We start from the raw sequence: 272,086 nt of genomic DNA, 5'->3' as shown, positions 1-272,086 counted from the left end.
ACGAACATTTCAGTACGTTTTGAACAAGCTAAAGGATGATGAAACACTGTCAGTTATGGATGTGTGGAAAATTTTTCAATTATAGATTGTATTGATCAGGTTCGATTATCGTTATCTGAATTGAGATCAGAAACTATGAATGCATGCTGGAAAGCTATTTGGCCCGCATGTGTTAAAGAGAATGCTTCTGTTCCCCTCAATCATACTGCAGAATTCCCCAATATAATAAGTTTGGCATGTGAAGGCGGAGAAGGATTCGGTGATCTTACGTCTGCAGATATTATTATTATTATTATTCCTGACACCTCCAAGGAGTCCGAAGACTCATATCGAAGAATTGTTAATTGATAAACCTCTTAGCGAAGACGAAATAGTGAGGATTGTTTCTAAGACTTCTGAAAGAGAAGAGTTAATAATAATGATCAAGATAATTCTACTTTTACTGCTGATATAATTAAAAAAGGTCTTAAACTGGCCAGTAATTTAGGCAATTATTTTGCCCGACATGATCCAAATGAAGAACGTGCTGGGAAGTTTTCACGTGAGCTTAAGTTGTTAATGTCTTCATAGAGAGAATTATATCGCGACTTATATAAAGCATCAACACAGTGATTAATAACTGAGTTCATGCCTAAAACCACCGAAACAACCAGTGGTACTTTTGTTGAAGACATGAACAAAAGTACGTCATTGACTTCCGCGTTGAGGCGGAAGTCGATGACGATAATACCATTACTATTACAGTCTCACGAAAACGAAAGCTTTCGCGTTTATTGTCAGAAACTGATAGCGAATAACATAATTTTTTAATAGAATCCTTAGCAAACAACTGAAATGAATATGTTTTTTTTAAAGTTATTAAAATTCGTTATATGTATGTGTGTTCTCCATGAAATGTAAATAAAAATCTTATGATCCTAACGAATTTAATGTTTTTTTTTTTTTCATTATTTTGCTTATATTTCAGATTTAGAACCAATCTTCACTTTTTCTGTGGAGTCAGTAGTTCTTTTTACGCGAATTCTATTTACGCGTAATTTTTATGAACGTATCTATCGCGTAAAAAGAGGTTTAGGTGTAAAGTGAAATGTACAGGAAAGTGAACAAAAATATCGAGGTTTTCCTCCTCTCTCTTTATGAGTTTTAAACACTTCTCTTGTTCTCTGCAGGAGATGGTTTGCCCTAGGTAACGGCACAGTTTGTTTTTGCAAAGATTCTGAGAGGTTAGAAAGCTCAGATAACGCATCCATCATTATTCCTAAATTGTTTATGAAGTATTTCTTCAAGTTTACTGGCTAGCCCTTGAAATGCTGCTCTTTCTTTGCTATCTCGATGTCCGTCATGAGCTGCATGTGTAATGAAACTGTGCAATGATGCATAGTTATTCTATGCTAAGTGAATACCCTGATGTGAAGAACTTGCGCCTTGGGTCTGTACCTCTGTACATGTTATACACCCTAAACCACCGTCCTTACAAAATAACTAATTCCATTTACCTGTGAATGCGATACACTGGTCGAGTGCGCAGCAAGTTGGTATCGTTCTACGTATTAATACTATCGCATTGCAAATGATGGGAATTTCTCTTCAGAAACTACATACAAACTGTCATCATTACAAACTCGTTTTGTATTATCACTCTCATCCGAGCTATTTTTCCGTTTAAAGAAGGTACTAATGTACTTATCCATAGTCTAAATACCGTATTTACTCGAGTATAACTCGTGATTCATTGGTTAGTGCCGTATAACTCGCACCCTTGAATTTACTTTACGAAAAAAGAAATTAAAAAGTTTCGCGTATACCTCGCACAGGAAAAAAAGTTTAAGCACGTTCACATCAAGGCGATAGTAACTCACTCTCCGTGGTAAACCACACGCTCTCACCAATAGCCAATAGTGACTGCACACGCAAGAAAAACAAGTAGTTTTATTGTATCACTGAACATGATACAAAGACAGTTGCAGTCTGTGTAATATATTTCTCAACAAATAGTGCGATTAGAGACAACTGGGATAAAAACAGCACTAACCAATGAATCACAGATCCCTTTGCACAGAAACTGCTGTATGGGCTCAAGCAAAACCATATGTTACACTGGGAAATACAGTATCTGACTAAAAATTAGATGTTTGCCAGTAGTCTTCCCTTCAGCTGTTTGAGAGCTGGAGGGAAGATAAAATTGAACCGTTAAAATTCAATCTATCGTGTTAAAATTCGTAAACGTGTTGAAACTAAGAAATATATATATATATATATATATATATATATATAGTGAATGCTGTGATGGCAGTTTCACATATTATGTTATGGAATTCGGTTGAAAAGAATTAGCATTTCAACTCAATTGTCGGCTTGCTTTTATCTTTAAATCGCGCGATCTTTTGTTAATACCGCACCAATCATATGCACGTCTTCATAGCTGCTCTATATCTACTGGCCTGCCATTGTTGTCTGTTTTGCTCCCAGTTTTGACTTCTCAGTCATTCGTGAAGGATTGTTCATTACGTATATCAAGTCTTGTAAATTACTGCCAGTACCGTCGACAGGGTGTAGCATAAAGGCAGCCTGCCTCACTAGGCGCCATATTACGCCAAGAAGATATTTTACAGCATCTGATGTAGATGCAATAGATTTATTTGAAGAATTAAAAATTCTCTCAAAAATAATACAAAAGAAAAGTGGTCCTCCACAAATTTTATCATATATACGTGGGCTGTTCAATAAGTAATAAGACTAATTTTACTGTGGCGAAATCACTCATCACAATATTAATTTCTGTGGAATAAAGAAATGTTGCTGTCTGTATTAACAAAAAGGTTGATAGATGGCGTATACGGGCTGATGTGCCAGAGTGTCACGTGACTAAACGCAAGTGCTCATCTGCGCGCCTACTAGGCGCGACCAGTCTTCGAAATGGAAGCGTCCTTGGAACAGCGTTATGCGATTAAATTTTGTGTGCGTTTGCAAAAATCGGCATCGGACACTTTTAACATGATACGTGAAGCTTTCCACGATGAAGCAATGTCGAAGCAAGTGTTTTTCGCTGGCATAAAACTTTTAAGGAAGGAAGGCAAAATGTGGAAGATCTTGAACGTGAGGGACGACCTTCAACGTCCATCACAGAGACAATGATCAACACAGCAGCGATTATCATCAAGCACGTCAAAAGGAAGCGTCCATTGCTGAAGAATGGCTTCTTATTGCACCACAATAATGCAAGGCCACATATTGCTGGTTGTGTAGTGGACCTTTTGCAGAAGAACAACACAGATATCCTACGACACCCTCCATACAGTCCTGATCTCACACTGTGCGATTTCTGGCTGTTTCCTCAGCTTAAGAAACCACTAAGAGGCCGCCATTTCGAAAGCAACAAAGCATGTGTAAAAGCTGCGGAGGCGGTTTTGAAAGAACTCTCAAAAAACGGACTCTCACATGTGTCACATGTTGGACGCAACGTTGTAACAAATGCATCGCATCTCACAGTAGTTACTTCGAAAAAGACCATGTAAATGATGACGATTAAAGGTAATCTGTTTTCTGTATAAATATAGTCTTATTACTTATTGAACAGCCTACATATATATATATATATATAGAGAGAGAGAGAAAGATATAGATATATAACCAAAATCTTGTAGAAATTTATCCCAACATAACCACTGCGCTAAGGATATTGTTAACATTTCTTGTTGGCACAGCAAGTGCAGAAAGAAATTTTTCCAAGCTTAAACTGATTAAAAATTATTTGCGAACAGCAACGATCCAAGAAAGATTGGTCTAGCAACTATATCGTAGAGGACATAGCTTATAATTTAAATTTAGAAGAGCTTAAAAACAGTTTTATTGTGCGATATCCCCGTAGAACAAACATTTAATTAATATTATTATTAATTGTTTTAATATTCAATGAGGTTTTTTCTCACTATTTTACTTACTATTAATATCATATTAATTCATCACCATCCACAATCACAATACAATGCAAGTACAATTTAATATAAGTTTTAAAAATCGTGATTTCCAAAAAAATAGGCAATACTACCTACATATATCATTTCATTATTATTTTTATTTAAAAAGAGCTTCAGTCAATCAACACGTTTGACTTCAGTCAATCAACAAGAATCTAATGGTGCTCCAAAAAAATAAAAGCTTTGCTTATTATACCATCAGTGGGCTGAGGATATATATATATATAACAGCTTTCCTCAGGAATTCTTAAAGAACAAGAATAGTTATAAACATTGAAGTATCAAAACAAACTGGAAATTACAGGTAAAAATTGCCACACATAATTAATACATAAAAAACGTATATATAAAAAACATATATTTATATATATATATTATCTGTGGACTGGTCCCTACTCTTCTTTCCCTCTGTATTTCTTTTCATCTTGCTCCTTCCCCCCCCCCCCCCAATGCTATTAGAGTATTCGAGGGCTAGGGGTGATTCTTTCCTATTTTCCTATTTTTCATCACATGCACCTTCCCACCCCCAGTTAAAAATGGTAAAGACAAATCAGAACTCTATACCACATCGGTCGTCGCGAAGGTTACCAAGGACCGCTCTGGATGTTAGGCTTCCTGGACAGCCAGTGACAAGTGGGCTACAGGAGCAAGATCCACAGAACTCGAAAGTAATTACTAAGAAAAAGTAGAGCATGGCTGAAAATCGACAAGTCATGCAGTGCTTCTACAATTCAACACCATCAGTTAAATGGTTTCAGAAACGAATGTTCCAACTATGGCTTGAACGACACCCAAATTCGGAAATTTCATTCGAAAGGCTGATGCAGCAACGCAGCTTCATTATTAAATGCAAGATATTTAGTGAACTTGAGTTGGAAGCACTGAAACCTCAAGCTGTAAAAGGAGACTGTAGTGACCCTGAAGTGACCAAGAATATGAATGGAGCAGAACCAGATTTCACCGTGCAGAATGTTGAAAAATGTGAAAATATACAAATAGTTGAAAGGAAGCTATCATATAAGGAACAAGAACTCGCAAGAAAAATTATCGAGCAAATGAACAGCAACCAGGATCGAGTTAGGCTTCCAGTAATGAGACAAATACCTCAAGAAAAACTGAAGGAACTCCAACAAGAGGCCAATAAGCTGCAAGGGCTATTCCTACTGGAACTATTGGGCAAACGAATCAACTTATGTACTCAATAGCCTACGTCGTAACATCTGAATTAGGATATAACATTAGTGAACCCAAAAGCAGTAAGGCTCAGGAACCAAAATGGAAGCATCGACTAGAGAATAAAATTCTTAAACTCAGAGCACACGTGAGCAATTTCCAAAACTTTAAGGAAAAGAAGCTGAAAAACAGGAAAATCCGAAATAACCTCATAAAGAGATATAATACTGGAACACGACCTATTGATGAAGTATTAGAGGAAGTGAAGCAAATAATAGTTTCATTTGCAGCTAAAATAAGAAGATACAGTGCACGCATTGAGCAGTACAAGGAAAATTCGATGTTTCGCGCAAATCAGCACCAGTTCTACAAGAAAATTGATTGCTGCAGGAATGATAATCTTAATGAAAATATAAATATAAATAAATACCAGAGACAGAGAAAATACACTTAAGTTTTGGAAAAACCTATGGGACAACCCTAAGAGGCACAATAACAAGGCAAAGTGGATTGAACAAATTATGAACGAATCTCAAGAACGAAAAATGGACCAACTGAAAATAACAACTGAAATGGTTCAAAAGCAAGCTAAAAAAGATAAAATAATTGGTCAACACCCGGGAAGGATGCATTACATGGCTACTGGTTGAAATATCTAACAGGCTTACACGAAACACTTACTAACCAATTTTATGATGTTCTAGAAGAAAAAGGCAGAAGAGTGGCTCACAGCAGGGAAAACGTTTTTGATCATAAAGGATAAAGAAAAAGGTCCAAACCCGGAAAACTTCCGACGAATAACCTGTGTGTCACAACTTTTAAGCTACTCACAGGCATACTAGCTGATAAAATATACACCTATCTTAAAGAAAATTCTCTTTCCCTAACTGAACAAAAAGGTAGCAGCAAAACCTCAAGAGGCACAAAAGACCAATTGCTGATTGATAAAATGCTTCTGAAAAATTGCAAACGTAGAAAAATCAACCTTCATGTGGCTTGGATAGATTATAAAAAAAGCGTTTGATTCGGTGCCTCATAGTTGGATTTTAAAATGCACCGAACTATTCGGTATTAGCGAAAACGTGCAAACATTTTTGCAATCCAGCATGAAAAACTGGAAAACAACGTTGGTTCTGAATAGAGAAGAAATTGGAGAGGTAAACATAAAAAGAGAGGTAAACATGGGGCTTGCAACTTGCAGGCACGGGCATGGCTAACCCGGGGTCCCAGAACTAAGTTTGATCTATTTTAAAGCTTTTGGTTATACTTTTCTCTCACTTTTCCACTTCCTGCTTCTACCCTCATACTAACATTCTTCCTAATGAGGATTCTTTACTTAAAACTTTCTGTCTGTCTATTTTCTTGCTTACTAACCTCAGGAGGAGGTCCTCCATTCTCCCTGAAGCTATTAGAGTACTCGAGGGCTAGGGGTCTTTCCTCCTCTTTCAACTGACCACTAATAGTTATAGTAGTGGGCAGTAGCGCTACTTGTATCAACCTCGTGTAGCATACATGTTACAATACTGCGATGTGGAAGGCAAGTGAAAACCACCACATTACATTCCCAAGTAAAAGCAGCAATGGAAGTTAAAAATGAAATCAAGATTGGCGATGGAGCCTTCACTGGAGTCATGCCCGGCAGGCGAAGGAACTGGGCTTCTCAGGTCGACAGCCAACGAAATCCTGGTACTTATTCAAAAATGAAGACAAGAAATAAGCTGAATATTGGAACATGGAATGCAAGAACACTGCTAGAACCTGGTAAAATAGAAAATGTAAAAAAAGAAATGGAAAAACTTGAAATAGACATTCTGGGTATTAGTGAGACGAGATGGGAGGGACAGGGTGATTTCTGGAGGGAGAATTTCGGCAGGACAAAAGAAGGGCGAGTCAGGTGTTGCAATAATGCTTCATAAAAAGTTGGAAAGTTAATCACTACAATAATTAACTATAGTGACAGAATCATGGGAATAAGCATTCAAAATGAACCAGTAAACCTCAATATTATAATGGTCTACATGCCAACATCACAACATAGCGATGAAGAAATAAAAGAAATTTATGAACAAATAGAAGAAATCTGGAGCAGCTTTAAAGACAGAGACAATACAATAATAATGGGAGATTGGAATGCTATAGTGGGAGAAGAGAGCAATGATAATGTTTCAGGAAGATTTGGTCTTGGACGTAGGAATGAAAGAGGAAAGCAATTAATATAATTTTGTACACAAAAACAGTTAGTTATAGCAAATACACTATTTCAAGTTCCAAAAAGAAGAAGATATACCTGGAAAGCGCCTGGGGATTCAAATAGATATCAAATAGATTATATATTGGTCAAGAAAAGATACAGAAACCAAATAAAAAATTGCAAAAGCTATCCAGCTGCCGACATTAGTAGTGACCATAATCTTGTCTTAATGAAAACAGAACTGAAACATAGGAAACAAATCCAAAGATACAAACCAATAAGATGGACCCTTGAAAAATTGAAGAGTAAAGAAGTAAAGAGAGGATACCAAGAGGCAACTGACCATAACATTCCAGAAAACATAAATAGTCAGAATAATATTGAAAACCAATAGAATATGATTGAAGAGTTAATTACAAATTCATCAAATCAATTATTGAAAAATGCAGGAAAAGAAAAAAGAAAACATTGGATAACAGATGAAATACTTGGCCTTATGGATGAAAGAAGAAAATATAAAAATGCTGTTAAAGAAGAAGATGTGGCCAAATACAAATATCTTAAAAATCAAATTACAAGAAAATGTAGACAAGCCAAAAAAAAATACCTGGAAGAACAGTGTAATAACATAGATGAATTATTTAAAAAAGAAAACATAGAGAAAGCCTATAAAGAAATTAACAAACTGGCTTTCAAATTTAATAAGAACAGCAAAAACAATGCTATCCAAGATGAAAATGGAAAATTACTAATAGAATCTGAGGATATATTAATGGAATGGAAGAATTATCTTGAAAATCTCTATATTGGAGACGAACTTGATGTTGATATCAGCATAGAAAATCAAAATGAAGATAATCTAGGACCCCCAATAATGTGAGAAGAAGCACTGTCCGAAATGAGTAAGGGAAAAAGTCCAGGTGTAGACAATATTCCTATAAAACTGCTACAAAATCTAGGTGATGAGACAAAAACCTTACTCTATCAATTAATAGCCCAAATCTATGATAGAGGAGAAATACCAAAGGAGTTTATGAAATCAACCATAATACCAATACCAAAAAATAATAATGCAAACAAATGCAGCCAATTTAGGACAATAGCTTTAATCCCACATGTTAGCAAAATTCTGATAAAAATTACTCAAAATAGAATTTATTCAAAAATAGATTGTCTATTGGATGAAGACCAATTTGGATTCAGAAAGTATAAAGGAACAAGAGAGGCAATACTCTCAAGAACAATAATAGAGCGAAGATTAGACCTTAGTCAAAATACTTACATTTGCTTCCTTGATTTAGAGAAAGCGTTTGATAAAGTAAACCAGCAAATACTCCTAAATTGTCTAACTAATATCGGCATAGATTTGAGAGATAGGAAAATAATTTTATCAAATTTACAAAAATCAAAATGGACGGATTAAAATCAATGGTAAGGAGAAAATAATAAATATCAGGAGTGGAGTAAGACAAGGATGTATACTTTCACCACTTTTATTTAATTTATATATTGAAAAGGCCATTCAGGAAACTAAAGATAAAATAAATAGTGGCATAAAGATAAATGGTGAGCAAGTCATGTGTATAAGATTTGCTGATGACATAGCCCTTGTAGCACAAAACAGAAAAACGTTAAAAACAATGCTAGAATTATTAAATAATAACCTTGAAAAATATAAAATGAAAATTAACACAGATAAGACTAAAATCATTGTTACAGTCAAAATCCCTATCAATACAGAGCATATAGCCATAAGCGGGGAACAAATAAAACAAGTGAAAAGCTTTAAATATTTAGGAAGCCTAATAACAGACGATGGCAGAACAAGAGAAGACAAGATCATGAATAAACAAAAGCCCAATTCTCTAAGATGAAAAGCATTTTAACAGGAAACCTCAACGTACAATTGAAAAAAAAATTAGTAAAGACTAGAGTTGCACTGTATGGATGTGAAACCTTTATTCTAGGCAGAAAAGATGTAAGAAGATTGGAGGCTTTTGAAATGTGGTGCTGGCGTCGCATGAACAAAATAAAATGGACAGAAAAAAAATCAAACCAACAAGTCCTGAGAGAGAAAAACGAAACATGAACTCTAATAAAATCGATCAAAATTAGAAGGAATAGGTGGTTTGGACATATACTTCGACATGATGGACTTGTGAAAAGAATAACTGAAGGCAAAATAGAGGGGAAAAGAAGAAGAGGCAGACCAAGGAAATGCTTTCTTGACCAAGTCAAAGACAGCACGGGTTTGAGGAGTTACCAGGAAGTTAAGAAGAAAGCCAATGACAGAGCGGAATGGAGGAAATTGCTGCTGAGCTACCAGTCCCAAGACTAATGCAACTGATGATGATGATGATGAAACATAAAAAGGGGTATCTTTCAAGGAGACTCATTATCTCCTTTATTATGTATCTTGTCATTGATCCCCTTAACTAAAATTTTAAATAAAACTGCTCATGGTTATCAAACTACGCAAAAATGTGCAAAGATATCTTACCTTTTACACATGGACTATCTGAAGTTGTATGCAAAATCAGAGAATGAATTCGGATCATTGCTTAATACTGTGCACACATTCAGTCAAGATATATCAATGGATTTTGGCTTTGACAAATGTGCAATTGCTGGAATAAAAAGAGGAAAGTTTCAAGATCTGATCGAAATCGAGCTGCTCAATGGTAAAATAATCAAGGCAATAAAATTCGAAGAGAGCTACAAATATTTGAGAATTTTAGAAGCATCACAAATTCTGCACAATAAGATCAAAGAAAGAACTAGGGCAGAATATATAAGACGATTAAGAAAACTCCTCAAGTCAATGCTTAATGCTGGAAATTTGATAAAAGCAATTAATACCTGGGCCATACTTGTTCTGAGATATTCAGCAGGCATTGTTGAATGGACCCAGCTAGAGGTGAAAGATTTAGACCGAAAAACTCGAATATTAATGACAATATACCATGCCTCAATCCTCGCAGTGACATTGATAGGCTATATCTATCACGCAAATAAAGAGGTAGAGGATTATTACAAGAAAAGCAAGTTATTGAAGAAGAAAAACGAAAATTGAATGATTTCCTGCAGCAAACAACGGAAAAATTTCTAATTGAGGTAAGGAAAGAGGGTTTATTTAAACCCACGGAGACAAAATTGGAATACAAAACCAACCGAGTAAAAGTGAGAACTGAAAGACAGAAAAATAAGGCATTGCATGGAAAATGCCTTCACAGCATAGAGCACAGCGCCGACAGCAACTTGACCTGGCAATGGTTGAGAAATGAAGCACTTAAGAAAGAAACAGAATCGGTAATTTTTGCAGCACAAGAACAGGCCATTAAAACCAACGTTATGAAGGCAAAAATACAAAAAATTCAAGAAAACAGTAAATGTAGATTGTGCAAAGAAAAGGAAGAAATGGTAGACCACATTATAAGTGGATGCAGCAAAATTGCACAAATTGAGTACCATAAAAGGCATGATAACGTTGCTAAGATAATCCACTGGAATTTATGTAAAAAGTATGATTAAAGTATCTAAAGACAATTCGAAGCATAAAGTTCTCCACAAAGTGGTTGAGAATGAAAAAGCTAAAATACTCTGGGATTTCAAAATCCAGATTGACAAAAGCTTGGAATATAATACACCCGATATAACAGTGGTTGAAAAAAGTGAAAACAAGGGTGTTGTTTATCGAAATATCAGTACCAGGAGATAGTCGGATTGACGACAAAGAAACTGAAAAAATTACAAAGTATCGTGATTTTCAAGTCTAAGTTGAACGAATCTGGCAAAAGAAAACGCAAGTTGTTCCCCTAATAATAGGTGCTTTAGGCGCCATCCCTAAAACATTGAAAAAACATTTAGAAGCACTCGAGTTAGATGGATTAAAAATTGGGCAGCTACAAAACGCCGCTTTGTTCGACACAGCATTCATTTTCAGAAAGTATTTCCACAACTCATAGGCCCTTGGGTAGGGCCCGAATTAGTGGAATATATCCAGCCTTTTCTTAAGACTGAGGAAGTAAATCAAGCTTTGATGAATATTATATATATATATCAAGTTAGTCGATCTCTGGCAGGGGCAAGCGGGCTTTTTCTCCAGAAAACGCTTGTTTTTCGTCCGATAAACTCAAGAAAATTGACCGTCGAACCCACACTATTTTCAGACATTAAAAATATTGTATTAGGGACCACGAGATGGCGGCACTTGTTGAATCGTCTTTCTTCACTGCGTGCCGCCTAATTAGTGATAGCCTTGGGCTAGCTATCTCTGATTGGATACTATACTAATATATACTAATATATATTATATATTTACTAATAAGACATACTAATATATATAATCACAAATATCCATGTTCACGACTGGATTCGAGCCCGCGACCTATTGGCTGCAGATCAGGAACGCTGACCACTTGATCAACCAGCCTGGCTTATTTGCTATTATTTGGAGTTGTTGATGCAAATTGTATAATCATTTAAGCTGTGATAAACAGCTTTTGTGTATGTGTATGCGTGCGAGCACGCCCAGTCTCTATTCAACATGCTGTGGGTCTGAATATTATCGTAAGCCGGGATGCTTTTGAATTTCTTTAAGTGGCAGATGAATTTCTTTAACCAGGGCCATCGCCAGATTAGCTGGCGCCCTGAGGCAAACAATTAAATATCGCCCCTGAAGAATTATAAGACAAAAATATAAGAAAATCTCCAATTGCTATTTTGTTTTTATCACAAGAAAACCATTAATGCAAAACGATTACATAATAATATTAATTAAATGTTTGCTCTATGGGGATATCTCACAATAAAACTGTTTATAAGCTCTTCTAAATTTAAATTATAAGCTATGTCTGCCTCTATCAATATAGTTGCTAGACCAAGCAATCTGTCATGGGTCATTGCTATTCGCAAATAATTGTTAATCAGTTTTAGCTTGGAAAAAATTTCTTTCAGCACTTGCTACGCTAACAGGAATTTGTTAGCATAGCGACGGCGCCTACCGCAATATGGCTGAACGAGCGCCCTTATTAAGCCGCGCCGTGAGGCAGGCTGCCTCTATGCTACACCCTGTCGACGGTACTGTCTATTGGTCAGAATCAGATAAAAATTTATTTCTTTACTTTTTAAATTAAGTATAATAGTGTCTGTAAAAAAAGGGGAGGAATTAGATTTAAGTAGTGTTTTTTTGTACAATATCAGGTGTTTTTTGGGTGTCATTAGGTTACATTTTCTAAATTTTGTTTTTGTTTTTGTTTTCAGTTACTGGACGTTAATTTAATGTTCATCAAAATACTTGATATTGTTATTATCAGATAAACAAACACTCGGATGAATTTGAAAACGTGCACATTAAAATTTATTTGGGAAAAAATGCAAACCTGTGCCATACACTATGACACAAGTTTGCATTTTGGTGTCCAAAAGTTAAGGAACAACATTTTTACTTGTATATGACAAAATATTCAAGACTACAGCCAAATGTGGACATCAATAGTGATGCCACTAGTAGCCACCAAGGAGACCAGTGTGCAGGCACTGCATATTGGTCTCCTTGGTGGCTACTGGGGGCATCACTTGATATGTGCACTAGTTTGGTTTGTTTGTAGTCTATGGTCCAACTGTTGTTTCCATTTTGGCGTTTTTCTTCTAGGTATCTTCGGAGTTGGCGGCTTTGTACTCTCTGGGCAAAAGTTAAATCAGGTCGAGCATGTGCGTGCGACTGTAGGTGTCTTTAGCTTATTTTATCGCCGTTATAAATTTGGATGTGTGTATCTGTGTGTCACAGGTCACTTTCATGAGACGTGGAAAGTTCGTTCCGTCCTTTCTTTTGTTTATGGGTTCGAAACGATGGCTTCTGACGATATTTCTGTGATCAAAGTTGCATTCTCCAGCTAGCTTGCCGACGTCTTCTTTTAATGGTTTATCGTTTTCTGTCGGAAAGTTCAGGATAACGACGTTGAGTCTCGTAGTTTCGGCCTCGGGCAACTCGTGTAACGTTGATGCGATTAGTTCGTGAAGTTCGTTAGCGGGCACTGGTGCACTTGCGATTGGGCGGTGGTCATCGAGTATCTCGGGTTTAGTTTCCAATTTTGGTTTGGCTTAGTTTCCACTTTTCCAATCTTGCCAGTTTGTCGAGATATCTGCGTACCTGTACTTGAATGGAGCCGATTTGCAAGCTGACCTTCCATGGTGCATCATTTACATTTTGCTGGTATAACCAAAACTCTGTCTATATGCTCAGTGGTAGAGCGAGAGCGACCTCTTAGCAAACGTCTGGAACACGTTCCATTGGTTTGAAACTGCCCAGAGCCTGGATACAATGCTATGAGACATTTCAAACTCTCTAGCAATATTAGTGATTCTGCAAATTTTATAAAAGCTTTCCAATAATTTTTTTCCATGTGAAATCGCCTAGATGGAAGTTGAAGTTGAGACATTACAAGACATCCAAGTTTGCAACTTTATTCTTTCATGAAAAGAGCTTCCTTCAAACACAATTCGCTAGGCGCAGCCTTTTATCCTCTTGAGTGCTATTACGTGACTCCTTTGGATGCGATTCGAAAATTTGAACGTTTACCTGCTTTATACTCGAAATCGTCATCAAAAATAAGCTAACACCTTTTATTCCTGCACAGGGAGTGGCGAGGCCGTTTTATCCCTCTCTAACTTTTGGAGACTAAGTTGGCAGTTCAATCTCCACTGGTAGTCAGAGATAGCTGGCCCAAGGCTATCACTAATTTAATCGGCACGCAGTGAAGAGACAGCTAAACAAGTGCCACCATCTCGTGGTCCCTAACCATAATACAATATTTTTAGTGTCTGAAAATAGTGTAGGTTCGATGGTCAATTTTCTTGAGTTTATGGGACGAAAAACCGGAGTTTTCGGGAGAAAAAACCCGCTTGTTCGTGCCAAAGATCGACTAACTCTGGAGCCGGTCGAAAAAAAGGCTTAGAAAATGTTCCTTTAGTCTGCAAAGATTTGAATCCAAATCTTCTTTCATGCGGTCAAGCATCGTGGACTGCAAACGCCACTTCCACTGAGCTACACAGGCTTGTCAAATCCTGTTATACAAATTGCCACAAGCTGATTGGTTTGAATTTGTGGTTGTAATCTTCAGAAATAGTGTTGGTCCTTTGGTTTTCGAAACCAGTGTATTATAATTACAATCATATTTCTTTAAAAGATAAAATCACCAGAGAAAGAAAAAATCGATAATACTCACTCGAGTCCTACATACACTCCAATATAGACATCCCCCCCTTCTCCATTCATGATACATAATAAGGGGAATCATGAATATCTGTAAAATAACCCAGTCATGACAATCTAAGTTAAAGTTAACCATCATATAGTGGTACATAGTGGATACGATTATTGTCTCTTCTGATTATAGTGTCAGAAGAGGTTCAAGTTAAATTCGAGTTTGAAAAGTTATTGAATCTGCAAGCTAAACAAAACTGAAAAGAATTCTCTTTAGGTTGAAAATAAAAGAAAGAATGAACATGGAATATTAACTACTGAATGAAGATGGCTTGTGAGTGGCAATGCTGTTCAAATAATGAGTGCCCATTTGCTAAGAGTCATTAACTAGTGGATGCAACTTTGAGGTCAATACTATCTCTTTACTGGATGAAGGAACACAGATGTATGAGGATGTAGACCGCTATTGCACAAAATAAACAAGAATTCGGTAGTTAGGGATAATGGGATATCAACACAGATGCTAAAAGAATGTTCAGCTGAAATGGCTGTATCTTTCCCTAGGATATATAATTTGAGCTACAGAATAGGGACGATTTCATAGGATGGAAAGAATGCATGAAAATCCATTGTGCAAAGAAGCACAAACACCAATGTGTCTCTCAACTTCTCAGTACCTCTGGAGTGGTGGTGAAGATTTTATAAAAGTTGGTGATAACTCGCATATAGAGATGGCTTGACAGAGATCTATACTTTGCAATGAATAGCATGGAGTTACTAAGGGAATGTCACGTTTGAGCAACTTGCTTATAAGTTAGATAATGATGACTGACCGACATATCAAAAAGTCATACACGGAGGGGCGTCAAAAAATTTAAGGTTTTCAGTGGTGCACTCCAGGGATTAGTCTTTGGTCCATTATTATTCCATCTTTACATTAACGACGGTAACTGACAAGACAGCGTTTTTTGTTGATTATGCAAAAATAGAGTAATCAGGAATATGACGACATGTAGCACTTGCAGAATGATTTGAATAGCTTGGAATTGTGGCCATGTGAAAATGGCTATCTGTGTTGGATGTTAGTAAATACAGTTGTGCACTTTGGTCTGATGGAATCAAATGGTGTATTATATTGGTGAGAAACTGATCACGCTAATGATTTTGGATGTTTAACTGAAAAGGAAGTTGAAGTTCAGCGGTCATAGAGTAAATATTGAAAACACAGCTCACAGGCTAATTGGAATGCTGAAAGAAAAATTGACAATTAAGGACATATCATTTTTTCCTCTTCACAAAAATTTCCCCTTATTTGGAATATTTTATTTTTAGCAAATCTGGCCTGAGTTAATGCAGATACAGTGGAGGTGCTTCAAATGAGTGTTACGTGTGATATGGAAATTATGGAATGTAGAATATGAGAAAATATTGGGTATTTGTGAATTGCAGACACTAGTAAACAGGAGAAAGAACAGTGATATGGATTTTTCATTTCACGGAAGTTGAGAATGAATACGGTCAAAAATGGGGACAAACACATTTGACCATGTACATGTCTGGAATAGTGCACCTTTAGTGAGCGCAGGTAGATTGAGTGACCAAGAAATGTAATGAGTCTCTCAACAAAGCCTTGACTCTGGAAGTCTCTGGTAAGAATAACAACAGTAACAATAATGTTGTCTCTGCGTTGTAATATGGATGTATAAGTCTAGGTGATAGATGAATTCATTGCTCAACGTGAGATTATCATTCTATTTATAGTTATGGGATGCTCAGAATGGATTAAAACCTGTTTGCTTCACTTGGGGAAAAGGATTAAATCTAGTTTATAAAATTGCTTTAACATAAAACTTATCAGGTTTTTAGAGCAGTGCTCTTCAAACTGCACATGGCGACCGTTAGTGGTTAATTACAAACATTTTGTTTTAAATGATACATAACAGAAAATATCGGAATGCATTTCATAGATTTCGTAGGTTAACACGTTTACGCCAGGCAGTCACATCCCTCGTTTTCCTTAAAATGAGGTGAGGACTCGTTTGATAGAATATTATATACCTTACGAGTTATTAATTAGTGATAGTCTTACCAACGATTATCACTAATTGTCAGTGACAACTGATGAAGAGACTTGCAAACGAGTTCTGCCATCTGTTGGTACCTAACCTTAACAGGATGTTATTATCTGAAATAGCGTGGGTTCTACAGTAGATTTTCTTGAGTTTATGGGACGAAAAATGCGAATTTCCAAGAGAGAAAAAAAATCCGCTTTCCAAGTCAGAGATCGACTAACTTGGGAACCGATCAGAGAAAGGCTCAGAAAAAAATTACAACAGTCAGTAACTAGACTTGAACTAAGTCTATCTTCTAGTGAGGTAGCACAGAGCATGCAAACACCACTTCCACTGAGCTACATCAGCCTCACTAAACCTGAGTATCACTAATCTAGGATCACAGTAATCTTAAGTTTTGGACGCACAAAAATAGTGCTACTGAAAATTTCCGCCGACTAAAGTTTGTCACTTTAATCGGTTTGTTGAAGCAAGTTTAGACTGAGTCCTACTTCACTTAAAGAGAATATACTGGACAAAACAGCTTCAGTGTGTGTAAATGAAGAGGAAACAGGAGAATTCCCGGTGGAGAGATCAGTTAGACAAGGATGTAAGTTATCACTATTATTATTTAACCTTTATAGAACAGATGCTTAGAGAGGCACTTGAGGATGTAAAAAATGGAATAAAAATAAATGGAAGAATCATCAATAACTTAAGGTAAGCAGATGAAGTAGCGGTGATGGCAAAACCGAAAATGGATTACAACAAATTGTTCAAAGAATTGAAAACTCCTGTAAAGAGCACGGGCTAAGGATTAACACAAAGAAGACCAAGATAATGATAACGGGAAGAAAAATAGGAGATAATGTAAAGATAAGATGTGGAGGAAAGATTTCACTATTTAGGTAGTTGGATCTCAGAGAAAGGAACTTCAGAAATAGAATTTCTGAAGAAACAGGAAATTCTATTTCTGAAGAAATAGAATTTCTTCAGAAATAGGAAGAAAGAAGAAGAAAGAATAGAAACAGGACATTAGAAATAGAATAGGCAAAGCTAAATCTGTATTTATGGAAATGAAGAGAATTTTAATAAACAAGAATATTAAAATAGGTGTGAGAATTAGAATAGTTAAGGCAACAGTTTGGAGTATCGCAAGTCATGGAAGTGAGTCATAGACAGTCAGAAAGAGAGATATGGAAAGTATTAATGCATTGGAAATGTGGTGTTATAGAAGGATGGAAAAGATTAGATATACAGAGAGAATATCAAATCGAGAAGTTTTAAAAAGAGTTGGGATGGAAAGAACACTGCTTAAAAACATGCAAAGAAAGACTAGATTTGCAGGACATCCTCTGAGAGATTCCTCAGGACATCTGACAAGAATTATATTACAAGGAAAAGTTGAACGGAAGAGAAGACGTGAAAGGCCAACTAAAGAGTGGTTTAATGATATCACGGAATGGACTGGTTTAAGAATGACGGAGGCAACAGACCGAGAGAAATGGAGAAGAGCTGCAGCCCTCTTTTTAGAGGATGCTACCAGATGTCGACGACTACATCACTGGACAAGAAGCCCAGGAAACGATTGTGGAGGCGATTAGTTGTGAAGTGTATAGCCAGAGACCATATCTAATAATTTTCATAAGGCTAAGCAGTTAATCAGAGAAAATTAGTTAGTAATCAATAGCAATGAAGTTGAATTTGATTAGATTGAATGAATGGGTTAAATTGGAGTAGGATTGAAGTTGAAAACTGGATCGACATCAAACCAAAAAAGTTTTGGTCAAATAAATCATTACAGAATTTGTCTACAATGAAGGCACAAATGTTGAGTGCTCCATCAGTTTATTAGCAAGATGAACCCAACAAGAATGGAAGTTTATCGCTGATTATTTTAATTTTATCAAACGAAAGACTTCCTTTATTACATAATCATAAAATCATGATTATGAAGTAAAACTGAGTTTAACGTAAACCCAATAAATTAAAATTCGGTGTTTGGAACATAACCACCATTCCAGAGGATCATAACAGTTCAAAACTACTTTTACTACAAGTACGTGGTCTTTTTTCGAGACAATAAATGAGTTCTTCATTAGAACTTTGAAACTGGAGGTGTCACGAATAATAACTTGTATGTTGAAAGGGTTGACAAATTCTCAAAGCTAAGGGAAAACCACCAGGAAGTTGAAACAAGGAATTAACCAATGAATAACAATTGATGAAATCATTGTCACTTTGGCTTACTGTTTGATGTAATACAAGTTGTCTTATATATATACATACATATACGTGTATACTCCAGATGGTGACCTTAATGTAATATAAAGGTCGACATTGAGAAATTAAAGTACAGTGGAATCTCGCTAACCCGAACTGCGGTTTTATAGAGAAAAAAAGTTCTACTCATTACGTATTATTTTGTGTATTATTCTTATTTAATAATTATTATTTTAACTATTATTATTTATTTTATTATTATTTACGAGGGCGCTGTGTAGGCAGACGGATGCACGTATGCTGTATCGCTGCTCCTGGTTTTATAGGTTTAAAGTGTTATTTAACTCATGTTTCTAACTTGAAAGTGCTATTATTTAATTCTACTAGTCACGCTGAAGACATGGACGTTCAAATTACCAAAATCGGATAAGTAAGATTCAAATTTTCAGTGTTGGACGTTCACAGGGTGTACTGCAGTCACCAGCCAACAAAGAACAAAGGACGTCGCCATTTTAAAAGTCGCACTAGTCGCTAACGGGAAGAAAGGCTAAAGTTCACCGAGACAGCGAAGTTCAAGCAAAATGAGCTGTAACAAATGCAATAAGCCATTAAGCGATGAAGAGGACTGGCCGCATTGTTCCGGATGTAACAAAAAACAACACTTCCACTGTTCAGGGATTTCAGAAAGCACGTGGAAAGCAAAAGGAACCGTGAAACGGACCGAATGGCGATGTCAACAGTGCCGTGAGAAAACGAAGAACAAAGACCAGGCACCAAAGAAAAGTAACGACGTACATCAAGGTAAGCCGCTTCTGGATCCTAAAATTACAGATAAGTTTTATTCATTTAAACTCATGGTGAAAGACTCATTAAATGCACACATGGAACAAATTAACAAAAAATTCGAGGAGTATGAGCATTACATGCAGTTCAATAACGAGACCTCTGAAAAAATGTTAGGAACCGTGCGAGAAATAGAGACGAAATTAACGGTAGTGATAGAAACGCAAGAAACACTCCAACGCGAAAATCAAGAAAATTGCGGAAAGAAGTAAACACACTCAAGTGTCAAATGGAACACATGCTACAAAAAGAAAGAAAAAAAGAACTTCAAATTGAGGGAATAACGAAAGAAAATACAGAAGACTTAAGGAACCTAATGCAACTGATCGGCAGCAAAATTGGACTTCAAATCGCATCCACAGATATCACCTATATCAAATGAACCCCACAAAAAAATAAAGAGAGACCGCCACGAATCATCGCTCGTTTTACCAACAGAAATCTGAGAGACTCCATTTTTACAGCAAGCAAGAAAACAAGGCCGACAACAACGATCCTAACTGATAAGAAACTCCCAACACCAATTTATATAACGGAACACTACACTCCATACTTCAAAAATCTTTTATATCAAGCAAGGAAGAGAAAAACAGAGAAAAACTATAAGTTCCTGTGGACAAAGAATTCCCAGATATTTTTAAGAAAGAATGAAAACACTCGAGTATACATAATTACAAGTGAATCCGACTTACACAGCCTACCAATATAAAACACTAACTTTTCGCATCCTTAAGAATAAGATTAGAACTAATTTAAAAACTATATAATGGAGATCTCAAACATAGGCGAAATAGGTGGCATTTATCATATCCAATCAGACAACATAAACTTCAAGGTCTTTGACTCTTTGAAGAAATGGTCAGACATTTCCACCAACACCAACTTCACTATAACACACACAAACATAAGAAGTATAAAAAAAACACTGGCTTACATTGATAACACAGCTCAATTATACCATGATAAACATAGATGCGCTAATACTGACCGAAGTTGCAATAAACGACACAGAAATTTACGCATACAACATAAATAATTATCAAACCTACAACTTATGTAGACCAAACAAAAGAGGAGGTGGCATTTATCAAAGAAAAATACAATGTGAAAGAAAAACAAACTTTCGAACATGCGGAAACACTAATTTTGGAACTCACAAATAGCCACAATAGTATCAAATACACAATAAACACAATATACATACCCCAGATAATAATCCACTCAGTTTTCTTCACGAGTTAGAAATATGGCTAAGCGGCATCGAACCGCGTACAACACACAGGCTCATCCTAATAGGAGACCCTATCATTAACTCCCAAACAAGAGAAGAAATACTCAATAACTCACTAACACAATCATGCATTGATCATATCAATATACGGACTCCCATCCCTACATATACATCATCAGTAATTAACGTAAAAATTGCCGATCACTACTTTGTCTCAACTTCGTTCTATTGCGTTTCCTACCCCCCCCCTCCTACCACCACATAAGTCGACAAAACTCGATCATACTAAAGAGCATTATCGATAACCAAATAAAAAATACAGACTGGAATTCCCTACTTAAAATAAACGATCCTGTAACATTATACGAGAATTTTCAACTAAAGTTCACAGAAATATACAAAAAAGCAACAAAACCTACACAAACGAGGCGACAAACAGACAACAATCCATGGATAAATGACGACATACTAAATACTATTACTGTAAAAGAAAATCTATGGAAAAAACTTAAAGTCACCCAGTAACACACATTTACAAACCTTATACAAAAACACAAGAAACAAACTAACAACAAAAATTCGTAGGGCAAAAAGACGTTACTACTTCCAAAAATTCATGGAATATAACGACAACATTAAGCAAACATGGGCTACACTCAACGAACTAGTAACCCGAAAAAAGAAAACTTCAGCACACGATTTTATTGCAAAAAAGCTTTGGTCAGGACACAAACCAAGAGGATCTAGCAGACTCCTTCAACCATGCTTTCACAAACAACATCACACAACTCAAAAAAGACAAACTACCAACGATCAACAAAAAACTACCGACACAAAGTCAACAACAAACGATGTATTTCCCACCCATAACAAAACACGAACTGAAAGAAGCAATCCTACAACTAAAACGAAAGACCACTTCAGGAATAGACAAAATAAGACTCACAGACCTTATAACACACTTTGAACAAATAAATCCAATAATTTTGAAACTCGTGAACATAATATTCGACACAGGCATTATTCCACAACAACCTGAAAACTGCAGTAATTACGCCAATATACAAACACGGCAAAAGAAACGATACTCAGAACTACAGACCAATAGCTATACTACCAGTCATCTCAAACATTCTAGAAAAAAATAACACACACCAGACTACAGAACTATTTACAGAAGTACAACATCATCTCACAAAACCAATATGGCTTTCAGAAAACAAAAGGCACCATTACTTTATTAGAAGACATCGCCGACACAATAAACAATGATCTCGACAAAAACAAGTACGCCGTCCTTATACTGCTGGGCCTAACCAAAGCATTTGACACACTTGAACATGACATACTACTCACCAAACTATACTCGATAGGTATAAGAGGAACACTGCATACATGGTTCAAGAACTATCTCTCAAACAAGTAACAAAAATAGGTACATGTCACAGTCGGAGTATACAAGTAAAACACGGTGTACCTCAAGGTGCCATATTATCACCCACTCTATTCAACATATACATTAACGATGTTCATAACATATCCATAAGTAGTCAAATATTTCAATACGCAGATGACACAGCACTACTAGCAATCCACACAGCTCTCTGCAAAGCACAAGACATAAACGAAATCACAACATACTTCCACCAAAACGCAAATCTAATCAACGGCACCAAAACACAGATGTTGATAATACACAACCCAAGAATCATACGTCCTGCATCACTATCGACACATTGTCACACATACCGCTGTATTAACAACAAAAATGCCTGCCAATGTTCTGAAATCAAACCTGTAACACGCGCAAAATACCTCGGTCTCTATATAGATTCCCACCTTAAATGGACAAGACATATAGAATACCTACACACCAAACTCCGGAACATCGCACAAAACTCTTCCAAGTTAAAGACATTATTCCACCCAACATAAAAAAAAAACTCCTATATCACGGTATCTGCGAATCCCTACTCAGATACGGAATAACAGTCTATGCAAATACATCAAACAGCCACCTAACAAAATTAGAAACATTACACAGGAAAATCGTGTCAACTGTGATCTGGACACCTTACACGCAACAACCAATATCCGACAAGTGGCGATACACAGAATTCTGAGCATTAAAAACCTGAAACACTACATGACATTAACAAGGAATTACTCCAACATCACCTATCGAAACAACAGAGACACATATCGTATAACACGACCTACGACAACTCTCTACATCCCCACACCCTTCAACAACTCATATGATTCTTTTGTGAGATCACATCAGATACCCACGCAACTCCACAACCTACCAAGAAAGTTAAAACACGTAGATAACTACAGAACATTAAAAAACAAACTCTGGAAAATATACCAACAAAGTTAAGAAATCATTAACACTACTATACATATCACAAATCACTAGCATCCAATGCCTACATCCCATGCATAAACAGTAGCAACAACACAAATAGTGAAGGCTAAATCCCACTCTCTTCTTAAAAGCTAATCCAAGCTTCGAAGTAGGTGGGATTAACTTGCATCACCCATCTACAAGTAATCCTTATAAGCAAATGCAGAAATTTGTATGTGTAATCACTCTTTCTCAAACTTAAAAAATAAATAAATAAATAAAAAATTATACAAAAAATTCTGTTTAATCTTCATTGTTAATATTAGAAGAACATGTGTTGTAAATACATAATATAAAGGCAAAAAAAGTATTACTAAAAATTTTTTAATTGAAATCCAATGTAGGAATTGCAGCAATTAGTGCTGAACTCTGTAAAATTATAAGGTGCAATGTCACACAAGATGTTTATTGTATGTATAAATATTTTAGCAATAAAAAAAAAATTATAGTACTGTACAGTATTTTTTTTCATACTGTCGATTTTACGGTTATACTGTAGGCTTATTTTGATTTATTGTGTTCACGTTTGCTTGGAGAGCCGTCGAACCTGAAACAATTCGAGCGTAATGGAAAAAATGTGGCCTTCTAGAATTTACCAAGATAACTACACAAAAAGAGGAAATTCAAAACATGCGTAATTTGGTTACGCATCCAAGCAATTTTATAAGCTAGGTTTTAATCCTTTTTCCCAAGTAAGCAAACAGACAATTCTAGGTAACAGAAAAGTGGGAATACAGATGTACGGGATAGACAAATTGCTGCTAGTGGCTGAGATTTTTATTTAATAAGGTCAAAGCAGCTTGTGGCAACTTGTTTAGGTAAAATTTATAGCTCTGCATTACTTCAACCTTGGCATTTTTAGCTTTTTAGAGAATTCCAACTGGCTCTCACTGACGAGACCTCAATAAAGGTCGAAACCGGTCTGGATAGTGGCCCTTGCCTTTAATGCATATCATACATCTCTGCAAGGGCTTTGCATTGGGGAAAATACTAAGGAAAGTGATCGGAGCTTACTTCACCTTTACCACGAGTTGCTTCAGACTTGCACTACGTGCAGGCGCAAAATTGACTTACTTGTCTGGTTGCTTACTTGGGAAAAAGGATTAAAACCTAGCTTATAAAATTGCTTGGTATCTTTAATATATGTGTATATATAATATATATGCACTTCTACCGCTATCGTGGAGATCGGATCCAAAGTTACCAAACATTCTCCGTACAAGCCGGATTTGGCACCGTGGAATTATTTTCATGGTTATTTTCTAAATTAAACGCACTTTAATAGCATTCATTTTGAAAATCACAGATGGGTCAAAGCAGAGGCGAATGATGATTCCAATTACACCCTGAATGATTTCAATTTTCATTAGTTTGCAGGACAAATGACCCAAGTGTTTGGGAGAACACCCCCCCCCCGAGCAATAGCTCTATTAATAGGTATGGGAACCGATCGAAAAAAAAAAAAAAAACTTGAAACTATTCTAGTCGGCGAATAAAATCGAAATTAGAACGCACTTGGAGCTGCCTAGCGCTATGGATGCACAATATTTCCACAAGGGTATATATATATATATATATATATATATAAGCCTTTTGGATTCACCTGTGTACCTGGCCAACTTTTCAGATCTAATGCTTCATTTATAGGCGCTGTCGAGTTTATTGAAGAGCTTCTAGATATATATGACCGTGGATTTGTAGATCTACTTTGGCAATCTGTTGAACTTTGTTGGAGTAGAGCTTTTCTTTAGCTTTATTGTCAATTTTCTATAGAGCAGCATCAATTGCTGCACAAAAATAGATGTGGGCAGGTGTAGTTCAACTCCTGGACAGTTCTTGTACGCTTCATAGCTCCTACTGCCATCTGGCTTGAATTTTCATGCCTTTAAAATGTTCCACCTGTCAATATTCATTAATTTCACTGATTCCATTCTTCTTCTTGAATGTTCGTTTTACCAATCTTATTTTGGCAACAGTTAGCATCCGTTAGTGATAGCGGGTGTAATTTTTGAGGTAAACGTCTTGCTTCTTTGGCTAGTCTGTCTGCTTCAATATTTACATGGGCTGTAATAACTCCACTCTAATAGTATCCATTAGAGCGGAGTTATTTTTCAAATTTAACGTTGTTAGTTGTTCATGAATTTCCTGTGTTTTGTTTTTACATTTTTTAATGCTTCAAGTGCAGATTGAGTCACTGTAGATGGTTATTCCTTCTGTGATGTTTATTACTGGATTAGAGAGATAGAAGTTGGGAGCTGTTTGTATGGCTGTTAACTCACAAGTGAAGTTTGAGGCTATTTTGATTTGCAATTCCTTGCCTCCAGGTAAAATTAGAAAAATCCCTGAACCCTTGGTTGAATGCTTTATCAGATGATCCATCAGTGTAGGCAATGACATGGTTTAGATTATTTAAGTGATGTATAGTGTCAAGTCCTTTTATTTTCTTCATGTGAATCCTATTTTGAACAAGGTTCTAGGAGATTAAAGTTTACCATTGTGTTTTTTGGTAAAATAGTGGAAAGAAATGGCTCTGCTTATTTCAGGTGTTCTAAGCCAATCTGTTTTCTAATTTAATAATCGTATTGTAAAGTGGATGAGCTCTTCGAGTCTAGATTTTCTTGTCGAGAGTGAGATGCGATCCTGTTGTTGGCCCCTAATTCTGTTAGTGAATTTAACTGTGGAAAGTTTTCTTCTGTCTTCTAATATGTGAAGCCCACACTCTTGTTGAGCTTTTAAATTATTTGTGGATGAGACTGCACCTATAATAATTTTTGCTGATCTTGACTGTACTCTGTCATGTTTTACTTTAGAGCTAGCTGGAGCCTAGATTGATGAGGCATATTCCATAGAGTCACTGAGTGCAGTACATGTAGTTTTGAGTGTATTAAGTTTTGCATCCCACTTTGTACCACAAAGCCTTTTGATGATATTAAGCTTTAAGTTTTATTTGATATATTTGTAAATATGAGTTGTAAAGCTCAGTTCACTATCTAGGCTTAAGTAATTTGTAGACTGTCTTTTCTATTTTGGTATTATATATTTTGATTTGGGGGTTGTAGTTGTGTATTTTTTCTATCTATATAAACTGAGAAGATGCTCAGTTTTGTTTTTTTCTGGGTTTATCTGTAATTTAAGTTTTGCCCATCTTTCTAAGCCTTTTATTGAATTATATAGGATTTATATGGTATCCTTACACATACTTCGGACATATGTGTAAAGAATTAGATATGAACAGGAATCTGAAGAAGAGAGTATAGAGAAAGAATGAGGTAATTTGTCTGTACATAAGGAGTATAAAGAAGAAAGGGTTTGATTTTGTTGCCTTAATGAATACGTTGCAGCCTCAGATTATTTTTTAGTTTTTTACAATCAAACAATAAGATTAAAAATGATTTTTATGAGCCCTTGAATTTAAAACTTATGCTAACTAGTTTTCCTCATAAAAAACAATCAGCTTCTTCAGGATTTCTAATTGGAATAACACAAACATAAAAAATAGACAATGAGGAAAATTGTTCAGATGCTGAAAAAACAGCAGAGGAAATAAGTTCATCCTAAACGAGAATGTAAAGTCGCATAATGCACTAGCTGTTATTAGAAAAAGAATCATCATCAAATTCCTGCCATGTACCCTCAAGGGGTGTACAGGATATGACAGTACTATATGAAAAAATTACATCATTACTAACTTCCTATCTACAATTTTCCTCCAAATCAGTCTGTTACTTGTCAAGACTCCAACATTATCAGATCTTATATTTCTATCCTCTAAGGCACTTTGTACCGTATCAATCCACCTATATCTTGGTCTTCCTCTAGGTCGTTTTCCTGCCAACCTGGCAGAGAACACTTGTTTTGCTAATCTTTCCTCTCCCATTCTATTTAAGTGACCATACCACCTGAGATTAGCTCTGCCAACACATTCCTGGATGCTGACAATGTCAAGTTCTTTCCTAATATCCTCATTTTTAATATGACATTGCCATTGATGCCATCTGATCACACCTCTAATATTTCTCAGGACTCTCATATCTGCAGTCTCTAGTCTTTGGTCAAGTGTTTTACTTCTGACCCAGCTCTCAGATCCATAAGTTAAAACTGGTTTGAACACTGTCTTGCATACAGCTAATTTAGTGTTCCGACTAATTTCTTTCTTATTCCATATGAATTTATTCAATTGACTTCCCACCATACCAGCTTTGTTGATTCTGTTGTCTATTTCTATATTTAATTTACCATCTTCAGTAAAAATCATGCCTAAGTAGCTGAAATGTTTTACTTGTTCCACAGGTTCTCCATTCACAACACAGTTGACATTTTCAATGATTCTGCCTATTTTCATTGTGTTTGTCTTTTTATTGCTGACCTTCATACCATATCTATTACAACAGCTATTCAATTTAGTCAGAGAATCTTGCAGACTTGTAGCGGATTTATTTAGAAGTATAACATCATCTGCATAAAGGAAAGAGCTGACATTAACATCTCCAATTTTGATATCAGGTTTAATACCACATTCCTTCATAATGTGATCCATATAGATAATGAATAACAGAGGGGATAATGTACATCCTTGTCTCACACCAGATTTAACATTAAACTATCTCCCTGTACTTCCTTCAATTCTAACTGCTGACTTACAACTCAAATAAAGACTAAGTATTGCTTGATATAATGCCCCATTGACACCATATAACTGCAGCATATTGAATAGCTTCTCTCTTGGCACCTTGTCATATGCCTTTTCCAAATAGACAAAACTTAAATACAGATTTTTGTTATGTTCCCATGCTTTCTCGACTATTTGTCGTAAAGTGAAGATCTGATCCTGACAGCCTCTATTTGGCCTGAATCCACCTTGTTCTTCCACAATTCTTCTCAACCGTTTCTCAAGTATAGTTGCATAGATCTTGCCAGGGACACTCAGTAGGGAAATACCTCTGTAATTCTCACATTGTTTTATTTCCCTTTTTATATATGGGTACTATGAGAGCTCTACTCCAATCATCGGGAATTCGTCCCTCTGTCTAGGCTTTCTGAACTATGCAGTGCAGCCACTGTAAGACTCTTATACCACCATACTTCAGCATTTCTGGTCAAATATCATCTATTCCTGCTGCCTTTCCACATTTCAAGCCTTTTTCTACTTCAAGTATGGTGTATTCCTGACTGCATGCCTGGTCAGTCTTTTTTACCACTGTGCTGTCATCACTGCTTGTTTCATTTAGCAGTTTTTCAAAGTAATTACTCCATACTTCAAGGATATCTGTTTCATCTGTTTTCATGTCACCTTTATCATCTGTAATTCCTTTTATAGCACTCTTTCCTCCATTCCTAAGCTTCTTCAACAACCTCCAGAATATTTTGCCACCTTCTTGATATTTATTTTCTATATTCTTGCCAAAGTCCTCCCATGACTTTTGTTTAGCTAGTTTTACACACTGTTTAGCTTTCTTACATTTGTCTCTGTATTCTGTAAGAGACAAAGCTGACTTATTTGCCAGGAACTTTTGATATGCTTTCTTCTTTTCCTTCACTGCCTCTTTAACTTCCTGTGTCCACCAGGGAGTTCTGATTTTTTTTATCCTTGCAGACAACCTCACCACATGCCTCTCTGGCAGAATCAATCAATGTTTTCTTCAGAGTTTGCCACTGAATCTCCAAGGTTTGATTCCTGTACTCAAACTCTTTCATTTTTTCTTCAATAATCTTTCTGTATTTTAGTCTACAGTTCACATCTGAGAGCTGCTCAACTTTTATTCGCTTTAAAACTTTCTTATATGTTATTCTTTTCAATATGAAATTCAATTTTATCCTGCTCAAGACTAAAGTGATCACTTCCAATTTCAAATCCTCTGTACACTCTGGTGTCCTGCACCAGGGAGAAAATATCACTATCAACAATAACATAGTCAATGAGACTTTTCTTATTCCTAGCCTCTTCTCTCCATGTGAATTTGTGCACATTTTTATGTTGGAACATGGTGTTAGTAATAACCAGTCCATGTCCTGAGCAGAAATCTAACAGATATTTGCCATTATTATTAGCTTTGCTCTTTTCTCCAAATTTTCCCAAAATATTTTTATATGTCTCACAAACATTTCCTACTCTGCTATTTAGATCCCCAACAAGGACCAACTTTTCCTTTTTCATTGTGTCAGTTGCTTTTTCTAAAGACTCAAAAAATTCCTCCACTTCTACCTTAGTTGAACCTTCTGTGGGACCATAGGCACAAATAAGTCTCGTTGTCCAGTTCCCCATTCTCATATTTGCCCACATTACTCTACTTGAGACTGACTGCCATTCAAGAAGATTAGCCTCGTATTTTGTGTTGAATACTATGGCTACTCCTTCTTTTCCTTGATTGTCATTGCCTGAATATAACATTTTGTATTTATTGCTCAGAAAGATCTCACCAGTTTTGGTCTTTTTTGTTTCAGTCACCCCTATTATGTCAATCTGGTACTTATCTAATTCCTCAGCTAGCTCCATTTCTTTGCCATTCAGGCTTCTTACGTTGATAGTACCGATCTTTAACTCTGGTGATGTTGAGTTGGGGTTTGTTTTCAGATTTGTTCCAGTAGCTGACTTTTCGCTGTTCGCCCTGGTTCCCTGGCGAAAACAACGGGGGCCTTGTTTAACCAGGCGACGCCCCAGCCGGCATGAAATTTTGTCATGTTGTACCATCATTTTTTATTTTGGTTTAACCAATAAGAATACAATTTGGTCAGCTAAATCCCAAATTGCCAGCCCATCCTCGTTCGTTCAGTATCAAAGTAGATACCCAACAGGGTGCACCACGAGAAGGTAAGGATTGGACATTAGGTCAGAAGCCCTGGTCGGTTCTCCGCATTCCTTTAAAGGCTATGTGGAGGTCTCCTCTCAGTTATACAGCTTTGACTCTTAAGCACCCCCTGACCCTTAAGCACACTCCTTTGGAAAAAGAATGGAGATTACTATTAGATCCCCAGGGAGTCAAGTAATCGACAGTGGTCATACATCACTAACATTAGATGTACTCAGTACTCCAGACAAATTATTCCCCTGATTCACAGTTCTAGGAGAGAAAAATCTAGCTGTCATGCCTTTCTTAACTGCACACAAACTTAACACACAGTTGCTCTCTTGTCCCCTCCCCACCTTCCACGTTATTCCCTTTAACACCCTCTCAAAATTTTAGACCTCTATCATATCATTGCTCTTTCTACTGACTACTAGTAGCCGCAGTCCACATACTATCAATCTATCCTCATAATCTACATGCCATAATCCCAATATCACATAATTTTTTTACTGCTCTGAAATCTCATATCTCTGCTCTCCTAAAGATGCTCTTCCTTCTTACAACTTATGTTACTGTCATACAGGAAGATCTGCCAACATCTGCCTTGATGAACACATGAAGCCACCACAGCTATAGTCAGTCAGATCTAGCTGGCCATGGTTTGAATACCCTGCACAGGAACATCATTACTGCAAATACAGACCTTAAAGACTTTAGAATCAGCAGATCCTATCATTGATATCCATACATGGTACTAATGTACTATAGGTGGATCAACCAACTTCTCGTGTATAGGCTTAACATAAAAGATTTAAAAACTGATTTTTATGCTGCTTGCCTCCATAAGAATTCAGTCTCAAAATAATCTACTTGCTTCCATTTGTGTGTTATTACAATTTTAATATTGTGTTCCTCACTATATATCCTGTAACAGATGAAAAAAAAAAAAACACATTTAATTATTGCTCTGTGCCGTATTTATTCTATTGAGTATAAACCAGTACTACTGAAGTGTAAATACTCATTTACTAGTATTCTACTGGGCTACTCTACTTAATAAACTGCTTTCTGGTGTCTCTCTCTATCAACTACCCTCAAATCCACATCAACTTAACTTGCTGCCATTTTAAGTTCCATGCAAATATCCTGTCAAAAGCCTTTGTAAAATTCAGCAGTATCAACCATGTGCCCATTACTCTAAATAACTTAGATGCCACTATTATATAAAATGTAAGTTACTGAGGAATGATCAATCTCTCACAAAACCATATCATCATATAGTTCAAAACCACTCATAGTATCCCATTGTTAGAAGTTTTTTCCCACTTGGTTAGACTATAATAAATTTAGTTTAATCATTTATCCAAGTGTAAGCAAAAAATGTTCGAGCCTGAATTATCTGCAGGACTGAGCCAACTCATGGTAAAGGTGGACTAAGCTCTCATCACTCCTTGTCTTAGTATCTCCCATAATGCAAAGCACCTCTCTGCAAGGAGATGTGCTTTGCATCATGGGCATTATTTGCATCTCCATTGCTTCCACATTAAGGTGGAAGCAATGGAGAAGTCATATTTACCTATACAAGTTGCCAAAAGGTGTCTCACCTTATTATTAAATTACTCTGTATTTAGAGAAAGATGTTGGAAGTTTTTTCCCACTTGGTTAGACTATAATAAATTTAGTTTAATCCTTTACTGAAGTGCAAGCAAAATCTTTCTCTAAATCCAGAGTAATTTAATAAGGTGAGACACCTTTTGGCAACTCATAAAATATGACTTCGCCATTGCTTCCACCTTGGTATTACCACCTCTGGTTCTGGCTCCCACTGACAAGACCACATGTCTGCAAGGAAATGTGCTTTGCATTAGGGGAGATACTAAGACAAGGAGTGATGAGAGCTTCTTCCACCTTTACCACACGTTGCCTCAGTCCTAAACTCTGTTTGCTTACACTTGGATAAAGGATTAAACTAAATTTATTATAGTATCCCATTCCTGGAGTTTTACCTTAACCAACTTCTCCCATACATTGACCATTGTTGATAATTTCTACCCAAACCTTCCTTTATGGAATAGAACTATTCCCCCCTCTTGGTACCAGAGCAGAGCTGAGACTTAAACATGGTCAAATGCACTGTGAATTCCATAGCACATTCTCTTAATATTTGAATTAGTATGCTATCTAATCCCATAACTGTATTTCAAAGATCTGTAATATGCTATACGCCTGCAGTTCATTTATCTTTGTTTCCATGTAAGCCCTTGCCTCTCTCTCTTATTACTCCATTATCACCATCTGGATGACATACCCTTGCTAGTAATTCAACTATTTTGTATATATTGAACAAACTTGAATTATCTTCTTACTATTGGCATTTGTCAAAATTATTCTTCTTTTTACTTGCCGCATACTGAATAAACTCTTTGCGATTACCTTTGGCCTGCACTACTAATTTTCTCTCATACTCAGATTTTGCTTTCCTTACCATACTAGTCATCCTTCTGCCTAGTGCTTTATACTGATGTAACTTTTCTCTGATTCTGTCCACATTTTTTGTTTCTTTTGTAGCTTCTGCTTAATGATGCATTTTCAGAATTGCGTGAAAACTGCAAAATGAAACAACTATTTCTACTTTCATCACTACATTATCCAAAGGCTATTAAATTCACTTACTTTATTATGCCAATACCTTGCTTATTTATGAAACATAAATGATCGATAAAATGTCACGACGTATATCACACACAGTACGCTTGAATTGAAATTTATACTGTAAATTTGCAATAAATGGGATGGTGTCTATGAGCTAACTGTTCTTCTGATACATATTCATTTAATTAGAACTCTTATTTAAAACAAAAATAATTAGAAGTATTTTAATAGTTAAATAGCTTTGGAAAGCACTTGAGAATTTTAAAAACTAAACAAAGTGCTCCTTTTTTGGCAATCAGACCGATATATTTAATGCTTTTACTATTGAAATGATCCATTTGATTTATATCTTTGGTTCAGTTACAGACAAGACTAGAATATAGACACAAACAAATTAGGTTATTATGATGCTTCATAATTATGCAATGTTTCTCACCCATTCCCAAGAGATAATGACTTCAGAAATTTCAATAATCAACATTTAAAAGTAAAAAAAAGGTAATCAATCAGGGTGTGGAAACAAAACAAAACAAAAAAGTTTAAATTAAGAGATATACTGGTTTTTCATTGCATACAGTGCATTAATGAACAATCAATATATTTTTTATATTTATTTCAACTGTTTATTTAAAAAAAAAGTAATATACTGTTAATTGTCTAGCAACATCTTAGTGCAATCTCAAATTATGATAAATGAATATATAATCGATTTTAAAAAAAATCGACTAATAGTTCAGTCTTATACAAGCAAAACTTAAAATCACTTGCAATAAAAGAACTTCCTGAAATAATCTGTAATATACGTTACTATTTGAGGGAGGACAGAATCAAGGAGAAAATAGGTAACTAGTGGTATGTCACACGGTAAAGTGCTGGAACCACTACTGTTTAATTTGTACATAAATGATATAGAAAATAATCTGAAAGGAAATAGTTATTTGCTGATGATGCAAAATTAGGTAGAGTAACAGTTAATCAAGGCATGTGGAGAGCTTGCAGGATGATTTAAATAGGCTGTCAGTTTAATGTGGAGAAATATAAAGTTGTAAAACAGATTACAAGCTGTAACACACTGATGGAACTGTACTCCAGGAAATAGATGAAGCTAGAGATTTAGGGGTTGTGGCAGTAGACAGAGTTAAAGTTTAGAGGACATATTGCTAAGGTAGCCTATAAGATTATTTGGCTTTTGAAGAACACACTAACAATAGAGATAAGGAAGTTATTTCTCTTTATAAGGCCTTGATACATCCACATCTGGATTATTGTGCAAATGTCTGGTCTCCTGGGGATGAGGAAGTGGTGAGAAGATTCAGAGGCAAGTGATCAAGATGGTGAGTGATGTGTGGAATGTTCCCTATGAGGACAGATTGATGGCGCGTGGACTTTAGAAGTTGGTTGATAGGGGAAAAAGAGAGGATATGATAGAAATATTTAAGTTGCTTAAATGGTTTTATAGAATTGATGGAGGGGAAATGTTTCAGCACTTGGTTCGAGGGGCCAGAACAAGAGGTTATCCCTGTAAATTGGGTAAGGTTAGCAAGGGTGTGAGAAACTGGATTTTTTGCTTCGAGTTGTGAATAAATGAAATGGGTTGTCAGTCAGTTGAAAGTGCTGTCTGTTAATGGTTTCAAGGAGAGTATGATAGATAGTGTTGATAGGTTGCATCTCCTGATTAGTCATTGGACTCCATGGAGGTATATTTTTAAATATTTCATTGCAAGTTCAATAGAACTATTACTGAAAATCACTGTTATTACAAGCCTTTTTTTTAAAAATGATTTATATAATTATTAAAAAACTCAGTCACAACAAAAATATCAATATGTATAGATATATTTGTCGATATCACACTAATAATTAATAAATACTAATGGTATTGCCATTATGATTTCAGTTATCTTTCACACCTTTTCTTGATAATTTTAAAGCTTTGAATTTATCATGTATATAAGCACTTTAAAATACAGAAATAATCTTCCTAAAGCAAGAATATTACTCCATTTTAAATTAAATATGACTTACACTAAGCAATCTTGATGATAAGCTGCTTACAAATTATTTCTTAGGAGATATATGCACATAAAATTTTATTAATATTTTCTTTAGAGTATATAATGAAATCCTTCCAAAAATGAAGAGCCCCCACAAAAAACATTAAATCGGAGAGTCTTAAAGAATGTAAGCCTACTGTACTAGTTTATCATGCAGATTTCCAAGTCAGTAACTTTATAATGAAAAATTACATCTGTGATGATAGATATTCAGTTATATAAATATGGTGTGCTGGAATTAGTAGTTACCAAGTAAAATGAAGTATAGATCATGCAAAAACCATCAGTAGACTACAAGTTTAAGATTCCTTCATTAAAACATTAGCATATTTGTGCTTGATAAAAGTGTAAAAATATTTCAGCATTTTGGTTTGTTTTTATAAAATCACAGTTAAAATCATTCTACAGTCCATGCCAAACTTTTACTTCACTTGCTCTTCTAGTCAATAACTATACCTTTCCAAATTACCTCTAACAAAGAACTTCAACATTATTGCATCTATGACTATACTAATAATAATACAAATTAATTCTTTGGAATAATAATAATACAAAATTAATTCTTTGAAAATATTTGAGGTATCTGAGTTGCTCTAGACAACGTCCACGAAAATTAGGAATCCTAAAACTGAAATAATGAAAATACAGGCACAGTAACCAAGTCTCTTCCCTTAAGATCTGATAGTTCTATTACCACCATGCACTTTACTGCCACTCCTCCTAAAGTATGGATCAGTTCAACTGCAGCAGCCATTGTACCTAAGAATACAAGAAATAACATTTAAATATTAAATAAGTCTTTAAAACTTTTATAGTATTAACATCTTCTACTGAATACAATTTTAGGTCACTTAATTCTTGCAAGAATTATGATCTGGCTCATCATCATCAAGTACATTCTTTGAATGTGTACAGGATTAGGATAGTACTACATGATGTTAATTAGCAATAACTAACATCCTACCAACTATTAATTTCCTGTTAGGACTTTAATATTGTCAATCATTATTTCTAGCTCAAAACATGAATATTCATTAAAAGATCAAAGTACACATTTTAACAAAGTACTAATTAAAGCTTCAAGATTTATTTTATTATTTTTTTTTTTAAAAAATCCGACCTGCATGTGAAAGGTTAGTTAGACTGTATAGCTTGACCAGAAGCTGCTCTTGTTCTGTTTTGGATTCAGTATGTGATGAATATTAGTAGCATTCCTGATTGTGATGTCTATCTTTGTAATGTCAGCAAACAACTGAATACCTCCTGTTAGTCCTTTCCCATATCATTATTGCATATATTGAACAAAAATGTTTCAAGGACTGATCTCTGGGGTACACCACTGGTCACTTTTAGTCTAGAAGATTGACACCTTAATTTTCAGCAATATCCATCAGCCACCCACTTATCCAAGTCCATAATTTATATTGCCCTATATCCTCCAATTTATTCAACAGCTTTTCATTGGATATCTTGTCAAATGCCTCATCAAAGTCTAACAGTATCAAGTGTATCCATTCCCTTTATCTACCTCAGCTGTAACATTATTATAAAATATAAGCAATTGCAAAGTATAGCTGTCTGTCACATTTCTGTGAATTCTTACCAGCTTTACTAAAATTTTCACCACCATTCCAGAGATGCTGATAGATCAGTAGTCAGACATGTCAGTTTCTGCACCACCCTTATACAGCCAGGTCAAAAGCCTAACCTGTTCAGCTGAATATTTCTTTAGCATACATGATGATATTCCATATGTCCCTATTGTTGAATATGGCACATTATCCAGGTTATGTAACAGCTCTTAAACCTCCTTCTCACACAACTATCTTTTCATCAAATGTAGTGTACATGTTCATACATCAGTTTGATAGAATAGAGTGATGTGAGCACTCATTAATTATGAATAATTGCATCCACTTCTGACATAAACATACTGTCTAAATTCAGTAAAGTTATTCTTCCACATTTTTTTACTCAGAGAATAATTACAAAGTTCTTTTGAGTTGCATTTAGCTTATGCACCCAATTTCTTTTCATACTCCAACTTTGCTTTCCATATAATATTCATAATTTTTCTTAATGAAGCAGTAAAGTATGTAACAGACTGTGCTGTCCAAGCAGCAACAGCTTCAATTCCAAAAATTGTCATCTTGATTTTCACTCTATCCAAAACCTTAGTAGAACACTCACAATGCCAGGCAGCCTAAAAAAAAACAGAGCATGGGGCAGATTTTGTAGATACACAAACTTGATAGCTTTTAAGCATGTTTGGGCCAAAACATGTCATGTGAGATAACAGTCAGAATCAAAAACAAATCCTGGATACAACTTACCTCATCTATCAATCAAACAACAGTGTATCAATAAAAGGTAGATACAGAACACACCATTTGTTTACCTTAGACAATAAAGGATGTGTTGCTGCTGATCCCAAAGCTATTGCAGACACTTTGCGAGAAAATTTTGCAGGAATCTTGGCAACAGCTTCATATATCCTCCTGAATTTTTAACATTGAAAGAGTGATAACAGAAACAACAGATAAATTTTTCTAGCAATAGGCTTGAACCTTATAATCAGTCATTTGTTAAGGATGAAGTAAAAAGAGCTCTTTTACTCTCTCACCCCAGTGCAATAGGGCCTGATGACATCCATTATGAAATGATAAAACATCTTCCATCATTATCTATGGATCTCCTTCTCTAATATACAATAGAATACTTACAGAGGAAGAGTTTCTGGAAATAACCTATTGCTCTGGCCAGCTGCCTTTGTAAGATATTGGAGATAATGGTTAATGCCAGACCTGGTATTTAGAAAGCAACAATCTTCTCTCCAATATACAATCTGGATTTTGTAGACATCATTACCAACTTTGAACCATTTGGTCCATTTAGAAACTTGTATGAGACACACGTTCCTGAAAGAACATCTGGTTTCAGTGTTCTTTGACATAGATAAAGCTTATGACACAGCCTGGAGAAAAGTCCTCTATAACCAACTCTATCTAAGCAAACTTTCCAGGTCAGAGTGGGAAGTATGCTATCTCTGCAACATCATGAACATCAAGTGCAACACTTTTTTTTATTTTAACTCAATTACTGAACAGTTTCCTATACTGTAAGCAACGCTCTATGTTGATGACTTCCACAATTTACTGTTGCTCTCATAACATGAGGGTAATCAAAAGGAAATTTCAGCAAGCAATTGATTGAGTCTCTCTACAGACTCTTAGTAATGGATTCAGGTTTTCATTAGAAAAAAATTGTTTGTACACTTACGTTCAAAGCTGGATTATGGGTCTCTCAAGTCGATGGTTCTGCAAGGCAGAATAACCTGCAATCGTTGATTCCCATCCATCATCAGGATATACGGATAGCTACTGGTGCCCTTCGCACAACACCCACTCAAAGTCTACTATTATTAAGAGAGATCTCCAGGGAGTCAAGGACTCATCAAGGGAGACCACATGCCACATACACCAGCTATCAAACTTATTCTTGAATTCATTCACACTGCTTGCACACGAAACATTCAATGACAATCCATTCCAATCATGCACCACCCTAAGAGAGAAAAATCTAGCCCTCATCCCCCCCCTTCTTAGCAGCATTCATTCTCAGCTTCCAAGGCATCCTTGGAAGCTGAGATCCTCTTGTCCTTTCTCCAACCTCTAAAATGAAAAATTCTATCAAATGAAATCCTGTATGACCCTTTCAGAAGTTTGCAAGTCTCAATCATATCATCCCCTCTTTCTCCTGTTGGCTAGTGTTTGTAGTCTACAAATTCTCAATCTGTGTTCATAATCAGTATTTCACAATCCTGATATCATTTTTAACACTCCTTTGCACTCTACTATATCAGAATCTCAACAGAAACCAGGAAAGCAGACCTGAGCACAAGGCCAAGCAAGGTCTTATCAAGGCTTTGTAAATAGGCAAAATGATTCCCTATTTTTAATGTGAAAGTTTGTTTCAGTATTGCAATTATCTTTTGAGTTGTATTTGAAATCTTTTCTATATGACCCCTGAACTTCAACTTCCTATCTATTAACACTAAGATCTTCTAGCATAATCCCACCAGTATAATAAGACATTGGATAACTAATCACCAAATTGCACAACTTTGCATTTACTGACATCCATTTTTGCATGTCCCATTTTCAGTCTATTCAAATCATGTGATGATTTGAAGAGAACAGTTGTTTTGCTACTCTTTCCTCTCCCATTCTGTTTAGGTGACCATACCACCTGAGAATAGCTCTGCTAACACATTCCTGAATGCTAACAATGTCAAGTTCTTTCATAATATCCTCGTTTTTAATATGATATTGCCATTGATGCCACCTGTTCACATCCCTAATCTTTCTCAGAACTCTTATATCTGCAGTCTCTAGTCTTTGGTCAAATGTTTTACTTCTGACTCAGCTCTCAGATCCATAAGTTAAAATTAGCTTGAACACTGTCTCGTATACAGCTAATTTAGTGTTTTGACTAATTTCTCTCTTATTCCATATAAATTTATTCAGTTGAATTCCTACCATACCATACCAGCTTTATTGATTCTGTTGTTTATTTCCATATTTAATTTACTGCCTTCACTAAAAATCGTGCCTAAGTAGTTGAAATGTTTTACTTGTTCTATAGGTTCTCCACTCACAATGAAGTTGATATTTTCAATGCTTCTACCTATTTTCATTGTATTTGTCTTGTCATTGCTGACCTTCTTACCAAATCTATTACAAGAGTTATTCAATTTAGTCAGGGAATCTTGCAGACTTGTAGGGGATTTATTTAGAAGTATAACATCGTCAGCATAAAGCAAAGAGCTGACATTAACATCTTCAATTCTGATATCATTTTAATGCCACTTTCCTTCATAACGTGATCCATATACATAATGAATAACAGAGGGGATAATGTACATCCTTGTCTCACACCAGATTTAACATTAAACTATCTCCCTGTACTTCCTTCAATTCTAACTGCTGACTTACAACTCATAAAGACTAAGTATTGCTTGAAAGTTAATTTTTCACTTGCTTAGAGTATAATAAATTTAGTTTAAGCCTTTATCCAAGTGTGAGCAAACAAAGTTTGCGCCTGGAAGTATCTCCAGGACTGGGGTAAGGTGGTACAACACCAAGGCACTCCTTACAAAGGTGGAGCAAGCTACCAAAACTCTTATGTCAGTATCTCCCATAATGCATCTCCTTGCGGATATGTCTAATGTTATGCATTAAGGGAAGGGCCACAACCCAGACTAGTTTCGACCTTTATTGAGGTCTCTTCGGTGGTAGCCAGGCCCAAGTGGAGAGATACTAGGCAGAAGCATTAGCAGGTCATCTCTACCTATAGGAATTGCCAAATGGTGTGCCACCCTTTTTTAATAAATTACTCTGGATTTAGAGAAAGATGTTGAAAGTATATTTTTCACTTGGTTAGAGTATAATAAATTTAGTTTAATCCTTTATCCAAGTGTGAGCAAACAAAGTTTGCACCTGAAAGTATCTTCAGGACTGGGGTAAGGTGGTAAAACACCATATAAAGGATAAAGGATTAAACTAAATTTATTATACTCTAACCAAGTGAAAAACAAACTTTCAACATCTTTCTCTAAATCCAGAGTAATTTATTAAAAAAAGGGTGGCACCCCATTTGGCAACTCCTATAGGTAGAGATGACCTGCTAATGCTTCTGCCTAGTATCTCTCCACTTGGGCCTGGTTCCCACTGAAGAGACCTCAATAAAGGTCGAAACTAGTCTGGGTTGTGGCCCTTCCCTTAATGCATAACATTAGACATATCCGCAAGGAGATGCATTTTGCATTATGGGAGATACTGACATAGGAGAGTTGGTAGCTTGCTCCACCTTTGCAAGGAGTGCCCTGGTGTTCTACCTCCTTACCCCAGTCCTGAAGATACTTTCAGGTGCAAACTTTGTTTGCTCACACTTGGATAAAGGATTAAACTAAATTTATTATACTAAGTATTGCTTGATATAATTGGCCATTGAAACCATATAACTATAGCATTTTTAATAGCTTTTCTCTTGGCATCTTGTCATATGCCTTTTCCAGATCTACAAAACTTAAATACAGATCTTTTTTATATTCCCATGCTTTCTCAACTATTTGTCGTAAAGTGAAAATCTGATCCTAACAGCCTCTATTTTGTCTGAATCCAGCTTGTTCTTTACCGAGCTTGCTGTACACAATCCATCTCAATCATTTCTCTTGTATACTTGCATAAATCTTACCAGGGACACTCAGTAGGGAAATACCTTTGTAATTCTCACATTCAGTTTTATTTCCCTTTTTATATATGGGTACTATGAGATCTCTATTCTAATCATCTGGAATTCGTCTCTCTCTCTCTCTCTCTGTGCAGCCACTGTAAGACTTTTATACCTACATACTTGAGCATTTCTGATCGAATATCATCTACTCCCACTGCCTTTCCACATTTCAGGCTTTTGATGGCTTTTTCTACTTCAAGTATGGATATGTATTCCTGATTGCATGCCTGTTCAGTGGTTTTTACAACAGTACTGTCACTGATTGTTCTGTTTAGCAATTTTTCGAAGTCATTACTCCATACAAAGGATATCTTTTTCACCAGTTTTCATGTCACCTTTACCATCTATAATTCCTTTTACAGCACTTTTTACTCCATTTCGGAGCAGGCTCAAGAATATTTTGCCACCTACTTGATATATATTTTCTATGTTTTTACTAAAGTCTTCCCATGACTTGTGTTTAGCTTTCTTATGTTTGTCTCTGTATTCACTAAGCTGACTTATTTGCCAGAAATTTGATATTCTTTCTTCTTTTTCTTCATTACCTCTAACTTCCTGTGTCCACCATGGAGTTCTGATTTTTCTCCTCTTGCAGACAACCTCACCACATACCTCTCTGGTTGAATCAATCAATGTTTTCTTCAAAATTTGCCAATCTCCGAGGTTTGGTTCCCGTTCTCAAGCTCTTTCATTTTTTCTTGAATAATGTTTATGTATGGGGTGCTTAAGGGTCAAAGCTGTATAACTGAGAGGAGACCTCCACATAGCCTTTAAAGGAATGCGGAGAACCAACCAGGGCTTCTGACCTAATGTCCAATCCTCACCTTCTCGTGGTGCACCCTGTTGGGTATCTACCTGGATACTGAACGAACGAGGATGGGCTGGCAATTTGGGATTTAGCTGACCAAATTGTATTCTTATTGGTTAAACCAAAATAAAAAAAATGATAGTACGACATGACAAAATTTCATGCCTGCTGGGGTGTCGCCCGGTTAAACAAGGCCCCCGTTGTTTTCGCCTGGGAAAGGCGAACAGCGATATGTCAGGTACTGGAACAAATCTGAAAAGAAACCCCAACTCAACATCACCAGAGTTAAAGATTGGTACTATCAATGTAAGAGGCCTGAATGGCAAAGAAATGGAGCTAGCTGAGGAATTAGATAAGTACCAGATCGACATAATACGGGTGACTGAAACAAAAAAGACCAAAACTGATGAGATCTTTCTCAGCAATAAATACAAAATGTTATATTCAGGCAATGACAATCAAGGAAAAGAAGGAGTAGCCATAGTATTTAACACAAAATACGAGGCTAATCTTCTTGAATGGCAGTCAGTCTCAAGTAGAGTAATGTGGGCAAATATGAGAATGGGTAACTGGACAATGAGACTTATTTGTGCCTATGGTCCCACAGAAGGTTCTACTAAGGTAGAAGTGGAGGAATTTTTTGAGGCTTTAGAAAAAGCAACTGACACAATGAAAAAGGAAAAGTTGGTCCTTGTTGGGGATCTAAATTGCAAAGTAGGAAATGATTGTGAGACATACAAAAATATTTTGGGAAAATTTCGAGAAAAATGCAAAGCTAATAATAATGGCAAATATCTGTTGGATTTCTGCTCAGGACATGGACTGGTTATTACTAACACCATGTTCCAACATAAAAATGTGCAAAAATTCACATGGAGAGAAGAGGCTAGGAATAAGAAAAGTCTCATTGACTATGTTATTGTTGATAGTGATGTTTTCTCCCTGGTGCAGGACACCAGAGTGTACAGAGGATTTGAAATTGGAAGTGATCACTATTTAGTCTTAAGCAGGATAAAATTGAATTTCATATTCAAAAGAATAACATGTAAGAAAGTTTTAAAGCGAATAAAAGTTGAGCAGCTCTCAGATGTGAACTGTAGACTAAAAACACAAAGATTATTGAAGAAAAAAATGAAAGAGTTTGAGAATAGGAATCAAACCTTGGAGATTCAGTAGCAAACTCTGAAGAAAACATTGATTGATTCTGCCAGAGAGGCATGTGGTGAGGTTGTCTGCAAGGATAAAAAATTCAGAACTCCCTGGTGGACACAGGAAGTTAAAGAGGCAGTGAAGGAAAAGAAGAAAGCATATCAAAAGTTCCTGTCAAATAAGTCAGCTTGTGCTCTTAGAGAATATAGAGACAAATGCAAGAATGCTAAACACTGTAAAACTAGCTAAACAAAAGTCATGGGAGGACTTTGGCAAGAATATAGAAAATAAATATCAAGAAGGTGGCAAAATATTCTGGAGGTTGTTGAAGAAGCTTAGGAATGGAGGAAAGAGTGATGTAAAAGGAGCTAGAGATGATAAAGGTGACATGAAAACTGGAGAAAAAGAAATCCTTGAAGTATGGAGTAATTACTTTGAAAAACTGCTAAATGAAACAAGCAGTGATGACAGCACAGTGGTAAAAAAGACTGACCAGGCATGCAGTCAGGAATACACCATACTTGAAGTAGAAAAAGCCATCAAAGGCTTGAAATGTGGAAAGGCAGCTGGAGTAGATGATATTCGACCAGAAATGCTGAAGTATGGTGGTATAAGAGTCTTACAGTGGCTGCACTGCATAGTTCAGAAAGCCTAGACAGAGGGACGAATTCCCGATGATTGGAGTAGAGCTCTCATACTACCCATATATAAAAAAGGGAAATAAAACTGAATATGAGAATTACAGAGGTATTTCCCTACTGAGTGTTCCTGGCAAGATCTATGCAAGTATACTCGAGAAACGGTTGAGAAGAATTGTGGAAGAAAAGCTTGGTGAAGAACAAGCTGGATTCAGGCCAAACAGAGGCTGTCAGGATCAGATCTTCACTTTACGACAAAGTCGAGAAAGCATGGGAATATAACAAAGATCTGTATTTAAGTTTTGTCGATTTGGAAAAGGCATATGATAAGGTGCCAAGAGAGAAGCTATTCAATACGCTGCAGTCATATGGTGTCAATGGGGCATTATATCAAGCAATACTTAGCCTTTATTTGAGTTGTAAGTCAGCAGTTAGAATTCAAGGAAGTACAGGAAAATGGTTTAATGTTAAATCTGGTGTCAGACAAGGATGTACATTATCCCCTCTGTTATTCATTATCTATATGGATCACACTATGAAGGAAAGTGGTATTAAACATGATATCAAAATTGGAGATGTTAATGTCAGCTCTTTGCTTTATGCAGATGATGTTATACTTCTAAATAAATCTGCTACAAGTCTGCAAGATTATCTGACTAAATTGAATAGTTGTTGTAATTGGTATGGTATGAAGGTCAGCAATAAAAAGACAAAGACGATGAAAATAGGCAGAATCATTGAAAACGTCAACTGTGTTGTGAATGGAGAACCTGTGGAACAAGTAAAACATTTTAGCGACTTAGGCACGATTTTTACTGAAAATGGTAAATTAAATATAGAAATAGACAACAGAATCAGCAAAGCTGGTATGGTGGGAAGTCAATTGAATAAATTCATAAGAATTAAGAGAGAAATTAGTCGGAACACTAATTTAGCTGTATACAAGACAGTGTTCAAACCTGTTTTAACTTATGGATCTGAGAGCTGGGTCAAAAATAAAACACTTGACCAAAGACTAGAGACCGCAGATATGAGAGTCCTGAGAAAATTAGAGGCGTGAACAGATGGCATCAATGGCAATATCATATTAAAAACGAGGATATTAGGAAAGAACTCGATATTGTCAGCATCCAGGAATGCGTTAGCAGAGCTAATCTCAGGCGGTATGGTCACTTAAACAGAATGGGCGAGGAAAGATTAGCAAAACAAGTGTTCTCTGCCAGGTTGGCAGCAAAACGACCCAGAGGAAGACCAAGATATAGGTGGATTGATACGGTACAAAGTGCCTTAGACAATAGAAATATAACATCTGATAATGTTGGAATCTTGACAAGTAACAGACTGATTTGGAGGAAAATTGTAGATAGGAAGTTAGTAATGATATAATTTTTTCATGTAGTACTATCATATCCTGTACACCCCTTGTGGGTACAAGGCAAGAATTTGATGATGATGATGATGATGATATGTTTATGTATTTTACTCTACAGTTCACATCTGAGAGCTGCTCAACTTTTATTTGCTTTAAAGCCTTCTTACATGCTTTTCTTTTCAATATGAAATTCAATTTTATCCTGCTCAAGACTAAATGGCAATCACTTCCAATTTCAAATCCTCTGTAAACTCAGGTGTCCTGCATCAGTGAGAAAACATCAGTATCAACAATAACATAGTCAATGAGACTTTTCTTATTCCTTGCCTCTTCTCTCCATGTGAAGATTTTTATGTTGGAACATGGTGTTAGTAATAACTAGTCCATGTCCTGAGCAGAAATCCAACAGGTATTTGCCATTATTATTAGCTTTGCTCTTTTCTCCAAATTTTCCCAAAACATTTTTGCATGTCTGACAATTATTTCTTACTCTGCTATTTAGATCCCCAACAAGGACCAACTTTTCCTTTTTCATTGTGTCAGTTGCTTTCTCTAAAGTTTAAAAAAAATTCCTTCATTCCACATTAAGTAGTAGAACCTTCTGTGGGGTGCCATAGGCACAAATAAGTCTCACTGTCCAGTTCTCCATTCTAATATTTGCCCACATCACTACTTGATATTGCTTGCCATTCAAGATTAGCCTTGTATTTTGTGTTCAATACTATTAACTACACACTTTCCTGACTGTCATTACCTGAATATAACACTTTGTATTGAAGGCTCAGAAAAATCTTAGATTTTGCCTTTTTTGTTTCAGTCACCCCTATTATGTCGATCTGGTACTTATCCAATTCCTCAGCTAGCTCTATTTATTTTCCATTCTGGCTTTATGTTGATAGTACTGATCTTTAACTCTGATGATGTTGAGTTGGGGTGTGTTTCAGGATTTGTTCTAGTAGCTGACTTTTCGCTGTTCGCAATGGTTCTCTGGCAAAAACAACGGGGGGGGGGGGTCTTGTTTAACCGCCCCACCTGGCAGGAAATGCTGTCATGTTGTATCATCATTTTATATTTTGGTTTAAGCCCATAAGAATAAAATTTTTCAGCTAAATCTCAAATTGCTAGTCCATTGTGAAATTTTATTTTTCTTTTGTGTCTATTTCTATTGCCTTGTCCTCTTTCTATGTCAGCATTGTAAAATTTAATTTCTCCTATAATAATGCTACGTATTGTTCTCTTTAAATCTTAATTACACTTATATCTGTGCCCTTAGTAAAATCCTTCTCTAGTAAGACTTTATTCTCTTAACTTCTATATTTCTCTTGGCTGATCTTTACATAAGAAATGCTAGTGGTTTGGGGCACAAAGGGAATATTAATGGTCAATGCCAACTCCCTTGTCTATACACTGGTTCTAATTCCTTTTTCGGATTCAGGGAAAATTTATTTTTCACTGCGCCACCCCGAATCCTAGATTAACAAAGAATGTAGAATCAAGGAACCAGAAACAGTTTAGCTTACTATCTTATGTTACTATAGGTTACGTTTGCAGTCGTAGCCTCACCATAAATTAATCTCCCACTGTGGTCCTTGTTTTATGAGCAAGTGCAACAAAGAAGAAAATCAGGCAAGTCATTAGTTAAACAAAAAGAACAAAACATTTAATTGATGCATATTACACATTATGAATACGCTCCGATTAAATTGTACATATTTGGTCTGATGTATTAAAATAAAGGACTTTCATTATTAAAAGACCAGAAGATAAATGATAAAATATACTAAGAGCCAACAAGTTTCACTAACCACTGTCTAGCATTTTCAAGGCTGAACTGGTGTGAAAACAAATGCATTAAGTTACATTTAAAATGTACACTTTAGTAACTGTTAGGCCGTTATGTTTGATCATTCGTGTTTGATGGCATGCATGTGTTCGAATGCTTCAGTCAGAATTCGGTACATGACCACGTGTTGTGTAGTTTTTTGCATATTGTAGTTCTGTTGAACTGAGAGAGAAGATGAGATTTTTCCATGTCTTTAAGAATAATACCTTGATTTCTATTTAAATTATTGCCTGTGCGTAGTACCACAGCTGCTTCTTTTAAAGTTCTGTGTCTGTAGTCATTCTCGATGTAAGGCATAGAACTGTTTTTCCAATCTATAACGTGATTTGATGTTGAGAAATGATGAGCTAAACCAGATGTGATGATTCTATTATGATTGACATCCCCCACATGTTCCTTCTGTCTTATTTCAAAACTTCCAGAAGTCTGACCAATGTAAGAAAGGCCACACGTGCATGGAATTTCATATACTCCAGGACATTTGCAGAAAGGTACCTCATCTTTGGGTGATCTTAAGATTTGTCTGATCATGGTAGTTGGTTTAAAAACCACTCTGATGTTACGAGTTTTTAACATTCTCGCCAATTTTGTGGAAACTGAATTAATATATGGAATGACAGCTGTGGACACATATTGGGGCACCGTAACACATTGTTGGTGGTTGTCTTTAAATAGCCATTTGTTTAAAATGTTAGAAGGGTATCCATTAAGAGATAAAGTGTTAGCTATTAGTGACAGTTCTCTCTCTCTCTCTGTTTGCTGATGATGCAAAGATAGGCAGGAAATTTAGGCAATTTAGTAGTATGTGTAAAGTTATGGACTTTGGCATGATTAGATTTCCAGTGGTATATTATATTAGTGGGGTTATGCTACAAGAAACTCAGGAGGCAAGGGATCTTGGCATATTGGTGGATAAGAATTTGAAGTTCAAAGGTCACATAGCAAAAGTTGCAAATACAACTCTGAGAATAATTGCGATGTTGAAATGAACCTTAACATCTAAGGATAAGGAAGTCATTTTGCTTCTTTATAAGGCTTTGATAAGACCACACCCGAATTATAGAACAGATTTGGTCTCCCATATTCCAAGGAGATAAAGAAGCTATGGAAAGGGTGCAAAGAAGACTTACAAAGATTATGTCTGAATTATGGGATTTGATAACTCACCTAGAGTTATCAAAATTAAATTCAACCATTAATGTGCTACGTGACCTACTATTTAATATTTTAAATATGGAACTGTGGGAGATCCTAGACAGCATTTCCAATGCAACGGCTAGAAAAGAATTCATCAAAGTGAAAAACTGGCACCAGAGAAAGTTTGAAATTCTCCAACAATGCAGTGCTACACAACGACCGCAATTACAACAAGATCATGTCATTGTGAATTTATCATCGCTCACCTTAACTGAAGAAGCCATTAGTGCTTTAAGTCGGGGTCACAGAACATACATTTCACACATTATCATAACAAAAGCAGACAAAGGGAATGCAACCGTGGTAATGGATGCAACAAAATATGAAAACAAAATGCACATACTTCTACAAGACCAGTCAACATACAAAATTATAGATTGCAATCCCACCAACACAAAAGAATAAGGTGCATAAATGACTGAAAAAAGTCACTTTCTGGCTTAAAGAAACAGTAAACAAACTCAAGCCCTTCCATGTCAAAACACCCAGGATATATAGAGCACCAAAAATTCACAAACAAGGTACACCCTTATGCCCTATTGTGGATAGTATAAATAGTCCCACATACAAACTGGTTAGACATTTAGCTAAGCTATTAGCCACTCTCACAAACAATTCTCCCTTTGTCAAAAATTCTGCCCATCTAAAAAGTATTTTAGAACACCATACCTTAAAAAGTTCAGAGATAATGGTGAGTTTTGATATCACTTCACTATTCAAATGTACCACTAATTGATACCCTTGATCTGCTAAAGTCACTTTCTCCCTGATATATCTGAACTATTTAAATTGACAATACATGCAGGATATTTCACATTGAAAGGAAAAATATACAAACAATTAGATGGACAGCTATGGACTCCCCCCCCCCTCCCTTGGCTAACATCTACATAGAACACCTGGAAAAACTAGATATCAATACAGCCACTCCCAAACCAATGCTTTGACTACGCTATGTTGACGCTGTGCTTGCTATTTGGCCACATGGCCCAGGCACATTGGATACATTCTTAGCACGTTTAAATAGCCAACACCCAAAAATCCACTTTACAATGGAACTGGAAGCTAATAACTGTCTACCCTTCCTGGACAAACTAACCATACGTCTTCAAGATGGTTCCTTATCATTCTCAGTTTTTAGAAAACCCACACATACAGGGAAATATTTACACAAACAATTGCACCATCACCCTTCTCAACAGTATGGTATCTTTAAAATGCTAACCCACAGAGCAAGAGCAATCTGTTCTGACAATGCTCTTGCTGCTGAACTGGCTCATTTATGCCACACCTTCTTAGCCAATGGCCATAATCCCTATAAAATAGTATCCCATAAAATAATTCCCACCAAATACTAAATGCTCCCAAGAAACCCTCCCACTATCCACCACAGAGAATTACAACAAAACAGTCACCATCCCATACATTAAAGGCACATCTGAAATAATATCTAGAGTTCTCAATAAACATCAGCTACTCACTGTATTCAGACCGTGTCAAATTAGCAACTCTCATCCATTCACCCAAGGACAGCATCTCTCCTTTATCACATCCAGGAGTCTATGGAGTACCCTACTTGTGTGATCAAGCTTACCACAGTCAAACAGGAAGAACTGTGGACATCCACATCAGTGAACATAAAAGATACATCCAGCACTATCGCTATGGCAAGTCAGACCTAGCAGACCATGATTTGGATACTCCTGCATACAGGATCAACTGGAAGAAAATAAAAGTACTGCACAGAAGCTTTTACAAGTCAGAGAAATTGTTCTTAGAAGCAACTAAGAACAACTAAGAATTCGGAGTATGTTTCAGAAGCCTTGAAACATACTCCGAATCTTAACAAATATGGCTGTATAAATTTGCCTAAGATTTGGGAGACAGTTATCTTAAGACATAACTAGTACCTGCTTTCTTTCTTTTTCCTTTTTACATAGAGGGCGCCTAATTAGGACTTTAGTCTGTGTTGTTGTTGCTACAATTTTTCAAACTAGTCCCATTATTACACCATGTTGTAATCTCATGTACTGTGACAAACTGTGTTTTGTGCTCCGAAGATGCTGGTTATAACACCAACGAAATATCAGCAATGAGTCAATAAATAATTATCCTATAACATACTAATACTATCCTATAAGGGAACAAAACATGGGGGCATCCACAGAAGTTAAGTTTGTTCACAGTCAAGAAAGAGATAAGAGCTAGGTTTCTCTCCCACAAAGCAGTGAGAGAGTGGAATAGTTTCCTTTTAGGGGTAATGAGTGCATCTAGGGTGAATAAATTTAAGGGAAGGTATGACAGCTGGTTTGGGTGATTTATAGCCTCCCTTGATGGGTTCTTGACTCCTTGGAGGTCTTAGATAATAATAAAAAATAATAATAAAATTACTAAGTTAAGCACTACAAAATAGATGTTTTAACAGAAATTACCTCCAGTTGCCAAAAGGTCATCAATCACTACAATTTTGTCACCTTTACTAATAGCTGTAGTTTGCATTTCCAATGAATCCTATATAGTTAAAAAAATATATAATTAATATTTAGTTTCAGAAATGCATCTGTAATATTTATGGATACCAAAAGTATCAATTTTTAATAAAAAAACTGACTCACTAAATCAAATAACTGCTAAAAGTGTACAAGCTCATTTCTGTGAAAAAGTAAGCTCAGTAAAAACATTGATTACTTAATCATATTTTGAAAAGAATAATTATAGGTTGTAGTCCTCATCCCTTCTGCACATCCACATCCCATCTATGTAATTTTTCATAAAGTAAAAAATTACAGCTACTTAAGAATTTCCCCACATTTCCAGTTTGGGGAAAACCATCATTCTGATTTTAATAAGGATGAGTAATAGTACCATCTCTAAACTCTCCATGAATTAGCATTTATGCCTAAAACTGGATGTGTGCATGTAATGGGATATAGCTTTGTTGCTCCCTAATCCTCTTCTTCTTCTGGTCAGTCTGACCAAAATAGAAAAAGTGCCACTCACAGCCATCACCACATAAAGAGCTCAGTCTGTCCTTAGTGGTGTACAAAAATCTCCGAAAGTTTACAACAGGATATAAAAATGGATATACACTGAAACTTCTTGAAAATCCAGGCAATCTAGGCCCAAATCCTATGGAACAAAAATAGCAGCACAGGGAAAGTTTTTCATGTGCTGCTATTTTTGTTCTACCATACAACTGATGGTGTTAACTTTCCATGTTAATCCCATCAATGGGTTAAGGCTATTTTAGAGACCAAACATTCAAGCCACTTCTAGCCTCCAATTCATCTACCATTTCAAAACCTTCACGAACATTTGTTTACAGAAGAAATCAAACTCTCAATCCACTGGGTGGAAAAACCAAGATACTATCCATTCCAATATGGCTTATATGTACAAAAAACAAAATGAAGGATTTTGTTTTTGTCTGTGAAAATACTAGTGATGGTGGTGGTGGATGGCAGTAGATGATAAAAGTAGTTGGGGTTTGTTACAGTTGGTGGACTGAGTGGCCGAGATGGAGAGTTGTGGAGTATGTGCCCTCCCTTGATGAGTCTTTGGACTCCCTGGAGGTGTCATATAATAATAATATACAAGTAACCATACGGTGTCGCATCTTATTACTGAAATACTCTGGATTAGAGATAGATGTTAAGTTTTTCCACTTGGTTATATATAAAGATACTATATACCAGTGGTGTTCAACTTTTTTTTTTACTACGCAAGCTACTTTTCTATAAAAAGTTATTCGGCGATCTACTCTTATATAGATCATGTTCCCTCAACCTGATTACGCACAAATAAACAACTAAAAAAAATAAACAACTAAAAACTTTGTATTTAAAAATTTATTTATCACTTTTAATTAATTTAATACAACAAAAAAAAATAAAATAAAATAAAAAAAATAAAAAAATAAAAAAAAAAAATATATATATATATATATATATATATTGGAATAAAATATTTCTCTATTTTGGAAAACCAAAGTTAGAAGAAACAACAGATTGATTACAAACTCACAAGTTACAGGAAATGCCGGCTAATTAAAAAAAAAAAGTTAATGTGAAATTTGTCATTGTTTGGGACTCGCAATACTTTCAGAGTGAAGTTGATATGAAGAAATGGCCAATCGCAGACAATCATCCAAATGATCATTTGTAATTTGGTTTCTTAATTGATTTTTTATGATGGTCATATTTGAAAAAGCAGATTCTGACAAGTATGTCAATCTGAAACAAGACAGAATTTTTTTTACGCAATATCAGTTAATATTGGGAATTTTTCATGTGCATACTTCCAAATGATTTCATTGTTTATTGATTTCAAATGTAAGCTATTCTGAATGTTTATTATCTCAAGTTCTACATCAGCTTGGTTCATATCAAACAGCCCACTAATTTTATTTGAAATTTCTGTGATGTTCAAGTTTTCTTGAAATGGATTATTGATAAAAAATACAATCATTTCAGTTTTATTAAAATCTTTAAATCTTGAATTTATTTCTTCCTCAACTAATTCTATTTCACGAATAAATTATTTTAAATCATAGCGAAGAGCATTTCTTGATGTTGTTCAAAAAATTTTACTAAATATGGAGATATCTAAATTCGCGGTCATTTATATTTTTCTTTAATAAAAGAAAGTATTGTTGGAAAGTTTTTATTGAACTTAACATGTCAATTAAATTTTTATCTCTATCTTGTAACTCTAAATTTAAATTGCTTAATTTCGTACAGAAATCTACTAAAAATGATAAGTGTAACAACCATCTTTTAATCACTCAATTGTGGATAAATATCTCCTTTTTCATCAAGAAAATTTTTTATATCATTAATTAATACAAGAAATCTTTCTAAAAATTGACTTCTGCTGAGCCAGCGAACATTATTGTACAACAGAAGTTTCCTATCATCATCTGCCTGTAATTTAAATAACCGCCGTTGCAGGGCTTTTCCTCGAACAGAATTTACAATTTTAAATGTAATATCCCAAACAACTTGTGTTTAATCTTTTACTACACAGTAGTTGTTGGTGAATAATACAGTGGTACCTTAAAAAATTTGGATATTTGTCATCATTTTTACATAATGAAATGAAGCCTGATTTATTACCTATCATTGCAGGAGCACCATCAGTAGTAATAGACAAGTTTAAAAAGCGGAAGTTTGTGTTGTTTCACAAATTCATCAAAATCCAAAAAAAAAGGTCTTCTCCCCTAGTCCTTCCCAATAATGGTATAATTTTCAAAAGTTCTTTACTTGAATAATCTTGAAATACCATGTGAATAAATACCATTAACTGAGCAATATCAGTGAAGTCGTTTGATTCATCAAATTGTAATGAAAACGCAACACATTGGTGAATGTCTGACATTAACCTGGCCTGGAAACTTTTCTCTAGCAATTGGTACTCTTCCTTTCGGCAATTTGAAACCTTGTCTGCGGCCTAGAAGTAGTCTCTCTCTAGCGAGATCTCGAACCGAGAAGCTCCTGTCTGGAAGCGGTAAACTCCTCTCTCAAGCAACGTGGATCCGGGCAGTCTCTCTGACGGCGACTCTGGACGGGGCAGCCTCCTCTTTGACAGCAATTCTGGAACTGGGACCCCTTCTGCTTGCTTCAGTCCCTTTTTATTAGGCCTCCTCTGAGACCTCGCATGATGTTTGGCAACCCCCAAAGAATCGGTACGAGTCTTTCATCTTAAGTTTCAAGTTCGGCACGCTGTTGTTCTCCTCTGCTTTCTTTTGATTAAGTTGCTGGCCATCGGAAAGTTTGTTTGAACTCTTTCTGACTGACTTCGGAGATGTTTACACTTAGAGCCTGCAAGTCTTTTCTCATACATACAAGTTTCAATAACAATCTTTCTAATGCTGCCATGTAAAGCTTCGGCGACAAAAACATTGCCTTTGTTTTTAACACTAACATATTCTTATTAAAGCAGTATATACAGTTAGCTTCAAGACAGTTATTTACAAAAACGTTTAATACAAACTATATCAAGACAAGCAAAGTTTATTTTTTTTACAATATTCACATGGGACTTAACCTAAGTAAAAAATTGATGTAATGTGCTTTGGAATATTTAATATTTAAGCTACAATCGAGTTTTTACACTTTGCTTATAATCGTATTCACTCGGCTCGCTGTTTGACTTCCACTGATCCAAATTAATTCATTTACCCGGACTTAAGAAAATTACTGATTTGACAATTTTAACGAAAAATAAATAAACAATAGCAATACACTTAAAGCGAATTAAAAATAATTCAAAATAATGACGTTTTCAGTTTTAATTAAATTTGTAAGTAAGGAGGAATACAAAAGAGATCGACCAAAAATCGCTCTGCGATCGATGGGTTGAACACCCCTACCATATACTATGCCCTTTTCATAAATGCATAGCATTATACTTGTCTGTAACGGTATGTTCTTTGCATTATGGGTTACTAAGGCAAGTAATGTGAAGTCATTGGCCTCTATATATACGAGTTGCCTAGTTGTGAAGTTACTTCATGTGCAGACTTTCTTGACTTATGTTTAGATAAAGGATTAAACCAAGAATATAATTTCTTAGCATCTTTAATTTATGGTATCGACCATGTAACTGTACCTTGAGTTATTCAATACTTCACTTATTATAGTAATTCCTCAATTATCCTAACATCATCATCAAATTCCTGCCATGTAACCTTAAGAGGTGTACAGGATATGATAGTACTACATAAAAAAAATTACATCAGTACTAACTTCCTATCTGCAATTTTCCTCCAAATCAGTCTGTTACTTATCAAGACTCCAACATTATCAGATCTTATATTTCTATCGTCTAAGGCACTTTGTACTGTATCAATCTCCACCTATATCTTGGTCTTCCTCTGGGTCGTTTTCCTGCCAACCTGGCAGAGAACACTTGTTTTGCTAATCTTTCCTCTCCCATTCTATTTAAGTGACCATACCACCTGAGATTAGCTCTGCTAACACATTCCTGGATGCTGACAATGTCAAGTTCTTTCCTAATATCCTCATTTTTAATATGATATTGCCATTGATGCCATCTGATCACACCTCTAATCTTTCTCAGGACTCTCATATCTGCGGTCTCTAGTCTTCGATCAAGTGTTTTACTTCTGACCCACCTCTCAGATCCATAAGTTAAAATTGGATTAAATGCCGTCTTGTATCCAGCTAATTTAGTGTTCCGACTAATTTCTCTCTTATTCCATATGAATTTATTCAATTGATTTCCTACCATACCAGCTTTGCTGATTCTGTTGTCTATTTCTATATTTAATTTACCATCTTCAGTAAAAATCGTGCCTAAGTAGCTGAAATGTTTTACTTGCTCTACAGGTTCTCCATTCACAACACAGTTGACATTTTCAATGATTCTGCCTATTTTCATTGTCTTTGTCTTTTTATTGCTGACCTTCGTACCATATCTATTACAACAGCTACTCAATTTAGTCAGAGAATCGTGCTGACTTGTAGCGGATTTATTTAGAAGTATAACATCAACATCATTGCATAAAGCAAAGAGCTGACATTAACATCTCCAATTTTGATATCATGTTTAATACCACTTTCCTTCATAATGTGATCCATATAGATAATGAATAACAGAGAGGTAATGTACATCCTTGTCTCACACCAGATTTAACATTAAACCATCTTCCTGTACTTCCTTCAATTCTAACTGCTGACTTGCAACTCAAATAAACACTAAGTATTGCTTGATATAATGCCCCATTGACACCATATAACTGTAGCGTATTGAATAGCTTCTCTCTTGGCACCTTTTCATATACCTTTTCCAAATCGACAAAACTTAAATACAGATCTCTGTTATATTTCCATGCTTTCTCGAATATTTGTCGTAAAGTGAAGATCTGATCCTGACAGCCTCTATTTGGCCTGAATCCAGCTTGTTCTTCACAAAGCTTTTCTTCCACAATTCTTCTCAACTGTTTCTCAAGTATACAGTAGCATCTCGCTAATCCGAACCCTCCAGTAATCCGAACTGCGGTTTGAAAGAAAAAAAAAGTTTTATTTATTACGTATTATTATTTTGTGTGCTATTATTTTTATTTAATAATTATTATTTTAACTATTATTATTTATTTATTTTATTATTATTACAGTACAGTATATATTTTTTTTCATACTGTCGATTGTATGGTTACACTGCAGGCCTATTTTGATTTATTGTGTGTTCACGCCTGCTTTTTTATACTGTACAGCACGTACTGTCTTGTCGGCATGAATCACCGCTGTCGAGCGTCATGGAAAAAACTGTTGCCTTCTAGAATTTACGAAGATAACTACAGTGATACACAAAAAGCGGATATTCAAAACAGGCATAATTCGGTTAAAAATATAAATCCGAATGTTGAAATTTCACAAACAGATGTTATGGAATGGATTACAGGTAGAACCGAAAATGAATTTGAAATCAAATCAGATGCTTAAATTATAAATATGACGCTACAGAATGAATTAGCAGACGATGATGACGATAAAGAATTCGAAGAAAAAAAAGCAAAACACGAAGAGGCATTTGGCAGTTTTAATGTGTGTATAGAATGGGCTAATCAGAATGATAGGCCATTCCACAAATTTTTATTGCTAATGCAGCTCTTAGAAGAAGCATTCGAAAAAAGTTTAGCTTCCAAGAAGCAAAAGAAAATCAGTGATTTTTTTAAAAAGAAATAAAAAAAAACTTGTGTGTGTTGTGTACAAGAAAGTGGTATTTTTTATGCAAATTAAGTTATGTACCGAACTATGCAATTTTCTTAAATCAGAATCCTGAACAATATAGGTGAATACAAACTAAATATTTTACAAAAATAAACTTGTGTACTATATTATTTTTTAAAGTTTTATATTGCAGTACAGTAACATTTTTCCTATCAGTTAATTCATTTATTTACAGAATTAAATTGATGTACCATTAGAATCTGATTATTTTTGTCTTAAACGCTAGTTATTGTTGCCTCTTGTGGGAAAATTCGCTAATCTGAACGAGGGAGGTTTTTATTAGTTCGGATTAGCGAGATACCACTGTACTTGCATAGATCTTGCCAGGAATACTTGTAGGGAAATACCTCTGTAATTCTCACATTCAGTTTTTTTTCCCTTTTTATATATGGGTAGTATGAGAGCTCTACTCCAATCATCGGGAATTCGTCCCTCTGTCTAGGCTTTCTGAACTATGCAGTGCAGCCACTGTAAGACTCTTATACCACCATACTTCAGCATTTCTGGTCGAATATCATCTACTCCAGCTGCCTTTCCACATTTCAAGCCTTTGATGGCTTTTTCTACTTCAAGTATGGTGTATTCCTGACTGCATGCCTGGTCAGTCTTTTTTACCACTGTGCTGTCATCACTGCTTGTTTCATTTAGCAGTTTTTCAAAGTAATTACTCCATACTTCAAGGATTTCTTTTTCTCCAGTTTTCATGTCACCTTTATCATCTCTAGCTCCTTTTACATCACTCTTTCCTCCATTCCTAAGCTTCTTCAACAACCTCCAGAATATTTTGCCACCTTCTTGATATTTATTTTCTATATTCTTGCCAAAGTCCTGCCATGACTTTTGTTTAGCTAGTTTTACACAGTGTTTAGCATTCTTGCATTTGTTTCTATATTCTCTAAGAGCACAAGCTGACTTATTTGACAAGAACTTTTGATATGTTTCTTCTTTTCCTTCACTGCCTCTTTAACTTCCTGTGTCCACCAGGGAGTTCTGATTTTTTTTTATCCTTGCAGACAACCTCACCACATGCCTCTCTGGCAGAATTAATCAATGTTTTCTTCAGAGTTTGCCACTGAATCTCCAAGGTTTGATTCCTGTTCTCAAATGCTTTCATTTTTTCTTCAATAATCTTTGTGTATTTTAGTCTACAGTTCACATCAAAGAGCTGCTCAACTTTTATTCGCTTTAAAACTTTCTTACATGTTATTCTTTTCAACATGAAATTCAATTTTATCCTGCTCAAGACTAAATAGTGATCACTTCCAATTTCAAATCCTCTGTACACTCTGGTGTCCTGCACCAGGGAGAAAACATCACTATCAACAATAACATAGTCAATGAGACTTTTCTATTCCTTGCCTCTTCTCTCCATGTGAATTTGTGCACATTTTTATGTTGGAACATGGTGTTAGTAATAACCAGTCCATGTCCTGAGCAGAAATCCAAAAAGTATTTGCCATTATTATTAGCTTTGCTCTTTTCTCCAAATTTTCCCAAAATATTTTTTGTATGTCTCACAATCATTTCCTACTTTGCAATTTAGATCCCCAACAAGGACCAACTTTTCCTTTTTCATTGTGTCAGTTGCTTTTTCTAAAGCCTCAAAAAATTCCTCCACTTCTACCTTAGTAGAACCTTCTGTGGGACCATCCAGTTCCCCATTCTCATATTTGCCCACATTACTCTACTTGAGACCGACTGCCATTCAAGAAGATTAGCCTCGTATTTTGTGTTGAATACTATGACTACTCCTTCTTTTCCTTGATTGTCATTGCCTGAATATAACATTTTGTATTTATTGCTCAGAAAGATCTCACCAGTTTTAGTCTTTTTTTGTTTCAGTCACCTCTATTATGTCGATCTGGTACTTATCTAATTCCTCAGCTAGCTCCATTTCTTTGCCATTCAGGCTTCTTACGTTAATAGTACCGATCTTTAACTCTGGTGATGTCGAGTTGGGGTTTGTTTTCATATTTGTTTTCAGAAAAATAAATCTTTCAAATTGTATTTTTTGTGGTGAAGCATAGTAGTTTTTTTTTTTTTTTTCTAGAATCAGTGGAAGATTTAAAAAAATCAATCTAATATTAATAAATATGGTTGTATTAAACTTCCCAAGATTTGGGAAACTTTAATTCTTAGACCTCCTGCCGAGTGCCACTAATACTAACCAACAGTACTATAGAGGGCACTCCTCAGGAAGTTAGACCTTCAGTCTAATATTTTCTGCTTATTGCTTTAGCAAATTTGTGCGTTTTTGCAATTTTAATACTGTTTCCCCCTGACAATGTTTCGGTGATTTTCTGAAATGAAATATAAAAGTGATTAAACATCTTGTTTAATGATTTATATGTGCTGTATTTATTCCATTAAACCTTAAAATTAGTTCAAACCAGTATGTAAATCTAAATAGTTGAACATCACTATCATCTCATGCATATCTCACCTCATTTCATACTGTCTTGTTCTTCCAGGGCAAGAACTATTTTACTTTATACATTGCAAATCTTCATACCTCACTGGTATTCCTTTCCATTTTTTCTTCTTGTTCTTCCATCTCTCTCCCTGCTCTTCCCTTCCCATGATGCTCTAACTTCTTGTATTAGTTTACTCCTCGAATCATCTCTTCTTTCTCTCATTTTAATCTTCACACCTTCATCTCAGTTGTCTTATACTGGACTAGTATACACAAACATATACTATTCCATTACACTAATTTATAGTGGGTCCAGTATTTGGTTGCTTCCTAATTTGAACTTATTCTGGAAGTGGCCAGTCACTGCTGATTACTACTATATGCCACTGTATTAATCTTTTTTACAGCCTTTACTGCTTAACTTATATAATAATGATATTGAGAGAAGTTTAAATGTGGATACTCATCTGTTTATAGATGGAAGATTAAAGATTGTGTAGAGTGGAGTACATGTGGCATGTAGTAGGTGAATTCTTCATGTTTGGTCTCTAGAGTAAGGTTTCCAGATTATCTGTTCTTTAGCCAATCCATAGTACTAATGTACTTTAGGAAGAATTTACTTATATATAATTATATTAGTGATTCCACACCCATGTGCCATAAATTTTTAATATCGCATATTCACAAATTCTGTGTCAGTCAGTGGTATATCACTGGTCACATTAAACCTTCATGGTTTAATATTTCTATCTATCTTAGATTATTGTCAAAAATAAAGAAATTTAAGGATTAGGAAGTTTTCCTGTGAAAATTAGAAAACTAAAACCTGCTCTTTCTTGAGATAATCATTGAAGATTCTCATCATTATATTCCTGTATCCTCATGGGATGTACAGGCTCTTATGATAATACTATATGAAAAAGTTACATCATTACTAACTTCAGATTGACAATTTTCCTCCAAATTAATCTACATTTGTCAAGACACCAGTGTTATCAGATCTTAATATATATCTGTCTTCTAAGGCATTTTTTATTATAGCAATTCACCTAGATTTTGATCTTCTTCTGGGTCTTTTTCCTGCTAACCTGGCTGCAAATGTTTTCTCTCTCATTCTGTTTAAATTACCATACTATACCATCTGAGATTGGCTCTGTTAACACATTCCTGAATGCTAAGAGTGTTAAGTTATTACCTAACATCCTCATTTTTACTATGATACTGCCACTGATGTCATCTGTTCACTTCTCTAATCTTTCTCCAAACTCATATCTGTGATATGCAGGCTTTCATCAAGACTGTTTTATTTCTAATCCAACTCATATATATATATATTTTTTTTTTATTGTTTTGACTAATTTCTCTCTTATTTATACAGTTGACTTCCTAATTTACATGTGCTCCTCTTGTCTTATTCAATCCTTTAATTATCTGATTGGAATATCTTGTTTGGATAATTAGATTAAGGGTCAAAGCTGTATAACTGAGAGGAGACCTCCACATAGCCTTTAAAGGAATGCAGAGAACCGACCAGGGCTTCTGACCTAATGTCCAATCCTCACCTTCTTGTGGTGCACCCTGCTGTTGGGTATCTACTTGGATACTGAACGAACAAGGATGGACTGGCAATTTGGGATTTAGCCGACCAAATTGTATTCTTATTGGTTAAACCAAAATAAAAAAATGATGGTACGACATATCAAAATTTCATGCCGGCTGGGGCGTTGCCTGGTTAAACAAGGCCCCCGTTGTTTTTGCCAGGGAACCAGGGTGAACAGCGAAAAGTCAACTACTAGAACAAATTCAAAAACAAACCCCAACTCAACATCACCAGAGTTAAAAATCGGTACTATCAACATAAGAAGCCTGAATGGCAAAGAAATGGAGCTTGAACACATTAGATAAGTACCAGAGCAACATAATAGGGGTGACTCAAACAAAAAAGACAAACTGGGGAGATGCATAACTGCAGCACATTGAATAGCTTCTCTCTTGGCACCTTGTCATATGCCTTTTCCAAATCAACAAAACTTAAATACAGATCTTTGTTATATTCCCATTCTTTCTCGACTATTTGTTGTAAAGTGAAGATCTGATCCTGACAGCCTCTATTTGGCCTGAATCCAGCTTGTTCTTCACAATCTTTCTTTGCTCATTCTGTTTAAGTGACCATACCACCTGAGATTAGCTCTGCTAACACATTCCTGGATGCTGACAATGTCAAGTTCTTTCCTAATATCCTCATTTTTAATATGATATTGCCATTGATACCATCTGTTGATGCCTATAATCTTTCTCAGGGCTCTCATATCTGCGGTCTCTAGTCTTTGGTCAAGTGTTTTACTTCTGACCCAGCTCTCAGATCCATAAGTTAAAACTGGTTTGAACACTGTTTTGTATACAGCTAATTTAGTGTTCCGTGCGGTTAGCCTAGTGGCTTTGCGCTTCGCAACCATATGTCTGGGGAAGGAGTGTCCTAGGTTCAATTCCTGTCCACGACGCGAGGAGCTTAAGGATCTTCCTCAGCCATAGCCAAGTTAGCCGGTCTTGGGCGTGGGCTGCAGGGTTTTTTCCGCCAGTTTATCTGAGGTTTTTCATCCCGCAAGCAGGCAAACCGGCCCCGTGAACACACAGGTTACAGTCATAAATACTTACGGCAAGGAAGGCAACGGGAAACCACCTTGCTCATAATCATCTCTCCCTAGAATGGTAGCATATAGCTACCCTCCCGTGGCCGTATGGCAGATGGGAACCAGAAGTGTTCAGACTAATTTCTCTCCTATTCCATGTGAATTTATTCAGTTGACTTCCTACCATACCAGCATTGTTGATTCTGTTGTCTATTTCCATATTTAATTTACCATCTTCACTAAAAATCGTGCCTAAGTAGCTGAAATGTTTTACTTGTTCCACAGGTTCTCCATTCACAACACAGTCGACATTTTCAATGATTCTGCCTATTTTCATTGTCTTTATCTTTTTATTGCTGACCTTCATACCATATCTATTACAACAGATTCAATTTAGTCAGGAAATCTTGCAGACTTGTAGCAGATTTATTTAAAAGTATAACATCGTCTGCATAAAGCAAAGGACTGATGTTAATATCTCCAATATTGATATCATGTTTAATACCACTTTCCTTCATAATGTGATTCATATAAATAATGAAAAACAGAGGGGATAATGTACATCCTTGTCTTGCACCAGATATAACTTTTCAATATGAAATTTAATTTTATCCTGCTAAACTAAATAGTGATCACTTCCAATTTCAAATCCTCTGTACACTCTGGTGTCCTGCACCAGGGAGAAAACATCACTATCAACAATAACATAGTGAATGAGACTTTTCTTATTCCTTGCCTTTTCTCTCCATGTGAATTTGTGAAAATTTTTATGTTGTAACATGGTGTTAATAACAACCAGTCCATGTCCTGAGCAGATATCCAACAGGTATTTGCCATTATTATTAGCTTTGCTCTTTTCTCCAAATTTTCCCAAAATATTTTTGTATGTCTGACAATCATTTCCTACTCTGCTATTTAGATCCCCAACAAGGACAAACTTTTCCATTTTCATTGTGTCAGTTGCTTTCTCTAAAGCATTAAAAAATTCCTCCACTTCTACCTTAGTAGAACCTTCTAAGGGACCATAGGCACAAATTGTCTCATTGTCCAGTTCCCCATTCTCATATTTGCCCATATAACTCTACTTCGGACTGCCTGCCATTCAAAAAGATTAGCCTCATATTTAGTGTTGAATACTATGGCTATTCCTTCTTTTCCTTGATTGCCATTGCCTGAATATAACATTTTGTATTTATTGCTCAGAAAGATTTCACCAGTTTGTCTTTTTTGTTTCAGTCACCCCTATTATGTTGATCTGGTACTTATCCAATTCTTCAGCTAGCTCCATTTCTTTGCCATTCAGGCTTCTTATGTTGATAGTACCGATATATTAACTCTGGTGATGTTGAGTTGGGGTGCGTTTTGAGATTTGTTCCGGTAGCTAACTTTTTGCTGTTCACCCTGGTTCCCTAGCAAAAACAACGGGGGGCCTTGCTTAACCAAGTGACTCCCCAGCCGGCATGAAATGTTGTACCATCATTTTGTATATTGGTTTAAGCCAATAAGAATACAATTTGGTCGGCTAAATCTCAAATTGCCAGCCCATCCTCATTCGTTCAGTATCCAGGTGGATAACCAACAGGGTGCACCACGAGAAGATGAGGATTGGACATTAGGTCAGAAGCCCTGGTTGATTCTCTGCATTCCTTTTAAGGCTATGTGGAGGTCTCCTCTTAGTTTATAGCTTTGACCCTTAAACATCCCTACAAGAAGATGTAAGATTTTGAAATCTGAGATCCACAGGAGAATTTTTATATTGTAACTCTAATCCAGATGTAAATCTATATTACTAATACTACAGATTTATAGCAATGTGTGGATGAATTCACATAAAGTACATCTATTTCATTAGTTATAATTTATTCATGAAATTTACAAAAAAAATAAAAATAAATCAAACATCACAAGAAGTACTTACTTTTCCATATTCTAAAGTATACGATACTCTTTTAGTTTCACCAGGGAGTTTTCCTGGCTTTCGAATGGGTATAAAAGGCACTTTCAGCCTTAAAGCAAGGATGGGTGCTAGTATAAATCCTCGAGCTTCAAGACCAACAATTCCATTAATATTTGGCTCAGTTTTTAATACATGTTCTTGTAAAAGATTAATAAGAACTTCAAATAAATCAGGCTGAGCGAATAGTGGTAGCAAATCTCTGAAAAAAAATAATAAAATATTAATAGAAAAAAATACCTTTATTTGAAACAATTCAGTATCTTCCAAAGTGAGTTGTCCAGGGTCTTTAACCCTGGACAACTATAATTTTCCATAATTTCCTCTCCTTTGAGAGGAAATTATGGAAAACTTTAAAGAATGTCTCCAAAGAAGAAGTGATATCACTATTGGAAGATAAACTCCCAGGACAATTATGTCACATGTAAAACACTGCATAGTTTGAGATTACCTCACATACAAAGCTCTATCTTTACACAGAAGATGGGTCTGGCAATAGGGAACCTTCTTTCTCTAGCACTCATAAGGAAATATTTGCAGGCATGGCTGCCAAGTCTTTAATGTATCCACTCTCCAACAGGATGCAGGTTCAAATCCTACTATGGGTATAGATGTCATTCGGAATATATTCTCTTCATTCACTTCTAATGCTTCATCCCTCCTTATCCTGTAGGAATAAATCTGCTTTTACCAGGATAGAATGCTAAAAAAGTGATTATTAAATAGCTCAACTATGTCACCCCTTTACCAAGTTCTATATCCAATAAATTAATCCATCTACAATCATTTCACCTCCTACTAGTCACACGTGAAAAAAAATTGGGATTTTCCTTAGATTGCAGCATTAGTTTCTTCTCATAATTTTCTTTCAATTTTTTTCTCCTTACTAATCACCATCCTAGCCTGAGCCTTATATTCCTTATACAGCTATTTTCTCACTTTATATATCTTCCATGATCTCTTTTTTAATCTGCAATTCCTGTTTAATTTTTCAGTCTTCCATCTGACTCCAAATCACTATCGTCTTCATTAAAGATATACAATCTACCACTGCTATCAACAATTTTTTTTTTGTCTTAAGTATCTCTCTTTCAATTTGAAATCTTTTCATCCACAAACTGCTCCAAGCCAGTTTCTATTATAGTTGCCTGTCTTATAATTCCACATAAATACTTCTATATGCCTATTCATCTTCCAAATCAGGACTATATGGTCACTTTTACCAAATGAGAGAAAGTATGACATCTCAGTCACAACGACCATCTGATACTATTACCAAATCCAAAACTTTTGATCCTTATGTTCCCTCAACTATATGCTACATACAACAGATGCCCACTCAAGAAGTCCAAAAATTGCATTCCTTTAGTAATGTATGCTGCTTCCTCTGGTCAGTTTATATTGTTATAGTTGAAGTCCTGTATAATTAGGTTAACCATTTCTGGGACATAAAAATTTCTGATAATAAGAAAAAAAAAAAAAAAAAAAAAAAAATTCATGTCCATTTCCAATTTCTTCTCATTAAATTCCTGAATTTTTTCAGGAAATGAAAAAAATCAGAAAAATTTAACTCTCACCCCTTTCTCGACTGCATTCATTTTCACTTCCAAGAATGCACCTCGTCCTCTCCTCATCCTCCATAAAATGAAAAATACCATACCATAGGGTGAGACCTACAAATTTCTAATGATACCATTAAAAAAGTTTGTAGTTCTCAGCCTCTGTCATATCTCTCCTCATTATCTTGTCTGCAAGCATCTGCAGTACACAAATTCTCAATCTCTCTCTTCATAATCTATATTTCATAGTCCTAATATCATCTTTAACACTCTATATCAGCATCATCTCTAAATGGATCCTTCCAATTCTATGATAGGATTAGAAGTCTGTGAGAGCAGGTCATTTATATACAAGAGAAAGATAGTGGGTGAAAGAACAGAACCTCAGGGGGGGACTCCTGCATTGGTGGGGAAATCTGAGGAGAGTAAGTTGTCCAGCATGACAGATAGTGAGTGAACTGTGAGAAAGTTGGCAATCCAGAGCTAATGGATATAATTTTTTCCCCCTCCTGCAGCCAATAGTGCATTTATCATGCACTTTCAATTGAATTATTTTTTTTTTCCCCTAATGAGGCTTTGCCAAAAATTTTACAAATAAAGACATTTAAATTAAACTAAGTGATTCTGATAATATTTTAAGATGATGGATATGCTTGGTACAAGTCTATTATTTTTTATTATACATGTTTTTGTGTTGTTGTTGTTTTACATATTATTTTGATATCTTTAGCATTTTATATATGCGATTTTATGTTTCATAATAATAAATAATCACAGAAGTCACTTAATAAGTTATAATTAATTTTATAATTTTATGTTGTAATTTTATAGTTTTAACTTTCTATAAAAAAATTATGTACAAATTAAGCATTTGAAAATGTTATCTTTATCCTTTGTTATATCTGCATAATTCAATGCTATTTATGCTGCATTCCATAATTCCTTTTGTTTTTCCATCTAATTTTTTTTCTGCAATTCTTTTGTAATTCCATCTAATGGTGTTCTGTATAACCTCTTCAGGTCTCTATGAAATCATCTCTCTTAATCGGCATTCCACAATCCCAATACACTCTTTAACATTTACCTTTGTACTCTCCGCTATATATGCAAAACCTCAAAAACCAGAAGAACAGATCTGCATACAATAGTCCAGGTGAGGTTGTATAAAGGCCTTATAAAGAGGCAAAATGACTTCCGCATTCTTACATGTCCATGTTCATTTCAGAATTGCAATTATCCTCTGAGATGTATCTGAAATCTTGATATTTCTTCAAAGTGTTTAAGTGAGTGAGTGTGAAGTTATTGGTGATATTGTTCATGTTTGTGCCATTTGTTTATTATTATATTGGTTCTTTTATTGTTTATTTTGGTAATTTTATTATATTGTTTTTATTATTGTGTCTTTAAATAGTATATTATTTTTTTTCTTGTCATTTATTGTTTTCTCCTCCACCACCACCACCGGTAGTGTTTTCTTATGTCTTTGGTACAATGTTGCATGATTAATACAGCTTCTAGAGATGCCAATCACGTGCTATATCACCTGACATATGTCAAGTGGTTCTGTCTATTATCCAAAGCAGTGCCTGATTGCTATTACTTGCAACCTCTCAAGTGTCATGCCTCATTGTGGAGGCCACTTCATTCCACTTTCCCCAATTAATGCAGTTCATGTCTATTAATTGTATGTATTTTCAAACTAGCTTGCTTGGGAAAACTCTGATTTCCAAAAATGGTCACCTTACCACAATATAAAATCAGCTGCATCTCCAGTTTCAAAAAATCCAAATTCTCTCACATGATGACCAGACTCAAACCAAAGTGCACGTCTTGTCTTTCCAGCAATTTTAAAGTTATTAATACAATAAGCCTCCATGGAGTCAAAAAACTCATCCCACAGTGCCTTTTATACACACATAAAATGTATATATATACATACACTGCGATGTACAGTTAATTCTCTTTTTTTTTTTTTACACAATTTTTTTTTTATTTTTATTTTTTATTTTTTTTACACGATTTCAAAATAAAAAGGTTAAGAAAATAAAAGCAATTCTATTTTTACACAGCATATTTTGATTTAACACACTTCAAATGGTGCTCATTTTTAAAATTTCAGTTTGGATTCAGTTCTGTTAAATAGGGTATTTCCATTATAATTATCATTTCCTAGAATGGTACATATGTACCGTTCTAGGAAATGATAATTATAATGGAATTCTTAAACTTGAATTTTGGGGAACTCCCTCAATATTTTAAATATCAGGGATTACTCTAAGCTACAGAATGCAGACAATCGTGGCAACAACAACAACAAAAAAAATAAAAATAAAAAAATAAAATAAATAAAAAATAAATAAAAAAATTGTAGTTACGATTACCCGAAGTTAAGCCAACAGATGATCCTTTATATTCACTTGCTGTTAGTTCCTGGAAGCAGAAAGGTGCTATGCTGATTCCTCGAAGTTAAGTTGGTCTGTTACAGGAGACCTGCCTAAATAAAGCTGCTTGGGGAAGGAGTTAAGCTGTTTACTAAGCAATCATTTCTTGTTTACAATTCGAAATGGTTACATATCTTGTGTTTTGTTCGAGCAAACCTGCCTAAATAAAGCTGCTTGGAAGGAGTTAAGCTGTTTACTAAGCAATCATTTCTTGTTTACAATTCAAAATGGTTACATATCTTGTGTTTTGTTCGAGCAACAGAGTTCATGTCTAAGACCATGGGCAATGCAATGAAAGGTGTGGATTTTAACATGTTACCAGTGCACTGGAAGGCAAACAAAAAAAGGTTGAGTTACAAAATAAATTTTTAATGAATGGTTCACTGTTTTGTTTCAGAAGTTAAATGCTATTTGATGATGAAAAAAACTTGACTTTAAAGTTTTATTGATTATAGACAATGTGCCTGGCAATCCTGTTTTAGAACACCCAAATGTGGAATTTTGTTTTCTGCCACCTAATACAACCACTAGTTCAGGGTGTGATCGCTAGCTTCAAAATTTACTATATAAGAACATTCCAATACAATTTGGATAAGAATAATCTACTGACAGTTATTGATATATGTGGAAGAAATTTTCTATTTTGGATTGCATCAAACTTGCTAAGTTGGTGTTATCAGAATTGAAACCACAACTTTAAATGCATGGTGGAAAGCTACTTGGCCAGAATGTGTGAAAACGAAAAAAGTGATGAAGAGATTCCACTTACTGCAAGATTAATTAAAGAAGGGCTTCAAATGGCTAGTAAATTGCAAAGTCATTTTCTTACACATGATTCAAATACTGAACGAGCTGAACAGTTTAACAGTTCACTGATTCTTAACATCTTAACTCGAGTTCTTCTTGTTTCTTTTTTCACCAGTTCCAATTTTCCTTGATACATACTTCTTACATTACATGTTCCTATTTTATGTAAATAAGTAAAATGGAAGCGTCTTCTTCTGAGATTAACTCTATCTGAAACTGAACTTCCAGAATGCTTTGATCCAGCTTCATTCTTGTTAACTTCATTGGAAGTTCCTCTCTGCTTTTCCCCAGTAGCCATTTCAGTGCCTTCCGACATGGGTGACCCATCTTCCAGCACTATATTACAATAAGTTAAGCTTCTGTTCATGAGATTTTCTCATAAGATGTATATATTACAATATATCCTCTTGCTTTCTATAAATATAAAGGAAAGATAAAATAAACAACTTTCTTACCTATAAATAATGCCTGGTTTAGGGAAGTCAGGATACGATTTCACAGCGTTTTTTAAGGTGTGTATTTTTGATTCGGATGACATCTTATATACTCCCCTTTTAAAACCCACATTCAAGTATAACTGTTGCGATCAAATAGCAAACCACGTGGAAAACCGCTTTCTGTTATTTATAATAATAATACAGTATATACGTGTATGAAGAACAAAACATGTATTATTTAGTAGTGAATCGTGACGGTAAATCAATGTTTTACTTAGCCCATTTATCGCCCATTATGGAAAACAATAATAATAATATTGAAATTAAGTGGATATTGAATCCAACATTATTTCAAAGCCGAGCAGAGAAACGACAACAGTTTCGTGCCGAATATAGAACTATAAAAGTTTCGGCGGATCCCAGCAGAGGTATGTAGGGGGCAGTTCATTAGAGGCTGTTTGGTGTGAGATAGAGATTAACAAGGCGAAATATGTAATTGGTTGTTGCTATAATCCAAGGGGGATAAGGAAGAATGTAGATAGCATGTATTGGCAAATTAGCACGTTGATTGAAGGTCAAGTAATTATTATGGGGGATTTTAACTTTGGGGACATAGATTGGGGAAAGGAATGGTCACAAGGAACAAAGGAAATGGAGTTTATACAGTTGTTAAGAGATAATTACCTGAGACAGCATGTGATGGAAGGGACAAGAGATTCTAGAGTGTTAGAATCAGAAGGAGAACATATCAATAAGTAATTTAGTTACAATGTCTCCACTTGGGGAAAGCGATCATGTGGTCTTGACCTGGGAGATTGAAAGACGTGCTGAATATTCTATTAAGAATGGGTATATGTGGAATTACAAGGCTGGTGATTATGGCAAGCTGAGAAGTCAGCTTTCAGCTGTACGATGGCATGAGAAATTCAAGGGGAGAGATGGTGATGGTGCGTGGGAGATTCTCAAGGAGTATTTGAAGAAAGCTGTATCAGACTGTATTCCCAGAGTCAGAAGGAGAAATCAAGTAGGAGTAAAATGGATGAATAATACTATTAAACAGGAGTTGCAGATAAAGAAAAGGTTGTGGAGGACTTATAAAGAAAAAGGTGATGAGCGTTCCAATGAGCAATATAAGGTACAGGGAAAGAGAGTAACCTGTATGTTAAGGAAAGCCAAAGCTAATTATGAGAGGAAGCTAGCTGATGAATCCAAAAGAAACCCTAAAGAGTTCTTTCGCTGTGTGGCTAGTAAAAGGAAGAATATCCATGGAAAGATTACTTTAAAAAGTGTTGATGGTAGAGAAATTACTGAAGCTAATCAAATAGTTGAGTTGCTTAGTGATCATTTTGCAAAAGTGTACCGTCTTCGTAGTGATAGTGCAATGTCAGATGTGCCATTGATTGATGAGAGTTTAGAGATAGATGAAATTGAGGTGCTTAATATATTAAAGAACCTTAATGCTAACACTGCCATTGCGATAGATGGCATATCGGCCCATGTGTTACGAGAATGTGCAAGAGAATTAGCAACTCCTCTAACCAGAATGTTTAATTTAAGCCTCAGTTCTGGTAAAGTGCCAATAGAGTGGAAAGAGGGGAAAATAGTTCCATTGCACAAGGGAGGCTCTAAGACTGAGGTTGCAAATTATAGACCAATAAATATATCTGGAGTGGTGGTTAAGATTTTGGAGAAATTGGTTAAAATTAGAATTCAGGACTGGGTGGACAGCAATATGATACTTTATAAAGGGAAACATGGTTTTGTGAAGGGTAGGTCTTGCCTAAGTAATTTGCTTACTTTCTATAATAAAGTAACAGTAGAGTTGGATAAAGGAAATCCTTACTCAGTGATACTGCTTGACTTTGCAAAGGCATTTGACAGGATTCCACATGGAACTCTGTTACATAAATTAGAGCAAATGGGTTTGGATCCGAAGATAGAGATTTGGATGAAAGGATGGCTGGTGGACAGATATCAAAGAGTGGTTTACGGAGGAACTGAGTCCAGGAAAAGGCAAGTGACTAGTGGTGTACCTCAGGGCTCAGTTCTTGGTCCTGTATTGTTTAATTTGTACATCAACGATATTAGAAATACCTTGAATGGAAATATCCACTTGTTTGCTTATGATGCAAAATTGGGAAGAGCGATAATCAATTCAAATGATGTGGACATTTTACGGGATGACTTAAATAGGCTGACGGTATGGACTGAGGTAAATGGCTGTCAGTTCAACGTGGTTAAATGTAAGGTGATGCACTTCGGGAGGATGACATCACATGCTCTTTACTATATTAACGGAACTGAACTGCAGGAAATTGATGAGACAAGGGACTTGGGATTGTTGACAGAGAACTTAAGTTTAAAGGGCTTGCAACGATTGTCAAAGCATCACATCAAATTACATGGTTGTTGAGGAACACACTAACAAGCAGGGATAGGAGAGTTATTGTTCTACTCTATAAGGCATTAATAAGGCCGCATTTGGACTATTATGCACAGATCTGGTCGCCAGGATTTCTTAGTGATGCGGAAGAGATGGAGAGGATTCAGAGGCGGGTTACAAAGATTATTGCAGGTCTGTGGGATGGTCCCTATAAGGATAGATTGATGATCTGTGGGCTGCAAAAACTAGCTGATAGACGTAGGAGAGGAGATATGATAGAGGTATTTAAATTGTTAAAGGGATTTTACAGAATTGATACAGATGATATTCTTGAGACCAATGCAGGATGTGAGAGAACGAGGGGCCATCCCTGGAGATTGTGTAAGAGTGTGGTTAACAAGGGTGTTAGGACTAGATTTTTTACTTGGAGGGTTGTAAATGGGTGGAATGCTTTGCCAGAGGTGGTTGTGAATGCTTCAACTATGAATGAATTGAAGGAGAGGTATGACAATTATTGTGTAAATAATGGTTAGTGTGTCAATGTCGGGTCTCCTGCGATGAGTCTTTTGACTCCATGGAGACACCGTTAAAATAATAATAATAAAAATAACCTTTCATGACAGGGGCAACTTGTGTTAAAGGTGGAGTAAGCTCCGATCACTCTCCTTAGTATTTCCCGTAATGTAAAACACATCTCCTAGCAGACATGTATGATGTTATACATTATGGAGGCGGGGATGGCTACCCAGACCGGTCTCGACCTTTTTTGAATGTTCAAGTACAGGTCAAACTCCAAAAGCTCAGGGTTGTTCCCCTCAGTAACAGGCTCACCCTGCCATTGAGAAGAACTCTCAGAACCTGTTTGCTCTACACAGGTGGGGTGAGCCTGTCACCAGCGAGCAGAGCCACTCATTTGCGCATATCTCATCCGAGGGGTAACAGCAACAGCCATGCCTCAGTTGAAACTTCATGGGCTACAGCATTGTCATTCATCATCCAGGCTCCCAAACTGATTTTGACCTTTTTTGAGGTCTCTCAGTGGGAGCCAGACCCAGATGTAAATACTCAGGTTGAATATCTTAAAATAACTTAAACTTTAGCATACGAGTTGCCAAAAAAGGTGTCACATCAAAAAAGGCACCTAGATTTACTGAAATGAGAAAGCCAAAAGGCTTCACTTCGGCGATGCACAATTATTCAAATTAAGTGGATATCGAATCCAACATTATTTCAAAGCTGAACAGACAGACTACAAGAGTTTCGTGCCGAATATAGCAACTATAAAAGTTTCGGCGGATCCAAGCATAAGCAAACCTTTCATGACATGGGCAACTCGTAATAAAGGTAGAGTAAGCTCCGACACCTTTTTTGGCAACTCGTATAGTAAAGTATAAGTTCTGCATCACTTCAACCTGAGTATTTACATCTGGGTCTGGCTCCCACTGACGAGACCTCAACGAAGGTCGAAACCGGTGAGAGTAGTGACCCCCATAATCTATAACATATACATATCCGCTAGATGTGTTTTACATTATGGGAAATACTAAGGATAGTGATCGGCTTAATCCACCATTACTACGAGTCGCCCTGCCACAAAAGGTTTGCTTACGCTTGGATCTGCCGAAACTTTTATAGTTTCTATATTCGGCACGAAACTCTTGTAGTTTCTCTTTTCGGCTTTGAAAAATGTTGGATTCAATATCTGCTTAATTTGAATAATTGCGCATCGCCGAAGTGAAGCCTTTTGGCTCTCTCATTTCAGAAAATAATAATAAATAAATAAATAAAAATACAGTGCATTTTTTATAATCTACCAGACATGCATCACACAACTCAGAATTTAGAGGATTCCAAAAGTGAATAAATTCTTTATAATTAAAAAAGTATCATTTTACAAACATTTTTATATGTTGTGTAGCATTTCATGCTTTAATGACTCAGTAGCTGAGTCGTTAACTTGAATGTCATTTAGAGGGAAAAGATACAAAAGATACGTCGTAATACAAGAGGACCGTCTTCAAGGAAATTTCAACTAAAGATGAATAAGCCAAACCATTGGCGCACCCAGAGGACCCAGGCCCCAAAAAAAGAAAAAAGAAAAAACACTAGAAAATTTTCCAAAAATCATTTCCTAATTAAAATTTATTTTTTTATATATATGTTTTGGCATGTCTTCTATTTCTACACTACTTATGAATTAGCGGTCACATAAAGTGGGAATACCCTATAACTCTCGGGAATCACGGCCGCTGTGGACACAAGGCGAACGAGATAGTGCTCGGGAAGACCGAGAGCTATTTCGTTTGCCCGAGCAGGGCCACAGGAGATTATAGGTATCATGTATTGGCGATCACTGCTGATGCTCAGTCATAGATCGTATGCAATGTGTAGTGTCTATTCTCAAATCGTCTAATCAACTCGGCCCACGCAAGATTAAATCTTGAGTTTAATTTATCGTGAATGAAACACCTCATTTTTTTCGGGCAACTAACTTTACATTCCGCACGCACGCACGCACACTCACACGCACGCACGCACGCACGCACACACGCACGCACACACGCACACACACACGCACGCACGCACGCACGCGCACACACACACACACACACACACACACACACACACACACACACACACACACACACACACACACACACACACACACACACACACACACACACACACACACACACACACAGCCTGGCCGGACAGCTAATTAGATTAACAAGTAGCAAAACTTAACTAAGACGTATACCTGAACAAAGATCCAGTTTTTATTCAGGAATTAGGGAGAAAAGATGAAAGAAGAAAAGAAGCATTTCATGTTTTGCTTCACAGTTAAGGACACAAAGAACTGCTCCAATTGTGGACAGAGAACTTAAGTTTAAAGGGCATATTGCTAAGATTGCCAAAACATCACATCAAATTACATGGTTGTTGAGGAACACACTAACAAGCAGGGATAGGGAAGTTATTGTTCCACTCTGTAAGGCATTAATAAGGCCGCATTTGGACTATTGTGCACAGATCTGGTCGCCAGGATTTCTTGGTGATGCGGAAATGGTAGAGAGGATTCAGAGGCGGGTTACAAAGATTGTTGCAGGTCTGTGGGATGTTCCCTATGAGGATAGATTGATGATCTGTGGGCTCCAAAAACTAGCTGATAGACGTAGGAGATGAGATATGATAGAGGTATTTAAATTGTTAAAGGGATTTTACAGGATTTATACTGATGATATTCTTAAGACCAATGCAGGATGTGAGAGAACGAGGGGCCATCCCTGGAGATTGTGTAAGAGTGTGGTTAACAAAGGTGTTAGGACTAGATTTTTTACTTGGAGGGTTGTGAATGGGTGGAATGCTTTGCCAGAATTGGTTGTGAATGCTTCAACTGTGAATGAATTTTAGGAGAGGTATTACAGGTATTGTGTAAATAATGGTTAGTGTGTCAATGTCGGGTCTCCCGCGATGAGTCTTTTGACTCCATGGAGACACCGTTAAAATAATAATAATAATAATAATAATAATAATAATAATAATAATAATACCAGTAGGTAATAGTGCTCCATTGGTGGAACATTATTATCTAAAATTTGTAGATACCACTTTTAGCTTCAAAAACAAATTTCACTTTAGCTAAAACATTTTTACTTCCACTTGATATCCTACATGTTTTAATGACATAAAGTAATTTTCACTTGATAAATGGTTTCCTAATTAAAGATTTTAATTTATCGTGAATGAAAGAAAGAAAGAAGCTAGATATTTTTATAGAGTAGCATTTCAAAATGAATAACCCATTTCTAAAATTCGACCATAATGAAATTAAAAATGAAAAAGTAAATTAACCTAAAGATTAAGAATAATACTATGTGACAATAGTAAAGTTAGCAAGGGTCATAATACTAAAATCGAGAAATACTCCAGTCTCAATAATTTCAGATATTATAGGTGTTAAGAGGAAAGCCATAGGTACATTTCTATTATCACATGCTAGAGAATTTTCCAAGCCAGTTCCTTAGTAATCAAACTTTCCCTGTGCACTGATAGTCATGAGACAGCTTGTGGATGAAGATTAACTGTCCACTAGTCTTCAAAATGGCCTTGTCTACTCTGTTTGAGGGGAAAAAAAGCATTAGTAGATTTATTGTTTATATTTATAATTGGAGTAATTCAGCAGTGCAACAGAACACAATACAAGAGTATATACGAATAAATATTAGTTAAAATCAGTCAGAATACCTAGAATGGTGTGGAAGGCATTTTAAACACACATGGATTAGTCTGTGTAACTCAGTGGAAGTGTCGCTTGCGTTCTCTGCGCTTGGTCGCTCGAAGTCAGACTGAAGTTCAAATCTAGTCACCGACTGGAGGAACTAATTCTAAGAATTTCTTCGACCGATTCCCGAGTTAGTCGATCTCTGGCACGGGCAAGCGGATTTTTCCTCTCGGAAATTTGGGTTTTTTATCCCGTAAATTTTTATCCCGAGTCTGTTGTGGGTGCTATGACAGTGAATGAGTTCGACAAGGTATGATAGATACTGTGAGAAAGTCGAATAGTTGTGTGTACATGATGTTTAGGGCCTCCCTTGATGAGTCTGAGCACTCCGTAAAGTCTCCCTTAATAATAGTAACAGTAATAATTACATGGCTGTCAATGAAGAAAAAAAAAGTCACTGCAGAATGGACTTAATTGGCAACAATATTTAGGTATCCCTTGCAGCACACCAGATTTCTAGCAATATCCGGGTACCTGTACCGTAAGAACAGAATATTCCCTCATGATTACACCACTTCTACAAGCTTGAGTTGTGTTTACATGGCTAGCTGGGTTTTTGCTTCATGCATCAAACTCTGCTTACCGTCGCCATTGAACAATGTCTACCGTGACGCGATAGAACACAGGACACTTTTTCCATTCTTCCGAAATCAATGCTTTCTCTATAAGTATGGGAATGCCAATACCAAACCTCTTCATTGCTCTGCTCACAGTTCGGTGGAATATTGTTCGGGACAACCTTAATTAAATATTTTGGTCAACTGCTGTACAGGAAGATTTTTTGTCTGTACAAGCTTTCTCACACAACAGCGACCTCGTTCCTGACAGACTGTCTTAGGATCACAGTTACGCCTCTTAGACAAGTCATGTGGGTAATTTTTCAATGATTAAACCCTCGGTATATCTCCGTTTTGAAAAACCAATGAGCTCTGCTGTTTTCAAAATCGCCCAAGACACCCACAATGAATCTTGATCAAACTCAGAAATATCCTTTGTTTTTCCCATAATGATCAACGTGTGATGATGAGTGACCAAGTATTTTGAATATACCCTGTGAAAGTGACATCTCCATAAAGGTTTCTTATTCAGCGTCCAGTATGTATACCTCAGCAACGGTAACTGTTGGTCTGCAATAACCTTCCCATTTTCCAATATTTTGAACTACAATAGAATTCCAGAGGATAGCTACTAACGAACACATCATACATCAATGAATTGTTGCATCATTGATAAACAATTGAATATTTTCTCTCGTATTCTTTTCTATATTGTGAATGGATAGTAAATGACAAATTAAATAGTAGAGGTTGAACAACAGAATCATGGAACTCACGGCTATCCACAGGTCTACTGGACTCTACCACTTACTGATTTTTATCTCTGTCCACCATACTCTTATTCATTTCACCAATTTTATATCTATCTTGATATGCTAAAATTTATTAATTAGAGTTCTATATGGTGTCTTGCCAATTGCAAAGTCCAGCAGTCTTGCTCTAAACCCTTTATCTTTATCCAAATCGCTGTCCCTGCAGTATAAAACATGAGCAAGTTATTGAGGCACAATCTATCCCTCACAAAACATTTTACTACATATAGTTTTTCATTGCTCTCTATGCATTCCTGTATTTGATCTTGACCAATTTCTCCAGTACCTTGATTCCGACTCTTGATATGCTAATCGGTCGCTCATTTGCTAGATCAATCTTGGAACGATTTTCTCCGCTTTCCACCGACTTGGGACTAGCCCAGAGCTGAAACATAGATTAAACAGCATGGATAAATGGACTTCCAATTCCCTATCACCTTTTCCTAAAAGTCGAGTTGAAGTACTAACTAATCCCCTAACTGTAATCACATCACGGTTCTGAATTATGCTGGGCACCTCTGGTGCATTACCTCAGTTTCCATTAAGCCTTTGCTTAAGTTAATGCAAAGTGTTTATTTACTAATTCTACTATTTGGCCTGATTCAGTTACCTCCCTACCATTGGAATTCAATAAAATGATTTTGCCACAAACGTTCTTCCTTTTACTTGCAACATATCGAAAGAACTCGTATTATCTTTGGCCTGTTTTAATAATTTTCTTTCATACTCTGCCATGGACTTTCTTACCACACTGATTACCCTTCTGGCTTGTGCTTTCCAATGCATATGTGCTCGCTGGTTACCTTTCTCTCTGAATTCCTTCTACAAATTTATTTTTTGATAGTTCCAGCTTGATGATGGTATTCATCCGTTTACCTCCCATTTGATTTATTCTTTTGACTCTAGGTATGCCATCTGCTATTACTTCCCGCAAACACTCCTTCACCACTTCCTATGCACTATCAATATCCAGCCCTTGCAGTTTCACATGCCATGGCACTGAAAACAAGCAATCTTCTAAGTTTGTCATACTTATCAGCTTTGTAGTTCCATACATACTCCCTCTTAACTGAAAATTCTATACATTTAGCCACCTCCCAGGTCAAGACCATAAGATTTCTTTTACCAAGTGGTCGAAATGTTGTCATATTGGTTATGGACAAATTTTCTAATGCAGTTACTAAATCTAGCACTCTCAAATCCCTAGTATGTTCCATTGTATGTTGTCTCAGGTAATTATTCCTTGGAAACTACATAAATTCCATTTCCCTACTCCCATGTGTCCTTTCCTCCACTCAATGAGCTTATTTGTCTTTATATCCCCTGGTCTACAGATGCAACAAACTGTATATATTTTAGGCCATCTGGCATATGATCGTGGCCAGAAGAATTCAAAAGTTCATTTGCGGTTGTCCTCCCAACTCTTTGTTTGCAGATCATCGGCTATCATCAATAATACTCCTCCTTATCTTTTTTCTTTATCCTCCGTGAACACACTATACCCTTGACATTTTTGTACATGAGGGTGCAATTTCGCCTTAAACTCACTGCTGGCCTTACGCTTTATACTAATTCTCCCATTATGGTTTCTTACCAGTGGTACTGAGGTATTTTATAGACATTCTAACACTGAACTACCTCACTGTTACCTGTGTACTTGCTCAACATCACCCTTCCCCACCAAAATCACTATTTTTCCTGATTTTGCACATCCGCCTTCATTTCATACAACAACAACAACAACACTTTTCCAAACTTTCAGCAACAAATCCACTCAGATGCAAATCGTCCTTCTTGTATGAGACCTTCTGTCCGTCAAACTCACTCTACACATCCACAAATTCCACATCATTCCTTCTGCACAACCTTCATATACTTGGCTATTATCGCCCTCATCCTCTGGTCAACTCTGTCATCTGTGGCATCAGACTCGATATCTTAACTCTATTACTTTTTTCTTTTGCTATTTCCAGTGACTTTTCTCCTTTGGAATGATTTGCACCAGCCAAAACAATCAATTCTTTCAATTTATCCCTTTGCATTGTAATGACCTCGCTACCATCGTTGATTTTTGCACCAGTGAATGCATACTTTTGTCACCCTATCGATAATCACACCTCTCATGATAGAATAGCCATAAAAGACATTTTCCTTAATTTTCTTCTCATTTATCGTGCATCCCTTTCTCTTTTCACTCACTTATTTCCTTCTGTTTTCAGATGAACCATTCTCCAGACGTTTCTGCATTCGCTCCAGCTCACGCTTTGCTCTGTATATGACTCCGCGTAACCACGATATCTCCCTCATTAAGGCTAACTCTTCATTATTAATATTCACCGTGCTACCATTCCTTCGATCATCACTTTCAATAGTGTCAATCTCTCTTCCAATCCTGCCTTCCAACACTGTGAGATAGATTTTCAGGCGTTCTCTCACCGCTTCAATCTCTCTCTCTCTCTCTGCCCCCACTTCTGAACCTATCTTTCGTATTATGTTCGGCACCCTCTCCCAACACTACAATTTTTAAATCAAAGTCCATTTGACTTCCGTCATGCGTTATTTCACTGAACGAATTCCCTCTCGTTAAATTTGTTATCTTTCCACAAGATCACTGAATCTTTTATACACCCGGATGCTCGTAAAATGAAACTTCTTCTTTAGGGGATGGCAGAAATTACGTAAGGTAAACCTCACCTCCGTATTTGTGTATAATATTCTGTGTTCTTGTGGAAAGATATTATTATTATTATTATATAAAAACACCATGGAGTCAAAGACTCAACATGGGAAGTCTACTATTATACACAGTTTATCATACCACACGTGAAATATATTCACTGCCTCTGCTCCCACCACACTCTCGGGTAATGCATTCCAATCACTCACCACTTTTCATGCAAAAATCCTGCTCCTCACTCCCATGCTCACACTCTCCTTATACAGCTTCCAGGGATGACGTCTGGTTATCATCCTATCGTCACACATTCTGTACAAAACTTCCCTTACATTAATCTGGTAATAACTTGATAACTGCTTATATGTCTCGAAGATATCCCCTCTTCCCCTTCTATCTACTAATTTCTGCAAATTGCATTTTGTCAATCTGTCTTCATACTCAACATTTCGGAGACCAGAAGCAACCTTAGTCATTCGACTCTGAACCTTTTCCAATACACCTTCTTCTTTTTGAAAACCAGGTGCCCAAATCAGTGCAGAGTAATCCATATGTGGCCTGATCAAAGCCTTATATAATACAAGAAAATCATAACATCCTTACTTCTAAAATTCAGTGCCCTCTGTATCATTCCCATTATCCGCTGTGTTGTTCTCACAATTTTAGCAACATGCCCCGAAATTTTAGGTCCTTGTCTATAATCACTCATCTCTCAACTCCTCTAATATTTCCAAGATATTTCCACCGACTGTGTACTTTACATCCCATCTCTGCTTCCCAAATTTCAAAACCTTACACTTTGCATCATTGAATTAATATCCTCATTTACACTAATTTACCTATTTTGTCAGTGTATTCATGTTCTCTTGCAAAGCTACAGCTTCCGCTCTACTCTTGATAACTCTCCCCAACTTTACATCATCTGTAAACAGCTGCATATCATCATTCAGACCTCTCCAAATATCATTTACATGCAAATCAAATAGCAATGGACTTAATACAGATCCTTCAGGTACACCACTAGTAATTTTCCTCTTCTGGGTTATCGCTCCTCCAGACAACTCATTGATACCTATCAGATAGCCAATCTCCAATCCAGCAAACTAATTTACTGTTCAGCCCCATCTTCAGTCCAATTTAATTACCAGCTTGTCCTATGGGAATTTATCAAATGCCTTTGCAAAATCTAAATATACCACTGTACATGCACACCCATATCCAACGCATTTGTCACTTTATTATAAAAAGTAAGCAGATTACTAAAGCATGATCTTCCTTTAGTAAATCCATCCTGGCAGTCAGAGTATTTTTCTGAGGTCAACCCAATTCTAAATCTTGGTCCTAACTAACTTCTCTAATATCCTAACCACAACTCCAAACACACACAGACTGGTCTATAATTCAAAGCCCTACACATATCAACTCCCTTATGAACTGTAAAAATTTTGCCCTTTTTCCAATCCTTTGAAACTTGACTCAGTGAAAGACTAATTTTGAAAAGATGTAAATGCTGTTGTTAACTCTCTGGAACATTCGCTCAAAACACGTGAATAGCATCAAGTCCCACAACTTTATTTACATTAAGTCTATTCAGTTCCTAATATACCTCCTGTAAATCATGAGGTGGAACTAACAGTTTCTCCTCATGCTTTCTCACTGCTTTCAAGTTTTGCATGATGTCACATTCCTAAGAACCTTTATAAATTGCTCATTAAATATCTCATCTATATTCTCCTCAGCGGTTATCATTCCTCTGTTTTCACCAATCATTCGCATCCCACCATAATCATTCTGTCTTCTATTGGCCACATATCGAAAAACTCTTTAGGATTTTTTTGGACACTTTAGCTAACTACTGCTCATACTGCAACTTTGCTACCCTTATCAAGCGAATTACCTTCCTCGCCTGCTCTTTGTACTTCGTACTAATGCAACTGGTTGTTATAATTACTCATCTTGTGTTTTTTCATAATACCTTCTTACAGATTGCATACCTTATCTCTGGATTCATCCATTTTATGCCTGCTCTATTTACCCTCTTAACCTATTGAATAAATTCCGATATTGCTTCCACCAAATAGTTCTTAGGTAGCGCCAAACCAGCATTAATATCCTTTTCATCTAGTTCCTCTTTCCAATTTATTATCGCATGCTGTTTCCTGCGCATTTCATTATAACCAGTCTTATAATTCCACATATATCCCTTTCTAACAGACGTCCTCGAATGAGTAGTCACCTTGCAAGCGATCACTTCGTGGTCACTCTCACCAACAGGCGGAAGATGTGACACCTCATTTATAATAACATCATCTGATGAGATGATCAAATCCAATACTCTTGATCCTCCTGTACCGTCCGTTACATACTGCCTAATGTAATTGCCATTCAAAAATTTCAAAAATTCGTTTTCTCTATCCCCAGATGCATTCGCTTGATTACAGTCTATAATACCATAATTAAAGTCATCCATAATAGTTAGACCAATTTGCCTGAACAATTCCTTCTCATAAGTTCTAAAATCCGCAACAAAGAACATATAGGCGATGTAGTAAACAAAAGGGAAGATAAAAGCAGACTCGTAGAACATCCTCGAAGAACATCACACGTTAAATAGACAAATATCCTTCATGATCTGCATAGAAGAGTATTACTTCGATAGGTTGTTCATGAAGTCCTCAGATATGATTCGCTCAAAACGCACACTAAACCAAGAAACCAAGGAATGATCCTTCATATCCTTTGGAAGTGATTAATTATTATGTGCAACATTTCAAGACTTCTCATACGAATGATCTAAGAGCATTGCTCGATTAGAACTAGCATTATCTTCTTCTAGGATAAATGTCGCCTCTATCGCTCACATATACTGACCAACATAGTGGTCCGGAATCTCTTCTGCATAAGTTGCAATATTCAGGTAAGTACGTTCACTCAACGCGATGTTTTCCCAAACCATCGCATTATCTCAACATAACTGTCCTTTTCACGGACGATATTTCACCGACGATAAGATGGAAAATGATGTTAATAATATCGAACTTGCGGCAGTGGAAATAGACGAGAACGAAATGGATGTCAATAAAGAAATATCGCGCTTAAATGTTATCCTTAATTGGACAAAGTAGGAAATTGAAAAACTTCAGAAGTGGCAAGATGTAAGTAGGGATGAATAAAGAAAGAATTGGATCCGAAAGAATAATAAAGACCGACGGAACAAACAAGAAAAACAAGTTAAGGAGAAAATCATGTATGGAGATTCAATAATCACGGAATACTTAACGAAGTTATGACAAAATAGTTTCCCGGAGCAAAAATTCAGGATATTAGCCACGCCATCCGGATGCACAAAGGGATACAAATGTATTCTTTCTATGAGAGAGGATGTAAATGATTTGTTAGAATAGGTAAAAATGAAGAGAGCGAAGGTGAAGATTGTAAGTCTCCTACCACGCTATGATAGAGGTGAACTGAGGAGAAGGGCATTGAAAACCAATGACGCTATACTTAGATTATGCAAAAGGAATGATTTAGAAATTGTGGATCTGTTGTCTCTGTTTGACGGAAAAAGGATTTGCACAATGCAGATGGACTGCATCTGAATGGTTTTGGTGTTAGCTGTCTGGAGTGAGCATTGTTCATCTAGTATGCTGAAGCGCAAATTCAGGGAAACTTAAAATTAGGGTGGAAGCAATTTAGTTTGTGTGAAGGCAACTATGAAGACATTGAGTGTGAGAATGACCAAATGAGGAATCTAGTCTCTCGAGCAAAAATACTGAATAGGTTAGTCAATTCACTTGGCTAATGGTCAAGTGCCATAGAGTGCAAACTTCACTTCCACTAAGGTACACAGGCTCTATTATTATTTTCAGTGGGATGTTTTTTGCCATTTAACAATTAATAAACGATACTAAATATGAAATAATCAGCTAACGACTTTTATTTTCTTAGAGGGAGTAGACAAGGCCTTTTAAAATCCTATTTAGCCTTTGGAGACCACCAGTTGATGTCATTAATAATATTAATAACATCAAAAGTTGATGTTATTAATATTATTAATAACATCAACTTTTAATCTCTTCAACAGACCACTCTTTTATTATAAATTTTGCATTTTGCATCTTAGAAAATAAATGTGTTCCTGAAAATTATTTCTTAAAAAATGAGCTAATGGCTTTTATTCCCTTATAGGCGTATGTTTTTTAGCCTTAGCTAACATTTGGAGACATAGCGGGTAGTTCAATCTCTATCTGTAACCAATCGGAGTTTATCACTAATTTTGAGCAGCATCCAGTGAAGAAATTGGCAAACAAATGTTGCCATCTAGTGATCCTTAACTCTAACCTTAACACAAAGTTATTGTCTTAAATAGTGTGGGTCCTACGATCCATTTTCCTGAGTTTACGGGAATAAAACTAGAGTTTTCGGGAGAATAAAAAAAACCTGCTTGCCCGTGCCAGGTACCGACTCCCCGTGAACTGGACAAAGAAAGGCTTAGAAAACATATCCTTTAGTTGGCGACTAGAAATGAACCGAAACTTCATCTGGTGGCCTAGTGCTGAGGAAGCAAAGGCACTTCCACCGAGCTACACTCAAAAATTAAATATGTCAAATTTCCATTCTCTTTGACCTTAAATTGTATTTGACATATTGCCATTTAGAAAATTCTACAGTAGAACAGATAACAAAATAATATGATTCATTACTTTGCTATGTGGACACTCTCATCTTCTGAAATGATGGTTAAAATCATGGGAAACTATATTATTTCCGATAGAGCATGGAGTGAGACATCGTGGAAAATGGTCACATTGTTATTTAACAGCTTCATGAAATATGGTGTAAATAAAGCTTCAGAAAACTATTATAATGGATTGAGTACGAGGAGGAAGAATATATACCATGTTAAGTTTGGTCATGATATTGATCTCCTAGAGAAAAACACATCACATCTTAATGAAATTACCACAAAGTTAGCATATACTCTTAAAACAAATTAAACATTAAAAAATAACTTATATCTGCGTTTCTGAACAAGATTGAATCGCTGTGGCAGAAACTGTAAAAAAAACGTTACTCGAGAATACACCCACAGAAGTTGATCAGTTTAAAGACTTAGGTAACATGTTTAATAAACATTGAGCCAAATTAAGATGAGGTATGATAACCATTAACTCTGTTGGAATGCATTTTACTGTGACCTCCCTTGATGAGTCTTGATTCCAGGAGGTGTTCGTATGATAATAATAATAGTTAATATGATTACATAACACCTCCAGGGAGTCCAAAGACTCATCTAGGGAGGGCACCTATTCTACAAATCTCTGTCTCGACCACTCCACCAACTGCAACTACCTTCATCAGCTACACCAACGCCATCTACCGCCGACCACTACCACTAGTGTTTTCACAGACAATCACAAACATCCATGGCCATGGCGGGATTCGAACCCGCAGCCTTTTGGCTGGGGAGTGGATACGCTCTAATACCTTGGCCAACCAGTCTGGTATTATTATTATTATTATTATTATCAAAAAAAAAAATCAGCTAACGCCTTTTTATTCCCGTATACTGGAGTAGGCGAGGCCATTTAGCCCTATCTAACTTTTTGGAGACTGAGTGGGCAGTTCAATCTCCACTGGTACCCAATCAGAGACAGATGGCCCAAGGCTATCACTAATTAAGCGGTACGCAGTGAAGAGAGACGGCTCAAATGTGCCGCCATCTCGTGGTCCCTAACCCTAACACAAATATATTTTAATGTCTGAAATAATGTGGGTTCTACGGTCGATTTTCTTGAGTTTACAGGACGAAAAACCCGAGTTTCCGGGAGGAAAAACCTGCTTGCCCGTGCCAGAGATCGACTAACTCGGGAACAGGTCGAAAAAAGGCTTAGAAAAATTTCCCCTAGTCGCCGACTAGACTCGAAACCAAGACTTCCTTCGTGCGGCCAAATTCGGTGGTGTGCAAACGCCACATCCACTGAGCTACACAGGCTCTATTATTATTATTATTATTATTATTATTATTATTAAATAACAACAGAAATTACTGTTGTTAATTTAAAAATGTCACAAAGTGACTCTTCTTGTCAAGCTGAAGACAGTGATATATAAATCATCGAAATCGGCCAAGTTAAACCCAAATTTTGAGTGTGCTAAGGGTTGAGGAGAGTTCACTGTGGTCACTAACGAGCATAGAACAAAGGACGTCGCCATCTTTACAGTTGTCCAAGGGAAGAAAGGTGAGCCATGAAGTACAACAAGTGCCTGAAGGAATTATCGTCCGACGGAAGTCATATAACCGGCAGGAAATGCCTTGGTAATCTTCACTTTACATGTTCCGGACTTTCAGAAACAACATGGCAAAGCAAATCCAATGCCAAGCGAGAGGAATGGAAATGCCTATACTGCAGGGAGAAGAAAGAAACATCGCCACACACGACGCAACTGATTACGCTGGAGGCAGAATCGGACGATGAACTGAACAGACAAAAAAATACCGGTGAGTCTTATAATTCGAGTTCCGTAAATTTATTACTAGAAAAAGGTTCAGAAAATATAAAAGCCAGCTTGGTAGATCTTGTCCAAAAATTATTTGATAAACAGAATAAAGAAATAACAAAAAAAAAGTAGCGAATATGAAGAATTTGTTAAATTTAATAATTCAAAAGTCGAAGAAGTCCTACAAACGGTAAAAGACATTAAAACCAGCATTAACGCACTAACGGAGAGGCAGCACGAATTGATAAAATACACATCGGAACTCCGTCAAGAAATTATCCCCTGAAACTACAATACGAAGTTTTAAACCAACAACAACATAAAGAAAACCTTGTCATAAACGGTCTTCCAGAAACTGAATCCACAGAAAATCTCAGAGATGTAGTTTTAAAGTTAGGCCATGCAATTGACATCCCCCTACAGCATAATGATATTCAGACCATAAATCGGATTCCCAGGAAGAACAAAAAACAATGCTTTCCACGACCCGCACCAGTAATAATCCGTCTGACAAGCAATCTTATAAAAGCCAGCAGACTGAAAAAACCAGTTGTCAAGGATTTAAATGCATCGCACGACAATACGCCAATCTTTCTATCTGAGTATTTAACACCTTTCAATCAGAATCTTTTGAACCAAGCAAGAAAAGAAAAAACAGAAATAAAGTATCAATTTTTATGGATCAAAGACGGCAAAATATTCTTGAGAAAGTCACAGACTTCAAAGTCTATACAAATAAAAAGCTCAGAAGATATAGATAGTATGCTAGAATGAAAGAAAAGACTCCAACTTAGTTCAATAAGAAAATCTCCACACAACATAAATGAATGTTAACCATCAGATAGATATAATTACACTAGAATACATCAGTAATTGTACTTTCGAATCGCTTGATGCATTGAAATAACACACAGTACAAGCGAGAGGCTCTCAATCTTGCATATTAACATCTGAAGCATCCGAAAACATTGGTTATTGTTACAGGCTTATCTGAGGAATTATAGTGATATTATTGATATATTGATTCTAACAGAAGTATCCATAACTAATGACGAAACGATTGCTTTCCAAATTCCAGGCTTCCAACAATATAGACCATGCCGCCAAAACAAAAAGAGGGGGATGGATTATTAATATTTATCAAACAAAAATTAATAGCAAAAGAAACGGTCTATCAGTTTGAGCATTCTGAAACTCTTTGCCTCGAAATCACTTCTTCTTCTGCAGCTTCTCCCACTTAAGTGGGGGTCACTGTTGATAATGAGTCTCCTCCACACCTTCCTGTCTTGGGCTGTCACCACATCCAAGTTATTCATCCTCAAGTCCTCTTCTACCAGCTCCCTCCATCTCTTCTTTGGCCGCCCGAAATCATTAATATTACCAATAGACAGCATCCCATAATACTAAATGCTATTTACAGGCCACCAAACCTAAACATGATAAAATTCTTGCACGAACTCAACTACTAGCTTTCACACCAACAAATATGCTATACCGAATACCTAATGATAATTGGCGACATAAACATAAATATTGCAAATGAAAAACAGAACGACATTGTACAATAACTAGACACGCTATCCATGTATAATCTAATACCAACAATAACATCATGTACTAGAGAAGAAATATTCTGAAATACTATCACTGCCTCCTGTCTAGATCACATAAACGTCCGGGCACCACCAAACAGTTACACTGCATCAGTCAGAAAGTGCAAAGTAGCAGACCATTACTTCACCGCTGTAAACCTGCACACCAAGACAATGTCAATGCAATGTCCCACAGAAGAAAAGCGACAAAAAACAATAATCGACGAAGAAATAGTCAACCACGAAATAAGAAAAACAGACTGGGAACACCTGGCATCAGATTCAGCAGATATCTTACACAACAACATTAAACTCACACTGGAGGAAATATATAAGAAAGCTACAAAGAAAGTCAGAAGTCGTTCAAAAACAACACAAAATCCTTGGAGAACACAAACTTAATCCTAGAAATACACAGAAAGGACGCTTTATGGAAAGTTTAAAGCGAAATCCAAATAAAACAGATTTAAAAACTGAATATAATATAACAAGGAATCGACTTACAACACAAATCAGAAATGCAAAAAGAAGATACTACAGAGACAAAATAACCTCTGCACAAAACAACTTGAAACAAACCTGGCATCTGATCAATGAGATGCTAGATTTTGTTTCCAACACCACCGCCTCCGAAACCATAAAACACAGCTTCATGAAAGACGCAAAACCTATCCAACATCTAGCAAATGACTTTAACCAATACTTTGCAGACTGCATCCAAGAACTGCACAGTAATATTCCCCCAATCACAAAACGTGACCGTCCACTTGGACCACAATCAAAACAGACATTATGATTCCCAACCATAAAAGAAGCAGAACTTCTCTCTGCAATACATCAAATCAAACCAAACAAAGGCCCAGGAATTGATGGTATAAGACCTAAAGATATAAAGCAACATGCAACTAGTTTAAGTCCTATCCTACTAATTACTAAAATTAATAAATAAAATATTTAAAACAGGACAGATATCAAGTATGCTAAAGACCGCCATAATCACACCCATATACAAACATGGAAAAAGAAATTTAATCAGGAATTACAGACCCATAGCAACATCACCAATTATCAATCAAATTATGGAGCGGATCATACGGAAGAAACTCACAGCATACACAGAGAATTTTCATATTTTCCCCAAAACACAATATGGTTTTCAGAAAAATAAGGGAACAACATCTCTCTTGGAAGACTTTACAGACGTAATTAATACCGCCTTAGGCAAAAACAAAATTGCCATGGTAGTCTTTATAGATCTAACTATAGCATTCGATACACTCGCACATCAAACCTTGTTAGAAAAGTTGAGGCATGTTGGAATAGACGCGCCTCTTCACAGGTGGTTTACAAACTACCTTCAAAATAGAAAGCATATCACATGCATCGGGTCAAACCGAAGCAGAAAGCTACCAGTAACCTGTGGAGTACCACAGGGAGCTGTACTCTCCCCAACTCTATTCAACATTTACACGCACGATATTAATCAGCTACCACTCAAAGGTAAGATATTCCAATTCGCAGACGATACAGCAATAATATCCATCCACAATAACGCAAGCACAGCCCAAACAAATATGCAACATGATATAAATCTGATCATGGGCTGGCTCACGAAAAACTCCATACACCTAAACTCAGAAAAGACAAAATGGATGATATTCAGAAATCCACTGACGTGACCAGTTGATAACAAATATATAACCATCCAATATCCACTTTCTTACATAAAAAACACACAGAACAGCAAAACCAATACAATCACTCAGGTTGAAACAATACGATACCTTGGAATTTTCTTTGATGCAGATATGAACTGGAATAGCCACATAAACCATCTACACAACAAACTCCGAACAATAAGTGGGAAACTCTAGAGGTTAAAAGACATAGTTCCCATACGCCTAAAAACACTAATATACAAAGCACTATGCCAAAATATACTAAGATACTATAACAACATGCTTTCTGTGCACCCTACAAATTAAGATTAATGTCGCGCTACAGTACAATTAAAACTGATATTTTGGGAACAAAGAGAAAATCACGACCTTATATACATATCAATGTCAGAACACAAAATACTGACAGCAAAACATTGCTGTCAGTACTATGCAGCTTTGCTTAAACATTATTTTGATGCCAACTACAGGACAGTCAGAAATACATACCGTATAACAAGGCTTACATATAAGACCAGTTTTTACATATAAGCTCAGACAACTAATTATATCACATATAAATACAATAATCACTACGGAAAGGCCACGCGAAACTTCTACATCCCAGACATGATAAACAAATTACCTTTTGAATATAGAACCCTTACAAACTACAATAATCTGAAAAGAGCTCTAAGGACATACTATGAACAAGAAACACGCACCCAAAATACCATACAAACTTAATGAAACCCAATATATTCGTTCAGGCTTCCAGTTCAGCGACGCATCAATACATTCCAAGTTATTGTGTGTGTGTGTGTGTGTGTGTGTGTGTGTGTGTGTGTGTGTGTGTGTGTGTGCGTGCGTGCGTGTGCGTGCGTGCGTGCGTGCGTGTGTGTGCGTGTGCGCGCGCGAATTTCTCAATGTATGTAATGTATGTAATCAAATGTATGTAATGTATGTAATAACTGTAACAAAAGTATGCAATATAGAGTGATCATATCCATTGATATGGTATATATAGAGTGTAAAATTGAAAAGAAATATTTGTAATAATCATCATTATGAATATTATAATAATATACTAACCTTGTAAATAGTTATTGTTATTATTATTATTTAAAAAACTTTAAGTTCAAGAAAGTATTTGTTATGCATAATTGTGTTCATATAATGTATGTAATTTATCTGAGAAATATCTGAGAAATAATAAATATAAAGAGCCAATAGACTTCATTTCGGCGATATAGCATTATTTAAATTTAAATTAAGGGAATATTAAATCCCACATTATTTCAAAGCCGAATAAGAAACTCAAAGATAGGAATCAAAGAGTTTCATGCCGAATATAGCAGATCGTAAAAGTTTCGGTGGACTGTAGCGTAAGCTAAAGCACGTAGTTTAACACTAGGGCAACTCGTTGCAAAGGTGGGGAAAGTTCTGATCACTATTCTTAGTATTACCCATAATGTAAAACACATCTCCTAGGAGATGTTTGATTATATACATTATGGTGGAAGGTTTGGAATTTTTTGAGATCTCATCAGTGAGTTGGTAGACCAGGTATAACCGAAGTTATAACGAAGAAAACTTTATACATTGCTATACGAGTTGTCAAAAAGGTGCACCCATAAATTACTTAAATATAAAGAGCCAATAGGCTTCATTTCGGCGATCTAACATTGTTTAAATTAAGGGGATATCAACGATAATATTGCAACGTGTTGCCCTAGTATTGAACTACGTGCTTTAGCTTACGCTACAGTCCGCCGAAGCTTTTATAGTTTGTTATATTCGGCATGAAACGCTTTGATTCCTATCTTTAAGTTTCTTATTCGGCTTTGAAATAATGTGGGATTTAATATCCCCTTAATTTAAATAATAATAATAATTATTATTATTTGGTTTTGTTAATATCCGGTTTTGTTTACTACATGACGAGATCGATACCACAGAAATAATTATTTACATAGAGAGAGATTAGTATATTCAGGTGCAGTGACTTATTATTATTATTATTATTATTATTATTATTATTATTATTATTATTATTATTATTATTTTAACGGTGTCTCCATGGAGTCAAAAAGACTCATCGCGGGAGACCCGACAGTGACACACTAACCATTATTTACACAATACCTGTCATACCTCTCCTTAAATTCATTCACAGTTGAAGCATTCACAACCAGTTCTGGCAAAGCATTCCACCCATTCACAACCCTCCAAGTAAAAAATCTAGTCCTAACACCCTTGTTAACCACACTCTTGCACAATCTCCAGGGATGGCCCCTCGTTCTCTCACATCCTACATTGGTCTTAAGAATATCATCAGTATCAATCCTGTAAAATCCCTTTAACAATTTAAATACTTCTATCATATCTCCTCTCCTACGTCTATCAGCTAGTTTTTGGAGCCCACAGATCATCAATTTGTCCTCATAGGGAACATCCCACAGACCTGCAACAATCTTTGTAACCCGCCTCTGAATCCTCTCTACCACTTCCGCATCACCAAGAAATCCTGGCGACCAGATCTGTGCACAATAGTCCAAATGCGGCCTTATTAATGCCTTATAGAGTGGAACAATAACTTCCCTATCCCTGTTTGTTAGTGTGTTCCTCAACAACTATGTAATTTGATGTGATATTTTGGCAATCTTAGCAATATGCCCTTTAAACTTAAGTTCTCTGTCCACAATAACTCCCAAGTCTCTTGTCTCATCAACTTCCTGCAGTTCAGTTCCGTTAATATAGTAAACAGCATGCGATGTCATCCTCCCGAAGTGCATCACCTTACACTTAGCCACGTTGAACTGAAAGCCATTTACCTCAGTCCATAGCGTCAGCCTATTTAAGTCATCCTGTAAATTATCCACATCATTTGAATTGATTATCGCTCTTCCCAATTTTGCATCATCAGCAAACAAGTGGATATTTCCATTCATTTAAAAAAATGTGCAAACGTACTTTTATCAAGTGTAAATATCCGAATTTTTTTTAAATTTAGCTTATTTATTTACGAGTTATTTACTTTATTTCTCAGCATGCATAGACTTCACTCCTGATAACATAATTACAAAATATTCATTGATACATATGCAGCAGGAAATAATAGAAACAAATGGATCCACAACGAGATCATTATGCTTTTTTGCATTTAGACAATACTTCAATATTGAATTAAAGGAAGATGACAGCATAGTAACTAATACTATTTTAGAATCTGTAGATATAAATCGCAGTGAGCGATATTCAGCGACACTTATCAGGATGTATGCAAGAAAGGTAACGGGTAAGCCAGAATCTCTAGTGTTGGGTTACTTTACCGACCGTTCAGTCACTGGAATTATTTTTGTGAATGAGAAAGTGTTTTTTATAGAACCTGTTTATAACCTCTTCTCGGAAATGAAATGCTAAAATCGATATACATGCAAAAATATATAAGTCCAAAAATGTAATTTTTCCTGCAGGTAGAAAACAAGGAAACATTTATATTTCTGGATACTATCCCAGAAATGAAGTTATGCAATAAATACTGCAAAGGGTCAGTAATTCCACAGCGGAATTCCTTGCTTTACACTCCGAAGGCCTAAATATTTACAACTAAAATCTTCACAATAACACACTTCTATCTGTTCCAGACAGTAAACCGGATCTGGAGCCGTCTGCTAGGATCAATCAACAAAAAAATACTCGACCTTTGGACTGCCTTGTTTAGGCTTACGGTGATCATACATTCTATGAAGCAATGCACAAGGATGTAATACAAGCTGCCTCACAAATGGTCATGTATCTACATATTGTTGATAAGTAATTCCAGGAGTTTGATTTTGATGAAGAAGGTTATCCTGATAATATCAGAATCATACCACAAAAAGTAACAGTAGTAGAGGACATAAATTCAGAGGAATAACCCTTATATTATCGTATAAGTATCGTATCGTATCGTATCGTATAACAACCCTTAACACTTATCGTTTAAATGACTTAATACTATCTATTAACAAAGGATACAAATTTATTGTCTATCTCTAGTCTTTGTAGATCAAGTCCTTGGACCCATACTAGGTGCTTCTTTTATGGCAACTTCTACGGACGGCAGAGGAATCTGTGATAATAATGACCTTCGCATGAATATTTTGCTAATATTGTGATGCTTACAATAGGAATGCCATTACAGAAACTCCCTATAATGTAATAATTTCTACACTAATTCATGAAATTGGACATTCTTTTGGTAGTAGGCATAATCCTATTCATGATGCAATTTGTGCATGTGGTGGTGCCAGAGGAAATTACATTAAGTATCCTTTATTATTATTATTATTATTATTATTATTATTATTATTATTATTATTATTATTATTATTATTATTATTATTATTATTATTATTATTATTATTATTATTATTATTTCGGACTACTCCAGGAGTCCTTAGACTCATCGAGGCAGGCCCTAAACATCATGTCCACACAACTATGAGATTACATTCTCACAGTATCTATCATACCTTGTCTTGAACTCGTTCACCGTCATAGCACCCACAACAGATTCTGGCAGCTTATTCCACTCATTTACCACTCTAAAAGTAAAGAACCCAGCTCTAACACCCCTGCTAACCACACTCTTGCCCAGCTTCCATAGGTGTCCCCTAGTTCTCCCACCGCCAGTCCTGATCTCAAAAATATCCTCTGAATGAATCCTATAGAATCCCTTTAGCAATTTGAATGTCTCAATCATATCTCCCCTCCTCTCCGCCTATCAACTAGATTCTGCAACCCACAAATCTTCAACCTGTTCTCATATGGTTCATTCCATAGACCTGTTATCATCTTAGTCACTCGCCTCTGGATCCTCTCCACCTCCTCCCCATAAAGAAGGAACCGAGGTGACCAAATCTGGGCACAGTAGTCGAGATGAGGTCTTATCAAGGCTCGGTACAGAGGTTCAATAACTTGCTTGTCTCTGCTCGTCAAGGTATTTTTCAACAACCAAGTGAGTTGATGAGCTGATTTAGCTACTTTCGCAATGTGCCCCCTAAACTTCATCTCCCTATCCACCAACACTCCCAAGTCCCTGGCCTCATCAATCTCTTGGAGTACAGTTCCACCAATGTGGTATACTGCTGCTAATCTTTTCACCCCAAAATGCATAACCTTACATTTTGTCGCATTAAATTGACATCCATTCTCCTTAGCCCAGAACTCCAATCTATCTAAGTCATCCTGCAAGACTTTGACATCTTCTGCATTCACTATTGCCCTACTCAACTTTGCATCATCAGCGAACAAATGAATTGTTCCACTTAGATCCTTCCCTATATCGTTAATGAACAGATTAAACAGCAGTGGTCCAAGAACAGAACCCTGCAGCACACCACTAGTCACAGGCCATCTTTTGGACTCTACTCCTGAATAAACTACTCTTTGATATCTCTCCATCAACCAACCACCTATCCATTTCACCAATCCTATATTCATTCCCATATGTTGTAGTTTACGGATTAATATTCCATGTGGTATCCTGTCAAACGCCTTTGCCAGGTCCAGCAGTATCACTGTAAACCCATTTCCCATATCCAGTTCAGCCGTCACCTTGTTATAAAACTTGAGCAAGTTACTGAAGCATGATCTACCCTTCACAAAGCCATGCTATCTCCTGTACAGTATCTCGTTTTCATCAATCCATTCCTGTATTTTTCCCTTGACTACTTTCTCTAAGACCTTGACAACGACTCCTGATATGCTGATCGGTCGGTAATTTGCAACCGTAGTCTTGGATCCTCCTTAATGCAGTGAAACTATTTTCCCCTCTTTCCACACCTTTGGGACTAAACCAGACCTGAGACTCAGATTAAACAACATGGTCAAGGGCACTGATAATTCTTTAGCCGCTTCACGCAAGACCCGTGCTGGTATACCATCCAATCCCACAGATGTGTTCACATTAAGGTTCTGTAATAGACTAGTCACCTCCACTTCATTCATCACTATTCCCGTATAAACTAATGGTTCCTTCATTTTTTCAATGTCACCACCTGGACTATATGCTTTTGCAAAGTGCGCGCTCAGTAACTCCACTATATAGACTGATTCAGTGACCTCCTTACCATCGTCATTCCTTAAAATCATTTTACCGTGTACAATTTTTTTCTTGCTTGCAGCATATTGAAAGAACTGTTTTGGATTCTCTTTTGCTTGCAAAGCTAGTTTCCTTTCATAATCCGCTTTTGCTTTTTTTACCACACTCGTTACCTTTCTGGCCTGCACTTTATACCGTTCGTGTGCCTGCAGGTCACCCCTTTCTTTAAATTCCCTCCACATTGTTTCTTTTTTTGCAGCTCTAGCTTAATGGTGTTATTCATCCATTTAATCCCTACTTGTTTTACTATTCGGACCCTAGGTATACAATCAGCCATTACCTCCTGTAAATGCTCCTTGACCACTTCCCATGCTCTATCGACGTCCAGCCCTTACAGTTGTACATGCCATGGCACTGATCCAAGCAATCTCCTAAGCTTGTCATACTTGCCAGCACGGTACTTCTACATATACCCTGTCTTAATCGAAAATTCCACACCTTTAGCCACCTCCCAGGTCAAGACCTTATGATCACTCTCACGAATAGGTGGCAACATGGTCATATTCATTACAGTCAAATTCTCAGATGCTATTACCAGGTCAAGCACTCTCACACCCCTAGTATTTTCAATTGCATGCTGTCTCAGATAGTTATCCCTTAATAATTGAATAAAATCCTTTTCCTTCCTCACATGTGTCCTCTCCTCCTTCCAATCAATTTACCATAGTTGAAATCCCCCATAATAATTACCCTCCTTCCACTCATTTCATCAATTTCCCTATGCATACTATCTCCACCATCTATTCCATCACCTGGTCTATAGCAGCATCCAACTGTATATTTTATTCTGCCAGTCTCAATCTCACACCAAATAGCCTCAAATGAGCTCCTTCCACTATCCTGTGATACAACTTCAATTCTCCTTGGCTGCAGTTCATCAGCTATCATCAATAATACCCCTCACCCCATTTTATTCTCTCTGTCCCTCCTAAACACACTATAACCTACACATTCTATCCCACTAACTATATCTTCTTCCGTCAGCAATGTTTCACTAATACCAATAACCTGTGGCCAGGAAGAGCCAATCAAGGCCAAAAATTCTTCCTTCTTGTTCCTAATACTCCTGGCATTAGTATACATGAAATGCAGTGATCCCTTAGTCCCATCCCTATATTGATGCGTTATTCTAAATGACCCATTCCCATTTTTTGTCCTTAGTGCTGGCTCGGGTACATTATATACATTCTTACACTCATCTGTCTCACTGATGTCTGCATATCCATTCCCCCCCCCTCCTTGGTAGTTCTAGTTTCCCTGGTTTTGCACATCCATTTTCACTTCATTCAGCAACACTTTTTCCAGTCTCCGCACACCAAGTCCATTCAAATGCAGGCCATCCATCTTGTATAAGTCCTTTCGCCCTTCAAATTCATTCCACACGTCCACGAATTCCACACCACACCGTCTGCATAACCTACGCATAATGTCATTTGCGATTATGGCCCTCCTCCTAAACTCCTCTCTGTCATACCGCGGCAACAGACTAACCATTCTAACTCTGTCACTCTTTTCTTTCGCTACCTTTAACAATACTTTCAAGTCCTCTCTCATAAAACATTTATCTCCTTTCAATTCATTCGTACCCGCCACAATTATTAATTCTTCCACCCTCTGTTTTTGCACTCTAATACTCTCACTTACATCCTTAAATTTCGCACCCAGTAAGTACGATTTAGTTACACTGCCATCTATCACCCCTCTTAATAACGAGTCACCATACAACACTCTTTCCTCAATTTCAGAAACTCTCTCATTCTTGCACTGTTTTTTTTACCTTAGCCGAGTCACTCTGGAAAGAGTTTTGCAGGTGCTCTAATTGCCGCTGCGCATTTTGTATCACTGCGCGCAACCTAGCGATCTCACTTCCTACAAATAATTCTTCATTATTTTTATCATTTAAACCATTTTCTCTCTCAGTATTGTTGCTTTCACTCTTTCTTAGATCACCGCTCTCATTGTCATCTTGTACATCGCAATTCTCTATCAAGCCACTATTTTCACTCACATTCTGGCAATTCTGGCTTTCTTCAACCATAACTATCTCACTACCTGACGTATACTTCAACTCCTCACTTTGCTTACACTTTCTGCACATTCTCCCACCACTATCACTTTCAATCCAAATTCCAGCCTCATTCGGTAATGCATACATCCCACACACATCACATTTTTCAAGAGGTAGTCTTCCAAATAATAACCAGTTCTCACCTTGTAGTAGAAAAAACATCACTAAAATTCTCTGGGAACGAGCTGGGTGTGTAAAGCAGTTGAATGAATCTGTTTGTAATAATGGTGCAAAAAAATTAGATCAGTATTGTAGCTGCTTAGAAAATCAACACGTGATGTTAGTAGTGCTGAGTACGGTAGTGATAGTATCAAGAATTATAGCAACTGTCCTTTTCATTATGGATTCAAATCAGTATGTAAGTCTTCTGACCCATGCTGTACAAAGAATTGCACAACTGTATCAGCAGAAGAACACTTATTTCGTGGTAGCAAAGATATTCAGTGTTCTTTAGAATTTTGTGATGGCCAGAACTCCATATGCCCAGTACTTTTTCTTCCAGATGGTACTCCATGTGATGGTGTTTCCAAATACATTTCAGAATGGGTACTGTACAAGTAACGTATGCCTTGATAATGGCATGAATATCTTCTATTGTCCAAATCAGGGTGGTAAGGATTGCCAAATATGTTGTAGAACAACAATGGTGCTTTATGGCTGCAAGTGAAATGAATTTTCTAACCACTCTTGGGACATCTTTTATTCTTCCTCCTGGAACATTATCAGTCCTGTTTGGAATTCAACATGTGGCATGGCAGGAATATGCTTGCTGTTTGCTGCAGGAAGTAGAAGAAAACTTTTTTTTATCTTTGTCATCCTAACAATTTTTTTGCAATTATATTCCCACTTAAGATGCTGTTCGTATAAAATGTTAAATCTAATTTAGAAAATTAATATTTTCTAAATAAAAGTTAACATTAAATATCAGTAAATATTACTGATATTTACTGATGTCTACTGACGGTTGTAAAAAAAAATATTATTATTATTATGGCCAACTCCAAGGAGTCCTTAGACTCATCGAGGGAGGCCTTAAACATCATGTCAAGAACAACTATTCAACATCCACACAGTATCTATCATACTTTGCCTTGAACTCATTCACAGGCATGGCACCCACAACAGATTCTGGCAGCTTATTCCACTTATTCACCACTCTCCAAGTAAAAAAAAACTAGTTCTAATGCCCTTTCTAACCACATTCTTGCCCACTTTCCATGGATGGCCCCTAGTCCTCCCACCACCAATCATGTTCTTAAAAATATCCTCTGAATTAATCTTATAGAAACCCGTCAGTAATTTGAATGTCTCAATCATGTCACCCTTTTCCGCCTATCAACCAATTTCTGCAACCCAAAAATTCAACCTGTTCTCATAAGGTTCATTCCATAGACCTGCTATCATCTTGGTCACTCGCCTCTGGATCCTCTCCACCTCCTCCCCATCAAGAAAAAAACTTGGCGCACAGATCTGGGCACAGTAGTCAAGATGGGATCTTATCAAGGCTCGTTCTCATCATTATATTGATGATGATGATGATGGAAGACCAAGACAGGATATTATAACTAAAAGCTCCCAAAGCCACGACAGCACTTAACAAGGACAGATTACAAGTCATCTTAAAATAAGACAGGAAGAGGTTGCTTTCATTGTAAATGAGGTGCTATAAATGTCTCCTAAAGATCCTATATGCTTATAATGTCAGAAATGTTGAGGTAAGACAAAGAATCAGTTCTTTCGCTGCTCCAAGAAATAACAACATAATAAAGATCCGAAGGAGACAACTCATTTGGCTTCGTCTTATCGGCAGATCTAATGGCCTCTCAGTACAGGTTCTTGAAAGAAGTCGAAAAAGAGGTAGACCTGGAATAAAATAGATAGACAACAAATATAAAAACCAGGAGTAGTGTTTCATTTACAGAGCGGACGGCTAAGTGTCAATCGAAGAGTGATGGGAAATTTTTGTGAGTAATATTTACTGGTATCTACCTGACGGTTCTATTATGAACTAGGGGGAAAATAATACACTGTATAAGATTTTAATGTTTTACATCGTAATTGAAAGATGTCGCTTTGTGTGTTTGGTATGCCTAGTAATTTCGATTTAGCACGTGGAGTTGTTAAAAAATATTTCAGATTTAAAGTAATAAGAAATGGCATACTTAGCAGTTTAACTAATAAACAGTTTTAATATAATTTAATCTAATATGTTGTATTGTTTGCATGCGAAATATTATTTTCTTTCGTTAACGTAGATAAAGATCGAGATGCACTATCAACTTATACTCTTCTGTCAATTAGCAGTTTGAGGTTTTTTTGTCGTTAATGCAATTTTAGTTGTTACTGCAGAAAAGAATGTGTTCTGTTCAAGAGTATGATGAAAGTACGCTTCCCATTTGTGAATGTAGAAATTTAAGAACTTCCAAAATCCCGTAAGTATTTTAATATTAATGCCAGTATCAGTCAAGAGGTTACATATAAATGTCAACAAAACCACGTGATAACAAGTAACAAAGCATGCAATGAATTGTGTGTATATGTACGAATGCAGTATCGGTCGAGAGGTTATAGATGTCAACAAAACCACTCGGTAACACGTATTAAAGCATGAAATTGGTTGTGTGTGTACACACAACCACGCACTATATATATATATATATATATATATATATATATATAGCAGGTCTATGAAATGAACTTATGAGAATAAGTTGAAGATTTGTGGGTTGCAAAAATTGGTTGATAGCAGGTCTATGAAATGAACTTATGAGAATAAGTTGAAGATTTGTGGGTTGCAAAAATTGGTTGATAGCAGGTCTATGAAATGAACTTATGAGAATAAGTTGAAGATTTGTGGGTTGCAAAAATTGGTTGATAGGCGGAAAAAGGGTGATATGATTGCGCATTCAAATTACTGAAGAGTTTCTATAAGATTAATTCAGAGGATATTTTTGAGAACAGGACTAGTGGTGGGATGACTAGGGGCCATCCATGGAAACTGGGCAAGAGTGTGGTTAGCAAGGGTGTTAGAGCTAGGTTTTTTACTTGGAGAGTGGTGAATGAGTGGAATAAGCTGCCAGAGTCTGTTGTGGGTGCCATGGCTGTGAATGAGTTCAAGGCGAAGTATGATAGATACTGTGTGAATGTTGAATAGTTGTTCTTGACATGATGTTAGGGCCTCCCTCGATGAGTCTAAGGACTCCTTGGAGTTGCCCGTAATAATAATAATATATATGACTACTGTTTCCAATTCTTCATTCCCCTTGAAATTTCGAACAGTGTATATATATATATATATATATGTATATCGTACCAAGAACTTATTAAAAACTACCACTGAACTGTCTCGAAACGTTTGCCTGTTTCTACGCTTTCACCATCCTCTTATTCTGCACATATATGGAGTTCCAAAAATCCATAAAGAAAACATCCCACTACGTCCCATTGTGGAAGGTATTGATTCTCCATCATACAAACTTTCTAAACATCTTGCAAAATATCTCAAATGTTTTTCAGGCAAGTCCTTACCCTTTATCAATAACACAGCAGACTTTGTTTCATACATTAAGGATGTGACAGTTAATGAAGATGAAATCATGGCTAGCTTCAACATAATTTCCATATTCACTAATATCCCAACAGACGAAGTCATAACATTACTCAAAGACAAGTTATCCAAAAAAATGTTGGCCTTACTTACCCATTGCATCAAGTCCGGTTACTTTAGATTCCAAGATACTATATACAAACAAAATCATGGTCTGCGATGGGTAATCCTTTATCCCCTGTTCTTGCAAATATTTACTTGGAGGATTTTGAAGCCCAAACTATCTCTTCCTTTGCTTTAACACCTAAAGTTTGGAAACGTTATGTGAATGACATTTTTCTCATTTGGAGCCATGGACGCGATTCCCTAATGGATTTCCTGGAACATCTCAATAGTCGACATCCAAGTATAAAGTTCACGTCAGAGCTTGAAACTGATAGTTCCCTGCCTTTTCTAGATGTAAAACTGACCTGCGCTTCTGGTAAACTTAAAATTTCCATGTGTAGAAAGCCTACACGTACCAACAGATATCTTCATAGTCAGTCCCATCACTTCCCTCCCCAAAAACTTGGAATAATTTCTATCTTGGGACATAGAGCTCGCTCTCTTCTTGATGACCCAAATGAACTTCAAAAAGAAATCAATTATCTCAAAACTACTTTCGTACTCGAATTATTGAAAAATTCTTTCTTAATCCTCCTAGTCATCACACAGAAGAAATAAATACGTTTAAAGCAATATATCTATTCCTTACATAAGTTCAGTTTCACAAAAATTAACCAAGGTTCTAAAAAAATTACAATATCAGAACTTTGTTCACTCCACTTCCAAAAATCCACTCCTTAATAAGCCACCCAAAATCATGTCATCATCATCTTAAATATCCTGGTATGTACAAAATATGGTGTGATTGTGATATTCCTTATTTTGGCCAGATGGACAAATCTATTGAATTACGTATGGAGGAACACATGAGGGACATTGCTTACAAGAGACAGCGAGCCAGTGCCTTATCAAGCCATTTCCTTTTTTCGACTGGTCCTAATGATGAAATCTCAAGTCATACAGTCCGCTGGGACAGATCTACTAACATCTTTCGTTGTCATGATGAATTGGAGAGAAAAATCATAGAATCTAAGGAAATCATCCTCAACCCTGAACATCTAAATAATAACTTGAGCTACAACCTCCCAGGTAGTCATTCAGCTGTAATCATGTACTGGTATTCACGTGATGCTGCAAGCACACACTCTCCCAACAATGCAACAAACGAAAGAACAGCTTTAAATAAAACTATAACGTTTTCATGCTAATTATGTATAGAGACTCTCTATGTTGTTCATAGTTTTTTTTTTAACCTTCAGTGTTTAGTGTTTTTTCTTTTCTTTTATAATGTCACCTGGTGAAGGCTGTTATAAGCCGAAACTAGTCATGTTTTGCTATTAAAGTGACTGCTTCTAGTCATTAAATATAATTGGAGAAATTAATGACTAGATGGGAAATACAAAAACGGAAAAAAAAATTATTATTTGAATGCACAACTAGTTTTACTTCTTTAGAAGACTTAAATGGGTGCATAACATGAGAAGAGAAATACAAAAATATAATGCTATAAGAGAACAATAGCTATAAATTAAGTTGCAAACATATTGCTAACATTTGAAGGCATTCTGGATGCCAAAGTATTGTTGGGCATGATCTTGTGTATGCCAAAGTTGGATAGTTGAAGAGTGAAAATCAGATAGATTACATTAGTATTAAGATGGACCAGATTGAGAACAATTTCTGTTGATTCCACAATTCTCTCAAGCTCATCATAACATGTAAAAATGTTTTCTGATTTGTTCCAAGATCACTGGATAAGTGGTAGAATCTTCATCATTAGGTGAGCAGAATTAAGATTGTGATTAGATATTGTGGTAGGTATAGTTCTGTCATACATGGTGTCTCTCACATTCTCTTCCATATGCAACTCAGTGAATTTCTCTGTATGACCGAAATAGGGCACATCTAATTACACCAAAGATTTAGGCTGTCAGTGAACACACACATCTATAGACAGACACACCAGGAGGCATAGGGATAACCACATCCTCGAGACAGGTACGGTTTGGAAGGGCTTAGGACAGCTCCGTAAACAGGCCAATAAGCCTAATGCAAAAAAAAAAGGAAGAAGGAGATGTTTCAGTTTAGTGTACTGAGCACAGGAACGGAGTTTGGATCTTTCTAATCCTAATCTATGCTCACGCTTAGACCACTTTTTACCATGTAGGCATTTGGAACCGAAATTGTATGGAATAGGTTGGTTACTCCTTATTTCTGGAGGTATCCTATGACTGTAGCCTGTGACACGGGGCCGGTTTGCCTGCTTGTGGGATGAAAAACCAGAGGAGTTTGGATATAGAAGTAAAAAAAGTGCAGATTTTAAATTTCTTGAGAATTTTAGCTAACTTTGGTGAAACAGAGTTGATATATGGTAGAGATATAAAGACTTTAACATTGATACTACCTTCAGTACAGCAATGAGGTGGATTAAATAACAGGTTATTAGCAGTCTGTTCAGGATATATATTGTTACACACACATATATATAGCATCTGTACAGTTATAAAGTATATGTATATGCATTGTATCGTTAGGCATACATTTTGCTGTCGATAGGATATTGATGGGTGCATATCCCCACAGTTAGCAAAAAATGCATGCTTGTTTTTGTTCAAGCAAAAGGATATGGATAGGCATATAGCATAGCCCTACAATTAATAAAAAAAAGTCATTAAAAAGTATGAATTAGCTTCCATATTTTATAAATAGTCCTGCTACAGAAATTTTTTATATTTCTGGTTGATGTTTTAGTGAAAGAAACAGTAATAAGCTAGTTGTATATTATACTATGCTAGTAGTGACTTGTATGCATAAGAGATGGACATACACAGAGAGAGAGAGATCTCATTAAAAACACCTGTGGAAAAAATGTGAACCAAGCATTGATGAAGCAAGAAGTTGCCTGCAGTTTAGAAGCTGAGTTTCCGATTATTATAAACACGTACACACAAGACTTAATAATAATTTATTATTGAAAATACAGTAAAACCCCAAAGTTATGTGGTAGGTGGGACCAACAAAAAGCGCGTAAGTTGAATTCGCATAACTCGGGGTATAATTTGGCATGTAATTTATATATACAAACATACAATTGGGACCAAAGGTTTACAAAAACACCTATATTTTTTAAGAAATATAATCATAATTGTAGTTTTTCGTACATAAAAAAAAGAAAGTTATTTCGATGTCGATGGTTTCATAAAATCTAATAGATTCGTCCGATGGCATAATGTCTTTTTCTTGTCACACAAAATTTCTTCATAGCAAGCCAATGATTTTTTTATTCCTTGCCTTGTGGCTACAATTCATTCCTCGTTAGAATCTGTAAACTAATCTTTCCAAAATTTGTAAACCTTTCTTTTATGATTGTTCTTACTGTGGATTCCTGTAGATCGAACTTCTTTGCTAGCTCACAAATTTTCATTCCGCCTTCAAAATCCTTAATAATGTTGAGTTTTGTTTCCAAAGTCAATGTTTTTCTTTTCTTGCTAGCTGTAAAAGAATCAGACTTGCTTCTTTTGGATGACATTATTATTTTTTATGTGATAAAATTTTTATCAAGAACATAACATTAAATAATCACAAGGTTTGTAGACTATAAAAATCGTGTATGAATGGAGATTGCGCAAAACACGTCAGTGCTTGTTCACAGCATGTGCGACACTGGCGAATGCGGCCGGCGCCAGAAAGATACGACTAGTGGTGAGGTGTGAAGCAGGACGGGAATACGCACATATAAGAAACCGTGTAACTCGTGATTCGCGTGTCAGGGTATGACTGTATTTCTGTCTGAAACTGTCATCAGTGTGCAATCATATTCACAAGGTGGAAAATGAAGAATGCAATGTTATTCCTTTTTACGCATGTGAGCCAAATTCTAGAGTGCCACCATACAAGGAATAGTTTTAAAAAATAATAATAATAAAGAGAAATTACAAAAATAAAATTAAATAAAATGATATGAGAAAAAAAAGGGAAAGAATTACTGCTTGCCATTTATTAGAATGAGATTCTCTAAAATCTTTACTATAGATAGACAACAGGTAGGAGCATCTGTACAGTTAATTATGGATCTGATATGAACTTCTCTGTGGATTTTTGGGTAAGCTCTAGAAATGAAAGTTTCTTCCAAAATAGATATTCATTTTTTTTTATAGTGCCTTTGTCTCAGTTTAGAAGCTGCTATGTATATTTTATATAATTCACAGCTACCAACTCACAGATATGTGGTGAGCTATAATGTCATAAATAAAAGTTCCTGAATTCAAGAATACTGTGCATTAGTTGATTCACAGTAGTGTCATATTACTAAAACTATTGTATGAGTGAATGCAGCATTGTATAAATGGGCATTAGTCATAATTGAAAAGTGTCATTTGAGCGTATCATCATAAAGTGAACATCATAAGGCAGGGCGTTCAGGTTTTCAGAAATTCAATTCGATGAAATTTACTATTAGGGATCTACATTAAAACAAAAGACTGTAGCACAAAAGATTAATTATGGATCTGATATGAACTTCTCTGTGGATTTTTGGGTAAGCTCTAGAAATGAAAGTTTCTTCCAAAATAGATATTCATTTTTTTTTATAGTGCCTTTGTCTCAGTTTAGAAGCTGCTATGTATATTTTATATAATTCACAGCTACCAACTCACAGATATATGGTGAGCTATAATGTCATAAATAAAAGTTCCTGAATTCAAGAATACTGTGCATTAGTTGATTCACAGTAGTGTCATATTACTAAAACTATTGTATGAGTGAATGCAGCATTGTATAAATGGGCATTAGTCATAATTGAAAAGTGTCATTTGAGCGTATCATCATAAAGTGAACATCATAAGGCAGGGCGTTCAGGTTTTCAGAAATTCAATTCGATGAAATTTACTATTAGGGATCTACATTAAAACAAAAGATTGTAGCACTCACATTACTGAATAACAACAACAAAAATTACATATATTAAGCAAATTTTGGTTTATATTAAGTAGGTAGAAATTCAAGTGTAAAGCATCATCAAAGTGTTAATGCCCTGCATCTGCGTTTGAACTGTTCACTTCTGAGTGTGTACATGTGTGCACTCACTTAGCAGTTGGGTAGGTAATTGAAGGTCACAGGGGCAAGGCTGCTGTTGCATTATATTATTATTTTTATTTATGAATCTCTTTGTATTTTAATACAGTATTAAAATGTGTAATTTATTAACACATTTAGAAAAATGAAATACTTCCTACAAGAATTATTTGCAAAAATTATTTAATCCAAATATTGCTTAATGTAACTTCTTAATTATCTGTAATCTGTTTCTCCTCCTTCACAATTTCCAGTAATATTATGATATTTCTATCCCATAAAATATTTTTGGAACTTAATTTATAATTTTTTTTTTTCAAAATGAACACAACTATGAAATACTCATTACATTGCTGTATTTTAGCATCGGATGTCAGTGCAAAAGGTGTGGAGAGAATGCTTCAGTTTTGCTAAGGAAAAAAGATCCTTTGTGCAGGTAGGAAATGTATTTTATGCACATTTCTTTGTTTACAATTTGCATTGTAGTTTGGCCACACCATTTTCGTTTTTCAAAAATTAACATAAATTATTAGTATTGTTTGAAAGTTCTATGAAATGGGAAAAGATGAATCTTCATGTTACCATCTATTAGTGTGTGGTTCAGTATGGGTAATTATTATTATTATTATTAAACAAGACCTCATGGAGTCAAAGACTCATCTAGGAGGTCCTTTTATCTTACACACACATCTCATCATACCGTGTCTTAAACACATTCAAACTACTTGCAGACACCACGCTCTCAGGCAAGGCATTCCAATCACTCACAACTCTGCACGAAAAAAACCTGCCTCTCACTCCCTTACTCACACCCTCCTTATACAGTTTCCAGGGATGACCTCTGGTTCTCCCCTGATCTCCCACTATTCTCTGTAGAACTTCTCCACCATTGATCCTATAACAACCCCTTACCAACTTATTGTAGGTCTCTATCATATCTCCCCTCTTCCTTCTCTCCATGAGACTCTGCAAATTACATCTTTTCAATCTTTCCTCATACTCAACATTCCAGAGGTCAGAAACTACCTTAGTCAGTCGCCTTTGGACCCTTTCCAACATCTCTTCATCCTTCTGAAAACCCGGTGACCAAATCTGGGCACAATAGTCCAAGTGTGGCCTAATCAAAGCCTTATACATTGGAACAAGTATCTCCCTACTTCTACATGTCAGTGTCCTCCGCATCATTCCCAGAAGTCTTTGTGTTGTCTTCACAATTTTGGCGATGTGTCCCCTAAATTTTAGATCCTTATCCACTATCACCCCCAGATCTCTTATTTCCTCTACTTCCAACAATATATTCTCACCAAGCATAAATTCTGCATCCCATCTTTGTTTTCCAAATTTTAAAACTTTACATTTTGCAACATTGAACTCACATCCCCATTTGCTTGCCCAATCACTCAATTTATTCAAGTCTTCTTGCAAGGCCACAACATCTTCACTACTCTTTATGGTTCGTCCCAACTTTGCATCATCTGCAAACAACTGAATATCTCCATCCAAATCTTCACCAATATCATTAATATATAAGTTAAATAGTAATGGCCCTAAAACAGACCCCTGAGGCACTCCACTAGTGACTTTCCTTTTCCTGGATATTGCACCCCCATACACAACTTGTTGATACCTATCAGATAGCTAGTCTCCAATCCAATGCACTAATCTAATATCCAACCCCATCTGCTCTAGTTTGACTGTCAACTTATCATGAGGTACTCTATCAAAAGCCTTTGCAAAATCCAAGTATATTACTGTGTATCCTTCTCCGCTGTCCAAGGAAGCAGTCACTTTATTGTAATAAGTAAGTAGATTACTAAAACATGACCTCCCTTTAGCAAATCCATGCTGTCCATCAAAGATTATACCATTGTTGTCAACCCAACTCTGGATCCTAGTTCTCACAAGCTTCTCCAACAACTTAACCACAACACCTGACACACAGATAGGCCTATAGTTTGATGCTTGAGTTCGATCACCTCCTTTATGAAGTGGCACAATCTTGCCCTCCTTCCACTCTTTAGGAACTTGACCAAGTGCAAGACTCGTATTAAAAAAATATGTCAAGGCAGGTGTCAACTCTCTGGCACACTCCTTCAGAATACGTGGTGATATATTATCAAGTCCCACAGCCTTATTTACATCTAGTTTACTCAACTCCCCAAACACCTCTTGCTCACTTACAGTCAGTCTCTCCTCCCCATCATCAACTGCTCTTAATCTCTCCATGAAGTCACATTCACAAGATTGAAAGATCTTTATGAATTGCTCATTAAGTATCTCCACAACACATTCTGCAACAGCTGTCTTTATACCATTTCCTCCAATCAATGTCATCCTTCCATAATCATTCTTTCTTTTGCTGGCTACATATCGAAAGAACTCCCTAGGATTCTTTTTGGCTTCATTAGCTAACTGCTGTTCATACCTCTCTTTAGCTACTCTCACCAACCAAGTCACCCTCCTTGCCTTGTCTTTGTAGACCTCATGAAATTGGTTACTTCCACTTCTCTTATGCTGTCTCCACAATGCCTTTTTTTTCTGTATTGCATGCTTAATCTCTTTATTCATCCATCTCACACCTACCTTATTTAACCTTCTCACCCGTGGTATACATTTAGACATTGCATCTACTAAATAGTTTTTGAAAATCCCCCAAGCTGCATTGATCTCTTTTCCAGCTAACTCCTCATTCCATGCTACATCTGCAAGCTGTCTCCTGAGCTCTTCATAATCACCCCCCTTGTAGTTCCACATATACCCTTTTTTCACAGGGGTCCTTGCACTGCTGGCAACCACCCAGGTAATCACCTCATGGTCACTTTCACCAATTGGTGGATGATTTGACACCTCATTTATAATTACATCCTCCGATGAGATGACCAAATCCAAGACCCTTAATCCTCGTGTGCCCTCTGTTACATACTGTCTGAGGTAGTTATCCCTCAAAAACTCAAGAAACTCATTTTCTTTACTTCCAGTCGCTATCTCTTCAATCCAGTCTATATTGCCATAATTAAAATCACCCATAATGATCACCCTTTTCTTATTTGCTTGGCTTATTTGACTATACATTTCACTATCACCACCATCCACATTACCAGGTCTATAACAACATCCCACCAAGTATTTGATTCTATTCACCTCTATCTCACACCATACTGCCTCAAAACCACTGGCCCTATTTCCCTCTTGCATCTCTACCTTGTATGGACATAACTCTTTCTCTATCATCAATAGCACTCCCCCTCCCTTTTTATCCCTTCTATCCTCACGAAACACATCATACCTTTCCATCTCTATTCCTGTCAGGATGTCGTCCTCATCTAACCATGTCTCACTTATATTCTTTTGATTGGAATTCTTGGAATTTGATTGGTAATGATTGGAATTAGTTTGTTAACCAGACACCTGGATATGTCATTCTTGAATCTGACCATAAAAGTGTTATGGTATTCTTTTCATTTACAAATTGTAAATAAACTATAAATCTGAACCACAAATATAGGAGAAATGTAGAAATAAAAATTTCAGAAACGCTCTCTCAACCATTCAGAGATTTAATTAGTTGGGGGGGGGGGATCAGGAAAAATTTCTGTCAAGTTAATAAGTGGGACTGGGATTTAGATTTCTTTTAAGTGCTAAAATTATTAGTGAATTATTAAGAGAAAGTTGTGTTATGGAAGACTGTCTGTTCAGATAAGATTTTTAGGGGATTTTATACATTTGTGTGTTATATACATCATCACGAACCATGGGCTCACTGCCCGTTGGTATCCGATGTCTCCTTCACTATCTTCTTCCATCTTTCTTTGTCCAGTGCACGGTGGGTTTTCTTTCTTTCAAATTTTTGAAAAAATTTTGAAAAAATGTCAAATGAAACAAATTTTTTCAAAAAAAAAAAATCGTGTTTTTTCTTTATAGTCAGAGCATCGACACTCATCTGACCGACCCTCCTCCCTTATCCAGGCTTAGGACCTGCATGAGACCACTACCCTGTTATATACAAGTAGCCGTAATTAAAGAGGTGTTCAGAGCCCTGTAGCGAAAAAAGTATTGGATGAAATTCAACCAAACTTGGTGTAAGTGCACTCTGGAACATGGGGTTTTGATTTACAGCAGATAAAAAATAGTTCAAAATTCTGCCACTAGGGACATTGGGTGCTAGAATTGCATGATATTTGCATAATCTACTGTTTTTACTGATCAGTAGGTGGTATGAGAAAGGCTGAAGTACTATGGATCTTGCCTTACCAGAAACGTGCATTGCTAGTCAAGCTTTATCATCAGCAGCACAGTAATGCTAATGCTCCGCTTTGAGAATTCTAGCATTAGAAGGACAGAAAAAAAGGTTAAGTGACAATAATAAATCTTAGAAAAATGATTTTATGATTTGAAAATAGCAGATGTTTAGCAGTGAGGCCAGGACGAGAGCATAAATGGATTATTCCTCAACAAGTTGAAGAAGTTGCAACTACCATCATGGAATGAATAATACCCAAAGATCCAGCAGTGCTTGTGCAATAACCAGGCAACTTGACATGCCCTACTCAACTGTGTGGAAAATCTTGCATCAGATGCTGAGGTTTTTCACCTACAAGATCTCCCGTACTTCATTTTTGCTTTATAGGTATGCGGAAACTCTTGCCTTTGCACTGCCGTTCTTAGCTTGAATGGAGGTGGATGACGTATGGCTGTGGAAGATCTTGTGGAGTGATGAGACACATTTTTATCTGAACGGTAGCGTTAACTCACACAATTTATGCATTTGGGCTGCGAATAATCCTCGTGTCCATTTTGACCCCTTTAAACACACTGAACAGTAGTGTCATAGTGTGGTGTGGTTTTACTGCATCATTCATTATTGGTTTGTACGTTTTTAAAGAACTTTGCCTGAAAGGACCAATTACTTGTACCATCTCTGCTGTTAGATATCGAGAGATGCTGCAACTTTTTTTGTTTTTCTTCAATTGCAGCAGCAAAGATGCCTTGAATCTATCTTATTCATGCAGGATGGCGCATCACTTCACATTGGATTGCTGGTACAGTGAATGTTACAAAACACTTCACAGAACTGAGTGATTAGTTGTGCATTTGCCATAGCATGCTACCTCCTTCGCCTGATCTCAACTGCTGTGATTTTTTTCTTTTGGGGCCATCTGAAATTCATGGTGCATGAAGGACATATTCCTGATTTAGTAAACTTGAAAGACAGAATAATGCAGCATGTGAGGCAAATCAATGCATTTCTGTTGCATAGAAAATGTCATTCACAGAATGCAGTTCTTAAAACCTCTGAAAGGAGGACATATTGAACCACATCTGTAAGTTATACAAACATGAAAATTGATCTGTTGCATCCCTTCTAGCCATTATTGTTTAATTAATCCCAGACCACACACTTATAGCAACAAATGTCCCCTGGTGGCAGAATTTTGCTAGTTTTTATCTTCTGTAAATCAAAACCCCATTTTCCAGAGTATACTTACAAATTGTATTAGATGAAATTCAACCAAACTTGGTTGTAATTTTTCCCAGACCACACACTTATAGCAACAAATGTCCCCTGGTGGAAGAATTTTGTACTAGTTTTTATCTTCTGTAAATCAAAACCCCATGTTCCAGAGTATACTTACAAATTGTATTAGATGAAATTACAACCAAGTTTGGTTGAATTTCATCTAATACATTACTCTGAACACTTCCTCTTTAATTATGCCCACCCTGTATATATTATATACATTTATAAGTGAGGCACACTTTGCAGTTTATTTGAAATATGTGTTTATTGTAATTTAGTTATATGTTATTTAGGTTATCTAGATAATTTGTGAATCTCTAGATCAGATGGTAGGAAAGTGTGAAAAGGCATGAGTTGTGGTGTACAAATGATCATGTGTGAAAGCAGCAAGAGTGGAAATGTAGTAAGTGAGAATGCCCCAAGGAGAATGAGTGCTCATCTTTTAGGTAAAAAAGTTAATTGTTGGAGCAACATATATTTGATAAGAAAACAAACATGTAAGTGATTCTGTTATGAAAGAAATCATGAAATGTAAAGTGAATAACATTGTAAGTGATGTGGATGCTTAAGGGTCAAAGCTGTATAACTGAGAGGAGACCTCCACATAGCCTTTAAAGGAATGCGGAGAACCGACCAGGGCTTCTTACCTAATGTCCAATCTTCACCTTCTCGTGGTGCACCCTGTTGGGTATCTACTTTGATACTGAACGAACGAGGATGGGCTGGCAATTTGGGATTTAGCCGACCAAATTGTATTCTTATTGGTTAAACCAAAATAAAAAATGATGGTACAACATGACAAAATTTCATGCCGGCTGGGGCGTTGCCTGGTTAAACAAGGCCCCCGTTGTTTTCGCCAGGGAACCAGGGTGAACAGCGAAAAGTCAGCTACTGGAACAAATCTGAAAACAAACCCCAACTCAACATCACCAGAGTTAAAGATCGGTACTATCAATGTAAGAAGCCTGAATGGCAAAGAAATGGAGCTAGCTGAGGAATTAGATAAGTACCAGATCGACATAATAGGGGTGACTGAAACAAAAAAGACCAAAACTGGTGAGATCTTTCTGAGCAATAAATACAAAATGTTATATTCAGGCAATAACAATCAAGGAAAAGAAGGAGTAGCCATAGTATTCAACACAAAATACAAGGCTAATCTTCTTGAATGGCAGTCAGTCTCAAGTAGAGTAATGTGGGCAAATATGAGAATGGGGAACTGGACAATGAGACTTATTTGTGCCTTGGTCCCACAGAAGGTTCTACTAAGATAGAAGTGGAGGAATTTTTTGAGGCTTTAGAAAAAGCAACTGACACAATGAAAAAGGAAAAGTTGGTCCTTGTTGGGGATCTAAATAGCAGAGTAGGAAATGATTTTGAGACATAGAAAAATATTTTGGGAAAATTTGGAGAAAAGAGCAAAGCTAATAATAATGGCAAATATCTGTTGGATTTCTGCTCAGGACATGGACTGGTTATTACTAACACCATGTTCCAACATAAAAATGTGCACAAATTCACATGGAGAGAAGAGGCTAGGAATAAGAAAAGTCTCATTGACTATGTTATTGTTGATAGTGATGTTTTCTCCCTGGTGCAGGACACCAGAGTGTACAGAGGATTTGAAATTGGAATTAGTCTTGAGCAGGATAAAATTGAATTTCATATTGAAAAGAATAACATGTAAGAAAGTTTTAAAGCGAATAAATGTTGAGCAGCTCTCAGATGTAAACTGTAGACTAAAATACAGAAATATTATTGAAAAGAAAATGAAAGAGTTTGAGAACAGGAATCAAACCTTGGAGATTCAGTGGCAAACTCTGAAGGAAACATTGATTGATTCTGCCAGAGAGGCATGTGGTGAGGTTGTGTGCAAAGATAAAAAAATCAGAACTCCCTGGTGGACACAGGAAGTTAAAGAGGCAGTGGAGGAAAAGAAGAAAGCATATCAAAAGTTCCTGGCAAATAAGTCAGCTTTTACTTTTACAGAATACAGAGACAAATGTAAGAAAGCTAAACAGTGTGTAAAACTAGCTAAACAAAAGTCATGGGAGGACTTTGGCAAGAATATAGAAAATAAATATCAAGAAGGTGGCAAAATATTCTGGAGGTTGTTGAAGAAGCTTAGGAATGGAGGAAAGAGTGCTGTAAAAGGAATTAGAGATCATAAACGTGAAATGAAAACAGGAGAAAAAGATATCCTTGAAGTATGGAGTAATTACTTTGAAAAACTGCTAAATGAAACAAGCAGTGATGACAGCACAGTGATAAAAAACACTGACCAGGCATGCAGTCAGGAATACATATCCATACTTGAAGTAGAAAAAGCCATCAAAGGCTTGAAATGTGGAAAGGCAGCAGGAGTAGATGATATTCGACAAGAAATGCTGAAGTATGGTGGTATAAGAGTCTTACAGTGGCTGCACTGCATAGTTCAGAAAGCCTGGACAGAGGGACGAATTCCCGATGATTGGAGTAGAGCTCTCATAGTACCCATATATAAAAAGGGAAATAAAACTGAATGTGAGAATTACAGAGGTATTTCCCTACTGAGTGTTCCTGGCAAGATCTATGCAAGTATACTTGAGAAACGGTTGAGAAGAATTGTGGAAGAAAAGCTTGGTGAAGAACAAGCTGGATTCAGGCCAAATAGAGGCTGTCAGGATCAGATCTTCACTTTACGACAAATAGTCGAGAAAGCATGGGAATATAACAAAGATCTGTATTTAAGATTTGTCGATTTGGAAAAGGCATATGACAAGGTGCCAAGAGGGAAGCTATTCAATACACTGCAGTTATATGGTGTCAATGGGGCATTATATCAAGCAATACTTAGTCTTTATTTGAGTTGTGAGTCAGCAGTTAGAATTGAAGGAAGTACAGGAAGATGGTTTAATGTTAAATCTGGTGTGAGACAAGGATGTACATTATCCCCTCTGTTATTCATTATCTATATGGATCACATTATGAAGGAATGTGGTATTAAACCTGATATCAAAATTGGAGATGTTAATGTCAGCTCTTTGCTTTATGCGGATGACGTTATACTTCTAAATAAATCCGCTACAAGTCTGCAAGATTCTCTGACTAAATTGAATAGCTGTTGTAATAGATATGGTATGAAGGTCAGCAATAAAAAGACAAAGACAATGAAAATAGGCAGAATCATTGAAAATGTCAACTGTGTTGTGAATGGAGAACCTGTGGAACAAGTAAAACATTTCAGCTACTTAGGCACAATTTTTACTGAAGATGGTAAACTAAATATAGAAATAGACAACAGAATCAGCAAAGCTGGTATCGTGGGAAGTCAATTGAATAAATTCATATGGAATAAGAAAGAAATTAGTCGGAACACTAAATTAGCTGTATACAAGACAGTGTTCAAACCAGTTTTAACTTATGGATCTGAGAGCTGGGTCAGAAGTAAAACACTTGACCAAAGACTAGAGACCGCAGATATGAGAGTCCTGAGAAAGATTAGAGGCGTGAACAGATGGCATCAATGGCAATATCATATTAAAAATGAGGATATTAGGAAAGAACTTGACATTGTTAGCATCCAGGAATGCGTTAGCAGAGCTAATCTCAGATGGTATGGTCACTTAAATAGAATGGGAGAGGAAAGATTAGCAAAACAAGTGTTCTCTGCCAGGTTGGCAGGAAAACGACCCAGAGGAAGACCAAGATATAGGTGGATTGATACGGTACAAAGTGCCTTAGACGATAGAAATATAAGATCTGATAATGCTGGAGTCTTGACAAGTAACAGACTGATTTGGAGGAAAATTGTAGATAGGAAGTTAGTAATGATGTAATTTTTTCATGTAGTACTGTCATATCCTGTACACCCCTTGAGGGTACATGGCAGGAATTTGATGATGATAATGATAATGGTGATGTGGATGAGTGAAAGGGGAAGCAGAATGAGTCAAATGATAGCAGTAATTTCACATAATAAATTAGAAATGAGTGAGGATATTATTAGAAGTGTACTGTTTAGGCTGAGGAAGGAATTCAGGCAAATGCAGAGATGAGAATTTTGAAGAGCCAAAGTCTAAAAAGATTCCAGTGAAAGTGAAGTCAAAGATGAATGATGCTAGCAGAAGGTCAGAAAGTTGTATAACATTGCTTAAATAGGTGTCAAAAGTGTGTTTTAGAAGGGGTGATAAGAAGATTATTGAGGCTGTGAGGAAGACAAGGACTGTGCATAAAAAGTGCCTATGATTGGGATGAATGAATGAATGAATGAACAGTTTTAGAAAATAAAATGTTCAGAATCAAGTAACATAAAGCAGTTGTTAGAATGACATACAACCAAGCAAAGTAGGGAAGACTTGAAATTGGGGCATTTGCCCATGATAAGATTAAGTGCATTACTTAATAGAATTAGTGCACTCTAATCAACTGCTGAAAAGTCATCATCATAATTCAGCTAATCATCATCATCATCATCATCAAATTCCTGCCATGTACCCTCAAGGGGTGTACAGGATATGACAGTACTACATGAAAAAATTACATCATTACTAACTTCCTATCTACAATTTTCCTCCAAATCAGTCTGTTACTTGTCAAGACTCCAACATTATCAGATCTTATATTTCTATTGTCTAAGGCACTTTGTACCGTATCAATCCACCTATATCTTGGTCTTCCTCTGGGTCGTTTTCCTGCCAACCTGGCAGAGAACACTTGTTTTGCTAATCTTTCCTCTCCCATTCTATTTAAGTGACCATACCATCTGAGATTAGCTCTGCTAACGCATTCCTGGATGCTGACAATGTCAAGTTCTTTCCTAATATCCTCATTTTTAATATGATATTGCCATTGATGCCATCTGTTCACGCCTCTAATCTTTCTCAGGACTCTCATATCTGCGGTCTCTAGTCTTTGGTCAAGTGTTTTACTTCTGACCCAGCTCTCAGATCCATAAGTTAAAATTGGTTTGAACACAGTCTTGTATACAGCTAATTTAGTGTTCCGACTAATTTCTTTCTTATTCCATATGAATTTATTTAATTGACTTCCCACGATGCCAGCTTTGCTGATTCTGTTGTCCATTTCTATATTTAGTTTACCATCTTCAGTAAAAATTGTGCCTAAGTAGCTGAAATGTTTTACTTGTTCCACAGGTTCTCCATTCACAACACAGTTGACATTTTCAATGATTCTGCCTATTTTCATTGTCTTTGTCTTTTTATTGCTGACCTTCATACCATATCTATTACAACAGCTATTCAATTTAGTCAGAGAATCTTGCAGACTTGTAGCGGATTTATTTAGAAGTATAACATCATCCGCATAAAGCAAAGAGCTGACATTAACATCTCCAATTTTGATATCAGGTTTAATACCACATTCCTTCATAATGTGATCCATATACAGGGTGTTCGGGATAAATTTGACAGTTTCGTAAGGAAAAAGAAAATCTTCTTTGTATCTATTAAATTTAATGAATTGACAAAAAAACATTACAGGCAGAGTTAATTACAATACTATCAACAAGATTTACTCAAAATAACCACCATTAGCACCGATCACAGCTTCAATTCTGCTTCGGAACCTCAAACAAGCTGATGCTACAGTCTCCCTGGGAAGGGCCGCAAAAACTGTTTTAATTTTATCCATTAACTGGGCTTTTGTATTACTGGAAGTGCGATTGGTGTCTTTTTCAACTGCGCCCCATACAAAATAATCCATGGGGTTAAGGTCTGGGGAGTTTGGAGGCCAAACATTTGGACTGGTGAAGTCGTAGAAATTTTCAGACAACCATTTTTGACTTTTCCCAGAGGTGTGGCAAGGGGCCGAATCCTGCTGCCATACATACGGCCTACCATTGGCTACCCTTGTTATCCAGGGCTTGACTACAGTTAGCAACTCCACGAACAAAGCCCGAATTCCAATGCCAGGGTTCTTCAACACCTGTTCCTGCAGATTTGCGAGGAATTCTGCTGTACGAACGCAATCAGATCGTCTGCTAGGGATCTTTCTTCTTGCTACATCCTCGTAGTCACCATTGCAAGTCTCTAGTTCATGCCTGATTGTTTTTACTGTATTCAGGGAGCATTGGGCAGCAGTCGTAATATCCTTATTTTGATGGCGGGCACGAATCATCATGATACAAGTTATTCTCTTCCATGATTCAGGTGGGTTCCAGCTATCCATCCTTTCTGACATCTTGTATATGAATGAAGAAGGGTCCAAACTTTTAAATGAAGAGAAGTGTGTGTTAATACATGTAACTTACGGAAAAATATAATTAATTATAAATATGTCAAATTTATCCCGAACACCCTGTAGATAATGAATAACAGAGGGGATAATGTACATCCTTGTCTCACACCAGATTTAACATTAAACCATCTTCCTGTACTTCCTTCAATTCTAACTGCTGACTCACAACTCAAATAAAGACTAAGTATTGCTTGATATAATGCCCCATTGACACCATATAACTGCAGCATATTGAATAGCTTCTCTCTTGGCACCTTGTCATATGCCTTTTCCAAATCGACAAAACTTAAATACAGATCTTTGTTATATTCCTATGCTTTCTCGACTATTTGTCGTAAAGTGAAGATCTGATCCTGACAGCCTCTATTTGGCCTGAATCCAGCTTGTTCTTCACCAAGCTTTACTTCCACAATTCTTCTCAACCGTTTCTCAAGTATACTTGCATAGATCTTGCCAGGAACACTCAGTAGGGAAACACCTCTGTAATTCTCACATTCAGTTTTATTTCCCTTTTTATATATGGGTACTATGAGAGCTCTACTCCAATCATCGGGAATTCGTTCCTCTGTCCAGGCTTTCTGAACTATGCAGTGCAGCCACTGTAAGACTCTTATACCACCATACTTCAGCATTTCTGGTCGAATATCATCTACTCCTGCTGCCTTTCCACATTTCAAGCCTTTGATGGCTTTTTCTACTTCAAGTATGGATATGTATTCCTGACTGCATGCCTGGTCAGTGTTTTTTATCACTGTGCTGTCATCACTGCTTGTTTCATTTAGCAGTTTTTCAAAGTAATTACTCCATACTTCAAGGATATCTTTTTCTCCTGTTTTCATTTCACCTTTATCATCTCTAATTCCTTTTACAGCACTCTTTCCTCCATTCCTAAGCTTCTTCAACAACCTCCAGAATATTTTGCCACCTTCTTGATATTTATTTTCTATTTTCTTGCCAAAGTCCTCCCATGACTTTTGTTTAGCTAGTTTTACACACTGTTTAGCTTTCTTACATTTGTCTCTGTATTCTGTAAGAGTAAAAGCTGACTTATTTGCCAGGAACTTTTGATATGCTTTCTTCTTTTCCTTCACTGCCTCTTTAACTTCCTGTGTCCACCAGGGAGTTCTGATTTTTTTATCTTTGCACACAACCTCACCACATGCCTCTCTGGCAGAATCAATCAATGTTTCCTTCAGAGTTTGCCACTGAATCTCCAAGGTTTGATTCCTGTTCTCAAACTCTTTCATTTTCTTTTCAATAATATTTCTGTATTTTAGTCTACAGTTTACATCTGAGAGCTGCTCAACTTTTATTCGCTTTAAAACTTTCTTACATGTTATTCTTTTCAATATGAAATTCAATTTTATCCTGCTCAAGACTAAATAGTGATCACTTCCAATTTCAAATCCTCTGTACACTCTGGTGTCCTGCACCAGGGAGAAAACATCACTATCAACAATAACATAGTTAATGAGACTTTTCTTATTCCTAGCCTCTTCTCTCCATGTGAATTTGTGCACATTTTTATGTTGGAACATGGTGTTAGTAATAACCAGTCCATGTCCTGAGCAGAAATCCAACAGATAATTGCCATTATTATTAGCTTTGCTTTTTTCTCCAAATTTTCCCAAAATATTTTTGTATGTCTCACAATCATTTCCTACTCTACTATTTAGATCCCCAACAAGGACCAACTTTTCCTTTTTCATTGTGTCAGTTGCTTTTTCTAAAGCCTCAAAAAATTCCTCCACTTCTACCTTAGTAGAACCTTCTGTGGGACCATAGGCACAAATAAGTCTCATTGTCCAGTTCCCCATTCTCATATTTGCCCACATTACTCTACTTGAGACTGACTGCCATTCAAGAAGATTAGCCTCGTATTTTGTGTTGAATAATATGGCTACTCCTTCTTTTCCTTGATTGTTATTGCCTGAATATAACATTTTGTATTTATTGCTCAGAAAGATCTCACCAGTTTTGGTCTTTTTTGTTTCAGTCACCCCTATTATGTCGATCTGGTACTTATCTAATTCCTCAGCTAGCTCCATTTCTTTGCCATTCAGGCTTCTTACGTTGATAGTACCGATCTTTAACTCTGGTGATGTTGAGTTGGGGTTTGTTTTCAGATTTGTTCCAGTAGCTGACTTTTCGCTGTTCACCCTGGTTCCCTGGCGAAAACAACGGGGGGCCTTGTTTAACCGGGCGACGCCCCAGCTGGCATGAAATTTTGTCATGTTGTACCATCATTTTTTATTTTGGTTTAACCAATAAGAACACAATTTGGTCGGCTAAATCCCAAATTGCCAGCCCATCCTCGTTCGTTCAGTATCAAAGTAGATACCCAACAGGGTGCACCATGAGAAGGTGAGGATTGGACATTAGGTCAGAAGCCCTGGTCGGTTCTTCGCATTCCTTTAAAGGCTATGTGGAGGTCTCCTCTCAGTTATACAGCTTTGACCCTTAAGCACCCCATTCAGCTAATCAGCTAATGAAAATATGACTTCTGCATTACTTCAACTTTAGTATCACCTCTGGGTCTGGCTCCCACTGAAGGTGGAAACCAGTCTGGGTAGTGACCCTTCCCATAATTCATAGCATTATACATGTCCACATGGAAATGTGCTTTGCATTATGGGATACTAAGGCAAGTGTTGTGAAGTCTTAGCTTCTTTATACAAGTTGCCCCAGTCCTGAAAATACTTCAGGTGCAAACTTTGTTTGCTTACACTTGGATAAAGGATTAAGCGAAGCATATAATTTCTTGGTATCTTTAATTTGTAGTGTAACCAAGTGATAGCTTATAACAAGAACTTATGTTGTATGCAACAAAGATATAATGTTCCTCAACATTATAAACTGAAATAAATAGTTATGAAACACTAATTATATGAAGAGCCAAAGGCTTCAATTCGGCGACATGAACTTATTTAAGTTAAGGGATATTGCATCCCATATTGTTTCTTAGCCGAATAAGAAACTCAACGAGTTTCATGCCAAATATAGAAACTATATAAAGTTCGGCGATTCCAAGCGTAAGCAAATACCTGGATAGTACAGCACCTGACCCATTTGGTAGTGCAAGCTGAGGCAACTCATAGAAAGGGTGGAGCAAGCTCCGATCACTATTCTTGGTATTTACCCATAATGTGAACTTAGCTCCTAGGAGCTGTATTACTGTTCTACATTATGAGAGAAGGTCACTACCCAGATCGGTTTCAACCCTTATTGAGGTCTCATCAGTGAGTAGGTAGACCTAGTTAATACCAAGTTTGTAGCGAACAGAACTTGCATCCCTTCTATGAGAATTACCAAGAAGGTGTCCTAATAAATTACTAATTATATGAAGAGCTAAAGACTTCAATTCGGCAACATGAACTTATTTAAGTTAAGGGATATTGCATCCCCTATTGTTTCTTAGCTGAATAGCTTAGCTACCTAGTTAATACCAAGTTAATACAAACTTAGTATTAACTAGGTAGACCTAGTTAATACCAAGTTTGTAGCGAACAGAACTTACATCCCTTCTATGAGAATTACCAAGAAGGTGTCCTAATAAATTACTAATTATATGAAGAGCTAAAGACTTCAATTTGGCGACATGAACTTATTTAAGTTAAGGGATATTGCATCCCCTATTGTTTCTTAGCTGAATAAGAAACGCGAAGAGTTTCATGCCGAATATAGAAACTATATAAAGTTCGGCGATTCCAAGCGTAAGCAAATACCTGGATAGTGCAGCACCTGACCCATTTGGTAGTGCAAGCTGAGGCAACTCATAGAAAGGGTGGAGCAAGCTCCGATCACTATTCTTGGTATTTACCCATAATGTGAACTTAGCTCCTAGGAGCTGTATTACTGTTCTACATTATGAGAGAAGGTCACTACCCAGACCGGTTTCAACCCTTATTGAGGTCTCATCAGTGAGTAGGTAGACTTAGTTAATACCAAGTTTGGAGCGAACAGAACTTGCATCCCTTCTATGAGAATACATCCCTTCTAAGTTCACATTATGGGTAAATACCAAGAATAGTGATCAGAGCTTGCTCCACCCTTTCTATGAGTTGCTTCAGCTTTATATAGAAAGCTGAATATAGAAACTTTATATAGTTTCTATATTCAGCATGGAACTCTTTGAGTTTCTTATTCGGCTAAGAAACAATATGGGATGCAATATCCCTTAACTTAAATAAGTTATGAAACAAATTGTTACGTATGGGCCAAGTCTTTGGTGTAAAAATGACACCAATACAATTAGTTTCAATGTTGAACTGGCAGGAAAACAGCAAGAAAATATCCTTCTAAACTTTGTTTTTAAGAAAACCGAAAAAGAAGGAAAGACCATTGTGAGAACAATTTGGTTTTCTAAATGATCATGTTCTATGAAGAAGTAAATACTGTATTATATGAAAAGAATCACATTTCCTGTGAAGCTGCTTCAGAAATGCTATATAACATATAGCATTTCTGAAGTAGCTTCATTTTTACACAAAAAAGAATGTATGGATACATGCTCCCAAAGTAAATGACGTTGTTAATTCTCTTGACGTCAAGTTGGAAAATAAGGTATAATCATAAATAATTATAGGAATATTTGAATAGTTGGCTAAATAACTATCTCCTCTAGAAAAAAGTAGTTGAATGACCTATGTAACTCAGCTGTACTTTTCTGCACATTCACCACACTATCAGGTAATACATTCCATGCTCTTATGACTCTCCATGCAAAAGTCTTACTTCTTATCCTTTTACTCACCATTCCCTTTTGCAAATTCTAGGATGTCCCCTTATCCTTGCTTTTCTCCTCATTCTATCATATGAAAAATTTCCTCTGTGTTAACATGATAATAACCCTTCAACCGTTTAAGTGTCTCAATCAACCCCGCCCCTCCCCCAATTGTTTTTTATTCTGCAAACTCTGCAGTCTGCATGCCCTCAGTCTGTTCTCATAATCAGCATTGTACAGTCCGGATATCATTTTTTTATCTGTCTCTGCACCCTCTCCAAGGTTACTTCATCCTCTTCAAACTCCAATGATCAGATCTGAGCACAGAAATACTGATGTAGTCTGATCAATGCTTTATACAACAGGACCACAACACTTCTTGTGGTCAATGTCCTTGTAATTTTGTAATGATGTAATGATGTAATTTTTTCATGTAGTACTGTCATATCCTGTACACCCCTTGAGGGTACATGGCAGGAATTTGATGATGATGATGAATAAGTCCAACTTTTTTTATTGGAAATTTATATTAAATCCCTAGGCTATTCACAAATTTATTAATTTGTCTGAATAGGGAATTTATTGTCAAATCATAATTTTTTAAATTAATTATAACTTGATGTATATGATATATTTTAAAGTATGACTTATTACTGATAACAGCTTTTCGAAGTAATCACCCTGATAAATTGCAGGAAATGTTTCCTCTCCTACTGTACTCACAAATTCAGGTCAACCATTGGAAAATCTCACCAAGTAAAACCTAAAGATAGAATTCTGCTTGCTTTCTCAGGTGGTGCTTGTTCATCAGCAATGTTGGAAATGGTTCAACAAGTATGTGATTTATTCAATAAGATTGTGAATTTTGAAATTAATAAATATAAAATGAATTTTTTATTGGTTTAATGATTTTTGTGTGTAATTTTTTTTTTCAGATAATCACTTCCATCCACAAAAGTATACCTGTATCTTTTTTAAATAACGAAACCTGTGGTGCGTTCATAATTAGAAGAAACACACGTATAAACCACAGTGAAAATTATTTAATTGTAAATATTTCATCCTAAGTATCTTAGGACATCATCATACAGTATTTAAACAAAAATTAGTAATAACATACAGTTAGGGCACATGATTACAATAGAATCTCATGAAAACGTGCATAACGTGCTAAAGTAGTACAAAAAAAAAAAAAAAAAAAAAAAACGTTAATTATTTAACACAGTTTTGTATGATAACCATACTTTAGGAATAGTAAGAACATCGTTGCGGTTTAGGTTTGGTCTGTGTAGTAGGGCTTCAGAACTTTCTTTGTATAAACGTTCATGTTTAAATAAAGATCTATGTAAAAGTTTAGCCTTTTCCCAATGGATCCTATGGTTTGGATTTTCAATTCCGTGTTGAGAGAGGCCAGATTTAAGAAGGCGAATGTGGTCTTGATGTTCTGAGATGCGTTTCTGAACAGACCTACCTGTCTGTCCAAAGAAAGATAATTTGCATGAACATGGAATCTCATAAACACCAGGTAACATCAAGGGTGAGAATTTGTCCTTAGGAGAAGGTAATAAGTTGTAAATTTGGTTGATAGGTTTGTAAGTAGTGGCAAAATTGTATTTCTTCATAATTTTAGAAAGACGTTCTGAGATGCTTTTAACGTAAGGTTAAAGGTTTAATGCATAGGATTCCCATACCTTACGTTAAAGGCATCTCAGAACGTCTTTCTAAAATTATGAAGAAATACAATTTTGCCACTACTTACAAACCTATCAACCAAATTTACAACTTATTACCTTCTCCTAAGGACAAATTCTCACCCTTGATGTTACCTGGTGTTTATGAGATTCCATGTTCATGCAAATTATCTTTCTTTGGACAGACAGGTAGGTCTGTTCAGAAACGCATCTCGGAACATCAAGACCACATTCGCCTTCTTAAACCGCAGAAATCTGGCCTCTCTCAACACGGAATTGAAAATCCAAACTATAGGATCCATTGGGAAAAGGCTAAACTTTTACATAGATCTTTATTTAAACATGAACGTTTATACAAAGAAAGTTCTGAAGCCCTACTACACAGACCGAACCTAAACCGCAACGACATTCTTACTATTCCTAAAGTATGGGAAATTATCATACAAAACTGTGATAAATAATTAACTTTTTTTTTTTTTTTTTTTTTTTTTGTACTACTTTAGCACATTATGCACGTTTTCATGAGATTCTATTGTAATCGTGCGCCCTAACTGTATGTTATTCCTAATTTTTGTTTAAATACTGTACTAATGATGTCCTAAGATACTTAGGATGAAATATTTACAATTAAATAATTTTCACTGTGGTTTATACGTGTGTTTCTTCTAATTATACCTGTATCTGTAGCAAATTAGTATCATGCATGGACTATGGATTATGTAATTTGGAAGCTCAGCTCTGAAGAATGGGTTCAAGCTACTTTAAGTGAAATTTATCTGTCATCTAAAGGCCTCCACAAACATCTATGGCACAATGGAACTTGAGGCATCTGATTGAGGCAGAGTTCAAGTTCTTCAAACATCTCCATACAGTAGTTAGCCCGAGTTCATGGTGAAATGAAAGGGACAAGATATTGAGAGAAAATTCAGCTTGGACTGAATAGCTTGGCCATGTCATTTCACCATGAATTTGGGCTAACTACTGTATGGAGATGTTTGAAGAACTTGAACTCTGCCTCAATCAGATGTACCATTGGCTATGCTGTGTAGACAATGCGTTTGCTATTGGCCATATGGCTTAACAATATAAACACATTTCTTTCTCTGGCATCCAAGGATCAGATTCATTCTAGAAACAGAAAGCAACAGCAGTCTGCCCTTTTTAGATGCATGATTTTTCCTCCTGGAAACTCAGGTTTTTCACCATCTTTTTCACACACACATACAATCATGCACACACACAGGTAAATACATCTATTAGCAACCACCATCACTCCCAGTAGTATGTCATAAAAATCTTGGTCAGTAAGGTATAATTGATGTCCTCTGATGACAGTGCACTCATTTTGAAACCAAATTTCTTGTGGAACAGTTGATTTCGACAAAGACCTGGGTTTGAATCTCATCTAGAATCTGAAGAACCTTTATCAGGGCCTTTTTGGTTGAAGATAAATTAGCCAGTCTTGTACAGAGGTGGCATGGTTTTTTTTTCCTCCTGGAAGCTCAGGTTTTTTATTCTGCAACTGGCAAATTGGCCAGAAGAACACAATTAATTGATAGCCAATACACTGTACAAATAAGATCAACTGCCTTAACAGAATGCTAATTATGTTTCGAAGGAGCCAAGTTGCTTTGCTGTGAAAATGGACTGTTCCAGAGAACTGAGGTTGATAGATTAAAGGATGAATGGGAGTAGCAGGGTGAGTTGTATTCTAGCTTAAAAGTCTGTTGAGGTTATACATGTTATTGTAGGTTTCTGTAGGAACTAGCATCCATCATGAGGACCATAATGGATGCTAGTTCTGAACATTGCCCATTCAAATATCTGTAGAAGAGACAGTGCGGAAACATTTATGAAATTTTTATGAAACATTTATTAAGACATTTATGAAATTTTTATGAAACATTTATTAAGACATTTATGAAACAGTGATCGAATATTTAATGTCACTTACAACATAAGAGAAAACCGCTACTGAAACTTGTTGACACAAGAAGTGGACAGACTTTATTAAATCATATGCTTTGATCAAAGAGATTATCTTCAGTTAAATGACATTTAGCAAGGTAGAATGACAATAGATTTCAAATGATACAAGCCATGTGTTAATATAAAATACAGGACAGTCAAGATGAGATTTTAAACAAGATGAGATTTAAAAATAAAAATAAAACTGCTTATAACTAACAAGACTCTCCTAAGTTTTAGGTAAAGAAGGACAATCATCATGGTTCAAGTTTGACCAGTGTGGTAGAACTTCAGGACTTTCTGTGAATCATTGCTGAAATTTGAGGTGGCAGTGGTGAAGTAGACAAGTTTTAGACCAGAAGATTCTATGGTCAGTATCATCTACATGCTGTTCCAAACCAGACTTCTCAAACTTACTGGAGATAATATAAGACTGATGTTCCTGTAGTCTCTTCTCAATGGAATGTACTGTTTGTCCAAAGTAAAAAGAGATGGCAATCACGAGGAACTTTGTAAACATCTGAGAAGGAAAATGGAAACCATTAGTGAATGGTAACAAAGAAAAGTTTGTTAATAGAAAAAAACTTGGATATTTGATTGTATTTCTGGATCTTCAGGAGATAAAAATGTGCTGAATATTCCTTGAGGAGAAGTCAAGATGTGGTCTATTTCTAGTTTAAGTTCATGATAGTTGGAACAGATAATATGAGATCTATTCACCAAAGTTTTGATGATAATGATGTGTCCATTTTTTGAGCCAAAGCTGACTGAAGAAGAACCACTGTAATTATAGATACCTTCGATTACAACAGACAGACTCCTTCTTTTATGCAGCATAACTGCCTATGAAGAAATTGATCACAACCACACTAATAACCAGATCTACTTGATGGGATGACAAAGATGCTGTCAAAAAACTGAATACTTGTTTTAATAACCCCTCCTCCCTGCATCCTTTATTACTTTCTCCTCTTCAGCGTGAATTGACTCTTCTTGGCACAAGTGTGAGCGTACAGTATTTCTCAACATAGTCTCCATCGAGGTCTATGCATTTGGTCCAGAGAGTTTCCAATTTTTTCATCCCATCTAAAAAGTAGTATTTGTCAAATTGTGCAAAATAGTCATTGACAGCCTTGATGACATCCTTCTTCGAAGAAAATTTTTTCCCATCAAGCCAAATTTTGAAGTTTGGGAACAAGAAGTCACACGGGGCCAAGTCCAGAGAATACGGTAGATGTGGAACCAATTAGAACCTCAATTTTGCCATTGTGACGGCTGATGTGTGGGACGGGGCATTGCCTTGGTGAAAGAGCACTTTTTTGTGCACCAATCTTGGTCTTTTAAATGGTCCAACAATGATGCATAATAGACTCCTGTTATTGTCTTACCCTTTTCCAAATAGTCTATCATGATAATCCCTTGGAAATCCCAAAAAACAGTAGCCATCACCTTCCCAACTGACAAACCGATCTTCGCTTTTTTCAGTGCTCTTTCACTGGACATTGTCCACTGTTTTGATTGCTGCTTTTTTTTTTCTTTTTTTTTTCCAAGTTTTGTTTACAGTCACGAATTGATGCAAAAAATCCTGCGAATTGCAATTAAACATTGCCAAACACTGCGCTGAAATGTCTTTTCTCGTGCATTTTTGATCGACAGTCAACAATCACGCACGCAGCTTTTTCATGGGCAATTTTTCTTGCACATGAAATCCAACAAGTGCAGAGTCCCTGTGAACTGCATCTAACTTGGCTTTGATCTGCACGGCCGTCCACTTCTTCAAATAAAAGTGTTTTATCACTGCACTAAACTCGTTTTTCTCTATTTTTATGAAAAATGTGAACACAGTCATTTTAAATGTTTGCCAAACAAGAATTACATGTCTAAAATTTTGCCAGGGGTCATGAAAAAGATGATACTTGCCAACACCGGTATGAATGAATGAATTGCTTTGCCACTTATTGGAAATTTACCAAACTTTTCAAACAACCCTCGTATGCCGCTCATATTATAATAATGAATCGGAATTTCACTGATAATGATGATGCTAGATTCAGATCAAAATATCTAATTTAATAAAGTTTTATTAACTTTATGGGATGATGTACCAGTGTGTGCCAATGTGTTTCAGTAGTTGTTTTTTATAAGACAGTGGCTGAATAGAGTATCAGGGGATCATTAATCAACAGAATGCTCCACTTCTGAACAGCATCAACAATTTTTAGAGAGCAATATTCTTAGGTTGAGCAGATTTGGGATTTGTTCAGAGTAAGTAGCTGGACAGATGAAAAGTAACAACTTGACCAAAAAAAAAGGATGTCAAGTTTTTTTTGGAAGCCAGTGATGCTATAGAAGTAATGTGTTATGCCAGAAAAGGCTAGGAGTAAGAGTCAATTCAAAATGAGAGATCTGGTTTTGGTAATCTACCTACAGGTTTGCAGCCCAGGATATTAGATTTGGATATCTGCACATAATGGTGCACATCATTTAGGTTGCTGTTTATATTGATGAAGTGAATGTAAAAGAAACTTTTTTAAAGTTTTTGCATTTTTCAATTTTGGGGAGGAATTGTCAATGAGCAATTGGGGAGGAGAAATCAAGAATATAGAAAATAAATATCAAGAAGGTGGCAAAATATTCTGGAGGTTGTTGAAGGAGCTTAGGAATGGAGGAAAGAGTGCTGTAAAAGGAGTTAGAGATGATAAAGGTGACATGAAAACAGGAGAAAAAGATATCCTTGAAGTATGGAGTAATTACTTTGAAAAACTGCTAAATGAAACAAGCAGTGATGACAGCACAGTGATAAAAAACACTGACCAGGCATGCAGTCAGGAATACATATCCATACTTGAAGTAGAAAAAGCCATCAAAGGCTTGAAATGTGGAAAGGCAGCAGGAGTAGATGATATTTGACCAGAAATGCTGAAGTATGGTGGTATAAAAGTCTTACAGTGGCTGCACTGCATAGTTCAGAAAGCCTGGACTGAGGGACGAATTCCCGATGATTGGAGTAGAGCTCTCATAGTACCCATATATAAAAAGGGAAATAAAACTGAATGTGAGAATTACAGAGGTATTTCCCTACTGAGTGTTCCTAGCAAGATCTATGCAAGTATACTTGAGAAACGGTTGAGAAGAATTGTGGAAGAAAAGCTTGGTGAAGAACAAGCTGGATTCAGGCCAAATAGAGGCTGTCAGGATCAGATCTTCACTTTACGACAAATAGTCAAGAAAGCATGGGAATATAACAAAGATAGGTATTTAAGTTTTGTCGATTTGGAAAATGCATATGACAAGGTGCCAAGAGAGAAGCTATTCAATACGCTGCAGTTATATGTTGTCAATGGGGCATTATATCAAGCAATACTTAGTCTTTATTTGAGTTGTAAGTCAGCAGTTAGAATTGAAGGAAGTACAGGAAGATGGTTTAATGTTAAATCTGGTGTGAGATAAGGATGTACATTATCCCCTCTGTTATTCATTATCTATATGGATCACATTATGAAGGAAAGTGGTATTAAACCTGATATCAAAATTGGAGATGTTAATGTCAGCTCTTTGCTTTATGCGGATGATGTTATACTTCTAAATAAATCCGCTACAAGTCTGCAAGATTCTCTGACTAAATTGAATAGCTGTTGTAATAGATATGGTATGAAGGTCAGCAATAAAAAGACAAAGACAATGAAAATAGGCAGAATCATTGAAAATGTCAACTGTGTTGTGAATGGAGAACCTGTGGAACAAGTAAAACATTTGTTACTTAGGCACGATTTTTACTGAAGATGGTAAATTAAATATAGAAATAGACAACAGAATCAGCAAAGCTGGTATGGTGGGGAAGTCAGTTGAATAAATTCATATGGAATAAGAGAGAAATTAGTCGGAACACTAAATTAGCTGTATACAAGACAGTGTTCAAACCCGTTTTAACTTATGGATCTGAGAGCTGGGTCAGAAGTAAAACACTTGACCAAAGACTAGAGACCGCAGATATGAGAGTCCTGAGAAAGATTAGAGGCGTGAACAGATGCCATCAATGACAATATCATATTAAAAATGAGGATATTAGGAAAGAACTTGACATTGTCAGCATCCAGGAATGCGTTAGCAGAGCTAATCTCAGGTGGTATGGTCTCTTTAATAGAATGGGAGAGGAAAGATTAGCAAAACAAGTGTTCTCTGCCAGGTTGGCAGGAAAAACGACCCAGAGGAAGACCAAGATATAGGTGGATTGATACGGTACAAAGTGCCTTAGACGATAGAAATATAAGATCTGATAATGTTGGAGTCTTGACAAGTAACAGACTGATTTGGAGGAAAATTGTAGATAGGAAGTTAGTAATGATGTAAATTTTTCATGTAGTACTGTCATATCCTGTACACCCCTTGAGGGGACATGGCAGGAATTTGATGATGATGATGATGATGAGATGGAATTTTTGTTTTTATTGTGATACTAAGTCTAATGTCATGTTAGTATTTCAGCAGTGAAGGGGGTAAACTGTTCCATACACAAAGAGCATCCAGTCTTTTAGTCATATTCTGAGAATTTCATTTACTGTCTTCTGATATCATTCAGCAAGTTTCTTTCTTTCTTTGGTGTGCTTTTTTCAGGTATTTGCTTATAACCTTTTCTGTCTAGCTAATTCTTGTTATTCTTCCTTGCATCTACATCCCCAGAACTAGCAGTCTTTTTTTTTTTCATTGCTTTTCTAGTAGTCCACATTTCTAGAATAGACATAGCAAGTTATCATTTGCATTCTTATATTTTTATAGCAATAATAATTAAAATAACAATGGAAAAGAACTCGGGGAATTTGTGGCCTATAATAGCTTGAAAATCACCAACAGCTTCTTTAAACATAAGATATTATTATTATTAAACATAAATATACATGGGAAGCCAGAGGATATAAAAGAATCATTGCCTATGTAATAGTGGGTGAAAAACTAAAAAAGTTGGTAAGAAATTGCAGAGGATGCAATATTGACTCAGACCACTAGTTATTAATCAGTACTATTAAAATCCCAAACCAAAGAAATAGAAACAATACAAGAAAACAAAACCAGGAGCAATTTAAGATAGAACTGTTACAGCAAGATGGTATCAGAGAACTATAATAAAGAAGACTTACAAATCATACAAAGAAAATTAATGAAGATATATGAAGATATATAATTAATGAAGATATCGAAAATGAATGGCAAAACATTAAACAAATAGTAAAACAAGCAGCATATGAAGCCATAGGAACAAAACTGCAAAGAAAAAGGAAAGGATTAAGAACTTGGAACCCAGAAATATAGTCTTTAATAAGAAAGAAAAAAGAATCTACCTTAAATGGTTAAACAACAGAACCATAGGAATTGAAATAGAATATAAAAGAATCAGAGCAATAACAAGAAAAGAAACCAGGAAAATCAGAAGACAAGACTGGGAAAAATTTGTATCAAGATTAGAGCATGACATAAATGGACCTCAACTAAAGAGCTATAAAATCATTAAAAAAATGACTCAAGAAACAAAGGGGAATCTACAATTAGAAGGTCTCTCCACAAAAGAATGGACCAGTCACCACACCCAGCTTCTAAACAATCTTCTTCTTCTGCAGCTTCTCCCACTTAAGTGGGGTCACTGTTTGTAATGAGTCTCCTCCACACCTTCCTGTCTTGGGCTGTCACCACATCCAAGTTCTTCATCTTCAAGTCCTCTTCTACCAGCTCCCTCCATCTCTTCTTTGGCTGCCCACGCTTTCCGCCTTCCTTGCACATCCATCTGCATGACCCTTCTTCCCACATATTCGTCCTTCCTCCTCATCACATGACCAAACCATCTCAACCTTGCCTCCTGTATTTTCGCTCCTAAGTTCGTAACTTTCACTGTTCCCCTGACATAGTCATTTCTCAGATGATCCTTTCTGGTCACACCGAACATCCACCTAAGCATTCTCATCTTTGCTACTTCCATCCTACTGATGTTATTTTTCCTCAGGGCCACAGTTTCTATAGCATATGTCATAGCTGGCCTCACTACTGTCCTATAAATTTTGCCTTTCAGATTGATCGGCACCCTCTTATCGCGTAACACTCCAGCCATCTCCCTCCAGTTCCTCCAACCCACTTGTATCCTGCATCCCACTTCCTTCTCAGCTCCTCCATCTTCTTCCACTGTTGAACCTAAGTATCTAAAGTCTCTCACCTTCCTGATGACATTTCCTTCCAGCTCCAGATCTGTCTCCTGGCCGCTGCCGCCCACTGCGCAACACATATACTCTGTCTTACTTCTGCTCATTCTCATACCTCTTTCTTCCAGTACTTTTCTCCATCTTTCCAGTTTAGTTCCCACTTCTTCTCTTGAATCTACACACAGCAAGATGTCATCTGCATACAACATTGTCCAAGGCGCATGTTCTCTCACCTCCTCTGTTACCACCTCCATCACAATATTAAACAGAAACAGACTTAATGCTGACCCTTGATGCAAGCCAACTGTTACTTGAAAACTTTCTGTCTGTCCCAAACAGGTCCGAACACTTGTCTTCGTATTTCTGTACATTTCCCGCACCAACCTGACATATTTCTCTGGCACCTTCTTCTCCCTCAGACACTTCCAGACTTCTTGCCTTGGCACTCTATCGTATGCTTTCTCCAGATCAATAAATACCAGATGTAGCTCCCTTTGTTTCTCTTGATATTTTTCCATCATCTGTCGTAACCCAAAGATAGCATCTGTTGTTGATCTACCAGGCATGAAGCCAAATTGTTCCTTTGCAATCTCCACCTCCTTCCTCAATCTACCATCAAGAATCCTTTCTAGGATCTTCATTGTGTGGGACATCAACTTTATTCCTCTGTAATTTTTACAGTCTTGTGCATCCCTTTTACCCTTGTAGATGGGAACAAGAGTACTCTCCCTCCATTCCTCGGGTATATTTTGCTGTTGGCAGACTTTCAAACCCAGTGCCTTCCATGCCTCCACTGGAATTCTGTCGGGGCCCACCGATTTTCCATTCCTCATCCTCTTCATGGCCTCCGTCACTTCCATTTTACTGATGTTCTGCACCATCCCCTCAGAAGGCTGCCCATCTCCTCTGTGAGTCCTTGCATTTTCCTCATTCAAAAGTCCCTCAAAGTATATTTTCCATCTGTTTCTTATGTCCACATCCCTCCATAATACTCTTCCTTCAGCATCTTTGATCTGCCTCACATGTAAGATGTCCTTTGCTGCTTTATTTCTACATTTCGCTAGTTGATAAATTTTTCTCTGTCCTTCCTTTGTTTCTAATTGATCGTACAGATCTTGATATGCCATGGCCTTCGCCTGTGCCACAACTCTCTTGGCTTCTTGCTTTTTCTCTTTGTACACCTCTCTGCCCTCTTCCACTCTTGACTCATCCCACTTCTGCTTTCCCTTCCTCTTAGCTGTCACTGCTGCTTGTACATCATTATTCCACCACTAACCTCCTTCTGCTCTCTAATCTTTCCAGATGTCTCACCAAGCACCTCGATAGCACAGCTCAGGATTACTTTTGAATTATGTTTCCACCAATCTTGTACACTTTCCAGTCCATCCGAAATCCTCTCTAACACCCTCTCCCTAAAACGATTCCTCACACTCTCCACTTTTAAGCGAAACCACTTAATTGTCTTCATCCCATGGCATCCAGAAGTTTTTATCTTCGATCTTATTTTAAAGTCTGCGTACAGCAGTCGGTGTTGTTGTGCTACTTGATCTGTTGGAATTACTTTACAATTTGTCACAACCTTAAGATGTTTTCTTCTAGTCAAAATGTAGTCAATTTGTGAGCTGTTGTTACCACTCCTAAATGTTATCAAATGTTCTTCCCTCTTGTAGAAAAATGAGTTCACAATTGCCAGATCAAACACTACTGCAAAGTCCACAACCCTCTCTCCTTCCTGGTTCATCATTCCCACTCCATGGCCACCATGCACCCTTTCACAGTCTCTATTCTGTCTTCCTATGTGCCCGTTCAAGTCTCCTCCAACAATCACCATCTCATTTTCTTCCAATTCCTTCATTTCTTCATCTAACACGTTCCAGAACTCATCTTTTTCCTCTGCTGTACAACCAACTTGCGGGGCATATACACATAATATGACCACCCGCTCTTCTCCAAGACCCAATTTCATTCGCATGATCATGTCGTGCCTTCTACCCACGTCCAGTACTTCACCCTTCATTCTGTCACACACCACAATTCCTACACCATTTCTTCCCTCGTTATTCGCTCCAGAGTAGAACAATTTATATCCATCTCCCAGTTCCTTTGCCTTTCCACCTTGTCTCCTGCACACACAAAATGTCCAACTTCCTCATCCTCATCATGTCTGCCACCTCTCTTCCCCTTCCAGTCATGCTTCCAACATTCACCCACTCGCAACATCCTCTCCACCTGCTGGGCTCGCTTCTTTAACTGCACCCACCCTTGATACAGTAGCCCTCATCCACTTCTCGCAGCTGTAGGGCGATGTGGCTGCGCATCGCTTAAGGGGTACGCCCTAGCCCTTATATCATTTTCTCTTTGACTCATAATCATAGTTTGAGTTGGCACTGAAGTTTTCCGACCGGATGCCCTTCCTGACATCAACCTTCGCATTTATCCGGGCTTGGGACCGGCACTTATTGAGGCTAGCTTGCCTCCTTCGGTGGCTGCATAAGACGAAATGACTTAGCAAGATAGGAAAGACTCACCCCTAGCCCTCGAATACTCTAATAGCATCAGGGGGAAGGAGCAAGGAGAGGAGAAAGAAGCAAAGAAAGAAGAGGAGGGACCAGTCTATAGAATAATATAACAGATATATATTACATGAAGTAAGGCATAGTCCAGCATCAGGTACCTCGGGTTTGCCATGCCCGTACTCACTAAAGTGCGCCCTTGAGGTAGGGCTCACTTTAGTGAGTACGGGAAATACAATTTAGAAACAATACAGCTTCTAAACAATAATAATCAAATTGAAATAAAACAAGTAATAAGTCAAGAAACAAATGAAGAACCAATACAGTTAAATGATCTAAAGAAAATATTGGAAAAACTAAAAAATTGAAAAGCTACAGGAGAAGATGGAATAAATTCAGAGCTATACAAATACAGCTCTAAACCATTTCAATTATGATTAATTAAATTTCTAAATAGAATATGGGAAGAAGGAAACATCCAACAAGAATGGATGGCAGCAATAGTCTTAAACACATTCAAAAAAGGAAACAGAAAGGATTGTGGAAACTACAGAGGAATATCCTTATTAAATACATGCTATAAAATATATCTAGATATAATTAAAAGTAAATTAACACCATGGACTGAGGAAATTAATGGAGAAGAACTATGCGGCTTTAGGAAAGGAAGAACCTGCACAGATCCCACATTTATACTCAAACAAATTATAGAAAAAAGAATAGAATTTAACCTGCCAACATATATGGCCTTCCTAGATTATGAGAAAGCATATGATCAAATCAACAGAACAAAATTAATCAATATATTATATGAATTGAAAGCTCCACCTCAAACCACAAAAGCAATAGTGAATATAATGAAAGAAAGTTATGTTAAAATTAAAATTAATAATGAAACAACCGAAAAGATTAAAACCAATATAAGTCTCATTCAAGGAAGTGGATTATCACCAATACTCTTCAGTATATCTCACCATTGAAACCTTAGTATTACATCTAGGTCTATCTACTCACTGAAAAAAGGTCGAAACCGGTCTGGGTAGTGGCCTTCTCTCATAATGTAGAACAGTAATACATCTCCTAGGAGCTGTGTTTTACATTATGGGAAAATACTAAGAACAGTGATCAGAGCTTACTCCACCTTTACTACGAGTCACCTTAGCATTGCAGTTAACTTACGCTTGGACTTGCCGATCTTTATATAGTTTTCTATATTCGGCATGAAACTCTTAGATTAGATTTTCTATCTTTGAGTTTCTTATTCGGCTAAGAAATAATGCGGTATTCAATATCCACTTAATGTTGAATAATTTTACTTTGCTGAAGTGAAGCCTGTTGGGTCTTATTTCAGTAATTGTATTTGTGTACCTTTTTGGCAACTCGTACAGTAAAGATATAAGTTCTGACCATTGAAACCTTAGTATTACATCCAGGTCTACCTACTCACTGATGAGACCTCAAAAAAGGTCGAAACTGGTCTGGGTAGTGACCTTCTCTCATAAAGTAGAACAGTAATACATCTCCTAGGAGCTGTGTTTTACATTATAGGAAAATACTAAGAATGGTGATCGGAGCTTACTCCACCTTTGCTGCGAGTCGCCCTAGCATTGCACTGCCAGGTGTTGGCTTACACTTGGACTCGCTAATCTTTATATAGTTTTCTATGTTCGGCATGAAACTCTTAGATTAGATTTCGTATCTTTGAGTTTCTTATTTTGTCTAAGAAATAATATGGTATTCAATATCCACTTAATTTTGAATAATATATATTTATATATGGAAAAAATTTCAAGCGAATGGAGGAAAAACAAAATCATAGGAAATAAAGACTTAACCAGCCTTTTGTATGCTGACGATCAAGTTATTTTTGTTGAAAATGAAGACCAATTACAGAAAAATCTACACGTATTGAACAAAACAATAGAACAGTATGACATGAAAATCTCTCAATAAATAAAACGAAATCAGTAACATTTCAAGGTAAAGAAATTAAAAGATGCAAACCAGTCATCCACAACAAAACAATAGAACAAGTGAACAAATTTAAATATCTAGAAAATTACATAAGCCCCAATGGAGAAATCGACATTGCATATAAAAAGCAAAAATTCCTGGCAGTCATTGGAACTTTGAATAGACACTTCAGTAATAGAACAACCCAAATAAAACTATATAAAATAATAGCCAAACCAATTCTGAAATATGGCAGTGAAACATGGACTTGGGGAGAACGAGATGAAAGACAAGTGGAAGCTGCAGAAATTAAGTTCCTAAGACTGCTCGCAAGCTATAAAATAATGCACAAGATAAGAAATAAGAAAACATTTATCCATAATAACATAACACGACATCACAGCTATAGAAAGAAAGAATGAATGAGGACAAATGGCCAAATATTGCTTGGAAATATAAACCAAAGAGACACCAATCAAGAGGAAGACCCAGAGGAGATGGGCACAAGACTTTTTAAACCCTTGAAATCATTACAGGCAAACAATTGCATAATGCAGGAAGCCAAGAAGAAGATATTTTTATTGACTTTTCTGTTAGTACTCATATTTGTTTTATGTTAAAAAAACCATTTTGGCTTTTTGTATTTTTCATATTTCTTGTTTTAGTTTTTCTATTAAAACTTGGTTATCCTTTCCAAATATATCAACCTCTTTACTTGTTAATTTAAAGTCAGAATGAGGTAAGCATAAAATTACTTCTAGTTTTTTATTGATTACTAGTTTCATCCTAAGGGCATGCCGATTTCTTTCATGTGTGAAAGAAACAGAAAAGAGGAAAACTTGCAAACAGTAAAAGATTTTATACAAATATAAGCTATATTTTATTATTATTTATTTATTTATTTATTAATATATTTCATTTTTTTTACATAATGTGGAAACCCTGGTCTGGAGGCCACTTCAAGCCTTCAAATTTATTTGATATATTCAAAATAATCCCTTTATTGAAAACTAAAGCATAGTTTGGTCTCAAAAACTCATGCAAATGAGAGAGACAGTATATCTTTATCTTGGTATTGTTGCTTCTTTGTCAAAAGTTTATTTTTCACTTCGTGAGACTATAATAAATTTAGTTTAATCCTTTATCCAAGTGTGTGCAAACAAAGCTTGCGCCTGAAAGTATCTTCAGGACTGGGGTAAAGTGGTACAACACCGGGAAACTCCTTACAAAGGTGGAGCAAGCTACCAACACTCCTATCTCAGTATCTCCCATAATGCAAAACACATCTCCTTGCAGATATGTATAATGTTATGCATTAAGGGAAGGGCCACTACCCAGACTAGTTTTGACCTTTATTGAGGTCTCTTCAGTGGGAGCCAGGCCCAAGTGGAGATACCAAGGCAGAAGCATTAGCAAGGTCATCTCCTCCTATAGGAGCTGCCAAACGGTGTGCCACCTTTTTATTAAATTACTCTGGATTTAGAGAAAGATGTTGAAAGTTTATTTTTCACTTGGTGTTGTACCACTTTACCCCAGTCCTGAAGATACTTTCAGGTGCAAACTTTGTTTGCACACACTTGGATAAAGGATTAAACTAAATTTATTATAGTCTCACCAAGTGAAAAATAAACTTTCAACATCTTTCTCTAAATCCAGAGTAATTTAATAAAAAGGTGGCACACCGTTTGGCAGCTCCTATAGGAGGAGATGACCTTGCTAATGCTTCTGCCTTGGTATCTCTGGCGGCATATATTAGCTGCCAAAAAGAAAGTTCTTTTTAGGACTTCCAGGGTAACAAATGGCAATGCTGTAGCCAATGAAGTTTTAACTGAGGCCCGGCTATTGCCGTTACTCAGCCATGACTAGAGCTTTTTAGCTCAATAACACTCCATCCACACAGATTTTCTTCATTCAGATGACGGGATAAAGAGTCAAGGACTCAGTCCATCTCCCAGTTCTTTTAAGAACTTTAAGAACCTTGGTATCTCCACTTGGGCCTGGCTCCCACTGAAGAGACCTCAATAAAGGTCGAAACTAGTCTGGGTAGTGGCCCTTCCCTTAATGTATAACATTATACATATCCGCAAGGAGATGTGTTTTGCATTATGGGAGATACTGAGATAGGAGTGTTGGTAGCTTGCTCCACCTTTGCAAGCAGTCGCCCGGTGTTGTACCACTTTACCCCAGTCCTGAAGATACTTTCAGGCGCAAACTTTGTTTGCACACACTTGGATAAAGGATTAAACTAAATTTATTATATGCTTCTTTGTCAATTATCACAAACAATCCATGTTGTAGCAGAAAAGTAATTTCATTGTAAAAGGTTGTTATGAATAAGAATAGAAAATGAAAAATTCTTATAATTTTTTTAATTATATCAGCATAAATTTAAAATGGTTTTCCTACCTCTTTTTTTTTAGGGAGTAGCTGAAGAAACACATAAAAAGCTACTGTTCACAACTGAATTGATATATATTGATGGTCTGTATCAGTATTTGGTATAATATTTTTTTTATAATGTGATTACACTTTAATTTACCTAATTTATTATTATTTACTTTTATATCAAACTTCCATGGAGTCAACAGACTCATTGTCGCATTCAGCAAACAACATATCTGTCCTGTTGAACCTTAAATGGATTCACACTAGTATTCATAACACATTCCAATAATTCATTCCACTCACCCACCAGTCTCCATAAAAAAAAAAAGTTCTCACTCTCCTCTTCACCAAGCCTTTACACAACTTTGGAATGCATTTTCTTTCTCTCTCTTTGCTTTATGTATAATCCCTTCTGCATTAATCCTGTCACCAAGTTCAATGTTTCTATCACATCATTTCTTTTCTGCCTATCCACTAAATTCTGTTGCAATTTACATTTCTTCAACCTTTTCCCATAATCCACATTCCAGGATTTTCCATATCACGGCAAAAACTAGGTGACTAAATTTGCATAGATAGTCCAAGTTTGGTCTGGCCAATGTCTTAGCATAGCAGCAATGCTATAGTCTTCATAATATTTGCATTGTGATGCCTGTCTAGAATTCATTGTACATCTTTTGAAATCTGGAATGAAGGTTTGTCTGGTTTCCAATAACTCTGTGCCTAGTGTTGATAGCATGAGAAACAAGGCCAGACTTGTCAAATTCCAAAACTTTAATATTGTCTTGAAGTTCTTCAATTCTGATCAAGGCAGAATGGCCAGTCTATTATAATATACATAATGGCCAGTCAGTCAAAATAGGAAAGATGACATGATCGGACTACTTGATAGACACCTGGTAAGGAAGGAGGTAGTAATGTATCCTTTGTTGATGAGAGGAAGGAAGTGTATAGATTGAATTTATGAAGAATCCTCGCTATTTGTTCTGAGGTTCCTTTAAGGCAGGAAATTGAAATTCTTTTCACATTGGATTGTAGCCTGGTAGAAGGATGATTATTATCAATAATTTTTGGAATGGTAGTTTAGTTTTATCCATTACATATCAGATTGCTTTTAATTTTATTCAGTTCATCTAACAAAAGTGGATCAGAAGAGCAGATTTTATGAGCTCTATGTACAAGACTCTTGATAATGCTAATTTTTTGTGATGGGTATTGGAAGCCAACCAGTAAAGGTTGGCTCCAAATAAACTAAAAATTTAACATGACCTGCGGGATTACAAATTATTATGGTATCCAAAAAGTGTAGTTGGTTATTGGATTCATATTCAGTAGTGAACTTAATACAGGAGTATGAGGAGTTTATTTTCTCTAGGGACTGAAGTAATTCTGACTCAGTTTGGACCAGACTGCAAATATATCATTAACGAAACATAACCATATTATATGAGGCTGAGGGAATATGGTGTCAAAGAGTTCTGTTTCTAGATGCTCCATAAAACAATCAGTTAAGGCTGTTAAGTTAGGATTACCCAGTTTGGGCAACTTATTATGCCATAAAAAGCCTGTGTTGAAGGTATATTTAAATGGGTTGACAGTGTCTTCTGGGAAATCAGATTATAAAAACTGAAGGCGTATCTTGTAGTGATATGCTGTTGAATAATGAGACAACATCAAAAGAAACCATAATCTCATTATCAGACAGATGTAGATTTTTTATTTTCTCTTTGATGTCAAGAGTGTTTTTGATTTAAGAGCTGATATGGACAGTGAGATTCTAAAGATGACAAGAGAGATAGTAAATTGGAGCTAATACAGTCTACTATTGGGCATAGCAGGTGGCCTCATAGCCTTTAGTCATCAGCTTTAATTCCAGAAAACAACAGTGATGCTCGTATGTTCTGTAATGTTGCTCTTTCATTAACATGTTCGCTGCCAACTACGAGTATACTCGTAGTAGGTGAACCTGCTTCACAAGCCAGCTACGAGTATACTCGTAGTAGGTGAACCTGCTTCACAAGCCAGCTACGAGTATACTCATAGGACGCTTACCGCCGGGAACGAGATTATTGTAGTGACCTTGAAGAAGCCAAAATGCTTGGCTTGTGGGGCTAGCATCAAAACTGTGTATTCTCATAGACCGTATATGCTCCGTACAAGCCAACTACGAGTATACTCATAGGACGTTTACCTCCGGTAACGAGATTATCGTACTGACCTTGAAGAAGGAAAACTGCTCGGCGTAGGGGAACAGACCATGCCAAAGTAGCGTGGCAGCGAACGTGTTAATAATTCTCCCATCCTAGTATGCCCATTCTATCCTTCTGTAATCTGCTTCTCATGTTTTTCACCCATCTTAAACAGCACTCTAACCTAATATCCAACACCAAACCCATTAAACTGTAGCTCATCTACTTTAACACTTTGACTGCCGTGTGCAACAAGTATGCCTCACACATACACTTTCTGCTAGAGCCATGTGATACGTATCTGTTTCACATGTTAACTTGTTATTATTCCCAGTGGCCTGTGAAGATAGGAAAAAAATTATTATTATTATTATTATTATTATTATTATTATTCCTGATACCTCCAAGGAGTCCGAAGACTCATCGTGGGAGGACATCTACAATTCTCTCTACACCTAACCTCTACTACGAATCATCTCCATCAACGCCATCTACCGCCCACTTCCAACACAACCACAACTAGTAATTTTTGTCTGTAAATTGCGTGTGTTCTGATGGGCCGATTTGTATGTATGCGGGATGAAAAACCCGAGTTTCCGGGAGAAAAAACCCTGCTACCTCCATATGAGATCGGCTAACTCACCTTCGATTGAAATCGACCAGATAAAGATTCCTTCCGTCGCGACGAGAATCGAACTTAGGCCTATTCCAATCGAAGGGCGCAATGTACCGTCGTTCTTCCAATTGCGCTACGGAGGCGCTTAGTATTGCGGCAGTTAATGTATTAAACCATTCCAACTATCCTTCAAATTCATTCCATATATAAAAATTATCCTTTGGTTCACATAGTTCAGCTGCCATACATTTGTTATCCTGCTACTCTTCTTAGCTCACTGTTGTCATGTACCTAGTAACGTGATAACCACTTTTCCAAGTATTCTGATATTCTTGACCTCCCATGGCAACTTCATCAAATTGCTTATAACATTTGTTTTTTCACTTTCCAAGCCATTTGTGCCCACATCCACCACCACTTACTCTAATGTCTGTTCATTTCTTTCTTGCTGAGCCTCAGTTATTTTTCTCATTATGTCTCTAAAACATGTTTTATTGAACCTTATTATTCATTTTATCTCTAATGATCAAACCTCCCATACAATGCCACATGATCATCTTTAGATACTTTTTTCATCTTGCTAGTTACTTCTCTCTCTTTCATATTAGTTATGTGCATATATAGATGTTCAGTTTTAATTCTCCATTCAGTATCGTCCTGTCTACACATGTGGTATTTCATTTTGCATTATTATCAACTTTCCTCTAAGTATACTCTACTTTCATTACTACCATTATTAATACTTACCCCTTTATTTTCTTTTTGGTTACTTTCTTATTCATTCTCTTCCCTTTTTTTTTCAAATACCCTCTCTTCACACACATACATACACACAGTCTCTTTTACTCTTCATTCATCTTTGCAATCCATAATTACTTTTATGTTTTTTTACATGAACATACTTTACAGCTCAAATATGGAGGTATAAAAGTTTTGCAGTGACTACGTTGCATAATTCAGAGGGCCTGGTCAGAAGGTTGAATTCCAGATTATTGGAGTAAAGCACTAATAGTTCCCATCTGTAGAAAAGGGAATAAATCTAAATGTGCGTATTACAGAGGAATTTCTCTACTAAATGTTCCAGGTAAGATTTATGCTAGCATACTCGAAAAGTGGTTGAGAAAAAATGCTGGGTTCAGACCAAATAAAGGTTGCCATGATCAGATTCTCACTTTGCAACAAATTCAAGGTGCTGTACTTTAGTTTTGTAGATCTGGAAAAGGTGTATGACAAGATGCATAGAGAAAAGCTTTTCAAAATACTGCAATTATATGAGATAAATGGAATGTTATACATGGCAATACATAGTCTATATTTAAGTTGTAAGTCAGCAGTTAAAAATTGAAGGAAATATAGCAAGATGGTTTGAAGCAAAATCAGGTGTAAGACAAGGATGCACATTATCTCTATGCTTATTCATCATCTACATGGATCACATTATGAAAGAAAGTGGCATTAAACCTGATATTAGAATTAGAGATATTAAATTTAGCTCTTTGTTTTATGTGGGTGATGTACTCTTAAACACCAGTGCAAGTCTCCAGGATTCTCTAACTAAATTGAATGGCAGCTGTAATAAATTTGACATGAAAATCAGCAATAAGAAGATCAAAACCAGCAAAAGTAGCCTAGTTGTGAAGATATTTTATGCACAAACTTTGTTTGCATACAGTTGGATAAAGGATTAAACCAGGATGCAATTTGCTAGGCAACTGACAGCATCTAGTTTGTTAACACTTTATTGTAGCTCAGTTCCATAATGATTGTTTGACTTGTTCAGATTTAATATTCGATTTTGATGATAGTGATCTCTGATTTAGATATCAATTTTCACTGAGTAACTGTTCAACTTTCTTTTTATGAAAATCATCACTTACAGTTGTTGACTGCCAACTCCGGAATCAGTCATCGATGTCATTTTTTTTTTTTTTTTTTTTAATGATTAGTGGTATACAGTATTCACATTTATACAGTTGCTTCACCATATAAACCTTGTAATCACCAGTGAATTTCATAGAAATCACATTTTTGTGTGACAAAAATGTGATTTCAACATGTTATTTTATTGCTTTAACAAACTTGTTAAAACTTATCCATTGTATACATGATAACCATGAAAAATATAGCTTTAATAAGAATAAAAACAAGATATACTTCAAGCACTATACATGCATAGTCAGTACTTTTGAAATCCCCTTGTAGCTAATATTACTAGTGAAATATTTAAGAATTAAAAGTTGCCTACTTACTTTTATTGGAACTTGCATCTTATTCTAATCAGATATAATTAGTTCAATGTACACTTACATAGGTGTTAGATAATATGCTGATCCCTTCATCATCATCATCATCAAATTCCTGCCATGTACCCTCAAGGGGTGTACAGGATATGATAGTACTACATGAAAAATTTACATCATTGCTAACTTCCTATCTACAATTTTCCTCCAAATCAGCCTGTTACTTCTCAGGACTCCAACATTATCAGATATTATATTTCTTTCATCTAAGGCACTTTGTTCTCTGTCAATCCACCTATATCTGGGTCGTTTTCCTGCAACCTGGCAGAGAACACTTGTTTTGCTAATCTTTCCTTACCCATTCTATTTAAGTGACCACCTGAGATTAGCTCTCCTAACGCATTCCTGGATGCTGACAATGTCAAGTTCTTTCCTAATATCCTCATTTTTAATACGATGTTGCCATTGATGCCATCTGTTCACGCCTCTAATCTTTCTCAGAACTCCAATATCTGCAGTCTCTAGTCTTTGGTCAAGTGTTTTACTTCTGACCCAGCTCTCAGATCCATAAGTTAAAACTGGTTTGAACACTGTCTTGTATGCAGCTAATTTAGTGTTCCGATTAATTTCTCTCTTATTCCATATGAATTTATTCAATTGACTTTCTACCATACCAGCTTTATTGATTCTGTTGTCTATTTTCATGTTTAATTTACCTTCTTCACTAAAAATTGATCCTAAGTAGCTGAAATGTTTTACTTGTACCACAGGTTCTCTGTTCACAATGCAGTTGACATTTTCAACGATTCTGCCTGTTTTCATTGTCTTTGTCTTTTTATTGCGGACCTCCATACCATATCTATTACAAGAGTTATTCAATTTAGTCAGGGAATCTTGCAGACTTGTAGCGGATTTATTTAGAAGTAAAACATCGTACGCATAAAGCAAAAAGCTGACATTAACATCTCCAATTTTGATATCATGTTTAATAATACATTCCTTCATAATGTGATCCATATAGATAATGAATAACAGAGGGGATAATGTACATCTTTGTCTTGCCCCAAATTTAACATTAAACCATCTTCCTGTACTTCCTTCAATTCTAACTGCTGACTTACAACTCAAATAAACATTAAGTATTGCTTGATATAATGCCCATTGACACCATATAACTTTAGCGTATTGAATAACTTCTCTCTTGGCACCTTGTCATATGACTTTTCCAGATCGACAAAACTTAAATATAGATCTTTGTAATATTCCCATGCTTTCTCAACTATTTGTCATAAAGTGAAGAGCTGATCTTGACAGCCTCTATTTGGCCTGAATCCAGCTTGTTCTTCACCAAGCTTTTCTTCCAAAATTTTTCCCAACCGTTTCTCAAGTATACTTGCATAAATCTTGCCAGGAATACTCAGTAGGGAAATACCTCTATAATTCTCACATTCAGTTTTATTTCCCTTTTTATATATAGGTACTATTAGAGCTCTACTCCAATCATCGGGAATTCGTTCCTCTGTCCAGGCTTTCTGAACTATGCAGTGCCACCACTGTAAAAGACTTTTATACCACCATACTTCAGCATTTCTGGTCTAATATCATCATTTCTTCCTGCTAATATCATCTACTCCTGCCTTAAGAATAGTCCTCCCATGACTTTTGTTTAGCTAGTTTTACACAGTGTTTAGCTTTCTTACATTTGTCTCTGTATTCTCAAAGAGCACAAGCTGACTTATTTGCCAGGAACTTTTCATATGCTTTCTTCTTTTCCTTCACTTCCTCTTTAACTTCCTGTGTCCACCATGAAGTTCTGATTTTTCTATCCTTGCAGACAACCTCACCACATGCCTCTCTGGCTGAATCAATCAGTGTTTTCTTCAAGGCTTGCCACTGAATCTCCAAGGTTTGGTTGCTGTTCTCAAATGCTTTCATTTTTTCTTCAATAATCTTTGTGTATTTTAGTCTAGAGTTCATATCTGCGAGCTGCTCAACTTTTATTTACTTTAAAACTTTCTTACATGTTATTCTTTTCAATATGAAATTCAGTTTTATCCTGCTCAAGACTAAATAGCGATCACTTCCAAATTCAAATCCTCTGTGCACTCTGGTGTCCTGCACCAGGGAGAAAACATCACTATCAACAATAACATAATCATTGAGACTTTTTTTATTCCTTGCCTCTTCTCTCCATGTGAATTTGTGCACATTTTTTTATGTTATCATTTTGTATTTATTGCTCAGAAAGATCTCACCAGTTTTTGTCTTTTTTGTTTCAGTCACCCTTATTATGTCGATCTGGTACTTATCTAATTCCTCTGCTAGCTCCATTTCTTTGCCATTCAGGCTTCTTATGTTGATAGTACCGATCTTTAACTCTGGTGATGTTGAGTTGGGGTGTGCTTTCAGATTTGTTCCAGTAGCTGACTTTTCGCTGTTCGCCCTGGTTCCCTGGCGAAAACAACGGGGTCCTTGTTTAACTGGGCGACGCCCCAGCCGGCATGAAATTTTGTCATGTTGTACCATCATTTTTTATTTTGGTTTAACCAATAAAAATACAATTTGGTCGGCTAAATCCCAAATTGCCAGCCCATCCTCATTCGTTCAGTATCCAGGTAGCCACCCAACAGGGTGCACCACGAGAAGGTGCGAATTGGACATTATGTCAGAAGCCCTGGTTGGTTCTCCGCATTCCTTTAAAGGCTATGTGGAGGGCTCCTCTCAGTTATATTGCTTTGACCCTTAAGACCCCTTCATTGATTAGGATATTTCAAGTTTGTACAAATATACAAAGTATAATAATATATATAAATAAATAAGTAAAATATAATAATAGTTCAAAGGTGTAAAGGTATTAGCAGCCAAGTTATTGTGTGGGAAGTTTATATGTAACTGTTAGATGTTTGTTAGCAGTGTGAAAAGCAAAATTAGTGAAAGAGTGTGTCATATTGAAAGAGAATGCAAAAGATGCAGATTGTATTGGGAATGAAGTAGCATAGTTGAATGATAATGACAGAATACCTGAAAATACAAGTTTGAGGAGCATGAAGGTGGGAATGTATTTGCAGTAGTTCATGAAGGTAAACAAAAGGCAATTCATATGAATGCAAGTTTGAATAAGGGTGACATCAATGAAACAGTTGTAGATGAGAGTGTTGAGACAGTAATGAAAGAAATAGTTGCTTATACAGTTATATACAGGATAGGTCATGATCTCAGTAGAATGGAGAAATATCTGATGAGTAGGGCTGCAGAGAAGACAGAGAAAGGAGAGATTCAAGGGAAGAGATAGGAAACAGTATAATGTGGTGCATCCATTGACAGGAGTGTACTTGATATTGCACTGAAATGAAGTAAGTACTTCATTACATATTGAGTGTTTCTGAAATAAATATTAGAGGTCAGTGATTTTGTTAGAATGTTAAGAAAAAAGTGAAAGAGTTGATAGTTTTGATGGGTATGAATGGTTTGAAAGGTAACAAGTATGGAATTAGAAAAGATGTGAAGATTACTGAAATAAGCATTGATCAATAAGAGTATAAAGATTTGCTGCTCTATGATAGGAATGAGTGGAAACAGCCCCGGACAACAGAGTCAGTTTATAAAAAGAATGGTGTATAGTTTGTAAATGCATAGAGTGAAATCAGTATTAAGGACTGATGGCCTTCACTTGAATGGATTTGGAGTTAGTTGTCTGGAAAACACATGGATCAGTATGAGAATGGAGAGTCATGGAAACCATGTAACACATACTGTGCAAGACATTATACTAATTTCAAAAGCATCATGAATAAGGGAGGAGAGTTTGGGACATGGCTACAAATTGTAAGCATTAATGACATTTGGTTGGAGAATAGTTACAGGGATAGATTGTAAGAGATATTGTCTGAAAGAGAGAATGGGAGGGCATTGTTGATGATTGCAGAAGAATTGAAACCACAGAAGTAGAGGAGCAGCAGCAGCATCATGGGAAATAGTGCTTTAAGGACATATCTGGTGTGAGAATGAGAAGGAAGTTTGTCAGCAGTACCAAATATATAGCTGGAGGGGGGGGGTCTTTTCTTCCTTCCAATCTATGATTGGAAGGAAGAAAAGATACGGAATTGAATTCATACAGCTTCTGAGAGATAATTACCTTATTTATTTAGCATTTGGCTAAGAAGAACACATGCATATGCCACCACATACAAGACAACAAAATGCTTAAAAGAATACAATAGCTTGAAGTGACACTGTAGTCATATATACATATAAAAATATTCAAATAAGCATAAAATTAAAATTGAATGCCTAAGTTCGACAGCCAATCAGCAGCACCTGTAGAAACTGTTATAAAGTCAGTTACTGGTCCTATGTAGGCCCTGTGAGGACAGTGAAATGTGATATGTTGTATAGTTTAGTTATCCTCATCACAGTCACAAGATGAGTTTGGTCTTATTCCCCTAGTAAATAAGGAAGCTCCGCACCAACCATGTTGGTGCGAACCCTATTTAGTGAGGTCCATATTTTTTGAGGCAGGTCGAACCCTGATGGAGGGCTGTTTGGGTTAAAGACAGTTTGCCAGATTACTGGGGCTTTAGCAGTCCATGCCCATTCGCCATGCTATTGTTGCATCATAGCCCTCAGTGACAAGTTGTTGTGCTGTTATAATAGGCAGGTGTCTTGACTTAAGCTTCTGTGATGTAAAGCTGCCAATATCAGTGTATAGAAGCAGTGGGTTCCGGCAAATTTTGTTATATTCGCGAATCAGGTTGCCTTGACGTCGTTGTGGCAGTTGTATGTGACTCAGAACTAGTAGCCAATATGATGGAGTAGTCTTTATTGTTCCAGAAATGATACACATTGTCTGATTCAACACAGTATCATTTAATTTAATGTGTGCACTGTTCAGCCAGACAGCTGAGTATTCAGCAGTTGAGTAAACGAGGCTCAGAGCAGATGTCCTTAATGTGGGAGCACAAGCCCCCCAGGTTGTTCCAGCAAGTTTATGCAGTATGTTATTTCTAGTTCTGAGTTTGGCAGCAATATTGGAAAGATGTCTATTAAAGGAGAGGGGTCTTTCCAGATACTTTGGATTAAAATTGTGTGGTAGTATGTTCCCATTTAGTGGCACTCTTAAGATGTCTTGTGCCATGCTATTGTTCAAATGGAAACAGCATGTTTCAGTCTTGGTAGTGCTTGGAATAAAACGCCACTTCTCAAGCACAGAAGTTCTGGTTTTGGAATGCGATGCATAAATCATCAGCAACCCTCGACACTGCAAGGTAAAAGAGGGAAAGGAAGATGAGATGAGATATATAAATTGAATAGAAGAGGGGCCAGAACTTACCCTTGTGGGAGTCCATTGTTAAGTGTATTTGGCTTGCTCATATCGTTATCTATAACTACCTGTGTTATTCTATTAGATAGAATAATATTGATCAGATAATTACCTAAAATCGTATGATAGAGGGAACCTGGGGTTTGAGAGTGTTCTGTAATCAAGGTAGGTACTTTGCTTCCCAGTCATTTAAGAAGGTTTGTATGCAAAACTAGAGTCAATGATGATGTAAAGTTTGGAGCAGTACCATAGTGAAGAAGTTTTGGGAGGATTGATCTGAATTTTATGTTTATGTGAAATTTTTACAGTAGCATTCTTTCTGGATGTTAATTTACAACAGGAACTGACAGTTCTCTCTTCACATTTATTTACTACAAATGTGAAAAGAGAGTATGTGTATCACTCCTGTGTGCTTAATCTATCTCGATGGAATGAGAGTCATCATGTGAAGTCAAACTGTCACAGATCACACATCATATTTTGCCTTGAAAATATTCAGCGTTGGAGCATTTACCAACCACTCTGGTAATGCATTCCACTCATTCACTGCTCACTATGCAAAAATTCTCCATTTCATTTCTTTAATCTTATATAATTTTCAGGAATGACATCGCATTCTCCCACTACCTGTTACCCTATTCAGTAATCTGCCCTGATGGCTCCTCTCATCACCTTGTATGTCTCACTCAAGAGCTCACAACAAACTTCAGAAGTGTGCTCCCCGAAGTACATCTCCCAACAACACCAGGCCATTTACTTCATAGATGAGATAATGGCTTGGTATTGCTTTGGTTTGATTGGTTAAGTGGTTAACAGTTCTGATTTCCAACCAGTAGGCTGTGGGTTTGAATCCGGCTGTTGGCACTGATTGTCTTTAGGTAGGAGATGAATTTCATTGCCCAGTATGAGACCACTGTTCTCTATGTGTGGTCTCTAGAGCAAGATTTTCAGATTATGTAACAAAACAAAAATAATAAAATTAAAGTACCAATATACAAAAAGTACGAAAGTATTATAGCTTTTCAACTTTTTGTGGGTAGAAGTAACATTAAAAAAAGTCCTTAATTGGCTACCTTCCAGAAGGATCCTTATTCCATGCATGGAAGTGCTTCATTGCCAGCTACAAACCCATGAATATAATTTATGGAAGACAAGGTACTCCATTAAAAACAAGCTTACTCCGTTGTCATTACAAAGTGTTATCAGGTGCCTTGCTCTTCTAACTTAATCTACTTAAATCAGACAGGAGTGCTCAGCTGAGAAGTAGATCACAATACTCATCATATAATCCTATGTAATTGACATTAACATAGGATTCTTTAGAATAATACCAGATTGTTTCATTGAAGTATTTTCATTATGGACATTCTATTCCCAAAGTTTTGGAAATTGTAATTTCTAGTTTTGTAAAATGATTTCTCTATCTCTCTTCCCAATAGATTATAATGCTATCAGGAACTTAAGGGAGAAAAAATCATCATCATCAAATTCCTGCCATGTACCCTCAAGGGGTGTACAGGATATGATAGTACTACATGAAAAAAATTACATTATTATTAATTTCCTATCTACAATTTTCTTCCAAATCAGTCTGTTACTTGTCAAGACTCCAACATTATCAGATCTTATATTTCTATCGTCTAAAGCACTTTGTACCGTATCAATCCACATATATCTCGGTCTTCCTCTGGGTCGTTTTGCTAATCTTTCTTCGCCCATTCTGTTTAAGTGACCATACCACCTGAGATTAGCTCTGCTAACGCAGGGAGGAAAAAAAAAAAAAAAAAAAAAAAAACATTGAACACAAATACATGTGCATTTGTATTTAAAATAGATAACCATTGTTACAGCAATCAGCTATAGGCATTTGCATCCGAATTTCTCATTGTTCTTTTAGTTTGGGTATTCATGATGATGCATTAATTATTATTATTTTTTTTTTTTTTCACTTTGTTCGAGTATTCTTTCTTCAGTAATGGAAAACATACAGATTTTGCTACTATGTCAGAGAATAACTCGCAGTATTTTGCAAATTTCCACTCACTGATTAGGAAATTCTAATTAGAATTTCCTAATCAGTGAGTTATTTTTTATACATATTCTTTTAGTTATTATATTCTTTTAATTATAGTACATGTTTTGAGTAACTCATTGAGAAGTCTTACATAATGACTTCACATGAATTTTTCTATGTAACATTTGGCAACACCATCATCATCATCACTTATGCAGAAATCTAGTTAGCGCAATGGATAAGGATTTAATTTCATTGAAAAGAACAGATGCAATTAGTGTTTTTAATAGCCATAAATATGGAACAAAATAGTGATTGTTATACTCTGATTATCTTCAGAATTCAAAATATCAGTAGTCAAAGGAGTTGTCAAATGTTAAGTAGTTTTACTATGAATTTTTGGAGTTCTTGTTTTTAAGATTGATTTATTATATATTTCATTTTAATGCTTTCAGATGGTATATCATTTTCTTTATGTCCAGAAAAACGGTTGAATAATTATCAAGAAACGTGCCTTTTAATGTTAAAATCTGGATTTCCAGCTTATGTGTCCTTTTTAGAAATGGTAAGGTCTTAAATGTACAATAAAAATAACTGTTTAAATGCATAGAAGATTAAACAAAGTTGAAAGAAATAAATCATTGAAATAAATTATTTATTGCATTTTCTGTTTTTCTGCATTTTTAAAATTTATTAATCTCATTTCCAAAAATAAATCTATTTTATGTAACTTAAAAATGAATATAGTGTGAACATAATGTGATGATAATAATCATTATTATATTGGCACCTTCGTGGAGTCCTAGGACTAATTCACCATTCTACACCGTTCCACAGTATGCTAATCTATCTGCTAAGTGTTTTTATTATCTGACTGGTTTCCTTATTTTGTAGAAGAAAAAACGTAAGTCCCCCCCCCTCTCATCCTGAAGACCAAACTAATTTTTAGTTTAAAAGCCCTTATAAAGATTAGAACCCTCTTCTAATCATTAAATAATCATAAAACATTGTCATTATTGATTGAGTATGTTGCCTCCATCATCATTATCATAAAATTCCTGATGTAATATCTGTATACCCTCAGACGTGTACAGATATATGATGGTACCACATGAAAAAGCAACATCATTACTAGCTTCTTATCAATTTTTCTCCAAATTAATCTGTTATCTGTCAAGACTCCAGTATTATCAGATTTTATATTTTTGTTTTCTAAGATACTTCTTACTGTATCAGTTCACTTACATAATCTTCCTCTGAGTTTTCTTCCTACCATCCTGGCAAAGAGCACTTGTTTTCTGTTTAAGTGACCTGAGATTACTTCTGTTCACATGTTCTGAATGCTAACAGTGTTGAGTTCTTTCCTAATATCCTTGTTTTTAATATGATATCGCCATTGTTGCTGTCTGTTCACTCCCCTAATCTTTCTCAGAACTCTCATCTCTGTGAGATCAAATGATTTTTATTTCTAACCCAGCTCTCAGATCCATATGTTCAAATTACGAGGGCTGTTCAATAAGTAATAAGACTAATTTTACTGTCGCGAAACCACTCATCACAATATTAATTTCTGTGGAATAAAGAAATGTTGCTGTCTGTATTAACAAAAGAGGCTGATAGATGGCATATACGGGCTGATGTGCCAGAGTGTCACGTGACTAAACGCAAGCTTGTTTTGGTGTGCCTACGAGCCGCAACCAGTCGTCGAAATGGAAGCGTCCTTGGAACAGCGTTATGCGATTAAATTTTGTGTGCGTTTGCAAAAATCGGCATTGGACACTTTTAACATGATACGTGAAGCTTTCCACGATGAAGCAATGTCGAGGGCAAGTGTTTTTCGCTGGCATAAAACTTTTAAGGAAGGAAGGCAAAATGTGGAAGATCTTGAACGTGAGGGAAGACCTTCAACGTCCATCACAGAGACAATGATCAACACAGCAGTGATTATCATCAAGGAGGATCACAGAATTACAGTACGCCAGCTGCATGTTGTCCTGAATATTTCTGTGGGAAGTGTTCACTCAATCATGGCTGAACATTTGGGACTGAAATGTGTTTGCGCCCAATGGATTCCCAAACTCTTGACACCGGAGCAAATGCAGCACCGAGTGGATGTGTGCACAGAATGGAAAGAAAGACTGGAACGAGAAGGCAACAACTTCTTAAAGCGCATCGTTACAGCAGATGAAGCTTGGTTGTATCACTATGACCCTACAATGAAACAACAAAGCAGTGAATGGAAGCATCCATCTTCGCCTACCCCCAAGAAAGCAAAAACTGTAAAATCGGCTGGTAAAGTTATGACCATAATGTTTTTTGACTATGAGGGCATTGTTTACCAACACGCTGTAGAACCTGGGAATACTGTAAATGGCTCATACTATGCAGATGTTTTACAGACAATGGTACAGCACGGCAAAAGGAAGCGTCCATTGCTGAAGAATGGCTTCTTATTGCACCATGATAATGCAAGACCACATATTGCTGGTGGTGTAGTGGACGTTTTGCAGAAGAACAACATAGATATCCTACCACACCCACCATACAGTCCTGATCTTGCACCGTGCGATTTCTGGCTGTTTCCTCAGCTCAAGAAACCACTAAGAGGCCACCATTTCGAAAGCAACAAAGCATGTGTAAAAGCTGCGGAGGCAGTTTTGAAAGAACTGTCAAAAACGGACTTTCACGTGTGTTTAAGAAGTGGACTCTTAGTGGTTTCTTGAGCTGAGGAAACAGCCAGAAATCGCACGGTGTGAGATCAGGACTGTAAAAATAATCAAAACACTAATACAATTTGAAAAAATTGCATTAGTGTTTTGATAAATAATCAAATATTTTTTAATTTGAAAAAATTTGAAAAAATTTTTTTTTCTCTATTTGAAAATCTAATTTGAGAAAATAATCTAAACACTAATGCACCGTGTCTCACAGTAGTTACTTTGAAAAGACCATGTAAATGATGACGATTAAAGGTGATCTGTTTTCTGTATAAATATAGTCTCATAACTTATTGAACAGCCTCCGTAGTTTGAATACCATCTTGTATACAGCTAGTTTAGTGTTTTGATTATTTTTTCAAATTTATATAAATTTATTATATAAATTTGAAACATCAGTTTCAGTTTTCAGAACATCAGTTTTAAAAACTTCTTAAAAATAAGAAGTTTTTAAAACTGATGTTCCTTTTTAGATATGTTTTGCAGAATACATAAATACTTATTTTATTAATTTTACTTGTCCTTCTGTTATTCCTGAAATTCTAGCTGGATGTATTTTTTTTTTGGAATCCTAACAGAAATTTATTAGGCTATCTCAAAATACAATATGGCATTTAGGATTGAATGTTAAAATGTGTTCTTGTGATTTTGCTTTTCATCATTTGCTAATATCAATCCTCCAGGGATGTAAGCATACTATGATAATCATCATCACCAAATTCCTGACATGTACCCTCAAGAGGTGTACAGGATATGATAGTACTACATGAAAAATTTACATCATTAGTAACTTCCTATCTACAATTTTTCTCCGAATCAGTCTGTTACTTGTCAAGACTCCAACAGTATCAGATCTTACATTTTTATCGTCTAAGGCACTTTGTACCATATCAATCCACCTATATCTTGGTCTTCCTCTGGGTCGTTTTCCTGCCAACCTGGCAGAGAATGCTTGTTTTGCTAATCTTTCCTCGCCCATTCTGTTTAAGTGACCTGAGATTAGCTCTGCTAATGCATTCCTGGATGCTGACAATGTCAAGTTCTTTCCTAATATCCTCGTTTTTAATATGATATTGCCATTGATGCCATCTGTTCAATCTTTCTCAGGACTCTCATATCTGCAGTCTCTAGTCTTTGGTGAAGGGTTTTACTTCTGACCCAGCTCTCAGATCCATAAGTTAAAACTGGTTTGAACACGTCTTGTATACAGCTAATACAGCTAACTTCCTACAATACCAGCTTTGTTGATTCTGTTGTCTATTTCCATATTTAATTTAACATCTAGAATACGTAGTAATTCTAGAACTTAGAGTAATTATTCTGGATTGCCTATTAATCTTCCGGTCTTTTGTTAATCCTATTAAGGCACTAAAATTCCTATTACTGCCACCGCTGACTTTACTCTCAGCCGCCTATAAGTTTTCTCTTCATCCCCGTAGTGTTTTGAATGTCCTGCCCTTGAGTCTTTGTTTACTTTCACCTTCCTTTTATATACCTTCCTTCTTCCCACCTAAACTTGTTCTCTCGTCCAACTCATATTAATTCTTTACTTCCAATTACCGTAGCTCACGCCCTAAGCTCGTGCGTTCTATTTTATTTCTGTCTCCATGGCAACGAACAAAACGTAAACATAAGCATTATATAAGATTATACCTTTACACTCAGTAATGAAAAATAATAACAAAAAATATTACAGTTACTTAATTTTTTCTTCTTCACTTTCATTTACAGTTCACATAAGGCACATAAAAGTTACATACATTGAATATCTTATAATATTCCTAAGGAATATAGCAATAAAATAAATGGTATTTTCTACAGAGTCCTTCCATTAACATAACATATATTAAAATTATATAATTAAATAATAACTGATAAAATTCAAGGAAAATACATGAATAACAAATCTTAAGCAATGGACTAACAAATAATATATAACAAGTCTTGCTTAGGATATGGTAGATTATGTTAAATGTGAATGAAGAATAAAAAACATACAAAATAATTTCATTCACAGTTTAACACTGCTTAAAAACTTCGATTGTATGAAAACTATTTTCAAATTGTTTCTGTGAAACCTCTTTGTGCTTGTCAGTGATTAAATTTTCTTCATATTCTTTAGGATCTTTCCGCTGTGCATCTAAATTTAGCAGGTCGGAATCACTCAACTTCTCAGAATGAGATTTAATTAACTTAGATTCATTTCAAAAGCCTCTAAAATCATTTGCACAATGTGGAAGAATGTGCTTCCAAACGGCTTGCATATTGCTAGCAGTAATTTCATTCGACTTTGTGACTTTATAACCAGGCTGAGATTTCTCTAATTTGGTTAGAAAAGTCTTGGAAGGCATTCGCTTCCAAAAAAGGCCGTTTTCATTGACATTAAATATTTGTTGATCACAATAGTCCCCTTCTTACACAATTTTCTTCAAAATCTCTGGATATCTTCTTATCTGCACTTGCAGCTTTGCCTGTGATTAGAACATTCTGTAGGCTATTTCACTTTTTGAAACGCACAAATCACCCAGCACTAACGTGGAATTCTTCTTCTTTTCCATCATTGATAGCCCTTTCTTTCCAGGCTACAAAGAGACAATGCTTTTGATTTAATAATGTCAGTGTTTAACACGATCCATTTGGTTACAATCTTCGATCCATGTAAAAAGAAGTTTCTCTACTTCAATCATTATGATACTTTGATTTCAAGTATGATGATGTATGATGAACTTGAAGCAGCTTTACTTTTCTCTTTGTATTCAGTAGTTGATTCACTTATATTTGTGTTCTTGTCCTAACTTTGCTCTGAACTCACCTTGTTCATTTTTCTTTATTATTTCAATTTTTCTTCCAATCAGATTACTTTTCGAATCATTTTCACACTTCTATTTTTTGCTCACTAATTCTTTTGCTCATGATTAAAGGTTAGGAAAATAATTTAAAATAAAAAAATTAAGGAAAACAATTGCATGAGATATGATCAGCAAAATGCTATGTAAAGCAGATGACATAAATTTTGGCGGTAAATTTGGAACATAGTGTACATGGAAATAGTGTAGTATGCCATTAAAAAATAACTTTGTAAAATGTTTCAAATCGGTAACTAAATTATTTCATCCTAGTGTGTGATTTTTTAAAATAGTTAGCCCTAAAAAATGTCATCATCAAATTCCTACCATGTACCCTCAAGGGGTGTACAGGATATGATAGTACTACATGAAAAAAATTACATCATTACTAACTTCCTATCTACAATTTTCCTCCAAATCAGTCTATTACTTGTCAACATTATCAGATCTTATATTTCTATTGTCTAAAGCACTTTGTACCGTATCAATCCACCTATATCTCGGTCTTCCTCTGGGTCGTTTTCCTGCCAACCTGGCAGAGAACACTTGTTTTGCTAATCTTTCTTCGCCCATTCTGTTTAAGTGACCATACCACCTGAGATTAGCTCTGCTAACACATTCCTGGATACTGACAATGTCAAGTTCTTTCCTAATATCCTCGTTTTTCCTTTAGTATAATCTTTTTTTTTTAGGTCATGGCATTAATATGTCCCATTGTCCAATTCTCCATTCTGATATTTGCCCACTTCATATTGCCTGCCATTCAAAAAGGTTATCTTCATATTTTGTGTTGAATACTCTAGTTACTTCTTTTCATTGCTCATTATTGCTAGAATATCACTTTGCTTATTATATCACCACCTAACCCATTTTTGTCTTCTTTTTCAGCAACTCTTATTATGCAATCTGATATCCAGTTTTTCTGGTGGTCATGTTTCTCTTCCATTGATACTGTTGTGTCGTCCTATCTTGCTGACTGATCTAATTATGATGGTCAGTTGAGCTTATCCTTACTTCTTTAAATTCCGATTTTTATTTGTCAGATGTTGATTGATACTGATCTGAATATAAAGAAATTTATATTATCCTGCGCCACCTTATATTCAGATTAGTCTCTATGATATAGAGGAATCAATCATCAACTAACGTTTGCAATCTCACTTTACTACAGGCTGAGGTTAATATTATCTTTTAAGGCTTCCGCAAGGTCCGATAAATTTTTTTATGAGCGGTGCAATGAAAGGAAATCAGGCAAACATCAAATTGAATTCAATAAAACAAAACATTTAATGCAGGATTATATAACATGTACATCCAACTATAACTTTCTTAACAAGATAATGCAATTGAACAAATCCAATATATCTCTGGGATACGGGTAGCTATTCAGTTAGGTTTTAAAATTAAAGCCAAAAATCTTAGATCTTATTATTCAAGACAAGTATTTCTATCACAACCTGTCTCTATTCTATGAGACAAATCACAACATCTACACATCGATTTAGTCTAGTGCTTAGAATAGATACAATGCATTAGATATCAAACATTCAACTCTCAGTTCTCTATATTCTACCAATTAATAGAAAATAGTTCTCACAATTCAAAGTTTCAGAATTCACAATAAATATTTTTAAAGTTGTGGTTCTCTAATTCACTTCTAGTCTATAAACATTCAATTGAATTACAAGGCAATTATCAATTCACAGGGGGAATACTTTAGTGTTTCATTCCTTCGACTATTTATAGTTAAACACCTCAGCTAGGGTATAGATATATTATCATCATCATCATCATCAAATTCCTGCCATGTACCCTCAAGGGGTGTACAGGATATGATAGTACTACATGAAAAAAATTACATCATTATTAATTTCCTATCTACAATTTTCCTCCAAATCAGTCTGTTACTTGTCAAGACTCCAACATTATCAGATCTTATATTTCTATCGTCTAAAGCACTTTGTACCGTATCAATCCACCTATATCTTGGTCTTCCTCTAGGTCGTTTTGCTGCCAACCTGGCAGAGAACACTTGTTTTGCTAATCTTTCCTCTCCCATTCTATTTAAGTAACCATACCACCTGAGATTAGCTCTGCTAACACATTCCTGGATGCTGACAATGTCAAGTTCTTTCCTAATATCCTCATTTTTAATATGATATTGCCATTGATGCCATCTGTTCACTCCCCTAATCTTTCTCAGGACTCTCATATCTGTGGTCTCGAGTCTTTGATCAAGTGTTTTACTTCTGACCCGGCTCTCAGATCCATAAGTTAAAACTGGGTTGAACACTGTCTTGTATACAGCTAATTTAGTGTTCCGACTAATTTCTCTCTTATTCCATATGAATTTATTCAATTGACTTCCCACCATACCAGCTTTGCTGATTCTGTTGTCTATTTCTAAATTTAATTTACCATCTTCAGTAAAAATCGTGCCTAAATAGCTTAAATGTTTTACTTGTTTCACAGGTTCTCCATTCACAACACAGTTGACATTTTCAATGATTCTGCCTATTTTCATTGTCTTTGTCTTTTTATTGCTGACCTTCATACCATATCTATTACAACAGCTATTCAATTTAGTCAAAGAATCTTGCAGACTTGTGGCGGATTTATTTAGAAGTATAACATCATCCGCATAAAGCAAAGAGCTGACATTAACATCTCCAATTTTGATATCATGCTTAATACCACTTTCCTTCATAATGTGATCCATATAGATAATGAATAACAGAGGGGATAATGTACATCCTTGTCTCACACCAGATTTAACATTAGATATATTAGGCGGAATTAACTTTAATCTGCTTCACACTGGATGTAAAAAGGATAAGTCTTACCGGGTTACAACTTCTGCACATTGAATTCACTTAGACACACTTTTAAAATTCCTGTTAACAAATTATCGTGAGGAAACACAATTGCTAACTGAAATATTAAACACAGAGCTACATAAGTCTTGACACATTAGATTTACATCATGTGCTAATTCCTTATCTTCCACTATGTATTGACTTCAGCTCTGTAGCTTTCTTCCCTCTAATCATTAGGAATCTATCGTAATATCAGAATTCCATAGAGGTAGTTTTTAATGCCTATTTATTCCCGGTCCTTTCCTTGTCGATTTTTCCACATATCTCAACTCGCCTTTCGTTACACACGACCAGTCTCTTCGCTGTCCCTGAGCTTTCTCTCCCTGTTTACTTTCATTTTCCAATTAACTCTGTTTATTCTTTCGGCCAAAATCTGGTTCTAGCCAGTTCAGCTTACATCTACAGGCTTCTCTCCATATCATAGCCGTTCACGTTCTAAGCACACGCTAGCTAAAAACAATTCCGTTTCTCCTTTACTAGCCAATCAAATTCAATCAGAAGAATTACATAAAATCATATCAGCAGAATTCCACATATTTACATTCTTTTTTTTTTCATCATCATCAAATTCCTCCCATGTACCCTCAAGGGGTGTACAGAATATGATAGTACTACATGAAAAAACTACATCATTACTAACTTACTATCTACAATTTTCCTCCAAATCAGTCTGTTACTTGTCAAGACTCCAGCATTATCAGATCTTATATTTCTATCGTCTAAGGCACTTTGTACCGTATCAATCCACCTATATCTTGGTCTTCCTCTGGGTCGTTTTGCTGCCAACCTGGCAGAGAACACTTGTTTTGCTAATCTTTCCTCGCCCATTCTGTTTAAGTGACCATACCACCTGAGATTAGCTCTGCTAATGCATTCCTGGATGCTAACAATATCAAGTTCTTTCCTAATATCCTCGTTTTTAATATGATATTGCCATTGATGCCATCTGTTCACACTATAATCTTTCTCAGGACTCATATCTGCAGTCTCTAGTCTTTGGTCAAGTGTTTTACTTCTGACCCAGCTCTCAGATCCATAAGTTAAAACTGGTTTGAACAATGTCTTGTATACAGCTAATTTAGTGTTCCGACTAATTTCTCTCTTATTCCATATATTAATTTATTCAATTGACTTCCTACCATACCTTTGCTGATTCTGTTATCTATTTCTATATTGAATTTACCATCTTCACTAAAAATCGTGCCTAAGTAGCTGAAATGTTTTACTTGTTTCACAGGTTCTCCATTCACAACACAGTTGACATTTTCAATGATTCTGCCTATTTTCATTGTCTTTGTCTTTTTATTGCTGACCATACCATAACTATTACAACAGTTATTCAATTTAGTCAGAGAATCTTGCAGACTTGTGGCGGATTTATTTAGAAGTATAACATCATCTGCATAAAGCAAAGAGCTAACATTAACATCTCCAATTTTGATATCATGTTTAATACCACTTTCCTTCATAATGTGATCCATATAGATAATGAATAACAGAGGGATAATGTACATCCTTCTCTGACACCAGATTTAACATTAAACCATCTTCCTGTACTTCCTTCAATTCTAACTGCTGGCTTACAACTCTAAGAAAGCTAAACAGTGTGTAAAACTAGCTAAACAAAAGTCATGGGAGGACTTTGGCAAGAATATAGAAAATAAATATCAAGAAGGTGGGAAAATATTCTGGAGGTTGTTGAAGAAGCTTAGGAATGGAGGAAAGAGTGCTAAAAGTAGTTAGAGATGATAAAAGTGACATGAAAATGGGAGAAAAAGATATCCTTGAAGTATGGAGTAAATACTTTGAAAAACTGCTAAATGAAACAAGCAGCGATGACAACACAGTGTTAAAAAACACTGACCAGGCATGCAGTCAGGAATACATATCCATACTTGAAGTAGAAAAAGCCATCAAAGGCTTGAAATGTGGAAAGGCAGCAGGAGTAGATGATATTCGACCAGAAATGCTGAAGTATGGTGGTATGAAAGTCTTACAGTGGCTGCACTGCATAGTTCATAAAGCCTGGACAGAGGGACGAATTTCCGATGATTGGAGTAGAGCTCTCATAGTACCCATATATAAAAAGGGAAATAAAACTGAATGTGAGAATTACAGAGGTATTTCCCTACTGAGTGTTCCTGGCAAGATCTATACAAGTATACTTGAGAAACGGTTGAGAAGAATTGTGGAAGAAAAGCTTGGTGAAGAACAAGCTGGATTCAGGCCAAACAGAGGCTGTCAGAATCAGATCTTCACTTTACGACAAATAGTCGAGAAAGCATGGGAATATACAAAGATCTGTATTTAAGTTTTGTCGATTTGGAAAAGGCATATGATAAGGTGCCAAGAGAGAAGCTATTCAATACACTACAGTTATATGGTGTCAATGGGGCATTATATCAAGCAATACTTAGTCTTTATTTGAGTTGTAAGTCAGCAGTTAGAATTGAAGGAAGTACAGGAAGATGGTTTAATGTTAAATTTGGGGCAAGACAAAGATGTACATTATCACCTCTGTTATTCATTATCTATATGGATCACATTATGAAGGAAAGTGCTATTAAACCTGATATCAAAACTGGAGATGTTAATGTGAGCTCTTTGCTTTATGCGGATGATGTTATACTTCTAAATAAATCCGCTACAAGTCTGCAAGATTCTCTGACTAAATTGAATAGCTGTTGTAATAGATATGGTATGAAGCTCAGCAATAAAAAGACAAAGACAATGAAAATAGGCAGAATCATTGAAAATGTCAACTGTGTTGTGAATGGAGAACCTGTGGAACTAGTAAAACATTTCGGCTACTTAGGCACGATTTTTACTCAAAATGGTAATTAAATATAGAAATAGACAACAGACTCAGCAAAGCTGGTATGGTGGGAAGTCAACTAAATAAATTCATATGGAATAAGAGAGAAATTAGTCGGAACACTAAATTAGCTGTATACAAGACAGTGTTCAAACCAGTTTTAACTTATGGATCTGAGAGCTGAGTCAGAAGTAAAACACTTGACCAAAGACTAGAGACAGCAGATATGAGAGTCCTAAGAAAGATTAGTGGCATGAACAGATGCCATCAATGGCAATATCATATTAAAAATGAGGATATTAGGAAAGAACTTGACATTGTCAGCATCCAGGAATGCATTAGCAGAGCTAATCTCAGGTGGTATGGTCACTTAAATAGAATGGGAGAGGAAATATTAGCAAAACAAGTGTTCTCTGCCAGGTTGGCAGGAAAACGACCCAGAGGAAGACCAAGATATAGGTGGATTGATACGATACAAAGTGCCTTAGAGGAGAGAAATATAAGATCTGATAATGTTGGAGTCTTGACAAGTAACAGACTGATTTGGAGGAAAATTGTAGATAGGAAGTTAGTATTGATGTAATTTTTTCATGTAGTACTGTCATATCCTGTACACCCCTTGAGGGTACATGGCAGGAATTTGATGATGATGATGATGACTTACAACTCAAATAAAGACTAAGTATTGCTTGATATAATGTCCCATTGACACCATTTAACTGTAGCATATTGAATAGCTTCTCTATTGTCACCTTGTCATATGCCTTTTCCAAATCGACAAAACTTAAATACAGATCTTTGTTATATTCCATGCTTTCTCGACTATTTGTCGTAAAGTGAAGATCTGATCCTGACAGCCTCTGTTTGGCCTGAATCCAGCTTGTTCTTCACCAAGCTTTTCTTCCACAATTCTTCTCAACCGTTTCTCAAGTATACTTGCATAGATCTTGCCAGGAACACTCAGTAGGGAAATACCTCTTTAATTCTCACATTCAGTTTTATTTATTTCCCTTTTTATATATGGGTACTATGAGAGCTCTACTCCAATCATCGGGAATTCGTTCCTCTGTCCAGGCTTTCTGAACTATGCAGTGCAGCCACTGTAAGACTTTTATACCACCATACTTCAGCATTTCTGGTCGAATATCATCTGCTCCTGCTGCTTTTCCACATTTCAAGCCTTTGATGGCTTTTTCTACTTCAAGTATGGATATGTATTCCTGACTGCATGCCTGGTCAGTGTTTTTTACCACTGCGCTGTCATCACTGCTTGTTTCATTTAGCAGTTTTTCAAAGTAATTACTCCATACTTCAATGATATCTTTTTCTCCTGTTTTCATGTCACCTTTATCATCTCTAACTCCTTTTACAGCCCTCTTTCCTCCATTCCTAAGCTTTTTTAACAACCTGCAGAATATTTTTCCACTTTCTTGATATTTATTTTCTATATTCTTGCCAAAGTCCTCCCATGACTTTTGTTTAGCTAGTTTTACACAGTGTTTAGCATTCTTGCATTTGTCTCTATATTCTCTAAGAGCACAAGCTGACTTATTTGACAGGAACTTTTGATAGGCTTTCTTCTTTTCCTTCACTGCCTCTTTAACTTCCTTTGTCCACCAGGGAGTTCTGATTTTTTTATCCTTGCAGACAACCTCACCACATGCCTCTTTGGCAGAATCAATCAATGTGTTCTTCAGAGTTTGCCACTGAATCTCCAAGGTTTGATTCCTGTTCTCAAACTGTTTCATTTTTTTTTTTTTAATAATCTTTGTGTATTTTAGTGCACACTTCCAATTTCAAATCCTCTGTACACTCTGGTGTCCTGCACCAGGGAGAAAACATCACTATCAACAATAACATAGTCAATGAAACTTTTCTTATTCCTTGCCTCTTCTCTCCATGTGAATTTGTGCACATTTTTATGTTGGAACATGGTGTTAGTGATAACCAGTCCATGTCCTGAGCAGAAATCCAACAGATATTTGCCATTATTATTAGCTTTGCTCTTTTCTCCAAATTTTTCCAAAATATTTTTTTATGTCTGACAATCATTTCCTAATCTGCTATTTAGATCCCCAACAATTTCAAATCCTCTGTACACTCTGGTGTCCTGCACCAGGGAGAAAACATCACTATCAACAATAACATAGTCAATGAGACTTTTCTTATTCCTTGCCTCTTCTCTCCATGTGAATTTGTGCACATTTTTATGTTGGAACATGGTGTTAGTGATAACCAGTCCATGTCCTGAGCAGAAATCCAACAGATATTTGCCATTATTATTAGCTTTGCTCTTTTCTCCAAATTTTCCCAAAATTTTTTTTTATGTCTGACAATCATTTCCTACTCTGCTATTTAGATCCCCAACAAGGATCAACTTTTTCTTTTTCATTGTGTCAGTTGCTTTTTCTAAAGCCTCAAAAAATTCCTCCACTTCTACCTCAGTAGAACCTTCTGTGGGACCATAGGCACAAATAAGTCTCATTGTCCAGTTCCCCAATCTCATATTTGCCCACAGTACTCTACTTGAGACTGACTGCCATTCAAGAAGATTAGCCTTGTATTTTGTGTTGAATACTATGGCTACTCCCTCTTTTCCTTGTTTGTCATTGCCTGAATATAACATTTTTTATTTATCGCTCAGAAAGATCTCACCAGTTTTGGTCTTTTTTGTTTCAGTCACCCCTATTATGTCGATCTGGTACTTATTTAATTCCTCAGCTAGCTCCATTTCTTTGCCATTCAGGCTTCTTACGTTGATAGTACCAATGTTTAACTCTGGTGATGTTGAGTTGGGGTTTGTTTTCAGATTTGTTCCAGCAGCTGACTTTGCTGTTCGCCCTGGTTCCCTGGCGAAAACAAATAGGGCCTTGTTTAACCAGGTGACGCTCCAGCCGGCATGAAATTTTGTCATGTTGTACCATCATTTTTTATTTTGGTTTAACCAATAAGAATACAGTTTGGTCGGCTAAATCCCAAATTGCCAGCCCATCCTCGTTCGTTCAGTATCCAAGAAGATACCCAACAGGGTGCACCACGAGAAGGTTAGGATTGGACATTAGAGGTCAGAAGCCCTGGTCGGTTCTCCGCATTACTTTAAAGGCTATGTGGAGGTCTCCTCTCAGTTATACAGCTTTGACCCTTAAGCAATAAATAAAGACATAATCCGTAATTCACATAAAATACATTTAAATATGATAAATACAAATTCTTATAATATATATGCACAGCTTCTTACAACATTAACATAGGAATAAATAAAATAAATTGAGTGACATTTTAATACAGAGTCCTTTCAGTACTAATACATATTCTAGATTAAATAATCAAACAATAATAAACAAATTCAAAGTAATTATATGAATAATAATTTACAAGCAAGAGATTAACATCAAATAATATTTACAAATGTTGCTTAAGTTATGGTAGATTATGTTAAATGTGAATGAAGTATTATTCTTCTGAAATATCTTCATTCACAGTTTAACAAACCATTTTTGTCTTCTTTGTTTCAGCAATGCTTATTATGCGATCTGATATCCAGTTTTTCTGGTAGTCATGTTTCTCTTTTATTAATACTTATTATAAAGATGGTGCCAGTTTTGAACTCTGCTGATGTTGAGTTGGAATTTGTTCCATTAGCTGATTTTTCTCAGTTCTCCCTGGTTCCCTGCCATAGGCAGTAGAGCTCTTGTTTAACAGGTCGATGTTCCAGCTGGCATGAAATTCTATCATGTTGTACCATCATTTTATTTTCTTTAATCCAATAAGAATACAATTTGGTTGGCAAAGTTGAGTTGGAATTTGTTCCATTAGCTGACTTTTCTCAGTTCTCCCTGGTTCCCTGCCATGGGCAGTAGAGCTCTTGTTTAACAGGTCGATGTTCCAGCTGGCATGAAATTCTATCATGTTGTACCGTCATTTTATTTTCTTTAATCCAATAATAAGAATACAATTTGGTTGGCAAAATCTCAAATTGTCAGCACATTTTTTTCTATTTAGTATCCGGGTAGATACCTGTTAATGGGCTGTATCACGAGAATGTGAGGATGGAACTTTAGTTCGGAAGTCTTGGTCATTTCTTCACATTGCTTAAAAGGCTAAGTGGAGATCATCCAGTTTTGACACTTAAGCACCCCATCTATACATTCTAGCTGACTGAAGTAATTACTTTAACAGATTGCTAAATGAAACAAGCAGTGATAGTTGGGTGGTAGAAAACATTCAAGAGGAATGTAGTTCATAAGTACATATTAATACTTGCAGCAGAAAAGCGATGAAAAACCTGAAATGTGAAAAGGCAACTGGAGTAGATGATATTTGACCAATAATACTCTAATATGGAGTTATTAACATTTTACAGTGGCTGCACTGCATACTTCAGATCTTGTTTGTTTGGTTGAATTCCAGATGGTTGGAGTAGAGCTCTCACTGTACCCATCTACAAAAAGAGAAATAAAACTGAATGAAAAAATTATAGAGGACCTTCTCTACTGAATTCCCAGTAAGATTTATGCAAGCATACTTGAGAAAAGGCTTAGAAAAATTGTGGAAGGAAAACTTGCAGAAGAAAAGCTGGATTCTTCAGCCAAAACAGAGGTTGTCAGTATCTGATTTTTCAATTTAAGACAAATAGTTGAGGAATCAATGGAATACTACAGGGATCTGTATCTGACTTTATAGATCTGAAAAAATCATATGAGAAGGTGTCAAAACACTACAGTTAGCTTTTGTAAATTAGGTATTATATCGAGCAATACATAGTCTCTATTTACAGCATAGTCTCTATCTAGCAACAAGTCAGCAGTAGTTTGAATTGAAATAGGTATAGGTGGATAGTTGGGTGTTAAATCAGATGTGAGACAAGGGCACACATTATCTCCACTATTATTCATCTTCCATGTGTCTTGCATTATGAAGGTTGATAACTGCTCTAATAAATAGGCAGGAATATTAGAAACATCAACTGCATCCTGAATTGAGAAGGTATAGAACAAGTATTAAACATTTCAGCTATTTAATTATGATTTTTAGTGAAGATGGCAAATTAAATATAGAAACAGATAATAGAATTAGTGGAGCTAGGGCTAGTTTAGTAAGGAATATGAAATAAGACAGAAATTAGTCTGAAACATAAAGTAGAGTGTAGACAGTGCTCTGTTATGAAATTGAAAGCTGAGTTAGAAGTACAACAGTGATCAGAAACTGGAGACCACAGATATGAGTGTCTGAGAAAAATTAGGAGACTTAACGGATGGCATTAGTGGCTGAATCATGTTAAAAATGAAAATATTAGGAAGCAACTTGACATTTTTAGCATTCAGGAATGTGTGAGCAGAGCTAATCTCATATAATAAGATCACTGAAAAATAGATGGGAGAGAAACAATTAGGAAAATAAGTTTTTTTATTTTTTATTTTTTTTTTTTTAACCAGGATGGTGGGAAGAAGATCAAGATCTAGGTGGGTTGATAAAGTAAGAAGTGAATTTGAAGACTGGAATATAAGATCTGATAATGTAGTTCTAACAATTAATTTGTAGGAAAATTTTCAGTTTGTGTTGCATAACTTACTTTCTAATTTTAGTAAGTGGAAAAAACTTTTTACAACATTTAACATAAATTTATTTATTTATTTTATTGATTGATTTTATTATTTTTTTTGTAAACAGGCATTTAGGAACGATGAAGAACCTATAATTTTTCATCGAATTGAAAATATTGATTTTCTGAAAGAACTGAACTCACCACTTTTAGCCGAGTTAGGTAGGAGAATGATAAATTCTCTTGAGACATTTAAGTCTCTTACAGCTAAGGAAAGTTTTTTAAAATATTTGAGGTATGTTTGCTGTATAATTCTAAAATGTTCTTGTATACTTGTAGCTGTTTTTTAACTATAGGACATTATTAAACAGATTAGTTCGAATGAAGGTGCTTGTTATTTTTTATTTTTATTTTGACTAATTACAAAAATGATTGTATTTGGAATTATCAAATCAATCAACCCATAATGTCAACATAAGAATTTGTTGACTACTGACTGTTTTACTTCCTTAATCCTATCCTATGAAATTCAAAAGGGTTCAGGGTGTGAGAGAGAGAAAACTCATTTTACAGTATTAATCTGAGGATTTTGCATAATTTCATAACATTATTAGTAAAGAAGATTTATCGTCATCATTTCAAGGGACAGTTACCTGTCACCGTGGTGAAATTTTTCTTTCAGGTCTGTGTCTTCGGCCTTTCTCTTTATTTTCTTACTAGGGGGGATATGCCCCCCCCCGGCGTCTATGGCACCCAACCCCCATGTTATCTTGAAGATTTGGGGGTCCCCCCCCCAGTTCCGGACTGGTAGGCTGGTTCTCCTTGAATTCTGATGACTCGAATTTTGAATACTCGACACTTGGGGCAGCCCGTGAGTTTCAAAACGTGACATAAAAAGGCTTATCATTTTATATATATAGGGTAGATTATAACTTCCATTTAATCAAGATATATCTTCTAATGTATATTTGGAGCATCCTGTTCTTCTTTCCTTGCTGTTTTCCCTATTAATATGTGTATAATTTGTCATGTATCAATGTAAATTAAAGATGCCAAGAAATTATATTCTTGGTTTAATCCTTTATCCAAGTGTTAAGCAAACATAGTTTTCACCTGAAGTATTTTCAGGACAGGGCAATTTGTACATATATGGGTTGCCCTGTCTTGAAAATACTTCAGGTGCAACCTGTGTTTGCTTAACACTTGGATAAAGGATTACACCAAGAATATAATTTCTTGGCATCTTTAATTTATAGTATAACCAAGTGGAAAAACTTCCAACGACATGCCTCAATGTGTTTATGATTTATGTCTCATTACGTTTCTAAGAATTTTATCTTCCTTCCCATCATTGTATTTTTCAATACTTGGCTCTTTTTTCATGCAAGACTTTTTTTTTTTAATCTCCAGTTTAATCTTATTAAACTCTTTCTTGCTCATTGTTTATTGATTGAAAATCAATAAGGGTGACAGTGCACAATCTGTATACCTTAAGTTTTTGATTTAGTTTACAGTTGGTTCATTTTCCTGTATTTTTATATTTATTTGTTTGGTTAGCATACAAGTTTTTAATTATTCTTCTGTGTCTTCATTTGATCCCATTTTCATTCATTATTTGAAAAGGCTTGTTCCATTGTACATTTTAGAAAAGCCTTTGTCTACTATTATGTATGTTATATTATGTGTGTATGTTATGAAATATGTAGGCAATGTGTGTGGATTTATTTACTTCAGTTCTTCTGTCTGTTATTGTTCTTAAAGCCAGTATTGCTTCTCTAGTTCCTTTTCCATTCTGGAATCCAAACTGGTCTTCATCTAAATAAGGTTCAATTTTTTACTACCGCACGGTTAGCCTAGTGGCTTTGCACTTCACAACCATATGCCTGGGGAAGGAGTGTCCCAGGTTCGATTCCCATCGAAGACGTGAGGAATTTGAGGATTTTTCTCAGGCATAGCCAAGTTAGCCAGTCTTGGGTGTGGGCAGTAGGGTTTTTTCCGCCAGTTTATCTGCCGTTTTTCATCCTGCAAGCAGGCAAACTGACCCCGTGAACATACCTTCTACAGTCAAAAAATATACCCCCCCCCCCCAGCAGCAGACTAGGCGACAGGTCGGTTGGGAGTGGTACTAACAAGAAGTCGCATCTAAGTAACACGCGGACCCTGCATAGGAAGTGGGAATAACGCGTAGTGAAAGAAGAATCTGTAAGCAATGTGTGATTGAATAAGTGCAATAATTTTAAAATTCTGTTGCATTCCCTTATCACCAGACTTTCAGAGAAATCATGAACTTCCTTTATTTCTCTTAAAAAATTGCCTTAGACATCTTCCAGATTATTTTAAAATTTCAACTGGTATCTCATGTTCTGACAGTTTCCAGTTAGGTAATGATTGCACTTTTTTCTTCATCCAGTCCTAGATTTCTCTTATCTTGATATTTAATTTCAATGATTTCACTGTTTATGTTTATTCTTTACATCTGTCTGATATCTCTTTGTTACCAGTAAGTAGTTTATTTATTTATTTTTTTCTTTATTTAATATGTCTTATCAGCTTCACATGATTAGAATTTATGTTCAGTTTCTTTACATATTTCTTTTATCCAGTTTTCCTTTGCTTTTTTTTTTTGTTTGTTTTTTTTACATTCTTCCTTATTTCTTAGGCTTCACCATTGTTCTTTTCCTTCTATAGTCTTCTTTATGTCTGCTCATCTCTATTTCTTTTAAACATGCATTCTTTTACTCTCTATATTTGAGGTCTTTATTTGTTGTTGACAAAAGTATTTGGATGTGCCATGCAAATATCAAATCCTACCACATTCAAATATTCAAGGAATGTCTGCAATAGTCTGGTAATAAAAGGTGGGATGTGTTGCATGTCTTGTACTGTACTCGATGTCAAGATGCCACGTTCTGCTGAACTGACAGACTTCCAATGTGGGATGATAGTTGAGTGTCACATCAGTGGTCTTTCTGTGTGTGACATTGCTGCATGTCTCAGTGTACCAAAATCCATCATTGCTTATGTCATTTGCAGATGGAAAGTTGATAGACTACAGCAGCAGGAAAACATTCTGGGAGAGTAGCACCACTCACTGACCAAGATCAATGAGCTCTGTCTCCGAATGTTCAAACATCCTACTCGTCATCAGCAACGAACCTGACAATCAACCTGGAAAATGCTGCAGGGACATCTGTCAGCATTATAAAACTATCTGCAGAGTTTATGCCTTAGGTTATCATGGTAGAGCTGTGAACAAGCCACACGTCACCCCGTCATTGCCAGACGACATTTAGGCTGGTGTCTTTCACACTGTTTCTGTACCATAGATAATTGGAAAGGGGTTCTGTGAAGCAATGGATCACACTTCCAAATATTTTCCTCTGATGGTCATGTTTGGATCTGGAGATTACCCAGGGAATGGTTATAGCAGGACTTTATCATTCCAACTGTTAAATTTGGAGTCGCAGTAATGGTATGGAGATGTTCAGTTGGATGGGGCTTTGTCTATTGGTGGACGTATCCAAAACCATGACATCTGATGACTACCTGGGCAACTTCGTGCTTCCAATGCTGTGGAAGTACTTCAGCAGTGACCCTTTATGTTTCAGCACAACAGTGCTCCATGCAATACTGCATTGTGTGTGTCTAAGTTTCCACTGGTTTCCACAAAACAACGTTGAAGTTTATAAAAATCAAGTGGATATTAGATCCAGCATTATTTCAAAGCCGAACATAGAAACTATGAGAGTTTCATACAAATAAGTTGACTAGAGAGCTTACGGGAATACACCCGCCAGCATTTACGAGTCACCCTAGCGTGGACCACTCTAGAAAACATGCATGCTGCCCAGGCATCCATATATTCTCTTTCTAATTTGGTCCATTTTGAGGAGAACCAGCCAGTTCGAAACAGCTGTCAGGCCAGTGAAACTTTAAAAAATGGATCAAATTAGAAAGCGAATATACGGACGCCTGAGCAGCAGCATGCGTGCGTGTTTCCTAAAGTGGTCACTGCTAGGGCAACTTGTAAATAGCAGTGGGCGTATTCCTCTAAGCTCTCTGGTCAACTTATTTGTATGAAACTTTCATAGTTTCTACATTCGGCTTTGAAATAATGCTGGATCTAACATCCACTTGATTTTTATAAATTTTGCATCGCCAAACTGAAGCCTTTTGGCTCTTTATTTTAGTAAACAATGCTGAAGTGTTGGACTGACCAGCTCAGAGTCCAGATTTCGACCCCATCGAACATCTTTGGGATGAATTTGCTCCAGACCACAGCAACTCTAAATCATCAGCATCAACAGTGGGGTAGCTTTGCTTGAGAAATGGAAGAATATTCCTGTTCTACATATCAGAAATTGGTTGAAAGCATGCCCTGAAGGGTAGAGTTGCTGTCATTCAGACCAAAGGTGCCTTGCTTGGTAATAGAAATGTAATTAAAGCACATCTTTTTTACCACAACTAGGTCCAAATACTTTTGTCATCATAGTGTATTTAGTATGTGATATATATATATATATATATAGAATGTAATACTAAAAACATTGCAGGGAAATTTTAACAATAGGAATTTGTTTACTTTATGTTTTTATTCTGCAGAATAAAGGTATTGAGTGATATTGCAACACATTTAGGGTTCACCAAGCTGTTTGTAGGGGATTGTGCAACTAGATTAACTGTTAGATTATTGGCGGATATTGCTGAAGGCCGGGGTTCCCAGTTGCCATATGAAACAGTAAGTACAATTGAATTTTTTTTTTCCCCTTTACATTGATTTTTGGTTTCTCTCTGAGTAGTTAACTATGAGGTAAAGTCAGTAAATATGTCACAAATAAAAGCAGAAGATATGAATTGGAAGCGAATAGTTTTCAATATGCATCACTAGGTAGCAGCAGGATGATGAAGACAGTATATGTAGTAGGCATGCATGCATGCACATGTTTTGTACTTGTTTTCAGTAATCTAAAATTGCTACTGAACTCAAGGAGTATACAACTGTTGAACAGTGTGTTGGTATGCATTTCTTATGAACAAAAGGATTTCCTGCAAAAGAAAGGACATTCATGAAGAGATGTATCCTGTTTATGATAAGAAGTGTTTATGTGCAGCAGTTCACAACTGAGTCCAGAAATTTTCACAGGGACACTTGACACTTCACGATGAAAACTGATCTGGTTGCCCTGTTAAGATAGCAACAGAAGCCACTGTGAGATGGGGTGAAACAGATGATCCAAGATGACAAGCAGATAATGATAGTGTAGTGAGTGCAATAGTTTGTTCTCATGGTCTAGCCTACAGCATAATACAGGATTGCTTAAATTTTCAGAAAGTGTGTGCATGGGAGATGCTCAGAGAACTGAACCTTCAGCACAAACTGAATGAAATGGGTTTGTGCTGAAGGTTCAGCCTTGCAACATCTCTTCTGCAGATGAAGTAGAGGTCATGTTAAACAGGATTGTTACAGGGGATGAAGCGTTGATTCATCACTACCAGCCTGAATCAATGCGTGCTTCACTGTAATGGAAACATCCCATTTCACTGGCAAGCAAAAAGTTCAAGCTTATGTTTACAGTCTTTTGGGATTCCCAGCAAGTGTTGTTGGCTCATTTTCAAAAGCATGGGAAAAATTTGAATGCCACATCATCTATGAATTTTATTGAAGCATTGGAATACAATTTGCCAAAAACATCCAAGCCCTGACAAGAGATGTATTGCTCCTGAATAACAATGTGAGATCTCATACAGCTATTGGAATCCTGGAGAGAATTCAAGAACTTCAGTGGAAACTCCTTAACATCCACCTTACAGCCCTGACTTTGCCCTAAGTGCCTTTCACCCGTTAGCCTGCTGAAACAGCGTTCATGAAAACATTTTACTAATGATCAAGAGGTTGAAAATGTCTCAGTGGAGTTGGCTGAGACAGCAGACAAAGAATTCTGTGCTGCTGAAGAACTAATAAAGTGATGGGACATGTATATAGATGTTGAAAGAAGGTTATGTAGGGAAATAAATGTTTTTTTCCTAGGTTTGTATTTCACTTGTTTGGCTTTTTATAACCATGTGTAACTTACTTTTTTTTTTTTACACAAACAAGTTGAAGAAATCCAGAAATACTTTACATTAAATTTTTCTATGAAATCAGGAACCAAAAAACAGGTCCACATATGAAGAAAGCAACAGTAATGAACATACACTAGCTACTAGAGATGAAATAGCAAATAGGTTGAGGGAGTACTTTATCAAACTTCTAAACTGCGATGAACATTTTGAGATTTTTAAACAGAATACTTATCATACCTGTCAACCATATATTTAAACCTTCACTAGCCAAAGTAGAAGAAAGTATGAAGAAAAAGCAAAAAGAGACAACATACCAGGTGCTGATGGAGCAATAGCTGAACTCATCAAATATGGTGGAAGTGAATTAACTATACATATCCATAAGTTGGAAAATTTAGAATAGAAAAATGATGAGATACCCTCAGAATGGAAAGAATTACTATTCACTCCAATATATAAAAAAAATGAAACAAAAATAAGTGTGAAAATTACAGAGGGATAATGGCTCCTGTCTGCAGGCTACAAAATTTTATCATCATCATCATCATCATCATCATCAAATTCCTGCCATGTACCCTCAAGGGGTGTACAGGATATGACAGTACTACATGAAAAAATTACATCATTACTAACTTCCTATCTACAATTTTCCTCCAAATCAGTCTGTTACTTGTCAAGACTCCAACATTATCAGATCTTATATTTCTATCGTCTAAGGCACTTTGTACCGTATCAATCCACCTATATCTTGGTCTTCCTCTGGGTCGTTTTCCTGCCAACCTGGCAGAGAACACTTGTTTTGCTAATCTTTCCTCTCCCATTCTATTCAAGTGACCATACCACCTGATATTAGCTCTGCTAACGCATTCCTGGATGCTGACAATGTCAAGTTCTTTCCTAATATCCTCATTTTTAATATGATATTGCCATTGATGCCATCTGTTCACGCCTCTAATCTTTCTCAGGACTCTCATAGCTGCGGTCTCTAGTCTTTGGTCAAGTGTTTTACTTCTGACCCAGCTCTCAGATCCATAAGTTAAAATTGGTTTCAACACAGTCTTGTATACAGCTAATTTAGTGTTCCGTCTAATTTCTTTCTTATTCCATATGAATTTATTCAATTGACTTCCCACCATACCAGCTTTGCTGATTCTGTTGTCTATTTCTATATTTAGTTTACCATCTTCAGTAAAAATTGTGCCTAAGTAGCTGAAATGTTTTACTTGTTCCACAGGTTCTCCATTCACAACACAGTTGACATTTTCAATGATTCTGCCTATTTTCATTGTCTTTGTCTTTTTATTGCTGACCTTCATACCATATCTATTACAACAGCTATTCAATTTAGTCAGAGAATCTTGCAGACTTGTAGCGGATTTATTTAGAAGTATAACATCATCCGCATAAAGCAAAGAGCTGACATTAACATCTCCAATTTTGATATCAGGTTTAATACCACATTCCTTCATAATGTGATCCATATAGATAATGAATAACAGAGGGGATAATGTACATCCTTGTCTCACACCAGATTTAACATTAAACCATCTTCCTGTACTTCCTTCAATTCTAACTGCTGACTCACAACTCAAATAAAGACTAAGTATTGCTTGATATAATGCCCCATTGACACCATATAACTGCAGCGTATTGAATAGCTTCTCTCTTGGCACCTTGTCATATGCCTTTTCCAAATCGACAAAACTTAAATACAGATCTTTGTTATATTCCCATGCTTTCTCGACTATTTGTCATAAAGTGAAGATCTGATCCTGACAGCCTCTATTTGGCCTGAATCCAGCTTGTTCTTCACCAAGCTTTTCTTCCACAATTCTTCTCAACCGTTTCTCAAGTATACTTGCATAGATCTTGCCAGGAACACTCAGTAGGGAAATACCTCTGTAATTCTCACATTCAGTTTTATTTCCCTTTTTATATATGGGTACTATGAGAGCTCTACTCCAATCATCGGGAATTCGTCCCTCTGTCCAGGCTTTCTGAACTATGCAGTGCAGCCACTGTAAGACTCTTATACCACCATACTTCAGCATTTCTGTTCGAATATCATCTACTCCTGCTGCCTTTCCACATTTCAAGCCTTTGATGGCTTTTTCTACTTCAAGTATGGATATGTATTCCTGACTGCATGCCTGGTCAGTGTTTTTCATCACTGTGCTCTCATCACTGCTTGTTTCATTTAGCAGTTTTTCAAAGTAATTACTCCATACTTCAAGGATATCTTTTTTTCCTGTTTTCATTTCACCTTTATCATCTCTAATTCCTTTTACAGCACTCTTTCCTCCATTCCTAAGCTTCTTCAACAACCTCCAGAATATTTTGCCACCTTCTTGATATTTATTTTCTATATTCTTGCCAAAGTCCTCCCATGACTTTTGTTTAGCTAGTTTTACACACTGTTTAGCTTTCTTACATTTGTCTCTGTATTCTGTAAGAGTAAAAGCTGACTTATTTGCCAGGAACTTTTGATATGCTTTCTTCTTTTCCTTCACTGCCTCTTTAACTTCCTGTGTCCACCAGGGAGTTCTGATTTTTTTATCTTTGCACACAACCTCACCACATGCCTCTCTGGCAGAATCAATCAATGTTTCCTTCAGAGTTTGCCACTGAATCTCCAAGGTTTGATTCCTGTTCTCAAACTCTTTCATTTTCTTTTCAATAATATTTCTGTATTTTAGTCTACAGTTCACATCTGAGAGCTGCTCAACTTTTATTCGCTTTAAAACTTTCTTACATGTTATTCTTTTCAATATGAAATTCAATTTTATCCTGCTCAAGACTAAATAGTGATCACTTCCAATTTCAAATCCTCTGTACACTCTGGTGTTCTGCACCAGGGAGAAAACATCACTATCAACAATAACATAGTCAATGAGACTTTTCTTATTCCTATCCTCTTCTCTCCATGTGAATTTGTGCACATTTTTATGTTGGAACATGGTGTTAGTAATAACCAGTCCATGTCCTGAGCAGAAATCCAACAGATATTTGCCATTATTATTAGCTTTGCTCTTTTCTCCAAATTTTCCCAAAATATTTTTGTATGTCTCACAATCATTTCCTACTCTACTATTTAGATCCCCAACAAGGACCAACTTTTCCTTTTTCATTGTGTCAGTTGCTTTTTCTAAAGCCTCAAAAAATTCCTCCACTTCTACCTTAGTAGAACCTTCTGTGGGACCATAGGCACAAATAAGTCTCATTGTCCAGTTCCCCATTCTCATATTTGCCCACATTACTCTACTTGAGACTGACTGCCATTCAAGAAGATTAGCCTCGTATTTTGTGTTGAATACTATGGCTACTCCTTCATTTCCTTGATTGTCATTGCCTGAATATAACATTTTGTATTTATTGCTCAGAAAGATCTCACCAGTATTGGTCTTTTTTGTTTCAGTCACCTCTATTATGTCGATCTGGTACTTATCTAATTCCTCAGCTAGCTCCATTTCTTTGCCATTCAGGCTTCTTACGTTGATAGTACCGATCTTTAACTCTGGTGATGTTGAGTTGGGGTTTGTTTTCAGATTTGTTCCAGTAGCTGACTTTTCGCTGTTCGCCCTGGTTCCCTGGCGAAAACAACGGGGGCCTTGTTTAACCGAGCGACGCCCCATCCGGCATGAAATTTTGTCATGTTGTACCATCATTTTTTATTTTGGTTTAACCGATAAGAATACAATTTGGTCGGCTAAATCCCAAATTGCCAGCCCATCCTCGTTCGTTCAGTATCAAAGTAGATACCCAACAGGGTGCACCACGAGAAGGTGAGGATTGGACATTAGGTCAGAAGCCCTGGTCGGTTCTCCGCATTCCTTTAAAGGCTATGTGGAGGTCTCCTCTCAGTTATACAGCTTTGACCCTTAAGCACCCCCATTTTATCTAATATACAAAATTTTATCTAATATTTTATCTAATATACTAAAAAGAATCTTACCTTATGCTGAAGAAAATATAGGTGAATATCAAGCAGGATTGAAAAGAAATAATTCTATAGTTAGATATGCACATACTGGATACTAAATTAGAAACTTTTATTTTACTTATAAGAATGTAACTGCAAATACTGATCCTCTCCAATTTCCTGTGCATTGTTCAGTGAGATATGGGTTGCAAATAGCCTGTATTAAATGCTTTGGTCAATTGCTGCACACAAGAAGTTCTGTTTGTCTGCACAAGCTTTCTCAGATGACAGCAATTCTACAGCAATCTTATTCCTGACAGACTGTCAGGAATAAGATTGCTGTAGAATCACAGTTATGCTTATTAAACAAGCACTGTGGGTTATTTTTCCACAGATTAAACACTCTGGATATCTCACCTTTTAAGAAACCAGTCAGCTCTGCTGTTTTCAAAATCATGGCTCCTGCCAGATGGGCACCCACAATAATACATGCCTTTTATTGAACTCCAAATGATCCTTTTTTTTTTTTTCCATTGTGATCAACACTACTGATGATTGCCAATAAGTAGCTTTCTTAAATAGTTGCCTAGAATACATGTGATGCACATGACCAAGTATTTTGCATATATGCTGCATAAGTGATGTTTACGTACATTGTCATGAAGGTCTCTAATTCAGTGGCTGATATGTGTGCTAAAAAAAAAAAATAGATATATAATGAGGAAGTCATCATCAAATTCCTGCCATGTACCCTCAAGGGGTGTACAGGATTAATAATGAAGAAGTTCATATTTTATTTATAGATTTTAGAAAAGTATATGATAGTATTCAGAGAGAGGCCTTTAGGGAGTATTAGATGAATTAAGAATACCATATAAGATAATATGTTTGATTAAAATTTGCACCACTGACAGCTGAAGCATGATATTGGCTATTGGAATTAGATCTGAACCTTTTGATATTAAGGCAGCCTTTTTTTAATTTAGTTTCAGAAAAATGTAGTCAAGAAACTTTTAAAGATAACACAACCACGACAGTAATATTAGGATATGCACATGATATATGCTTCATCGGAGAAAATTCTGAAGACATTAGAATAAAACATTTAGAAAACTCAAAACATCTGCTGAAACACTAGGATTATAAATCAACCAAAATAAAACTGAATATTTAAAGAGTAAATTGCAATCAAAATGGGAATCCTGAATTGGACTGAAAGATATCAAGACAGAAAGGAACAGAAGAAATTGGTGCTTGTAGCTAATCTCTAAGTACCTTAGAGATTCGGAAAGCTAAGGAAGAAGGAATTTGTAACTTGCTTACTGACTTTCCCTCATAAATTGCATAGTTATTCAGTGAGGAAAGAGAAACTGCTCTAAAGTACTTTATTATTGACATAAGATAAAATATACAGAAAATGAGTTTATGATCAAATCAGAAACTTTATGATGTCTAGTTTGGAAGAAAGTTGTTGATAGGAAACTAGTCATGAAATATTAATTGTTAGACTGTCATTATCCTTGGTAAATCCCTTGTAGTCATACACCAGAATATGATGAATATCATGGAACTAATTCTATAACAAATATGACAGTCAGTCATAGACTTATGACCACTTGTACTCATTGGCCTATCAAATTGTGTATATGAGGACAGATTGAGGGAATATGGTCTTCAAAGTTTGAGAAATATACTGCTTGGAAAGAAATCAGTGGACATCCCCATGGGCAAGGTGCATTGTGCCATGTAACAAATCACAAGTTTGTAGCCGGTATTAATTGAAGAGGGTATGAGGCTTCCAAGTCAGTCAACTTTGTTTGGGTGAAATGGCTGCAAGAAAGGAACTGATGGAGTTTGAAAGAAGCGTTGTGATAGAATGCCATGTTGCAGGCCTATCTGTCAGCAAATTGGTGACGAACTGGGCCATCCCATGTCAATAATTAGTAATACCATACTGAGATTGAAGTATGGGTGGTGGTGGGGGGGGAGGGGGTCAACTGCAAGTGCTACCTTCAGTGGATGGCCCACCACACTCACCGAACATGACTGTATGGTACTATGAAGGATAATATGTAAAAACCACCATTTGTCAGCTGATATATTGAATGCGGAGTTGCAGGCATTAACTGGAACATGAATCTGCACAAAAACATTCAGAACCAAAGCGCACAAATGGGCTTCCATGGTAGGAACGCAATATGCAAGCACAACATTACCCGAACTAACATGCAGCATCGTCTTCAAATGGAGTGACAAATCATGCTACACCCTCTACTTAGCAGATGGACATGTGTGTGTGTGGTGATGGCAGATGCCTGGTGAATGTCTCTCTTAGAGTGCACAACCCCAGCTTTGAAAGTTGGAGGTGATGGTGTGATGCTATGGTCCCGTTTCTCCTGGTTTAGCCTAGGACCTCTGTTTGTGGTGCCACAAACATTTAACTCCAAGAGATATCAACATTCTGGGCAATGCAATGCTTCTTACTATGTGGCATTTGTACACAACTGACCATTGTCTCTTTCAGCAAGACAATGCACTGTGTCATAAGGCTGATGCTGTAACTGCATGGTTTATGGACATGAATGTCACCACACTTCACTGGCTGCCGCAGAGCCCTGATCTCAACCCTATTGAGATCAGGGCTCTGCGGCAGCCAGTGAAGTGACATTCCTGAAAGAAAAACTTTAATCAAACATATTTCTAAAAGAAAAACTGCATATCTTGCAGTTTTTTTCTTTTAATAGTCATTTACTTCATAATGAAAAATATAAGATTCTTGAAATGATTATAAAAGGTAAGATAAATGGAAGAAGAGGAAAGGGAAGATGAAAAAGATCTTGGCTGACAGACATCACACAGTGGACTGACATGGGCTTTGAAAGACTATTCAGAATGGCTGAAAATTGCCAAGGTGGTCACTGACCTCCGATAGGAGATGGCACTCAAAGAAGGAGAATCTCAGCTCTCTGATGTTATATTCCTAAATAAATCCAGTAGAAGTCTTCAGGATTTCTTCTTTATCATCCACTGTAATTAAAATGGAGTTAATTTTCTGAAATTAATTTAGAAACCTAGGTGGATACAGATTTGGTTATATAAAGTGATACATTAGTAAGAATAATAATTATTATTTATATAGGCTTTTCCAGAGAGTACAAGGACTCATTGTGGGAAGATCGTTTTAGTCACTGTTACTTACTTATCATATCTCTCTTTGAACATGTTCATTGAGGACACACTAATAACATTTAATGGTAACCTATTCCACATACTCATTGCCCACCAAAAAAAAAAAAAAAATCATGATCTCACATACTTCCTACCACATCCTTCGCCAAGTTTTTAGGAATAATGCAGAACCTAAGTTCTGCCTGAACCAGCCATAATCTGCATTATCTCACATATTTCTGTACTCGCTTATGTTTCTGTCATATCTCTTCTCATCCATCTACAATGCTTGGAAAGAAGCCAAATGACACCATAGCATGAGGAACAAACAGCCATGGCATACACTTTCCCCAAGTGTATGATAGCAATCAATGGGAATTTTGGACCATTCTTCCGGCAGACATGTAATGGGATCCAGGACTGTTGTAGTGCGAATGTGCCCGTTTCATGGTATCTAAAAGTTCTTGTGATTTCCCTATTTCTTCCAGTACTTCCTGATTGCATGGGATTTTTAGCATTTGTCTGTATAACCACATCTCAGAGATTTCAAGTTTTTATCCATGCTTTCAAATTTCAAATTTTTATTCATGTTATCTTCAAGGTCCAAGTTAATGTACAGCAGAACAGACCATCATCATCATCAAACTCCTGACATTTACCCTCAAGGGGTGTACAGGATATGATAGTACTGCATGAAAAATTTACATTATTACTAACTTCTTACCTACAATTTTCTGCCAAATCAATCTATTACCAGTCAAAGCTACAACATTGTCAGATCTTATATTTATATATCTATCTTCTAAGGCACTTTTTACCGTATCAATCCACCTATATCTTGGCTATCCCCTGGGTCTTTTTCCTGCCAACCTGGCAGACAACACTTATTTGGCTAATCTTTCCTCGCCCATTTTGTTTAAGTGACCATACTACCTGAGATTAGCTCTGCTAACGCATTCCAGGATGCTGACGATGTCAAGTTCTTTCCTAATATCCTCGTTTTTAATATGATATTGCCATTGAAGCCATTTGTTCATGCTCCTAATCTTTCTCAGGACTCTCATAACTGCAGCCTTTAGTCTTTGGTCAAGTGCTTTACTTCTGACCCAACTCTCAGATCCATAAGTTAAAATTGGTTTGAACACTGTCTTGTATATAGCTAATTTAGTGTTTTGACTAATTTTTCTCTTATTCCATATAAATTTATTTAGTTGACTTACTATCATACCAGCTTTGTTGATTCTGTTGTCTATTTCGATATTTAATTTACCATCTTCACTAAAAATCATGCCAAGTAGCTGAAATGTTTTACTTGTTCTATAGGCTCTCCATTCACAATGCAGCTGATACAATGCTTCTGCCTATTTTCATCATCTTTGTCTTGTTATTTCTGACCATAATACCATATCTATCACAGCAGTTATTCAATTTAGGTCAGGGAATCTTTTGCAGATTTGTAGCAGATTTATTTAGAAGTATAACATCATCTGCATAAAGCAAGGCGCTAGCATTAACATCTTTAATTTTGATATCAGATTTAATACGACTTCATAACGTAATCCATATAGATATTGAATAACAGAGGTGGTAATGTACATCCTTGTCTGACACCAGATTTAACATTAAACCATCTTCCTGTACTTCTTTTAATTCTAACTGCTGACTTACAACTCAAATAAAGACTAAGCATTGCTTGATATAATGCCCCATTGACACCATATAACTGTATCGTATTGAATAGCCTCTCTCTTGGCACCTTGTCATATACTTTTTCCAGATCTGCAAAACTTAAATACAGATCTTTGTTATATTCCCATGGCTTTTCAACTATTTGTCGTAAACTGAATCAGTTTATTTCAAAATCAGTTTTATTTCCCTTTTTATATATGGGTGGTATGAGAGCTCTACTCTGATCATCTGGAATTCGTCATTCTGTCCAGGCCCTCTGAACCATGCAGTGTAGACACTGTAAAACTTTTATATCCCCATACTTGAGCATTTCTGGTCTAATATTATCTACTCCAGCTGCCTTTCCTCGTTACAGATTTTTGATGGCTTTTTCTACTTCAAGCATGGATATGTATTCCTGATTGCAAGCCTGGTCAGTGTTTTTTATCACTGTGCTGTCATCACTGCTAGATTCATTTAGCAATTTTTCGAAGTAATTACTCCATACTTCAAGGATATCTTTTTCTCCCGTTTTCATGTCACCCTTGTCCTCTAATTCCTTTTATAGCATTCTTTCCTCCATTTGTGAGCTTCTTCAACAACCTCCAGAATATCTTGCCCCCTTCTTGATATTTATTTTCTATGTTCTTAGCAAAGTTTTCCCTTGGCTTTTGTTTAGCTAGTTTTACACAGTGTTTAGCTTTCTTACATTTGTCTCTGTATTCTTAAGAGCACAAGCTGACTTATTTGCCAGGAACTTTTGATATGTTTTCTTCTTTTCCTTCACTGCCTCTTTAACTTCCTGTGTCCACCAGGAAGTTCTGATTTTTTTATCCTTGCAGACAACCTCACCACATGCTTCTTTGGCAGAATCTATCAATGTTTTCTTTAGAGCTTTGCCACCGAATCTCCAAGGTTTGATTCCTGTTCTCAAAGTCTTTTTTTCATTTTTTCTTGAATAATGTTTGTATATTTTAGTCTATAATTCACATCTGGAGCTGCTCAACTTTTATTCGTTTTAAAACTTTCTTACATGTTCTTCTTTTCAATATGGAATTCAATTTTATCCTGCTTAAGAGTAAATGGTGATCACTTTCAATTTCAAATCCTCTGTACACTCTAGTGTCCTGCACCAGGGAGAAAACATCACTATCAACAATAACATAATCAATGAGACTTTTCTTATTCCTAGGCTCTTCTCTCCATGTGAATTTGTGCACATTTTTATGTTGGAACATGGTATTAGTAATAACCAGTACACGTCCTGAGCAGAAACCCAACAGGTATTTGCCATTATTATTAGCTTTGCTCTTTTCTCCAAATTTTCCCAAAACATTTTTGTATGTCTGACAATCATTTCCTACTCTGCTATTTAGATCTTCAACAAGGACCAACTTTTCCTTTTTCATTGTGTCCATTGCTTTTTCTAAAGCATCAAAAAATTCCTCCACTTCTACCTTAGTAGAACCTTCTGTGGGACCATAGGCACAAATAAGTCTTATTGTCCAGTTCCCCATTCTGATATTTGCCCACATCACTCTACTTGAAATTGTCTGCCATTCAAGAAGAGTAGCCTCGTATTTAGTGTTGAATACTATGGCTACTCCTTCTTTTCCTTGATTGCCATTGCCTGAATATAACATTTTGTATTTATTGCTCAGAAAGAGCTCACCAGTTTTGGTCTTTTTTGTTTCAGTCACACCTATTATGTCGATCTGGTACTTATCTAATTCCTCAACTAGCTCCATTTCTTTGCCATTCAGGCTTCTTATGTTGATAGTACTGATCTTCAATTCTGGTGATATTGAGTTGGGGTGTGTTTTAGGATTTGTTCCAGTAGCTGACTTTTCTCTGTTGGCCCTGGTTTCCTGGTGAAAACAACGGGGGCGTTGTTTAACTGGGCGAGGCGACGCCCCAGCTGGCATGAAATTCTATCATGTTGTACCATCATTTAATGTTGGGTACAGACCATACATATAATTTAAAAATGCATACTCTAGATTTAAATTGCGGTTACACAGTGTTGATTTCATCTGGAGAAAATTTTTTCTTGCCATTTCAATTCTTGGTTTTATTTCCATTTCTGGGTTGCATTCTGAGATATTTAAATTTTGTCACTCTTTCTATTTGTTTCCCATTTAAGGAAAGTGCTGAATTATGAATTAGTTTCTTGCTTATGACCATGAATTTGGTTTTGGTGATATTTATTTTTAATCCCATTTTTACACTCTCTTCATTCACTAGTTCAAGAAGATTTTGATGATCCTGAATATTGTCAGCCAGGAGAGCTGTGTCATCAGCATATCTGTTATCGATGATTTCACCATTTACATTAATCCCTTCCTTTCATCCTTGTAAGATTTTTTGAAATATGGCTTCTGAATATATGTTAAAAAGGAGAGACGACAACACACATCCTTGCCTTACTCCTCTTTAGATGTTAATGGAGTCTGTAATAATGTCATCAACTTGAACAGATGCCATTTGGTTCCAATATAAGTTTTCAATGATCCTGATGTCTTTACCATCTATTTCAATTCTTTTTAATAATTCAATAATTTTAGTGTGTTTGACTTTGTCAGATGCTTCCTTGAAGTTCATGAAGCAAATGAATTCCTTGCTTTGATCACTACATTTTTGGAATAAGATTTGAGAACAGAAAAGAGCCTCTCTCTTTTCCATGCTTCTAAAGCTGAATTGGGTATCACTGATTTATTATTATTTCTTATTTTTCGCATATTCTTTTTTGAATTATTTTCAGAAGCATTTCACGAACATGACTCATTATGCTGATCATTCTATAGTCATTATAAGTTTTGGCATTTGGTTTTTTGGTAGCACAATGGTCAACTGTAACCATTCTTGAGGGATTATGCCTGTATCGTAGATTGTATTAAATAGCTTCACTAATATAGTAGTGCTGTTGCTTTCTAATAACTTGGCTATTTCTGCTGGTATTCTATCAGGGCCTAAGGCTTTACCATTTTTAGCTGAGTTCAGTGCATCTTCCACTTCTGATCTTACACTACATCGATCCATCTGTTCATAAGCATTTTTTGGGTTTTGTCTGTTATCAGTAAAGAGTTCTTCTACATATTTCATCCATTCTTGTATTTTATCATCCTTTTCAGATATTATTTCTCTCTTTTTGTTTCGAAGGATATATATAGTTGTTTTTTCTTAAATATACCAGCGTAAGGTATATTCTTAAATATACCTTAAATATTTCTTAAATATTTCAGCTTTTTGTGCAGATTTTGTGTAGAGCTGAGATTAACATCTCCAATTTTGATACAACTTTTTAATGCCACTGTTTCCTTCATCATTATGTAATCCATATAGTGAATAACAGTTATGATAACGATACTCTGGATTTTTTATATCTTGCACCTGATTTTACATCGTCATCTTCCACTACTTCTTCAGTTATAATTGACATAGAACTCAGATATATATTATATGTTACTCAGTATAATGTCTTGAAGTGAAAATGTGATCCTGACAACCCCTGTTTGGCTTAAACCCATCTTGTTTTTCTGTAAGTTTTTCTTCCACACTTTTTCTTTACCTTTTTTCAAGTACGCTTGCGTAAATATTACTTAGAGCACTCATTTGGGATATATCTCTGATTCTCACATTCAGTTTTATTTGCCTTTTTTTTTATAAATGAGTACTATGAGAGCTCTGCTTATCATCACACTTTCAACTTTGCCTTTTGAATTATGCAGTGCAGCTGCTGCAAAACTTTTACATCTTCATATTTGAGCATTTCTGCTCTAATATCATCTACTCCAGCCACCTTTCTACACTTCAAGGCTTTTTGATTGCTTTTATACCTCAAGGATTGATATGCAAAGAAATTGAGGATAATCTTCATAAGAATAACTATATAACAGCATACTAAATAATTAATAAAGCCTTTTGTTCATAAGAGCTGAATAATTGAGGATGTAGATGGAACAAATATTACTGATCATGAAAAAATATTGAAAAGATGGCATGATTATTGAAGTTAACCATTTAAGTGTAATGATGGCTTGGACCTACAAAATTTAGAGGAGAATTGTCCCAATGATAACAGAGAACAGTGATTGTCTTATACTTAGAGAAGAAGTAAAAAGAGCCATCAAAATCAGGAAAAACAGCAGGAACAAAATTTGTCAGCTGGTGTCGAACACTGAGATCTGGCCAAAAGACTGGTGTACAGTTATCCTCATTCCAAAAAAAGAACAAAAAAGTGCAATAATTTTAGGACATTTAGCCTTATTATCCCCCCCCCCCCCCAAGCAAAATATTTTTGGACTTCTTATTCTCACGTATTGAAGCAAAAATGGAATTCAATTTTTCAGACTTCCAGCCTGGATTTAAAAAGAACAGGAGTAAAATTGTTCATATATTTATGCTCTATATCATTGGAGAAAATATGTAGAATATAATAAAGTAATGTGCCATAATTTTATGGACCCACAGAAAGCCTTTGGAAAATTCTGTAACATTACAGAATAGACAGCAAAATAATACTACTGATTGAATCCCTGTACTTATCTTCTGAAATGATGGTTGAAATCAAGGGGAACTATAGCACTCCATTTCCAACAATGGAAAATGGAGTGAGACAGGGGTTCACATTATCACCATTGTTATTTAACTGCATTCTTGAATATGTTGTAAATGAAAAATTGCAAAAGCAATAGCAGCATTCCAAAAACTAAAACCACTATGGATAGATAACAGGCTTACAAACACAGTCTTATCTACACACTAGTTAATTCAGCTTTTATATGGAAGTGAAACTTGGATCTACCTGAAAGAAGATGAAATGAGGTGCTATAGATGACTCCTAAAGATACCATATACTGATCACATCACAAATTTTGAAGTAGGACAAAAGAATCAGTTCTTTTGCTGGTGAAAGTGATAACATCATACTAAGATTCAAAGGGAAAAACTTATGTGGATTGGTCATATCAGTAGATCAAATGGTTTATCAGTGTTCTCAGAGGACTTATTCCAGGAATTCAAAAGAGAGACAGATATAGAATAAACTTGATAGACAATATAAAAAATTGGTCAGGTGCTTCACTTAGCTGAAAACAAAGTATCAATCAAGGACTGAGTGGAAGATTTCTGTAGGAATATTTCCTAATATTTACACTATTGTGTTTTGTGAACTATAGGATGAAGAAGATTGATATGCACTCCTGATTGCATTCCTCTTGAATATTTTTTCCCACTGTTCTGTCACCATTTGTTTCATTTAATAATCTTTCCAAGTACTCTGAATATCAGGCATATCCATGTCTTCTCTTTTTACTATTGTTACCTTTATCATCTTTGATTCCTTTCACTATACTATTTCCTCCATTTCTAAACTTTTTTTAGTAGCCTGCAGAACATTTTGTTTGCTTCCTATTTGCCTTCTATATTCTTGCCAGTCTGTCTATGACATTTGTTTAGATGAAATTCTACAACATTCTACAATTCTAATTTGAAATTCTACAACATGGCTTTGCTTTCTTACATGTAAGAGAGCCAAGTAACTTGAAACTTAATGTTTGTGTGTGCTCTTCATCTGGTTTGTTTGTTTTGCATTATGTTAAACAATTAAAAATTGTTTTAATATCAAAAATTAATCTTAGTAGATTATGAGACACAGTTTTTTTTTTTTTTTTTTTTTTTTAACGATGCGATTGATCTCTTTTCCTAATTTGTCACTATCATCTGTGTTCAGCCCCATTTATAAACCAGTTTCAGAATGGCAAAATTCATTTTAATTATGATCAACCTATAAATTACCAGGTGGTTTAGTATATCATAAGCTTATAAAAAAATTCAATTTACAATAAGCATTATGCTGAGTATTGAAGCTCTACTTTCTGATGATTGAGAATTTAAAAGTGAGTATAAGTTTTGGAGAATTTGCATAAAGTAATTAATGTAAATATTCGATGGTGATAGGAGTGTTTACACTGAAGTGCTGGATGGAACTAATGTTAGAAGCTTAATGGAGTGAAAATTAGGAAAGGATTAAAACTGATGTTTAATGCTTCCAGTCACAGAGACATCTTCAGGGAGTTTAATATAAAATTGTAACACACACTCAAAAAAAAGCAACACAAAACAAAGAAATTCAGTAGACCCAAATCTAGAGTAAGTAGGATGCCATCGATCAGTATTAGTAGAATATTAAATATTTTTTATAATATTAGAATATTATATTAATTTTAACATTTGACCAAATTACAATGACTTTAGCATACCATGTAGATTGTAATATAGCTTGTTTCTTGTATATATGTGTGTGTATACTCTAAATGATGACCTTTGATATGAAGGTCAAAATGTAGAGGGTTTATTTTGGTTTATGTTAAACTGAAGTTTTACTTGGTACATGGTAGTTGTTTCCATAATTTTTAATAATGAATCAGAAGCCTCAGTTGTAACTCTGGATTGTTAAGAATTACCGTATTTTCCAGTGTATAAGATGCACCCAAGAAATTTAATACAATTTTCTGGAAAAACCTAAACTTGAAAGTATGATTTTAAAAATAAATGGATAAAATAATAGGTAATTTTTAATAGTAAACTGAGCTTTCAGAAACCTGCAAAACCCATGTCACTGTCATCTGACTCTTCTCTATCATCATTAATTTCTTATAATATAGAAATAATTTTGTCTTCATATTCTTTTGGCATTTTTTGACTGATTTTTGTTTTTGTACGCATACAAAGTCCACTGCATTTCATGAAACAGTAACACCATGACGCACCACCTTTAAAATCTCCAATGTTATGCTCACAGGCTACTTTGACTACATGTGTATGAATCATTTTTGTTGAAATGGCAATGCCATTTTGCCGATTTTCTTGCACCCATTTCAAAACTTCGGTCTCTAGTTCTGGCCACTTCACAATTTTTCCACGTTCCGTGCGCTTTTCATTATGCAAATTGTACAAAATCTCCTTCTGACCACGCCAAGTTCTTAGCCAATGAAGCGCTAGAAGTCACGTGAAGGTCACGCATCAATTTGATTGCACCATTAACCGCCTACAAAGATCTAGGAGCATAAAAGGGAGTGCGTATGACTTTGAAAAGAGGAAACAATCTTTACCTTCATTATATAAGACACACCCCATTTTTAAGATGAATTTTTAAGGTAAAAAAGTGCGTCTTATACACCGGAAAATACGGTAATGTATATAGTGTAAATAAATATGGATGTGGTAAACATACCAAAATTTAGGAAACATTAATTTTTAGAGGTCCCATGTTACAACTGAGGCTTCCGACATGTACTTATATGTCGGAAGCCTCATAGAGCACCCTACTGAGTTAGGACTCTAAACTTATGTCTACACAGTTTCACTGTGTTTCGTGTTGACTTTGTGCTTGAGTTATAATTTTATGTTGTACTCTCTGAAGATGCTGCTGTGATGAGACAGTTGGAAGCATTAAACATTAGTTTTAATCCTTTTCCCAGTGCTGTTTTCATTCCATTAACATGAGATGGAGATAAATTTTCTCTGTAAATTATGATTTCCTGAATTTTCTGATATATGCTTTTTAATTTTTATTATACAGGGATTTTCTGATATGCGTTATAGTATACCTATCTTACGTCCATTGAGGTAAGTAGTCTTCTAATTTTTTAAATTTCAGTAGTTAATAATTTAGACTAATTGCCTGTTTTGCAATTTTCATATATTTAAGTGTTTACCGACAATTTCAGCTGCTGAAGGGATCTTGCCTTGAATTGAAATTCTGCTAATGAATGAAATAGCTTCTAATTTTTTAGGAAATCACAATGTAAACTAGATTATTAATTATAAAAACTTTAATTAATAACAACCACTTTAGGACTGATTTCTGTTGCCTCTCATCAGCCTCATTTGCTTAGTGTAAGTGCCTGCATGTATCGTTGCCAGAATATAGGTAACTATTAATTAAAATTTTTTATAATTAATAATCTAGTTTATGTTGTCATTTCCTAAAAAATTAAATTATGTCTAACAACATATAAGCTTATCTACAAGAATAATGAATGAAATGTATACATTTCATCATTAGCAAAAATTAATTTATCATTAGAAGATTTATTACTGAGCTAATGCAGTCACATTATTGCATTATAATATTAAATATTTTTTACAATATTATATTATATTTGAATATAATTTAGAATATTATATTAATTTTAGCATTTGCCCAAATTACAGAATGATAGAAACTTTTATTTCAGTTTAATATAATTTTTTCATTGTTTTAGTCATCCTAATGGTGGATTAATATCTGCTAATAATTGAAATATATTTTAGATATTCATCTGTGTCTGCATATGCTTAATCCTTTATCCAAATGTAAGCAAACAAAGTTTGTGCATGAAGTGATGCAGGAATCATGTTTCCATATACATGTAGTCAAAAGGTGTCACACACCTTATTATTAAAATACTCTGGATTAGAGTATTTTAATAATAAAGTTTTTCCACTTGGTTATACTATAAATTAAAGAAGCCAAGAAATATATTCTTGATTTAATCCTTTATCCAAGTTTAAGCAAACAAAGTTTGCATGTGAAGTAACTTTTGGCTGCTTGTATATGGAAATATGACTTCTGCATCACATCTAGGTTTGGCTCCAACTGATGAGACCTCAATAACGGTCGAAATTGGTCTCGGTAATGATCCTTTTGTAAAAACAGCCATAATTTAAAATTATGAATATTTTTACAAATTGTTTATGTTAGTACATTATTAGTTTTGGTTTCATAATACATATTGTTGGCACTTGCGATGTGCCCGTTATTGTTGTTATTTTGTGAAAATGAAATGTGAAGCATTTAAAAAAAATTATGTACTGGATTTGGATAGTTGTGTTACTTTCATAAATTTTATTGTGGTTTAAAATTATTAAGTGCTGTGTTTTGTAAAGACATTCTCGTAATGCTAACCTAGACAACATGTCAGCCATTAAACCTAACTTCTTGCTTGCTACTTTCATGGAGTGCACATGCTCGTCGAGGAGTGTGATGGGTGATTGACAGCCGACAGAGAGAGTGTTCAGTATTGAGGTAACGGAAACAACAAGAGAACATTCAGTATTGAAGTAACGGAGGAAAAAACAAGGGAGAGCTAATTGAAGTTTAAGAACACATGCAGAGGAATTTTGTTAAGAAGTTTATTTAGTTGTATGTGACAGTGGGAGGAATATTAATAGAAGATACTGAAAAAGGAATCGTAGAACTGTGAGCCTTTAAAGTGGAGGGGTTAAGCCTGTAAATAAGTATTGATAAATAAAAGAAAATATTGCAATTGACATTCTATAGGAATATTCGAGGAAACACTGATTGGAAAATTTCATCTGTCTTAAGGACGCCGGATCTATCTGTTATTTCTACTGGAAAAGGAGATGGAATTTAGCAACTTAAATAAAGCAGTAGAAGAAAATTTTTTTACTGGTATAAAAAATTTAAAAAAATTGAACTGCATGAGACAAGAGTACTTATATTTTGGTGAGTTCAGTATATCTATACTTCAGAGTCAGGAGGAATAATGTGTGCTACATAAAGGTGATGAGAAAGGATTCTATGGAAAAGAAGAGAATCTTATATCTTTGGAAAAAGGCCTTAACAAAGAAACTGACTATGAACATTTTGTTATTATGTAGATGTGATTAAGTATATGTTAAACAAACCAATAATAGAATGAGTCAGAGAATGGGTGATCTCTAAAGTGTAAGTTTAGTTTAAAAAGCCTTGGATCCAGTTAATTTTGTAGTTAGTTGTATATTTTATTTGAAGTGTATATATTGTTTTGTTTTATTAAATGTGTATATTTTGTATTTGGCCTTGAGTCGGTGCTTTTTTCGAATTCTGAAAGAAACAGTAAAAAGTCATTTCACCAATCGGAATTGAATCCTTGTGCATATATAAAAACGTTCAGAAATAGAAATAATCGTTATAGAGAAACTCTCATAACAGATGAGGATTGATAATAATTAATTAATAAATAATCCTCATTATAACACTTTCCATAATGCATAGCATTATATATGTCTGTAAGGATGTGTGCTTTGCATTATGGGATACTAAGACAAGTGATGTGAAGTCATTAGCTTCTGTGTATGAGTTGCCCAGTTGTAAAGTTATTACTTCATGTGCAAGCTTTGTTTGCTTGGATGAAGGATTAAACCAAGAATATAATTTCTTGGCAGCTTTAATTTATAACTAGGAACTGTGAGAACCATGCCATGTGATGGGATGTTAGTAAGACATAATATAGTTAAATAATGCTGTTGGTAGTAACAGTATAAAAATACTTGCATTTCCTTAAACTCATCTAAATCTCTAATATGCAAGATTGCCTTTGCATATTAGAGAATGATCACATTTTGAAAAATTGAGAAAAATTGATATATATATATATATATATATATATATATATATATATATCAAAAATAGAAACATACAGTTTTTAAAATTTGGTCATATGGTTAATTATTTGAGTTAATAATGCATGCAATAAATAAGTAATTTAATCTTGATAACAGTAACATACTGACAAGTTTAAAGTAAAATAAGATGTTATGCAGGGTTTTCCCTCTCACCAAATTTATTTATTATCTGTTTTGAAGAAATATGCAAAACTATAGCCAAAGAATCAGGTCTAGAAATAAATGGCATGAATATTAATCACATTAAATATGCTATCAGCTAATGTCTTTTTCTCTTAAAGGGAATAATAGCAAGGCTGTTTTAGCCCTAATTAATTTTTGAAAACTGAGTAGACAGATCAATCTCCACTGGCAGATAGCTGGCTCAAGACTGTCACTAATTATGAGTGGCATCCGATGAAGAGACAACTGACATGTGTTGCCATCTCATAGTCCCTAACATAATATGTTATTGTCTGAAATGGTGTGGGATCTATGGTCAAGTTTACAGAGCGAAAAACCTGAGTTTTTGAGTTTCCATGCCAGAGATCGACTAACTTGGGAACCGGTTAAAAAAGTTTAGAAAAGGTTTCTCTAGTTGCCATTTATCACAGAGGATGCAAAAGCCACTTCCACTGAGCTAAATAGGCCTCACATTAAATATGCAGACAATATTATTATTCTTGTAGAATCTTGAGTACAATTGGAAAAGACAGTAAAAATTTAAATAAAGAGCACAAAACCTTTGGAATGAAAATCAATCTAAGCAAAACTAAAACAATAAAAATAGAAAGAGATGAGTTAAAAATTATAATAAACTTAGAAAATCATCTTTGAACAAGTAAAAGCAATTTACATATCTTAATGGTTTCATTACTTGCAACCTTGACAACACAGAAACAGTAAAATACAGACTTAACAAAGGATAGTCTAATATGAATAAATTATACAAAATATGGAAAAATAACAGCATTTCAAAAAGCCTCGAACTAAAACTCTATAAAACCATCATTATACGTATAGAGTCGAAACATGGAGACTCAATCAGAAAGAAATACAGAAAATCAGAGTATTTGAAATGAAATACTTAAGAAAAATAAATAAGTCACTAGTCAGAACACAAAACAAATGAACAAGTCAAACATGAATTAAACCATTGAGCAGATATCATAGATATAATTCTTATATAGCAATTAAGATTTGGACACCTCCAGAGAATGTCCTCTTTTAAGAGATTACCAAATTTACTCTTGAATGGAATCATTGAAGGAAAATGATCAAGAGGTAGACAAAAAAAATTGGCTACAAGAAAGGCCACGATTATTTGTGAGTCCCACACCATGAAGACCCATGGTTTCACCTTTATGGTAAAATATCACACTAGAGTTTCTCTTAAGAATCTGTTCAGATAAGTGCCTGACTTCTGATATTCCAATTATATTCCATTTTATAAATTTAAAGGCTTCTTCAGTTCTAGCAATCTTTCTTCAGATTTAAGTGTTCTAGCATTTAGAGTTGAAATATATTTGTTGGTGGTTTTCCAGTTTTTGCATCCAGTGAAGGCCTTCCAGAAGGATTTGAGCCAATGCTATCATTTCTCCTGGTCTGATGTTGGATATTAGATATAGAGGATATGATCTTATATTATGACAGGAAAGAAGAGTAGAAGACCAGTCTACAGATATAATATACCAAGTGTATATTATAGGAAGTAAGATCAGGTCTGACTTGGGTATCTCAGGTTTGCTGTGCCTGAATTTAAAATAATTATTAACAATTAATAGTGATCACTTCCCAAAACTTGGATATTGGCATACGGTCTGATCAGTTCAGGTCCAGATGATTTCATAGCAATCAGATTGTATGCCAATATCCAAGTTTTGGGAAGTGATCACTATTAATTGTTAATAATTTTTACTTGCCAATTTGAACTTGCTGGAATGAAGGTTTGTCTGGTTCCGAAGAACTCTGTGTCTAGTGTCAATAGCATGAGAAGCAAGACCAGACTTGTCAGATTCCAAAACTTTAATACGGTCTTGATGTTCTTCAATTCTAATCAAGGCAGAACGGCCAGTTTATCCAAAATAGGAAAGATGACATAAGTGGAGAACTTGATAGACACCTGGTAAGGAAGGAAGTAGTAACGTATCCTTTGTTGATGATAGAAAGGAAGGCAGTTTCCAAGCTGGCTTGAAGGAAGTGTATAGATTGAATTTACAAAGAATCCTCGCTATTTGTTCTGAGGTTCCTTTAAGGCAGAGTATTAAAATTCTTTTCACACTGGATTATAGCCTGGTAGAAGGATGATAATTATCAATAATTTTTGGAATGGTAGTTTAGTTGTATCCATTACATATCAGATTGCTTTTAATTTTATTCAGTTCATCTAACAAAAGTGGATCAGAAGAGCAGATTGTATGAGCTCTATGTACAAGACTCTTGATAATGCTAATTTTTTGTGATGAATGATAGTGAGAGGATGAATGAATGTATCTGCCAGTAAAAGTTGCTTTCTGATAAACTGAAAATTCATCATAGCCTGTGGGATTACAGATTATTATGATATCCAAAAAGTGTAATTGGTTATTGGATTCACATTCAGTAGTGAACTTAATACATGAGCATGAGGAGTTTATTTTCTCTAGAAACTGAAGTAATTCTGACTCAGTGTCTGGAACCAGACTGCAAATATATCATTAATGAAACATAATCATGTTATATGAGGCTGAGGGAATATAGTGTCAAAGAGTTCTTTTTTTTTTTTAGATGCTCCATAAAATAATCAGCTAAGGCTGGTGAGATAGGACTGTCCAGTACTGTTCCTTCTATTTGTTTGTACAAGTATGCCATGTAAAAAGCCTGTGTTTATTGTAAATTTAAATAGGTTGACAATGTATATTCAGGGAAGTCAGATTGTGAAAACTGAAGAGCCTCTTATAGTCATGTGTTGGAGAATAGGAAGACTACAGAAGTATTTCTACAGAAGACTATTCTGTAGAAATACTATAGAAACCATAATCTCATTATCAGACAGTTGTAGATCTTTTATTTTCTCTTTGATGTCAAGACTGTTTTTGATATAACAGCTAATATAGCCAGTGAGATTCTGAAGATGACAAGAGTGGTGTTTTGCAAGGTAGTATGGAGAGCAACACAGTCTCCTTTGAACTTAGTGGGTTGCCACCCTTATGTATTTTAGGAAGACCATAGAGACAAGGCTGACAGGCATCATGAATTCATGACTTCTCAATAGTAGTGGCATCCGACAATTGTTCTTGGGATGCCACTAATAAGTTATTTAATTTATTGATTTGACTTTTGGATCCCTGCTGATAACACTGTAGGTTGATCTATGTTTTAGTAAGATACTAATTTTATAATGATGCTTGGTGGTATTCATGACAACAGTGGTATTATCTTTGTTAGCCCTCATGATGACAATATTGATGTTCTGGCATAGGGAGCAAAGAGCTTGTACTTCTGAGAAGGGTATATTTAAAAGAGGTGGTTTTGCTTTGTATAAAATTTGGGCACTCTCAAAATTAATTTATTAGCCTCATCTGTATGCAATAATCTGATACCTTTTTCTACATTTACTGTGATTTGAGTGAAGTATATGTCAAGGAGTCAAGTCAAAATTGGGATATTTAGACAAAACATTTAGTTCAGCATTTGTTAGTGGTCTGTTGGTTAATTTTATTATGCATCCATTGCGGTTAGTCTCGGTTATTGGTTGAATATTGTGGCGGTTTCCTCCTCCTAATATTTCAAACTTACGAATTAATCTACATTTATGAATGTAATGTACTCATCTGGCTGAGGATAGCTACATACAAGAAAAATGGTCTTGATTGAGAATGTCTTTTAAAGTACTTTCAAGTTGGACGTTAGCCAAAAATGAATAGCAATAAATGGACTTTTCATTTTAGTAATGAATAGTTAATTCATTACTAAAATGTTTGAACATAAATTTTTATTTTCAAAATCATTTTCTGTTTTCAACTCCATGTATATTCTTATATCCTGAACCAATCTGAACATATCAGTTTCTCTCATCACTTTACTTGAAATTGCTTGTCCTATATGAAATTTGTTTGGTTGAATAAATTGTCTAGTATTGCACATATTTTATTTTAATTCATCATCTTGGTTTAAAAAAAAATATTAGATTTGTTTTCCCTCTCCATATGCATATAATACTGTTTATTGAACAATTTTTGGTTTACTGAACAATTAAGCAAAACAATGTGAATTGATACAAAATTAATGTGATAAAGAATGAATGATATCACTATGAAAATGATCCCTGAATATTATTCCCATGCTTGTTTAAAATTGCTCAAGGTGTGCAAGACTTTTTTTTAGCTTATGAGTCTTTGTTTTAATTTTTTTGGAAAAAAATGAAAAATAAATGTTGTATTTAGTATAGTATATCTTTGAACATGTGACATCCATAATTGAAACAAATTGCAACTAAACATATGAAAGTAACAAAAGTTACTTTCATATCTTTAGTTGTGTGTGTATGGTTGTCTGGGTCATTTTATAAATCATATATGAGGAAAATTTATTTTATTTGCAAATTTCATGTATTTTCAGACTGGTTTGTCTGTTATGTGGAGGGAAAAATCTAAATTTCCTAGGGAAGAAACTGCTATCCATTTTTATATGCTCCTGTTCATTTATAGTCTTATAAAATGTTCCTTGCATTCTAGATGGAACTGAAATATGTCTTTCCATCTAAAGGAAATTTTCTCCCACTTGCACTACAGAGATGCACAGGTGTGTGTGTGTATGTAAGTGAGAGAAAGAAATCGATTGTTAAAGTGTTAATCTAACTATACAATTTATTTACAGAGAGTTCCTCAGCAAAGAAGTCGTCTTTTACAACCACTTTCATGGTGTTAATTATATAGTAATGCCTACCTTATCAACCAAGGTAATACCAGTATCTGTCTTATCTTATTTGAATTTTTACTGTGTAGTATATTATTACAATTATGAAGGCATTGCAATAGAGTCCAAAGGCTCATCGTGGATGATTCACAATAACTGTTTTGAATTTGATTTTCAATGTCTGTCATATTTCTTCTTAAAGGTGTTCACTGATAATTCACTGATAAAGCACTCGTGACTGCTTCTGGTGACCCATTCCGCATTTACCACTCTCCACTAATCACTCTCCAAGTAACAGATACCTTTTTCTACAGTAGTTTCTGGCGGAAAAACTTCCATATGAGCTAACTTGAAAAGCCTCAATAAAGGTTCTTTACATCATAGACTGGATTCAAACCCAGTTCTTTCTAACTGAAGAGCATCATCAGAATGACTAAGCTACAGAGGCTTTCGGAAACAGATCTAAACAAAGCAAATCTAGTCCTTTTACAACCCTGCTAACCATGCTCTTATGGAGCTTCCTGAGATGACCATATTTAGTGACTTTTATGTTTCTCTCAGATCACCTCTTTTCTGCCTATCAGCTAAACTTTGTAATCCATAAGCTTTTCATTCTATTCTCATAATTCACAAACTCCACAAACTAGTCACCATTTTGGTTATTTGCCTGTTGATCCTATCCATCACTTTAACATTCCAAGAAACCCAAGTGACCAAATCTTTTTGCAGTATTGCTGATGTGGTTGTATTGTCTTATAAAGAAGGGTTGTATTGTCTTATAAAGAGTTATTATCTTATAAAGATAATAACTTCCTTATCTCTTCTTGTCAGTATGTTTTTAAATAACCATGTGATCCTTTGAGAAATTTTGCCCACAGTATACCCTCTGAATTTCAACTCTCTTTCTCCATTACCATCCCTTGCATCATCAGTTTATTTGCATTTCAGCTATTTACATAACACACAGGTAGTGGTTTTATTATCCCAAATTAAATACATTGAATTGGTAGCCATTATCCCTTGCCCAAACTACCTGGCAATTTAGATCATCTTGCAGGATCCCTTTTTTTTTTTTCGATTTAGTACCATCGGCAAACAGTTGGATATTCTTCTTCAGCTCATTCTTAACATCACTGATGTAACAGATGCTGAAGACATTACAAGTGACCAGTGGTGTGCATCGCAGCACTGTGAACTTGTCAGCCATCAAGTACACAGTCCTGTTACAACACCACTGGTCACTTGCCTTCTCTCTGATTCAATTCTGCCATATACTATCTCCTGTTGTCTGTCTATCAGCCATCCTCTTACTCATGTCGCCACTTCATCCATTCCCATTTGATCCAACTTATGTATAAGACCCCCCCCCCCCCCAATTTCTTCTTTCTTGTATTAATGCAATGTTAGGTAATACCAGTATCTGTCTTATCTTATGAATAATTAGGTATTGTTGTTATATCCGTTATTTTTTTTTTTTTGCATAGCATAGATTTAGTATTTATGTGAATTATCCTAATTAAAAGTGATTAACCCCAATTTTAATTACTATTAGTTTTGCTTTTTTTTTTTTTTTAATTTTAGGATTATTAAAATTGTTATCATTTAAAATTATGGAACCAGCAACAAAATGAAGAACGTATGAAGCTTGATTTAAAATATGGGTAATTGAAATGGCAAAGCAAACTAATAATTGTGCTGCTGCAAGAAAGTTTGACATAACTGAGAAGATGGTAGAAGAAGAATGGAGAAAGGAAGAAGATATTTTTAAAAAATTGCCAAAGAAAAAATTTGTGATGAGAATGGGGATCACCTGATGGTCGCAACTGGAAAATCACGTTGCAGAATGGGTACTCGAACAAAGGCAGAATGGTTATCTTATTACAAGAAATATGATTAGAGCATATGCACTAAAATGGTTCAAGATTGAATCCGGATGAAAGTATAGAATTTTAAGCTACTTCAGGATGGTGTAATCGTTTTATGAACAGACAAAATCTGATAATACAACAAAAAAAAATTGCTCAAAAACTACTAGCAGATCTTGACCACAAACTTACCAGTTTCCATAAATTTATTATTCAGTTGAGACAAGAACATAAATTTCTATTGTCAAATATTGGAAATATGGATGAAACTCCTATGAGTGAGCTTTCATATCATAAGTAATAAAACAACGGAGCCTAAAGGTAGTAATAGTGTGCTAGTTTGAAGTACAGGTCATGAAAAAGCAACGTTTACAGTTGTGTTGTCATGTTTGGTTGATGGAAAATCAAGTTAAAACCAATGATCATCTTCAAACGTAAAACTAAACCTAAGGTAAAATTTCCTTCAGGTGTTTTTATACATTTTCATGAAAAAGGATGGTGGACGAAAATGGTGTGAAATTATGGATAAATAATGTGTGGAACACGCGACCAGGTAGTATAATGAAGAAATGCAGTTTATTAGTATGGGATATGTTTCATAGTCATTTAACTGAGAATACTAAAAGTCTTCTAGAAAAAAATAACACAAAAATTGCTGTTATACTAGGTGGTTTAACTTCTATATTGCAACCACTAGACATCTGCTTGAACAAACCATTTAAAGATCACATGCAAGAAGAGTGGAATAATTGGATGTTGACCGGTGAAAAATCATTTACAAATGGTGGATCTATGCACGGTACATCACTTGATATGTTGTGCACTTTTGTGAGCACAATAGTGAAAAGCGCAAACGTGAAATTTGAGGGTCATTACCGGTGACGAAACTTGGGTTTACCGGTACGATCCTGAGACGAAGCAACAGTCCTCACAGTGGAAGAGCCCATCATCTCCACGACCGAAAAATGCGAGGCAGGTCCGCAGCTCAACCAAGTGCATGCTAATTATCTTTTTCAACATTCGCGGATTCGTCCTCAGGAGCTGACCGTCAATAGCGAGTTCTACTGCCAGGTTTTAAGGCGTCTGAGGGAGGACATTCATTCGGCGAAAGCGACCAGATCTGTGGCGCACGAAAAACTGTATGCTCCACGACGACAAAGCACCCTATCATCAAGCTCTCCTCACACGTGAGTTTCTCACCAGAAACAACATGATCTCATTTCCGCACCCACCCTACTTGCCAGATTTGGCTCCCACAGACTTCACTCTCTTCCCGAAGACGAAGATCCAGTGCGAATCGCAGAAGAAGTGTGAATCACTGTATTGATATGCAAGGGGACTATTTTGAAGGTGATAGTGTGTAAACGTAGATAAATAAAGTAATTTCTCATAAACAGAGCTAGTCTCGAAACTTTTTGATACCACCTCTTATGTAACAAAAAAATTCTTCAAGTTCTTTTATATAGCAAGTTAATCAAGTAGGATGTTGTTTGTAAAAGTAATTATATATATTTTAAATTATGAGTATTAACAAAATTTGAAGAATGTTTTTTAATGCAAATGTAATATGTTACATTTGAAATTCTGTGCTCGTTTTTCAATATATTGTATTGTATTGTAGCAGTATTTTAGCTCTGTGGTCTTAAAAACACTTCAGCAGAACTTTTTTTCATGTAACACCCACAAAAGATTATAAACCTATAATACGTTAGTTTGGTGTGTGGGATAAGTAGTTTTTTCTACCTTTTTTAAAATTAATTTTATATATAATATAATAAGCCAAAAGGCTATTTTACCAGCGACATAAGTTAAGTTAAAGGGAGATGGTAAATCCCGTTTTATTTTATAGCCGGGTACGAAACTCGGATCGAAATCCATAGAGTTTCATGCCAAAAATACTATCGGCGAGCCCAAGTGTAAGTGATCACTTGGGTAGTACAACACCAGGGCAACTCCAAGCAAAGGTGGAGCAAGCTCTGTCACTAACCTTAATATTCTCTCATAATGTAAAACACAGCTCCTAAGAGATGTATATATACTGTTTTACATTATGAGAAGAGGTCACTACCCATACCGGTTTCAACCTTTTTTGAGATCTCATCAGTGAGTAGGTAGACCTGGAATATCAAGGTTTTAAGTGAACCGAACTTACATATACCTCTACTATAGAATTGCTGAAATGGTGTACTCCTATATTGTTATTACTATTATAATAAGCCAAAAGGCTATTTTACCGGTGACATAAGTTAAGTTAAAGGGAGATGGTAAATCCTGTTTTATTTTATAGCCGGGTACGAAACTCGGATCGAAATCCATAGAGTTTCATGCCGAAAAAACTATCGGCGAGCCCAAGTGTAAGTGATCACTTGGGTAGTACAACACCAGGGCAACTCCAAGCAAAGGTGGAGCGAGCTCCGTCACTAACCTTAATATTCTCTCATAATGTAAAACACAGCTCCTAAGAGATGTATATATACTGTTTTACATTATGAGAAGAGGTCACTACCCAGACCAGTTTCACCCTTTTTTGAGATCTCATCAGTGAGTATATATACATCTCTTAGGAGCTGTGTTTTACATTATGAGAGAATATTAAGGTTAGTGATGGTGCTCGCTCCACCTTTGCTTGGAGTTGCCCTGGTGTTGTACTACCCAAGTGATCACTTACACTTGGGCTCGCGGATAGTTTTTTCGGCATGAAACTCTATGGATTTGATGGATTTCAATCCGAGTTTCGTACCCGGCAATAAAATAAAACAGGATTTACCATCTCCCTTTAACTTAATTTTATATATATTTTTTATTTTTAACATAATCTGGATACCATGCTCTACAGGCCAAACATGGAAATTTTTCCAGGCACTTTAGTCCTCCAATAAGTGGGGCAGTGGTCTCACAGCAGATGTTGAAATGCATTGCCCATTCAAAGACAGTTGCACACATCAATGCCTATGGCAGGATTCAAATCCACAACCTGTTAGTTGGAGAGCAAATACCCACCCACTTGACCAACCAACAATTCAGCATTTGCAAGAACGTTGGATCCTCTGTTTGGAAAAATATGGGTTTAATATGGTTTAGGAGGGGAAAAACTACTAAGAACTTTTCAGGTGAAGGTGAGTTAGCCAATCCCATAGGGAGGTTGGAAGGGTTTTATCTCCTTGAAACTTCCATTTTTCATCCTACAAAACAATCAAACAGGCCAGAGAATTTCCACATGCATGCAGGCACTTAACAGACACTTCAATCAATTCAACCCAATTCTCTTGACTTATATAATTTTATGTTATGGTATACACATGCATACATTTAATAATCATGTCTGGAAAATTCTTTATTTTTATTATTTTTTGTGAACTGTTTCTTCACTATTAGTTAAACATAATTTGGATTTTATTTACATAAATATTTTATTGGCATAAAATTTTCACCTCAGTATGGCTTTCAACACTGAAAATGCAACAGTATTCATAATGAAGAGTACAGTGGCCAGCCAAGTGTAGTGACAGATGATTTGGTGGAAAGAGTGATCATGAAAATTTGTGAGAATCATCATTCAGCAATCATGGAACTTTCTTTTGAATTCCCAGAAGTTTCACACTCATTCATGAAATTGTGACAGAAAAGTTGAGGTGTATGATATCAAAATTGGAAATATTAATCTAAGCTCTTTACTTTATGCAGATGATGTCATACTTTTAAAATCCAGTACAGGTCTGCAAGATTCCCTAACTAAATTGAATAACTGTTGTAATAGAATGTCTAAGTTCGATACGTGATATGTTGTATAGTTTGGTTATCTTCACCACAGTCACAAGATGAGTTTGGTCTTATTCCCCAAGTAAACAAGGAAGGTCCACACCCACTATTTGGTGTGAACTCTATTTATGGAGGTCCATATTTTTCAAGGTAGTTTGAACCCTGATTGAGGACTGTTTGGATTGAAGACAGTCTGCCAGATTACTGGGGCTTGGGAAGACCATTCTGTCTGCCATGCTATTGTTGCATCATAGCCATCAGTGACAAGTCGTTGAGCCATTATAATAGGCAGGTGTCTTGACTTAAGCTTCTGTGATGTAAAGCTGTCAATATCAGAGTCTTTATTATCTTTAAGCCTTTATTGTTCCAGAAATGATACGCAATTTCAGTATTCAAGACGGTATCAGTTAATTTAACATGTGCGCTGTTCAGCCAGACAGCCGAGAGCAGTATTCAGCAGTTGAGTAAATGAGGTCCAGAGCAGTGTCTCCTTAATGTGGGAGCACAAGCCCCCCCCCCCCCCCCCCCCAGGTTGTTCAAGCAAGTTTATGCAGTATGATGTTATTTCTAGTCCTGAGTTTGGCAGCAATATTGGAGAGATGTCTATTAAAGGAGAAGGTTCTGTCTGGGATCATAGATCATCATCATCATCATATGCGAATTTTCTAGATGTTGTCCTTGGAAGGTCGGAAATATACAAATTGAATAGAAGAGGGGCCAGATACTTTGGATTAAAATTGTGCAGTAGTATGTTCCCATTTAGTGGCACTCTTAAGATGTCATGTGCCATGCTATTGTTCAAATGGAAACAGCATGTTTCAGTCTTAGTAGTTCTTGGAATAAGACTGCCTTCTCAAAGAAGCAGTTTTGCTCCTCTAGGTCCTAGTTAGTATGTGCTCTATGATACAGAAGTTCTGATGTTGGGATGTGATGCATAGATCATCATCATATGTGAATTTTCTATATGTTGTCCTTGGTAGGTCAGAAATATACAAATTGAATAGAGAAGGGGCCAGAACTGACCCTTGTGGGAATCCATTGTTAAGTGTTCTTGGCTTGCTCATATCATCATCTATAGGTTAATATGAGGCATAGATAGCTTAAATTAGATTTTTTTAAGAATTTTCTCAATAGTATTCTGTATTTCACAATCATAAAACTACAAAATATCTACAACTGGCATTCTCAACTCCCTTCTCTATCTGTTGATGCACATCAGCATTATAAGATGGTTTGAAAATCTTGCTCAGTAATGAACATGTTTTTTGAACCATCTTACAATCAAAATACTGGACTGTACAATGAAAACAAACAAACAATGATTCTCCATGGATGTCCAAAATGATAATTATTATTATTTGGGACATCTATGGAGTCACAAGAACCATAATGGAAGGCTCATCTTAGAGCAATGCAAAGTCTGTCATACTATCCCCTAAACTAGTTCCCTCTGCGCTCTCACCATTCTATCCATCCTGCAATGCATTCCATGATCCAACCATCCTTCATAAAAAAAAAAAAAAAAAAACGCATACTTCTTACTCACTTACCATTCACAACTTCTAGCAATAGCTTATATTCCTTGTTCCTTCCTCTTGTTTCTACCATATGAAAGATTTCCACGCTATCTAGATTACAATCAAAATACTGGACTGTACAATGAACAAATAACAATGATTCCATGGATGTCCCAAACAGGCTTCCTTAAATTTACATTTATACCATGTTTTAGTGTGATATAAACAACTGGTGCTTTTCCAGTCAATTCTATGTAAAGTGTTCAGGGCATGATCAGAAAGGCCAGCTTCACCATAGTTATTATATTTAATGTGTCATTTATGTTCCTTTTGTCTGATAGGAATTGTGCATCCTGTTTTCCCTATATATGGTAGATTACAGGTGCAATAAATACGGTATACTCCAGTGTGGGCCAGCAGAAGGAGTGGATCTTTGGATGAGTTGAGTAAGCTTTTTAATTTTGTAGGAGGCTTCATCATCATCATCATCATCAAATTCCTGCCATGTACCCTCAAAGGGTGTACAGGATATGACAGTACTACATGAAAAAATTACATCATTACTAACTTCCTATCTACAATTTTCCTCCAAATCAGTCTGTTACTTGTCAAGACTCCAACATTATCAGATCTTATATTTCTATCGTCTAAGGCACTTTGTACCGTATCAATCCACCTATATCTTGGTCTTCCTCTGGGTCGTTTTCCTGCCAACCTGGCAGAGAACACTTGTTTTGCTAATCTTTCCTCTCCCATTCTATTTAAGTGACCATACCATCTGAGATTAGCTCTGCTAACGCATTCCTGGATGCTGACAATGTCAAGTTCTTTCCTAATATCCTCATTTTTAATATGATATTGCCATTGATGCCATCTGTTCACGCCTCTAATCTTTCTCAGGACTCTCATATCTGCGGTCTCTAGTCTTTGGTCAAGTGTTTTACTTCTGACCCAGCTCTCAGATCCATAAGTTAAAATTGGTTTGAACACAGTCTTGTATACAGCTAATTTAGTGTTCCGACTAATTTCTTTCTTATTCCATATGAATTTATTCAATTGACTTCCCACCATATCAGCTTTGCTGATTCTGTTGTCTATTTCTATATTTAATTTACCATCTTCAGTAAAAATCGTGCCTAAGTAGCTGAAATGTTTTACTTGTTCCACAGGTTCTCCATTCACAACACAGTTGATATTTTCAATGATTCTGCCTATTTTCATTGTCTTTGTCTTTTTATTGCTGACCTTCATACCATATCTATTACAACAGCTATTCAATTTAGTCAGAGAATCTTGCAGACTTGTAGCGGATTTATTTAGAAGTATAACATCATCCGCATAAAGCAAAGAGCTGACATTAACATCTCCAATTTTGATATCAGGTTTAATACCACATTCCTTCATAATGTGATCCATATAGATAATGAATAACAGAGGGGATAATGTACATCCTTGTCTCACACCAGATTTAACATTAAACCATCTTCCTGTACTTCCTTCAATTCTAACTGCTGACTCACAACTCAAATAAAGACTAAGTATTGCTTGATATAATGCCCCATTGACACCATATAACTGCAGCGTATTGAATAGCTTCTCTCTTGGCACCTTGTCATATGCCTTTTCCAAATCGACAAAACTTAAATACAGATCTTTGTTATATTCCCATGCTTTCTCGACTATTTGTCGTAAAGTGAAGATCTGATCCTGACAGCCTCTATTTGGCCTGAATCCAGCTTGTTCTTCACCAAGCTTTTCTTCCACAATTCTTCTCAACCGTTTCTCAAGTATACTTGCATAGATCTTGCCAGGAACACTCAGTAGGGAAATACCTCTGTAATTCTCACATTCAGTTTTATTTCCCTTTTTATATATGGGTACTATGAGAGCTCTACTCCAATCATCGGGAATTCGTCCCTCTGTCCAGGCTTTCTGAACTATGCAGTGCAGCCACTGTAAGACTCTTATACCACCATACTTCAGCATTTCTGGTCGAATATCATCTACTCCTGCTGCCTTTCCACATTTCAAGCCTTTGATGGCTTTTTCTACTTCAAGTATGGATATGTATTCCTGACTGCATGCCTGGTCAGTGTTTTTTATCACTGTGCTGTCATCACTGCTTGTTTCATTTAGCAGTTTTTCAAAGTAATTACTCCATACTTCAAGGATATCTTTTTCTCCTGTTTTCATTTCACCTTTATCATCTCTAATTCCTTTTACAGCACTCTTTCCTCCATTCCTAAGCTTCTTCAATAACCTCCAGAATATTTTGCCACCTTCTTGATATTTATTTTCTATATTCTTGCCAAAGTGCTCCCATGACTTTTGTTTAGCTAGTTTTACACACTGTTTAGCTTTCTTACATTTGTCTCTGTATTCTGTAAGAGTAAAAGCTGACTTATTTGCCAGGAACTTTTGATATGCTTTCTTCTTTTCCTTCACTGCCTCTTTAACTTCCTGTGTCCACCAGGGAGTTCTGATTTTTTTATCTTTGCACACAACCTCACCACATGCCTCTCTGGCAGAATCAATCAATGTTTCCTTCAGAGTTTGCCACTGAATCTCCAAGGTTTGATTCCTGTTCTCAAACTCTTTCATTTTCTTTTCAATAATATTTCTGTATTTTAGTCTACAGTTCACATCTGAGAGCTGCTCAACTTTTATTCGCTTTAAAACTTTCTTACATGTTATTCTTTTCAATATGAAATTCAATTTTATCCTGCTCAAGACTAAATAGTGATCACTTCCAATTTCAAATCCTCTGTACACTCTGGTGTCCTGCACCAGGGAGAAAACATCACTATCAACAATAACATAGTCAATGAGACTTTTCTTATTCCTAGCCTCTTCTCTCCATGTGAATTTGTGCACATTTTTATGTTGGAACATGGTGTTAGTAATAACCAGTCCATGTCCTGAGCAGAAATCCAACAGATATTTGCCATTATTATTAGCTTTGCTCTTTTCTCCAAATTTTCCCAAAATATTTTTGTATGTCTCACAATCATTTCCTACTCTACTATTTAGATCCCCAACAAGGACCAACTTTTCCTTTTTCATTGTGTCAGTTGCTTTTTCTAAAGCCTCAAAAAATTCCTCCACTTCTACCTTAGTAGAACCTTCTGTGGGACCATAGGCACAAATAAGTCTCATTGTCCAGTTCCCCATTCTCATATTTGCCCACATTACTCTACTTGAGACTGACTGCCATTCAAGAAGATTAGCCTCGTATTTTGTGTTGAATACTATGGCTACTCCTTCTTTTCCTTGATTGTTATTGCCTGAATATAACATTTTGTATTTATTGCTCAGAAAGATCTCACCAGTTTTGGTCTTTTTTGTTTCAGTCACCCCTATTATGTCGATCTGGTACTTATCTAATTCCTCAGCTAGCTCCATTTCTTTGCCATTCAGGCTTCTTACGTTGATAGTACCGATCTTTAACTCTGGTGATGTTGAGTTGGGGTTTGTTTTCAGATTTGTTCCAGTAGCTGACTTTTCGCTGTTCGCCCTGGTTCCCTGGCGAAAACAACGGGGGCCTTGTTTAACCGGGCGACGCCCCAGCCGGCATGAAATTTTGTCATGAGGCTTTGAGGTTGTATTTCTGTTTATTTTATCTGATGTCTCTTTAATGTAAGGAATGGTTATAGTTTTATTGTAGTCTGGTTTATCTTTGTTTTTGTTGAGTTCTTGTAGAAAATTTTGTTAATAGTGTTTTGGCTGTAACCATTTTTTAGAAAGACATTGCTGATAACTTTAGAGTTATCAGCAATACCTTTCAAAAGCAATAAAGTTATCAGCAAGCCTGTGAGATTCTTATCAACCACCCCAATCTGAACAATAATGATGGTCTAACCCAAGCATATGGAAGGCACATATTCTACCCACGGAACCTTTCTCCCTAAGAGTTAACTATAAACAGGACTGTAGATAATCCAGAATCTTAAATCTAATATAACAGTTGTCATGTTAAAAATAGGACATCATTGTTACTGTAAGAAAACTATCGATATGAAAGAATGTTTCTCTTATGTTATCCTAAATAGAATTTAGCTTTGATGTAGTTTCTAAATAATTAATTAATTTTTAACTTTATCTGTATTTTTTTTTTTTTTTCACTAGAGGTCATGCCAGTAGAATAACCAGTGATCAAATCATTGTTTCTTTAGCATACTGCGTGAAATGTAACTCAGCTTGTCCTTGTATATTTGTATATACTCCAGACGATGACCTTAATATGAGGGTCAAAACGTTGGGAAATTAAAATAGTTATTTATAACACGGTTGTAAAGTCCATAATTTCTAAAATGAATGCTGATCAACCGTGCAACACTAAAAGAAAAGGAAAAAAACTTCTTACTCACTAACTATTCACAACTTCTAGAAATAGCTTATGTTCCTTGTTCCTTCCTCTTGTTTCTGCCATATGAAAGATTTCCTCACTATCAATCCTGTAAATACCTCTCAGCAGTTTAAATGTCTATCCATCAACTTTTGTGCTTACATGCTATCCTCATAAATACAGTACTCATATAATTTTTATTATCTACCCTCTCCAAGGTTAATTTATCCCTTTCAAATCTCACTGATAGTGAGATTTGAAGGAGATAAATTCTCAGTAGTACTTCATGGCATAAACAACACCCAGAGAAAAAATATAATTAATTTATTGAAATTACAATATATAAATTGTATAAATTATAAAAAAAAATTTAAAAAAGTTACTTCTTCAACCAAAGAAATTATCACAATCTACAGCTACCTGATAGCTTACATCACCACCACGTGACCTGTGCAATGGAAAGGTTCAGAGAAACTTGTGCTTTTGTTCTTGATATTTCCATAGTTTTTAATCGTGTCTAGCATTGAGATCTGCTAAACAAGCTGCTATCCTTTGGTCGACCTGCCACTCTCTGTAATTGTGTTGCTAGTTTCCTCTGTGGTCATTCACTGCATGTCATGGTTGATGGCTCCCTCTCTTTAAGCTTCACCACTTATGTAAGATTATTTCAGGGCTCTTTCCTATTACCTACCCTTTTTCTCATGTATATAAACGACCTACTCTCAATCACCACTGATCCTACCCACAGCTTTGCAGATGATAGTACTATCCATTCATCCTACTCATTTGACAAACTATGCAGTGCACAGATATCCCAAGTATCAAGATCATTTTCAGGCAAGGACAATCTGGTCATGTTCAATGCCACCAAAACACTGTCTTGTCTCTTCTCTTGCAAAAGAGACCCCAACTCACATTCCCCCTACCCAAATCCAGACAAGATCAGATCTCTCTCTCTGCTTGGACTAACATTCACCTCCCACCTCTCCTGGCAACACATCTTGTCAGTAGCTTCCTCAGCATCCAAAAAACTAAGCATTCTCTTTTGTTCAGGGTGCTATTTTACACTCAACCAACTTTTAACTATATACAAATCCGAAATGTGCTCATGTTTAGACTACTGCTCACATGTTTGGGTGGAGCACTTAAAACTTCTCTGAAAATTCTTAATGTTGTCCAGAGAAGAGCAATTTTGGTTCATAGGTGATCTGACTCTCTCACTGACACAATGTTTCGACCCTGTCTATTTTACAAGTACTTCAATGGTAATTGCTCCACCGAACTGGCAACATCATTCCTCCATTTTCTGTTACATCAGTCAATACAGGAGCAGCAGCTGCCCAGTACTACTCCTCTTTACTGTTCAACTGCAAACACACTGAACCTGCTTTTCTTCTTCCTCTTTCATTCCATCTGCCTCTGTCCTTTTGAACCTACTGCAAGAAGTATTTCCAAGTAACTACAACCTGCACCTCTTCAAAAAAAATGCCAATAAACTTCTGAGTCCTCACCTGCACTCCAGACATGGCACTGATATGCTTATAGGTCCTTCAACCTCTCATGTATTGGATCAATATATATATATATATATATATATATAAGGATGGACTTCCTGAGGTTGCTGAGATTAGTAAAAGATAGTGTGTTGTTGTGGGATGATAGTGATGAGTCAAAATGATGGGCAACGATTATAAATGGGATGCTAGTGGAGTTGTGTAAGAGAGAGGAGTGTATTTTGTGAATGTGAGATAAATTTGAGGATGGAACTGTATAAAAGAGACATACTGCATTTAAATGGATTTGGTATGAGTCAGCTGGAGAAACTGTTTCTGCAAGAAAGAGTAATGACTGAAGTGAATGGAAGACCTGAAGAAGCAAAAGTGTTATGGGTGACGTGGAAGAGCAGTAAAGTAGAGTAGGAGGGCTTGTGAATGGAGAGGTGAGTATCACGAGGGAAGAGAAGAAACACAAGATAAGCAGGAAAATGGGAAGCGGGGATTCAGGATGGACAGGGAGACACTGTGAGAAGAGTGGATGATGGATAGAGAAGTGGATTTGTGAGTGAATAAGAAAGGATTGAATGACCAGGGATGTGGTACCAACATAAAAAAAAAAAAACTTTTTTTTTATGCTTTGGAGCACTCTTTCTCCATAATTTTTGAATTTTTTTTTTTTTTTTAATGTTGGGCCCATACACAGGAGGTTGATTGGTCAACTTATAGTACATTAGTATCGCGTATGGGTGGTGTTAGGAAAGGAGGAATTTGTTTACATATGATTTGAATGACTTTAAATTGTATTTGTTGGGAAACACAGCAGATGGGAGACTGTTTTTTGTTAATTGATGATCTCTGTACTCTTCATTGCACTATTAGTACTATATATAGCTGCTAAACAAAAAGTGGCAAAACAATATGTACAGCTTCCAACATCTTATGTTCTTAATCCTAACCAGTATTGTCATGTGAATACATTATAAGTTCCCCTCTTGGTTTTTCCAAGTTAGTGGTTACAAACCTAAATTTTTTTTGGAATAAAAACTACTTGCATATGCCAATGATCATCTTACTCCAGAAACTGCTGTAAAAAGACCAGAAAAAAGTTTCTTTCATCAATGATTAGGATTGAACTTATAAGGTTTTTCTTCTCCTGATCTAGTCATGGATGTTACCACCAGGCTACAGAGGCTATAATTAATTAATTATTATTTACTTTATGTATATTATACTGAGAAGAATCGTGAAATTTAGTGCTGTTTAAGCTTTTCATACTTTTGATAAATGTTTTCATGCACAAATGGGACAGTAGATCTTCTCTGAAAGTGCATAAAAAGCATTATGATTTTATGTTAGGTACTGCAGAAGATGTTTGAATCACAAGTCAATTAACTTTCACTATAGCAGACTTGCATGCACTAGAAACAAGGGTTTGTTTTAGTGAATTCCTTTTACTTTTGTATACTGTATCTATGGAGCTTTGGTTGGGGCTTTTCAGTAGTTTTTTTTTTTTTTAATAGCAAGCAGTTTGTTATAATGATGTAGGTTGTAGTGAGCATTGCTTGTACTTTATAGTCATTCTTGTTATGCAATAAATACAGTATACATTTGAGCGAATACTAATACTGTTGTTAATGCAATAATATACTCTTAAATCTTAGACAGATATTCAACAAAGTATACTTCGTTTGACAGAGAAATTTGTTACCGGACTTCAAGAAGAGTTTCATTCGACAGTATCAACTATATTCAGGTAATAATTTTATGTAACAAAATCGTTTGACTGGCATATTTTGTTTTAACATATTAAATGTGTTTTAGGGAGTTATTGATTTTTAAGTTGATTAGCCTGCTCTAATAATGTTGATCCAGTTGGTTCATTTTAGCAATACATGGATTTTATTTACAGATATTTGTGTTGAGTCAGCTGTCTCAGTTTTTCATCCTGATAGGAAATTAGTTAATTATATTCACCAGCTTACTTAATTGTTTAAGATACCAAAATTTTTGGCATGCTCATTGTATGAGGGTGGTCTGAAAAGTTCTTGGCCTAACAATGAAAAACTATATAATTTCAAAATTATTTTTATTTTTCAACATAATTTCCCTTAGGACTAATACATTTATTCCAACAATGCCCCATTGCCATTATCCCGTCCCGGTAGTGGTTCTCGGTAAGATCTGCAAAATACCCCTCTACAGCTGCAATCACCTCTTGATTCAGCAAAAAACGCTGACAACTGTGGAAGAGTTTTAGTTTTGGCAAGAGATAGAAGTCAGAGGGAGCCAAATCTGGGGAATAGGGTTGATGTTCCAACAATTCATAGTGCAGATCCCTTAATTTTCCCATTGCCAAAACACCTTTGTGGGCATGTGCATTGCATTGTCCTGATGAAAGATGATTTTTTCTTCTGTAAACCGGGTCTTCTCTCACGAATTTTTTTGTCTAGTCTGGTTAAAAGATCGGAATAATATTCCCTGGTTATTGTTTTACCCTTTTCAAGATAATTAATAAACAAAATGCCTTTAGCATCCCAAAACACCGATGCCATAACCTTTCCTGCTGATGGAACCGACTTTGTCTTCTTTGGCGCTGTATAACTGGCTTCTGTTGTTAGATTGTGATAGAGTGGAAATTTATGAATTCCTATCTTATCACGGTCTAACATGCTTTTCCAAACAAAAGAATGAGATAAATACAATAAATTACCTCTAAGTGTAGAATAAGTATTATGTATATATAACTCAAGTGTGTTCTGTTATGAAAAGGTTAAATAAGTATGTATTTTGTGCCATTCATGAATGTGGTTAATTTAATATGAAAGTGTAAAACATTAGCAGAGCATTATAAAATATGTATAAAAGAATTATAAAATGTAAGCACAAATTCAACAGTTGGGGAGGGGTAGTCAAGTCCAAAGGTTACGGAGTTGTAACGTGAGAGAGCGTCTCGCCCCAAGTAAACAATGATGTCAGCGTACGTGCAATAAGCAGGGCAGAGAATGGACGCCGTGATGTAATAGCAAGTGTGAGTTGGCTGGACATCGAAAAGGGCGAGAATCGCCGAGAAGAATGGAAATATAAGGGTTATGCAACCCCGTAACAAGGCTTTTTTTCCCTGGATTTCCTGTGTGTTCATCCCTCGTGGTATACGGAGGGTGCGAGTGGCATCGATGTCAGATGGCTCCCGATAGGCAGCTACGGTCTTGGCAGCCGTATTCGCTGCGAAAAGAAACACGTCTGGCTGTCCACAGAAGGCCAATTTCCTGTGAACCTATGAAGCACTAAAGAACTGAAAAGGGAAGATAAGTAGACTTTGCTTGTGTTATACTGAATAGGAATGAAAGATTTGTGTCATGTTAATATGTTATAGAAGAAGAACATTAATGATCTAGGATAGGATTGTATTGCTAGGACTTTAGAAGAATATTGATTTTACCTTACTATCTGTCGTTGTGTTAATGTTCGCCTTTATATTGAATGAATTTAAGGATATGTTTAGAGTAAAGAATTGGCATAATATAAAGAGATTGTGAAAGATATGAATGTTATCTTGTGTAGTCTGACAGAGCTACGGAGTCTTAGATTGAGTGTGATAATAGTACATGATTAATGCATTAGCGGAGGTTAATATAATTCATACTTTAGGAAGCTACTGTATATTATTTTTTTAGTATAATAGTAGTGTTTGAATATTATATGCCTTGTCTGGAACTCCCTTAAGATGGGATTTTAATTTATGTTATTATGTGTATCAACTTTTGAGTATAATAAACCTTGCTTTTGATTCTAACAAAGACTTTCTGTGATTTCTGGAATCCGATGCACCGCTTATAAAGTATTAATGTGAACCTATGTGGGATATTAAAAGGGATATTAGAAAAGAGTAAAATTTGGTCACGTCTGCAGAGTTGATAGGTATCATTAAGTACTGTCCAGAGATTACCTCTTGGTTGTTAATGTTTAATAATCTAATAGCGCTAAGTGGTGCAGCGAAACAAATAAATTTCTTGGCGTTTTACGAGAGGTAAATCTTAGACACTCTGATACTCTGGTACTGCCTCTATCTCGAGGAAATTCCATTGTCCTTCAGAGATACCACATGCTACCCAATAATGTATTGTGGAGATAAAGCAACAAAGGTTCTTTATTATAGGATATTGGTAGAATAGGATTATTATAGAAGAAGGTTGAGGTTAGAAAAGATTGAATAAATTACAACCATATATAAATAAAAGACAAGGAATGGTTACAACACTGTCCACTGTTTTGACTGCTGTTTGGATTCTGGTGTATAACAGTGAATGCAAGTGTCATCCATAGTAATAAATCGACGTACAAAATCAGTTTTATTCTTGTTAAAACACTCCAAGCACTATTCAGAGATTTTTGTGCGAATGCTTTTTTGATCTGCTGTGAGCAAGCATGGCACCCATCTTGCGCAAAGCTTTTTCATTTGCAATTCTTCGTGCAAAATATATCCTACACGTTCTTTCGAAATGCCTGTAGTCTCAGCAATTTCACGCACTTTGACTCGCCAGTCATCCAATACCATATCGTGCACTTGATCAATGATTTCTAGTGTTGTTACACTTTTTGGACATCCTTCACGTGGATCATCTTCGAGGCTGGTACAGCCACATTCAAACTCGGCAGCAGATTTCTTAATTGTCGAACACGAAGGAGAAGAGTACCCATAAAATTTTATGAACTTCAAATGATTTTCTATTTGTGTTAAACCTTCTTTTACAAAGAATTTTATAACCACATGATACTCAATTTTATCCATTTCAAGAGATACAACAGACAACACTTTTGCTTCAGACAGCTGTATAAAACAAACTACTTGATAGAATGACTTGCTATTGCATGGATGCTTATGATAGATGTACCAACTTAGAAAAAAAAAAAAAATCTTGTCAATAGTGTTGCCATCATGTTGTTTACTACCATCGAGCAGTCATAGAGTCACGATAGGCAGTTTGGGCATGCCCTTATTTCTAACATTTAGTGGATCTCACTGGATTAGGGATGTACAGCCAAACAAGACAGTTGAGATAGCCTACCTTTACAGATGTGGAAGTTTAAGTGTATCAAAAGTAAGGATATTCCTGGTCGGAACAGGTGACTATCTTTATGCATCAGGATGAGCCTTGTACCAGTCACTCCCTGATCTTTAAGCTCTGAACATATTTCCTCATCTTTAGCATCAAGAAGATTCTATTTTGATATCACTCTTCTAGAAGAGTGTAGTGATTTATGAGGTGTGACTGTAATTGGTATTCCACCAATTGATGTTGCACTGAGTAATTTTTCTGAGTGTTGCTGACATGATGTTTCCACAGGGATATTACCGCATTGTAATTTTTAAATTGTTCTTGGAGATACTGCTATTCCTAAATCCTTTTGAATAAAGAAGGGTAACATTTTCCTTATTGGCTTTTCACCTCTTGCATGGATGAGGAGAAAAACTGGTACGTTTATACTGTTGTCACACGTCTTTTGTTTTTTTACTTCTGTAATCAAGTGATGTATCTACGGTATCAGTACTTGATTGAACCTTGTGAGGGCCTCTGAAAAACCCATGTTTGAATGATTTTTTTTTTTCGGTGCTATGCCCATTCACTGGCAAGCAATAACTACATGTGGGAAAGGAATGCCAGGGCTACCCTAGATGTTATACTGGCATCACAGCAATCCTTGAGCCCCAACCTTAGGCCATGGAGTGGGACACTTACTGCAACAATGTTGACCCTTGCTGGCAAGCCCACTAGTTGATCAATCCTAGCTGAGCCATCCAGCAGGTGACACAACACAGCAAACACAGTGGCTGGGTGTTAAATCCCAGTGATGATGGTCTGGGGCATAAAAGATTCAAGTGAAGAAGAAGACCAAAGAACATCAGAAGAAAGAAAAGAAAGAGAGGAAGAATGAAAAGAGTCAGTGTTATCACTGGGAGGTTCCCTCTTCCATGGACAAATACCCCGCAAGGAGGGACAAGGTTTTCTCCTATCTAAAGACAATCATGAACATCCATGTTCAGGGTAGGATTCAAACCCACAGCCTGTTGGTTGAATAGTAGATATATGTTCAGTTCTCTGTCAACCTAGCTAGAAGTTAAACAGAATATGAGAGGAAAGGTTAACCATAAGATATTTGATACCATAAGAACAGGGGAAAAAAGACCCAGAGGAGACCAAGATCTAAGTGAATTGATACAGTGGTGGTTAGAATACCAGATTGTTAAGTTGTCTGCAGTATTAGAGCATCTTGATAAATAATATGGAAGAAAATTGATTGATATGAAGTAGTAGTGATAATGCAGACTTAATGATATTGTGCTATCATTCTGTACATATATCAGAAATGTGATGATGATTATGTTTTTAAAACCTGAAATATGCAAGCTCCAGCAATAATTTCTGCAGTTTGTTTAGTCTGGTTAAATTAATAATTAAATATTTATCAATTTCTTATTAGTTGTTAAAATTTCTAAAAACAACACTTGAAGTGTTCTTTTATTTCAGGACAGGAGATAAATTACGTTCAGGAATTGATGTGAATGAATCCAGATGTGTAATATGTCAGGTATTTGTTTTTGAATAAGAATGCATGCTGAGTTCTAAATTGTAATTCTGTAATTTCTCTGTAGAGTTTGCTTTTGTTCTTTTTTCCTTTTAGTATTATCCCATGCATGAGAAGTTGTATCACCTGCAGTATAATAGTGCTGCATGTGAGCAGAGTTAAAGAAAATAAATCTTTATATATTTTAGGAAAGCTTGGAAGTTGCAGTTCATGTAGTACAGTGAGAATAACTTCTTTAGAGAATAGAGTCAGATAAAATAAAAGAGCTAGATGAAAGGTAGTTTTGGCAGTTGGATTGAATGTATTTTGGGTAGGTGGTGCTCATATTTGTTGGTATTGGAAAATGACGGATGCTGATTGAGCAGATTTACCCTTGGAATCATCTGTAGAAAAGACCTAGACAGAAACAAACCATTTGCAAGGTAGCAGTTGAAGTGAATGAGAGAGGAATTATCTAGATTGCCTTCTTCTGGACAATATCAATTTTAGGTGGGGTACTTTGATGTTGTGTGTGGTCTATCTTTCCATTTTGGTCATTATATACCAGAGTTGGTCTGCCTGAGTGGTTAATATCACAGATTTGGATCTGGAATATTATTATTATAATAAGTTTAGAGATTGAGTGAATGACAAAGAAATTTAAAAGTAAAATGTTTGTTTTGCAAGCTCTATATATAAATTTGCATTATGAATAAATTTGAAGAGTAAAAGGCCCAGAAACTTAACAACAGAGTTAAAGGACACAAACATCATGCAAAATTCCTTGTCTTCTCTTCAAGATCACATGATTTGATGAGAATACATAAACTAAAACAGTTAACTTCAAACTTGTAAAATACAATTTCTTCTTCTCTCAGTAATGGCCATTAAAATATAATTACTTAGCTCATATCTGTTATTTTTCTAAAACGAGAAAATAATTTGTGTACAACTTTTCTTAAGAGAGAACATATTTCTTCTTTCATGTTAGCCAGCAAAGGTTGGTCGATTGGTAGAGCCTCTGCTACTAATGGCTAATGCAAAAAGTTAAGCAAGTTTGAGAACAGTTAGTAGTTGGAAGGGTTTCAATCATTCGATGCTGTTGGCACACTCTCCCTCGATGAGTCTTTGGACTCCCTGGAGGTGTCATAATAATAATATATTCTGCACAATATCAGTTCCTTTCTTATTTCCTAGGGAAAAATTCCCTTTTTCCTAGGAAACTCCTTCTTTATCCTTAAACACAAAAAGAATTCATCTCTTGGGTTTACAGCACTTAATCAGAATACATTTGCTGCATACTGTATCAAAAGGAACTGTCCGTTGCTTTGGGAGAAACTATATATCACTTTTATCTATGTTACAACTTAGCTTCATATAAATGAAATTCATCCGTTAATTTTTGGATGACTGTTTGTTTCCCTCATAATGCTCTTTTCTCCCTTTTTGGCTTAAGAATTCCTTAAAATTTCTCTCCTAAACTTCCAGTTTAGAACATTGTCTCTGTTCTAATCAATGCTAGAACTGTTTATTCTAGATTATTCCCTCTCACTCACTCACTAATTCAACTTCCTCTTCGGAAGTACAATCTTCCTGCAAACACATTCTGCACGACATGGTAAGAAATATGGCGGTGAGATGAAAGTCGCTTGTTGTAAAAAAGGCTGCAGTTCTTCAATGGCATGAAAATGTTATCAGAAAGTTAAATATTTTCTTCTCTCTAGGTTATGTTACAGAAATAAAAATTTCTGTACCATAACTAAATTAAACTTTAAAAAAATGAGTCCTTTTTGCATATGAATATTGCAATCAAACAATTTTCAACAGGCCATAAGTATATAAACATTTCTAATTATAAGAAATAATGAATTTAGAAAATGCTTACATACCAAAAGTTATCCTTTCTTTTTTATTTATTTAATGAAAATTGGCAGCTGCTAAAAAATGTGAGATAATCTGAAATTGCTAAATGTGAGAACAGTATTCTAAGTTTGGATGAATGTGAGATTTTGTGTAAAGTTAAAAGAAGACAACAAATGAAAAGTAATATCATGAATAGCGATGGACGGCAATTTTTTTGTAAGTTTAAGGAGCTGTGAATGTGATCATTAAAAAATTGCTGTGAGTAGCACATATAGTGCCGAATAGATAATTACCCTGGAAATTTCAAAATTTTCATAACAATCAATCATCACCACCATCAAATTCCTGACATGTACCCTCAAGGGGTGTACAGGATATCATAGTACTACGTGAAAAATTTACATTATTACTACCTTTTTTTTATTACTTCTGCTGTTGCTTTATTAATTTGCCTATGTTTATCCATTCTTCATTTATTGTCAAAAGAGGATATTTGAGATATCAATTTCTAACACTAATAATAATCTTCATCATCATCATCAAATTCCTGACATGTACCCTCAAGGGGTGTAAAGGATATGATAGTACTACATGAAAAATTTACATCATTACTAACTTCCTATCTACAATTTTCCTCCAAATCAGCCTGTTTTTGAGGAAACTCCAATATTATCATTATCAGACCTTATATTTCTATCATTGTACTGTATCAATCCACCTATATCTTGATCTTCCTCTGGGTAGTTTTCCTGCCAACCTGTCAGAGAACACTTGTTTTGCTAATCTTTCCTCGTCCATTCTGTTTAAGTGACCATGCTACCTGAGATTAGCTCTGCTAACGCATTCCTGGATGCCGACAATGACAAGTTCTTTCCTAATATCCTCGTTTTTAATATGAAATTGCCATTGATGCCATCTGTTTATGCCTCTAATCTTTCTCAGGACTCTCATATCTGTGGTCTCTATTCTTTGGTCAAGTGTTTTACTTCTGATCCTGCTCTCAGATCCATAAGTTAGAAGTTAATAATAATAATTTAATCTTTATTAGGTGCTACTATCATAGTATCTTGTACACTTCTTCAGGTTACAATTTCAGGAATTGAAGATGATGAGAATCAGTATTTTCAAAGATACAACAGCATTGATACAGCATATCATCATCATCCTTTTTTTTTTTATGTTTCTTCTCTCTCTCTCTCTCTCTCTCTCACACACACACACACACAAATGCATATATAGTCTGGAAATAATATTTGTGTTTCTAATTTTTTATATGAAATGTGAACAAATGTTAGTCCAGAATAGCATAAAGGCTAACTGATTAACAAAATAAAGATAGAAGCTTTCTACACTATTTGTCAAGATGTGTGTGATCAAACACTCATATAATGTAAATCTTTCTAGTACAATGATTGAAGTAAAATTATATCGTAATTAATTTATTTATTAATAAACAAGTTAATTCATAAAAGCAAAGCACAAGATTTCATCATGCAGCTTCACAACATATATTTTTAAAGGAGATAATATATAGAAGCTCTCTGTGAATGATCGAGTTTATTCAGTTGAAAAGCTAGATTTTAAAAATAGAAATTATTAATTTTTAATACTGTACCTATTATTACTAGACTTCAGGAGAGTTACAAGAATTTTGTAGAGCATTACACTGTCTTTTTTGCCTACTACTTGTATGATAGTAAAAAGACCAATTGGCTAACACATTTTTAAGGAAAAATCCTGACCAGCTAAATAAATTGTAATTGAAAACATTAAATTTCTGTTATGTATGTTGGAATTCAAATGGAGATCGCTCTCTAATTGTTTTTAATAGTGAAACTACTATGCTATGACAATACCGTGGTTCCCCTTCCCCTTATTTGCGGGTTTGCTATCTGCGGTCACCTCTGGTCTGAAAATATTAAATGGAAAATTCCAGAAATAAACAATTTATAATTACATCGACAAAACAAATATTAGATCCAATGTCATTTCAAAGCCGAATGTTTGTAGAAACTATGAAAGTTTCGTAAGTTGTCCTGAGAGATTATGAGAATGCAATCCTCGGTATCCCCGAGTTGTCTTAGCTACTTAAGTCAAGTAGTGCAAGCTAAGGCAACTCGGGGATGCTGAGGATTGTATTCTCTTAAGCTCTCAAATCAATTTACGAAACTTTCATAGTTTCTACAAACACTCAGCTTTGAAATAATGTTGGATCTAATATTGGCTTTGCCTATATAATTTTACATTGCCAAAATGAAGCCGTAGGACTCTTTCTTTAAGTAATAGACAATTTATAAGTTTTAAATTGCATGCTGTTCCGAGTAGTTCTCAGTTATCAGATCGACTGTCGTGGTATCACAGTGCTTGTGTTCAAGTAACCCTTATTTTACTTAATAATTGTCCCAAAGCGCAAGAGTAGTGATGCTGGCAATTCGGATTTGCAAAGAGAAGCCATAAAGTGCTTCCTTTTGAGTTAAAAAAATGAACGTTCTCGACTTCCTGAAATAATAAATAATAATAATAATAAAACGTATGCTGAGGTTACTAAGACTCCGTTCACATTCAGATAACTTTTATTATAGTATGTTGTTATAATTGTTCTATTTTATTATTAGTTATTGTTGTTAATCTCTTACTGTGACTAATTTATAAATTACCTTTATCGTAAGTATGTACATATAGGAAAAAACATAATATATATAGGGTTCGGTACTATCGTGGCTAAGTGGGGACTATGGTATTTAAAAATCTGTGTGTGGAAGACTATTTTCTGATTATATCAAATGTCAACTATAGTTGCCAAGAAATTATATTGTTTCATCCTTTATCAGAGTGTAAGCAAACAAAATTTGCACATATCTTCAATGACTGGGCTACTTGTACATGGAGGTTGTTGACTTCACATCAGTGTGTATATTGCTGGGCATTATGGGAAGGGTCACTATCCAGACTGGTTTCAACCAATAAAGGTCTCTTCAGTGGGAGCCAGACCAGATCAAAATTAAAGCAGAAATAATACATTTCCTTTATACAAGTAGTAAAAAGGTTTATCACCTTATTTTTAAAATACTCTGGATAAGAGATAGGATAAAATCTGGATAAAATTGTTGTATTTTTAAAAAATACAACAATTTTAGATAAAGAATTAAGCAAGAATATAATATAATTTCTTGGTAACTATAATTTAGTTTTTAACAAAGTGAAAAAAACTTCTATAACTGTGATTATATTATATCCAAGAGGATTAAACATCTTTATCAATATGAGCATTATTAGCATAATTTTGCACTTTGCTTATTCATTCTTTTATAGTCTCTGCTGGATAATAACACCGTGGATTTATGTTCAGCAACAGAAGCCCTTAAAATATCACAAAAACTTTCTAAAATGAATGATGTAGACTTCAAAAGAGTATACAAGAACAGTACTTGTCCAGAGGGACTGAACTGTTGCAGTACCGAAGAAACATGTTATATCCACAGCTTATCCTTCAGGTATTATTTTGCTATCATTATTTAAAGCTTTTCTTGGAAATAATGGATATACTTGAATTTGAAAAGACATTATTCTGTTAATTTTTCGTAACATGGATTTAGACCAAATGATTTTTTTATTATTATTTTTAAGTGGAATAAATTAAAACATTGAAAAAGAACTTGGAATTGATTATTTACAAAGAAATTAATTTATTAAGCAAAATTTTCATTCACTGTCACAAGCATATTTCTCAGTACATAATGAGCTTAAAATATGGAAGGATAATAAAGAAGCATAAATGAAAGAATAGTCAACTATATTATATATGATATTGAGCAACATGTCATCGCAAGTAATTTTTGTTACTTCACTTTCTAGAATTGTAGTTATAATTTGGACCTTGCTGTTCTACTCTAACTTGTGATCCTTCTTTACACTCATGATGTTCTTTACTTTGGAGTTGACCACTGCTGCAACAAAAGACAGAAAAAAAATGGAGAGATATTGTAGCTAGGGTCATGAATCCTCAGACATAAGGAGACCAAGCAAGAAGAAGATTCTTCCATTTTTTTAATTATGTACTGAGGATGCACATCCAGAAAAAAAAATTTCTTTAAAAAAAAAAAATTCTTTTTATAAATTAATTTATTAAGAAAAATGTGGTAATTCATTCCTATTTATTTTTTAATGTGAAATGGCTGTTTAGTAATATTTATAATATAAATAACATAAATAATAATAATAAAAAAACATAAACATAAACTTTATCCACAGTCTAGTCTATTCCTATATTTTGTTTATGTTGCAGTATAGTACAAAAATCCAAATTCAAACAAATGATCCACAAAAAATACTGAAGCTTCTATGTCTGGTGATTGTGCTGGTAGCAGTCGTTCAAATATCTCCAATTTCAAGGTACTTCTCCACCACTTGAACTTTATGGGTAATGTATTGTCATGCATGAAAAGAAGATCTAGGACAACTGCACCCCCTACAAAGTCACGTTGGGATTGAGGATCTTTCCTCGGTACCTCTGCACAGTTATAGAATCCCTATGAAAAACATGAAGAGGAGTGCAGCTGTTGATTGTCATTCCATCTCACACAAGAACACTGCCTCCACCTTAAGTATTCCTTTCTTTGATGTTAAAGGGATGGTCCCTTGTTCTCTCTAATCAAACAACATCTAAAATCTGTTTGTAGACTAAAACAGTTCTCATTAGAGAACAGAATTTTTTCCCCATTTGCCAGGACTCTAAGCTGCATGTTCATGGCACCTGTTTCACTGAGCTCTGTGATGGTTTGTGGTTAATGGGCTTCTTTCACTGGTTTGCTTGATTCGAGCTTTCTTAACACAATCAGGTTGGAAACTTTTTTCACTTGGGGCCACAGCTTCCTAAAGAGACATTTAGTGACATGATATTGTAGAATTCCATTGTGCTCTAAGAGCCGAACAGAGCATAATGGAATTCTACAATGGAATTGATGTAACTCTCAGTGCCACCTTGGCCCACTCCTCTTGCCTCCATAGTGCTGAGACAATACTTCATTAAGCCAACATGCCACCTTCAGTTTAAACTGCCTGGCTTTCAACCATCTAATCACCATCACCCTTCAAAGAATCATTGAAGTGATGATAACTTGCCATTCTAAAGGTACTGGCGATGTGGCTAAAGCAAGACGAAATGTCATTTGGTTACAACTCATGTTTAGAGTAATTTGCATTGTGCTTGGATCTGCATACCAGAATTACTATTATATCAAATATTTGCCTTTGGAGGCACTTTTAAGAATAAAATATTTAATTCAATTCTATTAAAACATTAAGCCGATCTTCTAGTGAAATATAATGTTTTTGTTTTCTACCTCTCACCCAACTGCACATCACTAATTCAACCACAGGACAATCGTATTATACGTTCTATGAAGTGTAAGTATTGATCCCTGTTATTGAGGCGCCTAGTGAGTTCAGTTAATTCAGGCACCCCAGTACAGAAGTTCATAAAAGAATTCAGCATTAAGGATGCAGTGTACTGTGTTGCCAATGCATGGAAGTCTGTGAAAATATCAACACTGAAAAATGGATGGCATAAATTGTGGCCAAGTTTAATGTTTACTTCTCATTCTAATGAAGACACTGAAAATAATATTGTAGGGTTCCCAAAGAAAAGTAGCTTATACAGGAACTTCTTGCTTATGTTAAAGATGTAACTAATCCTGATGCCAAGGAGCTTTCATCAAGGATAAATGAAGATGTTTTAACGGAATGGATGAGTGTCGATGATAATGTGCCTCATTATCATCGACCACAGTTCATCATTACACTGATTCTGAAATTGTAGATATGGTTAAAAGTCTGGAGAGAAATGCCTCTACTGGTAGTGATGAAGATGAAAGCAGTGACGAAAATGAGGAATATGTGAGAGAAAAAATCTCTATTGACAGGTTAATTACATTGACAATTGAGCTGCTGGCTGGACTAGAGCAACGAAATTTTGTAAGTGAACAAGAAATCATGAATGTTTATTTTCTCCAAGATAAACTTATTAAAGAAAGACCCAAATATATGAAGCAGCAGATACTGCACGATATATTCAAGAAAATAGCTAGGAAGCAGGAAGAAGCAGCAGTGGTGTCCACACTTGATAATCCATTGCCATTAACTTCAAGTCAACCAGATGTGCTGTCACCACCATCAACATTTTATTAATTAAAATTCTGAAGAAACTATTTTATTCAGTTGAACTAAAATTCTGTAGAACCGTTATATTTAGTTGTTGAACATTAAAATTTCATAAACTTTTCATTTAGTGTTTAATTTTCTTTCTTTAAAGGACTGTACAGGTAGTCATTTTCTGTTAAAAATATACAGCATATATAAAACCATCCGAAATCCGGCACCCTTCAGGTCCAGAGGTTGAAGGATTTTTGAATACCTACTTGTATATATATTTCATATATATATATGTGTGTGTGTGTGTGTGTGTGTGTGTGTGTGTGTGTGTGTGTGTGTGTGTGTGTGTGTGGTCCATTAATTAGATTGACTCCGTGATTAGATATGTTCATCTTTTTTGACTGACTGAAACTGAGAAAATAGATAAGTTAATTTAATGGATCACACAACATGTTTCGTCACAATGACTTCTTCAGGTGTGGTAACACTTAAAGCAAATTAAAAAAAAAAAAATTATGGAAACACTGTGCCATTATAATAACAGACTTGTAAACTGAAGTAAAGTTTGAATTGTCATTATAGTCCATTCTGTAGTTTGCACAACAATAGAACTACACAATGGACTATAACGACAGTTCAAACTTAACTTCAGTTTATAATTATAATTACAAGTCTGTTATTATAATGGCACAGTGTATCATCATCATCATCATCATCAAATTCCTGGCATGTACCCAGGGGATGTACAGGATATGATAGTACTACTACATGAAAAATTTACATCATTACTAACTTTCTATCTACAATTTTCCTCCAAATCAGTCTGTTACTTGTCAAGACTCCAGCATTATCAGATCTTATATTTCTATTGTCTAAGGCACTTTGTACCGTATCAATCCACCTATATCTTGGTCTTCCTCTGGGTCGTTTTCGTGCTAGCCTGGCAGAGAACACTTGTTTTGCTAATCTTTCCTTGCCCATTCTGTTCAAGTGACCATACCACCTGAGATTAGCTCTGCTAATGCATTCCTGAATGCTGACAATGTCAAGTTTTTTCCTAATATCGTCATTTTTAATATGATATTGCCATTGATGCCATCTGTTCATGCCCCTAATCTTTCTCTGCAGTCGCTACTAGTCTTTGGTCAAGTGTTTTACTTCTGACCCAGCTCTCAGATCCAGAAGTTAAAACTGGTTTGAACACTGTCCTGTACACAGCTAATTTAGTGTTCCTACTAATTTCTCTCTTATTCCATATGAATTTATTCAGTTGAATTCCTACCAAACCAGCTTTGTTGATTCTGTTGTCTATTTCCGTATTTAATTTGCCATCTTCACTAAAAATCGTGCCTAAGTAGCTGAAATGTTTTACTTGTTCCACAGGTTCTCCATTCACAACAGAGTTGACATTTTCAACGATTCTACCTATTTTCATAGTCTTTGTCTTTTTATTGCTGACCTTCAAACCATATCTATTACAACAGTTATTCAATTTAGTCAGGTAATCTTGCAAACTTGTAGCAGATTTATTTAGAAGTATAACATCGTCTGCATAAAGCAAAGAGCTGACATTAACATCTCCAATTCTGATATCATGTTTAATACCACTTTCCTTCATAATGTGATCCATATAGATAATGAATAACAGAGGGGATAATGTAGTTCCTTGTCTCACACCAGATTTAACATTAAACCATCTTCCTGTACTTCCTTCAATTCTAACTGCTGACTTGCAACTCAAATAAAGACTAAGTATTGCTTGATATCATATAACTGTAGTGTATTGAATAGCTTCTCTCTCTTGGTACCTTTTCATATGCCTTTTCCAGATCGACAAAACTTAAATACAGATCTTTGTTATAATCCTATGCTTTCTCAACTAATTGTCATAAAGTGAAGATCCGATCCTGACAGTCTCTATTTGGCATGAATCCAGCTTATTCTTCACCAAGCTTTTCTTCCACAATACTTCTCAACTGTTTCTCAAGTATACTGGCATAAATACTTGCACGGAACACTCAGTAGGGAAATACCTCTGTAATTCTCACATTCAGTTTTTTTTACCTTTTTATATATGGGTACTATTAGAGCTCTACTCCAATCATCAGAAATTCGTCCCTCTGTCCAGGCCTTCTGAACTATGCAGTGCAGCCACTGTGAGACTTTTATACCACCATACTTCAGCATTTCTGGTCGAATATCATCTACTCCTGCTGCCTTTCCACATTTCAAGCCTTTGATGGCTTTTTCCACTTCAAGTATGGATATGTATTCCTGACTGTATGCCTGTTGAGTGTTTTTTACCACTGTGCTGTCACTGCTTGTTTCGTTTAGCAGTTTTTCGAATTAATTACTCCATACTTCAAGGATATCTTTTTTCCCTGTTTTCATGTCACCTTTATCATCTCTAACTCCTTTTACAGCACTCTTTCCTCCATTTCTAAGCTTCTTCAACAACCTCCAGAATATCTTACCCCCTTCTTGATATTTCTTTTCTATGTTCTTGCCAAAGTCCTTCCATGACTTTTGTTTAGCTAGTTTTACACAGTGTTTAGCTTTCTTACATTTGCCTCTGTATTCTCTAAGAGCACAAGCTGACTTATTTGCCAGGAACTTTTGATATGCTTTTTTCTTTTCCTTCACTGCCTCTTTAACTTCCTGTGTCCACCAGGGAGTTCTGATTTTACTATCCTGCAGAAAACCTCACCACATGCCTCTTTGGCAGAATCAGTCAGTGTTTTCTTCAGGGCTTGCCACTAAATCTCCAAGGTTTGATTACTGTTCTCAAACACTTTCATTTTTTCTTGAATGATGTTTGTATATTTTAGTCTACAATTCACATCTGGGAGCTGCTCAACTTTTATTCGTTTTAAAACTTTCTTACATGTTCTTCTTTTCAATATGAAATTCAATTTTATCCTGCTTAAGACTAAATGGTGATCACTTCCAATTTCAAATCCTCTGTACATTCTAGTGTCCTGCACCAGAGAGAAAACATCACTATCAACAGTAATATAGTCGATGAGACTTTTCTTATTCCTTGCCTCTTCTCTTCTTGTGAATTTGTGAACATTTTTATGTTGGAACATGGTGTTAATAATAACCAGTCCATGTCCTGAGCAGAAATCCAACAAGTATTTGCCATTATTATTAGCTCTGCTCTTTTCTCCAAATTTTCCCAAAATATTTTTGTATGTCTCACAATCATTTCCTACTCTGCTATTTAGATCCCCAACAAGGACCAACTTTTCCTTTTTCATTGTGTCAGTTGCTTTTTCTAAAGACTCAAAAAAACTCCCCCACTTCTACCTTAGTAGAACCTTATGTGGGACCATAGGCACAAATAAGTCTCATTGTCCAGTTCCCCATTCTCATATTTGCCCACATCACTCTACTTGAGACTGCCTGCTATTCAAGAAGATTAGCCTCGTATTTTGTGTTGAATACTATGGCTACTTCTTTTCCTTAATTGCCATTGCCTGAATATAACATTTTGTATTAGAATGTTTTGCTCAGAATGTGCTCACCATTTTTGGTCTTTTTGTTTCTGTCACCCCTATTATGTCGATCTGGTACTTACGTTATTCCTCAGCTAGCTCCATTTCTTTACCATTCTGGCTTCTTATGTTGATAGTACCGATCTTTAACTCTGGTGATGTTGAGTTGAGGTGCGTTTTCAGATTTGTTCCAGTAGCTGACTTTTAACTGTTCGCCCTGGTTCCCTGGCGAAAACAAGGGGGCCTTGTTTAACTGGGCAATGCCCCAGCCGGCATGAAATTTTGTCATGTTGTACCATCATTTTGTATATTGGCTTAAGCCAATAAGAATACAATTTGGTCAGCTAAATCCCAAATTGCCAGCCCAACCTCATTCTTTCAGTATCTTTTAGATACCCACCACAAGAAGGTAAGGATTGGACATTAAGTCAGAAGCCCTGGTCTGTTCTCTGCATTCCTTCAAAAGGCTATGTGGAGTTCTCCTCTCAGTTATACATCTTTGACCCTGAAGCATCCCCAGTGTTTTTATGTTTTTTTTTAATTTGCTTTAAGTGTTACCACACCTGAATAAGTCGTTTTGACAAAACATGTTGTGTGCTCCATTATATTAACTTATCTATTTTATTAATTTATTATATCAGTTTCAGTCAGTCAAAAAAAGATGAACATATATATATATTTCTATGCTGATATATTTGCTCTTAACCTTAAAATTTTTCCAATTTTACTTTTCATCACTTACTTCAAAAATACATATCAAGTGTGTCTTTTTAAAACTCTTTTAACACATAAACATTTTAATTTGTTAGAACTTAATTTTAGCCATAAGTTGTAACACAATGGCAGCTCTCTTATCATGAAAGCTTTGTATTTTTTGGTGATTGCCCAAAACAGGAATTACATGAAAAAATGCAGAAAGTCTTAATAATTGAAACAAACAAAATCAATTTATGGTATGTATGCTATATTAATACAGAATTCTTTTCATTACAAAAAAGCCTTCACTGCTGAATGCAAAATAAGAATATGTCTGAACATGCTAAGTCAAGGAACAAGATGCAGCTGAATTTACAACTTGAGACCAGTATAGAAATGTTGAATATTGGTGGAGAGGGTATGTTGTATGTGCAGCACTTGTTGCATGCAGAATTTGTAGTGCCAGCGAATGCCTACATAATGGCAAATTTATAAGTGGTTTATATTTTATTAAAATTTAAAATAATGATTTTCTCACAGAACATCTATGAAAGAAATCATTATTCTGAAACCTAGATTCACAATCTTGTAAAGAGCAGCAATGTTTGGGAGAGTTTGTTTGGAAAATGCTGTTCTAATGTTTTCAGTTCAGTAACATGTTGGATCAGTAGTGTTATATAATTAAAAATAATGTTTAACAAGAGAATGTGTCAGTATTGTTTGGAATTTGAGAAGTGACTAGGTTACTATAGTTACTGCACATATACTATTCAAATTACTAATGTAGCAGTTTCTAAGCTGTTAATCTTGTCTTCCTTTTACCTTGCGGTGTCAAGGGTTTGTTAATCATCGGACCTCAAAATGTTCACAGGATAAGGTGGTCAGCCCTACGTCCCAGTGTATCCTATATCCTGTAGTGCTGAGTTCTCAAGGCTGGTTTGCCTGCTTTGCAGGATGAAAAATCCCAGGATAAACTGGGGGGGAAACCCTACTGTCCATGCCCAAGACTGACTAACTTGGCTATGGCTGAGGAAGATCCATCAGTTCCTCAAGTCACCAACGGGAATCAAACCTAGGACACTCCTTACCTAGGCATATGGTTGCGAAACGAACAGCCACTAGGCTAACCGTGCGGACCTGTTAATTAAATTTGTTAATTTAATGATTACATCAATATAAATTGTTTTTTGTTATACTTTCAGTTTTGATTGTTGTTAATTCTATTTCTTTTTTAATTATTGCATTCCATTAAATAAAATAAAGGTAAATGAAATAATGTTAATTCATATACTTTAAACTTCCCAAGGTACTGGAATTCAGTAACATTAATTCTCAGATTCCCTGTTACAACTGACCTGTGACAGGTGCTCACAGAAGCGCTTTACCTAGTTAGAACTCTAGTCTTTTGTTGCTGAGCTTCACTTAGTTTCATGTTGCCTTTTGTGGGTGTTACAATTTTTTTATTGTACTCACTGAAGATGTCTCTGTGATTGAGAGAAAATATTGGAAGAATTAAACATTGGTTTTAATCCTTTCCCAGTACACTATTACTCCATTAAGCCTTCAACATGAGATTATTGATAATCATGAATTCCTTGTTGCTGTCTTATAATCTATGTACTTTGTAAACTGTTCTGTAACTTTACACATTATTCTAGTTACAGAGCATTAACTTGCACTAATCCTGATATAAAAAATGCAAATGGAATAAGAGAGAAATTAGCTGTATAAAAGACAGTGTTCAAACCAGCTTTAACTTATGGATCTGAGAGCTGAGTCAGAAGTAAAACACTTGATCAGAGACTAGAGACTGCAGATATGAGAGTCCTGAGAAAGATTAGGGGCACGAACAGATGGTATCAATGGCAATATCACATTAAAAAGGAGGATATTAGCAAAGAACTTGACATTGTCAGCATCCAGGAATGCGTTAGCAGAGCTAATCTCTGGTGGTATGGTCACTTAAACAGAATGGGCGAGGAGAGAATAGCAAAACAGTGTTCTCTACGAGGTTGGCAGGAAAACGACCCAAAGGAAGACCAAGATATAGGTGGATTAACTATGTTATTGTTGATAGTAATGTTTTCTCCCTGGTGCAGGACACCAGAGTATACAGAGGATTTGAAATTGGGAGTGATCACTATTTAGTCTTGAGCAGGATAAAATTGAATTTCATATTGAAAACAATAACATGTAAGAAAGTTTTTAAAGTGAATAAAAGTTGAGCCGCTCTCAGATGTGAATTGTAGATTAAAATATACAAACATTATTCAAGAAAAAATGAAAGAGTTTGAGAACAGGAATCAAACCTTGGAGATTCAGTGGCAAGCTCTGAAGAAAACATTGATTGATTCAGCCAGAGAGGCATGTGGTGAGGTTGTCTACAAGAATAGAAAAATCAGAACTCCCTGGTGGACACAGGAAGTTAAAGAGGCAGTGAAGGAAAAGAAAAAAGCATATCAAAAGTTCCTTGCAAATAAGTCAGCTTGTGCTCTTAGAGAATTATTATTATTATTATTATTGTTCCGGGCAACTCCAAGGAGTTGACAAACTCATCGAGGGAGGCCCTAACATCATGTCAAGAACAACTATTCGACATTCACACAGTATCTATCATACCTTGCCTTGAACTCATTCACGGTCGTAGCACCCACAACAGACTCTGGAAGCTTATTCCACTCATTCACTACTCTCCAAGTAAAAAACCTAGCTCTAACACCCTTGTCAACCACGCTATTGCCCAGCTTCCATTCGTGGCCCCTAGTCCTCCCACCACGAATCATATTTTCAAAAATATCTTCTGGATCAATCTTATAAAAACCCTTCAGTAATTTGAATGTCTCAATCATATCACCTATATGATTGAGACATTCACTCAATGAATTTCGCCTATCGACCAATTTCTGCAACCCACAAATCTTCAACCTATTCTCATAAGGTTCATTCCACAGACCTGCTATCATCTTGGTCACTCGTCTCTGGATCCTTTCCACTTCCTCCCCATCACGAAGAAACCCCGCTCCCCATAACTGGGCACAGTAGTCCAGATGGGGTCTTATCAAGGCTCGATACAGAGGAACAACAACTTGTTTGTCTCTGCATGTTAAAGTATTTTTCAGAAGCCAAGTGATTTGGTGAGCTGTTTTAGTCACTTTTGCAATGAGCCCCCTAAACTTCAATTCCCTATCCACCAACACTCCAAAATCCCTGGCATCATCAATCTCCTGGAGTATGGTTCCACTAATGCTATATACTGCTGCTATTCTTTTCACCCCAAAGTGCATAACCTTACACTTTGGCACATTAAATTGACATCCATTTTTCCTAGCCCAGTCCTCCAAACTATCCAAATCATCCTGTAAAATTTTGACATCCTGTGCACTCATAATTGGTCTACCCAACTTTGCATCATCAGCAAACAAGTGACCACTTCCTCTCAAATCCTTTCCTATATCATTGATGAACAAATTGAAAAGCAGTGGTCCAAGAACAGAGAGCAGTGGCACTCCACTAGTCACAAGCCGCCTTTTAGACTCCACTCCTGAATAAACCACTCTCTGGTATCTCTCCTTCAACCACCCTCCTATCCATCTCACCAACCCTATATCTATCCCCATCTGCTCCAGTTTACTGATTAGGGTTCTATGTGGTATCCTATCAAAAGCCTTGGCAAGGTCCAGTAGTATTACTGTAAACCCATTACCCCTATCCAGTTCAGCCGTCACTGTGTTATAAAACGTGAGCAAGTTACTGAGGCATGATCTACCCTTCACAAAACCATGTTGTCCCCCATACAATATCCCATTTTCATCTATCCAATCCTGTATTCTTTTCTTGACTAATTTCTCTAAGACCTTGACAATGATTCCTGATATGCTAATCGGTCGGTAATTTACAACAGCAGTCTTGGAACCACCTTTGTGCAGTGGAACTATTTTCCTCTCTTTCCACCCTCTCGGGACTAACCCAGACCCAAGACTCAAATTAAACAAAATGATCAAGGGTACTGACAATTCTTTAGCTGCTTCTCGTAAATCACGAGCTGGTATACCATCCAATCCCACAGATGTATTGACATTGAGGTTATGCAATAGACTACTCACCTCCATTTCATTCACCACAATTCCCGTATAATCTACTGGTACATTCGTTTCTGCAATGTCACCACCTGGATGATATATTCTTGCAAAGTGCTCACTCAGTAACTCAACTATATCAACTGATTCATTTACCTCCCTACCATCGGCATTCTTTAAAATCATTCTGCCATGTACATTTTTCCTTTTACTTGCTACATATCTAAAAAATTGTTTAGGATTCTCTTTAGCCTGCATGGCCAATGTTCTTTCGTAATCCTTTTTTGCTTTTCTTACCACTCTCGTTACCCTTCTGGCCTGCGCTTTATACCGTTTGTGTACCTGCCGGTTACCTTTCTCCTTAAATTCCCTCCATAGTTGTTTCTTTTTTTGCAGCTCAAGCTTAATGGTGTTATTCATCCATTTAACCCCTAGTTGATTTATTATTCAGACTCTAGGTATACAGTCAGCCATTGCTTCATGCAAACACTTCTTTACTGCCTCCCATGCACTATCGACTTCTAGTCCTTGCAGTTGTACATGCCATGGCACTGAACCAATAAAACTCCTAAGCTTGTCATACTTTCCAGCCCGATAATTCCACATGAACCCTGTCTTAATTGAAAATTCTACACCTTTAGCCACCTCCCAAGTCAAGACCCTATGATCACTCTCACCAATTGGTGGCAATGTGGTCATATTTGTTACAGCCAAATCCTTAGATGTAATTACTAGGTCAAGCACTCTCTGACCCCTAGTATTTTCCATTACATGCTGTCGCAGATAGTTATCCCTTAATAACCGCATAAAATCCAATTTCTTCCTCCCGTGTGTCCTCTCCTCACTCCAATCAATGCGACCATAGTTGAAATCTCCCATAATAATCACCCTCCTTCCACTCATTTCTTCTATTTGCTTCTGCATACTGTCACCACCATCTTTTCCATCACCTGGTCTATAGCAGCACCCAATTGTATATTTAGTTCTGCTAGCCACGATCTCACACCAAATGGCCTCAAATGTGCTCTTTTCTCTATCCTGCAATTCAACTTCTATTCTCCTTGGCTGTAGCTCATCAGCTATCATCAACAATACTCCTCCCCCCATTTTATTCTCCCTGTCATTCCTGAACATACTATACCCATCACATTCAATCCCACTAGCTATATCATCTACAGTCAGCCATGTTTTACTAATACCAATAACCTGTGGTCTGGAAGTGCCAACCATGGCCAAAAACTCTTACTTCTTGTTCCTAATACTCCTAGCATTAGTGTACTTGAATTTAAGACCCCATTAGCCCCAACCCTACCTTGATGCCTTATATTAACTATCCCACTCTGATTTGTTGTCCTTATTTGCTCGGGCATATTATATTCATTCTTACATTCAACTGCCTCCCTAAGGACTGAATATCTACTCCCCCCACCCTTAATAAATCTAGTTTCCCAGAATTTGCACATCCACCACATTCAGCAACACTTTCTCAAGTCTTCTTACACCGTAACCTTTCAAATGCAAGCCATCCATCTTATATAGATCCTTTCGCCCATCGAACTCACTCCACACATCCACAAATTCCACACCACTCGTCATACATAACCCACGCAAAAAGTCATTCCAATTATGGCCCTCCTTTTAAACATTTCACTGTCATACCATGGCAAAAGACTAATCATTCTAACTCTCTCACTCTTTTCTTTTGCTACCTCAAACAATTCATTCAGGTCTTCTATCATTTCCATTTTGTCTCCTTTCAAATCATCCGTACCTGCCACAACAATCATTTCTTTCACCCTTTCCTTTTGCTCTCTAATAGACTCAGTTACATCCTTTATGGTCGCACCAGGTTGGTACAATTTTGTAAAATCCTCTACAAAACACATCTCGTACTAAAGAGTCTCCATACAGCACTCCATCCTTCATTTTGTTCATGTTCACACTCATACATCATATTATCATACTTTTTTCTATTTTTCCTGTCATACTTTTTATTATTGGCTGGTTCATTCAGTCGACTTTTGCTCATACGCTCTAGCTGCTGTTTTGCCCTTTGTATCGCACCATTCAACAACGCGATCTCACTCATTGCCTCTATCTCACTTTTTTATTCTCAGTAAAACCATTAATACTATCATTCACACTTTCTACATTCACACTCTCACAATTCTCTGGTACAACCTCGCCGTTTCTTGTCATATCCCTACTTTCTTCATTCTGAAGTTTGAGAAAAATATCACACTCACGATCCGAAATACTCTTCAATTTCTCATTCTCCCTACATTTTCTACACACATTCACTCCTTTATTATCATCTAACCACACTCCGACCGCACTCCGCAAAGCGTACATTTCGCAGCTAGTACACTGAATCATCTCTTTTATACTACCGTTCTTTGATAAAGATGGTGAACCATCATTACTGTGGGACATTTTCCTTCGTACTGGAGCCATACTTACTTGCAACGTATTTTATCAAATTATAAATTATAACACACCAAAAAACACACAAAAAGATGCTCTAAGAGAAGCAAGGCAAACAAAACAATGCAATATTAAATAAATTTATCAACGATAACTGAAAATAATACTTATCTTATCCGGAGCCTTCACGAACACTACACACTACGAATCCCTCTAGCTGCTACAGCCCCAATAAAATATGTTATAAAGACACACAAAATACTCTAAAAACATGAAAATCGTTCTAATATACTATAAAACCAATTTTCTAAGGAAAAACACACACAAAAAACACCAATTTTACACGAGTGCTAAATTACACCGACCACTCACCATATAAACTTGAACCCAAGTTCAGGGTTCAAGGTTATATGGTGAGAATACAGAGACAAATGTAAGAAAGCTAAACACTCTAAAACTAGCTAAACAAAAGTCATGGAAGGATTTTGGCAAGAACATAGAAAATAAATATCAAGAAGGTGGTAAGATATTCTGGAGGTTGTCGAAGAAGCTTAGAAATGGAGGAAAGAGTGCTGTAAAAGGAGTTAGAGATGCTTAAGGTGACATGAAAACGGGGAAAAAAGATATCCTTGAAGTATGGAGTAATTACTTCGAAAAACTGCTAAATGAAACAAGCAGTGATAGTACAGTGGTAAAAAACACTCAACAGGCATACAGTCAGGAACACATATCCATACTTGAAGTGGAAAATGCCATCAAAAGCTTGCAATGTGGAAAGGTAGCAGGAGTAGATGATATTCGACCAGAAATGCTGAAGTATGGTGGTATAAAAGTCTTTCAGTGGCTGCTCTGCATAGTTCAGAAGGCCTGGACAGAGGGACGAATTTCTGATGATTGGAGTAGAGCTCTAATAGTACCCATATATAAAAAGGGAAATAAAACTGAATGTGAGAATTACAGAGGTATTTCTCTACAAAGTGTTCCTGGCAAGATCTATGCAAGTTTACTTGAGAAACGATTGTGAATTGTGGAAGAAAAGCTTGGTGAAGAACAAGCTGGATTCAGGCCAAATAGCAGCTGTCAGGATCAGATCTTCACTTTACGACAAATAGTTGAAAAAGCATGGGAATATAACAAAGATCTGTATTTAAGTTTTGTCGATTTAGAAAAGGCTTATGACAAGGTGCTATTCAAAGAGAGAAGCTATTCAATTCACTACAGTTATATGGTGTCAATGGGGCATTATATCAAGCAATACTTCGTCTTTATTTGATTTGTAAGTTAGCAGTTAGAATTGAAGGAAGTATAGGAAGATGGTTTAATGTTAAATCTGGTGTGAGACAAGGATGTACATTATCCCCTCTGTTATTCATTATCTACATGGATCACATTATGAAGGAAAGTGGTATTAAACATGATATCAGAATTGGAGATGTTAATGTCAGCTCTTTGCTTTATGCAGACGATGTTATACTTCTAAATAAATCCGCTACAAGTTTGCAAGATTACCTGACTAAATTGAATAACTGTTGTAATAGATATGGTTTGAAGGTCAGCAATAAAAAGACAAAGACTATGAAAATAGGTAGAATCGTTGAAAATGTCAACTCTGTTGTGAATGGAGAACCTGTGGAACAAGTAAACCATTTCAGCTACTTAGGCACGATTTTTAGTGAGGATGGTAAATGAAATATAGAAATAGACAACAGAATCAACAGAGCTGGTTTGGTAGGAAGTCAGTTGAATAAATTCATATGGAATAAGAGAGAAATTAGTCGGAACACTAAATTAGCTGTATACAAGACAGTGTTCAAAGCAGTTTTAACTTATGTATCTGAAAGCTGGGTCAGAAGTAAAACTTTTGACCAAAGACTAGAGACCGCAGATATGAGAGTCCTGAGAAAGATTAGAGGCGTGAACAGATGGCATCAATGGCAATATCATATTAAAAACGAGGATATTAGACAAGAACTTGACATTGTCAGCATCCAGGAATCCATTTGCAGAGCTAATCTCAGGTGGTGTGGTCACTTAAACAGAATGGGTGAAGAAAGATTAGCAAAACAAATGTTCTCTGCCAGTTTGGCAGCAAAACGACCCAGAGGAAGACCAAGATATAGGTGGACTGATACGGTACAAAGTGCCTTAGACTATAGAAATATAAGATCTGATAATGTTGGAGTCTTGACAAGTAACAGGCTGATTTGGAGGAAAATTGTAGATAGGAAGTTAGTAATGATGTAAGTTTGTCATGTAGTACTATCATATCCTACACACCCCCCTTGAGGGTACATGTGAGGAATTTGATGATGATATGGTACAAAGTGCCTTGCATAATAGAAATATAAAATCTGATAATGTTGGAGTCTTGACAAGTAAAAGACTGATTTGGAGGAAAATTGTAGATAGGAAGTTAGTAATGATGAAATTTTTCATGGCGTACTATCATATCCTGTACACCCCTTGAGGATACATAGCAGGAATTTGATTATGATAAAAAAAGCAGAAACAACTATAAACCATTATTAAACTGCCATTATTCATTAAAAGAGAAGAAATAAATATGTGTTCATTACTTTTTAATGCTGAGACTTCAAACAATAATCTGATTTCTTTGTAGTTATTATTCATTATCAGAAAATATGGAGTTTAAATTTTCCAAATTGGTATCTTAGTGTAACTTCAATTCCGTTGGACTTATTCTTTTGAGAGTACTGTCACAAGCATTTATAAAAATTGATTATGTTAATTTAAAATCCTAAAAGAAAAATTATAGCAGTTGTATAATAAGACTAACTGAAGACATATTAAGTTGTATATTTTTTGTTATATGCTTATTTATAGCCATAGGTTATACTAGTAAGGTTTATACTTAATACATAACGTTCAAGTTTTGGGAATGGTGATCATAAAGAGTGTTTTACAGTTAATAGTTTAATCAGTATTCTTTCTAATGTTATTCTAACATTTTTTTTAGAGATAATTTGTTCAAAAAACTCTGCCATGGTTGTCAGGTGATGGTCCGAGATATGGTAAGTCCTTATACTATTTTGTAATTTTTTCCTTTAGAATTTCACCATCGAAAATGTTTGATGTTATTTAATTCCTGACCTGAAACAGTGCTGTAGCTATTTTTCTAGACACAGTTACAGTGTTTCAGTATTAACCTCAGAAGTCTCACTGATGGAACTGATTTTTATGCTATCACATTGTGTTGTATTATGAAATTTGATGAGATCTGCTAAGTCAACAGCAACCAAATCCTCTTCCTGAATCTTCATGTTGGCAAGCATGCTAGTTATTTTGGATATATCCCTCAACTAATAGTCATTATTTTATCAGAGCGGAGGAAGTTACCTATGATTGAAATAATGTAAGCAGAAGCTGAAATCTACATTCCTCTGAGCAAAAGCCAAGCCTCTGTGGCACTAAGCACCACTAGGTAATGAAATTAATTTAAAAGTTGTGTGTCCCAGTAATACCACAGCTTTACATATTGGAAACTGAAATGGCTAAAACTGTGTTTGGTTTGGACTTTGGCAAAGACTCAGTTTGCTTCCCCCCCCCCATTTCTTTTAGTTTGCAATGTCAGACATCATGCATAGATCTAACAATTCTTATTTTAAAGTGTATAGCTCTAAAATAGTTATTCCACACCAGCTGCTGGATAGTATGCTTATATTTTGACTTGTGTTTGGTTTTAGATATTACTGTGAGAATTTAGTGCCTTATCAGAACCTAACAGTTTGCTTCTTTTACCTGCTGTACCATTAAACTCTTGTAGTAATAAAGATAGTGTACTGGAATGAGCTTGATAATGCTTTAAATGGCTTCCGGGTTAGCAAATAATTTTGCTGTTATTACTGTTTCCTTGGTTTTTACTGGAGGAAGTCCAGTTAATTCTATCCAGCAGCTGGTCCATGGAATAACTATTTTAGAGCTGTGCACTTTAAAATAAGAATTGCCATGATCTACAGAGGAGTTTCATGAAATTATGTGAGTAGCTTATTAAAACCTTACTGTATATTCCTATTCCTCATCTGTATGTTAAGGCTTAAGTGCTGAAAGGAACTCGTATTGGAGGCTTAATGGAATGAAAGAGCACTGGGAAAGTATTAAAAACATTATTTAAATTTTTCTGTATTTCATCTCACTCAAAGAGACCTCTTCGGGGATGCCCTCTGTGAGCACATGTTGGTGACCTAGGATGTAAATTGGGTTCTCAAAGTATTACTGTTTCCCATATTTTGGGAAATTATATACAACCATATTTGTTTGGGTTAGGCTAATTTCTGAGAACAAACGCAGATTCTAAAAACAGTCTTTTTCTTCTAAATTTGCTGCGATAGAGCATAGTAATTTGCTTGTTGAGCATGATATGCAATGCCTAATTGACCATAGTCATGATAGCAGATGTATTTTTTATGTTTTTTCTGAGTGGATGATAGCTAATCTTCCTGTCTATTCATAGTAAGTCAACTTGCTTGACCAGGGAACTATATACACCAGGAACTGAGAGATGAGAGAGTTGGTCCTTAGGGGGAGTGGATAAAGGTAGCTAGTTTCAAATGGGGCTTGAAAGCTGTGCAGAGGTTATATTTCTTTAGAATTCTGGCTATTTTTTCTGATGTACCTTGGATGTAGGAGATGGCGATAGCATTTCCAAAATCCTTCTGAGGAGAAGGTCATGGATTTGTGGAAGGATAGATTATAGGATAGAAATGAAGGGTTTAAGTTTTTTTGTGTGTGATTTCAGGATGCCAGGAAGAGTCCTTTTTGATTAGGTACTTTAATTTTTTTTTTATTTTAGATTTAATGGACTCATAATCTTAATGATAAGTAGGTAGACAATGTAGGTGGGTTTCTGAGAATGGTGTCCATTTTTTTATTGTATTCATTGGTGTTAAGAGTAACTGTGGTGCTACCTTTTTTGTTCTGATTATGACTGTACTGTTGTGTTTGCATAGCTTTTTCAGGGCACTGAGTTAGCAGAATGATAGATTCTATTTTTGGAGAAAATGCTCTAGAAAGAATGTTGGTAGCATCATTCCTAATATTGTTTTAGCTATTTCTGGAGCCAAGTTCCCAATTTTGAATTTGATGTTGAACATAAGGTCTAATACTTGTACATCTTTCTGTGTAAAGGCAAAATTGTGGCCACAGGATGCTAATGACTGTGTTGTTAAACCTTTTTGACAACAGGTTAACTATGGTATGAAGAGGTTTAACTTTGAAGCTCAGATTTAAAATTCAAAAAAATTCACTTCAGCTCTGGTTCTGAGGCCTGCTTGTTCCTTCCTCAGTAAACTTAATTGTTTATTGTTTATTTTTAAAAATTCTTTATGAGTAGAGACTTTTGAAATGTTAAAGCAAATGGTACAGAGTTTAGCACTGAAAATAGTTGATGGCTGCATTAGTAGCAGTGAGGCTGGTGCATGTGGAACCAGCCTCTACATTCTTCAAGGTCTACATTCTGCAATGTTCTGTTCCCATAGCAGAGCGAAACTGGTATCCTTGTAAAAATGGAGGGCTTTTTTAATTTGAACTTGATATGACATGATTGGATAATAATCCTGCAAGAGATAATTATCCAGTCAATTAAATCCAGCTGATTTAATTGACTGGATAAATGAAGTTTCAACTTACTTTAATGTCTTTCCTTACATGATGTATGTTCATCATTAATAATTATTATCCATATGTTATTGTGTCGTGAGGAACTCATGTTGGAAACATAGTGGAATGAAACAGCCCTGAGAAAGAATTAAAAATATTCTTTAATTGTAGTACTTTGTCTCAATCACAGAGACATCTTCAGGTAATACAACATAAAACTTGTAACACACACACAAAGGCAACACCAACTGTGCACCACCTAGATGACCTAGGATGTAAGTGAGGATCTCAGAGTATTAGTATTTCTCATATTTTAGGAAGTGTTATGCAAGTATATTTTCAGGTTAGGCTGATTTCTGAGGGCAACTGCAGATTCTAAAAACAGTCTTTCTCTTTAAATTTACTGTGATTGAGCCTGGTGGTTTTCTTCCAGTTGATTCTGTGAGTTGTATCTAAAACATGGTCTGCAAGGCCTGATTAGCATAATCATGATGACAGGTATATTTTTTATGTTCTTTTAAGTGGATTGTGGCTGATCTTCCAGCCTATATAGAGCTAACTTTCAGGAAACTTGAAATCTGTATACACCAGGAACTGTATATGAAGTAAAAAAAAAAGGTATCTTCCTGGCCTCATGAAGTCCAAAAACATATGCAGCTGCCCTCAGAAAGCAGCCTAACTTGAACAAATATGGTTACATAAAACTTCTCAAAATATTAGAGAGCTCGCCCATCCAACTTCATTTCTTTCCTTTTCCACCATCCTTTGCCATGTGAGCTTTGGTCTTCCTCTCCTATGCCTTCCTTCAGGGGGTCCACGTCAGAACCACCCTTGAGATGTCATCGTGGTTCATCCTGAGTACATGTCCTGTCCATCTTCATCTACGCAATTTGATTTCCTCTTGAATACTTTTTGTGTTAGTTATTTTATATAATTCTTTATTTGATATTTGGTTTGGAAACTGTTTAACATTTGTTCCTGCATTTTGCTTATTTTCCAAGTTTCTGCTCCATAGAGTAAAACAGATCTAACATTAAAAAGATCCTCAATTTTGTTTTAATCTTGTATGCTGCAGACTGTTGCTCAAGATATTGAAAGTCTGTCACGTCTTTCACTTTTATGTTGTCTATTTTTAAAATTTCTTTACTTTTATTATTAATCCTTATCATTTTTGTTTTATCTTTATTTATATTTAAGCCTACTGAAGATGCATTTTCTCTTAATTTTCTGTTGCAAATCAGTGAAACAAGAAGAAATCAGAACAATGTCATCTGCATAATCTAGGTCTTCAAGACATGTTATTATATTCCATCTTAAGCCAGCTTTGGTTTTCGTGGTTTTGGTCATAATCTATCACTATGTTGAAAAGTGGGTTGGACAGTACGCATCCTTGTTGAGCTACAATTACAATGCAGAATGCTTCTGTCAGAGTTCTGCACCAAAACTCCGGATCTACTGATTTCATGCATTTGTTTAATAACATTAATTATCTTATTTGGTGTGCCATAGATGCTTAGAATTTTCCAGAGGATGTCTCTATTAATGCAATCGAAGGCTTTGGCTAAGTCTATAAAATTCAAGTACAGTCGGGTCTCCTTTTATGTGTTCCACAGAAAACTGCATATAAAAAATCGCACAAAAAAGACCTAAACTTACGTTGAAAAATTAGGGATACGTTCCATAATTTTCTAAAACCGCATAAAACCAAAGCAATGAATTAAAATAAACCTAAAATCACATAAAAAAAAAGTTTATAAAAATTCAGAAAATAAGAATGCCTAAGTTTGTTTTAAAGTTTATTCATTTAATTTTATTCAAAAGTAACCTTTTTACATTTTTTTTCATCAGAATTATCATCACCATTAGACAATATTTGGCAACGTTTGCGAACTGATGTGAAATCACTTTCATCACTAGAAGAGATAGTCAGTGCATCAGATCTGTATGGTAAAGGCAATGGTTCTTCACAAACAGAATTAGCTTCACCCCTGTTCTGTGCTGATTTTTTTCTTCTGACAATGTAATCAGCGATTAAACTTTGCAATGATGATTTTACTAATTTTTTATACAGCTCGCGATATACAGACATACAGTTCTTCATCTCACGTTGGAATTTAATGGCCTGTTCAGAATTTGTGTCATTAACAAGAAAATAATTTTCCAATTTTTATTACACAGTTCAAGACCTTCTCGAATTATATTTGTAGTGAGGGAGACAAGTTTTTCTTCTGCTTCACTATCGTTTTCTGGATCTTCGACGATATCTAAAGCTAATCGATATCCAATAATATCATCGTCACTTAAGGCATTATCCACAAGCAATTCATCTACATCATTTTGGCTAAATGTATCAAAACCTTCTGCACCAATTTCATGTGTCAAAGTAATGATTTCAGCTGATAATATAGATGTTTGAATGGTTGCACTGTTTGCAGCACATCCAGGACAAGCTGCTTTCTAGCAGGCATTTAAAGTTTGTGGTCTTATTTCAGCGACAGCAGATGCAACATGATTTAAACAGTCCAAAATAGAAATTTTTTTTTTCCAAATGTCAGTTAATGTTAATGATTCATTTTCTAGTTTATCCAATATAAATTGAAAAGTGTGCTTAACATAATATTTTTTAAAAGTAGCAATTATGCCTCTCTAATGACTGAATAATGCTTGTATTGTTGCATTGGGAAGTAGAACACTACCTGCATATTTGGATGTTCTAAATGCGGATGACTTGGTGCATTGTCAACAATTAATAAAACTTTAAAATCGAGAGCTTTTTGCTTCATATATGTTTCCACTTCTGATACAAAGCAATTATTGAATTTACCATTCATAAATACAGCAGTTTTTACCCAGGCATTTGTATTAGCCATCCAATGTACCGGCAGCTGTTTTAGAGCATGGTCTTAGAGATCGATTTACTAGGAGAGATTTCAACATTCGATCCCCTGATGCATTGCTACAAAGTAATAACGGTACTCGATCTTTGCTTGCTTTAAATTCACTTGCTTTTTTCACAGACTTTTCGATGGAAGTTCAATTAGGCATTTTCTTCCAAAACAATTCTGTTTCATCGGCGTTAAACACTTGATTGGGACAATATCCACTATCTTCCTGTAATCTTCATATTATGAAGTGCATTCCTTTTTAGCAAAGGATGGCTAACCTGGTTAGCCATCCTTTGCTAGCCAAAAATTCTTTATCAGCCTGGGAAGTGGAAGTAGATGGCTCCAATTGCTTCATTTGTTCATAAAACTGAAGAGCTTTTTGTTTAATTAAATAACCACTTATAGGAATTCTTCTTTGAGTTAATTCTTCAATCCAAATTACGAGCGCTCGTTCCATTTTTTCTAAAAAAGCATCTCTTGAGTACGATGAAATTTGGCACTTAGTTTTGTGCCAGAAATGACAAATTTTCTTATTGCGACTTCATTCTTTTTAATTACTCTCATAGATTTGCCTAAATTAGAATGTTTCTAATTTAGGCAAATCACCATAGATCCCTCTCCTTTTGCTAAGCGATCTAAAATTGCAATTTTCATTTCCAAAGAAATTGCTTTTCTTTGGTGCTTTTTTTTTCTCCACTGGGCCAAATTAAATCTTTAAAATAAAAATTAGCAAAATTTAGACTTACGATAATGAAAAGACAAACACTTACTCACATGCAAAATTAAACTTCACGGATGTTCATTATGTACAATGGTACATAGGTTTTGAAGTTATGCACCACATAACTTCAAAACCGCATAAAAAAGATACGCATAAAAAGAGACCCTAGTGTATAAGGAGACATCAAATTCTAAAGTTTGCTCTATAATGTTTCTCAAACGAAAATCTGTTGTATTGTTCTACCTCTGGTTCTGAAGCCTGCTTGTTCCTTCCTTGCTATTACTTCGATTCCATTTTTCATTCTTTCCATTAATATTCTGCTAAATAACTTTCCTGGCACGGATAGAAGGCTAATTCCTCTCCAGTTTTCACATTTTGTTAAACTCCTTCTTCTTTCTTTTTTTTTTTTTTTTTTTTTGGTATTTTCACTATCACTGCTTTTTTCCACTGATCTGGTATTTTCTCAGTTTTCAGAATCAGGTTGTATAATTTAGTTAACTCATTCACAGCAATGCCTTTATCTACTTTTAGTAATTCAATGTATATGTTGTCATTTCCACATGACATGCTTTTCCAGACTTGTTTCTTTATTGTGTTTATTACTTCATTTGGGATGATTTTTTTTATGCTTATGTTTAGTTTATGCAGTTCTTCCTGTTCTAACTGTTTTAGAATTTCTTGTGTGTGTTAACTTTTTCATCAATTTCTATTACATTCAAAGTTTCACTAAAATACTGTTTCCAGTGGTCTTTTACTTCCTGTTCCTTTGTTAACAACTTTCTGTTTTTATCCTTTATGCTAATTTCCAATTTCTTTTTCTTTCCAGACATCTTTCATGTTATTTCATATACTGTCTGCTGATTTCTTTATCAACAGAATTATATTTTTTCTTTATGTATTTGATAAAGCCTTTTGGACTTTGTACTGTTTTGTAGTATTTTTATCCTTTTCCTTTCCTCAATTAAATACCAGGTTTTTTTGGTTATCTATTCTTTGTTTATTTTTCCTCCAGTCATCTTTACATGTTCTTTAGCACAGTCATTATAAGCATCTTGAAACTTTTATCATTTACTCTCTTTTGACAACCATTTTCTTCTTCATCCATTTGCTCTAGTTTTTTTAATCTGTTTCTAATTGATGTGTTGAACTGTTCTTTTATTTCTTTGTTATTTAGTTTTGCTATATGATATCTGTTTCTATTCTTTCTCTCATTTGTTATATTTGCTTTAAGTTTAAACTTAGTTTGGGTAGAAAGAAATATTTGCTCCTCTTCTTACCTTGACATCCAGAAGTGATCTTCTGTATTTTCGATTTATTATAATGTGATCAATTTGATTTCTGGTTTTTCCATCAGAGGAAGTCCAAGTAAGTTTATGGATATCTTTTAAAAAAAGCTACCTCCAACAATTAGGCTGTTTTTATCTTGCAAAATTCTATTACTCTTTCACCATTTTGATTTATTCTGCCACAAGCTTTTTTATCTATTGCTTTACAACTATCTTGGATTTTTCTTCCTCTTTTTGCATTAAAATCCCCCATCATTATAAAAATGTCATGTTTAATTATTTTATTTATTACTTTTTGCAGTTCATAAAATTTTTCCTTTTTCTCATCATCAGCATCATATGTAGGTGCATAGATTTGCATTATTGACATTTTGACATATGTTGAGTTAAAGTGGGTAGTAATGATTCTGTCATTTACTAGTTCCCATTCAATAAGGCAACTTTTAGCCTTTGTATTTAGTATTAGTGCTACTCCTTTAATGTATCTGTTTTCATGACCAGAGTATAGGACTGTATGTTTTTTTCAGTTACCATCTGTCCAAAATCTCTCCATCTGAGCTCACTAATTCCCACAATGTCTATATCATAAGCATTCATTTCTGAGATAACCTGTCTTGTTTTTCCAGTTTCATATAAGATTCTTACATTCCATGTTGCAAATTCCAAGTTACATTTTGGTGACACCAGTTGACTCTTTTTCCATCTCAGCTTCCAAAAGGCTTTCATTCTGAGACTTTTTTTTGCTGTTTTTACCTCCCGGCTGAGATAGATGCTGGCTGGTGTCTTGCAGAGTATTCTGTTCCTTTTATCAGTTATGGTTTGTTTAGGATTCTTAGTTTCCATAATCATTTGTTTTTTTATTGGAAAGGGAGATTAGCCCTTTGCCAAACCCTCCTCCTTTCTCAACCGGGCTTGGGACCAGCTATGGTGGAGTTATATGCAAGTATACTTGAAAACAAGTTAAGAAAAATTATGGAAGGAAACTTGGAGAAAAACAAGCTGGGTTCATGCCAGACAGAGGTTGTCAGGATTTTGAGAAATCATGGAAATATAACAAGAGTCTCTATTTAAGTTTTGTAGATTTGGAAAAGGTTGTAGCCATTAGCTAAATTCTTAGCTAATGGCTACAACCCTCCAAAAAATATTAAAACCAGTTAACCACAACCCCCCCCCCCCCTCATAACAAAGATTACACTAAATTCATCACCATTCCCTATATCCAGGGCACCTCTGAAAAGTTAACCAAAATCTTAAAAAAATATGACCTGACTTCTTGTTACAAACCATATAAGAAATTGGCATCTCTTATCTGCTCCACCAAAGACCAGCCACTTCCCCTAGACCTACCTGGAGTATACCAGGTCCCTTACAGCTGTAAACTGTCCTACTTTGGCCAAACAGGTAGAACAGCAAATGTCAGGATTTTGAAATACAAAGACTATATCCGGTTTCACCAATACAGCCACTCTGGGCTTGCAGCCCATGCTCTTGATACCCGCCACAGAATACACTGGAAGACACATTTAAATTAGCAAATTTAAATGTGTAGCAAATTTAAATACAAAAGATTGTTCATGGAATCAGCCTCAGCTCTAAAAAACTTTCCAAACCTCAACAAATTTGGGTGCATGAGACTGCCCCAAATTTTGGAAGCTTGCATCTTGAGAACTTCAACCCAATATAGCCCACTAGGGGACACCTTTTAGGACTCTAGGAACAATGCTAGTTTTCTCTCTTCTGCCTCATTTGCTTTTTGTAGTGCCTGCATGTGCACGTGTCATAGTTTTATGTTCCCATGAAGATGGCGGTGTGACATTGCCGAAATATAGGCAATATGTATTAAAGTTTCTTTTAATTAATATTCCAGTATACATTGTAAATTCCTGAAATAATTTAATAGTCACCCACAAAAATAAATAAATAACTAAACAAACTGACCTGATTGTTTTGACCAGTCACATTGCTCCATGGTCACACCATTATTTCAAAATCAGAACAAACAACATGTCAGATGTTGTTTCTATTGTGACTCCAGATCTTTTTATTCAGAAGTCTCATGGGAAAATATTGTGACAAGTCAGTCAAAGCAAATTTTGATGAATGTTTACGTGAATCTGCAAGCTTCACATCACTTGAACTTAGCCAATCCACTGCAAAGCACACAGTGCCAAGATTTGACAACTTTGCTCGATATGCCATTCGTTGAAAGATTCATGCATTTTTCTTCAGGAATGAGCAAATGAGCAACTCACACTGAACAAACTGATTTTCACAGTCTACAGTGATCCCAATCTGCCACAGATATCAAGAACAATGCTTTATCAGATGATGGAGAATCTCGGCTTCAGGTTTTATATACTTGAAGCTGAGATCCACTGTGCATCAGCCTTCATAGAATGAAAGGGTGTAATTACTTGGCAACATCAATACCTGTGTGGAGGAATTTGCACCTTCCTTGCAGTGAGGGGCTGCAATTTTAAAGTAGAACAGAATATAGTATAGTATAGTATGGTAGAAAGTCAATTGAATAAATTTATTGGAAAAATAGAAAATCTAGCTCTATACAAGACAGACAGTGTTCAAACCAATTTTAACTTATTGATCTGAGAGCTGGGTTAGAAATAAAATCGTTGATCAAAATCTGCAAATATATGTGTTCTGAATAATATTAGGGGAGTGAACAGGTGGCATCAATGGCAATATAATATTAAAAATGAAAATAACAGGAAAGAACTTAGCATTCGGAAATATATTGGTCAAACCATCTTTGGTTGTATGGTCACTTAAACAGAATAGGAGAGGAAAATTACTAAAACAAGAAAATATAATACGATTAGAGGACAGAAATATAAGATCTGATAATATTGGCATCTTGACAGATAACAGATTAATTTGGAAGAAAATTGTCGATAGGAAATTAGTAATGATATAACTTTTTTCATATAGTGCTATCGTAATATCCTGTACACCTCCTGAGGATACATGTTAATAATTTGATATGATGATGATATCTCTTCCAGCTGGCATTTTCCCATTTCATGTTTTCGATGACTTTTCTACCTCAAGTATTGATGTATACTCCTAACTGCATTCAAGTGTTTACTAATACTGTGCTGTCACTGCTTGTTTCATTTGCAATCTTTAAAAATTACTTCAGATATCTAGAATGATTAGAATCATTTCTATTCTTCTGAGATGAGTGCTTAAAGAGAGAGATGAGTTTTCTTAATTACAAACTCTTCGAATTATTTTGTCTTGAAAGTTGATATTATGTATATGTTTGCTTTGATATATTTACCATTTTAAAAAGCATCCAACTTAGAATATCTCTTTATTTATTTATTTTTTTTATTTGGTCCCCACTCAAAAGATTTTTATAAACCCATAGTGCATTTATATGATGGGTGGATGGATTGGATTTTTTTTTATTCATTTTATTTTATTTTTGTATAGGCTAGAAACTGCCTATGAGACTGGCTCTCACCATTTGATTGAAAAGATCTGATAAAGTTTCCTCCAGTTATAGACAGGGTTCGAATGCAGGTTTTTCCAACCAAAGGGCTCATCTACAACTAAGCTATGGAGACTTTATCACTCTCTTAATGCCAACTTTTATTAACTTTTATTTATTTCCTTTCTTTAAATGTTTATTTCTTTGATCCAACTTTCCTAACGGTGAAGTTATCTTCCCGAGAGATTTTAATATTAAACATAAATTGAAAGCCAAACGGCTATTTTTCTGGCATCCTTAATAATAATTAAGGGGATAATTTTGTTTTTTGATAACTTTGTTTTTCCAACTCCACTGATTCATCATAGATGAGATACCAATTTATTTCCAGAAATTCCAGATTGATTTCACAACTACAGGGAGATCAGAATTAAAGTATCCCTGTTTAAGGCCTTGTGAAGCATTATACAGTGATCCAGATGCTGTAAAACTTTGCAGGACTACTGCATCATGTGGAACCTATGTCTAAGGTGGGGGGGGGGGTAGTTCTAGAGTTCACCACCAGGGGAGTTGTAAACACCAAATGCATGGAATTTGCATATCATTCAACTCAGCAGGTGCCAGGCGGTATAAAAAGATGGACACAAGATTTTTCCCTCGATGTGCTATGTGACGGATGATTAGTCGTTTTGAAGAAATGAGATCATTGGGAGTTTGTGACCTAGCAGAGGTCACAAACCAATATCATTTCACAAGTGAATGAAGTTGTGTTGCTACTGGTGTTGTGGAGCAGGCCATGAATAACAGCATTGCAGTGCACATGATGAAGACACATGGATGTACTTTACCCAACTGTCTAGAAAATTCTACAGAAGAGACTACATTTGTATCCATTCAAGATAACTCTGACACAGGAGTTGCACCTGCAAGACTTTGAAAATTGGCTGATGTTTACTTTAATGTTACTTGTTCGAGTGGAATTGGATGCTGCTGTGGATGATTTTGTGGGGAGGTGAGGCTCATTTTCACCTGAACCACCTGAAAATTTTGTACAGCAGTTGTGAATACCCACAATAGCTATGCAAACCCTGCATGCAATCCAATGCAGTAACTGCTCAGTTACTGCAGAGAGGTATTGATATAATAAACAGTTTTGTTGTGTCACAGCTTTAGCAGCACCTGTGCGCAGAATCAGTCATTTTCATGCAAGATGAGACTCCTCCACACATCGATCGATCGATCTGTACAGGAGGTTTTTCGAGAGCATTTCATGGAGTCCAGAGTATTAGACATGCATTTGCCACCGCTTGGCTGCCTTGTTCAAATGATCTGACCCCACCCCCCTCCCTCTTGTTACTTCTGGCTCTGGGGTTTTCTAAAAGACAGGGTTTTTGGGATCATCCTGTTAACTTGCCAGTGTTGAAAGATAGCATAGCTCAGCATGTGTGCAGCATCTGTCACAACCAGCTGCATTCTGCCATTGAGCACACTATGCAAAGGATGCAGCATAGTGTGTTATCACATTGAACAGTGCAGCCCATACCTGTGAAATGCATAATGGAAATGAATAAAAATGTGTTATTTATGTTTGTGTCACTTTTCTCCTTGCACACAAAGAAAAATTACTACATCCACATTTGGTACAGCATACAATGCCCTCTGGTTTTTTTTTTTTTTTTTTTTTTTTTTTTTCTTTCAGATATTCCAGGAAAATTTTTCAGCATTTGGATCACTGAGTGACACTCTACAAGGCATTAAACAAGGATACTTTAACTTTGAACACTCTGTATGTATGGTGTTAGTTAAAACTTCAGTATTTATTCCTAGACTTTTATGACTAATGCTGGTGTTTTATCATGGTCTGTTCTTTCTTCTTTGACTTGAATCCAGTTCTCAACTTTTCTAATGACAGCACACTGCATATTCATCTTATTTGATAAATCTTCCACAACAGAATTCAGCAAAACTTCCAAAATACCACTCCTACAACCTTAATACTGATCCCCAAAGCATTCTCTCCAGTATGGATTCTAATAACCTCGTTATTTCATTGCTATCAAAACTCATTCTTTTATTTCTTGCCAAAAAAAAAGTATCCTCGTCTTCCAGCTTGACATTTGGCCACATCAAATCTTTAGAGAAGATTAAACATCTCTTCCTGGGATAACTTTAACCTCCAGCATCTCCAGAAATTACATCTTCTCTTTTTGCTGAAGATATTACTTTACTTCTGAACAATTGTTTACTCTATCATACTTAATCACAAAGCCATGAACCTATTGAATATGGTTCTCATATTTTTTGCAGATACTCCCTTATAGTTCCCTAAAAATACTTCACTCGCTAGAGAGGAGAGCAGTCAGGTTGGTTAGTAAGTGACCTGTTTTTCACTAATTTACTTCATTCTTTCACACAGATATTCAGGTTCTGTAAATTTTTGAAAATATTGCCTTAGTGTTGCTCATCAAATTAAGATTGTAATTCTTTCTATCTTACTCTAAATCTGTTAAGACACATGAAGTCATATAATACTCCTTCAGAATTCAACTCTAAATTCACAGACAGACTTGTCTTTCTCTTCATTTTTACCTTCTACTGCAGTCTTTTTGGAAAAGCCAAATCCAGTGTTAAAGTTTTTTTTTTTTTTCTCAAATTTCTATCCATACACAACTGTAATGTGCAATAGATTGTATAACCTTTCATGTCTGGGATTTCATAAAAATTATCAAGACAGTACACAAATATTTGTCATTTATAGAAGGGAAAAAGCTGTGTATTTTGAAAGTTTTCAGTAAGTGCAGTAGGAAAAGATAAGGGAATAATACTGAGAGAAGATAAAAAGACCAGGATATTTTAAATGTGAAATTAAGCAAATAATCATGCTTAAAAGATAATCAGCAATCATTATTTCTAATGTCACATGTGACTATGATGATTAATTGCACCTGACTTAACTGTTTTATTATCCTGCATTTATATATATAAAATGATCATCTCTTTCTTATTTTTTTTCCTGTTTTTTCATTGGTAAGTAGTTTCCTCCTGTTACTGAAAATTGAGGTTCTCATTGAACAAAATAGGAAAACGGCTTAAGAACACACTTAGTTTTTATAGACATTCTTAGTTGCTTTGGTAATAATTCCAGCAGCTGCTAGTCATCATTTTTTTTTTTTTTTTTAAGGCATTTTCATTTCATTATAATGTAGAGTATGAGTCTTCTTTCACTATGTGTTTTCCCATGTAAAACAGGGTCGGCGCACCGATCTTTAACCTTCCTCTTCCAAGTTCTCCGGTCCAGGGCATCCTTCGGACTCCATCCTTTCTCCCTAAGATCCTCTGTCACCTTATCTCTCCACCTGAGCTTGGACCTGCCTCTTTTCCTCCTTCCCTCCAACTCCATATACTCCACTCGTTTACCAACATACTCCTCATCCTTCCTCTCTACCTGTCCGAACCACCTCAGCCTACTTTCTTGTATCTTCTTGCCAATTGGTCCCACCTTAACCGTCCCTCTGATGTAGTCATTCCTTATCCTGTCCTTCTTTGTCACACCACTTATCCATCTCAACATCTGCATCTCCGCTACCTCCATCTTCCTCTCCTGTGCCTTTGTTATAGGCCACGTCTCCGCGCCATGGAGCATCGCCGGCCTCACCACCATCTTATACAGCATTCCTTTCCTCTTACAACTCACTCTCTTGTCACACAGGAACTCGCTCATCTTCCTCCAATTCATCCAACCGCATGTTATTTGGTGCTGTATTTCCTCATCCAAATCACCATTCCTCTCGACAACTGACCCAAGGTACTTGAATTTCTTCCCTGAAATTAGCCTTTCACCCTGAAGTCGTATGACCATATCCTCGTCACTCCCCGTTGACATATATTCGGTCTTCTCCCAGTTAATTCTCATGCCTCTCCTCCTCCAATACCTTTCTCCACTCTTCCAGGGTATTTACAAGCTTCTCTTGGGATGATTCACATAGAACAATGTCGTCGGCAAACAGCATGCTCCATGGTGCCTCCTTCTTGACATCCTCCACTAGTACATCCATGACCAGGTCAAAGAGGTAGGGGCTCAGAACTGACCCTTGGTATAGCCCTACGACAATGGGGAACCTTTTTGTCATGCCGACACTAGACCTGACCTGAGTTTCTGTTTCCTAATACATCTCCTTCACCAACCTCACGTACTTCTCCGACACCCCCTTCTTCCTCATACACCTCCATACCTCCTGCCTGGCCACTCTGTTGTATGCCTTTTCCAGGTCTATAAACACCATGTGCAGCTCCACTTGCATCTCTCTATATTTCTCCATCAATCGCCTTAGCGCAAATATCGCATCCGTTGTCCCTCTTCCTGGCATAAATCCAAATTGCTCCTCACCAATTTTCGTTTCCTGCCGTATCCTCCCTTTAATTACTCTTTCCCATATCTTCAATGTGTGTGACATCAGCTTGATCCCTCTATAGTTGCCAGTCTTGAACATCTCCTCTTCCTTTGTAGATTGGGATGAGAATACTTTTCCTCCATTCCTCTGGTATCGTTTCCTGTTGGGCTATTTTCCTCATCAGATCCCATAACATATCCATGCCCTCACTACCCAAACTTTCCCACACTTCTCCAGGTATCTGGTCTGCCCCCACAGTCTTTCTATTCTTCATTTTTCTCAGTACCCAATTCACTTCCTCTCTACTTATGTCTTGCACCGGTCTCTCGTTTGCTTTTCCATCCTCACACCTCTCTCTTGGATTCTCCTCATTTAGTAGTTTACGGAAGTATTCCATCTTCCTCTGATTTTGTCCTCCTCTTGTAATACTACTCCTGAGGCATCCTTTATCTGCTTAACTGATTTTATGTCTTTCAAGGCCTTATCTCTGGCTTTGGCTATTCTCAACAACTGAGCTTCACCACCGTTTCTCTCCAGTTCTTCATAAACCTCATCAACTGCTCTCGCTTTCGCCCTTGCCACAGCTCTCTTTGCATTTTTCTTCGCTAATCTATATGCCTCCTTGTCGGCTCTAGTTCCAGTCATGTCCCATTTTTTCTTTGCCTCTTTCTTCTCCTTGATCTCCAACTGCACCTCCTCATTCCACCACCATGCCTCCTTATCCTCAGGCAGTCCCTTTCCTGATGTTATACCAAGCACCTCTTCTCCAATTTTTCTAATATTCTGACTATTAACGTCCCACCATTCTTCCACATCCTCTGGTAACTTCATTTCTTTCAATACCTTTTCTTTAAACTTATTCCCTGGGCTTTCCTCTTTCAATTTCCACCACTTTATATTCTCCTCTGTATCCGCCACTTCCATCTATTCTTCTTTTCCCCTTTTATATCACAGTCTACCACAACCAACCTGTGCTGTGCTGCTACACTTTCTCCATTAATCACTTTACAGTTTTTCACCTCCTCCAGATTTTTCCTATGGCACATAATATAGTCAATCTGACTCATTCTATCCCCACTCTTATAAGTTATCAGATGCCCAACTTTCTTCTTGAACCACGTGTTAGCTATAGCCAGATTGAAGGCCACAGCATATTCTATGATTCTTTTACCTTCTTCATTTCTTTCACCACTACTCCAACCCCCATGTACCCTTTCTTCACCACTTCGTCGCCTTCCTACATGCCTATTCAGATCTGATCCGACGATCACTCTCTCACCATCAGGGATTCCCATTACTGCTTGGTCAAGTTCTCTCCAGAATGTCTCTTTCTCCTCCTCATGTAGAGTATGAGTAATATTAAGAATTCCAGCCTGATTATTATTAAATTTTTATGGTCTTCAGAATGTTATAGAAGCTTCTCACCATTGTCATTTGCATTTTTTAATTTCAAGTAACAAACAATAAATTCTTGTTTAAATCCTGGAGAGCTAATAAAAATAAATAAATAAAAGCTTATGAATCGTCCAAAATGGAATTTTATAAAAAATGGGGAAGTTCCAATAACAGATCACATGATGATATATTACAACTTTGTAATGTAATCAGAAAAATTGCTGTAACTCCTATGAAGTCATCATCATCATCAAATTGTTGCCATGTACCTTCACGGGGTGTACAGGATATGATAGTACTACATGAAAAAAATTACATCATTACTAACTTCCTATCTACAATTTTCCTCCAAATCAGTCTGTTACTTGTCAAGACTCCAACATTACCAGATCTTATATTTCTGTTGTCTAAGGCGCTTTGTACCGTATCAGTCCACCTATATCTTGGTCTTCTTCCGGGTCGTTTTCCTGCCAACCTGGCAGAGAACACTTGTTTTGCTAATCTTTCTTCACCCATTCTGTTAAGTGACCATACCACCTGAGATTAGCTCTGCTAACGCATTCCTGGATGCTGACAATGTAAAGTTCTTTCCTAATATCCTCGTTTTTAATATGATATTGCCATTGACCATCTGTTCCTGCCTCTAATCTTTCTCAGGACTCTCATATCTGCGGTCTCTAGTCTTTGGTCAAGTGTTTTGCTTCTGACCCAGCTCTAAGCTCCATAAGTTAAAATTGGTTTGAACAGTGTCTTGTATACAGCTAATTTAGTGTTCTGACTAATTTCTCTCTTATTCCATATGAATTTATTCAATTGACTTCCCACCATACCAGCTTTGTTGATTCTGTTGTCTATTTCTATATTGAATTTACCATCTTCACTAAAAATCGTGCCTAAGTAGCTGAAATGTTTTACTTGTTCCACAGGTTCTCCATTCACAACACAGTTGACATTTTCAACAATTATACCTATTTTCATTGTCTTTGTCTTTTTATTGCTGACCTTCAAACCATATCTATTACAACAGTTATTCAATTTAGTCAGGTAATCTTGCAGACTTGTAGCAGATTTATTTAGAAGTATAACATAATCCACACAAAACAAAGAGCTGACATTAACATCTCCAATTTTGATATCATGTTTAATACTACTTTCCTTCATAATGTGATCCATATAGATAATGAATAACAGAGGGGATAATGTACATCCTTGTCTCACACCAGATTTAACATTAAACCATCTTCCTGTACTTCCTTCAATTCTAACTGCTGACTTACAACTCAAATAAAGCCTAAGTATTGCTTGATATAATGCTCCATCGACACGATATAACTGTAGCATATTGAATAGCTTCTCTCTTGGCACCTTGTCATATGCCTTTTCCAGATCGACAAAACTTAAATACAGATCTTTGTTATATTCCCATGCTTTCTCGACTATTTGTCATAAAGTGAAGATCTGATTCTGACAGCCTCTATTTGGCCTGAATCCAGCTTTTCTTCCACAATTCTTCTCAATCGTTTCTCAAGTATACTTGCATAGATCTTGCCAGGAACACTTAGTAGAGAAATACCTCTGTAATTCTCACATTCAGTTTTATTTCCTTTTTTATATATGGGTACTATGAGAGCTCTACTCCAATCATCGGGAATTCGTCTCTCTGTCCAGGCCTTCTGAACTATTCAGAGCAGCCACTGTAAAACTTTTATACCACCATACTTCAGCATTTCTGGTCGAATATCATTTACTCCTGCTGCCTTTCCACATTTTAAGCCTTTGATGGCTTTTTCTATTTCAAGTATGGATATGTATTCCTGACTGCATGCATGGTCAGTGTTTTTTACCACTGTGACATCATCACTGCTTGTTTCATTTAGCAGTTTTTCAAAGTAATTACTCCATACTTCAAGGATATCTTTTTCTCCCGTTTTCATGTCACCTTTATCATCTCTAACTCCTTTTACAGCACTCTTTCCTCCATTCCTAAGCTTCTTCAACAACCTCCAGAATATTTTGCCACCTTCTTGATATTTATTTTCTATATTCTTGCCAAAGTCCTCGCATGACTTTTGTTTAGCTAATTTAACACAGTGTTTAGCATTCTTGCATTTGTCTCTGTATTCTCTAAGAGCACATGCTGAATTATTTGCCAGGAACTTTTGATATGCTTTCTTCTTTTCCTTCACTGCCTCTTTAACTTCCTGTGTCCACCATGGAGTTCTAATTTTTCTATCCTTGCAGACAACTTCACCACATGCCTCTCTGGCAGAAACAATCAATGTTTTCTTCAGAGCTTGCCACTGAATCTCCAAGGTTTGATTCCTGTTCTCAAACTCTCATTTTTTCTTGAATTATGTTTGTATATTTCATAGTTCACATCTGAGAGCTGCTCAACTTTTATTCGCTTTAAAACTTTCTTACTTGTTATTCTTTTCAATATGAAATTCAATTTTATCCTGCTCAAGATTAAATAGTGATCACTTCCAATTTCAAATCCTCTGTACACTCTGGTGTCCTGCACTAGGGAGAAAACATCACTATCAACAATAACATAGTCAATGAGACTTTTCTTATTCCTAGCCTCTTCTCTCCATGTGAATTTGTGCACATTTTTATGTTGGAACATGGTATTAGTAATAACCAGTCCATGTCCTGAGCAGAAATCCAACAGATATTTGCCATTATTATTAGCTTTGCTCTTTTCTCCAAATTTTCCCAAAATATTTTTGTATGTCTCACAATCATTTCCTACTCGTCTATTTAGATCCCCAACAAGGACCAACTTTTCCTTTTTCATTGTGTCAGTTACTCTTTCTAAAGCATCAAAAAATTCCTCCACTTCTATCTTAGTAGAACCTTCTGCGGGACCATAGGCACAAATAAGTCTCATTGTCCAGTTCCCCATTCTCATATTTGCCCACATTACTCTACTTGAGACTGACTGCCATTCAAGAAGATTATCCTCGTATTTTGTAATACTCCTATGAAGTAATATTGAATATTCTAGCCTGTTTACAGATCAGAAAAATATTCTTTAGAAATGCTTTTCTTCCCTTCCCCTTTTGTTAGAAATGAAACATACAAATAAGTCCTAGATTTATGCTTAGTTCTCAATGAAATGTTAATGATATTTCTGAGTTTTTTCTTATACCTGAATAACTAATAACAAATACTTTGAATAAGATTTCTTATCCTACCTCCTAACCACCCATGCAAATGTAGAATCTTAAAGAAAGAAAAGTAAATGAATTTGTTTTGGCCATTCTTAATATCTAAATTTCATTTATTTTAGAAAATGCCAGCATTCCTACCACCCTTCTCTTTACAAGACTCAAATACAACAGAAGCAAGGTAGGTATTGATTATTATTATGCACACTCCTCTAAGACGTTCAAGGAGGAAGGGAGGGGCCCCTTTGATGTGTCATACACTGCCTCAAACACTTTTACTAAATGCACTCATATCCAATGGTAGTCCCTTCCCTAGACTCACTACATGTCATAAAAAGAATCTGGGCCTCACGTGCTTCCTGGTCACAGGAAAGATGACACGAGATCATCCTTCCAGTTCCAAGGATGAGTCTTGAGTTCTTTAGAATCATGTTACAACTTTTATGTATTTTTCTTTTGTCTGTTATTCTCTTTTTAAATTATGCCCAAACACAAGAGGTTGGTTGGTCAACTTGTAGTATGTTTGTACCATGTATGGGAAGAGATTTCAGAAAGGAGGACTTGTTCAGATTAGATTTGAAGGATTGTTCATTGTATTTATGGAAAACGCATAGAAGGGGAGGCTGTTCAAGAGCATAACATCACTAGCATGGATGAAGGAGGAGAAAGGAAACTTGTTCTGTGAATATGGAGTCGTAATGTGAAGTTGCATGCATTTTATTGGATTTGGTAGAGAAGGGAAATTATTGAGGTTAGTTCTGATGAACATTTACCATGAAAGTATTTGTAAAAGATGCATGCAGTAGATACTAAATGCTTGTGTGAGAGTGGTCGGAGTGAGTTGGTGAAAGATGAATCATTAATCAGCCTGATTGTCCTCTTATCTACTGCATCAAGTATTCTTAGAGAGCTTTTGGGAGCAATGCCCCAGATGTGTGAGCAGTACTCAATGGATGAGTGGATTTATGATTTGCACATGTTTAATAGCTCTTCAGATGTAAAGTAATGCCTTGAGTGAAAGAGGAATCTTTTTCCTTTTTTTTAATTGCTTTTTTTTTAAAGTCAAGGATGGTTGTAATGTGTTTATGCTCAGAGATTCTTGATGTCATTGTAATCCCCACAGAGTGAAATCTTATCTTACCTAGAGATTTGGGTGTAGTCAAAGGTGAGGTTGGGAGAGTATATAAGGCAGAACTGTTTTGCAGGCACTGGTAAAAGCTTATCTGAGCCCACACTGATTGGTAGTCAAGGAGCAAGTTATTGATATACAAAGGAAGAGGGTGAGTAAAAGGAGAGACCCTTGGAGGATCCCAGCATTAGTTGCATAGTTAGATGATAGGGAACCATCCACCATCACATATATCATCTGTTGAGAAAACTGATAACCTGGTTGCAGAAGTCATGGAACAGACCAAATGATGGGAAGATCCTTGTGTCAGACCTGGTCAAAAGCCTTGGAGATATCATCTGCAACCAGTTGGGATTTGCCAAACTTTTCCATAGTACTTATTCAGAGATGAGTGATATAAGTAATCATTTCCCTGTTGAGCAGCGTTGGTGGAATCCATACTGGTTGTCATTTATCAGTTCGGTCCCTTCAAGATAATGTAATATTTGCAGTGTGATATTGATGATTCTTTCCCTTATTTTGCATGTTGCTTAGTGTGTGTGAAGCACAAGGCTGTGGTCTGAATTTCCAAAGTGAGATAAACCCTCACATTACCCCAGTTGTTACTAGGCAGGAAAAGGTAGAGTGTGTTTGGGGTTCTCTGGTGGGTACGGGAACAGTTTGTGTAAGGTCATTTGTGATGGTAAATGTCATATTATCTCTACCTGCTTGGTCTGTTTAGTTGGAAAAGGCAACATTCACAATACCAGCTGGTATTGTGAATGTTGAATTTTTGAGGAAGATAACCTGACTGTTAGGAAAGTTTTCAAGTTTATCATCTTGATTAGCAGTGTTTGGATCGTTTATGACTATCTCCTCATCTCCACGAAACTTGGGTAATGATATCTGACTACAGCAGTATAGATGATGTAGTTTTATTAAAGCTTTGGGAAATCTTCCTAAGTCAGTGTTCTCTTCAACAACACAGCTATCATGTAATCCCTTTAGCTATGTGACCCTAAACTTTAACACTAGTTACTAATCATTCCTTATTATTGGTATTGCTGATTCTCTCTCTCACTCTCCCCAGTTTGCTAAGTTTATATTATTAGCTCCTCTCAACACTTTCATCCAAAATGGTGTGTTACTTTCCTGCCAACTTTCATAGTTTTGATCTTTTTATTGTTGATATTCATGCCAAATTTGATATAGCAGTTATTCACTTTAGTTAAGGAATGGTACTGGATTTAAGAATATAACATCATCTGCATAAAATAAAGAGCTGAGATCAGTATCTCCAATTTTGATATCAGATTTAATGTCGCCTTTATGGGGTATTACCTTTACTTTTAAGGAGTGCTTAAGGGTCAAAGCTGTATAACTGAGATGAAACTTCCACGTAGCTTTTAAAGGAATGCGGAGAACCGACCAGGGCTTCTGACCTAATGTCCAGTCCTCACCTTCTCATGGTGCACCCTGTTGGGTATTTACTTGGATACTGAACGAACGAGGATGGGCTGGCAATTTGGGATTTAGCCGACCAAATTGTATTCTTATTGGTTAAACCAAAATAAAAAATGATGGTACAACATGACACAATTTCGAGCCGGCTGGGGCCTTGCCCCGGTTAAACAAAGCCCCTGTTGTTTTTGCCAGGGAACCAGGGTGAACAGCGAAAAGTCAGCTACTGGAACAAATCTGAAAACACACCCCAACTCAACATCACCAGAGTTAAAGATCGCTACTATCAACATAAGAAGCCTGAATGGCAAAGAAATGGAGCTAGCTGAGGAATTAGATAAGTACCAGATCGAAATAATAGGGGTGACTGAAACAAAAAAGACAAAAACTGGTGAGATCTTTCTGAGCAATAAATACAAAATGTTATATTCAGGCAATGACAATCAAGGAAAAGAAGGAGTAGCCATAGTATTCAACACAAAAAAGAGGCTAATCTTCTTGAATGGCAGTCAGTCTCAAGTAGAGTAATGTGGACAAATATGAGAATGGGGAACTGGACAATGAGACTTATTTGTGCCTTGGTCCCACAGAAGGTTCTACTAAGATAGAAGTGGAGGAATTTTTTGGGGCTTTAGAAAAAGCAACTGACACAATGAAAAAGGAAAAGTTGGTCCTTGTTGGGGATCTAAATAGACGAGTAGGAAATGATTTTGAGACATACAAAAATATTTTGGGAAAATTTGGAGAAAAGAGCAAAACTAATAATAATGGCAAATATCTGTTGGATTTCTGCTCAGGACATGGACTGGTTATTACTAACACCATGTTCCAACATAAAAATGTGCACAAATTCACATGGAGAGAAGAGGCTAGGAATAAGAAAAGTCTCATTGACTATGTTATTGTTGATAGTGATGTTTTCTCCCTGGTGCAGGACACCAGAGTGTACAGAGGATTTGAAATTGGAAGTGATCACTATTTAGTCTTGAGCAGGATAAAATTGAATTTCATATTGAAAAGAATAACAAGTAAGAAAGTTTTAAAGCGAATAAAAGTTGAGCAGCTCTCAGATGTGAACTGTAGGCTAAAATATACAAACATAATTCAAGAAAAAATGAAAGAGTTTGAGAACAGGAATCAAACCTTGGAGATTCAGTGGCAAGCTCTGAAGAAAACATTGATTGATTCTGCTAGTAAGGCATGTGGTGAAGTTGTCTGCAAGGATAGAAAAATTAGAACTCCATGGTGGACACAGGAAGTTAAAGAGGCAGTGAAGGAAAAGAAGAAAGCATATCAAAAGTTCCTGCAAATAATTCAGCATGTGCTCTTAGAGAATACAGAGACAAATGCAAGGATGCTAATCAGTGTGTAAAACTAGCTAAACAAAAGTCATGGGAGGACTTTGGCAAGAATATAGAAAATAAATATCAAGAATATGGCAAAATATTCTGCTGGTTGTTCAAGAAACTTAGGAATGGAGGAAAGAGTGCTGTAAAAGTAGTTAGAGATGATAAAGATGACATGAAAACGGGAGAAAAAGATATCCTTGAAGTATGGAGTAATTACTTTGAAAAACTGCTAAATGAAACAAGCAGTGATGACAGCACAGTGGTAAACAACACTGACCAGTCATGCAACCAGGAATACATATCCATACATGAAGTAGAAAAAGCCATCGCTTGAAATGTGGAAAGCATCAATGGCAATAACATATAAAAAACGAGGGTATTACAAAGAACTTGACATTGTCAGCATCCAGGAATGCGTTAACAGAGCTAATCTCAGGTGGTATGGTCACTTAAACAGAATGGGTGAAGAAAGATTAGCAAAACAAGTGTTCCCTGCCAGGTTGCCAGGAAAACGATCCATAGGAAGACCAAGTTATAGGTGGATTGATATGGTACAAAGTGCCTTAGACGATAGAAATATAAGATCTGATAATGTTGGAGTCTTGACAAGTGGCAGACTGATTTGGAGGAAAATTGTAGATAGGAAGTTAGCAATGATGTAAATTTTTCATGTGGTATTATCATATCCTGTACGCTCCTTGAGGGTACATGGCAGGAATTTGATGATGATGATTGTTCTAATGTGACTCTTTCTGGCCATTCCTTCTTGATCCAATGTTGCTCTCAATCTTGGCTGTCCCACTCACACACAAAGCAAGTATTTGGTGTATCCTCTTTGTTAGGTGAATTTTTGCAACCTCTTGAAGCCATTACAAATACCACTTAAAACACAGTTTAACGAATGACATAAACACTATTATACGATACTACGTAATAACATTAAAAAAACGAAAAAACACATTAAATTAAATCTTCACACTAACTTCAAAAATATGCCATCTTTCAGAAATATGATAACCTTAGTAGTCAATGACTGAAGTTCAACTAAAGAATCACACAAGAAAATGTGTCTGTGGCAACAGGAAAGCCATCTGTTATCTTGGCGAATCAGATTCAGTGTAGACACCCGCACTTTTGTCTGCATTCTTCTTTCCTTCTCCTATCTTAAGAATGAGAAGTTTTGTGGAAATTTCCTTATTTACCATAAAAAGACACTTCAAAAAAGCACTTATCCAACTAATTAGCTGTAAATAAAAGAGAATGGTTCTTGCGGTTAGCCTGGTGGCTGCACTTCGCAACCATATGCCTGGGTAAGGAGTATCCTAGTTTCAATTCCCGTCAGTGACGTGAGGAGCTGAAGAATCTTCCTCAGCCATAGCCAAGTTAGCCAGTCTTGGGTGTGGAGACTAGAGTTTTTTGCCCAGTTTATCCTGGGGTTTTTCATCCCGCAAAGCAGGCAAAACCTGCCTTGAGAACTCAACACTGTTGTAACGATTCTTGCTTATTATATTGTACAACTTTGTATTTTATTATTCAATCTTTTTCTACCTAAACCTCCTTCTATATTAACCTTATCGGCTGTGCTATTTATGTTGTAACCTTTTCTTCCTTATTATAACTATCCTACCGCTGCGCCATTTATGTTGTGTCGCTTCTTCTTATTCACACTTATTTTAAACCTTTGTTGCTTTATCTCTGTAATACACTATCGGGTAGCACATGGTACCTCTGAGTGACAATGGAATTTCCTCGAGATAGAGGCTGTACCAGAGTATCTAAGATTTACCTCTCGTAAAACGCCAAGAAATTTATTTGTTTCGCTGCGCCACTTAGCGATATTAGATTATTAAACATTAACAACCAGGAGGTAATCTCTGGACAGTATTTAATGATACCTATCAACTCTGCAGACGTGGCCAAAATATACCATTTACAAATATCTCTTTTAATATTCCGCATAGGTTCGCATTAACATTTTATAAGCGGTGCATCGGATTCCAGAAATCACAGAAAATCTTTGTTAGAATCAAAAGCAAGATTTATTATACTCAAAGGTTGATACACATGATAACTCTAACTCAGATCCCATCTTAAGGGAGTTTCAGACAAGGTATATAAAATTCAAACACTACTATTACACTTATAGAATATTATACAGTAGCTGCCTAAAGTAAGAATTATATTAACCTTCGCTAATGCATTAATCATGTACTATTATCATAATCAATCTAAGACTCCATAGCTCTGTCAGACTACACAAGATAACATTCATATCTTTCACAATCTCTTAATATTATGCCAATTCTTTACTTTAAACATATCCTTGATTTCATTCAATATAATGGCTAACTTTAACACAACGACAGATAATAAACATAAATTCAATATCCTTCTAAAGTCCTAGCAATACAACCTTATCCTATATCATTAATGTTCCCTTTTTAACATATTAACGTGGCACAAATCTTTCATTCATATACAGTGAAACACAAACAAATCTACTTATCTTCCTTTATGGTTCTTTATGGCATCACAAGTTCACAGGAAACTGGCCTTCTGTGGACAGCCAGACTTTTCCGCGGAGATACTGTCGCCGAAACCCGCGACTGCCGGTACCGGGCACTGGCACCCTTCCTCGCCTCGAGAGGGGAACACACCAGGGATCCAGGAGGGAAAAAAAGCCTTCTTACAGGGTCGCATGACCCTTATATTACCCTCCTCTTTCGATGTCCAGCAAACCACCACGTCATGGCGTCCATCGTCTCCACCGCTAATCGTACGTACGATGACATCATTGTTTACTCGGGGCGATCCGCTCCTTCACGTTACAACTCCATAACCTTTGGATTTGACTCCCCCCAACCGTTGAATTTGTGCTTACATTTTATAATTCTTTTATACACATTTTATAATGCTCTGCTAATGTTTTATACCTACAATATCAATTTAATCACATTCATGAACGGCACAAAATACCCTTTCATTAAAGAACTCACTTGATTTATATATACACATTATTTATTTTACACTTAGAGGCAATTTACTGTATTTATCTCATTCTTTTGTTTGGAAAACCATGTTAGACTGTGATAAGATAAGAATACATAATTTTCCACTATATCACAATCTAACAACACTACAGACATGGGATACACTGGGGCGTATGGCTGACTACCTTATCCTGTGAATGGTTTAGGTCCGATGATTAATAAACCGTCGACAATGCAAGGTAAAAGGAAGATAAAAGAGAATGAAAATAAATACCAGTGCGCTGAATTTAAATCCAAATACTAATAATAAAAATGATAAAATTAGAAATTGGGTAAAATTGGTGACTGATGGAATTTTTTTACTATTTTTTTCTGAACTCAACACCTAAAAATCTGTAAGAATTAATTATTACTTCTAAGATAACTTTTCCATTGCAGGCCTGTGTAACCAGTCCTTGTCCTGAGCAGAAATCCAGCAGTAATATTACAATTATAGTCCATTGGACTATAAGTGCAATATTACTTTGCGGTGTCCTTGTGATTGACAACATGCAAATCATAGTTGCTATTTTAATCCCCAACAAGGACCAATTCTTCTTCTATGCTTATTCTTCTGTTAGTGTATATTTTATTTCTTCAGTAACTTATATATCATTTCAGCTGATATGATTTAAATCATCTGTCACAGTCCTTCCATTTCTTCATTACCCTCAGTTTCATTTGAATTTCTGCAATCAGTAATTCATGATCTGCACCAGGTATTACATTGATAGCAACGCTACCTCCTTTTCTTGAGGATTCTCTCCTTTCATATTATCCTACAATATCAATATCTTTCTGATACAATTCCTCTGTATACTCTTTCCATCTTTTTTTTGCTTCTTCATCCAACTTCTCAAATTACTTTTTATTGCTTACTTACTTATCGTCTTTGTGCCTCATGGTATATAAGGCTGAGTTCTAATAAATTAGACTTAATTCGGTATGTTAGTCAAGTAAATAATTGTTTAATATCCGACATGTTTCACCTAATATCTGTCAACATTTTCAGGGATACACTGGTAAGCAATGAAAAGACAGCGTATCCCTGAAAATGCTGACAGATATTAGTCAGTGAAACATGTCGGATATTAAACAATTATTTACTTGACTAACATACTGAATTAAGTCTTTAATTTATTAATACTAGTGGTCAAGAAAAAAAAGGTCATAATAAGGCTGAGATCTGTTTCTTCCCGATACCTCTTGAGCGACTAATTCAGCTTCCTCTAACTCTCCCATCTAGCCATTCTTCATTCCTTTTCTGTCATTCTCTGCAAAGTTAATTCAAGCCTCCTCCTTTCTGGGATCCACATCAAGCTACTCTTGGAATTTCTCTGCTGTCCATCCTCAGTATGTGTCCAGTCCATTTCCATCTGCATTTTTTTATTTCATTGGTGATACTTTTTTGCTCATCATGTCATTATTTGCTATATGTTGGGGCCAAAATATTTTTAATATTTTATGCTAACATTTTTGTTGAAACTGTTTAATTTAGGTTCCTGTTTTTGATCAGTTTCCATATCTCTGATTCATATTGTCAATCTTTGAATTATATTCCTTTCGGTTCTATCTTCAGTATCTACATTTGCTCCCAAGTATGTAAAACTGCTAACTTCTTCTTCTGCATGTTGATTGATTTTAATTTCTTTGTAGCATTTGCTGTTCAGTTTGAGAAGTTTGTTATTATGTTATTATTTGAATTGTGTCATATTTGCAAACTCCGTATATCTGATTTTGCAAATTTTGAACTTTTTCATTTTGTTTTATTCATTATATATATGGTAATCTACTATTTATCCAATCCTCTAGAACAGTGGTTCTCAACCTTTTTCCACTTGTGCATATCTTTTAAACCCATTTCTATAAATTGTACCTCTTGTTTTTAAAATAGCTGTTTTTAAATACTGGCACTTTTTCAGTGTCTATCTTAATGTAAAATAGTGGAAATGAGGTTTTTCCGCCATTGCTAATTATTTTTCGTGTACCTATGAATGGCCCAGTATGCACCCCCTGGGGTACATGTACCACCGGCTGGGTACCGATGCTCTAGAACAACAATCATTTAATTAACTGACTTAGCCGACTTATGGTAGAACACCATGTAATTGCACTCCACTTATCAGACTTTTTCAGTTATCAGAACACCAAGTTGCCTTCTTACTACAATTTAAATGGTAGATTATTGTATTTATAATTCAGCATAAAGTAAACCAGTTTGCTATAATTAAATGTGAAATGCATTTTTTTTTATTTATTTATTTAAGGAATTCAGTAAAAAAAGAACTCCAGGAATACTTAATAGGGGAAACAGATGAATAATATTGTAAATTTGTAAATCAGACTGATTATTTTATATGATCCTGAATTTATGTATTTTATAATTTAAATAATTATAAATTATGGCTTAGGATATTTTTACAAAGAATATATTAGCATTGTAAAAATGGCTGTTTAATGATAGATGTTAATTATTATTGTGGAAGATATTTTAATCACAATCATTGTTGAGTAATTATTGAAAAACATATTTCACATTAGTATTTATGCAAATTGTATTTTATTTTATATTCATGTTTTTACTTATAAAAGAAATATAAATTCTCATTATTTAAAGAGTTTATACTTTGCTTTCTTTTTCCTGTTAAACAGGAAATGACCTTTGAAAATGATCAAATATATATGAATAGAGAATTACAGCATTCAAAAAGTTCACATATATACCTCATACTGATTCATTATACAAAGGACGTGATTCCACATCCTCTGTCATTAACTTTAAAAGTATATTCTACATCTCAGAACTTAAAATAAAATTTTAAAAAAAAGCCCTAACATTGTATTTCTGAGATGCAGCCCTTCATATGGGCAGAACAGATACCAGTCGATATCATTTTACGACAAAATGTCAAGAAATAGGGCCTAAATCTCTCAGTAATAACTGGCAAAAAGGAACACTGTAGAATGAATGAAGTGCACAGGAGATGTTCAAAACGGCTTCCGTTGCCAGCCCCACAGCTGTTGATATGCAAGTCATATCACCATTACAGGCTCGCCTTATCACATCACCTCATTGTGCTCAAAAGTTCTTGACTAGTTCTGATGATAGTTCATGCATGTTTAACACATTCCTGCAATTTGTCAATATTCCCATTAGGGTAGGATATATATATATATATATATATATATATATATATATATATATATATATATATATATATATCAGTAATTTCAAATGGCCCCACAAATAAAAATTCGCAGGATTTAGGTCAGGTGATTGAGGAGATTAATGTCAGGATGGACCAATATATAATTGATCCATCTTTCAGAAAGAAGGATGGAGCTCCAATATTCCTTGGCATGAAGAAGAAACAATGTTTCTCCTCCATGCCAAGGGAACATCATCAAGCACATAATGGAAGATGTTTTGCAAGGGAAGGGAAGATGTTTTATGATTATGATTGTGAAGATGATTATGGAAGATGTTTTCCAGGCTTTGCAAGAAGTCAGGGTACAAAGCATCTTTAAGCCTGTTTGACAAAATGGCTCTTTTAATCTATCTCCAAAAATATCTGACCTTGTTGATAGAGAATTGCTGCTGATGTTTTGACTGAATAATTGCATATGGATTTTGATTGGCCTACGTGTGATTTGTAATAATTGAAAATACCATCTTGAGTAAACATTGATTTATCTGTGAAAAGCACACAAAAGAGAAAGAGAGAGAGATTGTTGTAGAAACCACATGATAAAACAATAAATGATGATGATCTGGTAAAAGTGCTTAAACCGACCGGAAATACAGATAAAGTTGATTTTCATACAAAGTCCTCTGCTGTACTAGTGCTTGATTCTGTGCCACTAAATGCAGCAGTATGTTTTCCTAGTTCCCTCATGTTCTTCATCCAATTTGTGGTGCAGAAAATATGCTATGCTTGCAAAAGCATTGATGAAGATGATGGAACATTCGAGACCAAGACATGGCAGTTAGTACCAAGAAAGTTAATAATCGGTCTTGGTACCATTAGGTACCAAGAGATGGCAGCACTTGTTTACTAGCCTCTTCATCGGTGGCTGCCTATAATTAGTCATAGACATGAGCCAGCTATCTATGATTGGCTACGATGGATATTAAACTGCCCACTCCAAAAGCTGGATAGGTGAATATATATAATAATAAAGAAATAAAAGGTTAGCTGATTTATTTTTTTATAATTATTAAAATTGCTTAAATATCTAACGCATGTTGCAACATTCCATATACTTTCGACTAGTTATTAGTACAAATATATCATCGGTTAGAATAGTTTTTGAAATTACACAAGGAATTGTATTGATTATGTAATAATCAACGTAGGTAATATCAAATGATACCATAAACAGAGATGTAGATATCTAAATATAAATTGTACGTGTTGACAATTCAAAATATTCAGAGATTTTTAGGAAAAATTAACTTGTGAAAAATGATCGAGACTTTGAAAATTTTTATATTTCTCCAACATAATTTTATCATGATTAGTCACAGTTTAAGTAAATGCAGTTTCTAATGCAAACTATGAATGCCTCATAATTATATATTTCCTAATAATAATAATATTTCCTAAAGTTCTAGCACGTCTTGGTGCTAGAAGAAATATATGTGAAGTCATATATGAGATATATCATTACTTCAACCTTGGTATCTCTCCTAAGTCTGGCTCCCACTAATGAGACCTCTAGATACACACACACACACACACACACACACACACACACACACACACACACACACACACACACACACACACACACACACACACACACAGCCTGTGTACCCCAGTGCACACCACGACGCTTCACCGCACGAAGGAAGACTTAGTTTTGAGTCTAGTCACCGACTAGACTCGAAAACTTAGAAAAATTTCCAAGCCTTTTTTCGACCAGTACCCAAGTCGATCTCTGGCACAGCAGGTTTTTTCTCCTGGAAACTCGGATTTTTCGTCCTGTA

General features: G+C 35.9%; 2 protein-coding genes across 4 annotated transcripts; one reads left to right on the top strand and one right to left on the bottom strand.

The window, feature by feature from the left end:
* Positions 1 to 34,558: 34,558 nt before the first annotated feature.
* Aprt (adenine phosphoribosyltransferase) lies at positions 34,559 to 69,493 on the bottom strand. Of its 2 annotated transcripts, none has more exons than XM_090397636.1 (4): positions 69,108 to 69,493; positions 63,810 to 64,047; positions 50,528 to 50,606; positions 34,559 to 35,553 (listed from the first exon to the last, which is right to left on the bottom strand). In XM_090397636.1, exons 1-4 carry the CDS (start codon positions 69,188 to 69,190, stop codon positions 35,417 to 35,419), a joined length of 537 nt encoding a protein of 178 aa, XP_090253762.1. In that variant the 5' UTR covers positions 69,191 to 69,493; the 3' UTR covers positions 34,559 to 35,416. The 2 variants fall into 2 exon arrangements, with proteins under 2 accessions (XP_090253762.1, XP_090253763.1); XM_090397637.1 differs by lacking the exon at positions 34,559 to 35,553 and adding an exon at positions 49,630 to 49,814.
* A 30,346-nt stretch (positions 69,494 to 99,839) lies between these two features.
* On the top strand, positions 99,840 to 270,218 carry Ctu2 (Cytosolic thiouridylase subunit 2). 2 transcript variants are annotated; one of them, XM_090398130.1, is made up of 15 exons: positions 99,840 to 100,196; positions 106,854 to 106,925; positions 123,663 to 123,801; positions 139,698 to 139,758; positions 152,497 to 152,606; positions 168,966 to 169,132; positions 173,440 to 173,575; positions 191,238 to 191,284; positions 198,944 to 199,025; positions 213,626 to 213,717; positions 218,492 to 218,552; positions 223,704 to 223,885; positions 240,212 to 240,266; positions 260,272 to 260,330; positions 269,364 to 270,218. In XM_090398130.1, exons 1-15 carry the CDS (start codon positions 100,120 to 100,122, stop codon positions 269,416 to 269,418), a joined length of 1,395 nt encoding a protein of 464 aa, XP_090254256.1. In that variant the 5' UTR covers positions 99,840 to 100,119; the 3' UTR covers positions 269,419 to 270,218. The 2 variants fall into 2 exon arrangements, with proteins under 2 accessions (XP_090254256.1, XP_090254257.1); XM_090398131.1 differs by lacking the exon at positions 260,272 to 260,330.
* Positions 270,219 to 272,086: the final 1,868 nt, after the last annotated feature.

The sequence above is a fragment of the Typopeltis vanoorti genome, chromosome 9 (genome assembly GCF_054136105.1).
Source record: "Typopeltis vanoorti isolate ZY-2024b chromosome 9, IOZ_Tvanoo_1.0, whole genome shotgun sequence".
Taxonomy (NCBI): domain Eukaryota; kingdom Metazoa; phylum Arthropoda; class Arachnida; order Uropygi; family Thelyphonidae; genus Typopeltis; species Typopeltis vanoorti.
This window is presented reverse-complemented; position numbering and strand designations above follow the sequence as displayed.

Bases quoted from the DNA above. Each gene is read 5' to 3' on its own strand.
- Aprt (XM_090397636.1), bottom strand. From the start codon at position 69,190: ATGTCATCCGAATCAAAAATACACACCTTAAAAAACGCTGTGAAATCG. The intron at 64,048-69,107 runs GTAAGAAAGTTG...ATTTTTTTTCAG, and splicing joins AAACCAGGCATTATTTATAG to AGATTTGCTACCACTATTCG. The intron at 35,554-50,527 runs GTAATTTCTGTT...TTGTATTCTTAG, and splicing joins TGACCTTTTGGCAACTGGAG to GTACAATGGCTGCTGCAGTT.
- Ctu2 (XM_090398130.1), top strand. From the start codon at position 100,120: ATGTGTTCTGTTCAAGAGTATGATGAAAGTACGCTTCCCATTTGTGAA. The intron at 100,197-106,853 runs GTAAGTATTTTA...GCTGTATTTTAG, and splicing joins TTAAGAACTTCCAAAATCCC to CATCGGATGTCAGTGCAAAA. The intron at 191,285-198,943 runs GTAAGTAGTCTT...ATTTATTTACAG, and splicing joins CCTATCTTACGTCCATTGAG to AGAGTTCCTCAGCAAAGAAG.